This window comes from Lynx canadensis, chromosome A1 (genome assembly GCF_007474595.2).
Source record: "Lynx canadensis isolate LIC74 chromosome A1, mLynCan4.pri.v2, whole genome shotgun sequence".
NCBI lineage: Eukaryota > Metazoa > Chordata > Mammalia > Carnivora > Felidae > Lynx > Lynx canadensis.
Window position 1 is genome coordinate 144,147,111 of NC_044303.2, and position 287,385 is coordinate 144,434,495.

Sequence of the window (287,385 nt, forward strand, 5' to 3'; positions counted from 1 at the left end):
ACCGCCCCCGACGGCAGCCCCGGAGGCCGTGCCCCGCGCACCCTGCACCTGCGCCGCCCGCGGGGCCCGAAGGAGGGTCAGCGCGCAGCTGGGGACACCGAGGCACGGCCAAGCCGCCTCGCTCGCGGGCGTCCGCGGCTGCAGGAAGAGCCAATATGCTGGCCCCGCGCGGAGCCGCCTTCCTCCTGCTGCACCTGGCCCTGCAGCCGTGGCTAGGGGCCGGCGCCCAGGCCACCCCCCAGGGTAAGTGGGCTCGCGCCGGGGCGGGGGCGACGAGCCCCGGGTTCCTCCTTCGCGCTCCGCTTGGACGACAGGAGGGACCAGCTCCGCGCGCTGCTTGGCCCTTGGCTCCCAGGGCCTCCGTCGGTACTTCTCTGACCCTCTGGGGTCCGAGTCCCAGCATTTTGTGATTGGAAGTGCCGATTGGAGTACAGCATTTTCTGAGAGACCATTATCCAGCCATGAGACCACTTCCCTAAACAACAGCTTAGGGGATTCGAAACTCATTTTCAGTCCGTGCAAAAAAGTGGAGTTCATTTCAGAGCTCACCCTGCGCTAGACCTCTAACACATCCTGAAATCCAGGTGGTATCCCCTGCGGTTCTCTCTGGCCGGCCATCCCCTAAGCCTTTTGCCCACTAAACTCCGACCCGGCGGGAGCGAATTTCCCGAGAAAGGCACACGCAGCTTTACTCTCTTTGCCCGGCTACTGGCTCTTTGCTGCTCTTTGGCCCCCAAAACCATCTTTGGGAGTCGGCATCATCTCTTGATTCCTGAGATGAATAGAGCAGGAAGGACCAAGAAGTCGGTGTTTCTCTTCTAGAGGTAAAAATTCGATAAATGCTTTGAAAAGACAGCTGAATAATCTTCAAACCTCTGTGTGAAATGGGGTGAAAATGACCATTGGGCAGAATGCACTTAAGTTTAAACTGATTTTTTTTTTTTTTTTTTTTGTAAAGGTCAAAAGGAAGAAATTACTTAAGCAAGAAAAGATGTTAGGGCTCTCACTGGCCATCCAGTGATGACCTTCACCTGTTGACTTATTACTGCGGCATGAAATAAAGCTGGAAGGAGTCAAACAGGTTGAAGTGAAAGTTGTTCTTTCTCACAAACCCAGGGTGAAGCATGCCTCTGAGGGAAGTCTCCAATTCCTCCCTCTCCTATTGCAGTAATAACCCATTTAAACTTTGCATGTCACCAAATAACTCCTTTTGATTTCAGACCAGGCAACCAGAATAGTGGTTTCAGGGGGTAGGTAATAATACATACACTGCATTTAGTTTGCCTTGAAATATTGGAAATACTATAGTGTGTATTTATTCATTGTGACCTCTCTTCGAGGAAGGTAAGAAAGCTTTTTTAAAAAATTGAAGTGTAATTGGCACAGAAGGATATATCAGTTTCAGGTGAACATGAAACATAATGATTCCAAAATTTCATACATTGTGAAATGATCACCACAATAAAGCCGGTTAACATCTGTCACCATACGCCATTACAAAAAAAAAAAAAAAAATGACTTTCTGCAATGGAAACTTTTGGGGTTTTCTCTCTTAGCAACTTTCAAATATGCAATACTGTATTATTAACTATAATCAGTATGCTGTACTTTAAATCCCCATGACCTATTGGTTTTAGAACTGGAAGTTGGTACCTTTTGACACTTTTCACCCTTGCCTCCACCCCTACCCCCCCCCCCACCAGTATGCTCACTGTCTATGAGCTTGGCTGCTTATTGTTTTAGTTGCCACATAGAAAATGAGATCATACAGTATCTGTCTTTCTGTGTCTGACTTATTTCACTGAGCATAATGCCCTCAAGGTCCCTCCATGTTGTCACAAATGGCAAGATTTCATTCCTTTCTTAGGTTAAATAATTTTCCATGATACACATATACCACATCTTCTTTATTCATCTATTAATGGACACTTCGATGGTTTCCATATCTTGACTATTGTACGTAATGGTTCAGTGAACATGAACCTGTATATATCTTTTTGAATTAGTGTTTTTAGGGTTTTTGGATGAATACCCAGAAGTGGAATTGCTGGATCATAAGTAGTTCTATTTTTAGTTTTTTGAGGATCCTCCGTACTGTTTTCCATAGTGGTTGCACCAATTTACATTCCCACAAACAGTACACAAGAGTTTCCTTTTCTCCACATCCTTGCCAACATTTGGTATTTCTTTTTGATAATAACCATTCCAACCGGTGTGAGGTGATAACTCATTGTGGTTTTAATTTCCCTGATGATTACTGATGTTGAACATCTTTTCATGTGTCTGTTGGCCACTTGTAAGTCTTTTTAATATAATTTATTGTCAAGTTAGCTAACATACAGTGTATACAGTGTGCCCTTGGTTTCAGGAGTAGATTCCCATGATTCATCGCTTACCTACAACACCCAGTGCTCATCTGTATGTTTTCTTTGGAAAAAAATATCTGTTCAGATCTTCCACCCACTTAAAAATCAGATTCTTTTTTTGCTATTGAGTTGTAGGAGTTCTTTATATAGTTTGTATATTAACCCTTTATCAGATATGATTTGTCAATATTTTCTGTCATTCAGTAGGTTGTCATTTCATTTTGTTGATGGTTTCTTTTGCTGTTCAGAAGCTTTTTAGTTTGATGGAGTCCCACTTGTTTGCTTTTACTTCTGCTGCCTTTGCTTTTTGATGTTAGAAAGGAAGCTTTTCAGGGTGCCTGGGTGGCTCAGTTGGTTAAGTGTCTGACTTTGGCTCAGGTCATGATCTCAACTTGGTGAGTTCAAGCCCCACATCAGGTCTCTGCTGTCATCGTGGAGCCCACTTCTGATTCTCGGTCTCTCTCATTCTCTCTGTCCCTTCTCCACTCAAAAATAAATGAACATTAAAAAAAAAAGGGAAGCTTTTCAAAACAATTCAAAAGTTTTCTGATTGTACATAGGATTTGGCAGTTTTAAACTTAGGGGTTAATATTTTGTGTTGTATGAATTCCTGACATGTGAACACACAGCCTCATGGTGTGCTGCAGATATGGATTTTGCTGCTTCTTGGAGCTGCCTGTTTCATAGGACTCAGAATAAGGCTATACTACCTAAATTATCTGGTTAACTTAGTTGCTGTAGATTATCAGATTAAGTTTCTGATAGATTGTTTTATTGAGTTAATTAGTCTTACCATCATCAGCTCAACTGAATAATAATTTGTATCCTTTCTCCTGTGAGCTGCCTTGCTAGTCTTATTGGTATGTATTCAATTGTCATACCGTGGTAGTTGGACTGATTGGTAGTAGTAATTTCACCTCTAACAGTAGAAGGTTGTGCTTAGATCGTGGTACTATTAATGAAATGTAATAACATTAATAGAAAATTGTGTCTCATTTCCTTTTCAAAACACTCTCCAAACTCATTACCAACTAATCCCAACTCTGCCTCTTGAGAGAGAAGCCAGTGGGTTAGATGAGCCTTGAAGATTGAAATAGGGTAAATTTAGCTTGAGCTAAATCATGTGCATAATCCTAGTCAAAGCAAGACTCCAGAATAGCAAGAGTTTAGTGTTGAATGCAGTTCCCATACCTTGAACACACATTGGCAGATGGCTTGTCCTGAATGGAACTTTTAGACATATTGTCTCATTTTCCCTTGTTCTTACTGATGGAAATGTAAAGCTTGCAATTCTCTGGAAATTAAAAAATTCTGTTTCCTTTTTGAAGTACAGTAGGCAATAGTCTTCATGTTTGGGGGGGGGAAGCAGAGTCCTAGAAGGAACATAATAGATGTTTTGCTTTCCAGTATTTCTAATAGTAAATACATTATTTTGTAAGGTCCTTAAGTACATGGGAAAGAATACATATCCAGTATAAAGACAGATAGTTTCTTAAAGAGTAGAAATTCTTGAGTAATTAGGGTTTTGCCTGTTTGTTTTATAACTTTTATTTATTTTTTTCTTATTACAAAAGTAACACCTGTTCATTGTAAAAATAAAAATAAAAAATTGCATAAGGAAAAAAAAGGAAATAAATGTATAATTATATGACCCAGAGATAGGTACTATTCATGTTAGGTTCTGTTGTGTTGTCTTTCAGATGTTTTCACTTGGAAATATATATTTCAAGTGGGGTCATGTTACATGTATAGTTTTATGATTTTTTCAATTCTTTATATCATGAACATCTTCCATATCTGTAAGTATTCAGCTGCATTACTATTTTTTATAGATAATAATCCACTTTCGGGAGGGACTAAAGTTTATTTATCAAGCGCTCTAATAAAGGACCCTTAAGTTGCATCCAGTGTTTTGATATTATAAACAAGAATTTGTTGAACAATTGTAGTGCTACAGGATGGCTTGGATGGCTAAAATCTCTTTGGTCTCTGTCAAGCCCTTCTTTGTCTGCTAAGGACAGTTGATGTTTTCATAAAAAAGTGCTATGGTAACAAGGCTTTGGTTTTCCACCTCTTCCAGTTAGATTTTCTGCCATTTTCTTTGGATATCTTTGGGTATCATTGTATTTTTTGTTTTTACAGTCAGATGGTGAGAAAAATACCTTATTGTTCAAGTTAGCAATTCCTTCATCATTAGTTAAGCATATGAACTGTGTGTGTGTGTGTGTGTGTGTGTGTGTGTGTGTGTGTACATACCACAGCCTGCAGGAACTTCGGCCTCTAAACCTTTTTTCTAGATACAGTAATGTGTATACACACACACACACACACACACACACACACACACAAAGTACTTATTTGCCATTGTAACTCTTTTTCTGTAAATTGTCTGTAAATTGCTTTTTCATGTTCTGTGCCCATTTTCCTTCTCTTTTTAAAATTTTTTTTCTTTTTACTTTTTTTAATTACATCTAAGTTAGCATATAGTGCAACGATGATTTCAGGAGTATATTCCTTAGTGTCCCTTACCCACTTAGCCCATCCCACCTCCCACAACCCCTCCAGTAACCCTCTGTTTGTTCTCCATATTTAAGAGTCTCTTCTGTTTTGTCCCCCTCCCTGTTTTTATATTATTTTTGCTTCCCTTCCCTTATGTTCATCTGTTCTGTGTCTTAAAGTCCTCATATGAGTGAAGTCATATGATACTTACCTTTCTCTGACTGCTGTGTCCATTTTTCTATTGCTTATTTTATTAATTTGTAAGAGCTCTTTATAAATTATGGATTCTATTACCCTTTTCATAACCAGATTATTGTATCTAGAAAACAGCTTTAGAGGCTGAAGTTCCTGTAGGCTTTGGAATTGTTCAAACAATATTAGTATAAACCAACAAAAATACTGAATAACTTCTAGTGAGTATTACCCATTTGGCCTTTGCCTTTTAAATAATTCTGGATGTATACTCTTAAACCTCTCAAAAATATTACAAATATGTATATGTATCTATATCTCTAGATAGATAGATAGATAGATAGATAGAAAAAGAAAGAAAGAAAGAAAAAGAAAGAAAAAAAAAGAGAAAGAAAGAAAGAGAAAGAGAAGAAGAGAAAAGAAAAGAAAAGAAAAGAAAAGAAAAGAAAAGAAGAGAAAAGAAAAGAAAAGATAGAGATAGATGCATCCAACCTGGGTCTAGAACTTACAACCCTGACACCAAGAGTCTCCTACTCTACTGGCTGAGCCATCCAGGCACCCCTGCATCAGGATTTTTAACAGAGAAATATGGGAGAACTATATATGCACAAAGGGAACACTTGGGTCTGACAAAGACAGCAAATTGTTTGCTGACACACTGTGTCCCACCACATCCATTCTTTCTGCTGCATGCCTGGTATCATTTATCACTGACCTGGAAACTACAGTCAGCTCTGGTCCAGGGGGTGCATGAGAACCCTAAGGCAGGCATTTACTACTTGGAGACATAAGAGAAACAATGACTTGCATGCTCTCACCTGTCTCCCTTGTAGCCTTTAGTGCTTTTCCTAGTGGGCTTTTTCAGAGCCACTTCTTGGGCCAAATGTGATTTACGGTTTGCAAATTTAGTCTTCTCTTGGGGGTTCATGACCTAGTGATGATGATTATGCTGTATTTTTTCTGGTTCAAATGTCCAGCCACTGTAAGAATGATAAGGAAGAACTGGTGAGTTTACCAATGTAAATGGTAACTGTGTTCATGTACGTTATATCTTACTGTCAAATTGTGCCCCCTCAAAAAAATGTTTGTCCCAAACTTCTTTCACTGATTATCCCTTTCTCTCCATTCTCCCTAGTCTTTGACCTTCTCCCATCTTCCAGCCAGAGGCTGAACCCAGCTGTTCTGCAGCCAATCCTGACAGATCCCACCTTGAATGAGGTCTATGTGATCTCCACCTTCAAGCTGCATTCTAAAAGTTCATCCACCATCTTGGGCCTGTACTCTTCAGTTGATGGCAGCAAATATTTTGAATTCACTGTGATGGGACGCTTAAACAAAGGTAAGCACATTTGCAGAAATCATTTTTCTAAGAATCTTCTTTTCCTATTTGAACATTTGGGACCTTCTTGCCTTGAGATGGTTTCCTCCTCCAATTTTATACTGATCCAACATTCATGTCAGTTTTCAGTACAAAATTCTCCTGATTGTTCATTGACCTGTCTGGGGAGGATGAGTTGATAATTTGGAGAGAGGATGAAGCATTGTTTGTGGCCAAAATGCCCTTTGACATTGTCCCACCTCCTGTTATTCTGAGTCCAGTTTGGAAAGGGACAGGACCCAGGACCATTAGGCCACTGACTTAGTTCAAGCTGTTACAACAAATACCATAGACGGGGTGGTCAAACAAGAGACATTTATTTCTGACAGTACTGGAGGCTGAGAAGTCCAAGATCAAGGTGCCAGCAGATCTTGTTCATGGAAAAAGCCTGGGTCCTGCCACCTTCTTGCCATGTCCTTCCATGGCCTTTCCTCAGTGTGTGCCAGTGAAGAGAGCAAGCTCTCTGTCTTGCCTTCCTTAAAAGGAAACTAATGCCATCGTGAGGGTCCCACCCTCATGACCCAATTTAAACCTAATTACTTCCCAAAGGCCCACTGCCTAATACCACCACACTGAGGGGTTAGAGCTTCAACATCTGAATTTGTGGGGCAGGGAGGAGGGACACAAACATTCAGCCTCTAACAGCCACCCACACCATTCTTCTGTTCCCTCGGAAGCATGTGGCTTAGCAGACCTAACTCCCAGCTCTGCAAGAACCTCCCTGGAGTTGATGCAGAGAACATACCTCAGTCAGTAGAACTAAATGAACAGTGCTCTTTTCCACCTGTTTCATCCCAGTTTACACAGGTCTGTCATCTGTTTGGTTGCTTTGCTGTCAAATGTTTCACTGTCACAGTGAGTTACTACAAACACTAAGAAATGATTCTCAAAGAAACAGGTCACTATTTTTTCATCTCCTTCCCCTCCACCCATGCCCTGGGGACAACACCTGTTCCTGCTTATTGAGGAATGTGACAGATACGTGTTCCTGCTGCCTCATGATTTTAATAAAAAAAGGGGGGGACTGGTCCTTCTGGCTAGATGTTATATTTATTTCACTTTGCTTTACTTCAAGTGCTTCAGACTCTCTATCAGATTCTAATTGTGATTGAACATTTAATTTTCAGATATTAGGAGCTGACAGAAATTCCTAATTCTTAGCTTTCATAGGACTACAGAGTTAAAAGCAGGAAGGAATGGGTTTTTAATTCCTTTTATGTCAAGTCCCAACCACCCCCCTGCCCCTTCCCTCCCCACTCATATGTGCTCTCTCTGTCTGTACCTCGGGCCTGTCAGGAGCTGTGTTGAGGTCCCAAATAGTGAAGGGAGTCTGGGGACATGGTGACATGTCTCAGCTTGGTGACAGAAGGGCCTTCTGTGGAGTGAAAAACTCTGCTCCTAGCTTTTCATCCTCACGGAATCTCCCCCCTCCATTTCACAATTGTCCAGTATGCGTGAGCCCATTGTGGAAAATCTGTGTTGCCTGGAAACACAAGGCAGCATATTTCCCAGAACGGATTCTTTTTGTTCACTCTATATGGGCAGAGGTAACACCAGATAGCAAGATGGAGAGCTAAGGGTGTTTTTAGTTCTTCCTTTGAACAACCAGCAGTCATGTGATTCCGCTGTAAACACCAGCTGATCTCCATGTTAGAGGAGAATACCCCAAGGTTGGATGAACACCTCTCCACCTTTCTGGATTTTGTTAGAAAATGAAAATTAAAGGAAAACAAAGAGGAATTTATACCAGAGTTTGGAGAGTGGACGAACTTGACATAGAGAATTTTCACTGGAGCAATAGAGAAAAGTATAGAGAGTTGCCAACATGGTGAATCTGAAGGTTCTGCGAAGGAGCAGTAGCCTTCAGACTGGAACGAGAAGGAGAAGTGACTGGGTCCATCAGCTCCATGGAAGAGACGGGGATGTGATTGTGACTCCCTGTTGAGGTATTTGATAGTGGCTGTGCAGGCCTGACCTGGAGGGTCGAGGAGAATCATCTACCTTGAAGGTGAACCCCCGTCACTGTCTAGGGATCTAGATGAGCTCCTACAGTAAAGTGAAGTGTATTCCGTGAAGAATGTGAAGCACAAGTTGGCCAATAAGCTCCCTGCTTCTACAAGTCAGCCTTTGCATGGCCGCCTCATTATTGTTCATAAGCATAACTTGGATGGAGTTAGGCTGGATGGCAGAAACCTTTAGTAGCTTCCCATTCCAAACTGAATAAGATACAGATGTCCCTGCTGAGCTGTCAGAACTTTCTGTGGCATGATCTCCCAACCAGCCTTTGCAATTTATTCCTTCTTCCAACCCTCCATGCAGCCTATGCTTGAGCTAGATGGACTAGTTACCATTTCCTGGCCCTGCTGTCTGTCCTTCTCTATCCTTTTACTCTTGTCCTTTGCTCCCCACTGTTACCTTTCCTGCATCATATACAGATACCAAAATCCTAAAGATGCAAGACCGTTCTCAAATTCTTTCTGACACCTTTTATTACGATTTCTACAGAAGGTACTAATCTTAGTTTGCCTTGTTCTTGAATTCTTCTCTTCAGTAGGTTGTAAGCTCCCTCAAAGCAGGAACTGAGCATCCCTGAACTCACCTTTGTGTCTTTCGTAGCCCCTAGCACAGTGCCTTGTACATAAAGTAGCTCATGAGCAAAGTGAATAGAATAAATGGAGGCTGTGAAGAGTAGCCTTGTTTATTAAAGAAGATATATACTGTTGTGAAAATTCTGGAAGTATGCAATGTCTGGCACATAATAGTTCTGGCTCAAATGCATTAATGAATTTTGAAGACCATCTGGATGAGGACATAAGGGAAATGGACTATTTCTGATATAAATGATCTATCAGATTGTTAGTAATACAGGTGGTACAATCTTGGTAGAAATAAGCGTTCTACAGAAATCACCTGGCTGTACAGAAGATCTGGTTGATATTTTTCTTGTATCTGGCATAGAAACAACCTTCCAGTTAGGATTTTGAGTTTGAGTCACAGTTAAATCTCTTAACAGCTCTGTCCCCATGAATATGTCTCTGAAGTGCTTAGCCTTGGTTTACTGTCTCTACAGTGGGGTTGATTGATTGCAAGAACTGAATTATATAAGTATACTTTTTATAGACTGTGAAGCTCAATAAAAATTTCAGCTTCTTCCATACGCTTCTATAAGATAGGTAGAAAGAAGAGGAAGAGAAAGATCTCTGTTTTTTTAGGGGACTGTCTTCCAGAGAGGATTTGGTGAACTCTTGGCTTGCCTTGATGAGACCTTCACCTTTCAGAAAAAAACCAATAAGAACTGCTTCTTTAGTCTTAGTTTGTTTGCCACAAAAGAACAACTTGGGGAGTGCCTGGGTGGCTCGGTCGGTTTAATGTCCGACCGACATGACATTGGCTCAGGTCATGATCTCACGGTTCATAGGTTCAAGTCCCATGTTGGGCTCTGTGCTGACAGCTCAGAGCCTGGAGCCTGCTTAGGATTTTGTGTCTCCCTCTCTCTCTGCCCTCCTCCTGCTCACAATATGTCTCTCAAAGATAAATAAACATTAAAAATTTTTTTTAAAAGAACAACTTGGTGCTGTGGAAATGAAGGGAACCCCAAGAATTTGCAGTAATAACTGCAGTCAAGCTCCTTAGCATTAAGATAGGACATGTCAAATAGTTCAGAGTAATGGTTCACAGAGAAGTCTGTGGGCTAAAGAGAAACACAGTATAAGAGAGCTAGGTGAGTTTCAAAACTAGAATTCTGGGGGCACCTGGGTGGCTTAGTCGGTTAGGTGTCCAACTTTTGATTTCAGCTCAGGTTGTGATCTCATGGTTTTTGAGATCGAGCCCCATATCGGGCTCTCCACTGGCCATGGAGTCTGCTTAAGATTCTCCCTCTTCCACTGCCCCTCCCCACCCCAAAAAATTAGAATTTTGAACCCAGTAATGAAGGGGGGAAATGAGGTGCCTCAAACATTAATAATAATATTTATGGGCCCATCCAGTGTCCCAAGAGTGTTCTAAAGGCTCAAACCTCATTATCTCTTGTGATCTTCACTGTATTCCTATGAGGTGCCCTTGAATTGTTTGGTTTTAAAATGGTCATGTATAGAAAATGGAAAGAATATTAGTGAACTTTAGGATGAACTCCTGGAGGGTTATATTATTACCCTTGTATCTTGGGATTACCTCGAAAAGAAAGAGCTGGGATTATTTAAAAGAAAATGAGTTCACTAAAAATAAGTCATGCCAAACTTTTTTTAAAGTAGTTTCTAAGCTGAGAGATCAAAAAGATGCTGTGAGCATAATGTATCTTGATATCTGAAAAGAATTTTTTGAAGCCACTCATTATACATTTCTGGATAGTATAAAAAAGAATAAGCTTGATAAATAGTACTATTAGGGGTTAGTAAGTTGTTTTACAGCAAATCTAGTGGTTTTTGACAAGGCTCTGTCTTGGGCATTGAACCGTTCAGCATATCAGTGACTTAGGTGAAGGCATAAATAGTATTTTATCATGTCTGCAAATGGCACATAGCTAGAGAAGACCGTTGAACATGTTGGATGCCATCATCAAGTTTAACAAGGTCCTACCAGTCTGCCACATATGCCACAATCATATGAAATTTAACAATAATAAATGTAAATCCATCACCTAGGGGTGAAAAGTAAATTGCCAAAGTACAGGCTGTGGGAGAACTATCCTCAGAGGTCTAGTCAACATTAAGAACCAACTAGTGTTAAGCACAGTGCCTGACACTTAGTAGTTGTTTAGAAATGTTTGCTGAATGAATGAATGAATTAATTAACAGATGCACTAATGCAACAGTTTTTTAAATCTTCTTAAGGGGTGCCTGGGTGAGTTGGTTGAGTGTCTGACTCTTGATTTCAGTTTAGGTCATGATACCAGGGTTATGGGATCTAACCCCGTCTCAGGCTCTGCCCTGAGCAAGGAGCCTACTTGGGATTCTCCTCCTCTACCCTTCTCCCTCACTTACATGCTTCCTCTAAAAATAAAAATTAAAAAAATACATATCACCTGTCATCATTTAAAAAAAAATCTCCTTAAATTTTAGACTTCATTAATGCATTCATGTGGCTGGATTAAAGGAGCTAATAGTCCCACCGTACTTATTCAGGACACATGACACAAGGACACTCTCAAGTCAGAGATTAACTTGAGGAGAGTCACCAAAACAACAGCCCTTTGGACCTCATTTTTTATGACATCACAAATCAAAATGTTAAAGGATCTGGAGAAATAAAGGAGCCAAATAGAAGACATGAGAGAGATGAAAGTTGCCTTAAAATATTTGAAGAATATCATTTGAATTAAGGATAAGACTAAATCTGTCTATAGTTCTGAAGGGCACAGTTAGGACTCATGGGTGGAAGTCAGAGGGAACAACAGATATTGGTTCTGTATTAGGAAAATCTTGGAGAGCAATCCAAAAGTGAAATGGGTTTCCCTACAAAGTAATTAGTTCCTTCTTCCTGGAAATGTGCTGGTAGAGGCTAAACTTTTATTGAAGGGATTTGTGAAATGGGATATTGAGCTAGATAACTTACAGTGTTCGTATTCTGTGGCTCTGCTAAGACCAGAAGATTCCATGGGTGCTTAAGGAATTTCTTTGGAACTCCCTCCTATAAGATGACCTTGGGATTTTGTGCGCACTCAACAGGTTTTGTCACCTACCAGATAGTTGCACACTTGAGGAATCTCATAACTTCTCAAAATACCAAGCTCTCTGCAGATGTTTAATATAATTACTGTGCTTCCTTTCACTGGATGGTTTCTTTGCAGGGTGTGTGTGTGTGTATATATATATACATGTACTCTGTGTACTTTACATTTGTTCAAACTGCTATAAGAAAATTTCAAAACCTCCACACGGCATTCATCCCACTTGGGAGTCACCCAGGGTACTTTCAGGAAAAGCAATTTGACGGCTTACCTTTTATATGTATTTCCAAAGCACTAAAGTTACAAAGACTCAGTGTATAGGGCATGAAGATAAATAAGCAAAGGCAAACAATAATATCCATCACAAGAGACATTAATGGCAAGAAGACTTTTTTTTTAATGTGCAATTATTTTAAAAGAAGAGGAAAGGTTGACAGCAATGGCTTTCATCAAATATTGAAAAGTGCCAAAGAGCAAAGCCATTTGCCAAGCAAAGCAGAAAGCCCCGGACTACGGCTTCACGAGTTTGCTGCCTGTGGGCCAGGTCACTCTGAACTCTTTTGCCCAGGCAGACAAAATATTATCATTTCCAGTTCTTTAAAGCTGGCGCCCTACTTCATTGCTCTGACATTCAGTACATCATAATATTTTTGACTACCAAGTCCACTGTTCCGAAAAGCACCCTTTGAAAATTCTTTTCCAAGAAAGCAGTATTTCACATCTTCATTGCTTGGGTTTGCTCTTTCATCTTTTGCCAGTCGCGGAGATGGTATTTAATCAGGCTAAGTTACGTGGTTTCTGTGTCAAGCTGGTAGCCAGGCATGTAAATGGAGCTATAAAATCAAGCCTCAAATTGTCTGGGATACAAAGATGCTAAGTTTAGAAGGAAATAAAGCGGTAGAAAAAAAAAATAAACCAGTAGAAACTGCCCCTCATGTTGTTTAAGAGATTGTGGGTTAAAAAAAAAATCAGAGTGGATACATGAATACTCTATTTTTCATCCAATAAATAATAATCTATTTTTCATCCAATAAATAATCTATTTTTCATCCAATAAATAGCTGTATTTTGCGTTTTCAGATGCTATGGTATGTGAGAAAATTGATAAAAATTAGAATCCTGGCCCCAGACTTTATGCTCTAGTAGTGAAGATAAGAAATAAATACAAATAGATAACACTAATACCTACATTTGCATAGCAGTTGGTAGTTTTTGCATTTTCTTCTTTGACCACCACTGAAAACCAAAAGAGATAGAAAGGAAAACTCTTCTTAGCTGCATTTAATAGTTTAAGAAATGGACAGCTAACAAAATTAACAGGCCCAGGGTCACATAGCTATTAAGTATCTGAGCCAAAACTGGACTCTGAGTCCTGGAAAAGTACAGCTGGAAAAGTCCCGACAAAGTGTTACAGGACTAGGAATGAAGACAGCTGCCAGCCATTGGGAAGAAGGAAGACTTCGGGAAGTCGGGTGCATTTGAGCTGGATCTTGGTTTCAGGTGAGTAGCCGTGATGGATCAGGAAAGAAAGCGATGGAGCAGAGGGCATTCCACACAGAGGGAAAACCTAATACGGGTTGTTCAGCTTGGCTGGGTAATGAAGGCAGGGGGAAGGTTGCAGCTACTCCTGGGATCAGGAGGTTAGATGTTATTTAGGAACCACTAGGGAGCTATTACAAGATTTCAGTTGCTTGCTTGTGTGCGGCTTTGAGAAGGCAATAACTTGGTCAGAAGAGTCCTTTAAGGAGCTCAAGCTGTCGGTCTAGATAAATTGTGCAGAGAGAAGCTTTCGGTGGGAACGTGAGGCAGGAATGTGGTGGACAAAGCCAGCGACAGAACAGAGTGGAGACAGAAACGCCGCCGTTTGAAGACGTGCAGTTTTCAGGCAGTTATCACCAAACCGGTTTCAGCTAGTGGTGAGTGAAGAGGGAATAAGAGAACGCAGTGTGCCGCAGCTGAAGAAACAAAGCTGTACCGATGACTGTTTTCCTCAGTGCAGTGTTCCTGGAGGTGGCGATGGGCAGAGGTGTGGTTGACCCAGGAGAAGGCCACTCTTAGCAGCTTCAGGGGACTGGCTTTGCACCCCTCCTGGAGGGGGGGACCTGATTATGTTATTACCTCTGTAGTATCTCTGCTCCATTTTGCTCTCTCTGCTGTGTGTATGTGTGTTGCATTAAGATAGGGCAAGGTGAGCACTGGAAAAGGGGGCCGGAGAGAGGGAGGCAACTATGTCTGCCCTCTCCTGCTCCAACGGTGCTGTCTCTGGAGAAGGTCGGGGAAACTTCCACCCCGCAGGCTGCAAGCTCCTAGAGCCAGAGCTTTAGAATGTGTCTCAACTCAGTGTGACTGATGTGACAACAGTGAGTTTCCTGAGCAGGTGCCTGTCTGCCCTCTGGGGTAGTCTTACTGCTCTGAAGATAAAATAAGTATTGAAGCACTGAAGCATTGAAACTCCTTACTTTGCAATAAAAAAGAAAAATGAAAAATGGAAGCCATAAGAGAAATGAGAATCACTGGATCAAATATGAAGAATGGTAAATGTCAAAGCACTTGATAATTTTTCTGCTAACGGACGTTTTGAAGATGGAAGTTTCCGTGATTCTTCTTTTCCTTTTGTTTCCTCTTGCCATTGTCACCAGATCTAGGAGCATGAGGAATTTGTCATTTCAGCACTGCGCTGCAACACAAAGCCAGGCAGAAGTATAGAATCCCCTTAAATAACAGCATGAGCACAACAGTAGGTTTTGCTCTCTGCAGTAGATATTGAATTGCCCCTCTCTAAACTTCATAATTTATATATGGAACACTTCCCATGCAATCATTTTATTATTCATTGAAAGTTCATGTTCACAACATTTAATGTGCACCTGCTATGTGTAAAGTGCTCCACTGGGTACTATTTATAAAATTAAACTTAGTGATTCAGTTATGAAAATAAATCATGGCCCACATGCCCTGGAAAGCCTGTTAAAAGCAGGCAAGATGCCCATGAAAATATGTTTCCTTTGAATTCCACAGAAATCTCAGTTTGAGGAAGAAAACCAAGGCTATCTGTTTTAAGCCACTGTGTGTATCCTCTTAAACTGTTAATTTGAGGCACTGAGGTTGTGGTGTGAAGAGAATAAGGAGATGTTGAGTATACAGGTCTATGACCTAATTGAAGTTTGGTGGCCCAAGTGGTATTCTCACTGGCCTGTAAAACTCCAGGTATTTGTAAAACTGTTCAAAACAATAAAGAAATGAGCTCTGAAAAGTTGAATTAGTCCATAGGTTTTGACCAATTTTCTCCCTCTTTTGGGTACCATATATGCCTTCAATTTCCAGCTGTGCAGTTTTTGTTTAAATTCTGAACAACATTAAATAAAGAGGTAAAAATTCTGGCATATCCCATATTTATAATGCCTCGAGAATGTCTACTCATGTCTGCTTTCTTCCCTCCCATTCTTTCTCTTCATACCACCATATATAAAATACTATGTTTTATATTAGAGTCAGAGAAAGGTCTTTTAGCCAGTCTGTCCTGCCAGGTCTTACCAATTGTTTTCTCTTGGTAAGCGAGTGGTGGTGAGCACATAGGATCTTAAAAGAAGATCTCCTTACTCCTCCTGGCATCTCTGTATATCACAGAACCTAAGGCTATCTGGCCCTCTCCAGTCATGGTCAAATGGAAAAACAGATCTGGGCAGATTTTAGAAGCGGTGGGAATATCCACCTAGACGGCCTTATACATTTGGAGGAAGTCTTCAAATAAATCCTGAAAGTTTCATAGTGGTGATTATTTTTTTCTGGCAGTACTACAACATCAACAGGCTGGTTACTCCACGGGGAGGCACCAAGTTGGCATTTACACTCTTCAGAAAAGGTACCTGTGGAAAAATAGTCCAAGTTACTTGCTACAAATCATACAGCTTGACAGCAGCACAGTCTGGGTATATGTATGTAATTCACTTCTTCTTATTTTTTTGTATACTATAACGCATGTTTCTTGTGAAAAAAAATTAGACATTGAGGATGAGCAAGAGGAAAACATCATCCAAGCACCCACCAATGACCGTATTAAAGTTGACATATTTCCTTCTAAATTTCTGTATATTTTTTTCTGAACGAAATTATACTGTGACTCAACGTGTTTCTCACTCCACAAAATACCAGGACTCTTTCTGTGTTTTTAATGCGCACCTATTCCATAGTATCCCATTTCATGATTACACTAAAATTAAAGTAGCTAGTGCACCCTCTCTTTTTATGCATATATGTTGTACCAAATGTTTCTTACATATTCCTGAAATGATTATTTCTGGCAATGAACTGGAGTTTGGCAATGGTACCTATGGATGAATTTGGAGGTGTTCTTGGGTCGACTCACTAAGCCCTTAGAAGCAAATCGGTTTGCTCCCAAGACCAAACTTGGGTCTTTAGAGCAAACCTCACCCGATGGGCTTTAACTCCCAAAGGCTCAGCTGAACAGATTTCAGCTCAGGGCTCAATAAATTCAAGAAAGTAATGGAGTAAAAAGCAAGACAGAAAACCAGAATCTTAAAGTTTGTAAGAATTTTTATTTAACAAGAAGTGGAAATGCTTGAGCTTAAGGATATATGTGAATAGATAGCTACCTACATAAAAAAAGAAAAAATCAAACAGAAAATAAGATAGTAGATCTTCTTCTTAGTCCTTCTTTTGCAACCATAGATACCTTAGGTTTTCTGAGCATTGTTAAATTGAAGATGGGTTGCAGAGGGACAGTATGACAGATAATACTCCATTCAATATATGTTTAGAAAGGCCTAGCCATAGTTCGCATTCCTTTAGTCATGAAATAAACCACTCTCAGTTTCTTTTTTTTTTACTTTTTTTTTTCAATATATGAAATTTATTGTCAAATTGGTTTCCATACAACACCCAGTGCTCATCCCAAAAGGTGCCCTCCTCTCAGTTTCAAATTCTAGTCTTGCCACTTAGGTGTCCTTGTGTAAGTTCCTTCACTTACCTGACGTTCACTTTTGTCATCTGGAGTTATTCCACTTTGATAGGGTTGCAGTGAATAGAAATTAAGTGTTGAAAGCAACTAAGGGCAGCACCCAGCTCCATTGTAGTGCTTAATAAATGAATTGGTAAATTAATGGATTTATGCGTTCAGGAGCTTATTTGGATTTCAATTGACTTTTGATGGATTCTGCTTGCTTATTGTACTTACCACTGTCTGAAATTGTTTGTTTTCAGATGTGCTACTTAGTGTCTGTCTTTCCATGAGCACAAAGCATCCTCAACAACAGAGTGGGTTACAGGTGTCTAGAATAATGCCTGGCACACAATGTGTTGAATATTTATGGTTCCAACTTGCTTGCATTCTTTCTAGTAACCCAGCCTTGTGACCTACAGGCTGTTTAGCAGAGACTTGCCCTTTCTCATCCTTTTCTCATCCTTGGTTGATATGTGCTTGGTTCCAGCTGTACTCCGTTACCTGAAGAACGATGGGAGGATTCATTTGGTGGTTTTCAACAACCTGCATCTGGCTGATGGCAGGCGGCACAGGGTCCTCCTGAGACTCACCAACTTGCGGCGAGGGACTGGCTCTGTAGAGCTCTACATGGATTGCACCCAAGTGGATTCTGTTCACAATCTCCCCAGAGCCTTTTCCGGCTCTTCCCAGAGTCCTGAGTCCATTGAATTAAGGACCTTCCAGAGGAAGGCACAGGTAGAAACCCATAAGCCATTCTCCAAAGTGGAAAGAGCCCAGGCTCAGGGAATGCAGAGGAGTATGCTGAGGTTATGTGTGGGTCTCATTCTGGATGCATAATTAGCATTACCTGTAGAACTTAAAAACCTATTGAAAGAGGGCCTAGGCTCAAGGCAAATTGAATTAAATTCTGTAGAGGTGGTGCCTAGGCCTAAGTATTTTTAATAATACTGATTCTAGGGGCGCCTGGGTGGCTTGGTCGGTTAAGCATCCAACTTCGGCTCAGGTCATGATCTCACGGTCCGTGAGTTCGAGCTCTGCGTCAGGCTCTGTGCTGACAGCTCAGAGCCTGGAGCCTGTTTCAGATTCTGTGTCTCCCTCTCTCTCCGCTCCTCCCCTGTTCATGCTCTGTCTCCTCTCTGTCTCAAAAATAAATAAACGTTAAAAAAAATTTTTTTAAATAATAATAATAACACTGATTCTAATCAGAAGCTAAAATTGAGAGCCTCTGAAGTTGGAAAGGAAAAGCAAAAATTTAAAGAACAATCTTAGAGGGGCCCCTGACTGGCTCGTTTGGTAGAACATGCGGCTCTTGATTGTGGGTTCTTGAGTTTGAGCTCCACATTGGGCCTAGAGATTACGTAAAACAAAAACAAAATCTTAGAGCAATAGGATGATCTATTTTAAATCTTTCTATAATTTTACTGTTTTTAATGAAAGTGACAAAGAATGATTGGAAACTCCAAGCACTAGGAACATTTTTCATGTGTCTTATTAGAGCAATCCTAGCAAAAAAGACCTTACTGCCAACTTAGTTCCATGAGGCCTTAAAAGTCTCATCACCCCTTTTCTGTTTTATGATATGTTGATGGTATTTTTTATTATATCATGGCACCTCCCCTAGAAATTGCCACATATATTGCTTTTAAATTTTTGTGCCAGGAAATAATGTGTTTCCTATAAAGAACTAGCATTCTTTGTCCTTCCCATTTATTATAACTGGTCATAGTTCTTGAATTTTACCTTCCATTGATGTAGAAGTCAATGCCAAAATCAGTAACTGTGTTCATCTGTTACGGCCCATAATGTTATCTTCTGTGTCTCAATCTTCATTTCCATTTCTACTTTATTTTATTGTATGTGCTTTAGTTACAAGCTGCTCTGATCCCTTTGTACAAAGAGACTGGGTAGAAGCAATAATTTCCGTTACAACTAGGAATGCTGAGAAGTTTTACATAATAATATAAAAACAATGAATCTGATACTGGAATTTTGTGTTTGGAGAATAGGAAGCATTTTCAAGCAGAAACTGCAAGAAAGCTAAAATGCAAGGGTTCTTTTGTTTTTGCAGAAAAAGAGAAAAACACTATAGACTTAGTATAGATTTTTATATAGAGAAAAAAATAGTGAATAGAGAGATATGCAAAACTTTATTTCTGAATCCCCAAAGTAGCCCAAATAATCAGAATGACAGTCACAAATTGTATCACTGACCATTTCAGAATTTAGTGTGTACCACTAAATAAGTCAATTTTTAAAAGCCAGGAGACAGCCATGTCAAGGTCATGAGAAACTAAACTCATTGGAATTTTTCCAAAAGTTCTAAATCCTTAGACTGTCAAAGACTACAGTATTCTATCTTCATAGTCACCTTCTTATTTATTCAGTCAGCTAACAAATAGGCATATTCTAGGCGTTAAGGAAAGCATAGTGGGCAAAACAGTCATGGCCCCGCCTCCATAGAGCTTATAGCCTGATGTCCAAAACAATATCTGTTACATAGCATGTGTTGCGTATTAACTTAGCAAAATTAGAAAACAGAATTACTCTGAAAATACTTAGTGTCCTTGTTTTATTTCTTTATTACTTATATATTTTTTAATTTAAATTTTAATCAACATACAGTGCGGTATTGGTTTCAGGAGTAGAATTTGGTGATTCATCCCTTACATACATCACCCAGTGCTCATTATCACAAGTGCCCTCCTCAATACCCATCGTCCATCTAGCCCATCCCCCACCCACCTCCCTCCATCAACCCTCAGTTCTCTGTTGTTAAGAATCCCTTGTGATTTGCTTTCCTCTCTGCTCTCCCCCACCTTCCTATATGTTCATCTGTTTTGTGTCTTAAATTTCACATATGAACATCCTCATTTTTAAAATAAGGATGATATGGGAATGCAAGCTTGTACAGCCACTCTGGAAAACAGTATGGAGTTTCCTCAAAAGACTAAAAATAGAACTACCCTACAATACTTCATAAACAATAACATTTAAAATTGAGATCAGTGTCTTATTTATTACAGTCTAAACTCCATAACTAAATTCCAGACCATTCTTCAGAGGTGTCTGCCACAAAACAACTTGTTTACCATAAAAGCAAAAGCCTTTCCTCTTCTCGGAGACACCTTGATGAACCCTCAGGCCAAGTTGGATGCCAGCATTTTCCTAGGTTATTGGCTACTTCCATATTTGCTTCAGTCAGAAGGATAGGGCTGGCAGGTTTTAGGAAAAATCAAACCCACAAAATTATGCAAGCTGTCAGAGTCTAAGTATACAGGGCTACTTACTCTGTTATGAAAATTATGTGAGTATGCAAGCACATTGGTTTTTTTAACAGTGTCAGCAATGTGTGGTATGAATGTGATTTCTTCCAGGATTCCTTGGAAGAGCTGAAGCTGGTGGTGAGGGGCTCACTGTTCCAGGTGGCCAGCCTGCAAGACTGCTTCCTACAGCAGAGTGAGCCACTGGCCACCACAAGCACAGGTATGGGCTCTTGGGCAATTAGCACACCTTCATCAGTACAGATAAACCCTGAGCCCCCAAGTGGGCTGGCTCCCATCACTGAAAGGTGAACTTCAGTAGAGCACAGGTACAGGATGTGTCTACAGAAATCAGGCTCTTGTGCCAAAGAGCGGGACAAGAAATATTTCCATTGTACTTTTATTTTTATAACTCATGAATTTGGGCTAACAGCCAATGGCATCATTATCATTTTTTTTTAGGTGAATTAGATGAATTACCCCAAGTTAAATTCCTCTCCTCGGGTTTTTGTCATGATGATTCTCTGGGAAACCATTTGCTTTTGAGCCATGGTAGAAATGTCTGTTAGTGGCTGAATACTCCTTGCCTTTTGCTATTGCTACAGGAGACTTTAATCGGCAGTTCTTGGGGCAAATGACCCAACTCAACCAGCTCCTGGGAGAGGTGAAGGATCTTCTGAGACAGCAGGTAACAAGGCCACAGCATCAAAAATCCCTAGTCCTGTCAAAGAAGCTCATCATACGAGCTAGTGGAGCTGTTGAGGCAGCAGGGGCAGGGAGATGGACCTGGAGGCAGACCTCAGGTGGCCCCATGCGGCCCACTACCCCGGAGGTCTGTTCGAAGGGCTCTGGAAGTGGGGGACAGGTATGTGATGGCTCTCCTTAGAGCCATCAAAGGCTACATTAGCACTACCTTAAGAAGTGTTTACTAGATTGCTACACATGGATTCTTTCATTCCTGGATTCTATATCAGATACTCCTTTTCCATCCTGTTTTTCCCTTCCCATTTCTAAAGGTCAAGGAAACATCATTTTTGCGAAATACCATAGCTGAGTGCCAGGCTTGCGGTAAGTGCTGTTCTAGTAACTGCTTCATCCTGAGTTGGACGAGCAGGTGAGGACTGATGAAGGGCCATGGAGTGAGGCTACACTGACTATGGTTTCTGGAGGTTTGGCAAAGAGTTGGAGGGAAGGGAAGCTCATTGGAAAATCAAATAGCATTTTGAATCAGCTACGTTTTTCTGGTGGTCAAAAAGTCCGTGGATTATTGGTTTTCCTCTAGGTCCACTGAGCTTTCAGTCTCCAACCCCAAACACGCTGGTGCCCCCTGCATCCCCAGCGCCCACGACATCCTCAACACCCCCAGTGCGCCGCTGTGATTCTAACTCCTGTTTCCGCGGCGTCCGATGTACTGACACCAGAGATGGCTTTCAGTGTGGGCCCTGCCCCGAGGGCTACACAGGAAATGGGATCACCTGTTCTGATATTGATGAGGTAAAAGTTCAGCTTCCCCGGGACAGGGGCTCCCTAAGTATCTTGTACACCCTACAGCTTATGGAAAAGGAAGCCAGGTTGATGATGCTGGGATGACATGGGCTGTTCTCCAGGTGACATAAATACTCTCCCTCATGAATCCTTAGCGACCACAAGACCATGAGCAGCAGGATGAAGGAGGCATGACACCTGATTGTGGCTCTGTTTGTAATATCTCCTCTCTGTGTTCCCGGCTGTTCTGCTGGGCCATGTCACTATAATGCTGAGATTTGTACCCCAGCATCGATTATTTCTCTCATGTAGTCATTGTTACAGTTTGGATTTTTCTACACTTCTGTAAACACGGGAGGGGGAATATCTGTGTGAGGGTATATTTCAGGGGTTGCAACTAACTTCTTCAGGTTAGATGTGCAGAGAGGAATCTCAGACCAGCAAAGCCTGTTGAGGAGATCCTATAACCTGTGAGTAACCAAAAGTGCTGAGGGATGGAGCCAGAAGGACATACAGCAAACACAGGCTGTTTGGCGGCTTGCAAAAGCCTCTAAAGGAGATTGTTTCAAGACTGTGGTTAGCCAGTCTTTAGTCTAGTCCCAAAGCAGTATTCACAGTAGGTAGCAAGGCCGCCACCAGAATATGCCTTTCCCCTCCCACCAAGCCAGAGGAGGACTAGAAGGAGAAAGAACGGTGCCTGCAAAGAGGTTAGGTGTGTGTGCATACATACACACACACACACTCACACAGCTCCTTCAGGCTTATGGTAGCACTCAGCTGATTACTTTCCCAGGTAATAAGCAATTAAGATGGTTTGTAGTAATCCCTCACTTGGAGAGACGTCTGTACATGTTTCACAGAACTGCATCTGGTTTTTATCTGTGAGCTGGAATTTTCCTCCTTTTGAAAGGGCAGGAAGTGGTCATGTTTTTTACATTAGTTGAAGCGGTTAAAAAAAAAATCAGAACAAATCTCCTAGACTACCAAGAGCCTTAGAACATCCATGGACTCTATAGGGCATGAAGGCAGGCACAGACCCTAATAGATCACATCTTGTTGAAAAAAGCAACAGCTACCCTGGCCTTGTCTTCTTGAGATTTTTTCATTTGAGAATTTGGTTTAGTAATGCATTTGGATTCATCTAACAGCCACCTGACAGGCAGTCCAGGAACACTGTCCTTCCATGGTGGTTTTAAGTTACAAGGCAGAATATCAGAGAATTTACACTGGGAGGTAGACTGATTATCGTTAAGGACCTTTTCCACTTGGCCATGCCGTTATTTGTAATACAGCAAAGCCCACTAGAAGTCAGCCTTATACTGTGTGTGTCTGAGATTCCATCTATAACTATGAAATTAGAAGCCTTTATATCCTTTTACCATCTTGGTCACCAAGAAATGGACAGTTAAGTAAATAAGCATGTACAAATAGATGAATGAGAGTTTGTGTTTTCTCCATGTGGCTAAAGACTTTGGGTTTTTTTGTTCCCAGTGCAAATACCATCCCTGCTATCCAGGTGTGCGCTGTGTGAACTTGGCTCCCGGCTTCAGATGTGATGCGTGCCCCATGGGCTTCACAGGGCCCATGGTGCAGGGTGTTGGGATCAGTTTTGCCAAGTCAAACAAGCAGGTGGGCTGAAGTTACGGTCTTTCTACTCATTTTTTGTCTTAATTACCAACAGAAAACCTTGGGTTTGCTCCCACCTCTTTCATTATAACCCTTTACCTCCTTGAACAGCCAATACCATGTGGAATGTCATGGTGCACAAAGGACAAATAGGGAAGTTTTCCAACTCATTTCTGAGTATAGATGTTCATAATATCTAGTAGGGAGGAAACTATTAAATCAGGATAATAGAGTATCACTAGGAAAACAATAGAGTATCACTAGGAAAACTAAATATGTGGTATGATTTCAGACTTATTCTGTTAGCCATTGAACGTTTTGTCCTGCAGAATAACTTGAGAATCAAGGAAACAAATAAAAGCTTTGAAAAATTAGGTCACTTTTATAGAGTCATTGTTGCTGATAAGAAGCTGTTTTAGAGATGAGAGGATTTCAAGAGTAGAAATAATCCCCTGAGGAAACCCCCCTTCTTCTTATATAAGCTATAAACTGCCATAAAGCACTTGAGCACTTTGTGACAGTCTCCATTTATTTCCAAATGTTCTACTATATCCTGGCCATTATTTAACTGACTGACTGTGAAATTCTTTTTGATGTCTTCAGCCCTTAAAAGTGGTTGGTCTATAAATATATTTTACTACCTTAGGGAAATTATTAGGTTTGAAGAAGGGCAAGGGTTCATTATTTCCTAGCTGCCTATCAAAGGATTCTAGAGGGCATCATTTTTTAAGACTAGAAAAAGGAGGCAAGCTGGACATAGACGAGTAACAAGAAACCATTAGAGTAATGACCCAAAGTTTTTCATCCTCTCCTCTAAAGACAAAAGTCTCCAAGACGAAACCAAGGAAAATAGACGAAATGAAATAGACAGTGCTTTGTGTAAGAGAGTAAGAAGCAGTGCCCAGTGGATTTCCAGTAATATGGTAGACTCGACTGAAGTAGAAGGAGCCACCTTACTAAAACTTAACAAATTAATGCTTATGGGAGGTAGGAGCTGGGTATCAGTCCTAGGAGTGGGAATCAGGGGTTTTAGCACCTGTGTAGGTATAGCAGATGTAGTCCTGGACCTTTGGAAAGACCTACCACGCCTTCATAAAGCCATGAACCCTACCCATGCATTACAAGGAGATGAGAAAACTACTAGCCCCCAAAATCAACAAGGAAACTTCATGTCATCTTTGGGACATGGTTGACAAAAAGGAGTATTTCCCACAACAAATCAGAGCTCCAGGTTTGTGCCATATACCGTTATGAGCTTCAAATCTATGTTACTAATACCACATGGAAATACAAGCCAGAAAATTAACATAAAAATTAGCCCTGGTGCAGTAAAATCCCTGGGGCCCTGGCTAATGTCAAAGCCGTACCAGAGACTCTGAAACCCTGTGCCAGTAGAACATGCAAAAACAGGGCGCTAAAGGTATGTTGTTCATAAACATTTTGTTCATAAACAAAAATGGTGATTTATGTGAATGGTGATTTAAGCTACCCTGAGGATACATGATAAATATAAAACAGTTCAAAAGGATAAAGAGGCCAAGAAAGGAATAGATATCATAATTTAAAAATAGGGCAGTGTGAAAAATAAAAGGCAACTTTGAAAAACAGGTTAAACTTACTCAGTGAAAAATGTAATCATTGACATTAAAAACTCAATAGATGGACAAGACAGCTATCAGAGAATATATAGAATGGAAGGTGCATCTAAAGAAATCATCCAGAATGCAGCACAGAAAAATAAAGATATGTGAAAATATGAACAAGAGGTTAAGAGTCAAAAGGAGAAATTAATGAGAAAGTCCAATATTGGCTTATATTGGTAGTTCCAAAGAAAGAATTCAAAGAGTAGGAGCAGAGGGAAGCTGAGAATTTTCCAGAATTGAAGAAAGCTAGGAATCCTCATACAGAAGTACATCTAGTACCAAACAGGATATAGAAGTACTTTCCTGAGTAAAAAGGTTGCAGGAACAGATGAATCATACCAGTTCGGTTTTCTGAACAACCTTAAATCCCAAGGCGGCAACTATCACTTGAAATTAGGTCAAGTACAGATTGGTACAAACACAGGGAGGTGGCTAAAGCGACGCTCCTGTTATCATTTTACCTGAAATCCCATGTCTTTACCCAAAGCTATCAAAGCAAAATTTATTTGCATTTCTGCTTAAATGGAGTATGTCTTTAAACTTTCCTGTACTAGGTCTGCACTGACATTGATGAGTGTCAAAACGGAGCGTGTGTTCTCAACTCTATCTGTATTAACACTCTGGTAAGTATTTTTCATGGATGATGTTATCAAAGCAGACCAGTTATTGAGACAATCATATGTTTATAAATCATAACCCCAAACACACATAGAACAGGTGGGTACAACATATTTGGTTGGCAAATGAAGATAAAAGTTTATGTTGAAGAATAGTTTTTCATGTGAGAGTAATTTTATAAGTAATTTTTATATAAGAATTATTTTCTAACTGCTATATTTTAATCATAGTTGCAATGTTGGGCTTTTAGAATATATTTTTGAAATATTCTTTTATTTTAAAAATATGAAGAGCTTCTTAGTTTATACAGTTCAGAATATACATTTTATTGGTGATGACACAATCCCCAAATAGTATTCATTATTTTTATAAATCTCTCCAAAAGTCATTCATATTAAAATGCTTAGCTCTTAAGAGGTCTAAAGTGTATATATTTAGATACGGTTTTATTTCTGAAAGTTCTTGTCAACTGATTCCGAGATAGAGGTGTGGCCCAGTAACCATCAAGAGACCTGCTGATTCCATTTGTGACTGCTTCTAACTTTGTCCCTAGGAAAATTACTCTAGTTTGCTTGTATGTAAAAACATTTTATAGAGGTGCCTGGGTGGCTCAGTCAGTTAAGGGTCCAACTTCGGCTCAGGTCATGACCTCACAGCTTGTGAGTTCGAGCCCTGCCATCAGGCTCTGTGCTGACAGCTCAGAGCCTGGAGCCTGTTTCGGATTTCTGTGGGTGTCTCTCTCTCCCTCCTCCACTTGTGCTCTGTTGTTCTCTCTCTCTCTCTCAAAAATAAATAAACATTTTTTTTAATTTAAAAACATCTTATAAATATCAAGCCCCTTATTTTAGTCCTCACAACAACCATGTCACTAGGCACTATTATTCCCATTTGACAGTTGAAGAAACAACTCCAGAAAAGTAACTGGGCCAAGACCCCCCTCTCCTAAGACTTCCAGCTGCAGAGCCTGTGTTTCTATCCACATACTTGGCTACCTAGGAATATATAGGAATTGTTGCTTCTTAGGTTTTCACCAGGCCCTTATCAGTGAGTCTGCAGATAGAGATTTGGGAGACACTGACATAAAGGTAATAACTAAAGTCACCCTGGGGGAAGAAAACTAGATGGTGGAACCATCTAGAAAGTAGAACTCCGGAGAACCTCAAAAATGGGCCGAGGAAAAAGAGCAAGAGCCAAGAAAAGGAGAGAACCGACCAAATGGAGCAATCCGGTAAGGCCAGTAGATCGAGGAAGACCACTGAAGAGCGTCCTTTGGAGTTGGCAGTAAGAGGTTGTTAATGACCGAAATCATTGAACCCTACAGGTGACATGGGTGTCTTTCATGAAATGTAATTTCATCTCAGTAAAGCTGTTAAAAAAAAGTCACGGCCGGTAGAAGGGCTGCTGTAGCAGGGCTGACAGCTCATTTGCCAGACTTCTCCACGGAGCCTACCTCATCAAGAATTCTCAGTGCAAGGCCATTGACATTTCTCTGTACAACTGTTCTTTGTCATTCCATTTTTAAAAAGCCAAAGGAACAGTTAAAAAAAAAAAAAAACCTTGTTTTTTCCTAACATGCTTTTCAATCAAACCGTCTCCCTTGTCCTGAGAATAAATGCTCTCTGCCTGCCAGGGCCTCACTGGCGCCATCAGCCCCTTCCCCTTTTGTCTTCCACGGCAGAGCTGGCAAGTCCTGGTGACGGTGGTTCAATCTAGCCTTCTTCTGCCCTCCCCGCTCTTCCCTCATGTCCGTGTGGCTCACTGCAGCTTCCAGGCTGGCGGTGTCTTCCTCAACATTCGCAGTCTTCCAAGATGTACACATGGGCGGAGAGGCAGGCATGGGTGTCCCTAAATCTTGGCATCACTGAGTACCTACAAAAATAAACACAACTGCAGTCGCCTTGCTCACAGTTCTGAGCCCCAGCTCATCATCTGATCTTTGCAGGGATCTTACCGCTGCGGGCCTTGCAAACCGGGGTACACTGGTGATCAGACAAGGGGATGCAAAACCGAAAGGAGCTGCAGAAATCCTGAGCTGAATCCTTGCAGTGTGAATGCACAGTGCATTGAAGAGAGGCAAGGGGATGTGACATGTGTGGTAAGTTGTCACCTGCTCAATGATTTTTTTCCTCTTCCATTTCAAACACCAACCCCTCCCCAGTTTCTCCTTGCTTCCAGGTAAAAAGTACTCAGAAGTGAAAACATTTCAATTGAGATAAACACAGAATTTAATAGTAACAGGGTCAGCTGAGTTCGCGGAGAGCAATGTGAAGTCCATCGAACATCAGCTGCCTTTTCTCTCCCTGTCAGTCATGGGTCAACACCATTCCCTCGGGCACATCAGTGGTAGAGCCCTCACTCATAGATACCCTCTGGGGAGGGCCAAGAAGTGGGCGGCAAGAAGCGAAGGGGCCGCCTTCCCTCCCTCCCATCCACCGCCCTATTTATTCAGGGAATGTATTAGCATACTGCCATCCTTTCTAGCTGTCCTTAGAATCTGGCCTGATGCTCCAGGAAGCAGGTTGGAGGGAAGCGGTAGGCTGTTTCAACTCTCAGAGAACCCTCCTGTCTCCTGCCAGTGAGCGCGAGGGGACAGAGGGCACTTTTCTGTCTCCACCTACACCCAGATTCAGGAATAGCTCAGCGGATGGTCACTCTTCTCCCTATGCATTACCCAACCCTGGAGCCCATCTGGGGAGGAGCTGGCTGGCAAGAGAGCTGACATGGGTCTCGGGCCAGGTGGGTGCATGCTGGGCCCTTGGTGAAGAAGAAGGCCCTTTCTGACACCCACTCCTAAATCCCAGGCTCCAGAGTCCTCAGGGCTTCTAGACACTGAGAAATCAGCCACTTCAGCTGCCTCCCAGTAAGTCAGGCCCATGGCAGGTGGCCCTTCAGACTGTGGGACTCCCAGGTTCACGACGGTCACTCCTGAGTGGCAGGATGGATTCTGGGAGACGCTTTCTCTCTTCTCTATACCTTGAACTTAGGCTTCTTTATCATTATGCTCACAAAATTTTCTACTGGGAGCATATCGCTTTTAAAATATTGCAAAGGAGAAGAATCAGAATGAAGTTGAAGAAATGTAATAACACGCGTTCTCTCTGGCAGCACAGATAGTCTGTAACAAGGTCCTGACAAAGGAGCAAGCTGGGTCAGAGGGAAAAACCCCACAACTTGCCTAATTCCTATTGCCTGGGCATGTTTATTACCATTGAGAGGCGAGTGTAAATCTGTGTTTAAATCCTAATTTTCTGTGAACAAATTAATGACTTCCCTGGGATGGTGGGTGATGGAGCTCTTAATATGTTTTTGAATTTGTAATAAGGCACGACGACAGATGGTAAAGGATTAATACACTTGGTGTGACTACTAAAATAATTTAATCTGCCAGAAAATGGCTCATTAAAAATGTATTTGTTCCTAGAGGAAATTTTTTCTTTCATTAAAATGAGTCAAGGACCATACCCCATGGCCAAGCTTTCCAGGCCTTCTGAAGGCCCGCTGAAGCAACTGCACGGAAATAGGGGCACTTACGGGAGGGGTGTCTTTGGCCTCCTGCCTTCTGAATTCCTGGTTGCAGAAGGAAAGCATGGATGATTGAGAACAGGCAGGCTGCCGCTTAGGAAGTCACTGGTCTTCAATCACCTTCTTTTGATTAGCAAGGCCAGGAAATTTAATGTTTATTCATGTCAAGTTCTTTTTCCCTAAACCCTGCTTCTGTTCCTCAGGCTCTCTGTCCTCTCCCTGACTTTCTGGTTCCCTGTCCTTTTCCAGGTCCTCTTCCTCACTGTTCCTTCCTCTGTTCTGCCTTCCCCCTCTGCAGGTGCCTGTCCTGTTCCTGGGCTGGGCCCCCAGGTCCTACCTCATGCCCAGGGCACCACTTACTGAATAACTTCTTTTGTCTTCTGTTTGCCAGCGATCCTTGCTCAGTAGCCTAGTTGTCTCACCTACAATGGGGTGAGATTGCAGTGTGCTACAATTGCAGTGCACTACAATTGCAGTGTCATTGTAAGGATTGGAGACAATGGGTGTAGGGTCTGATACAGAATAACTATTGATGCCTCTTATGCTGGCAATGAAGTGAGGGCTGGTGACGACAGGGTACTTGGGTAGACTTTTCCAGGGATGGAGAGAACACACAGGCCCAGCCCTGGACCTGTGAGAATCTTCTTCTGCTACAGGGCATGAATAAAGATAAAGCACCTTGGAAGGTTACTCTTTTGATGGAAATTGATTTAGAAGACTGTTAAAATCAGAGATATGACTGCGGTTCAAGAATGATAAGGGAAGTGGCACAAAAGCCACATGCATTCGTTTCTGCTGGGAGAGGAAATTGAATAATCATGTGGAGAACAGGTTAACAGTAACTCTAAATTACAAATACCCTTTGAACCAGGAATTCCACACTAAGACACCAGTGCATGTGCAGAATGACCTATGTACTAGAGTAACCTGTTGTAGCCTTGTTTGCAATAGAAAAATGTTTTAAAAACCAGACACCCATCAGTAGAGGACTGGTTGAATTCATTAAGGCACATGCCTACCACTTTGGGTATGATCATCTGTGACCACTAAAAAGAGTGACGTGATCTACATGGAGTGATATGGAAAGAGCTCCAAATAAAGTACAGAACAGTGGATATAGGTGCTGTCAGTTGTGTTAAAAGTCAAAAGAAAAAGAATGCGTGTATTTGCTTGTCTGTGCATGTTGTATCTGTGGAAGTATACATAATAATGGATGGCCTGAGCCAAAAGAATAGGAATGGAGAGGAGTCTTGATTCTATCTCCCTTTGTACCTTTTGATTCATAAGACTATTCAAAAAACAATAGTTTTAAAATCCTACCCAACAAGGTGGTGTAGCTCTGGGCCCTCCCTCTGGGGAAGCATATATGATTAGCAGGGATTCACAGGGTCAGAGCTGAGGCCCTTGTCAGCCGCCTGCTTCCTCCCAGGCTTGGCTTCCCAAACTTCTCCTGCGCTTTCCCTTCACAGTGTGGCATTGGTTGGGCTGGCGATGGCTATATCTGCGGAAAGGATGTGGACATTGACAGTTACCCCGATGAAGAACTGCCATGCTCTGCCAGGAACTGCAAGAAGGTAAGGAGGGCACACAAGAAAAACACCACGTTCACTGTGGGCTGTCCAGAGCCAGAGCTTATATGGGGGAGGGTTCCATTTAAAACTGCATTTTGAAAGTAGCTGCATGTCAAACGTAGCCAAACAGCCATCAACAGGAAAGTCAGGCGGCTACAGTCAGTCTTGAGGTTAGAAATCATTTCTGACCTAAGACAGATGTAGATGGGGGTGGGGAAATATGGAGAGGTTGATAAAAGGGTACAGCCGGGATACGAAGGCATAAGAAGAATAAACCTGAGGATCTAATGTATAACATGGTGACTATAGTTGTTAACCCTGTATTGTCTAACTGCAGTTGGCTAAAAGGATAGAACTTAAATGTTCTCACCCACACACAAAGAGCCAGTGAGATGTTGGATGTGTTAACTCAATGGTGGGAATCCTTTCACAACATAAAGGTATATTAAATAATCACAGTGTACACTTCAAATATATTAGAATTTTGCCAGGTATACATCAATAAAGCTGAAAAAAAAGTCAGATGTAGATGTTTCTCTGAGCTCTTGTTTCTTCTCCTTAGGATAATTGCAAGTATGTGCCAAATTCTGGCCAAGAAGATGCAGACAGAGATGGCATAGGAGATGCTTGTGACGACGACGCTGACGGAGACGGGATCCTGAATGAGCAGGTACTTGCTCTGCCAGCCGGGCGCATGAATTGCCACATACCAGGGATGCAGAAGAAAGCCTGCGGAGTCCCCTATTATATTAGTCATCCCCCATGGTAGTGATCCCCTGTGATCCCCTGGCATTGCGGCTCTCTCTCCTGAGTTCTGACAGTGCATGACAATGGGGTGGGGGCTGGCTGGCATCCACTGCAGGACCGGAGACCTTGGAGGGATTCAGTAAAGTCTGACTAAATGGTCTTCTGATCCTTTAGGATAACTGTGTCCTGACTCACAATGTGGACCAAAGGAACAGTGACAAAGATATCTTTGGGGATGCCTGTGACAACTGCCGGAATGTCCTGAATAATGACCAGAAAGACACTGATGGAGATGGAAAAGGAGACGCCTGTGATGATGACATGGATGGAGATGGTGGGCTTGTCTTGCTTTGTCTTTTATGTGGGACTCGTGTGTCCTTTTGCCCTTGTTCTCTGTTAGGAGCAGAAATAGCATTGCTAACTCAGAAGGCCTCCCACATGGAGTGGTTTCCTGCAGCTTGTGTCTGGCCCGCCTCTTTCTATGGAAGGAGACTCCATAGCCCACTCCTCTATTTAATAACCCTGGATGTTTCTGGAATTCTACATCTTTGCCAGAAACTTTGTGGGGATTACTTCGAGCGGCGTCTTTGTAGGCCATGTATCTTCCTAGAAAGAGTAGATCTCCCCCACCCCCACTTCCCACCTGTGAGATTCCTGGGAGCAGAGAATTGAATGAGGGGGCCTTGAGCAGGGTCACAAACTACAGGACCTGGGTCTGGCTCCTCCTGCGAAGAATCAGGCATCTCCCGGAAGACAGGCCCTTCCCCTGCCTATTCTGGGAAGAGTGTGGAGGCAGGAGTGGGCCAGCTCTAGGCTCCACTGAAGAGGCCTTCTAGTGTGGGCTGTGTGAATGGCAACCCCCAGAGCACAGTTTGAGCTCTGGAGCCTCTCAGGATGGGAGGCAGAACATTTGTTTCTGTGTAGCTTCCATAGCATATAGATGACTATCATCAAAGTATAGGCTGGATGTGATAGTTTTTGAAAAATATTTCACATCACAAGGGCCTTGAAGGAAAATCTTTAGAAATACGCTCCCGGCCCTCCACCTACTCACCCACCACACACACACACACCACTCCAGAATATCCACACCTCCCTAAAACATGACCTCATCCTCTGCAAGCCCTACTGATGATCAGATCCAGTGGTATGCTGGTAAACCAGTTCAACAAACCAAAAAAAGCTCCAAGATGTAGCATTTGCCAGTTTCTATGCTATAAATACCACTCCCACCATGACTGATTACAGGCTGCTTGCATGACAGGACATAGACAACAGTTGGGAAGAGGGGGGGGCATGGTGGGCCCAGCCCTTGGGTCCCAGTCTTTATTCACATCGTCCCAAGGTCCTCCCTCTCCAGGGCTGGCCCACCTAGCCCTCATGACCTTTTCATCTGGTTACATGATAGTCCTTGACATCTTACACAACTTCTAACTGCATGGAGAAATGCCTCAGATCGCTGTTCATTTTTAAGTCTCCCAGAATCCATCCTTTGAGGGTACATCCAGATGAGTGCTGAGAAAGGTAGTGTGGCTCTTGGAGGACAGCTCAACAGAAGTCACTCACCCCAGGCCTGGGTAGAGGCTTGATCTCTTAGCACCCAGAAGCCTGTCTTCTAGATCTCTGTGTTCACCTGACTCAGGGAACCATTCCTTTCTTGTAGGAATAAAAAACATTCTGGACAACTGCCCAAAAGTTCCCAATCGTGACCAACGGGACAGGGATGGTGATGGCGTGGGGGATGCCTGTGACAGTTGTCCTGATGTCAGTAACCCTAATCAGGTGAGTAGTGTTTGAGGGCCTCATACTCTAGTCTGAGCTCCCCTATGTGAAGATTCTTTAAGACCGGTGCCTAGAAAAACAGCAGAGCACACTGGCTCAGCTCCTTGCTGTTGCACTTACCTACCAGAGCAGACATGGTAGAATTGCACACCTTAGGTCTGGAGGTGGTAGGAAGAACGCTTCACGAGACCTAAGGCCCTCTGGGCTAATCTCATGGGCTGTAGAGTGCCTATGTAGAGTGCCTTAGTAGTAGGAATTTAATGATGCCCAAAACAAGTCTTTTTGCTGGAAGGAAAATGTAGCATGGAAACTAACCTTTGGGAGCCTGTGCCCTTTTAGTCCCCAAGCCCCTATACAGCCTATGTCTGGACATTTCAGATGAAGTTCAGTTAGCGCCGTGTTGTTTCCCTTCTCACTTCCTGTCTGGATAATTGGGTATGATGTGTCATGTATTTTTAAAGCCCTGAGAGAGGGGCGTCATTGTTGCCCTCTGTGACTCACTCCCATTCTGGCTTAATTCCAACATGCAGAAGCAAAGCCAAATCAGTTTGCCTTGTCCCCATGCCTTTGGCTGGCTCTCCTCAGACCCGTGCCAGAGTTCCACGTCTCCACCTGCCACCATCCTGCCCCGGCGCCCTTTCCAATCAGCTCATCTGGTGTGTAGGCAGCCCAGCCATGTGGCTTGATATTTTGGAAGGCTTTTTTGACAATTCAGCATTGTGCCTACACCAATATGGTGCTGTCCTTTTGCAGTTCTGCACCAACCCAATTCCAGAGAGACTTCCTGAGATGCAGTGGTGAGGGGCCAGATCTGCCTTCTCTGGAACGTTCTGTGCATGAAGGCCCAGGGATAAATAATTACATGGTCTGTTCTCTTTGCAGTCTGATGTGGATAACGACCTGGTCGGGGACTCCTGTGACACCAATCAGGACAGGTATGGCACATTTCCCAGCTGCATTAAGGCCCAATGAAAAATTCAGAGGGAATTTTAGCTTTTGGAGCTTTCTGCTGCTACCTTGCTTTGGGATCTTGCTGAATAAATGGAGAGAGATAGAGCTACTGGGGGGACAATAGCCCTGCCTCTGGCCAGGGTCACCACACTTCCTTGAAAGTTCTCTATAGCCAGGTGACGGTGTCAGGAGGGGCCACGAGGCACTCCAGCAAGTGAGATTCTAGCACAGGAGAGGCAATAGAGCATCATGCTTCAGACATGGGCTCTAGATGATACACAGCTAGATAAATCCCAGCCCCTTCACTTACAAACTACCTAACCTTAGGCAGGTCATCAGATCTCTGTGCCTCAGTTTTCTCATCTGAAAAATGGGGACGACAATGGCACGTAGCCAGGTCTGTCGTGAAGATGGAGTTAATTTATGGAGAGTGCACATCACAGCTTCCCTTACATAGCTAGCACTCAGTAGGTATGAGCTCTTTTAATATTATAGTCTTTCAGCTCAGGGAAGCTTCACCATCATCCCAAAATAGGAAACTGTCAGTTTGCTGAGAGATCACTGTTATTTCATTGTCCTTGGAATTTTTTCATTTTGTGTCCCTTTATTGGTGGTATTGTCCTGTGCAAATGAGTTTTGTCAACCTGTCTAGCCCCACATGATGTAGTCCTATATTAAGACACAGGGCTGGATCAGATGCTGTAGCAACATCAGCAAGAACACAGACAAGTTTATCTCTGCCCTGGAGGCACCTGTGGTCCTAGGCTCTGTCCCCTTTCATTTCCATCAGGGATGCTTGTCGGGGCGGCAGGACAGGGATGAGAGAGGGAAAGGACCCTGGAAGACAAAGCAGGGCCTCCCTTCTCAACCCCTTGGAGGTGGCCCTATCCCCAGTGGTTCTTGAGCCCAACCTTGTGCAAGGACAGCTGCCATAAAGTCCCATTTCTGTCCTTGTGCTCAGTGTCCTTGCTACAAAGTATGTGTCAGCCAAGTGCACTTAATCCTACTTCTCAACGCGGTCTCAGTTTCTTCATCTGCAAAGTAGAGAGAATTAAATGCACCTTGCAGGTTCTGTAAGAATAAAAGCTAAAGTAGGTAACGCTCCTGGCAGAGTGCTGGTCCACAGGTGACCTGCACCAAACGGTGGCTGTGTTATTGTTACCACCACACGAGGAGAGGGCCACAGAGTCGGCCCTAGGAGGTCTCCATTTCTAAGTGGAACCTTCCCTAAGGGATGGACATCAAGAATGTTCCTTGGTGCAGGTGGTCTTGCACCGACTGCCATCTACGGAATCTCTAAAATATCCTATCCTGTCACCCTCTAGATATTTGCCTAAAGTAAATGACTCATTCTGCTACATTTTAATTCCCGTAAACTTGAACCTTCGGGAGGAGGACAGGAACTGCTTGTTTTTGCATAAAAATGTGCAAGGCCGTATAGAATGGCTGCTGATGGAAACAGCTCGATCTTAGGATTTAAAAGTCAGCCCTGCTACAGGCACAGGAATTCCGCTGTTTGAGCCATGTCATCTTCTACTTGCCCAGGTTGGCCTCGTTTTCTCTGGGACCCATCTGGGACATGTGGCCTGGAGGGCATGGGCTGGTGTCTGGCTTCCCTCCCCTGTCTGGGATAGGCCATGGGTAGAATGAGGTGAAAGGGACATCTGCTCTGATACAGAGTAGCCAAAGAGGGCCTCCATCAACACGGGGAAAAAAAACTCTGGGGACAGGGCAGTCTCCTCCTCGAGTGGCTCTAAGGCCTGGAAAAAAGAAATGTCAGGGGGAGAATGAGGGTTCTGAGAAGTGCTTTAGAGCAAGACTGAGCCCAGCCTCCATGTTTGCCTCTCAGGCAGGGGCCGCCCCCTCCTCTCTGCCATTCTTCCTGAGGCATGCACATCTGATCCTTCTTGGGTCTGCTGGCCAGGGATTGGGAAGAGGAATGGAAAACACTGGAGGGCTTCCTAGGAGCCAGCACATACAAGTACTCTGTCATAGATTAAATTGCAATATGCAAAATTCTAATCACAGAAGCATTTAATCTTCCTAACAACGCAATGAGGTAGGCTCTATTACTCCCATTTTACAGATGTGGACACTGAGCCACAGAGGGGTCAAGTATCACGCCTGGGGCTGCATGCTAGTAAGTGGCTGAGCCAGGATTCACTGAGCAGCCTGGCTTCACTGCCCCTCACTTTGTTCCCTTTGCACAGTCTCAGCTGGAGGTGGTGGGGTGTGGGGAGGTGATCACAGTCCCCAGGGACTGATAGGAACATCTGGTCACAAAATCAGAAATCCACCTTTATCTTCTTGAGTAGGATATGATGTGCTTGTTTCAACAAGATGAGGAAGTGGAGAAAATGGTCCCGGAGGCCCACAGGGCAGCCCTGTCTAAGGACATGTGGGTCAACAAAGACCAAGCCCCCACACCCAACTCTCTCTTCCTCCCTGCTCACTGGTCACCTGTGCCACAAACCACCTCTTCCTCCTCCCACAGTGATGGAGATGGACACCAGGACAGCACAGACAACTGCCCCACCGTCATTAACAGCGCCCAGCTGGACACTGATAAGGATGGCATCGGTGACGAGTGTGATGACGATGATGACAATGATGGCATCCCAGACGTGGTGCCCCCGGGACCAGACAACTGCCGGCTGGTCCCCAACCCAGCCCAGGAGGATAGCAACAGTAGGCGGGCTCAGCCTCGGGTTGCACGGGGGCCCCCAGGCTCCCTTCTGTCAGGCACATGGTGGCACACTTCTCCTCGGGCCTCTCTGAGGAGCCACAGTTTGGGTGGTCAGCAGACAGCTGGTAGACCCCACTGGCGAGCTCCGTCAGAGAAGCACTGCCCGGCAGCCTCTGAGTAGCCCTGGGATGAGGTCACGTGGGCCAGGGAAGCAGCCACACGATTCCCCGCAAAGGGCTTGGGGAGCTGCTCTGCCATCTTGCTTGCCCGTCTCACAGGAGTCCCAAGCTCAGATGGCTATAGGGGCGAGGCCAGTAAGGAAGAGTGTGCACAAAGCCAGAAATGACACAGAGTAGTGAGGACCTTGGTGAGTGGGGGAGGGTACGCCCATCCACAGCTCAGCAGTATTCAGTTCAAATATCTTAATACCAGGTCAGCTGAACAAAACAAACCATGAGCCAGAGGAGCCAGAGAGCCTAAGGATCACCAGATGGTCTTAGAGACTGTCTGGTGATGATAATTTCCCTGTTTTTCATATGTTCTAGAGAAAGTACTATAGATGTTTGCTTATGTAAGATCAGCCTTAAGATTCACCACTTGGTGAACCCCAGCATCCTGACCCAAGGTTTCTGACAAGATCAGTTTTGTAGAGTTGCCTACCACACCACTCTATCCCCAGAAAATTCTTTTGGTCACGTACAGTGGGGTTCAGCAACCAACCAGGATGACTCCAGGATGGGGCTCGGGGCCACCTCAGACATGGCTGCTGCTGGGCTCCTCTGCCCACATGGGTGGAGAGTCATAGCCCTGGAGGTGGGGTGTGGGCTCCCTCCAGCTCCTTGCCCAGCCCTGTCTCCGTCAAGCACGGAGTGGGCGGTAGCCAGCTCCTCTCCTCCTCCCCCGCCCCACCCAGGTGATGGCGTGGGAGACATCTGTGAGACTGACTTTGACCAGGACCAGGTCATCGATCGGATCGATGTCTGCCCAGAGAATGCGGAGGTCACACTGACCGACTTCAGGGCCTACCAGACAGTAGTCCTGGACCCTGAAGGGGATGCCCAGATTGATCCCAATTGGGTGGTCCTGAACCAGGTAAGCGTCAGTGGTCAACAGCAGCTCAGCTCTGCCTCTCAGCACAGGTCGTTCTGGGAGAAGTGGGTAACAGTGACAGGGGGCACTGTTTCGGACTGCACTTACTCCTCATAATCACCCTATGACAGAGCACTTTCATTAGCCCTGTTTTACACATGAGATCAAGTCCCATCAATCTGAAATGATTGCTCCAGGTAGCAATGCAGGTGATGGCTAAGAATGCTAGAACTGGGACCCCGGCAGTCTGACCCCAGAGCCATGCTACTGATCTCTCCTTATTGTGTAGCTACAAAGAGCAGGCACAGAGAGGCTTAGGTTTTTTAGTGTCACCCAGGAAGTCACATTCATTAGAAGTCTATGTTCTCTCGATTAAGCTGATTCAATAAACCCTTAATTACAGTTTTAGCAAAATAATCTCTATTCAGCTTCTCTTTCCCCCCTCACAAGTATGTGCTTTCTTTGAGGACATAACAAGGTAGAACAGTTCCTCAGGTAATTAAATCTTTGTGCGGAGGTCAGACCTTGCTGACCACTCACCAATGCTGCCGGAGGCTCTGGGCTTCCTTGAGCTTTCTCCAGCCTCTAAGATGGCCTTCAACTCTCTCTGCAGGGCATGGAGATTGTGCAGACTATGAACAGCGATCCTGGCCTGGCAGTGGGTATGTCCAGGGCATCAGGAGCACATGTATAGAATCCACTCGTTGCAGCTCCTCATGTGGCTGGTCTGCCTCTCTGATCTTCTTCTGATCCCTGCAGGGTACACAGCATTCAACGGAGTTGACTTTGAAGGGACCTTCCACGTAAACACCCAGACAGACGATGACTACGCTGGCTTCATCTTTGGTTACCAAGACAGCTCCAGCTTCTACGTAGTCATGTGGAAGCAGACAGAGCAGACATATTGGCAAGCCACGCCATTCCGTGCTGTGGCGGAACCTGGCATCCAGCTTAAGGTACCAACAGCTCTAAGATACTCATCTCTCTTCGGAGCCCTCTTTTTAAATCCTCTGTTGTCCCATGTGGCTTTTAGTTCATCTGTGAAATCGAGGTCTTTGTGCTACAGCACACCCAGGGCTTGGCCTTCATTCTTGGGTATAAGCTGTGTCCTAACCTCTGGGTGACCGATGGTGAAAATGTCAGTCTGAGTAGGGCTCAAGAGTTGGGAGAGATTTGGGGGTATGTCACCAGGCACAACATACCAGTTTAACTGGCTAATCTGTTCCCTTCATGGGGCCAGCTGTGTACAGGAGGGCTGAGCGGCTGCCTTCCTCACTCCTGCTTGGAGAAAAGGCACACTTGAGAGCTCTCAGAAACACATGTGGGGAGCAATGGATTTACAGCAGGAAAAAAAGTGGAATGGGTTAGTGGGGTATCAGCCAGGGCTGGTTATTAAAGGGTTAAGGGTCACCTCAGGAGAAAGGGCATTTAAGTGTTTACGCTTTTGTCCAAATCCAAGACAGCCAGATTCTAACCGTGAAGTCACCACCCCAGGGACCCAGGAAGCAGGAAGGGTGGTCTGTGTATTTGGTTCTACCGTGCTCGTGTCCTTTCCAGGCTGTTAAGTCTAAGACAGGCCCGGGGGAGCATCTCCGCAACTCCCTGTGGCACACCGGGGACACGAGTGACCAGGTCCGGCTGCTGTGGAAGGACTCGAGGAACGTGGGCTGGAAGGACAAGGTGTCCTACCGCTGGTTCCTGCAGCACAGGCCCCAGGTGGGCTACATAAGGTACGTGGAAGACATCTCACCTTGCACTTGAAGCAAAGCACATCCTCATTGTGCGTCACAGAACCTTCACCGCCCTGAGCAGTCCTGACCCCGGATGGCCCTCCAAGGGCATGCTTCCAAGACTCAGGCCATGGCTCCCAGAAAAGTAGTAGGAGAAAGGCACCCAAGCTCAAACTAACCAGCTGGACATTACGGCCCAACTGGGAGGGACTTTCTGCACGGGAGGTGTCAGCATTGGGGAAGGAGGTGCTTGAGTGGTGACCCCCTTTCTGCCATGCTGACCACTGTGAAGCAAGGCCTGGGTAAGCCTCCTATCCACACCTGCCCTGTATGGTGGCTTGTTCACGAATATTCATGCTGCACTGCGGTGGGTCCCTTTTGTGGTCTCTTCCCCTCTGGACTATCAACTCCCTGAAGACAGTGCCTGTATCTCCTTTTACCTTGGTCTCCCCACTGCCGGGCCTGTACCACATGCGGCAGGAACGGATCTTCACATGAGCCAATGCCATCTGCCTCATTTCCCTATAGGACTATTTAAAAAACAAGCACTAAAAACTCTTCTCAGAAACGAGGATGGCTTAGGCTACATCTTTGAAATTTAGACCATGTACTTACTTGCTCATTCCTCAAACGTGCAGATCAACACCAACTACAGCTTATGTAGACCAGTGGCAGTCTCCTGACCAGGAAACCAGCCTGGTGGAAAAAAGAAAATCGCGGTGGCTAATTCATGTTTTGGTCTTCTTTGAGCATTTAGTCAAATGTACTGTTTGTCGCACAGTAAGACGTTCATGTTCTGAGCCTTGTGAAGCCTAATGCCTTCTTTTCTGTCCCAAAATGCAGTCATAGAATACACAATCTGCCTGCACATAATTTGCAAAACTATCTAATTCCCTAACACTGTAAGAGAAAAATAATAATTTATGACAAAATCACGTAAATGTTTAAACACCACTACATCACAACACAAAATGAAATAGAGGCAGTGACATTCTAATGCAGGTTGTTCTGCTGGTGAGTTAACTTCTAACAAGGAGAACACCTCTTTTTAAGCAAAACAAAGTAGTCGTTTCTCAATTTACCGCCCCCCCCCCAATTCAGTATATATTAAAACAGTGCAAAAAATACTTGATGTTCTCAAGTAAACGGAAGGTAGGGTCTAGGCCTGCCCTGATAATTGTAAGCAGGGTTTTCACCTACCCAGGTGTCTGAAGGAACACCCCAAAGGAGTATAGGATGCAGGACAAGTTGTGACTGTTCTCTCCAGGGCTTTGTAAGCCATTCAGCATCCCTGGCTTCTGTCATAAAATGCCAGACAAAGAGCCACAAATTTCTAAAGCCCTTGTTTAGGGGAGGGCTGTTGCTCCCGAGGAGGATCACTATTCTGAGATTGCACCAGGTGCTACCAGTCAGACCGCAGGAAAAGCAGTGATTTTTCAGCATGTTGTCTGGACAAGGTAACTCACAGGACAGTGAGGTCACAAAGCCTCTTGGCCATGGTTCACACTGTGGTTTCTCTTTAACTCATCAGCAAGTACCCATCGAATAGGACTCTGTGCCCAGCATTGTGTTAGGCTTTTGGAGAGAAAGAATATGGGAGGACAGGAACATACAGTCCTTGACCTCATGGAACTTCCAGTCCAATAGGGAAGGGGCCACAGCTGGAGCACAACCCAGGGCTGTGAAAAATGGAGTATGAAACAGCAAAGATGTGAGTATTTAAGAAGTGAGGCCCCTCAGGAGCACCTGGGTGGCTCAGTCAGTTAGCTGGTTGGCTCAGGTCACGATTTTGTGGTCCGTGGGTTTCAGCTCCCTGTCAGGCTCTGTGCTGACAGCTCGGAGCCCGGAGCTTGGTTCGGATTCTGTGTCTCCCTCTCTCTCTGACCCTTCCCACCTCATGCTCTGTCTCTCTCTCAAAAATTTAAAAAAAAAAAAATTTTTTTTTTAAGTGGGTCCCCTGGGTCCCACAGTGGGTGCTTCACCTTGACTTGGGTTTGAGGTTCCTGAAGACTGGCTTGGGCTGTGTTGTCCGCAGAGTGCGCTTTTATGAAGGCTCTGAGTTGGTAGCTGACTCCGGGGTCACCATAGACACCACCATGCGTGGAGGCCGGCTCGGCGTGTTCTGCTTCTCCCAAGAAAACATCATTTGGTCCAACCTCAAATATCGCTGCAATGGTAACGTGCATTCTTGTTACTATACGATATTATTACTATCATTAATCAGAAAACGCCGCCTTATTTTTATAGCACATTTTCTTCTCAGGAGCTCCAAGCTCATGCGGCATATTCATTAAAATGTAACAGTCTCTGTGTAACCAAAGTAAATGGTAGATCTCATTTTTCCTACTTGGTAGATGAGGACATTGAGACCCACAGAATTTAACTGCTTGGCTTAGGATTTGGGGTTCAGTGAGAAATTCACTCAGATTTAATTTACGGCAGCCTTTATTTTCTCATGGCTCAAACATAATCACACTCAAAATCCATTCTGCCTGCTAATTTCCTCTAGGCCTATGAATGAGCACTCCCGGGCTTTAAGCCAACAATTTGCAAAGCAGCCTGAAGTAGAAAATGGCTGTGGAGGCTTCAGGGGCCTGTTGCTTAGGCTGACAGTGACCCCTACAGGATGCTTGCACAGCACGAGATGGACCCGGATTCGAGGTGGAAGGAGCTTTACTAACCCCCCTGTGCCTGTTCTGGTTTGCAGACACCATCCCAGAGGACTTCCAAGAGTTTCAAACCCAGAATTTCGATCGCCTGGATAAGTAAACCAAAGAAGCAATCCATAATTGTTTTTCCAAGCACTAAAGCCATCTATTTTTTAACTTACTACACCTTTTTTTTTATATACATTGTGCCTGCCTTTTACCAATCCAAATAATATCAAACTTTTTATATGGATGTGGCAATAAAGAAGAGATAATTTCTAAAACCTGGGCTACTCAGACATTGCTTACATGTGGCTCAGGCTTTGATGGTGTGTATGTGCTTCTCTGAGGTATACATCTTGAACTTGTAGGGGGAATTTTTGCTTAGACTGGGTGAGTCAGTGACACTGAGCAAGTGCGTGAATCAGGAGACTCAGGCCGAAGGTCTGATCACTGGTCCCTCAGGTTATCTTCACATAAAAGCCTAACAGTGCTATTGCTCACCTCAGCAGCCTCAAAAACACATGCTCAGGGGAACCTTCCCCAAGAAGATTTTTCCTGACCAGTCCTGGAGCCAATCTGTCTAATTCCTTCTGACACCCTCCCCCACTCCACACACACCTTTCCACACCCGCACATTCAGCAGCCATTGTGCTTATTTATATATTTGGCTCCCCCCAGTGGAATGTAAGCTTACTGACATCAAAGACCATGTCTTTTAACTATAATCGGTATTCCCAGTACCCAACATAGTACCTGAAATATAGTAGATATCCAGTAAATGTTTGCTGGCTTGATGGCTGAATGCCTCTTAAGTAACAAGGACAAAAGTGTAGATGGATCATATAAGCCCTTCCACAACTCAAAAAGCTCTTCACAGGGGCGCCTGGGTGGCTCAGTTAAGCGCCCGGCTCTTAGTTTCAGCTCAGGTCATGATCTCACGGGTTCGTGAGATTGAGCCCCATGTTGGGCTCTGCACTGACAGGGTAGAGCCTGCATGGGATTTTCTCTCTTCCTCTCCCTCTGCTCCTCCCCCACTAATGCGTGCTCGCTCGCTAATAAATTAAAAAAAAAAAAAAAAACCCTCACGACATATGCTGTATGATTATATCAGTAACCTAATTTCAGTGCCTAATTTAGACATACCATTCCATTTGTAAGGCAAAGATCCAGGCCCATTTTTATAAACTCTGTAAGAATTCTGTTTTAAAGAATATTGCTGGGTAGTAATATATCCTCCTATTCCAATACTCCTGGAGTTATCTTAAGTCATAAATAGAGGATAAACACTATCACCACAGTTTTATCATGATTTCAATAGTCCTAAAATATGACGCATATGTGTGAACAATAGGAGATGTGCAGGATCTCAAGACAGCCCCCTACACATGTAAAGCCTAGAGGTGTCTGTTGCCTCCTGATTCAGGACACTAGATCTCCCACATCAAGGTCTTCAGTGAGTGGACAGAATTCAGGCCTGTCTACCAATTTTTCCCTCTGCTGACACTGTCTAGTCTTCCAGCGGGACTATGTTACAGGAGATACTGTTCAAGGATTTCTGGACCATACTGCTGTCATGGGCTTTTTTCAGTTTGTGGTTTCACACCTATAATTCTTTCCCAATTCCAAAAAAAAACTAAGAACAAGTTCATTTCATTAGAGATCATCCTCTTTCAATCTTAGTCCTTTTCCTGACCTTTTTTTTTTTTTTTTTTTTATCTCACTGAAAGGTTATTATTTCCTGAGCCCTTAGGGCCTCTCGGAGCTCTCTGGCCCATTTGGTCTTCCACACACTCTGTCAACAATACAGTTAGGTTACACCTTTATAGCTATTTTCATGCCCTTCTGCTGAGTCTTTGGCACTTTACTAGGCAGTCTGTGATGAAAACCACAAATCTGTTTCTTCAGAGATCTCATTCTCATCACCAAAGTATATACCAGATCCTGGACAGGAAATAAACTACTCTGTAAGTTAAAGAGAGTGTGTTAATCAGATCTGGTTGTGAAGCTGAGCTGAATTCTTACAGTATTTTGATCAGACTCTCAGTGAGCCCGATTTCCTTATCAAAACCATCCTCTGGCTCCCATATTCTCTCCTTTCCTGCCTCCCTGATGCTGGTGGAAAGAGGAGGCAGCCTTCCTGTCCCCTCCCCACCCCCAAGTCTCCCTGCTGTTAGCAATACAGCTGCTCTAGGAAAGCAATATACCCATAGGAAAGTTTGATACTTTTGTGTCTATAACCATGCTAGTACCATTGGCCTATAAGAGATCAAGAATACAATTGTATCCCTTAGGGAGCTTATTAGACCATTGGGAAGACAAAGGTCATTATATACAGAGAGCAACAGACCCAGTGATGTGCTGAAGCCAGTGCTTACCAGCTCAGGACAGCCAACTATTAGGTTCTGAAGACAGGATATCCCGTCAAGCTGTTGATGGTTTGATATTAACCATCATGAGAATATTTACACCACAGAAATTGGCAAACACTACAAAGCAGGGCTCCAGAGAGCTGATGGTCAAACATTTACCAACACACAACTGGGTGGGATATACTATCCTGTCTTATTTCTGGTTGCCCCTCCTCAGTATCTTGGGAAGTGCTGTAGAAAGCTTGAAACTTTCAGAAAACTTCTTGTTTAAATGGAGAAGCAACAGGAAAAAATGTAGAGAAGAAGCTTCTGGACACTGGTCTCGGCAGTGATTTGAATATGATGCCAAAAGCATTCAGCAAAAGCAGAAGTCAGCAAATGGAACTAACTATATCAACCTCAAAAACTTCTGCACAGCAAAAGAAACTAAATGTACATCAGATAAGGGGTTAATATTCAATACGTGTAAAGAATTCATACAACTCAATAACAACAACAAACCCTGATTTTAAATGGACAGAACTAAACAGACATTTTTCCAAAGAGGACATCAAAACAGCCAATAGGTATATGTAAAAATATGCCACATCACCAACCATCAGAAAAATGCAAATCAAAACCATAATGAGTTATCAACTCACACCTGTTAGAATGGCTATCATCAAGACAAGTGCCAGTGAGAATGTGGTGAAAAGGGAACCCTTTTACACTATTCATATGAATGTAAATTGGTCCAACCACTATGAAAAACAATATGGAGGCTCCTCAAAAAAATTAAAAAGATCTACCATATACCCAAGGAAAGGAAAACAGGAGTTCAACCACATATCTGCACTCCCATTTATCACAGCATTATTCACAATAGCCAAGTTATGGAAACGTGAATGTCCATCAGTGAAGTAAAGGATAAAGAATATGTGGTAAATATACATGGTGGAAAATTATTCAGTCATGAGAAAGAAGGATATCCAGCCATTTGTGACAACATCACGGTCCTTGGGCACAATATTCTAAGCAAGGTAAGTCACAGAATGAGAAGTACTGTATGATATCACTTACATGTGGAACAGTAAGTGCCACTGGGTGGCACAGTTAAACATCTGACTCTTGGCTTTTGCTCAGATAATGATCTCATGGTTCATGAGTTCCAGCCCCACATTGGCAAAGAGCCTGCTTGGGATTCTTGGTCTCCCTCTCTTTCTGCCCCTCCCTATGCACATACTCTCTCCTTTCTCTCAAAAATAAATAAACTTAAAAAAAAAAAAGATTGGGGCACCTGAGTGGCTCAGTTGGTTGAGCATTCGACTTCGGCTCAGGTCATGATCTTGTGGTCCATGAGTTCGAGCCCCACATCAGGCTCTGTGTTGACAGTTCAGAGACTGGAGCCTGCTTCAGATTCTGTGTCTCCCTCTCTCTCTTCCCCTCTCCGGCTCATGCTCTGTCTCTCTCAAAAATAAACAAACATTTAAAAAATAAATAAAGGGGCGCCTGGGTGGCGCAGTCGGTTAAGCATCCGACTTCGGCCAGGTCACGATCTCGCGGTCCGTGAGTTCGAGCCCCGCATCGGGCTCTGGGCTGATGGCTCAGAGCCTGGAGCCTGTTTCCGATTCTGTGTCTCCCTCTCTCTCTGCCCCTCCCCCGTTCATGCTCTGTCTCTCTCTGTCCCAAAAATAAATAAACATTGAAAAAAAAATTTTTTTTTTTAAATAAATAAATAAATAAATAATAAAAAATAAATAAAAAAGATTGATGGTGTTTAAGGGCACAAGCTTGCAACAAGTAGTAAATAAGTCATAGAGATCTAAAGTCTATACAGTATAATGAATGTAGATGATATTGTACAATATTGTACTACAATCAAACTTACTATGAGACTAAAACTTAATTATCCCAACTGCTAAAAGAAAGAATAATTATATAACATGATAGAGGGATAAAATATTGCTACAATGGCAATCATATTACAATATATAGATGTATCAAACTAATAAGTTGTATGCCTTAAATTTGCACATTACATGTCAAATATATTCAATATTTTAAATGTGAAAAGTGGAGAAAGTTGTGACAATCAGGAAACACTTGAAAAAGGCTAGCCAGATGCCTGTGACAAACTATAGGAATGGCCTAGCTGGTGTGGTGCCCTCTCCCCCAAATTGAAACCTGGGAGTTTTTAATATTTATATTCAACTCTAGTGCAGAAACTCAAATTTCTATGAGAGTTCCATCCATGTTAGCAAGGTCTTCATTTGAATCTTATTAATGGCCCTTTCCCCCCCTTGCTCTCCCTTTCTCTCAAAAATAAACAAACATAGGGGCACTTCGGTGGCTCAAATGAGCATCCAACTCTTGATTTCGGCTCAGGTCATGATCTCACAGTTTGTGGGTTTAAGCCCCACATCAGGCTCCATACTGACAGTTCAGAGTCTGCTTGGGATTCTCTCTCTCTCCTTCTCTCTGCTCCTCCACAGTCACATTCTCTCTTTCTTTTCTTTTCTTTTTTTTTTAATGTTTATTTATTATTGAGAGACAGAGCACAACAGAGCATGAGCATGGGAAGGGCAGAGAAAGGAGGAGACACAGAATCCCAAGCAGGCTCCAGGCTCCGAGCTGTCAGCACAGAGCCTGCCGCGGGGCTTGAACCCACCAACTGAGAGACCATGACCTGAGCCGAAGTCAGACACCTGACTGAGCCACCCAGGCGCCCCATCTCTAAATAAATAAATAAATAAATAAATAAACAAACTTTAAAAAAATAAGTAAAATAAATAAAAAATTTTTTAAAAACATAGAATAATTGCCTTATAGAAATAAACATAAAAGAAGAATAATCTTATTAATACCTCTAAGAGTGTGAGCAGCCCTCACTCACGATTTCATTCTATTGTCTGTCTTCCTCCTGACTGTTCACTGAGATCAAGCATTCTGAGGAAATGGGAGGAGTGACGGAAAAATGAGAATGTCACTGTGGGGAAAGACCATTCCAGGGTAGACACCCACAAGATGAGGGAAGAGTTTGGAGGGCAGGAGGAGGGCCCTGGGCCATGAGAAGAAGCTCCAGGGGCATGGGAGGAGGGGCTGAGAGGAAAGTAGAGCACCCCCAAAAAGGGAAGCTTTTGCTTCTCTCTTCCCAGGTTATTATTCCCATATCTCAGAATTATCATGGGAGGTTATCCTTAGCTTAATTTTAATTCTGGGCTATAGAGTCAAAGAAAATGAGAAAGATGCAACATCTAGTCACCCATTATTGAAGTATCTGTAAAGCATTTTTTTAAGACCAGACTAGGAAGATAACTCAGAGTATATTCAAGGGACAGAAAAGAATCTGGTCTAAAAAAACTTGAGAACTAAGTCATTTATATGAACCTACAAAAGTGGGATATGAGGCGCCCTTGTTTGAGGGCACACAGTCCACTGAGAAGTTTACCCTAAATTTCTTGAGACAGTATAGTTTCCTTAATCGGTAAGGATTTTTAATTCCTAAAAACACTTAGAATTAAGTATAGAGATACTAAACCTACTGTCCTAATATTTTTGTGTGGTGTTTAGGAATTATTTTTGAATATGTGGTATTTAAAGTACTTGAAGGGTGCCTGGCTGGCTCAGTCAGAAGAGCACATGACTCTTGATCTCAAGGTGAGTTTAAGCCCCACGAGTGTAGAGATTAAATAAACTTTAAAAAATAAAATACAAATAAATTACTTGAAATATTTTAAATAATTTGGCATATTAGAGAATCTAATAAATTGAACTTGTGATTCAATTAAAAATATATCATTCCGGGGCACCTTAGTGACTCAGTTGGTTAAGCATCCAACTCTTGGTTTCAGCTCAGGTCATTATCTGCCAGTTTGTAGGTTCAAGCCCATGTCGAGCTCCACTTGTAGGGTCCCGCACTGAAAGCACTGAGCCTGCTTAGGATTCTCTCTCTCTCTGCCACTCCCCCACTTTTGCACTTGTGCATGTGCACATGTGCTATCTATTAAAATAAAGATACTTTAAAAAACACACATTTGAAGCTTCCTCATTTAGGCATGTTTTTAAGTTCCCACTCACAACTAGAGTTTCCATGCTTAGAAACACATTTTCTGAAATTCAAAAGTCTTTTTTCCTCACTTATTTGTTCATTTGAAAGCAAAATTGAGCTTCCTATGTTCTCTGCACTCTACTAGGCACCTGGGATGCAAAGATACCAGACTCCTCTTCCCTAAAGGGCTAAGAACTCCAGAGTCCTAATAATTTACTAGCCTCTAATGTAGTCGCTCCCAAACCTTTGGCTTTCTTTTGAAATTTCAAAATAAATTTCAGAGGATGATAAAGGATGGCTGATTTCTTACTTTGCCCAGTTAATTCTCTTGACAAAAACAAACACCTGCTAAGTCTCACTGTCATTTTAGAAAAAGAGCATTTTGGGGAACTGGGTGATTCAGTCCATTGAGTGCCCACCTCTTGATTTTGGCTCAGGTTACGATCCCTGGGCCATGAGATTGAGCCCCACACTGGGCTTCATGCTAAGTGTGGAGCCTGATTAAGATTCTCTCTGTCCCTCTCCCTGGCTCTCACTCTCTAAAATAAAGGAATGGGATGGGATGGATACAATGCAATGAGATGCAATGGGATGGAATCAAACGGACCACAATGCAACACAATGCAACATAAATAAAATATAATAAAATAAAATATAAAATATAAAATAAAATAAAATGGTAAAGGTAAAGCATATTCCCAGTCTCAGAAAGGTCGTTCTCATTAAAATTGCAGATAAAAATCAGTTGGGGAGGGGTGCCTGGGTGGCTCAGTCAGTTAAGTGTGTGACTGGCTCAGGTCATGATCTCACAGTTTCATGAGTTCGAGCCTTGTTTCAGGTGAGCTCAAGCCCCACTTCGGGTGAACCCTGCTTCTCTCTCTTTCTCTGCCCCTCATGGGATAGTCTCTCCCTCTCTCTCTCTGCCCCTTGCTCACTTGTGCCCTGTCTCAAAAAAAAAAAAAAAAAAAAAAAAAAAAAAAAAAAAAACACCTGGGGAAACTTAAAAAATAAATCTATGCCCTGCCCCCAACCAATTAAATTAGAATATCTGTGGATTTGACCACAGCATCCATTATTTCTTTTTAACGTTTATTTATTTTTGAGACAGAGAGAGACAGAGCATGAACAGGAGAGGGGCAGAGAGAGAAAGGGAGACACAGAATCTGAAACAGGCTCCAGGCTCTGAGCTGTCAGCACAGAGCCCGATGCGGGGCTCGAACTCATGGACCGTGAGATCATGACTTGAGCTGAAGTCGGACGCTTAACCGACCAAGCCACCCAGGCACCCCTACATCCATTATTTTTTAAAAAAGCTTTCAGGGTTGAGGCACCTGGGTGGCTCAGTCGGTTAAATATCCAACTCTTGATCTAGGCTCAGGTCATGGTCTTGTGGGTTCCTGGAACAGAGCACTGTGTGGGGCTCCATGCCAGCAGTGCAGAGCCTGCTTAGGATTCTCTCTCCTTCTCTCTCTGTATTACATATTATACATACATATGTATATATACATATATATACATATGTACATATAGTACATATATATACATATATATATGCATATATACATATGCATATATATATGTATATATGTATATACATATATATACATATGTACATATAGTTGTGTATTTGACTTTAGACTTCTGATTTTAAGTTAAAAGGTATGGAAGAATTTGGTTGACTATATAAATAAGAGTGAGGTAATTAAGATAAATTAAATCCACAATATTTATAAGTTTGTTATATTTACAAGAGTTACTTGAGTACCTAGGTAGTTTTTGCCAGACAAATGATACAAAATTAATTTTATAAATGAAATTTAAACATATTAAGTTTGGGGGAATCTAGGTGGCTCAGTCAGTTAAGCACCTGACTCAATTTCAGCTCAGGTCATGATTTCATTGTTCGTGGGATCAAGTCTCACATCGAGCTCTGTAGTGACAGCACAAAGCCTGCTTGGGAGTCTTTCTCTTTCTCTTCTCTCTCTCTCTCTCTCTCTCAATAAATAAACATTTAAAAATAAATTAAGTTTATAGTATATTATACATTAATATAGTATTTTAGATGCTATAAATTAATATATTCAACTTATAAATGCAATTTAAAATTTAAGTTTGCAAATGAGACTAAACATTAATCAAAAGCTTAAAAGTGATGATAAATTGTTCTAGAGTACATTTATAAGTACATTTATAGTGCATTTATAATACATTTATAAATACATTTGTATATTTATGGAGTATAGAAGCGTAAGAAAAGTTTTAAGTTGAACTTATAAACTTAAGGTTTTGCAATTTGTATCTTTAATTAATCAAATACTAATTTTAAAAACCTCAGGCACCTGGCTGGCTCATTGGATTGAGCATCTGACTCTTGACTTTGGCTCAGGTCATGACCTCTCAGTTTGTGAGAGGGAACCCCATGGTGACAGCGCATGGTGACAGTAGGATCTGACGGCGCAGAGCCTACTTGGGATTCTCTCTCTCCCTCTGTCCTTCCCCCTCCCTCTCTCTCTCTTTCAAAATAAGTAAATAATTTTTTTTAAAAAACATAAAAGCCATTAATAGCTTTCTATGTGCAAAAACTGCCCTCATAAGCAAAAAATAAAACCAACAAAATACAGTCCAGTGCTAGTCTGGGGAAATACATCCTCAACTCCAAATAAGGAGTGACAGTTGTTCTAGAACACGGCGCATTTCTACAATGGGGACCGTCACCGCACAGAGGGGAAAAGAGCCTTGGTACCGCTCCCTATGGCTCCCCAGGCATCATCAAGCAGCTGCTACAGCATCTCAATGGCCTGGGTGATGTTGCTCTCAGCAATCAAACCCTCATTTGTTGGCCATTTGGTCCAAAGAACATTTCATGCTGGACTTGGGGCCTCAGGTAGGGATGTGGCAAGAAGCACCCCTCTTTTGTCGTCCTCCTGCCACCCCCCCCCCCCCACGTTAAACCTTAAAAAGAAGTGTAAATGCACCTACTTACCTGGAGGGTTGGGGGTGAATGAGACCTGCAGAATTAAAGCTTCCTTCTCTGGCTAGATGCCCCAGAAGTAACAGTGGCCTCTTCCTGAGCCTGTTGTAAAACAATGACAATTATTTTCCTCATATCACCTGCCTTCTCAGCCATGTAGTAGACATGAATCAGCCCTTGAACTCAGGTTTTTGGGAAAAACCACTTTAATTCCCAAATTTCAACTTGTTTTCATTTTGAAAACTCATTCTCCCAGACTCCAGACAAGTACTACTTGAGTCTTGTTTGGGGTTTCCACTCTTCTCTCAGAATCACCCTAGGATGCCTTCTCAGTACCAAAGTGTTAGGGACTGGGGAGTGGCTGTCCACACAGATTCCTCCTAACACGACCATGGTCAGCACTCACCACCACCCCCATTCTCAGAGGCCATAAAACCACAAAAGGGCCCCCAAATCTGAATGAACCCCTGGAGCCATTTCTTTACTGGCCGTCACCTGGAGGGCTGCAGGAAGCCCCTCTTCTCCCTCTCTCTCTAGTATGGGACAATCTGTCCCTAATCTGAGAAGGAAAGCCTTATGTCCGCCCGCCCTCCTTGCTTTTGGCAAAGAAATTCTGTCTGTTCCCAGTCTTCCTTTACTTATGGCCCCTAAGTTCCCCTAAAGGCTTAGCTTGCAGGCCGGCTCTGACTCACACATGCCACATCCCCTCTGAGGTAATAAGCTCAGAGTCCACCCTCTGAATGGAGAATTGGGGAATAGGGAAATATCAAAGGGAGATGGGCTCAGTGTCTTCTGGTGCCACCCCACCACATTCTGAATGTGCCCAAATGATGATGACCTAAGGTGTAGTATAGGATCCTCTTTGGGTTTCTGGAGCCTACAAAAAAAAAAAAAAAAAAAAAAAGCCACCAGTTATATTGTTTGGAAAAGGCATACTTACAGAATGAAATTGCAGGTGCTCAAGAGGCAGAAGGGTGTGGTGGCAGAGGAAGAAGAGAAGGGATTCCCAAGGCTGGGGGAGCAGGGCATGGTGGAGTCTGGAGTGGACTTGTCTGCTCCACTCCTAAATGGTTTGAGAAATGGAGAGGAGCCTCTGATGGGAGTACCTGGTCATGACTGTGGATGGACGCTTAGCCTGCACCCTGGAGCAGAGTTGAGGGCTCTAGATGGCCAAGCTTACAGCAGCAGGCAGGCTGATCTTGAGGAGCACCAATGCAGCCCTCCTAAAGGAAGCACCACCTCCTCCCCCCAATACGCCCAGAGAACCTGTAGAATGGGGCTGAGGAAGGAGCCCCAGTAAGGACTGACATTGCAGGCTGGCTAGGTGAGAGGGCAGGGGGCAGAGTGAGAGCAGGGAGCAGGGCTCTGCTCAGCTCTAACAGAGGGGAGCTGACCAAAGAAAAGTTGAAGAGCAGAGGCCACAGGGACCTACGCTCAGGGAAGAGAAGGGGACCATACGGAGAGCCAGACAACCTCCAAGCCCCACACTCCCAACTCCAGAAGGTGTTTCTGGCGACACTCTCCATCCAACCTCCAGTCACCAGAGGCAGAAACAGGCAGCCTTGGACCCACATGCAGAAATGGGGAGCCCGCCAAGCATATTCACTATTCTAAAAGTCCTGCACATGTGATGTTTCTATAAGAAGAAATGGAATAAACATTAAGAAAGTACCAAAGAAACCAATGAGCCGTTAAAACTGATTCAGCAGCATGGGGCTCCTGGGTGGCTCAGCTGGCTAAGCGTCTGACTTCATTCAGCTCAGGTTATGGTCTCACGGCTTGTGGGTTTGAGCCCTGCATCCATCTCTGTGCTGACAGTGTGGAGGAGTGTGCTTCAGATTCTGTGTCTCCCTCTCTCTCTGCCCCTCCCCTGCTTGTGCTCTCTCTCTCTCTCTCTCAAAAAAACAAACATTGTTTTAAATAAATAGATAAATAGATTCAGCAGAATATTACCTAAGAGAAGTATGGGTGATTAAATGACATAAGGGAAAAAAATAAATGAAAATCAAACAAACAACTGACCTTACCTCCCAACTCATATCACCAAGGCTGGACCCCAATGCAGTTTCTTCAGCCACTATTTGCTGGACCTGGATTATTCAGTTCCTACTGTTTGGATTTGTTCCTAAAATGAAAAGATGCCTATGTTTAGGCCAGGCCACGTCCTCCACCTAGAAATTCTACAACAGCCCCTGAGAAGTGCTCCACGTGGGTGGAGCACCTCAAGGGGCAGCTCCTGAAGTCACAGCTTTGGTTCAAAGTACCCTGAAGAAAGGATTCACTTCAAACCCTTATCCAAGCTATGATCTAGCACACATGTCTCCCCTTCACTAAGGTTACCTTACTAAGTAATATCAGGTTTATACATTATAAAACACAGTAAGTAATCACTGTGAGGCCCATACATCTCTGCAAAAAAGAGTTGTCCAACTATATGAACATCTCTTGCCATATTTGGGGGGGGTGGTTCTTCTAAATAGCTGTTCATTAATTGCTTATTTTATAGCACCCACTAGAAAAAAACAGTAGCAGATATCTCAAGTCTAAGAAAAACTTACGAAAGTAAGTTTTTCATTGAAAGTGTTCTCCATTACGGGCACCTGGGTGGCTCAGTGGGTTAAGCGTGGGACTCTTGATTTCAGCGCAGGTCAGGATCTCATGGTTCCTGAGATGGAGCCCCCTCCGCCCTGGGCTCTGCGCTGACAGTAAGGAGCCTGCTTGGGATTCTCTCTCTCCCTCTCTCTGCCCCTTCCACTGCTTGTGTACTCTCTCTCTCAAAACAAACATAAGAAAAGAAAAGAAAAGAAAAGAAAAGAAAAGAAAAGAAAAGAAAGAAAGAAAAAGAAAAGAAGAAAAAAAAAAAAGAAAAGAAAAGAAAAAAGAAAAAGGTGTTCTGTTATCTTCACAAGAAGCCCTTTTTTTGTTGTTTGATTTTTGTTTTGTTTTGTTTTCCCACTGAATTCATTTGGGCAGAACTGGAGCCAGGGAGGCTCTGCATCTAAAAGAGGGTGTTCGGCCTCTTGGTGATGAAATGCGGGTTGTGCTGGTGACGCAGGACCCGGTGGGGCAGCGGGAACTTGATTCTTGGAGTCATGGAACTGTCTGACTGCTGCTCGGCGGCACGTGCTGGCTGCAATCTCGTCCACCTTCATGATCTGGATCCAGCAGCCCGGGGAGCGGTGCGGGGTGCCCATGTCTCGGTCGCAGTGGGTGATGGCGCCCTCGTCGTCAGGTCCCTATACGCCCCGTACATGTCGTGGGAGCCACTGCGGGAGTCATAGCACAGCCAGATGACGAAGTTCTTCACCCACAAGGGGAATTTCTCAAACACCTGTCCATAGTAGACAATTTTCCCTGAGCCTTCTTCATCTTCAGACACAAAGTACCAGAAGCGGGACTTGACGACGAAATGATTAGTGCAATACTCGCAGGAGATACAACAGCGGAGTGCGGCACTTCGGGGTGGGCAGGCAGCGCTTCACTACCTTGTACCCCGAAGTGTGCCATCATGGCGCACTGTCCGCTCTCAACCGCCACCCAAGAGAGGACCGCTCCCACCAGACTTCTGAGGACCAGGGGTTGAAAACGAACGTCTCAAAAGTCCCTTCGAGCTCTGTGGTTTCTGTGAGCTGCTGGAGGATGAGTAGTATGCAACTATCTATCTGTACCTACCCTCAGCCCCTGAATAAAGTATTTGTTGAATTGGAAAAGCCAGTCGCCTCCATTAAGCCAAGAGCAGGAGGCTTCAAACTCTTGTCTTTCTCCACTGAATCCACGAGGGGGCGGCAATCCTCCAAAAACATGCCTATTCTGAGCAGGCTGCCCTTTTCTAGCTAAAAAACAGCACCTGAAGTTCATTAAAAATCAAACAACTACCATTTATTACTTATTTTACTCCTAGTAACAACATTGCTAATAGTTCAGTGCTTAAGAACTCATTACCAAAACATTAAATTAAACAAAAACCAGCAACCACACATGAAACAAATGATATTTCAATTATTACAGATGAGGCTGTGAATGAACACAGAAGCCTCATTTTTTTTTTCTCTTTTTCTGGAATTGCCTAGAGAAGACCTTCCTTGTCCCTCAGCCTAAATTCACATGCTGGTCTTCTCTGTGAGCCAAGCAAAGAGCCGTTCATCCATCCATTCATCATTCATTTACTCACTCACACATCAAACTAACACCTACTGAGCAACTGCTGTGTGCTAGGCTCTGTGCTAGGCACTGGGAGGAACGCAAAAAAGTACGTGAATCCAGTTGGCATTAGTCCAGGTCTCTATTTGAGTGGGAGCCATTTTCACTCCAACACTGTTAATTGCAAAAGAATAATTTGTTTTAGGACTGGATGTAACTTTATTAAAGCAACTTGCTGGATTCCCTTGCTCTCTGACTCTATTTGTAAAACATTTGTCCACTGAAAGAACCCCCATTTACTTAATCCTGAGAGTTTTTAGCTAAGTCAAAAAAAAAAAAAAAAAAAAAAAAAAGACTTGTCCTAAATGTCTCACCAGAAAGAATGACTTTCCAGGGAACACAACATAGCTTACCAGGCAGGGACAGGTGGCTTGACAGAAGTTAATTCAATCAAAAACTGTTTGGTCTGCACAGTGTTTTCACTGTTCTTGGGGCTTTTTTTATTTGTTTTGTTAAATAATGCAAACTTTAAAAACAGACAAATTCGGAGCTCTAGTCTAAGATGACAATGTACAAAGACCCTGAACTCACCTCCTCCACAGATATACCAAATCTACCCCCATTTGTAGATCAATTCCTCCTGGAGAAGGACCTAGGGCTGTCTGAACAGCTTCTGCACAACAAATGATATAAACAACCCAGAGAGAATGGCAAGAGACAGAGACTGAGTGACAAGGGGAATCCCCATTCCCAACGCTGCCAACTGCACTGGGGAGGGATGGTACCCACAGGCTGGGAGATCCCTCTTCCCTGGAGCACCAAAAGAAAAAAAAAAGCTCAAGTTTAAAAGGGTAACTAGAATATAAACAAACCAACCCTAAAATCCTGCCAGATGGTAGGAGAGTTGCGGGAACACTCTTGAGGTTAGAGGGACTAGTGAGCAGCACAGTTTACATTCCCCCTCCACCTTGACAGTGTGGACAGGAGCAGGGCCCAGTGCCATAGCTGGCCTGCTGCCTCAGTGAGCCCCAGGCCCCCAGCCCACACCAGTCACAGCCATACCACCAAGGCAGCCCCACCATGTTGCACACACCAGGACATTCCTGGCTGATGTTCAGTACAGCTAATGGCAATTTCACCAAGGCGACACAGGGACAAAGCACCCTGCAACTCTCCAGACCCACATCACTTTGGCTCCAGACAACTTGCCAGGGAACCCCTCCAGTGCAGAGCAACTGGGGGTACACTGACCTTGGCTCTAAGCACTCTGGCACAAACCATCTATACAAAGGATCCCAGAATCCCCTGGCCTGTGCACACCTCAGCTCCAGCCATGCACAGGGTACCCTGGAATACCCTGGCTTGTAATTTCAGCTTCAGCTGTCCTGCCAAGGTACCTTCTGCAGAGAGGGTCCCAGGACCACTCTGGCCCACACCTACTTCAGTCCCAACCATCCCAACAGGCAGCCTAGTATAGAGTTTCCTGGGACCCCCAGCCCATGACAGCCACATCTCCAGCCAACCAACCAAAGTCGCCAGGAACACCAGTATCACAGGGGATGGCCTGTGATAAACAAAACCATTCCATCAAGGTTAGATAAGTAGATGTTTCACCTAATTCCACAGAAACACAGTAAGTCAAGCAAATGAGGAGACAGAGCAATATGTTCCAACAGAAGAATAAGACAAAAATCTCAGAAGGACTTGAAGAATATAATAACTGAAATGAAAATACCCAAGAGGGAATTAACAGTAGATAGAGGATGAAAAAGGAAAAGATCAGTGATCTGGAAGGCAGGATAAGGGAAAGCACCCAGCTGAAAATAAAAAAGATTTTTTTATTTATTTTTATTTTATATTTTTTAAGCACAAGCAGGGAGCAGGGGGAGAGGGCAAAGGGGAAGAGGATGAGAGAATCTCAAGCAGGCTCCATGTACAGTGCATTTGGTTGATCATGAGGTGGCATTTGGTTGATCATGACCTGAGCCAATCCAAGATTTGGGATGCTCAACCAAATGCCACCTCAGCACCCCCCAAAAAAGATTTTTTTTGAGAGAGAGATAGAGATAAAGAGTACAAGCAGGGGAGGGGCAAAAGGAGAGAGAGAATCCAACCAGGTTTCCATGGGTCCAAACAGGGGCTTGATCCCATGGCTGTGAGATCAGTGACCTGAGCCGAAATCAAGAGTGAGACACAACTGACAGAGCTACCAGGCACCCCGCAAAAAAACAATGTCTAAAAATGAGGATAGGAGAGACTGAGAAAATGGCAGAGTAAAAGGACCCGTAAGCTCATTCTATCCCATGGATACAACTAAGTAACACTCACATCAGCATATATAACTAGGAAATAACCCTAAGACGGGCAGAACAAAGTCCACAACTAAAGGCTGGGAAGAAGCCACACTGAGGAAGGTAGGAAGGGTGAAGACACAGTTTGGAAACAAAACAGACCATGGACACCCATGGTGGGGAGGGAACTGGTAGCACAGAGAAGGGTGAAAAACAAAATTTCACATAAGGGAGCCCACACAGGCAAGACAAATCCCCATAACATTTGGCTTTGAAAGTGAGAGGGGCCAAATTTAGTGAGTTTGTACAACCAGCAGAACTTGAAACCTGGGATTTTTAAAAAAATCAGAGGTCTCAGTTCTGAAAGAGCCCAGAGGAAGCCAAGTCACCACCCTTAAAGAGATAGCACAATAGCCCATGCAAAAACAGCCCAGAATCAGCAGTTGAAATACACTGGGGCAGATGGGAGGGAGAGTGATTTACTCATCTCAGAGTGTGACTCAGAGAGACAGAGATCACAGAAACCCCCTCCAGGAACAAACAAACTGGCACATTCCATTTACCTCCTGATCCCACCAGCATAAATAGCGGCCACCTACAGTAACAAGTGTACCTCTGACACTCATTACCTAACTTGCTTACACAAGCCATGCCCACCCACCCCCCCATATCAGTAGATCTGCCCTTTCCAGTCACACTGGCCTTAGTCCTGGTGCTGCAGGCCCCCTCCCCCAGAAGACTGGCACAAACCCTGCCAACACCACATCTCCTGACCAACAAGGTTTGCAGGATTTCAGTTTCAGTGCCAGCGGTAGCAGCAGGTCTCATTTCACAAGCAGATGAGCACACACCTTGTAAAAACACACCCCACCCCTTCTGAGGAACAAATATTGCCCACAACAGGCAAAAGAGACAGGACTGAAGGGAAAAGAGGTCAGGATGCAACAGCACAGCTCGTGATATACACATGAGAGGCACTCCCTGAAGCACCAGGTCCTGGGGATTAGGGGACACTGCACTGCCATGCACTAAGGACCTCTTCTTCTTAAGGCCACTAGCATCAAGAGTAAGAGACACAGCTGACTTTTCTAATACATAGAAATGGACACAGAGAGTTAGACAAAATGTGGAGACAGAGAACTATGTCCCAAATGAAAGAACAGGACCAAACCAGACCAAGAGACCTAAGGAAAACAGATGTAAATAATATGACTTAAAGAGAATTTAAAATAATGATCATAAAGACATTCACTAGACTTGAGAAAAGAGTGGAGGACATCAATGAGATCTTTAAGAGAGATTTTTTTAAAAAAGAACCCATCAGATGGTGTTGCTCATGCCTGAATTTTTTCTATATATAAATGATGTCTTTGTACTTTTTTTACTGCCTGACACATCTCTAGAATACACTTTTCAGATTCAAATCTTTGATTGCCTCTTATGACAAAAATGTGTAAGTTCATTTTCTATAGAGATTAGAAAGATAGTTTATGTCAATATCTAGAATACCTGACGAGCATGTTTCTATCACTGCTAATTTTTAAAAAGCTTCTTTTACTTTCACAACTCATTATTGATAGTCAGGTACATTTCTCAGAATGTTGTCTCTTTTGGGAAAACATCTATCAAGTTCCTTTCATACAAAGTTGTTTTATCACTGTGCTGTAGCCCTGAAACTAACATAACATTGTGTGTCAACTACACTTCAATAACAACGTAATGAAATGAAATACAGAATATTTAAGATTCTGGGGAAAAAAAAGAACCAATCAGAGATAAAGAATACCATAAATGAAATTAAAAATACACTTGATGGAATAAACAGCAGTCTAGATGAAGTAGAGGAATGAATTAATGAAGTGGAAGACAAAGTAACAGAAAGTAATGAAGCTGACCAAGTGAGAGGAAAAAATACGCAAATTAAGAAAAGTCTTAGGGAACTCAGTCTCTACATCAAACGTAATAACATTTGCATTATAGGGATCATAGAAGAAGAGGAGAGCAAAGGCTGCAGAAAATTTATTTGAAGAAATAATAGCTGAAAACTTCCCCAATCTGGAAACAGATATCCACATCCAGGAGGCACAGAGATCCCCCTAGAAAATCAACTCTAGGAGGTCCACACCAAGACACATAGAACTGAAAATGGCAAAAAGTAGTGATAAAGAAAAAAACTTTAAAGCAGCAACAGAAAAGAAGATAGCATCATTAGATTCTCCCTGTATGTAACTATCAGCAGATTTTTCAGCAGAAGCTTTACAGGCCAGAAGAGGGTGGCATGCTATATTCAAAGTCCTGAAAGGGAAAAACCTGCAGCTAAGAATACTCTATCCAGCAAAGCTATCATTCAGAATACAAGGAGAGATAAAGAGTTTCTGAACCAAAAAATAAAGGAGTTTGTGACCACTCAGCCTACCCTACAAAAAATATTAAAGGGTACTCTTTGAATGGAAAGGAAAGAACATAAGTGAGAGTATGAAAAGTAAAAAAAACATAAAAGCAGTAAAAGTAAGTATTTCTGTAAAAATAAGTCAAAGGATTCACTAACTAAGAGGATGTAAAACACAATACCATATATCTAAAATGTGGGGGACAGGGGGAAGGGGTAGAGAATGGGTTCAAACTTAAGTGAATATCAACTTAATATAGATTGCTATATACACAAGATGTTATACACAAACCTAATGGTAACCACAAATCAAAAATCAGTAATAGACAGGCAAAGAATAAACAGAAAGGAATTCAAGGAAAGCCAATGAACCATGAAAGAGAGCAAAAGAAGAATCACATAACAACTACAAAAACAGCCACAAAATAGGTAACAAAATGGCAATAAATATATATCTATCAATAATAACTTCAAATTGGACTCAAATAAATAAATGCGTCAATGCTCCAATCAAAAGACATAGGGTGTTTTAAAATAAAAATGGTGGGGTTGCCTGGGTGGCTCAGTGGGTAAAGTGGCTGACTTCAGCTCAGGTCATGATCTTGGGGTTCATGATTTCAAGCCCTGTATCAGGTTCCGTGCTGACAACTCAGCACCTGGGCCTGCTTCAGATTCTGTCTCCCTCTCTCTCTGCCCCTCCCCCCTCATGCTGGTCTCTCTCTCTGTCTGTCTGTCTCTCTCTCTCTCAAAAAAACAAACATTGGAAAAAAGAGACCCATCTATACACTGCCTACAAGAGACTTACTTCATACCTAAACACACCTGCAGACTCACAGTGAGGGAATAGAGAAACAGGTATCATGCAAATGAAAATGTAAAGAAAGCCACGGTAGCCATACTTAAAATGGACAAAATAGACTTTAAAACAAAGACCACAACAAGAGACAAAGATGGACATTATTTAATAATAAAGGGGACAGTCCAACAAGACGATATAACAATTGTAAAAACTTATACACCCAACATGAAAGCACCCAAATACATAACAAGTTAATAACAAACATAAAGAAAATAATCAATAGTAATAGAATAGCAGGGGACTTTAAGACCCCACTTATATCCAAGCACACATCATCCAAACAGAATATCAACAAGGAAATTGGCTTTGAATGACACACTGGACCAGATGGATTTAACAGATATATTCAGAACATCCCATCCTAAAACAGCACAATACAAATTTTTTCAAGTGCACATAGAACATTTTCCAGAACAGATCACATATTAGGCCACAAGTCTCAAGAAATTCAAAAAGATCAATATCATTCCATGCATCTTTTGTGACCACAACACTGAAACTAGAAATCAACGACAAGAAAAAGTCTGGAAAGAGCAAAAAAAAAAAAAAAAAAAAAAAGATTACATAACATGCTACTAAACAATGAATGGGTCAACCAAGAAATCAAAGAAGAAATCGAAACATACATGGAAAGATGGGGCATCTGGGTGGCTCAGTTAAGCGTCTGACTCTTGGTTTTGACTCAGGTCTTGATCTCATGGTTTGTGGGTTTGAGGCCCACATCAAACTCTGTGCTGGCAGCATGGAGCCTGCTTCGGGTTTTCTCTCTCCCCCACTCTCTCTCTTCCCCTTCCCTGCTTTCTCTCTCAAAATAAATAAATAAACATTTAAAACATACATAGAAACAAATGAAAATGAAAACACAACAGTCCAAAATTTGGGGGGTGCAGCAAAACTGGTTCTAGGAAGGAAGTTTAAAACAATACGGGCCTTCCTCAAGAGGCAAAAAAAATCAAAGCAACAACCTAACCTTACACCTAAAGGTGCTAGAAAAAGAAGAACAAACAAAACCCAAACCTAACAGAAGAAAGGAAATAATAAGGATTAGAGCATGGATGGAGCTAGAGAGTCAAATGCTAAGTGAAATAAGTCAGAGACAAATACCATATGATTTCATACATATGTGGAATTTAAGAAACAAAACTAATGAGCAAAGGGAAAAAGAGAGAGAAAGAGAGAGGGGGAGAGAGAGGGAAGCCAAGAAACAGATCCTTTACTATAGACAACGAATTGATGGTTACCAGGGAGGGGGGGGGGGGGAGGGGGAAACTGGGACTAAGGGGTGTACCTGTCATGATGAGCACTGGTGATGTATGGAATTAATGAATCACTATACTGTATACCTGAAACTAATGTAACATTGTATGTTAACTCTACTGGAATTAAAATTAACACTTAATCAACAAAACACAACAAAAATAAAATAAAATGAGGACAGAGTACAGGATCTCTTAGGTAACATCAAGCAAACTGACATTTGCATTATAGGGGTCCCAGAAGAAGAGAGAGAGAAGAGGGCAGAAAACTTACTTGAGTAAATAATAGCTAAAAAATTCCCTAACCTGGGGAAGGAAACAGATATTCAGGTTCACAAACACAGAGAGTTCCACATCATGAATCCCAGGAGGTTCACACCATGACACATAATAATTAAAATGTCAAAGATGAAAGAGAAAGAATTTTAAAAACAGCAAGAGAGAAGCAACTAGTCATATACAAAGGAAATTCCATAAGGCTATCAGCTTTTTTTTCAGCAGAAATTTTATAGGCTAGAATGGAGAGGCATGATTATTCAAAGTGTTGAAAGAAAAAAAAAAAAACCTATAACCAGGAATACCCAGCAAGAACATCACTCAGATTTGAAGGAAAGATAGTTTCCCAAACAAAATCAAAGAATTCATTACCACGAAGCCAGTCTTAAAATAAATGTTAAGGGGACTTCTGTAAGAAGAGAAGAAATGTCCATAATTAGAAAAAAAATTATAAAAGGAAAAATTTTCAGGGCACCTGGCTGACTCAGTTGGTACAGCAGGTAACTCTTGATATTGGAGTTTTAAGTTTGAGCCCCACGTTGGGTGTAAAGATTACCAAAAAATAAAATCTCAAGAAAACAAAAGGAAAAATTTCTTGAGTAAAATCAAAAATAAAGGTAGCACAGCAATCACTTATAAAGCTAGTATGAAGGTTGAAAGACAGAAGTAGTAAAATCAATTACATCTAAAAAATTAATTAAGAGGACTTACAAAATAAAAAGATGTAAAATATGACAACACATACATAAAATGTGTTCGAACTTAAGTGACCCTCAAGTTAATATAGACTGCTATATATTTAGAATGTTATACATAAACCTCATGGTAACCACAAGCCAAAAACCTGTAAGAGATACACAAAAAATTAAGAGAAAGAAAGCCAAGCATAACAATAAAAAAAGTAATCAACCAGGGGCGCCTGGGTGGCTCAGTTGGTTGAGCATCCAACTTCGGCTCAGGTCATGATCTTACAGTTTGTGGGTTCATGCCCCGCATCAGGCTCTGTGCTGACAGCTTGCTCAGAGCCTGCAACCTGCTTCAAATTCTGTGTCTCCTTCTCTCTCTCTGCCCCTCCCCAGCTCATGGTCTGTCTCTCAAAAATAAATAAATGTTAAAAAAAAGTCATCAATCATAAAGAGAGGAAGAGAAGAAGCAACAGAGAATACAGAAACAACCAGAAAACAATGAATAAAATGGCAATATGTACATATCTATTAATAATGACTTTAATTGCAAATGGTCTAAATGCTTCAATCAAAAAATATAGAGAGATGGAATAGACTAAAAAAAACAAGTCCCATTTAGATATTGCCTACAAGAGACTGACTTCAGAACTAAAGACACATACAAATTGAAAGTGAAGATATGGAAAAGATACTCCATATAAAGGCGGGGGGAAAAAAGCCAGGGTAGCAATACCTCTATGGGACAAAATATACCTTAAAACAAAGACTGTAACAAGCAACAAAGAAGGGCATTGCACGATAATAAAAGGATAAATCCAACAAGAGGATGTAACAATTTTAATAACTATATGCTCGACATTGGACACCTAAATACATAAAGCAAATATCAACTGACATAAAGGGGAAAATTGACAGGAGTACAATACTAATAGCAGATTTAACCCCTACTTACATCAATAGATAGAACATTCAAGCAGAAAATCAATAAGGAAATTTTTTTTTCTCCCTCCCTCCCTCGGAAATGTTTTTGAATGACACATTAGACCAGATGGGTTTAAGAGATATATACAGAACATTCCATCCAAAAACAACAGAATACACAGGGTTTTGTTGTTGTTGTTGTTGTTTTTCAAGTGCACATGGAACAGTCCCTAAGATGAATCACATATTAGGCCCCAAAACAATCTCAACAAATTTAAGAGGGAAATCACATCAAACATCTTTTCCAACCACAACAGTATTAAAGTAGAAATCAATTACAAGAAAAAAAAAACTGGAAAAAAAATGAACACATAAAGACTAAACACCATGCCACTAAACAACAAATGGGTCAATGAGGAAATCAAAAGGGAAATTAAAAACTACATGGAAACAAGTGAAAATAACACACAACAATTCAAAAATTTTGGGTCTCAGCAGAAGCAGTTCTAAGAGGGAGATTTATAGTGATACAAACCTACCTCAACAAACAAGGAAAATCTCAATCTAACTTTATACCTAAAGAAACTAGAAAAAGAAGAACAAAGCCCAAAATTAGTAGAATGAAGGAAATAATAACGATCAGAACAGAAACAAATAAAATAGAGACAAAAAAAAAAGAGAGAGAAAAGACTAATGAAATCAAGAGTTGGTTCTTTGAAAAGATAAATAAAATCAATATCCTTTAGCCAGACTCATTAAGAAAAAAAGAGAAAGGACCCAAATAAACAAAATCGGAAATTCAAGAGGAGAGGTGCCTAGCTGGCTCAGTCAGAAGAGCATGTGACTCTTGATCATGGGGTTGTAAGTTAGAGCCCCATGTTGGGTGTAGAAATTACTTAAAAATAAAATCTTAATGAAATGAAAGAGAAGTAACAAATGACACCACAAAAACACAAAGGATTAGGGGCACATGGGTGGATCAGTCAGTTAAGCATCCATCTTTGTTTGGCTCAGGTCATAATCTCACAGCTAGTGGGTTCGAGTCCCATGTTGGGTTCTGTGCTGACAGCTCAGAGCCTGGAGTCTGCTTCAGGTTCTTGTCTCTCTCTCTCTGCCTCCCCCAACTCACACTCTGTCTCTCTCAAAAATAAATACTTTTTAAAAAGTACAAAGGATTATAAGGGACTACTATCAAAAATGATAACCAAAAATTGGACAACCTAGAAAAACTGGATAAATTCCTAGAAACATAATCTGCCAAAACTGAATCAGGAAAAAATAAAAAAAATCTGAATAGAATGAATACTAGTAATAAAACTGAATCAGTTATCAAAAAACTCCTGATGAACTAAAGTCCAGGACCAGAGGGATTGACTGGTGAATTCTACCAAACATTTATTTTTTTTTTTTAATTTTGTTTTAACGTTTGTTTATTTTTGAGACAGAGAATGAACAGGGGAGGGTCAGAGAGAGGTAGACACAGAATCTGAAACAGGCTCCAGGCTCTGAGCCGTCAGCACAGAGCCTGATGCGGGGCTTGAACTCACGGACCGCTAGATCGTGACCTGAGCCAAAGTCCGACGCTTAACCGACTGCGCCACCCAGGCGCCCCTCTACCAAACATTTAAAGAAGAGTTAATACCTATTCTCCTAGGGGCGCCTGGATGGCGCAGTCGGTTAAGCGTCCGACTTCAGCCAGGTCACAATCTTGCGGTCCGTGAGTTTGAGCCCCGCGTCGGGCTCTGGGCTGACGGCTCAGAGCCTGGAGCCTGTTTCCGATTCTGTGTCTCCCTCTCCCTCTGCCCTTCCCCTGCTCATGCTCTGTCTCTCTCTGTCCCAAAAATAAATAAACGTTGAAAAAAAAATTAAAAAAAAATACCTATTCTCCTCAAATTATTCCAAAAAAATATTCCAAAAATAGGATAAGAAAGCTTCCAGAGGCCAGCATTGCCCTGATGCCAAAACTAGACAAAGACACTACAGAAAAAGAAAACCACAGGCCAATATTCCTGATGAACATGAATGCAAAAATCCTCAGCAAAGTATTAACAAACCACATTCAATAACACATTAAAAGGATCATTCACCATACTCAAAGGGGATTTATTCCAGAGATGCAAGAATGGTTCAATACCTGCAAATCAATTAACATGATACACAACATTAACAAAATTAAGGATAAAAAGCATACATTCATCTCCATAGATGCAGAAAAAGCATTTGAGGAAATATCCATTCGTGATAAAAACTGGTAACAAAGTGGCTTTAGAGGAAACATACCCATCACTTCTCAGCCTTACAGTTAAGATCAAGTGTAGAGGAAACATACCTTAACATAACAAAGGCCCTATAGGACAAACCCACAGCTCACATCATTACAATGGTAAAAAATTGAGATCTTTTCATCTAAGATCAGGAACAAGATAAGGATTTCCACTTTTATTCAACATAGTACTAGAAGTCCTAGCCGCAGCAATCAGACAAGGGAGAAAAAAGCACATCCATATTAGTAAAAAAGAAATAAAACTGTCACTAATTGCAGATGATATGATACTATACATAGAAAACCCTTAGGATTTTGCAAAAAAAAAAACCTATCAGAAGTAGTAATTCAGTAAAGATACAGGATACAAAATTGATATACAGAAATCTGTGTGTTTCTCTACACTAATAACAAAGCAGCAGAAAGAGAAATTAAGAAAATTCCATTTACAACTGCACCCAAAAGAATAAAATACCTAGGAATAAACTGAACGAAGGAATTAAAATACATAGTCTGAAGACTATGAAATGTTGATGAAAAGAATTAAAGATGACACAAATGAAAAAATATTCCACACTCATGGATTAGAAGAATTAATATTATTAAAATATTCATACTATCCAAGGCAATCTACAGATTCAGTGCAATTCTTATTAAAATATGAATAGCATGTGTCACAGAACTAGAAAAATATAAAATTGGTATGGAACCACAAAAGACCCCAAATAGCCAAAGTAATCTTGAGAAAGAACAAAACTGGAGGTATCACCATCCAGATTTCAAGATATACTAAAATGCTGTAGTAATCAAAACAGTATTGTACTGGCACAAAAAGAGACACATAGATCAATAGAATAGAGAGCCCAGAAATAAACCTACACTTATGTGGTCAATTAGTCTATGACAAAGGAGACAACAATATACAATGGGGAAAAGACAGTCTCTTCAATAAATGGTGCTGGGAAAACTGGACAGCTACATGCAAAAGAATGAAACTGGGCCACTGTCTTACACCATACACAAAAAGAAACTCAGAATGGATTAAGGACCTAAATATGAGACCTGAAACCGTAAAACTCCTATAAAAACATAGGCAGTAACTTCTTAGACATCAGTCTTAGCGATATTTTTCTAGATATGTCTCCTCTGGCAAGGGAAACAAAAAGCAAAATTAAACTGTTGAGTCTACACCAAAATAAAAGCTTTGAACAGCAAAGGAAACCATCAACAAAACAAGAAGGGAACCTACTAAATGGGGGGAAATATTTTCAAATCTATCCAATAAGCAGTTAATATCCAAAATATATAAATTATTACAACACTAAAAAAATTCCAATTAAAAAGTGGACAGAGAAACTGAATGGACATCTTTCCAGAAAAGACATTCAGATGGCCAACAGATACATGAAAAGATGTTCAACATCACTAATCATCAGGGAAATGCAAATCAAAACCACCATGAGATATCACCTTATACCTGTCAGGTATTAAAAAGGCAAGAAATGGGGCACCTGGGTGGCTCAGTCAGTTGAGCGTCCAGCTTCTGTTCAAGTCATGATTTCACTGCTCATGGGTTCAAGCCCTGCATCAGGCTCTGTGCTGACAGCCCGGAGCCTGGAGACAGCTTCGGATTCTGTATCTGTCTTCCTCTCTCTCTCTGCGCCCCATCACCCCCACACACACTCTGTTTCTCTCTCTCTCAAAATAAATAAACATTTAAAAAAATTGGCGGGGGTGGGGGAAAACCTGGGTGGCTCAGTTGGTTAATCATCTGACTTCAGCTCAGATCATGATCTCACAGTCCCTGAGTTCGAGCCCCACATCAGGCTCTGTGCTGACAGCTCGGAGCCTGGAGCCTGCTTCAGATTCTGTGTCCCCTCTCTCTCTGTCCCCTTCCGGGCTCATGCTCTGTCTCTCTCTGTCTCAAAATAAATAAAAACATTAACAAAAAATTTTTTAATAAAAAAATTTTTTTAAATAATTTTTTTTTTTTTTTTTACAATACAAGAAATAACAAGTATTGGCAAGGATATGGAGAAAAACGAATGCTCCTTAAGTGTTGGTGACAATGTCAATTGGTATAGCCACTGTGGAAAACAGTATGGCGGTGTCTCAAAAATTAGAAATATGGGGCACCTGGTTGGCTCTGTCAGTGGAATGTGACACTCGATCTCAAGGGTGGTAAGTTCAGGCCCTAGATTGGGTGTAGAGATTACTTAAAAACAAAACAAAAAATGTTCAAAAAATTAGAAATATCATACAATTCAGTAATCCCACTACTGTGTATTTACCCAATAGGAAAAAAAAACACTAATTTGAAAAGATATATGCACCCCTATGTTTACTGTAGCATTATTTACAATAGCCAAGGTATGAAAGCAACCCAAGTGTCCAGTGATAGGTGAATGGATGAAGAAGAGTGGCACACACACACACACACACACACACTGGAATATTATTAAGCCATAAAAAAAAAGAGGGGCATCTGGGTGGCTCAGTTGGTTGAGCATCTGACTTCTGCTCAGGTCATGATTTCACGGTTTATGTATTTGAGTCCCACATCAGGCTCTCTGCTATCATCCGGTCAGCACAGAGGTTGCTTGGGATCCTCTGTCCCCCTCTGTGCCCCTCCCCCACTTACACTCTTGCAAAAATAAATGAATTTTTTTTAATGCCTAAAAAAGAGAGATCTTGCCGTTTCCAACAACATGGATGGACCTATAGGGTAGGGTATTAGGTGAAGTGAAACAAGTCAGACGAAGAAAGACAAATACCATATGATTTCACTTATATGTGAAATCTAGAAAAATACAAAACTAAACAAAGGAACAAAAGCAGAAACAGACCCATAAATACAGAGAACAAACTGGTGGTTGCCAGAGGGGAGAAAAGTAGAGGGATGGGCAAAAGGGGCAAAGGGGAATGGGAGGTATGGCTTCCACTTATGGAACAAATGACTCAGGGTAATGAAAGCTACAATATAGGGAATATGGCCAGTGGTGCTAGAATAGTGATGTGTGGGGACAGATGGCAACTACACTTGTTGTAACAGAGTCATTGAATCACTCTGCTGCACACCTGAAACTAATTACCATTGTGTATCAACTATACTTTAATTTAAAAAAATACTTGGGGGATGCCTGGGTGGCTCAGTCAGTTAAGCGTCTGACTCTTGATCTTGGCTCAGATCATGATCTCGAAGTTCAAGAGTTCAAGCCCCTCATTGGGCTCTGTGTTGATAGTAAAGAGTCTGCTTGGGATTCTCTCTCTCTCTCTCTCTCTCTCTCTCTCTGCCCTTCCCCTGCTTGTACTCTCTCTCAAAATAATCAAAAATTTTTTAAGTTCAAAATAAAGAAGGAAAAAAATGTTAAGAGTTCATATTAAAATCTGGATTTTCAGCTTCTCTTAAGAAATCAAAAGTTCTGACTGCTGTCCATAGTGTAGTGGGCAGAAACACACTTGTGTTTGCCCTTACTGTAGAATTTTAAAATGTATTGCAGAGTAACAGTAATAAAAATGAAAAGCTCTGGGGGCGCCTGGGTGGCGCAGTCGGTTAAGCGTCCGACTTCAGCCAGGTCACGATCTCGCGGTCCGTGAGTTCGAGCCCCGCGTCGGGCTCTGGGCTGATGGCTCAGAGCCTGGAGCCTGTTTCCAATTCTGTGTCTCCCTCTCTCTCTGCCCCTCCCCCGTTCATGCTCTCTCTCTGTCCCAAAAATAAATAAACGTTGAAAAAAAAAAAAAAATGAAAAGCTCTGGCCACACTAACTGCATTCCTGCACAAGATCTTAGAGAGAGCTGCGTTCTCCACCACTTCCCTCTTCATTCAACCCTCTTCACTCATGGAGCTCTTGTCTAGGCCCTAGAAGTGACAGTCTGAAACCCTCAACTTGTGATGTTGAAGGCACAGACAGAGGAGGGCTAGACTCCACCCCTCTGGTCGACACCTGTTAGGTGACCTGTTCCTACTTCCACAGCTACCGAATGGCAAGGCCTGGGCTCCAAGCCAGGAGTCCTAACTCCTCCTACCAGCAGGGCTCTACTAGAAACAGATGGCACACTCAATTAGGTAATTTGGATTTTTAATAAAAGGGCCATTTATGAGGTTGGGGCAGGTTTCAGGAAACCAAAGTGGAGAGTACAGTATCCCTCCCCACGTTCCCCTCCACTGGCCAAACAAGAGGGGGGAGCTGCTCCCACCCCTTCCCACCAGCCTTGACAGAGCAAGGAAAGAATAATCATCATTCCTGGAGAGGACAGGAGTGCAGTGAGTGTCGGTGAACAACAGCTGTGGCCTTGGGTAGATGGGCACAGCAATCCCGCAAAACCGTAGGGAGAAGGAACCAAGGAAATAAGTAGCCCAACCCCATCTCCTCCCCCACTCCAGTTATTCAAACTCAGCACTCGGGTGTACAAGGGGGTCCATTAATGCGAAATGTTCATCCAGCCCCGTGAGACGGAAAGCAGGGTAGAAGCAGGCAGGGAGTGGGCCTCACTTTTGCCCCAGGACAGAGAAGACCCCAACAAACTCCTCCTCCACCTGAATTGATCTCGAAGTTCTGTGAAGTTCCACCACACTGCCCTGTGCCCCAGGCATCGGACCAAAAACATCATAGTGCCAACAGACAGGGAGGAGAAAAGATGGACACCAAAAGGAATAGCTCAGCTTACCTTCAGACACGTTGCACACATTCCCTCTAATCCTGCAGGGGAAGGAATTTCTTTCTGTAGGTGAAGAAATTGAGGCACAGGATGGTAGGACTTGGCAAAGGACACCTACTGTATAATGTTGGAGGCACGGTTCAAACTCAGTGTCACTAGCTCCAACCTGAAGTTATTATATGTTACAGAAAATATTCATCAGTTGTTGCCAGAAACAGGTAACATAGCAGGCCTGAGATTGTTATCATTTATTATTTATTATTTATTTATTTTTTTCAACGTTTATTTATTTTTGGGACAGAGAGAGAGACAGAGCATGAACGGGGGAGGGGCAGAGAGAGAGGGAGACACGAATCGGAAACAGGCTCCAGGCTCTGAGCCATCAGCCCAGAGCCCGACGCGGGGCTCGAACTCACCGACCGTGAGATCGTGACCTGGCTGAAGTCGGACGCTTACCGACTGTGCCACCCAGGCGCCCCATATCCTTTTAAAAGTCTGTTTGCAAAGTTTGCCCTCGACTGGCGTCTGAGAACTTGAATTTTGGTCATGTCTGGTTTGCCAAAGTCACATGGCTGTTAGCAACAGGGCGGGGACTAGATCCCAGGTTTGGGGACTTGTAGGCTCATGCTCCTCCACTAACTATGAAAGGCTTCAGGGTACTCAAACAGAAAGTGTTGACAGAGCATATGTGACAAAGTTCCAGGGATCTTGTGGGAGGCCATCCCACTGCTGGTCTTGGTGAAGACGTAGCAGAAGGTAGGCACATCCTGGGACTTTCGAAGCCCCCACTTTCCTTCTCTACACCTTCCTCTCACCCTTCTGAGACTTCATGCCTTCATCTTCCCTCAGAGTTCAAACCTGGGTTTACTGGGAGTATCTCTTACTCAGGTGCCATATACTGAGCAAGAAGCTGGCTCTTTCAGCCCCACCTGTGCCTCCATGGCCAGCTGCCTTTACAAAGCACAAAGACCCAACAACTTTATACAGGGCCCCTGGTCAACCTCAGGCTTGAGAAGGAACTCACTGGGACCCATCTTGCTTCTATCGAGAAGCACAATGGGCCTTGCTTACATCAGTGTTGTACTCAAAAACACTGTAACAGATGCTTTTGGGTGCCTGTCCATCTCTCTTACCACTTGTCACCCATTGATGTCCAACTGCCAATACCTGCAGTTCTTATTTCAGAGCATTCTCTGGCACTCAGGCCTTCCCCGCACCCCCCCTCCCTTGGCAGGCTACAAGTGCAGGGGAATTAAGTGATACTCACCTCCCCATCCCTGCCTTATTCTCTCCTCCCCTTCCTAGGGTTCCTTCACCTCCCAAATAAACAGGGTGTACCGCAATCCTTCTCTCAGAGTCTGTTTCCGGATAAACCAACCAGAAGAAAATTTCGCTCAGCACAAGCCCACTCAAATTTTACTTAATCCAGAGTTTGGGAATCTGAGATGTGCATGGATACCCTATGCTCATGAGCACAAATACATCCGCACAGAGAACTTCTCTCTGAACCAACCATTCCAAAGACATCCATATTACTCAGCCACTTGGCTGGACTTTATTACCCCTCCATGAATAGCCCATAAGTCCAATAAGTGGAGTGAAAACTAGCACAGTGAAGGAACAGTCGTATTGGATCTCATTCATCTTTTAACCCCACCCACCATCCACCATGACACCCAGCCCTCAGGCCTGGGTAAGTGCTCATTAAATATGTTAATCAGAGGAGCAGTTGGAGCAGGCAGCCTCTGCTCCACAAGGCTCCACTCCTAATCCCCTACTATGTGATCTCCCAGGGCACCAGGACGATTCCCCCACTCGTACTCTCTCTGCTCATAATGGTGCAGAATCTCACTTGGTCTTGAAGAGTGTGCCAGAAATATGCTCTTGAAACAGCCTGCTTGTTCACAAATACATTTCCATTTTAGCAAGAGCAGCTGTCACTCCTGCTGGAGGCCTGCTGGTCTCACCCTTGCCACCTGCCCGAAAGGAAAATTTAATTCATAGAAACTTAAGAGGGCCTAATTCAACCCCTCTTCTAATTCAGAGATCCTCTCAAAAGCCTCCCTGATGTTTGTCATCTATTTCATGAACACTTCAAACAACAGGGAACTCATTGCTACATGCCATAGCCAATCCTATGGTTAGAAGGTTCTAATTATTAAGTTTTTAGACAATTCTATTTTCAAAAATTTTTTAATGTTTATTTATTTTTGAGAGATTGAGAGAGAGAGAGAGAGAGAGAGAGAGCATGAGCAGGGGAGGGGCAGAGAGAGTGAGAAAGACACAGAATCTGAGCTGTCAGCACAGAGCCTGACACGGGGCTTGAACCCACAGACCATGAGATCATGACCTGAGCCGAAGTCAGATGCTTAACTGACTGATTCACCCAGGTGCCCCTAAATATTTATTATTTTTTTCTTTATAATACATATTATATATGTATTATATGTATTACATATATTATGTATTATTATGTATTAAAATATTTATGTATTATATATTAAACATTTACTACGTGCCAGGTACTATTTTTTAAAGTTTACTTACTCATTTCAAGACAGAGAGAGAGAGAGAGAGAGAGGAGAGAGAAAGCAGAGGAGGGGCAGAGAGAGAAGAAGGAAAGGATCCCAAGCAGGTTCCAGGCTGTCAGTGCAGAGACCAACGTGGGCTTGAACCCACGAACGGTGAGATCATGACCTGAGACAAAACCAAGAATCAGACACTTAACGGACTGAGCCACCTTGGAGCCCCTTTCTTTTTCTTTTTTTCTTTTTTCTGTGCCTGGTACTATTAAAAGTACTTTATGTGCAAACTCTTTATCACCATCATCCCATCTCACGCACAGAGACAGTAGTAGCTTGCCCAAGATGGTAAAGCTGACAAGTGGCAGAATGAGACTCCAAACCAAGGAAGTCTCACTCCAGAGCCTTCCTGTATTACCTTTTTGTTACTTGGGGCAGAAAACTTTCATCATATAACTTAGCCTTTTAGGTCCAGATCCCTGTGAGGTTGTGATGAAAGTCAAGGACCCTCCCCTCTTGCTAATGTGCATATATACACAAAATTTTGCATATCATTTCAGGAAGTCAACCCACTGCAGCCCATGACACCCAGGTTAAAAACTTCTGCAAAATCCCTATCAAAACTCCAATGACACTTTTTACATAAGTAAAAAAAGAAAAAAAAAAACACTCCTAAAATTAATGTAACACCACAAAAGACCCCGAATAGCCAAAGAAATCCTGAAAAAGAACAATATAGGAGGCATCACATTTCCTAATTTCAAGCTATAGTCATCAAAAGTGTGGTATTGGCAATAATGATAGAAAAATAGACCAATGGAACAAAACCTAGAGCTGAAAAATAAACCCAAGTATATACAGTCAACTAATATTTGACAAGGGAGCCAAGAATACTCAGTGGAGTAAAGGTGGTCTCTACAATAAATGGTGCCGGGATAACTGGATAGTCACATGTAAAAGAATGAAACTGGATCCATACCTTAACGTCATTCACAAAAATTAACTCAAAATGGGTTAAAGCCTTGGGGCACTTGGGTGGCTCAGTCTGTTAAGTTTCCAACTCTTGATTTTGGTTCAGGTCATGATCTCACAGTGGGATCAAGCCTGGAGCCTGGTTCTGCGCTGACAGCATGGAGCCTGTTTGGGATATTCTCTCTCCTCTCTCTCTGCCCTCCCCTGTTCTCTCTCTCTCAAAATGAATACATAGACATAAAAAGCCTTAAATGTAAGATCTGTAGCCGTGAAACTCCTAGAATAAAATATAGCAATAAATCTCTTTGACTTGGGTCTTCATAATGATTTTTTGGATGGGACAACTAAAACACAAACAACAAAATAAAAAATAAAGAAGTGGGAATAGATTAAACTAGAACTCCTGCAGAGCAAAAGAAACCATCAACCAAGTGAAAAGAACACCTTACAGGATGGTACAAAACACTTGCAAATAATAAAACTGATAAGGGGAAAATATTTTAAAAAATATAAAGAACCCATACAATGCAACAGCAAAAGAAAAAAAAAAATTACAAATGGGCAGAGCACCTGAATAGCTATTTCTCCAATGAAATGTCCAGATATGAAAGGACAACACGTACATGAAAAGATGCTTTTAGCATCATTAGTCATGAAAGAAATGCAAATTAAAAACAGTAAGATCTTGCCTGATGCCTGTTAAAAATGGCCATCACCAAAAAAGACAAGAGATAACAAGGGTTGGTGTGGAAGTGGAGAAAAAGGAACCTTTATGGGATTGTCAATTGCTACAGCCACTGTGGAAAACAGTATGGAAGCTCCTCAAAAATTATATTATTATATCCAGCAATTCCACTTCTAGGAATATATCCAAAAGAAATGAAAACACTAATTCAGAAAGCTGCACCCCCAAATTGATTGCAGCATTGTTTACAATAGCCAAGACATGGAACCTAGTGTCCATCAGTGGATAAATGGATAAAGCAGTTGTGGGGGCATCTGGGTGGCTTCTCTGGTTAAACATCCAACTCTTGATTTCAGCTCAGGTCGTGATCTCATGGTTCTGAGATCATGTTCCATGTCGGGCTTTGTGGTGATATTGCAGAGCCTGCTTAAGATTTTCTCTCTCCTTCTCTCTCTGTTCCTTCCCCACTTGCACACATCGCTCGCATCTCTCTAAGTAAATATGAAAACAGAACAAGTTGTGGTGTATGTGTGTGGTATATACACACACACACGCACACACACACACAGAATATTACTCAGCCATTAAAAAAAATAAGGAAATCCTAATATTTGCAACATGGATAGACCTTGAAAGCATTATGCAGAGTGAAATAAGTCAGAGAAAGACAATACTCTATGATTTCATTAACACGTGGAATCTAAAAAAAAAAAAATCAAACTTACAGGAAAATCAAGCTCAGACTTGTGGTTATAAGAGGCAAAGGGTCAGAGGAAGGGGGATTAGAGAAAGGTGGACAAGAAGTACACAATTCGGGGCACCTGGCTGGCTCAGTCAGTGGAGCGTGTACCTCTTGGTCTCAGGATTATGAGTTCAAGCCCCACGTTGCGTGTAGACATAACTTAAAAATAGAATCTTAAAAAGGTACAAACTTCCAGTTAAAAGACAAATAACTAAGATAATAAGTACTAGGGATATAACATAAACATGATGACTATAGCTAACAGCGGTGTATGAAATGTAGGAAAGTTGTTAACAGAGCAAATCCCAAGCATTCTCATCACAAGAAGAAAATTTTCTTTTATTGTATCTATATGAGGTGATGGATGTGAGCTGAACCAACTGTGTAATCATTTCACAATATATGTGAAATGTGCTATACTGCTTAAATGTATTTGGTGATGTATGTCAATTACACACACACACACACACACACACAACCACTGCCAATACACCAACACAAAATATTTTGCTTTCGCAACTGTTTGAAAGTTCTTTGAGGAGCTTTTCTATGTCCAGTGGGGTTCCTTGTGTTTTTCCAGGCTGTTTTTGCAGATCCATGTGAAAGACTATTCAACCTCATTAGTAACCAAAGAAAGAGAAATTTAATAATAAGATTTAAACAATGAGTGCTAATTTGTACTTTTGAAATTAACAAGAAAGACTCAGAAATCATATGCTTGAAAGGTTGTACTCATTTGGTGCTGTTGACATTGGACCTGTATCTACTACCTTTAGGAAGAAATTTGGCAACACACAGGAAAAAGCAATGGAAATGCCCACAAGATTCTGACCTGGTAACCCCACTCCCAGAATTTATTCCAAGACAGTGATTTAGATGAAAAAAAAAAAAGCCATATGTGGAAAACTATGTCTGGCAAGGTACCTGTAAAAGGAAAAAAAAACCTTAATACCCTACAAAACAATTGGGAATTATAGTAAATAAAGTCATTAATGTAGCAGAATACATCAAACAATGGAAAGTGTTAACATTCAGAGAAAAGAAGTGGAACAGAGAAGCAACATCATGACTGCTGTTAATTATGGGGAGATAGGGTGGGAATGACTAGAGATCTTTGATTTGCTTTTTAGTGTCTTCCTCTAAAAGGCAAGACACCAAGCAATCAGAATAAAAGCAGCTCAGGGGCACCTGGGTGGCTCAGTCCTCAGTCAGGTAAGCGTCTGACTCTTATTTTCAGCTCAGGTCATGATCTTGCCATTTCTTGGGTTCAAGCCCCATGTTGGGCTCTGCACTGACAGTGCAGAGCCTCTTAGGATTCTTTCTCCCTCTCCTTGTCTCTACCCCTCCCTGCTCACATAGTCTCTGTGTCTCTCAAAAATAAATAAATAAAACTTTAAAAAATTATATATGTATATATATTAAAAAAAGAATAAAAGCAACTCAGAGGGGAGAGAAAAGGGCCATAAAAAGAAGAAAACTTAAAAGAAAAAATACTATAGGGGTTCCTGGGTGGCTCAGTCTGTTAGCTTCCGACTCTTGGTTTCAGCTCAGGTCACAATCTCACGGTTTGTGAGTTCAAGCCCCCATTGGGCTCCAAGCTGACAATGCAGCACCTGCTTGGAATTTTCTCTCTGTTGCTCTCTCTGCCCCTCCCCGCTCATTTTCTCTCTCTCAAAAAATAAATAAACTTAAAAAAAAGAAAAAAAACTAAATAATACTCTCCATGAACTGAATGTTTGTGTCTCCCCCAAATTTACAAATGTTAAAATCTTTATCTCCAAAGGTGATGGTATCATGTGGTATGCCTTTGGAAGGTGTTTAGGTCAAGAGAGTAGAGCCCTCATGAATGTGATCAGTGCCTTATTTAAAAAAAAAAAAAAAAAGGCTCTAGAGAGAGCCCACCCTCTTGCACTGAACCGATAGAGGACACGGTGACAAGGTGCTGGCTATGATCAGGAAGGAGGCCTCACCTGAAGGCAACCATGCCAATCTATTTCTGTTCTTTATAAGTTTCCCAGTCAGTGGTATTTTGCTATAACAGCCTGAAAGAACTAAGGTAATATGCATCCATGAAACAAGAACAGAATACTATATGTAGGAAAGAAAAGGAATAATCACGAAACAGAAAAGAGCTCTTGTGAGTTATAATTATGATAGCTAAAATAGTAAATTCAACAGAAACTCTGGAAGATAAAAGGAGGGACTATCCAGTCAAGAGAACAAAGTAAATAGGTAGAAACTGAAAGAGAAAAGATGACCAACGGAGAAGGTTCAGTATCTACATAATAGAGTCCAGAAAAAAAAATCAGAGACAATTTCCAGGAAATTTTAAAAGTTTAATTTTAAAAGTTTAATTGGCTAAGCCAAAGACATTTGCACAACCCACAGCTGGATGGGGGCGGGGGGAGGATCTGGCCCACTGGGTTCTACAAGACAAGGCATTTTCTCAAAGTTGACCACAAACAAGAACACGGTCCACAAAAGTAAAGTAATAGGTGCTGTTGGCAAGAGAGGGTGAGCTGCTGGATGATGTGGGAAACAAAGGCAGAAGGAAATGGCAGATAAAATAAAATTTCCTTACAACCTGCAGCCCATTGACCAACACGTGAGGGTGGTTTCTCCAGAAACTCCCTACTGCCTTAATGCTGATGTTTTGCTAGAGGGAAAAACAACTTTAGCTTGACAATAGCTGGGCTCCCAGTATCCTGTGAGTCTTCTTTAGCACATGAAAATCTCATTGGAACTTCCCCTGGACTTTGCCTCCCCCAGCTCCATAGTATATCACTTGTGTCTCTTCGTGGTCCCGGGGCAGCTCTTCCTGCCCACGGGTCCCATCCCTGTGCTTTAATAAAATCACCTTCTTGCACCAAAGATGTCTTCAAGAATTATTTCTTGGCTGTTGGCTCTGGACCCCGCGAAACCCCACTCTCCCCCAAAAACCTCATCAATGGACACCCAGAAACTACAAATGCCACTAATCAGGAATGCATGCTGCCTCCTAGTAGGCAAACATTCTTCTCTAACTTCTGATGGAATACCTTTAATAGAATCTGAGAATCCTATCAAATGTGTAATCTCCTCCTCCAGACGTTTTGTGCATCATCACAGATAGGTAAGGTTGCTCCTCCATGTCCTACGTGCCAGTTGCTTCACATGGGTTCTCTCGCGAAAGCCTTACAACAGAGCAACAGACCCATTTTGCAAATGAGGGAACTACTGCCCAGAAAGGTCAAGAAGCAAGCTCACCCTTGGGGCGTAGGACTGGCTCAGTCGGTGGAGCATGCAACTCTTGATCTCAGGGTCCTGGCCCCACATCAGGCAAGCAGCCTACTTTAAAAAAAAAAAAAAAAAAAAAAAAAAATTTAATTAAAAAGGAAAAAAAAGAGAAGCAAGTTCACCAGCTAATGATGAAAGCCAGGATTTGGACCAAGTTCATCTGACCATGAAGCTTGCCCTCTTATCCATCCCCAAGACTTTATATTCCTCTTACCAGTGCTCTCTCTCTCCGAGACCCAGTTGCCCCACTGCCCCTTAAGACCCCCAAAGAGGATGGCAGGTGGGTCATTAAACGGTTCTGATAACCTGAGCAGAGCAATGCACCAGGAGCACGGAGCTCAACATCTCAGCTTAGGGAGCCTCTGGCACCCAGGCCACCCAGAGGAGGTCCAACAGACTTCACCTTTCAGCTTTTTTAAACTGACATGTAACATTAATTTCAGGTGTACAACACAATGATTTGATTTTTGTGTATGTTGCAAAATGATCACCATAGTAACTCTAGTTACCATCTGTCACCAATTACAAATTTTTTCTTATGATGAAAATTTTTAACACTCTCTTAGTAACTTTGAAATAAACAATAGAGTATTGTTAACTACAGTCACCATGTTGTACATTATGTCCCCCCCCCCCCCCAGGACTTACTTTATAACTGGAAGTGTGTACCTTTAGACCCTCTTACACATTTTGTCCACCTTCCCACACCCAGGAACCACCAGCCTCACCTCTCCTCCCTCATCTCACTCAGGGGCTGCCAAAGCAGAAGCTCGGGTGGTTTTGAGAGCGCCCCACACAGGTGACACCTTCTCCCAGGCAGCAACAGACAAGGCCTCCAGTCCTTCACCAGCACAAGAGCAACTATGCCAAGAGCATCTGGCACTGGAAGGTTCAGTGGGCACAGGCTATGGGTTCGGTGGAGACGCACCTTGGAGCCCCTTCCTCTATCTTTTTCTGCCTCTCTCTCCCTTGCTCGTTTCTTTAAAAAATGCTGACCTGGACAGAGAAGCTCTCAGCCTTTAGGAAACATTAATTCTTTTTCTTATTCTATTTTTATTTATTTTTTTTTACTTCAGGAATACAACTTAGTGATTCATCACTGACATATAACACCCAGTGCTCATCCCAACAAGTGTCCTCCTTAATGCCCATCACCCATTTAGCCCATCCCCCACCCAATACCCCTCCAGCAACCCTCAGTTTGTTCTCTGTATTTAAGAGTCTCTTAAGGTTTGTCTCCTTCTCTGTTTTATTTTTCCTTCCCTTCCTCTGTGTTAATCTGTTGTGTTTCTTAAATGCCACATTTGAGTGAAATCATAGGGCATTGGTCTTTCTCTGACAATTTCACTTAGCATAATACACTCTAGTTCCATAGGAAACATTCTAAGTCCATCGAATGTGAGATCTCTATAAAAGTTCTTGAAGGGGGTCCCAATCTCAGGCCACATATTCACGTGTGTGAAAAACAAACTTTCCCTATCCCTCAGTTTGTTTTGGTCCCTGTCTCACCGACAAGGCAGGGATGTAATCTCAAATTGGAATTTACTCCCTGAACCCCAGATCTTGTCACAGTTCTGGGGTTTGAGGGATGGGGTCTTCAGTGCCTGGAGGGTGTCACATACAGTCACTTACCTTGTGTCCTGCCAAGTGCAGACACACCATCCAAAACTCTTCTATTGCTGCTGTAACAAATCACTACAAATGTAGCGGCTTAAAACGACATAAATATATGATCTTAAGGCTTCCGTAGGTCCGAAGTCCAACACAGGTTTTACTCAGGTGTTGGCTGAGCAGGGCTTCTATTGGAGGCCATAGGGAAAAGTCATCTTCCAAGCCTGTTCAGGTTTTTGGCCCACGTCAGTTCTGTGATGTTTGTTTGTTTGTTTTTAAGTGTGTTTGTTTAAGTAAGTAATCTCTAGGCCCGATGTGGGGCTTGAACACATGACCCCGAGATCAAGAGTCACATGCTCTTCTTCTGGGTGAGCCAGCCAAGCACCCCACAATTCAGTTCTTTGTATTTGAGGGACTGAAGTCTTCATTTTCCAGCTGGCTATAGGCCAGGGTCACCCCCAGCTCCTAGAGGTCTCCTCCCTGGCCTTACTCATGGGTAGCTCATGGTACTCGTGGCCACCAACAAAGAAGAAGCGAATCCCTCTCATGCTTAAGCCTCTGACTTAGCCTCCTGCTGCAGCTCTCTGAGGGATTCTTCCACTTTCCTCCTCTGCTTGATTCCATCAGGCCCACCTGGTTAATCCCTATCATCCCTATTTTAGGTCAGCTGATTAGTAACCTTAATTCCACCTGCAAAGTCCCTTCCCAGCTGTACTAAATTGGTGTTTGATCTGAATAACAAGGGTGGGAGATTGGGTCAGGGATCAGGGAGGGATCTCTGAAATTCCAACTACAATCGAGACCCCTGTGTGAAGGCTTTCCAGAGGTGTGCCTGCAGCTGCCATGGGAGCTGCTGAGACATCACTTGCCCCTTCAGCCCACGGTCACTGGAACATGAGCCATTCTTTCAAGGTCATGGCCCTTTTTTTTTTTTAAATGTTTTCATTTATTTTTGAGAGAGAGAGAGAGAATGCAAGCAGGGGAGGGGCAGAGAGAGAGACACACAGAATCAGAAGTGGGCTTCAGGCCCTGAGCCGTCACACAAAGCCCAACATGGGGTTCTGTGCTTGTGAACTGCAAGATCATGATCAGAGCCCAAGTCAGACACTTAACTGACTGCGCCACCCAGGCGCCCCAAGGTGATGGTCCTCTTAATGCTGAAGCCTCACTGTTATTACTCTGGCTGTCATGGGAAGGCACTTACTCTGCTCTGAACCACACCAGGATGGGACCTCTAGAGGCCAAGGTATCACCCCTGCCTGAACACACAACGTAAGCTATTTCCTATCTGGGATCTCCCAAGGCTCTTTCTAGTTTGCAGGGTGGAGGACACCCCCTATTCTCCATCTAGGAACCACCATTTCTGTCCTGTCATTGTTTTTTCCTCTTCCTCCCTTCCACCACCCCAGAGGGATCTTTCTCATATACAGAGGAAATCACCCTCTCTTCAAATACAACAAATACTACATCCCAAATACTTTGCTTAGATCCAGAGTCCTTTCTGTCCTGGAGTGGCTTTGGGTTTCAGAATCTGAGGCCTGGTCCTGTTCTCCTCTCTGTCACGTTCCTTACCTGAAGCAAAGGGCCTGGAAAATCAGCAGCTTTCAGGTCCAAGTTTGTGTGTGTTGGGGTGGGGGTTGGGAGAAGCAAAGCAAAGCAAACATGTTTTCCTGCCACTCTCCTGATGTGTCTCTTCTTTAAAATGCCCTTGGCACTTGGTCCCTCCCAGGCTCCCGTCCTTGGTTACTAAGTTGGAGACGACATCTCCCTCTTTAAGCACTGGGCAAGGAGGGGCTGTGTGCAGCTTTGAGGCCTGCACCCTACTTGTGAGTCTATTTTGTTCCCTTTACAGGGCCCACTTCGGAGCTCACCTCTCTATGTGGCCTCTCCTTCCCTTCTTGGGGATTCTCACACTTGCTCTCCAACGTCCTTTCAAGGAGATAAAGACACTCTCCACTACTAAGAGGGCTTGTTCTCAGGATCAAACTGAAAGGTCAAAGTGAGAGCAAGTCGCAAGAACCTGTCCCGTGGATGAATTTACTCTTGTGCCCCGGGCCCACCTGGAAGGATCACATTACGCTCAGCCCCCCACCCTAAGCATGCAAGCAGGTCTAAGAGCATAAGAGGAACAGAGCCAGGGAGGAAAATCCTTCAGATCAACATAGTTTCACTGATCTTCTAGCCAGTACTGGGCAAAGGGCCAGCTGAATTTCTAAAAGGAACATAACCTTGATCCTTGTCCTCAGGCAGCTTATGATCATTGAAGAGAACCAAGATTCTCACATACGTGAATGAGACCAACCACCATCGGGAAGGAGCAAGTTCTCTCCAAGACAAGTCTGTGTAATGAAGAGTGAGCTATGCAAACTGTAAAGGGGGGGGGGGGGCGGGGAGGCAGACGTTACCACAGGCATTCTGTTAATTTGCTGGGGCTGCTGTAACAAAGTTGTGTAAACTGAGTGGCTTAAACCACAGATATTTATTATCTCACGGTTCCAGAGATTCGTCTTGGAATCAAAGTTTGTTCTGAGGGCCCAGAGGGAAGGATCTGTCCAGGCCTCTCTCCTCAACTTCTTGATGGCCATCTTCTCCCTGTTTCTCTTCACATCGCTGTCCCTCTCTGCATATCTGTGTCCAAACGTCCTATTTTTACCAGGTCACCAGTCATATTGGATCAGGGCCCAGTCTCATGACCTTGTTTTAACTTGATGACCTCTGTAAAAACCCTTTTTTCCAATAGGGTCACATTCTGATTACTGGGGGTTAGGACTCCAATATATCTTTTCTAGGGGACACAATTTAACTCGTAATGGGTGGCTTCCGGGAGGGGGACTTGAAAGACTTGAAATTTGGCCATTTGAAGGGGGAGGTCCCCAAGCACAGGTAGGTATTGGGTAGTCTTGCACTTTGTGATTACTGAATTAATTGTAGGATTTGGAACTGTAGGAACATCTTCAAGGCCAAAAGATACCATGTTGCAGAGGCCTTCTTTATGCCTGTGCATATGCCCCACATATGGGTAAAACAGAATCCTGGCCTCTGAGGAGACTGTGCCCAGCCATAGGCATTGGCTAAAACCAAGTCCCCCAGTTTTCCCACCAAAGGGGAAATCTGCTGGGATACCCCTTGAGGACCATAGTGGAGACTGATTCAGAGGACAGCAAGCAGCCAGAGTTGCCTAAGGGGGAGGGAGGACCACCACCACACACACAAACACCGGAAAAATCAAGCCCCTACCCCTGCCCTCTTGAATGGCTTATGGGTCCAGGACCCGGACAGGGTAGAGGAAGGAGAGCCACTGGGCCTCTGCCTTACATTCGTGATCTACATTTTACTTCTGATGTTATTTCCAAATGTGTTTGTTATGAGCTGAGTTGTGTGCTCCTGAAAGGGCGGGCCTACGCCGGCCAACTCCATCTTGTTCTGTGTCCTCCACCTTGAGTGAAACCTCAGACCACGCCTCCACCCCTTGAGTAACCTCCCGCTCACCCATTCAAACTTCCGATCAAAACACGCCCAGCGACCTGTGTAACAGGACTCCGACCCTTCCCCAGCCAATCGGCTGAGGCCACAGCCATTACCTCACCAACTGTCCCTAGACCCCAATAAAACCTTTGTGCTTTTGAAACTCGCGCTCTCTCTCCCCGGCATCTCACCGCTGCGTGGGTGCAGGTAGGAGATTGAGCTCGAGCTAGCTCGAATAAAGGCTCTTTGCTTTTGCATCGGACTTGGCTGCCTGGTGGTCTTTGGGAATCACGAATTCTGGGCATAACACTCCCAAAATTCTAATGTTGAAGTTCCTAACCCCTATGACTTCAGAATATAACTTGATTAGAGATAGGGTTTATAAAGAAGTAATTAAGTTAAAATGAGGTCATTAGCGTGAGCCCTGATCCAACATGACTGGTGTCCTTATAAGAAGACAACTGGACACAGAACACAGAAAAAAACATGGGAACAGATGAAAATCTACAAGCCAAGACGAGAGACCTCATAAGAAGCCAACCCTGCAGACAGCTTGATTATAGACTTCCAGCTTCCAGAACTATGAGACAATTTCTGCTATTGAAGCCACCAAATCTGTGGTACTTACAGTCCTAGCAAATCAATATTCCTATCAATATTCCTATTGTGTGTGTTATTACACATTTTTTAAGTGTATTTATGTATTTTGAGAGAGCTAGAGACAGCACAAGCAGGGGATGGGCAGAGAGAAAGGGAGAGAGAGAATCCCAAACAGGCTCCATGCTGCCAACCACGGAACCCAACATAGGGCTCGAACTCACAAACCCGTGAGATCACGGCCTGAGCCAAAACCAAGAGTCAGACGTTCAAACCAACTGAGCCATCCAGGTGCCCCTTTCACATTAATTTTTAATGAAAATATTAAAGACTATAACATTTTAATCTGGTGTATTTCTGCCTTTTCAATATTGGAAACCACTACCACCCCTCAGAAATGAAAGCGGCTCGGGTCTCTCTGTACCTCCGAGCAGCCCGGATGCCGTGTCTCGGCTGTGAGAAGAGAAATCCAGCAGCCTGCTGTCAACTCTCTGGAGATCCAAAATGATAGTGTGCCTAACGCAGCCTTCATATCTGGCCCGACAGCCAGCTGGCACCCTTGAACTGAAGAGAGGGCTCTGAGCTTTCTCAGCAGGCTGGCAACATCCCAGCCCCCCTCCTCCCAACCCCCACACAACCATCTGGAAAATGAAAATAATACCTTCTGCTTCCTAGCAAGCCCCAGGACCCCGTGAGGACAGGGAGAGATTATCCACTAAGCCCCCACATTCCTAGAGAAGGTTGCCCTGGAATAGGCTATGTCCAGCCTCCTTTACCCTGAATAGCAGAAGATGTGCATCATTGCTCTCTCCGGCTGCCCTGGCCTCAGAGCCCCTGCTGCCTCTAGCCCACAGGATTGAAGGCGAGGCTTCCCAGAGGCTCCATCTCCTCAGCCGGGCCCCTCTCCTCCTGCTCCCTGCAGTGTTATGCAAACTTAGTGCACCTGGGGATTTGTTAGACTGCAGACTAGCTTCTGCATTTCCCCCTGGTGATACAGATGTTACTGGTCAGGTGGGAAAGTGCTAGACAATACAGCAGGAGGGAATTGGAGTCTCACACGCACTGTGGCAGAAACCTGGACTCCCAGTCAAGCGGCTTGATGGTTGTTTGGAGGAAAGTGTGCCGCTCTCCCCGGTGGCTCAGAGGGGGATGCAGATCCGCCTGAGCTTTTGCCCAGACACATTTGCACACACTTCAAGGTGGGCACACGGCCCCAGAGTTAGGGCGGCGTTTAGCTGGCTTTCGTCGGTCCGGCGCCAGCAATTAATCTGTAAATTAGGGCCCTGAATCCATAGGTGGGCACAGTTCAGTTTTGAACTGTTTCTCAGGGACAACGCAGCCCCTCTCCAGATGGACTTCTCTGCACCTTCCCTCCTTCCAGTGAGGGCTGGCCCAGGCCCCAGGGAGGATTCGTTCTGGTTAATTGCACTTTTCCTGGCAGGGGTTTCCAGGCTTATGAATTTTGTCTCTTGCCAAAGGCAGAGTATCAGCTGGCAACCGAGAGCGCGGGCTGCAGCTAATCAGGTGCAATCCTTTTTTAATGGCATCTTTCTTCCCCCTGATTATCAAAATCATGCAACTGACTTCATCAAATTCAGAAAACATTGAAAAGTAGAAAGGAAATAATCCTGCAATTCTAGAAGTCAAAAAATAATCCATTTTAACATTTTGAAAAATGTCCTTCCCATCTTGTATGTACTTAAGTGCCATCAGTATACAGTTCCACGCTGGGCTCCCCAGATTCCCTGAAAGCATGATTTTCAATAGCTACATAATACTTTCCCCAAATGAACTCTGAGCAACTTGAGGGCAGGACTTGTTCCCTTTAATATTCCTAGAATTTGACAAATAGTAGGTTATTCAACAACCTTCTGTTGAATAAATGAAATTTCCTGACTGTATTGCTTACTGCATGAAAGATTATACGGTTTTGCTCATTTCGATACCAGGTGAATCTCGGAAGGCTAGGTAAGGGTATTACAAAAAATACAAATAGAGGTCAAGTGCAGTTACCCTCTGCAAGCAAGGCCATCTAGAACTCTCCTAGGATCTACGATAAATGTTCGGTGGGGATTCCCACCTCTGCTAACAATGAAAATTGTAGAAAGGAAGGATATCCTTGATTGGGGTGCTTAATAGATTGGTCACAAAGTCAATTCAACATTGAAATGGATAGAAGACATCAATTCCAACAAATGTGAAAGAAATCAACAATCTGGCCTCATCTGGGAAAGCCATGCTGAGGAAGGCTGGGGGGTGGTAGATGAGTATGGGGCAGGGGCTGAAAGCCTCGTCTTGGCTGCTGCAATGCACAATCAGGCCCCTTACCTCTGGCGCGGCTGGCATTCTGTCTTGTCTTTCCTCTCCTTGGAGAGGCAGGCTATATTCAATCTCCTTTACAAACCCTAAAACCAGGCTTTCCTGTCAAGAGTCAGGGCCAGACACTTTCCATTGCCTCTTGAACTGAGGATATTTTACCTGGGCCTCAAGTTCTGTAACATCGATAGTTTTCTGGGAAAAAAAACAAATGAAAATCCAGCCTTGCTATGCCTCCTCTAACTGAAAAAAGGGTGGGACAGGCCGAGTCGGTCCAGGTCACCACAAACCTTACAGGAAACTTCAGTCCATAGTCCCCATTTCCTTCTATGGGACTTGCGTGCTCTATCTCCATGTCCTGTGGCTGAGGTGGGGAGTGACAGGGAGCGCTCACAGACCCTCTCCCCCACTGTGGACAGAAGCTCAGTGGCAGAACTCAGAAACTGGTGGCTTACCTCCAAGAGGATGTCATACACCCCTCCAGTGGCCCGGAAGCAGCCAGAGCTCAGCTGGCATCCAGCCCCATGCATCTGACTCATTAGCACACCTCTGCGGAGCCAACCTGCCTGGAGGGCTCAGCCTCATGGAGACCATTGTTCATTCCACATCCCTGCTCTGGCCATCTAAAGTTGTAGAGCCCTGAACTGCAATGACTAACCTAAGCACGCGCTAGAGAAATAACTCAGAAGGAAAGTGGTGCAGGGAATGGCTTAATCCAACACTTGGAGGTAAGACAGACCTGAGTTCCAGTTCTCGCTCTGCCACTTAACGCCATCCAACCACAGAGGGAATATGGACCTCTCTGAGCCTCCTTTTACCTCATTTGTAAAACAGCCTAATACTGGTACCTACCTGGGAACTGGTGGGAGGTTTAACTGAGGTGTGCTGGTCCGCACTGTGCCTGGTGCCTAGCACATATTAGGGTGCTCAATATTAGAAATGACAAAGGTGATGATGATGATGACGTTAGTTGCCACAACCAAGAGGAAGGCGGCAGATGCTGACCGATAATTACATGGGCACACTGACTCCCCAGTTCCAGCAATCTCTTTCTCTGATTTTTTTTTCCAGTCTGTCAGCACACGCCATTCCATCAGCCCTGAATGCTCCCTGATGTTTTTGCTTAAAATAAATGGTTAGGGACACCTGGGTGGCTCAGTGGTTGAGCGTCTAACTTCGGCTCTGGTCATGACTTCATGGTCTGTGAGTTCGAGCACTGCATTGGGCTCTGTGCTGACAGCTCAGAGTCTAGAGCCTGATTTGTATTCTGTGCCTCCCTCTCTCTGCCCTTAGTCCACTCACGCTTTCTCTCTCTGTCTCTCAAAAATAAATTACCCCCTCCCCCCACCAAAAAAACCCAACAAACAGATTGTATTAGTTCCCTGTGGTTGCTGGAAAAAATTACCACAAATTGGGTGTCTTAAAACACAGAAATTATTCTCTAACGGTTCTGGAAACCAGAAGTCTGAAATCAAGATGTCGCACTCCCTCTGTGTCCCTCTGTGTCCATCCCTTGCCTCTGCTAGCTTCTGATGACTATTGGCATTCCTTGGCTTGTAGCTGCTTCCCTCCAATCTCTGCCTAGTGGGCACAACACCTTCTTTTCTGTGTCTGTTTTCTGCTACGGTGTCTCCTATAAAGAAACTTGTCACCCACCTTATTAATCCAGGATGCTCTTATCTCCAGTTCCCTAACTTCATCACATCTGCAAAGGTGACACTCATGGGTTTTTGGGGATTAGGATGTGGACACATCTGAGGGAGGCCACCTTTTAGTCCACCACTCAGGGTAACTAAGAACACGACTCTAGAATCATATTGACCTGGACTCCTACCAATTCCACCACCACTAACTAGTTACATCACTTTGATTAAATTACTTCACATCTTTGAGCCTCCGTTTTTGGGAAACGGCCAACAATGCCATTCTTCAGGATTGCTTGTGAGAATTCAAGAAGCCAACAGGTAAAAAAAGTCCTGAGCAAACGCTAGCTCACATTAATGGTAGGTTTACCCTACTAGGCTGCCAGCCCTCTGCTTCCTTCACGGGTCTGCACAGTGCATGCGGCCCACGCTCAGCGAAGACGGGCGGAAACTTGCCTCAACAGTGACCTAGACAGCAACCATCACTAAGTTCATGAGATCCCACGGGTGAACAGCAAACTTGGGTTCAAGTTCTCCAGAGATCTGAAAGAGGCTGCTAGAGGGCCCAGCTGCACGGGCTGTGAGCAGAGAATAGGGCAACCGGGGCAGGCACAGAACTGTGTTCATTTGGCCCCGTTGTTACCATTCTCTGGACTCCCTTCCTGGTGACCTCATTCCTTGGAGTGGGGCAGGGGAAGCTACTCTGGAGAAGCCCCAGAATTTCACGAACCCCAATTCCCAGAGTGGGGCACTTTTCCAGACCTCCACTGGGAATTCACCTAATCATTTCTCCTATTCTGAAAGAGCCAGCTGCACTGGCATTTTACAAACATTACAACATATCTGAATAACCCAGGGAGCTTGCTGATGCATATTCCTGCCCACGCCCCCCAGACTGGCAGAATGAAGCTTTAGTGAAGTGGGGCTAGGAACTGACCATTTTATTATTTTTTTTTAAATGTTTATTTATTTATTTTGAGGGAGAGATAGAGCACCCAGGTGAGAGAGGGAGGGAGGGACAAAGAGAAAGAAATCCCAAGCAGAATCTGTGCTCACAGAGCCTGACATGGGGCTTGAACTAAAAAAACCCTGAGATGATGTCCTGAGTAGAGAATCAAGAGTCAGATGAGTAATCAACGGAGCGACTCAAGTGCCCCAGGAACTAATTGTTTTAAACAAGTGCCCTGGGTATTCTGATTCACTTGGAGAAAACCAGCCATGATAAGGAAATTATAACCCAACCAACCCATCCAGAGCCATGGGTTCAGTCTCCAAACTCTCTACCTGAGAGCCAATATTTCAAACTGGAAAGAGTAAGAATTTGGGAGTCAAACAGGATTGAGATCCAAACTGAGGTCTTCAGGGCACCTGGGTGGCTCAGTCGGGTAAGCATCCGACCTCAGCTCAGGTCATGATCTTATGGTTTGTGAGTTCAAGCCCCATGTCAGGCTCTGTGCTGACAGCTCCAGAGCCTGGAGCCTACCTCAGACTCTATCTCCCTCTCTCTCTGCCCCTCCCCTGCTCATGCTCTGTCTCTGTCTCGCTCTCATCTCTCAAAATAATAAAGATTACAAACTGAGGTCTTCCACATGAAAGTTGTGGGACCCTGGGCAAATTACTTGACTTCTCTGGATCTCAGCTTCCAGTTCTGTAAGTGGGAGTAATATAGTCACTCAGGGTTGCAGGGTTGATTAAATGACAATTATGTAGAATGCCAGCAGTAGGTTGAAGCAGAGACTGCCACCGTTCACCAATTCATTTCCTCCGCTTCACTGCTACACACCTGGGCCATATTTCCAAACTCCTGATAGTTAGGTATGACTCTGTGACTAGTGCTCACCAAGGAAATGAGTGTAAGTGTTGTGTGCTTGTGCTAGACCAAGGTTTCAGGAACAGATGTGCCTCCTCCATGTTCTCTTCCATTTTGAACCAATTGGATATAGGTGATTAGTCCTAGTGAAAAGGCAAGCTACAGGGGCGCCTGGTTGGCGCAGTCGTTAAGCGTCCGCCTTCAGCCAGGTCCACGATCTCGCAGTCCGGGGGTTCGAGCCCCGTGTCGGGCTCTGGGCTGATGGCTCAGAGCCTGGAGCCTGTTTCCGATTCTGTGTCTCTCTCTCTCTCTCAGCCCCTCCCTCGTTCATGCTCTGTCTCTCTCTGTCCCAAAAAATAAATAAAAAACGTTGAAAAAAAATTTAAAAAAAAAGAAAAAAGAAAAGGCAAGCTACAATTATGAAAGAACCCTGGGTCTCTGAATCACTAGATAGAGGAGAGCCACCACCACCAAGAATACTTGCCTTGGAATTTTTTTTTTGCAAATGAGAACTAAGCCTGTATATTTTTGGAATCTATTTTTACCACTAATATATAAGTGGTCAGGAAATGTTCATCTTCTTTCTGCCCTCCAAATAATCATTACACATTACCCAGAACTGGTGCAAATTTTATTCTACTCAAAATGTCTTTTTCTTTTAGATATTTAATTATTTACTTTGAGAGAGAGAGAGAGAGAGAGAGAATCCTAAACAGGTTCCAGACAGCAAAGAGCTCATGAACCTGAGATTATGACCTGAGCTGAAATCAAGAGTCGGATGCTTAAACAACTGAGCCACTGAGGCACCCCTCTACTCAAAATATCTTTATAGGATAAAACATGATCCCTCTGTGATAGACCAAACTCTAAAAACGGCCTCTCTGAGATTCCTGTCCACTGGTTATTCAATCAACTGAACACAAATCTAGGTACTTTTGTAAAAGAATTCTTCACATGTAATTAAAGGTCCAAGACAACTGACCTCAAAGCAAGGAGATTATCCCAATGGACTGATTCAATCACATAAGCCCTTTAATTTTTTTTTAATGGTTATTATTTGAGAAAGAGATGCAGAGCAAGCAGGGGAGGGGCAGAGAGAGAGGGAGACACAGAATCGGAAGCAGGCTCCAGGCTCTGAGGTGCCAGCACAGAGCCCTACGTGGGGCTCGGTCCCACAGACCGCGAGGTCATGACCTGAGCTGAAGTCGCCGCTTAACCGACTGAACCACCCAGCGCCCCTGAACCCTTTAAAAGACAGAAGGGGAAGTCAGAGAGATTCAAGTGTGCTAAGAATCCACATGCCCTTGGTGCTTTGAAGATGGAGGGCTTTGTGAGAAGGAATGGGGGGGTCGGCCCCTGGCTAGCAGCCAGCAAGGAAACAAGGACCTCAGACATACAGCCACAAGTAATTGGATTCTGCCAATAATTGAAAGAAGATTCTTCCTAGAGCCTGCAGATAAGAGCTCTGTCTAGCCAACATCCTAATTTACAGCTTTGTGATACCCTGAGCATAGAACTTAGCCAAGCCCACCCAGACTTCTGACCTTCAGAACCGTGAACTAATTAATTTGTGTTTTAACCCACCAAGTTTGTGGTAATTTGTTATAACACAATAGAAGAGTAATACGTTCCCTAAACCTTTTTTTCACTTATTTTGTAAAAAATATGGTGTGGGATGGGTGCCTGGCTGGCTCAGTCAGTTAAGCTTCTGACTTTGGCTCAGGTCATGATCTTGCAGTTAGTAGACACCCATGTCGGGTTTCCACTGTCAGTGCAAAGCCTGCTTTGGATCCCCTGTCTCCCTCCTCTGCCCCTTCCCATTCATGTGGCTCTCACTCTCTCTCTCTCTCTCAAAAATAAACATTTAAAAAAACTTAAAAAAAATATATTGGTATGGGAGTGCCTGGGTGGCTCAGTCAGTTCAGTGTCTGACTCTTGGTTTTGGCTCAGGTCACAAGCTCATGGTGCATGAGTTCGAGCCCCGTGTCAGGCTCTGTGCTGACAGTGTAGAGCCTGCTTGGGATTCTCTCTCTCTCTCTCTCTCTCTCTCTCTCTTTCTCTCTTCCTCTCTCTCTCCCTCTCTCCCTCTCTCTCTGCCATTCTCTCTTCTCACTCACATCTCTCTCAAGATCGCCAGGGTTGATTCGGCTGATCTGGCTGGCTAATGGGCGTCCCCTTCCTCCCTCACCTCTCCATGTGTGTCCCTCCAGAAGCTATGTGCTTGGTCGAAGAGGATGACTTTCCCAGATAGAGGAGGACCGCTCTTTAGTCAAGGGTATATGAGTAGCTGCACTCCCCTGCTAGAACCTCCAAACAAGCTCTCAAAATAAATAAATAAACTTAAATAATTTTTTTAAATAATAAATAAATGTGTGGAGAATACCATTTGCTCAGTTCCTAGTGCCCAGTTGTATATTCAGGAGCTCCTTGCTCCTTGCGGTGGGAGCACAGCAGGGGCTGGATGTTAGCTTCAGCTTTATAGCAGTGACAATCTACCCCCCACTTCACCAGCCCCCAATCCAAAACTTAGAAGTGGCACTGCTGTCAAGAAAAAACGTTGAGCAAAGTGATTTCAAAGGCCAATGTACTTCCCTTCAAGTAACGGGGCTGAGTCTCCTGCTCTGTAGCAAGCTCTGGATAGGCGTTGCTTGTTCCCACGTAGGAGGTCTTTATCTATTTATACCAGACTTCTTTTTCAAGTAGATTGAGGGCTCTGAGATAAAGTAACATATTAGTTGTTTTAGTAATGTGAATTATTCACACTAATTCCAATAATAAAAAGGGAATTTTTATATAAGGAGGCTACAAGAGTGTTTTGTGGAACCTCAAGGTCAGGAAAGCATCTGAGCCACAGGAAGACACTAGAACCAGAGTCTGGAAAACCCACCACAGATCTCTCATTGTCTTGCATTTTGTCTTAAAAATCTTTCTTTTCCTTGTCTAATTGAAAACAGGCTTCATTCTCTGTACTCTGGTCCACATGACAAAAAATGTGACTATGGGAATGGCCTGTGTTTAATGGAGATTGGCCACCTGTAGAGAGACAACTCTCCTTCCCCACTCCACACCCCATCTTGATTACAAATTCTAGGGGAAGGGACACAAACCAGACCACCTTGGGTCAAGAACCATTCTAGATAATTCACTAAGTCCCCAACCCCCTAACGCAGGCGGTGAGTGGCTGTGGGCAGTCTTGTTTATGAATGTGGCAATCATCCCACCCCTATAACGCTTTGGAGGAAAGGCTGGGGCGAGGACCAGTTCCCAGAGAAAATGTAGAGGGGCAGACAAGCCAAAGGGGTTTACCCCATTCCTGATAGCACAGTGAGATAGTAGTTTTATGGTGCTAGACTCTGTGCTTCCCAGTATCTCAGTATCACTAACCAACGTGGTATAGTCAGATTTCCTTATGCAGACCAATCCCCCTTTCATTCATTTAACAAATAGAAATTGCAAACCCAACATTATGCTAGGTACTTGGTAAAACTACAATCTCTGCCCTCTTGGAGAGGGCCATACCACACACATAAGTGGAAAATTACAATACTGTACAAAATATTATAGTCTAAAACCCAAATCAGATCAGGGTGGGGCTGAGGAGAAGGCTGTCAAGAATGCTTCCTAAAGAACAGGGTACCTTAAGGGAATCTTGAAAATTAGCATGGTTGTTAGAAATAGGGGAAGGAAAAGTGTTCCAGGCAGCAGTAGGTTCATTGCCAAGGAAGAGCATTTGGGGAAACCAAAAGTAGTACAGAAAGGTTGACATGAGGTATGTCGGGGGTGAGAGTACTGGGAGGTAGACTAGAAAAGGGGACAGAGACTAGATCTGAAGGGACATGAAAAACATAAGCATATGATGAAAGCAGTGGGCTTCCTATACAGGCATGATGTAGGTAACTTGAGTTACCTTCTTGAAAGGTCAGCGTGGCTTGTAATGGATTGGGAGTATCCGAAGATGGGAAACATGCAGGCGGGCAGTTGTTGCAGTGACCTTGGGATGGCCAAGGTGAACTAAGATAGGGGCTTTGAAGACAGAGAAGAGCAAAGTGATTCAAGAGATGTCATTGCATGGGTCAAGAAAAGGCCATGCAGTGGGTGGGGTGGTGAGAGAAAGATACATAAATAAAGTTATTACTTGAAATAGTGGAAAAAAGATTAAGAGATGGATTCTATCAGCATTTATTGAGCAGACACACAAGGCTGAATCATGAACCTTCTGTAAATTTAGTCTAAAATTTGTGCAGTTCAGAGACTGAGTGAGGAGGAGTTTAAGGGTCATCTGTCAATGTGGTCTCGGTTCTGTCTCCATGGGACAAAGAGGAAAAGAACACTTCAGCGTCATTGTTATGAAAATTCAGTTAAATACAATGTGAAGTCAAAATAGTGGGGGTGGGAGGAGAACTGAAAATTTGAGTCTCAATCAAGTAGAACTGGGACAAAAATGACCAACTAAGCAGAGATCCAATTTGGATTATAAAAAGCTAGTTCATCAGTAAGATCAGTACTGACTATAAAATCAGAAGCAAATGAAGAGTCACTTAAGCATAAAAGTTTTGCTGTGATGTTATGCAGTAAGATCCAAACTGTACTAAATATGAAACTTCCTGCCAAGGAGAAATATAATCTTCCCTGGTGGCAAAAGTCAGAATTTCATAACATTAGCCAGATAACCACAAAAGAATGTATCTTGTAATACAAGATGTCTGTAAGCCATCATGAGACTATGCTCTCCCACTAATTAACTAACATTCATCATTTACTGACTGATATATTTAAAAAACACATTCCATTTCGTAGCCATGTTCTTATTATGCTGACAGGTTGAATAGAGATATACCTAAAATGTAAGCTTGCCAACAATCATTTTTTCCTTCAATGTTGTGACATTTATCTTTTTAGAAGAGTTGCACACATACCACCCACTGTTATTAAAAACAATGTTATCCACTGCCTTTTTGCCCAAATAAAATTTATAAATTTTAATCTGGCTACCAAATAAATTTTTAATTAAAAACTTTAATTTAAGGGGCACCTGGGTGGCTCAGTTGGTTAAGTGTCCGACTTCAGCTCAAGTCATGATCTTGCAGTTCATGAGTTTGAGCCCCACGTCAGGCTCTGTGCTGACAGCTCAGAGTCTGGAGCCTGCTTCGGATTCTGTGTCTCCCTCTCTGTCTGCTACTCCCCTGTTCATTCTCTCCCTCTTTCTCTCTCTCTCTCTCTCTCTCTCTCTCATCTCTCTCTCTCTCTAAAAAATAACAAATAAACATTAAGAATTTTTTTTAAAAAACTTTAAAGTGTTTAATCTGGCCACAGTATCTGGCCATATTCATTGTAGAAATTCCAAATAAGAAAATTAAATCATATAATTCTACAGTCGGCAGCAATCAATTCTGTAAATTAGGACATATTGACAACATGTGTGACAGAAAAAAAGGAAAATTTAAGAAATTTTTTGAAATTTCCTGATTCTTGGGGCACCTGGGTGGCTCAGTTGGTTTAGCATCCAACTCTTGATTTTGGCTCAGGTCATGGTCTCATGGTCATGGAATCAAGCTCTCCATTGGGCTCTGTGCTGAGTGTGGAACCTGCTTGGGATTCTCTGTCTCTGTCTCTGTCTCTCTCCCCTTCCTCCCCACCCCAAACTCCCCATGCTCTCTTTCTCTCTCAAAATAAATATTTAAAGAAATGTAAAATCTCCTTATTCTCCTATTAGAGATTATATGATTATTCTAAATATTTGCTCCCCCACCCTTGGGGGGATATATTACTTCCCTGTCTCATTACATCGGCCCTGGGTATGTGACTTGTGTGGCCCTCCATGTGGGAGGATTATATATCCCCTCCCTGCTGACCTCAAGAGTGGCCATAGTACTTGTTTGAGCAATGTTAATGGTAACAGAAAATGTGTACCACCTCTGAACAGGAGATTTAGGAATCACCATGTGTTTCTGCCATCTTCTCTCTTTCTTCCAAAAGACCAGTGTAGGGGCAAAAAAATAATTTCCCTCTACCCTTCTAAGTTCTAGACTGGGGACCCTATAACAAGGGTTTAAAAACAGAACAAACAGAAGTTTATTGACATCTCATAGGAAAGAGAAAATAATTTTCACTTTACCCTTGAGTTCTTGGCTGAGATTCTTATATTAATGCTAGATTAGCAAGACAAAAACAAACATAAGTTTATTAATGTGTATATTTCATGTACACATGGGAGACATCCAGGAGAAAATGAGTAACTCCCTGACATGGCTTAGAATTCAGGCTTAACTACAATCTCAATAGGAAAAAGGGATGAGGCAGTGGGATGGGATGCAGGCCTCATAGGGAGAGTAAAGGATTTTAGGAAGATGAATGGGCCCTTAGGAGAATGGATGGGAGGTATGATAGTTTGGGATGGTTCATCTGGGTGTGGTGTCAACTTCTAGTCTCTCCTGTGATGAAAGTCATCCTCCCTGGTTGATGAAAATCCCAGGGAGGGATTTATAATAACTGAGTTCCTTTTGGAGGATCTATCTTTACACAGACCAAGGAGATTTGAGAAAAAATTTCTCCCTGCATTGCTGTTTTTAAAGTTCATACAGCTCAAAATAATCAATATGCCCAAGTGGCATGGTTGCTACCCATCATTCTATACCCCATGTAAACATGAGAGATACCCAGGATAAAATAAGTAACTCTCAGAAATGGCTTACAACTCAGGCTTAAATAAACATCTTCAGCTAAGACAAAAGAGAGAAAAGTGGAGGGGAGGTCATTTACGGACAGGTAACCAGAAAGAGCACGGCAAACCAGAGTAAGGTTTAAAATTTAAGTCAGTGTCTCCTCCATTGTTGACTTCTGGGATTAACATTTCTCCTTCCTGGTACAGAGAGGTTGGGGGATAACTTTGTAATTTTATGCCCTGCTTTTAGGTAAATAGGGAGAGAGCAGAGCTTTTCTTCTATCTGTTTCTTCTCACTTACCTTCAGCTCACAATAATCCTTATGCCAAAGTGGCCTATTTTGGTGTGACACATTCTGTCACCCTTCATCAGAGAATGAAGCTATTCCCAATAGAAGCTGTTATATCAACCTGGCTCCCAGAGTGAAGAGAACTAAGCAGATGGCCCGCAGTTGACAAGTAACATGAGTAAGAACAGAATTTTGGTCACTTGTGAATCACTGAGACTTCTGGAGTTGCTCCTTACCACAGCATAACTAAGCCTATGCTGACTGATACACCCACTGTCAACAGGAGTTTTTACGTCTGAAGAGAGCTTTCATGCACTGCAATAATAAGTTGAGTTTCAACTTACATTTATATATTTAAGTAGTGTATTTTAAAACTTAATTTCTAAGCCTTTAAACTCAGGTAATTTTATTTTCAAATTGATGAATTTTGTGTTAATACTTAATTGTCCAATTTCATTTGTTTTTGACTAATAAATTATAAGCCTAATTAGATAATTAGGCTATAAATTTGATAAAGTACACCCCAATATTTATCAGCTTTTAAAATTTTACAAAGTTCAAATTACAATCTAATAATTTGATCTTGTCAAATTTCTTCAAACTCAAAAAAAAAAGTAGATTCACATTCCTATAGACTAAATCTTTCTAAATATTTAAAACACACTAAATTGGGGCACCTGGGAGGCTCAGTTAGTTAAGCACTCAACTTCGGCTCAGGTCATGATCTTGCAGTTTGAGTTCGAGCCCCTCATTGGGGATTTCTGCTGTTAGCACAGAGCCTGTTTCGAATCCTCTGTCCACCAACCCCCCCCGCCCCACCCCCCGCCTGCCTCTCCCCTGCTTGTTCTCCTTTTCTCTCTCTTTCAAAAATAAACAACCTTAAAAGAACACACACACTAAATGTAAAAAGTTTAACCATATAACTTTAATATATTAAAACTTAAACATTTAAACACTGACTTCAAACTTAATTACCTATATCTTCTTAAGAATTATTGATATAATTCTAAAATCAGTCTCTTTACTCACCTTCTTACCCTAAAAAGCAGAAAAAACACACTACATATTATAATGATTACAAAACTTATTTCTAGGTGAAACTCATTACTAGACATAACTTAGCTTGTCATCAGAGTCTTTGAAAGTATTCTTATTTACTGACAATAACGGAATATTCCAGACCCTTAGATTTCCTGCCCTCAAATGTGCAATGTTCTCCTCACCAGGGAGCCCTGAGCCCTACCTTGGTTTTTTGCCTGGAATGTACAGAAGATGGATTTGCAAAGTAGCCCCTGAGGGCCACAAAGGAAAAGTCAGAAATTCACAGTAACCTTTTGCCTGACATCCCTGAGATGCTAAACCAAAATCTCTGGTGTTTAAGACCCTGAGGTCCAGTAGGTCACACAAATGCAATTTCTCACCAATATAATTGTTATACAAATAGAGAAACCAAGAAAAAGCTATACACGAAAAATGGAAAAACTGATCCAAAGGGGTGAGGGGGGTGGGAGGCAGAGAGAGTAAAGAGGGAAAAAGGGGTGGGGAGAGGGGAGATTTGGCCACCTCTGTAAAAACAAACGCATTTCGTAAGAATCTTAAGAAAATTTGCCCTTTTTCCTCATGTGTAAATGAGGGTTAGAACACTAAGGCCCATAGGATCTTTGTGAGAATTATGCCAGGCACAACATCAAGAACTCCGTAAACTGAATTTACCATTATGGTTTTAAAATGGAATTCCAGGGCGCCTGGGTGGCGCAGTCGGTTAAAGCGTCCGACTTCAGCCAGGTCACGATCTCGCGGTCCGGGAGTTCGAGCCCCGCGTCAGGCTCTGGGCTGATGGCTCAGAGCCTGGAGCCTGTTTCCCGATTCTGTGTCTCCCTCTCTCTGTGCCCCTCCCCCGTTCATGCTCTGTCTCTCTCTGTCCCAAAAATAAATAAACGTTGAAAAAAAAAAATTAAAAATAAATAAATAAATAAATGGAATTCCAGAGGGGCGCCTGGGTGGCTCAGTCCGTTGAGTGTCCGACTTCAGCTCAGCCATGATCTCATGGTTCGTGAGTTCGACCACGTCAGGCTCTGTGCTGACAGCTCGGATCCTGGAGCCTGCTTCAGATTCTGAGTCTTCCTCTCTCTCTGCCCTAACCCACTCGCATCCTGTCTCTGTCTCTCTCAAAAATAAATAAACATTTTTAAAAAATGAAAAAATAAATAAAATGGAATTCCAGAATGGATTAGAGCTGGGGGGACTGGATGCCATAGGACATGCAGAAGCCTGTCCCTCACTCCCTCCGCCTCCCCTTTCTCTTTCACAACTATTCTCTGCATGTCTGCTTCAATCCTGTAGCTTTCCTGTAATTTGGCTTCTTCCCTAAGTCACCTAACAACATCGTTTAGTTTCCCACCTCTTTGGTTCAAGACGGCAGCCACTCTAAAGCTCTAATTTCAGTCCTAAGCCCAAATTTCCAGAGGGGTGCTGCCATGAAGACAAGAGATGAACATGTGGGTACATTTTCTGGATGTGCATGCTTGTGCGTGTGTTCTGATAAAGACCCTCTCTTCTCGACAAGCTGTAGTCAGGCTCCTCTGGGCCCTCTTCTTGACTAGGTCTGGGCCTTCTGTGTCCATCCTCTCGTTGCTGGCCTGCACAGCCCCATCTATAGCAAAGAATCCCCCACCCTTGATATCCACTCATGTTCTTCATTCCTCACCTTCAATGTATAAATCCTTTGCCTGGCTTTAGTAAGAGTCTTGGTTATGTCAGTTGAACAAGAATCCCCCTACACTTGATGTCTCCTCTCACAATCTCCATCCACTTATCCTCTCCCTCTGCTCTTGGTTACACATCCCCACTTATCCTTGTTGCGTTCAGAGTGAGGCATATTAAAAGGATAAACTGAGACATATTTAAAAATTAAGAGTTTGAGTAAAATTGGATTAAAATTGGGCAGCATCCAATCTAGCAGATAGAATGAGCTCTATGGAGCATGCACCGAAATGGAAGACAAAGACAGAAGGGAGTAGGAATGAGGTATAACCGCAAAAAAATGGACTGTTATTACAACCAGTAAACACAAACCAGTATTTGTGTTGTCAGCACCAAAGCTGGATGTGGGGCTTGAACCCATAACTGTCAGATCATGACCAGTGCCAAAGTCTAATGCTCAACCTCAACCAACTGAACTACCCAGGTGTCCCTGTCGTCTTGTTTTTAAACTGCCTGATCTCCGCCCTATTGCAAAACTCCAACTGCAATAGTCCCAAATAAAATCTTCCTTACAGTTGTAACAAGCAGAGTAATTCCTAACAGTTCACACACACACACACACACACACACCAGGATGTGGATTGCCCTGCAATACAGTTTTCCAAATTATTTTTCATTTACTAACACACCCGAACACATTCAATGAAATACTTCATTTTTTTTTTAATTTTTTAACGTTTTATTTATTTTTGAGACAGGGAGAGACAGAGCATGAACAGGGGAGAGACAGAGCATGAACAGGGGAGGGTCAGAGAGAGGGAGACACCGAATCGGAAACAGGCTCCAGGCTCTGAGCTGTCAGCACAGAGCCTGACACAGGGCTTGAACTCACGGACCGCGAGATCGTGACCTGAGCCTAAGTCGGCCGCTTAACCTACTGAGCCACCCAGACGCCCCTCATGAAATACTTTCAACAGCATTGATTTATTAGTTACTTATCATTTCTAAGATGCCACAAGCAAAATGTGGCCTCAGGGTCAAGACAAAAAGCCCTCTCTGCTAAGACCTCAGAAAGACTTAAGGGAGTGATTTCCAGATCCTCAAGGCTAGACAAAAGGGCGCCTGCAAGATTAAGGGTATTTGTCAAACAGCACTCTGACCGTGCAGATCCGAAGTAGCGGACGGTTATCTGGAAAAAGATTGGCATAGATGGTTTCTATCTGACCTAGTGAATCCTTTAAGATTCACAGAGAACACAATGTTTTTAAGAGAACTGAAGAAAAGCCCACCAGCTTAGCTACAGACAGAACCATTCAACCTAAAGCCAAACCGACTCCCAAATCATTATGGGCAGGACCTCAGGATGAGAGCAACTAGTTGGCTAGAAATCAGGCCTTATGGAAAAGAGAGGATGATCCAGAAGATGGTTCCTTGGCTGTGATTCTGTGAGTCAGAGACCGGGAGCTAAGAAAAGTTATCTGTCTCTTCTGATCTTACGTACGATGTCAACAGGAACAAGATAACTATAATAGACAATCCCTTTCAAACCGTGGAGATGAGTATTTGGACATGTGAAATCTCAATAAGGTAATTTAGTTAATACCGTCAAGTGCATCTGATAGGCCACGTAAGATAAGGACATGGGAGTCAGCCACACAGAGGTTACCAATGACCCGAAAAAGCAGTTTCAGGGAAAAGGTGTGTGTAAAGCCTTGTTGCAAAGGGTTCGATTCGAGTGAAAAGAAAAACAATGGCAACAGTAGAAGCAGAGATTTTGGATATTCCTGAATTCCCACATAAAAAGAGGAATTAGCGCAACCAAAACCACACGGACATTTGCAACACGAAGCAGTGAACCCCGAAGTGCAAATGGGCCAGAAGACTGAACGGTATCAGCTTCTATGTGGGAAGAAGCAGATGTGGGGAGGAAATGAAGCAAATGACAAATTCACAGAGACAGTAGAATCGTGCTGTCCAGCGGCTGGTGGGAAATTGCCGTTTCATGGGTGTAGAGCTTCACTTTGCAGGATGAGAAGAGTTCTGGAGATTTGCTGGACAACAGTATAGATGTCCTCAACACTACTGACTGTACACTTTGGAATGGTTAAGATGGTCAATTTTATATTATGTGATATGCACAATTTAAAACTCAGGAAACTAACCTCACATTTAAAAAAGGAGTAGAGGGGCGTCTGGGTGGCTCAGTCGGTTGAGAGTCCGACTTCGGCTCAGGTCATGATCTCAAGGTTCATGAGTTTGAGCCCCATGTCAGGCTCTGTACTGACAGCTCAGGGCCTAGAGCCTGCTTTGGGTTCTGTGTCTCCCTCTCTCTCCGCTCCTCCCCTGCTCACACTCTGTCTCTCAAAAATAATAAAGATTAAAAAAATTTTTTTTTTTAAAAGACTAGAAGAACCAACTTTGGCTCAGGTCACAATCCCACACTTGGTGGGTTCAAGCCCCACATTGGGCTCTCTGCTGTCAGCGCAGAGCCTGCTTCAGATCCTCTGTCTCTTTCTCTCTCTGCCCCTCCCCCCACCCATACTCTCTCTCAAAAATAAACACTTAAAAAAAAGGAAAAAATTTAAAAACTTACATAAGTGAAACACTATCCTAGATCAGAAGACTTACCCTAATTCTCATATTTAAGAAAGTATAGCACCAGCCCAAGAATGGGAAAAAGAAAGCAAGACCACAGAAGTTTTCAGGGGTGAAGGAAACAAAAAACTTGGGTTTTTGTGTTTATTTTCGTTCTCAAGAAATGGAACAGACTCTACAAAGCTTGAGAGAAAGCTGATTAACACTTCAACACTTTGGAAAACACCACCTAGAAGACTTCAGTTACAAACACACACACACACACACACACACACACACACACACAAAACAACAACATAGTTCTCCATTTTAAGTTTTATTAAAGTACAGAGTTAACAAGTTTTGAGTTTTCTACCTAGGAAAAGACTGGTCAACTTCAGATGCTTCATAGAAAAATTAGCATTCAAAAAACAAATACAAACCCACAGTTGCCTTTGTGTCTAGAGGGTAGAAAATAACTTCTTAAAAAGTTACCAAAACTATAACCATATCCAAGACTATTATAAATTTCAAACAGTAAATTTACCACACATTATACATTTCAAATTCTAATATAGCAAAACATAACCAATAATTTGGCTACAGCTAATTATTTCACAAAAGTTTAAAAAATTAACAAAGTTATGATTATAAAACTTTCGTAGAATTTTTTTTGCAAAGTAAAAAAGAACTTAAATCTTTAATATAGGAAAGCAAAATAATCCTCTTAAATTTCTCATAAATAACTCTCAAGACATATATTACACATCTGTTGCAAGCTTTCTTTACCTGAGAGAACTTCCCAGGATCCTTCACCCAGAGGATTACCTTAAAGAATGCTTCATCATTTTACTCACATAAATATGATCAAACCCCTACAGAAGTAGATTTGGACATAGGCATTTTTAATGTATCCTTACCCAATTAATTTTTTCTGAAGGAATTTTGCCTAAAAACAAACAAACAAAAAACCCTCTTTGGTAAAAGCCAAATATTTCCTTCTTTCAAAACGAACGCCTCTGCGAATGATCTACTGGTGAAGAAAATTTTAAAAAGAGAAAGATCTTTAGAATGACCAGCATTAGTCTGAAAGATCTGTGTGAACAGCTCTCTAGTCCTGTAAGGTAGGTCCAACAGTTCCAACATACCTCTGCCTGAAATGCAACACTAGATTAAAGTGTCTGAGGCTTTATAAGCATCCTAAAGATGGTGGGACACATGGTGGCCACCTTAAGAACAAAGCAGAGGGAACTCGTTCTATCAGAATATCCTGATAGAACTGGATATGAGCAGAATTCTATGAGCAGACTGGCTACTGCACTGTCCTTAAGGAGGACCCAGCGTTCTCTCTGAACATGTAGGGCCTTAGCCCAAATCACTTTCATTTCCAAGAGGAGTAGAATACAAATGTATGCCAAAACGAAATGCTATTTAGAAAGGCAGTCAGAGGAGGAAAAAGCCAAGGCAGCTTAAACACAGGCTCTCGAATTCCCTTTGCAGGGTAACATGAAGCACCAGCACCAATGGTGGTAAACTTCTGGCTAAAATTAAATAAGTACATAATCTTAAATAGAGAGAGGGGGACAATATGGGGGTGGAAGTGGGATTAGCACTGCATGAAGGTCATCCAGAACAAAGGCTCCTCTGAGGAACTGGAAATAAACAATGAGGTGTGGGGGTGCAATGGGAGGCGGTTCCCCAAATCTCTAGTAACCCCACCCTCCAACAGCTCACATGCACACAGTCCATCTATTCACAAAAGAGCCCCAAGTATCTCTGATGAACAATTCTTTCAAGCCATTTCCAAGAAACCAAGAGGACAAAAGCAAAACCAACTAACCAGTATTAAAAAACTCAACCCAGTCTGGATGAAGTCGGGTTGCCAAAAGCCTGGGACAGAAACATCTCTGGCCTTCAGTGAGGTGACACATCTAGGTACACAGCAACATTCCCAGAGGAATCCCTTCCCCCATTTAGTGTTTTTACTCATGAAAACGAGAAGGGAAAAAATCTCCACATGGAAGGAATAGCACAGGGGAAACATACACATAGTTTTTAAAAAAAAACTTCTTCCACTTTCATCACTAAAGGAGTCTGACCAGCAGCTACAGGGAATGTACTTTTTTAAATCACGTACAAAAAGTTGTAGGAAGCAAAATTATATTAATAAAAGATCAGTGAATTTCTCAAATGAACACCATGACAGCAACTCAAAGCAATTGGCACAATTTTTCCAGTTTCTTAAATCACGGTAGCATAAAAATGTAGGTTCTTTAAACCCACAAACGTTGACTCATCACCTGAGTATTGTTTATTACAATTATAATCATTAAAGTCAACTTATTTGTATGCCCTCAATCCTTAGAGTATATCCACATAGCGCACACCATTCAGATAAACTTGCTTAAATACCCAGCTGAGCATAAAAATCAGTGGCTGCAACCGTTCCTCTCGCGTCAGACTAAACTTCAAGAACTTTGGGCCACAAACCAAGTTTTAAGCAGCTGGCAACCATGGGATTGGCTGGGCCAGCTAAAGAAGGAAGCTCTGAGTGGATGTCCTTTTCCTTTGTGTTTCCCTGAGCTTCTTCCTGCAGGCGAAGTCGGCCAACGAAGGACAGCCAAGTAACAGCAGCCTTGTCAGAGGGACTGTGAGCTGCCGAGGACCAGTTCTAAAGTCACACAGCTGGCTGCTCAAGCCAGCTAGACCCTACCAGGAAGAAACCCACATTGAAACTGGCATCCCAGCTCTTGAGTTCCCAAAGCCAACCTCAGCTTACCCAGAGCCCCGTGGCACTACCGCACTGTGGCAGCTTCTCCCGGGGGGCTGTCACACATACCCACAGCCCGCTCCCTCGATCTGTCCCCGACCCACAGAGGTCCCAGTCCCACCGGCTTAATAGGGGCTGCACACAGCGGCTATCCATTTTGTGACTCCAGAGGACCTGTCAACTGCCAAGCTCCAAGAGCCTCTGGCCTAAAAAAATCAAATGGATGAAGTTGACAAAACAAGGCCCTCACACACACACGAGTGCCTTTATAAATGGAACCTTAAACATTATAAACAAGGCAAGAGTCTACAGGAATTCATCCACTGAATTTGTTTCCCCTCTGATTTTCCTGGGAGGAGGGCAAAGGAGTAGAAATGAAGAATTTGGCTAATTCCCCACACCAGCACTTTGGCACACTGGGACCCAATTCTGCCCAACTCGTACAGTAGGGCACACAAAACAGGCCAAGTCTCTCCATTTTCAGACCCTCCATGGCCAGGGAGCTCGAGAGGACTCTTTCCACCCTGTGTGAGACACTAACAGAAGCACCCCCACCGTGTCTCCACTGGGGTCTCTAACGGCCTTTCCACTGAGAAAACTCTTCCGTGACTGAGGAGAGCAACACTGAACATGGAAATCTTCTTGGGCAGCTGCGTAAAGTCACATCTCCTAGGAGTGTTCCAAGCATGTATTTTTGGAACTCTCCATGGACGTTGTTTATGGCTTAATTAAATACCCCTCCCCACGCCCCACCCTTCACCATTTCTTCTAGGTATATTTGGCCATTTCTACAACTTGTATAATAGGCTTTTATCTGGTCAGCCCAGTTGGAGGGGCTGCCTGGGATCCTTACCTCAGCAAATCTACTCTAAAAAACCACAGTGGATATTAATGCCATGGTCACATCACAGATCCTGGAAACAAAAGCCCTTTTGCTATTAGAATTTCAAAGGCCTCAAGGTGGAAGAGAAACTGGTTGACTGTCATAAATGAAAGAGGGGTACAGCAGGCTTCAGTCAAGAAGCAACTTTTCAGGTAAGGTCCTAGAATATTATTACTATTAATAAGTACAAACATGTGAGAACTATAAGAACTATAGCCCTCCATTGTTCAAGCGAAGAAACAACCCGAATACTGTTCTATAATCATGTGAAAAACACCACAAATGGGAGTCATAATTATTGTAGTAACTCAGATCAGGTAGTAAGAATACAGTGGGGACCACACGGTAGTGATGGCAAAATTGTGCTTTTTCACATTATTAAGCAAAGATACTCAGCCCAGAAAGAAGAGGGGACCTCTGGGAAGGGCAAGGGCAGAGAGTGAAGCTGTGATTCCCAGCATCACAGTTTCAAAGGGAAACACTGGGGGGCCAGGAGGAAACAGCACAAGGGTGGAGTTGCAAGCAGGTGCTTCCTCTTGGACCCTATAAATACCAAGTAGCTGTGAGCAAGGGGCCTGCAGGCTGAGTTCTGTCTGCAGAGCCCACTGGGGACGAGACTCCGAGCTGAGGTGTGAGAGGGGTCTGCATTCTATCAGGGGGAGGCTCAAGATTTTGGCATGTTTTTCTATTCCAAGGATAAGAATGACAGGCCACACAAAGGAAGTTGTATCCCTGTGATAAGATGTCGTGCCCCAAACCCTATTTTCGTAAAAACATACAGAAGCAAAATACTAGCCTATTCCAGTTTTTAGGGTTATGACACACACAAAATACATGATCACTCGGGATCAGCCTGGCTGAAAATCTCAGTTCTTTTGGGATAAACTGGTAATTTCTTTTTGATTTTCAGAATTAAAAAGCTAATCAGGTGATTTTTTTTTCTGAAGGCCTTTTCAGACCCACTTCAACCAGCCTGAAGATGCTAGCTTTTCACAAAGCACCAGTCACTACTCAGACCCTTGTTCAAAGGATGTCACTTCCAGCCTGCGGGCCTGGTCAGATGCCCCTCACACGGAGAACTGCCGAGAGGGGCAACAGAGGGGAGCAACCAGGGTCCCCAGGTATAACAGGACACACATCCAGCAGGAGGCCATCTTGACCCAGAAGATGGACCAGCTTCCGCTGAAGAACGTTTCGATGTTGGCACTTTCATAGCTGTGGAAACAAGACCCAGCTGTGGTCAGAGCAGGAACAGAACGAGGTGGGGAGGGGGGGGGGGTATCTTCCAGCAGGTGTCTCCCCGATTCCATCCCCTCCAGCCTTTCTGTTTTTTTGTTTTGTTTTCCTAACAGCTCAATTCAGATACAACTTACACCATTTCTCCACCTACTTTCTATCTCTATGAATCTGCCTACTCGGGACATTTCACAGAGATGGAATCATGTGGCCTCTTGGTTTTCACCAAGCACACTGTTTTCAAGGTTTAACCATGTATTCCTTTTTATGGCTGAGTAATATTCCACTGCACGCATATGGCACATTTGGTTCATCCATTCATCGGCCAATAGGCATTTGGGTGGTTTCTCCTTTTCCCTAGTATAAATGAGGCTGCTATAAACACGTAGGTCAAAGTTTTTGTGTGGATGTACTTTTTTTTCCCTATTGGGTAGATACTTAGGATTAGAACTGTCAGATTGTGTCCTAACTCTATGAAGTTCTCGAAGAACTGCCAAATTGTTTTCCAAAGTGGCAGCACCATTTTTACAATCCTACCAGGAGTATAAGAGCTTCCAATTTTTCCCACATTCTCAACATCTGTTCCTTTCTGCCTTATTGATTAAAGCTCTCTCCTTTAAGCTTTCCACACCAAACCTTTCTAGGGATTATCAAAGCATTAGAAGCATTAGGGACATATTAGAAGCTCCTCCTCTCATCTCCCTCAAGATGTTCTGGAAAAATCTCCCCAGTGAAGCATTCTGCTATCTCCACCATCCCCAAACTTCACCTGTTACTCCTCATTTCTCTTCCTCAGTTTTCTCCCTAATAGTTATTAGCACTACCCGGCACACTGTGTTTGATTTGGATCATGGTCTGTGTCCTCCATTCAATTATAAGCCCTGCCATTTGTAACAGCATGGCACATGGGAGCCACTCACACAGTTGCTGAAAGAATGGATAAAAGAAAGCACAATGAGCCTAAATGTCTGTCCCATGTTTATTCTGAGTTATAACAAATTATTATCCAACAAAAACTTTGGATCAGTGAAAAGTGATTAAAAAAGAATTAAAAAGAACTTCCATGTAGTGATAGGGAAAGTCAGACCCATCATGTACTATTAGCTTTAAAAACAAAATGAAACAAAAAAACCTCAAGGGGAAACATGTATAATCATACTTATATTTAAAAAAATGACACAGGCTTGAGGCACCTGGGTGGCTCAGCCAGTTAAGCATTTGACTCTCGATCTTGGCTTAGGTCATGATGTCACATTTATGAGATCGAGCCCCACGTCGGGCTCTGCGTGGACAGTGTGGAGCCTGCTGGAGGTTCTCTCTTTCCCTCTCTCTCTGCCCCTTCCCCAGCTCGTGGGCTCTCTCCCTCTCAACACTTAAAAATTATCAAACATTTAAAGACATAATAAATAAATAAATAAATAAACAAACAAACAAATAAATAAATAAAAATTTCAAGGTGACACAGGCTTGTAAATGCATGGAAAAGGAGTCAAAGAGTATGCACCATGTTAGCAGTAGTCGTGGGGCATGGCGGGGGGTCAGGGAGAGGACACTGTCACTTCCCATGCTTCTATGTCAGTCTTTTTAAAAAAGATGTTTAAAACTTTAATAAAAGTGTAAAATTTAAAAAGACAAAATACAAAGTAGAAAAAACAGGTATTTTCTCTTCCTTAAAAGCAGATGACTGAGGCACCTGGGTGGCTCAGTTGGTTAGGCGGCCGACTTTGGCTCAGGTCATGATCTCATGGTTCATGACTTTGAGTCCCGCATCGGGTTCTGTGCTGACAGCTTGGAGCATGAAGCCTGCTTCGGACTCCCCCTGTGACTCCCCCTCTCTCTGTCCCTTCCCTAGCTCATGTTCTGTCTCTGTCTCTCAAAAATAAATAAATGTTAAAAAAAAAAAAAAAAATCAGATGACTGCTGAGGTGCCTGTCTGGCTCAGTCAGAAGAGCCGCGACTCTTGATCTTGGGGTTTTAAGTGCAAGCCTCACGTTGGGCGTAGAGATGACTTAAATAAATTAAAACTTTAAAAAAAAAAAAAGCAGATGACTGCTTAAGAATTCCAAGTTCTGGGGCACCTAGGTGGCTCAGTCAGTTAAGCATCGACTTCAGCTCAGGTCATGATCCCATGGTTCATGGGTTCAAGCCCTGCATCAGGCTCTGTGCTGACAGCTCGGAGCCTGGAGCCTGCTTCAGATTCTGTGTCTCCCTCTCCCTCTGCCCTTCCCCTGCTCATGCTCTGTCTCTCTCTTTCTCTCAAAAATAACACTTAAAAATTTTTAAAAACACAGAAATAGAATTCCAAGTTCTTCCTCCATTACTATTACTGTGTTCCTCAAGACCGCCCATATGCGGTTAACATTTCCTTCTCTTTCTTTTTTTTTTAAGGTTTTTTCTTAAGTAATCCCCACACCCAACATGGGGCTTGCATTTACAACCCTGAGATCAAGAGTTACATGCTCCACTGACTGAGCCAGCCAAGTGCCCCAACCTTTTATTTTCTTAAAGCTGCAAGGAGCATCGTCAATTCCAAGGGTTAATTAAGAGCATAACCACAGACTGTTGAGACCCCAGCACTGTTTCTGTGTAGGTGAGCACAGCAGGACTTGGAGAAGAGTTAAGCCAACTGTAGGAGATCAGGTCTGTGACTCAGTGGGCCTCAGCACTTAAAGAATAAGACTTCACTTGGTTTTCTAAAGATCATCCCTTCTAAACGGTCTAAGACAAGGGGTCACACTCACTTGAACCAGCTGGTGACCGTCATCATCACATAGAGGGAAGCCAAAAAGAACACGAAGTGGAAATAGGAATAGCTATAGACGGTGCCTCTCTTCTCATCATAAATGACCCGTGGTCCCTCCTTCACGTTCTGCTGCTCTTCAGTGTCTGTGAACGACAGAGCGAGTGCAAGCTCATAGAGTGAACACATGCACGCCTGCCACTTCAGCAAAGCCACACTCACTAACTTCAATCCCAGGTGCTCTTGAGTAGGGAAGATGTCGAAAGCCATCTTTACCCACATCTACACCCTAAGCACAACCCCCACCCCAACTCTAGAACCGTCCTCCACAGGATGAGTTACCTAACATCACATTCACTTGAACAGAGCAGAAGAGAGCCCTTCCAAACGTGAACTTATGATAAGCTCAGATGACAGTGAGGGAGCACACCAGGGGTTCTCAAGCCCCTGGGATGCTCCGATCCAAATGTTCATTCCTTTGAAAAATGTACTTCCTCCTTCTCTAAGTCTCTCTGTATAATTTAACTTACATGTGAACCAAAACATAAACTGATTCCTGCCTGCTAGAATACGAACACAAATAAAACCCAGTAACCAGGAAGAATATGGAAAGTATATCAACAGTAAACCAGCTTTGGAGGAAGAATCTCCTCTTACCATTCAAGTAATTTTGCTTGAATCCCAAATATCTACACCTACAGCCTAGTGCCACAGGTCCGCAGCACCACAAGGCTGAAAGGAAGGGGAAGTTCTCTACTCACCCTCTCCATCGGGGCCAAAGCAAAAACAACAGCGAGCCACCTGGAAGAATAAACCCAACAGAGTCAGGTGGCTTGCATCCCACTTTTCTACCTCCACATCAGTAAAGTACTAATGGCCGTCTGTGTGACGTGCCAAGCCTTCCCGTGGGAACTGTATCCCAGGCTCTGAACTGCGCACATTGTTTCCCTTCCAAAGGATTTCATTAAGCATCTGTTCCTCCCAAGTGCTCTTGTGCTGGTGATAGGAAACACAACACACATGGGTTGAGCCACGCACACCCCCTCAAAGGTGTTCACTTCGTGATTGCTCAGCTACTTAGAATGCTGTGAGCATCCTCTGGATGGCAGCTCCCAGGCTTTGGCTCAGCCACAGAGCATTATTCTGCCCTACAGCAAGCTTTTTTGCTACATTAAATGACTGCACATGGCAGGGGTGTAAAGGCGCAGCCATTGACCCTTGGGTACAGCTCTGATGGGTCCTATCTGCTCTGGAGCACCAAAACAGTCAACAGTGGCTTTGTCCGGCCTCCGGTGCCCTTCGACTTCACCCTCTGCCCAATTCTGCTTCCTTCCTCTTCCTTCCTTCCACATGTGTTGATCACTAACAGACACACTGCACATCAACTCTGCCTTGGCAGCTGCTTCTGGAAAACTCAACCTGAATCACAAGGTGAATGAGACAGATTCTCACTCTCATGGAGCTCACTCCTGGTGATGATTTGCTCTCCTTGCTAGGATTATTATCCCGTTTGCAGGTAAGGAAACTGAGGTCAGGCAGGGTGAGTAACTGGCCTGAAGTTACAAAACTAGTTTAGTCACAGAGCTGGGATATAAATGCAGGATGGGAAATCCAAGGCCCGCAATTCACAAAAGGCAACAGGTAGCATGTGAAATGTAGGAGACGGTGGAGCTGGCAGAATCAGAAATGGTTAAGGCTATGAGGTCTGGAAGCAGGAGGCCCACCTCCATTTCCTATGAAATCAGGCTGCTCAACTGTCTGCCTCTATGGAGACAGGGGAGCCAGGGACCGGGATGGATGGCATGCTTTCCTTTGAAGACTCCTTGGCACCTTTTAAACGTGGTACCATGTTCATGACCTACTCAAAACAAGAAACTAGTAAAAAAAATTGGATTATGAAAAATTACTACATGATTGCAGAAGGACTCTGGTAAACAGGGTAAAAAACATTACATGTACCAAGACAAGGTGGGAAATGCTGGGTCTTTGGCACTTCCTGGCTGACCATGTTTTTACTAGAAAGAACAGAGAGCCAGGGATAAGGACATAGGTGCTTGAGCCTTTGTCTCTTTTATATACTTCAAGGCCAAGCCCCGTTTCCCTACTACATCAGGGAAACTTCTAATAAAGGGATTGGCCTTGACAGAATCTTGGATCAAGTTACACAGTCTAATCATTCAGTGGGCTCAAGACATGGTGCCCTGGGGTCCTAGTTCTTCTGAAGCTTCATTTAGCATAAGAAACTACCAACTCTCTCTTTCAAAGGTGTATCCTGTGAAACGGGATAGAAGGAGAGCAAACCAACTTCCGTTTTGCACGTTCTTCGGTTCAGAAGGAAGGAAACACTGGGACACTTTCCTTAGAATGAGAAGGAAAACATCCTCTTAAAGCTAACTTAGAGACTTGCTGTTCTTTGAGCTTACGCTCTACACAATCGGGACATTGAAGCCACAGCGGCACAACCGCAGCAGGTGGTCACCCAGCCAGTGGTGAGAACAAACGCCTGCCTTCTAGAGACCATTCTTTTCTGTGTAATAAGCAGTAACCTATTCAGACTCAGCACAGATTCCTCCTTTTTCAAGTGACAGAGAGAGCTGCTGAATGCTGCTGGCAGACTGACAACCCTTCATAATGTTCACTATCTCCAGGTTAGGTGCAGGAAAGACCCTCCCCAGAGACCCAGCTGCACAGAAGAGTGCCCGTATCTGGAGAGACACCAGGGCTCTTCCATCCGGGGAAAGCTATCAGGATACTGTCTGGGGCCCGTGTCAGGCAGGGCTGGCAGCAGGGCCAGGAGCCAGGAGCCAAGCTCTCGGGCAGCGGCATTCAGGAACACAGACTTTGGAGCCAGAGCGCACGGTTTACATGCCAGCCAATCAAAAGTTTAAATAACTTCTGCTTTTTCCCCTCTGTAAAACAGAGATCAAACCCTTACTGGGTTTTTATGAGGATTAAATGAAATCACAAATGTAGTGCTTAGAATAGTGCCTGGCATATAGCAAGTGCTGTAAGTCTCAGCCATCATTGGAACCTCCTGTTCCATTCCTGGGCTCAGGGTTGAGTCTTTTCCTGGCTGCCTCCATGCGATTAGAACTTTCCTGACCTTAGTGGATGTTCCAGAGGGCCCCAGCAAAAGACTTTTGCACAAATAAGGAAATAACAGGCATTCTGCTGACTGATAGGCATCTGTTCACCACCCTGATTCTCTGGACACCTACTGTTCACAATTCTTTACGTGGTGAAGGAATGGACACAGTTAAATAAGCTCATGCACCGACACTGCTCAGCAGTGTGGCATGGAGCAGATGCTGGTTCCTTCCCTTCTCCGTCTTTTTCTCCTTCTTCAAACAGCTATTACATATAACCTCATGGTCATGCTATATACGGAGGACAAAGACAGGTATGTAACAGAGGAATGCACTAGAAGTTAAAACAAAACAAAACAAAACAAAACAAAACAAAACTCACACACATTCCATTATGACAGAGGAAAAGAGCAGAGAGCAGATGGACCAAGCTACCCAGGCCTCTGGTGGAGATGGGCAGCAAGGCCCAGCAGAGGCTAATTTCGTTGGAGGAAAATCAAAGGTACATTTGAATCCCCATAGTATCTACAAGGCATTGTTTTTTCTGTACAAAAATATGGTATTCTTCCTCGAGGAGAAAATGGGATCGTGGAATGCCAATCAATAAAGATGCAAAAACACGTAAAGAGCCTTCCTGGAAAATAGGTCTTCTGAGATGAAGCAGAACAAGGGGAGGAAATGAACTTACTTCCAGTTCAGGGGCTGCATATCGGCCTTGAAGAGCGTCAGAACTTGACCTTGTCGTGGACGTCAAGCTAAGAAACAAACACATGTTATATCACATCAAAGGAAGGGCAGAGCCGCCTCCCTGCACCCTCTTGTTGGGGCTGCTTAAGTCTATTTCATCTTTCAGTACCCCACTTTATTCCAAAATGGATGCATCGTTTTTATAGTTCATGTCTTTTTACACGGATTGCATTAGATCATTTTAAGCAAAGAGACGTCTGCAGATGAAGAAATAAATCTTTTGGTCCTATTATCTTGGTTTTCACTTCTCTCTCAAGCTGCCCAAAATAATTTTCTGATTTCCCTTTTATCTTTCCCCTCTCTTTGACTACTCTCACTTAGAAGGGATCGAAATCAACAAAAGAACCCAGAGACAGCAGTAAAAAAAGCAAGGGCGTGAAAAGCAAAGGTCACAGTTACTTACTGTGATAATCAACCTTTGGCAGAACAAGGTTTTCTGTTTGCAAATTCAATAGAGTAGCTGTGAGTGTGATTTAAAAAAAAAAAAAAAAATTCTTCCTACCACTCTCCCTACACCCAGATAGGTAAAATATTATAAAATCTGGCTTACAAGGGTAATAAAGGTATATCTTCTGGGGCGAAGAAAAGGAAATACTTTAAGCAAACAGAAATGTATAAATACTTAAGTTTCCAGCTAACTCTATAAATTCCTTTAGCAAATATCTACTGAGGGCCTGCCATGTGTCAGGTGCTGTTCTAAGCCCCGGGGAATTTAGTGAAAAAGACAACAATCCCTAGCCCCTTGCACGAAACCACACACGCACGGACATATCCTATGTGCCAGCCTGGAGGCGGGTAGGGAGTGTGGCCACTGGAGAAGCAGGAATTAGCAGGTTCATTTCAACTAAATAAACCCCAAGAGGCAACACTGCTTTTCTCTGTTCATTCTCATCCTCTTTCTCAAGGAGAGAAAAGATCAATGAGATGCAAATAAACAATAAAAAGACTTCCTCATAAAAAAGTCTTCTGAGATCCAAGCGCACTCCTTTTGTGAGCCACTCAAGTCCAATAGCATCACTTTGGTTTCTGCTCTGAACAGATGGATGGTAATGGAGGCCCACTCCATTCCCACTTCCTAACCTCGAGCCTAATCAGAGGAATTGTAGAGATACTTCCTGATGGTTGTGCACCCAAGAAACACACACACCTTGCTCCTGCATGTAAGAGCATGCTGTATTTTGTGCATGTAAATTATGATTTAATATATCATTTCTGTGGAGGAAAAGTTAGGTTTTGATTCTGGCACCTCTGTTACTTTACTTCCATCGTCAGAGAGCAATAAACTAAGCTTTTGTTCTTCTAAAAATACCTGCATTCAGTTCATCATTAATGACACAGAACTTCTCTAAGTAGATGCTACTATAAAATATTATTATAATTCAGTCATGGCCTTTACCCACAAAATATTCTTCTTGGAATTACCTTAGAAACGTTGTTTTACAAACTCCTTAAAAGCCTAGGAAATTCTTATTGTCTGCATTCTATTACTCAGAGCCATCTGTTTGGTGAGCACAAGACGAGTTGCTAAACAGCAGCCCCTGGATTATGCATAACCTCCTCCTTTCCAGGGCTAAGGTACGAGCAACTTTCACCCAGTGCTTCCTGTCGGGGGGTGGAAGGAGACTGACAACATTTGGTTGGGACAGTGTATCACCATACAGATAAGTCATAGCCTATTCACTGTCTCTAGTCTTCACTCACAAAAAGCCAGCACTGTCTGGCAGTTATTGTGACAACCAAAAAAAAACACCTCCCCTCCAGCCACCCACCCCCTCCCACTGCCATGCCCAGGGCCTCTTCCATATCGGCAGAATGATTCAAAATGCAGGTGGCCCTCCGCACCTGCTTCAGCTGCTTTTGGAACTGGCCAAACTCCCCCAGATCAAAGAAAATCTCTACAGAACATGTCCAGACTTTCCTGTTGGAGACCATAGATTCTGCTCCCTGACAAACTTACAGGGCCCTTGAGGGATCCCATGACTATTCCCACCCTTAAAGGGAGGAAGTTCAAATATGTTCCCGGTACACAGTATAAGTGGTGATTCACAGCTCCCAAAGGAGACCACCATCCCATGTGAACCGGGCGGGGGTGGAGGTGGGGGGAGGGGGATGCCTTAACATGCCCCCGATGCAGAACCAGGAAAAATTTTTTTTAAGTTTCTTTATTTTTCACTAATCTCTACATCCAACCTTGGGCTGGAACTCTTAACCCTTAGATCAGGAGTCGCATACTCTTCTGACTGAGCCAGCCAGGTGCCCTGAGCCAGGAAGATTTCTGATAGGTGAGGAAGTGGCAGGATTCCCAAAGTAAAGGCTGTACACCGCTCCTCTTTTTTTTTTTTTTAATAGATCCGCCTTTCTTAAATAAAAGTGGCAGACACAAAACACACCAAAAGAATAGACACCTTGATTTGCCAATTCTTCTCAGTTTAAGCCAATCTTCTCTTCAATTCTCTTACCAACCTTATTCTTACTTCTACATAGTCTACTCCATTGCCACGAAAGGTTCATTTTGAACTAGCAAGTTGTTTGACATTTAATAAAGATCCGTAGTTTTTCTAATTTTCTATTCAAATTTCTTAACATTTAAATAAATTTTTTTTCTCATAGGCATAGTTGACACTGAAATAGCCAGGACCATTTTACAGCACAAATACCTCCCGATAACAAAATGAGACAAATCATACACCTTATCCTTGTACCTCAGAGAAGCACCTGACTCCAAGCAATTCCAGGGGCAAAAGTGATTATGAACATGCCTCTCCAAGTACTCTAGCAAAGGGGACTCAAGGAGAAGTTTCCTGAGATCGGGGGTAGAGAATCACAGAAATAGGCTCTATGTCCCTCAGTTTCCTTTTTATGTACAAGGGAATTGAAGCTGATTGCCCCCAGGATCCTGCCAGACTGCACAGTCTCAACTTGAAGCCAACAAAATAGTAATTTCAATCACCTAGCGATGCCTAGGTGGCTCAGCTGGTTAAGTGTCCAACTCTTGATTGCTGCTCAGGTCATGATCTCACAGTTTGTGAGTTCAAGCCCCACACTGGGCTCTGTGCCGACAGTGTGGAACCTGTTTGGGACTCTCTGTTTGCCTTCCTCTCTCTGCCCCTCCCCTGCTCACACTCCCTCTCTCTCCAAAATAATAAATAAAACATTTTTAAAAAATCTAGAGACCAAGAAGGGGATTAAGGAATAGTTAGTGGAGGGTGGGGCCCATTACAGCAAAGATCCAGGCCTAAGGGGGGAGAAGGGTGGATCTATAGAAAGAGCCATTGGGGAAACTCCTACATGGGGTCCAAGCTGTGACACTTCTTCACAGCAATGATGCCTGGGTACAGTAGAAGGGGCATCTGGAGGAAAATTGACTTCAGTTGGAAAGCTAGGGAGTAGGTTTAGGTTGAGCCTTCTTTCAAGCTAAAACAGCAAAGATAAAACATACTCATAGTGAGTCATGAGAGCTCCCTAAAGAAGCATGTATGTCTGTGTGTTGGAGGGACAGTGGAGCTGGCTGGCTCCAGATAGGGAAAGAGATAGTGCAGTAAGCCTTCCAGGACCTTACAAAAAAGTTAACCCCAATCCCAAGCAATCATGTGACTTTCAGTGAAACTGTGTGATTTCTTCTTGCCATTTGCAACTACATGGATGAAACTAGAGGGTATTATGCTAAGCAAAATTAGTGAGGCAGAGAAAGACAAATATCATGTAACTTCACTCATATGAGGACTTTAAGAGACAAAACAGATGAACACAAGGGAAGGAAAGCAAAAATATTATAAAAACAGGGAGGTGGACAAAACATAAGAGACTCTTAATTATGGAGAACAAACAGAGGGTTACTGGAGCGGTTGTGGGAGGGGGATGGGCTAAATGGGTAAGGGGCATCAAGGAATCTACTCCTGAAATCATTGTTGCACTATATGCTAACTTGGATATAATTTTTTTTTAAAAATTAAATAAAAAAAAACACTTATCACGATGAGCACTGAGTATATAGAATTGTTCAACCACTCTATTGTACACCTGAAACTAATATAACATTGTATGTTAACTATACTGGAATTAAAATTTAAAAAGACATTTCAAAGCATAATAAAAAAAAGAAAAGAAAATGTGTGACTTCTTCTCCTTGTAACATTCAAACTACACAGTCTTCAGTTTTCCTACAATGTCTATCAAGAATTCTAAATATTCCTTAAAAGGCGGGGGGGGGGCGGATTCTAGATATTCCTGCAATCATCTTTTTTCTTTTTCTTTTTCTTTTTCTTTTTTTTTGAGAGGAGAGCACACGCGCAGCAAGAGACAAGAGAGAGGAAGAGAATCTACACCTTCAGCACAGAGCCCGTTGTGGGGCTCAATCCCATGAACCGTGAGATCACGACCTGAGCTGAAATCAAGAGTTGTATGCTTAATGGACTGAGCCACCCAGGCGCCCTTTCTGCAATCATGTTTAAATGACAGTTTCCACGCAAGCAATGGAGCCTCGTTTGTAACATTTTCCAATCTCTCATTCCTCTGAGTCTGGGAAGAGACATAATCTCTAGAAAGAAAGTCAAGATCCGAAAACGTAAACTGGGCTGCCTCCCCTTCCCAGCAGCATTCCCTGACTTGAGGCTCTACTGGGCCTGATCTCACTTCCCTGGGAGCCCAAGACACTTGGCTAGAGAGTTCTCAAAGCTGACTCCTCCTGGAGCTGCACGGATCCTCACAGCGAACACTAATCGCCAGCCTCCGGAGGGGTGCTTCACTGAGTCCTGGGAGAAGTAGCTGCCCATCACAGGGAGTGTGTTCGTGCCCTGCATCCCACAAACACTCCTGGTCACTCTGCACTCCGCTCATGGAGATGCTGTTAACGCCCCCCACCTCCACCCCAAATCAGGTCTCGTTACTAGCATTCAGAGTATTTGTTACCAGCATTCAGACAGATTTTAAGCAGCAGTGGTCAGCTTTGAAAATTGTTATCTTTTGGGAATATCAACCAAAAGGGGTGAGGTTTTATTTATCACCTCTCACGCAAGGGTGGCAATGAAAATCTGACACGGTGAAAAGTCCATGCTGCAAAACAACACCATGTGGCAGTTCTATCAGCACACTAAGTAGAATTGCTGCCATCTTTCCACTGACAGATTTATAGCAAATCTAGGCCCTGTTTCATCTAAGCAGCAGACACCCTTTTTCATGTGTGATGAGGCATTCAGCAACCCACACAAACACAGAGTTTTATTCTGTCAAATATCTGTCTAGGTTTTTTTAAATAATACAAAAACAAAAGAAATGCTACCTCCCTATAAAACAAAACCAACAACAAAATAAGTTATCTCTAATACCACCGCTATTATAGGTTTGGTGATTTTTTTCTATAAGTAAACATAACCATATTTCATTTGTATTCAAAAAAATTTTTAATGTTTTTTATTTTTGAAAGAGAGAAAGAGACAGACTGCAAGGGGGGACAAGGCGGGGGGCAGGCTGGGGTGGGAGAGGGAAACACAGAATCCGAAGCAAGCTCCAGGCTCCGAACTATCAGCACAGAGCCCAACATGGGGCTCAAACCCGTGGACCGCGAGATCAGTACTTGAGCCTAAGCCAGACGCTTAACCTACTGAGCCACCCAGACACCCCAACTATATTCTATTTTTGATAATGGAACCGTCTATCATTACATTTTAGTAATCTACTTCCTCCCACATAATTTGCCAATATTTTTTTACATACTAATACAGAAAAAACTGAGTGATAAATGATGAAATTAGTCACGCTACTGCCATTTCCCCCAAAGCTCAATAATGACAGACTCAGGAAGGAAAAGCTTACTCAGAAAAAGGAGAGCTGAGAATTGGCAGTCAGCCTTTGGCTGGCTTTATGGTTTTCCTGAAAACATTCACGAACTTGAGCCTGAATCCCATCCACTACTTTGGACGTAGTAGGTACTCAGTGAACAACTATGGAATTAATAAGAATGAAAGGTCGAAATGGTGACCGTGGTTCTTTCTGCTGCAAGAAGGAGAATCTGTCACTATGTCAGGGGCAGGATAAGAACCAGTATCACACAACTGTCCCTGGAACAACCACCTGCAACACAAGCAAGCATTTCATGGCTTGATGTGTGACTGAACAAGTACTCAAGACCCAGTTCCTGCATCTTCAAAACGTCTGTCGGTCCCTTTCTAAAAGTAGGGAGTGTTAGAAGCTGTAAGAGAACGTGCCAACGTTCTCAGAAAGACATTTTATTTCTATTAGCCAAGGGAAGATCATAATGCCCCTATGCCAAGTTGAAATTTTTATACACTGAAACGTAATAAACAAAGCGGAAAACCTAAACATGAAAAAGTCACTGTCAAAAGGAAGCTTAGTGATCAGCGAAATACCTATCAGAATCAGTAACTAAGCATTTCTACCTGTTACTTTTCTCCCTTGGGCAAACCCTTAAACATTCTAAATAAAGGTGGAATACACCCCACGACTAGCATGTGAACTATAGTCTGCTTTAACAGCACTGTGGGTTTTAGCAAAAGAAAAGGGACGTTTCCTGTCTTTCTCGGGCCAAACACAAAATGACTGTGTAAGTACTGCTCTGTATTCTTTCCATCAGCAGCAGAACAAATGATACTTCCCTTGGATTAGAAAGCTGCCAAAACATTCTGGCACATACTGTCTCTTCCCTGCTCTGTATTCCCTTGCCCTCCAATAATGCTTTAGCAACTAATATCCAACCGTCTCCTGAATGGCTACAGTGTACTATTATCTAATTTATTTATGCATATAAATGCAAGTAAGGAAGTGAAGTCCAAACACTGTGCTTCCAGGCTGTAATACAAACTTTCAACTTCAAGCTTTTTCCTCTTCCTCAGATGGGATTTGTTTTGCTATCTCATACTTGCTGCAACTTACTTAAATTTTTCTCTGCACTTTTAAGTCTGCAAGGATGGTCTCAAGTTATCTCCTAAGACTTACCATGAATATAAGATGCACACGAACAAGAGAGTGGTACCTAGTCCAGTAACCAAGTTTTCGTCTCTGTACAGGTCTTGGCCGAACTCTGGCACACAGATCGTAACATTCTTCCCATGCTCATCTAGAACTTACGAGGAAAAGACAAAATAATCACAGTTAATCAGAAAAGCTTTTTGTAACTCACAGACGCATTCGTTTTGGGAAATATGCGTATCTTTAGAAGAGTTAAGACTTATCATTGGAGACTTCTAGTCCACAGCCCAACTTGACTCAGACTAGACTAGATTGTTGCTATGTCAAAGCACTCCCTCCCACCTAAGCACCCTCTTAGCACAAGACCCTCAGATTCCAGCTCCAGCGTCAAAGGGTTCTTCTGTTCCATGATGTAGTAAGAGTCTTGCTCTTCTCAGTACTATTCAAACAGTAGCAAAAAGTAACATTAGATCCATTTATCAGCTGACTCAGCAGGCTCTGAACAGACGTAGGATGCAGACATTAGCGAGTTTCCACTGTTGTCTATCCTCTGTGGAAGAGTGGTGAGGCTAGTCAACAACCAGACATGACTAGCTGGTCAACAGCCACCTGACCAACAGCCTCTACCCAGATGTGAAGTCCCTTAATTGCCAGTAACAGGATGGTCATGACTCTAGTATCCTTTGCTTGCTTGTTAACCACTTTCCCAGGAAAGTTCTCCCATAGCGGTTCAATTCTTTAAATTCTTTACACTTTTGTAAAAAAAATTTATATATATGTCGTGTTTCTTTTTATTGATCAGGTATCTAAATTTATGGTGCTAAAAAAATCAGTTTATTTATAAACAGAATAGCTTATTTAAAGAAAAGGTCTTTCCTCAACAATACTGCGGTGTGCATTAATTCCATTTGTTACTATTATGCACAAAAACCTTGCTTACAAGGGGATGGTATAAACATATCATTTTGTTCACTGTATTTAATAGGCGTAACTGGCTAATAGTTACTAAATCATAACGTAAAGAAATGTGAGAGGTGCCTGGGTGCCTCAGTCGATTAAGCATCCGACTTCTGCTTAGGTCACCATCTCGCAGTTCATGAGTTCGAGCCCCACGTCAGGCTCTGTGCTGACAGCTCAGAGCCTGGAGCCTGCTTCAGATTCTGTGTCTCCCTCTCCTCTCTCTCTCCTCCCCCATTCGTGTTCGTTCTCTCTCTCTCAAAAGTAAATAAAAACATTAAAAAAAAGAAATGTGACAATATTCAGGTACATGCTTTCTGAATGTTTCAAATTACAATCTATGAGTGCTGCCGATACCCATGGGAGAGAGAAAATTACCTGTGCAAAGATGGAGGAAAAAATAGTGTCTAATCTGGGAATGTTCTGAGATTTTCAGGATTTCTTAAAATTTTGAAAGCCTACATCATAATAAAGATTTCTATCATATTACCATCAGTGGTACTTTTTACTTAACATGGAATCTCCTATCTATCTATCTATCTATCTATCTTTAAGTAAATTCTACGCTCAACATGGGACTTGAACTGATGGCCCTGAGATAGAGAATTGCAGGCTGTACTGACTGAGCCAGCCAGGCACCCCCAGAACTTCAATTTTAAATATCCAAGTTAGATCTGATTGCCAATAAGAAACATAAACATAAATTAACAGTCTAAAAATCATCTTACACACATGTACATTCTAATTATTTGAAGTCAGACTAGAATTATTACTGGTACCCACATTTGAAACAGTAAAAATAACTGTGTATGCGTGGTTTAAGGAATCTTTATTCTAGGCCAACAAAAAAAAATTTCCCAGGCACCCCAATAAAATGTTTTTAATTGACCACAATACTAACTTTTCTAGTTAAGTAGTACCACCTGAAATTAAAAATAAGTTTTTTTCTGTTTTTAAGTGATACTTGCCATTTAAAAGAAAAATTCTGCAACCAAAAACCTCATTAAATTAAAACCAAAAACTAATAGTCATAAAAGAAAGTGTTGGGGCACCTGGGTGGCTCAGTTGACTGAGCATCCAATTCTTGATTTCGGCTCAGGTCACAATCTCACAGTTCCTGGGAAAAGCCCCCTGGGCTTTGCGCTGAAAACATTAAACCAGCTTGGGATTCTCTCTCTCCCTCTCTCTGCCCCTCCCCTGCTGAAGTGTAATACACACATACATATATAAGAAAGTCTTAAAGAAACTAGATTTAGGGGCGCTGGGTGGCTCAGTCAGTTGGGAGGCCGACTTCAGCCCAGTTCATGATCTCATGGTTCATGGATTCCAGCCCCGTGTCTGTGCTGACAGCTCAGAGCCTGGAGCCTCCTTTGGATTCTGCGTCTCCTTCTCTCTCACCCCTCCCCTCTCTCTCAAAAATAAATAAAAAAAAAATTAAAAAAAATTTTTTTAAGTAGAGTCAAGATAGAGCTATTAAAAAAACTGAACCCAGGATAGACTATAATTAATATAAGACCTACAACTGTATCATTTGCACCAAAAGTAGCCATAAAGACAAGACTCACACAGTATGTGTATATAAAACTTTCAAAATTACCTTTGCATTTTTCTACATTTAAAAAAGAAAAAAAACAACTTCAATTTCCTAAAGACAGTATATTTATTTAACCTTATTTATACAAGACAAAATGTACCCCCACACACATTTATAATATATGTGTATATATGTGTGTATACATTTATATCCACATTTATATACCACAAAAGTGAAACATGATGAAATAAAATGAGCTCAGAAATCAAAAGATGGAATGGTCTTTTGGTCTTTTACTGGCAAATTTCAGGTGCTCATTATTATAACAATTTAATATAATAGGGCTCTTATAGTTCTTCAGTAATCATTTCAACTACTCTGTAATAACAGCTAACCCTTATGGAGCACCTATTACATGCCAGGAACACACACACACACACACACACACACACACTCTCTCCTCTCTCTCCTCTCTCCTCTCTCTCTCTCTCTCTCTGAATTCTTTAAAAACAATCCTATAAAATAAGAATCTTATTTAATTACCTTGTTAAAAATAAAATCCTTATTTTAAAGACAAGGTATCTAGGCAGAGAGAGGTAAATAACTTTCTACAAGTTACTGAAGGGGCAGAACCAGGCTATAAAGCCAGGCAGTCCGACTCCAAAGTTCACACATGTTTTGTGTCTCTAAAAATAAACATTATTGAAGATGAGCGATTCGAAGTCACACAGCCAGCATATGATAGAGGCAAGTCAAATCCTGTCTCCTGCTTCCCATTCCCATGTTCTTCCCAGTCTCTCTGACAGAGAGATGACCACCACTTAAAGAAAATTAATTAATAACCAATTAAAAAAAATAAGCAAACACAAAAGTTCTTCGAAAACACAGATTAGGCCCAAAAGCAAACTCAACAGCCCATCTTTGTTTCCGTCTTTCCTACACAGCAGGAAGACTCAGAAGAAGGAATTTTCATTTTCACATCCCACGTTAAGGACTTTATTTAGAGAAAAATCTAGATCTCTCTATTTCGATTTATTGCATCTTTGACATTCTAAACAACAGCTCAGTAAAGACATATTCCTTCCTCCGCAATGAAAATATTAATACCACAAACACCTGCTCCCTAAGAGGCCAGCTGGCTTACCTACTTCTACAGGTTTGCTGGAAAGAGCTGAGAAAGTGAGATAGGTCACATAGCAGCTTATGAGCCCCGACTGCAGTAGCCCGGAATGTGGCTGTCCTAGAAAGTGAAAGTGATAGATTTCAACACAGCATTTTACATTTCAACAATAAATAAGCCAAAAAAAAAAAAAAAAAAAAAGCTCCCCACCCCTAAATGATATTCTTCAAACTGAGACCCCCATCTTTAAAGGAAAGAAGAGGTATAACATGTCTTCCAAATAACATTAAAAAGGTTGATTAGGCCAAACCTAACTCCAACGTTCTGCCGAGTTCTCTACCTACCATCACGTTATTTTAATAACTACAACTGTACTTAAACGCTCTGCCTAGTCTTCCTGAGGTTCATTAACACTAGCTCTTAAATCTTAAGATCTCAGAAGAAAATTCACTATCATTATTTGTGAGACCACATAGCTTAGTGAGGTAAATGATAGAGATATCATAGCGGAAAAAAACTCAATCTGATAACAGACAAAAAAACTTGTGGGAATAGCAGTTCAGGTCAGAGAGGAAGGCACTGGGGCTCGGCATTCACTGAGGAAGGGCTTTAATATGTTATAATATTTAAACTAAACTAAGTGTTTTTATCATTCAGAATAACCAAGATATGATAAAAGGAATTTATCAAATTTTGGTGAAATTTTCTACCACCTGTCTACATGAAAAAATTTATTTTATCCAGTCTTCCCTCTGATTAAATGTGTTTTGAGTTGTAGTTATTAAGAGTTATAGACTCTTTTATAATGTTGCTCTTTGGCACGAGAGTAAGACTCACCTTAGCAACTAATGACATTAAACCAAATATTTCAAAATATTACAACGATTTTAAAAGGTAGGATTTAACCCAAACAGTATTTTAATCTGAACACTAATATGTTTTAGGGAATTCTTAACTGATCAGTTAAAGGGACTGGGAGATTAGTACTCTCAATTTCAATAATGTACTTGAAATTTTCAGTGCCAGAAAACCTTTAAATTATCCAATGCTAGTTCATTTTTTTTTTCCTTAAAGTTTATTTATTTAAGTTATCTCTATACCCAATGTGGGATTTGAACTTACGACCTGGAGATCATTCTTCCAGTAGGGACTAAACCATCCAGGTACACCAATACTAGTTAACTTATTAAATCACCATTTTAGAAATGATTTGAAGAGCTATAAATTATTGGCCACATTGCCCTTTTCCTATCTAGAAACCTGAATGTCATTTGGTTTTCTACAAGGAAATTAGGCCATGGACACTTCTTTCTATAACCAAAGATGGCAGTCTGGCTTAAGACATCAGAAGTTGTTTATAAAAACAACTCGAGTCTATACTTTCTAAAGCACTTCCAAAATCCCATTATTTCTTCCCTTTGCCTTTGTGGATTGTTTGTTTGTTCGTTTTTAAGTAAGCTCTATGCTCAACATGGGGCTTGAACTCATCAACAGGAGATTAAGAGTTACATGCTCAACTGACTGACCCAGCCAGGCACCCCTCTTCCATTTGCCTTTGAAACAACCTTAGGTCACGTCAGGTTTACAGATTTCTGTTGGCTTTACTGAGAAAGGACTTGGATCTGAGGAAGGTTAGCTCGTGGGCCAGCTGCTGGCTCAGCCAGATCAAATTTCCTGCTTCTTGACTCCTAGACCACATGGTCCCTGATTTTTGGTCCACAGGCCTTGAGTGAAAGATGAGCCCAGAAAGCACTCCTTCCTCAGCCTTCTCATTCAAGTTTTACACAGAGATTATGGGAAGAACTTAATATACAATCAGGGCATCTTCCATTTAAACGCTCCTTGTGGTACATTCATTAATAATGGTTAATAGCTGGGGCGCCTGGTGGCTCAGTTGGTTGGGCGTCTGACTTCAACTCAGGTCATGATCTCACGGTTTGTGGGTTCAAGCCCCACATCGGGCTCTATGCTGACAGCTCAGAGCCTGGAGCCTGCTTCGGATCCTGTGCCTCCCTCTCTCTCTGCCCTCCCCTGCTCACGCTCTCTGTCTCTCTCAAAAATAAACAAACATTAAAAAAAATAATAATGGTAATAGCTATCTTATTTATTGCCTTTACTACCTTGAGATCTTTCTTGACAAGAAGCATGCCAACTATCCCATTCAGCCCAAGTGAAGACTTCAATCCCACCCTTCCTACTGCTGACCCATCCATGATAAATTATGGAGTGGCCAGAATTTAAAAACAAAACAAAACAAACAAAAGCACCGGGTTTGGTCAAAGACACACAAAAAATATATAAATGAGGAGGGATGGAAAAAACTTGTGCTTACGATTTTGAACACAAGGCGAGATGGCTACCACTGAAATAAGCAGACACAGGCCTCCGTTCAGCCCCAGGAGAATTTTGTTTTCCAGGCAGCCGTCCTTCTGGGTGTAAAACACTGCCATCAAAATCAAGCCTCCGGTGGCGATGGAGTACATGACGAGTGTCACCAGGGCCAGAGCGGCATACCACAGCTTGTTGGTAGCTGTGCCGGCAGTCCTGTTTCTCCAGAAGTGGTAAGAGGGAGAGGAGAGAAGACAAGGTGATGAGGCCCCTGTTCTCTGACCGTCTCTCAGGCGGTAACTAATGCTATCAGCCCTCAGGCCGCTATCACCCCAGTTGTCCGGAAGACTATCATTTTATCAACAGTTAGTCTCAATCAAAGCTAGAAGGTACAGGTAAACATCTCAAAACAATTTTGGTTCAGGCTTAGAATTTTTCCTAAACACTACAACATTCCGTTTTTACATATGTATTCATCAACTAAAATGTACTTGCACAGACTTGACTCTAACCTCTCCATTCTTTTTTTTTTTTTTTTATTTACTGTGAGAGAGAGAGGAGGGAGAGAGTGCACACACACATACACATGCGTGCAAGCAGGGAAGGAGCTGAGAGAGGGAGAGAATTCCAAGTGTGGAGCCTAATGCAGGGCTTAAACACACAACCATGAGATCACAGCCTGAGCTGAAGTTGGAAACTTAACCAACTGAGCCACCCAGGCGCTCCGTAACCTCCCCATTCTGAAAGGAATCGCCCTGGGATACGTTTCAGCAGTATTAAAAAGCAGCTCTTGGGGCGCCTGGGTGGCTCAGTCGGTTGAGCGTCTGACTTTGGCTCAGGTCATGAACTCACGGTCCGTGAGTTCCAGCCCCGTGCCAGGCTCTGTGCTGATGGCTCAGAGCCTGGAGCCTGTTTCATATTCTGTGTCTCTCTCTCTCTGACCCTCCCCCATTCATGCTCTGTCTCTCTCTGTCTCAAAAATAAATAAACGTTAAAAAAAAAAAAAAAAGTAGCTCTTAGTTAAGTTCTCTTTGTGGTTTCCCTCTCAACACAGAGCCTGGAGGGGCTGCTGTAGCAGCTTCTGCTAATGTCCATCTTCTCTTTAGGGAGAGACAAACTTCACTCAAAGACTGGATGACCTCGGCCCTTTCATCCCTCTGCTGCAAAGGTGGGTCTGTAGTGGTACTGCTTCTCCAAAGCGATGCCACATAGGATTAAAAGAGAGTTGGTTTTTTTTTTTTTTTTTTTTAAGTTTACTTATTTTGAGAGGGGGTTTATTTATTTTGGGAGGGGCAGAGAGAGGGAGAGGGAGAATCCCAGGCAGGTTCTGCACTGTCAGCATAGAGCCTGACGAGGGGCTCATATTCATGAGATCATGAGAGCATGACCTGAGCTGAAGTCGGGCTCAACTGACTGAGCCACCCAGATGCTCCAAGGGAGAGTCTGAAAAGAATAAATCAGCTAGGAAAGGAGTAAAAAACTGTAATGGGATTTACAATAAAACCCTTAAAGAAGAGATTAATTTTCTCTCTAGTTTATGTAAATATTATAAAGGGATAAGAGAAATGAGCGGTGGTTTAACAATCTATAGAAATTGTTGAGGACAATAACAAAACAAGAGTTCAAAACCGCTCAATCAAGACGATAGAACCATAGGGAGCACGGGTGAATCACTGTCATCTGCCTTATGATTAAACTGCCACACTGTAACCACATTCTCACAAACCTTCACAGAGAAAGCAACTTGCTTAATGTTTTCACAGAACTGGAAAGTATTCAGGCAACTCAGCTAAAATGTTTTAATGATGAAAAAGTTACTGCAGCCAGAGACAAATAGGGAGGGAAGACCAAAATCATAATGACCATCATATTCCTGAAACCACGCCAGTGACCACAGAATTAGTCTAACATAAAAGGCACACGAAGGAAATAATAGAGTAAGACTCGAGAAGGGGTGGGGGGGAGTGGATGTAGAAGCCAAATGGTAATCGATGACAGGAACAGAATGCAATGTATAGAGAAAGGCAAACACTGCTGACCAGTGTGTGGGTAGGGTGCAACTGTTCCTTTACTGGTCTTTTGGGCTGTCGCTAGCATATGAAGACTTTCTTATAGGGGCGCCTGGGTGGCGCAATCGGTTAAGCGACCGGCTTCAGCCAGGTCACGATCTCGCGGTCCGTGAGTTTGAGCCCCACGTCAGGCTCTGGGCTGATGGCTCAGAGCCTGGAGCCTGTTTCCGATTCTGTGTCTCCCTCTCTCTCTGCCCCTCCCCCGTTCATGCTCTGTCTCTCTCTGTCCAAAAATAAATAAAAACGTTGAAAAAAAAATTAAAAAAAAAAAAAAAAAAAAGACTTTCTTATAGTCAATATAGGTCTACATTCCCAAAGTTAAATTCCCAACCCTAACCTCTCCCTTCAACTTTAGACTCACATTATCCAACTGTTCAGCGCAGGGGGCGGGGGAAGGGGCCTGGTCCAAACTGACTTCCCAAATGCGCATCTCTACCCCCTAATCCTGCTTTTCTTCATCTTCCCAAACTCAGAAGGTGGCAGTTCCATTCCTTCCTTTTGGGAAGGGAAACTTTTTTTTAAAAAAGAAAAGAACTCGTGACTACAGTCTTTTTTCCCTCCCCCCACCCAACCCCACCTCCTCATCACCACCAGCAAAGTCCATGAGTTCCAATTTTGGAATAGACTAGAATCTGACTGCTGCTACCATTGTCTGAGCTACAGCCATCTCTCACCTGGATTATCTTCCACGGGCCTCCTTACTTGCACCTCTGACACCCCAAACCTTTCCTGGAATTAAAATATACTTTGTAACACTTTCCTCTGGTTTCAAACCCCACTAATGCCCTTCCTACCTCACATAAATGCCCCAGAAGCCCGACAGCATCTGGCCAAATGGCATCTCCTACCTCACCTCTGGTGCCCATCCCTCACCACAGGGGTGCAGCACAGTGGGCCCCCATTTGCCCCCAAACAAGCCAGGCATGGGCCCGCCACAGTCCTGCCTCAGCCTCCACACTTCCTTCTGTTTGCAGTGGTCTCCCTCACACCTGATCATGAAGCCTTTCCCTGCCCTGCTCTCCTCAACCCCCACACCCTGCTTTCTTTTTCCCCGGTCTTTTCCCATTGAACCTGTTACTTATTTACTTGATCATAAATTGGTTATCTGTCCATGCCTCCTGCCCTCCCCAACAGGAGAAGGTAAGCTTCATAGAGCAGGACATCACTGTGTTCACTGCTCTTCTCCTGCTATTGAGTGCCTGGCAAACACGTGCCTACTGAATATTAGTGTAAGAAATGTCAGCTGTTAAAAAATAACTTTGTGGGGGTGCCTGGGTGGCTCAGTCGGTTGAGTGTCCGACTTCAGCTCAGGTCATGATCTCAAGGTTTGTGAGTTTGAGCCCTGTGTCAGGCTCTGTGCTGACAGCTCAGAGCCTGGAGCCTGCTTCATATTCTGTGTCTCCCTCCCTCTCTGCCCCTCCCACCCACCCCCCACTTGTGCTCTCTTTCTCTGTCTCTCTCTGCCTCTCTCTCAGGAACAAACAAGCATTAAAAAAATAATAACTTTGTGCAGCAGTGTTTTAGGAGAATGGCTGCTATTCCTGCTGCTCCAGATTCATGACCTCCTCCTTAATGACCTTTTGTTTTGCAGATAACCCAAGTGCCATGACTTACTTATCTTTATACTCTCGGTGCCTACCACACTGTCTGGGACACAGTTAATACTCCCCAAAACTGTGAATAAATGCTAAATGCGAAGAAGTGCTTCAAAGGAGATTAGAAAAGGACCAGACAACGGGGCAGAGTGCACCAACCCAGCAGTACGCTGGCACCAGGCTGGGCTCAGGTTCTGGAGTAACTAACACCTAGCCACAGCAGAAATGACAAATCTAGCACGTTTAGAAAATGGGTCTTTGTTAGAAACACCTAAATGTACCTTCTACTTTTTGCTATTTCAATTTTGATATAGAAGTGTCACTTCAAATCACAATATCTGAGGTCGAAAGGAAAAAGAAAATTAAACATCTAACGTGACCATGTTATTCTGCAGGTGTGAAAACAGCAGTCAGAGAGGCCAAGTAATATGCCCAAGGGAAACAGCGATCTAGAGGAGCAGAGGGACAGACACCTGCAGTCTCCTGGTTTCCGGACCCCTGGCCTCTGTCCTACTGCCTTTGGGATCTGCTTCTCAAGATATTTCTTGAAAAGAGGAAACAGGGGCACTTGGGTGGTTCAGCTGGTTAAGTGGCCAACTCTCAATTTCAGCTCAGGTCATGATCTCCTAGTTTGTGAGATCAAGCCCCACATGGGGCTCTGCACTGACAGTCGGGAGGGAGCCTACTTGGGATTGTCTCTCTCCTCTCACTCTCCCTCTCTCTCTCTAAAATAATAAGTAAACTTAAAAAAAGAGAGAGGGAGAGAGAGAGAGAGAGAGAGAGAGAACAGAGAGGAAAAGGGGAAAAAAAGCAGTCTGGTTGTTCCATGAAAAGTGATGTATTATATTTTCTAGACTATCCTTGTAAGCAATAGTCTCTGTTAAAAAACAAACCTAGTAAATTAGATTAATTTATCTGAAAATACATTATTAGTGAGCTGCCTAGCTTAATCCTAATTTTAGGCAGACAAATCAAATATGAATATGCTGACATTAAGGGATTTTGTTGGGATACTGGCCTCAATGTGTAGACAATAGCAACATCATCGGTTGCAAAGCACTTAAGTTGTTCTTACTGAGTGGTTTCTGGAAGGTTTTTACAGCAGCCAAACTCTTCCAAAATGCCTGTTAAAACTTAGCATGAATAATTAGTCCCAGAAAATGGCTTCAGAACTGAGCAAAACATTCAAGTCAGAGTAAAGAAGCTCAAATATTGTCAAGAGAACATACTGCTTACTGGGTAAATCAGGCACCCAGTATCAAAAACGGTATTCTTCCACCATGAAGTTCCCTATTTTGACCTATATGTGTAAGAATTTTAGGAAACATTTAGAATGATTTTATATTAGACAAAATAAATTTCTGTAGTATCACTTATGTGACTCCTCTATGTGCTGTAAATATTTTAGAAACTGACTATTAAGTATTTGGGTATTTAGTATTCACTAAATTATAAAATGATAACACTAGCCTTTCACTCAGGCATCTCTTGATTTGATCTCTAAAGAAACAAAACCAAACCCAATGAAACACTAACTACCACAAGCTGAGGATATAATCAGAATGAAAAGTTACTTTGAGGGAATCTGGACCGTATATTTTGTTTTGTCCAAGAGAAAAAATAAATTTCATGTTCATACATTATTTTCTGATTTCTTTTTTCCAAAACAGTTTAAAATAACATGATGCGAATAAAAATGACAAAACAACAAGAAGTCTTCCTAGCACAATAGATAGTTATTCTCATTTGTTATTTTATAAGGAAGCTAAGCAAACAAGAGCAGCAAAGTGCCCTGCCTGGGGGGGCACAAAGGGAGTCAGCCTGGCCTTTAGCACTCAAGGGGCTGACACTTACCTAGTTGCCATTTCCTGAATTGTGTGGCTCAGCAAGAAATAAAACTAGCTATTAATAATTTGGCATTTCCTACTTATCCTAGGATGTGAATTCCATGCTCAAGGCGCTTAGAAAGAATCTACATTTTTAAATTCAGGATGGCTTTCTAAGGTAGCACAACAGATCTTTATAATCTTAGGCAGATTGAGAAAGAACCAAAAAAAATTTTTTTTAAGTGTATTTATTTACTTTGAGAGAGACAGAGACAGCACGAGTGGGGGAGAGGGAGGGAAAGAGGGAGACAATCCCAAGCAGGCTCCGCACTGTTGGTGCAGAGCCTGATGGGGCTCAAACTCATGAAAGATCATGACCTGAGCTGAAACCAAGAGTCAGACTGACTGACCCACCCAGGTGCCCCCAAAGTACTTTTTTCTAAATCTCCTGAGGATGGAGGCATAAGATAAAACCTGCCCAAGTTTTCAGGCACCTAGCGTCACAACCGGGGAGCCAGGGCCAAGAGGTGCCAGCAATGGATGTGAGTGTGGCTAAGTCACAACAGCAGCTGACTCAGAGCCCAAATGAGAGAACAGAGGGAAAACCCAAAAGCCAAAAAGTGAAAAAGAAATAACATGGAAGAAGGAAAGGAAGAAAGGAGAGGAAAACCGGTAGAGGAGAGGAATGAAGGGAAAGTGCGCCAACCTGTTTCTCGCACGAGCAGGCTGCCCACCCCTGCCAACACAGCTCGGGGTAGACCCTCTATCAACACCGTACTGCAGGCAGTTTCCCCGAGCAACGACTGAGTTCACTTGGAAACCCTCCCAAAATGCACATACCAGTTCTTGTTCCATTTATGTGCAAACTCCACGAGCAGGATGAGCTGGATGCCTATAAAGATGAAGCCCCCGACGGCTCCCACATAGCGCCAGGCTGCAAAAGAAGACCATCCAAAAGGAGATGAGGGGATCACTCCAAGTGCTGAGCTTAAAGGAATAATGAGACAGTTTATCTTTACTACATTCTTACGTACCTGCAAAACACATTTAATTTCCACGCAAGCGTATAAGATGGGTGCTATTGTACACGCACTTTACAGATGAGAAAAATGAGAGTCTAGGCAAATCGACAAAGCCAAAAAGTCCCAAAACCACGGGGCTCAGTCAATTAAGTGTCCGACTTCGGCTAGGTCATGATCTCACAGTTTGTGGGTGTGAGCCCCGCATGGGGCTCTGTGCTAACAGCTCAGAGCCTGGAGGCGCTTCGGATTCTGTGTCTCCCTCTCTCTCTCTGCCCCTCCCTAGCTCACACTCTGTTCTTTCTGTCTCTCAAAAGGAGAAATAAAACGTTTAAAAAAAAAAAAAATGTCCCATGGCCAGGAAAGGACGTAGCGGGATGAACACAAAGCATTGTGTGTGGCTCTTGAGCATCTAAGCTGAACCTACACACTGTAACTGACAGCTACGCTAAAAGACGCAGCTATTCACAAAATCAAAACGACCCACGATTTGTAAGTAAAAAACACTTAAGAAGAAAAAAGGCAGTGAGCCACGGAGATTAGTAGAGAAATGAGGGTCAGACTGGGGGCCACGGACTCAGATCCACTCCTCACTCTGCTACAAGGAAGCTTAACCTTCAGTGCCATGTCTCTAGGTTACAGGTTGTCTATGAAAATGGCTGAACTGCAGTTGTCTATAAAAAGAACTGTTGGCCGCATCCCATTCTAAATCTATCTTTCTAACACATAAAAGTACATCTGTGGGGAACAGAAAACTAGTTAACAGCATTTTAGGAAAAAATAAGACTCCGAGAGGACCTCCTTCAGGAGTGCATGTAGCTTGTTATGCCCCTAAAAACTAGCCAGACCCTAGTGACCATTTGAGGGGCCATAGGCTGTTCCTTAGGGACTGACACAGTGTGAATGTTTTTACTACCTTAATTAGGAAAATGAATTCGTTTGGGTTAAACAATGTTTTGAATCTCCCTAGTTTTCATGTAGAAGGGCCCCTGTTTCAGCTATGATTAACGGTCCCAAATTAAATTAAGTTTGGGAAATTCTAGGAATAAGAAATGTAATCCAATATTATATACAGTTTCACATAGGTAAGTTTAGAAATAAGGCTGGATGATGCCTTTCTTATCTCATTATAGCTGCAGCTGATTTAAAACTCAGTAGCCTCGTGTTCTGCGTAGGCAGATTTCCGGGCAGTGCTCAGAAAGAACAAGGCGTCCCAGAACCCCTTCAGTGATGGTGTCATGCTGACATGCTAAACTGGTTTTCAGACAGACTTGCAGGGCCCCATTTTCCCTTCAAGCCAATCACCTTAAAATTATCAATTGAATTCTCCAGGCTGTAGAGTAACACCTGGCCAGAAAGGGAGGGAATAGGGGAAAGATCTAGATGGAGAAAGAGGAGTGAACAGGAAGGGATAGGGAGTGGGGAAGGTGGATACGTGTGGGCAGGTAAGGCAGGAATTTTTTTTTTATTAAACCACAGAGAAAATCACTAATTTGAAATATCAAAAGGCACCTGGACTACACTTTTGAACAATTTTACAAAATGGGTAAGAACAAAATAAATAGGTACCCAAATACCCCATTTGTACCATTCAGAAAGGTCCTGATCTGGAATGAAGAAAGCTCCTGAGCACATGGCCCCCAACAGCAGAAGTTTAAAGAACCAAAAGCTGGAAAGAAAAAAAAAAAAGAGGAAATGTATTTAAATGATATTCATGGAAGGACAAAAGACCTTTTATAAGGTAAGCATGTCAGTCGGTTAGGCGTCCGACTTCGGCTCAGGTCATGATCTCATGGTTCATGGGTTCGAGCCCCGCATCGGGCTCTGTGCTGACAGCTCAGGCCTGGAGCCTGCTTCGGATTCTGTGTCCCTCGCTCTCTGCCCCTCCCCAGTCATGCTCTGTCTCTCTCTCTCTCTCAAAAAAAAAAAAAAAAGAGACAGAGAGAAGGTAAGCATGTCAGTCCATGTTTCTACCATTGGTACTGTTCCTTCCAAATCGAGAGGAAGTAATTAAGTGACTGGAGACTGCCTTGTCCCATAATTAAGACCAATTCAGCATAGCCGCTGATTGCGCAAAACACCACTTTGTTGCAGGGGGGTGGAAATGACCTGGGGTAGGTCTTAGTACTAGAAATAAAAACGCTATCTGCTGCACTATCTCCACTGTGGTACTGGCGTGACCAATAGGATTCTAATTCTTGGGCCACTGAGGGGTGACAAATCCCCCCTTCCCGAAAACGAGTTGTCAACAATTTCAAACTACAGGAAGAGCAGTCAGATGGTTGGATTAGAAGAGGTCAAGGAACACTATTCTGAATATCAGGAAAGGGGAAACTAGGGGCGCCTGGGTGGCTCAGTCGGTTTAAGCGTCTGATTCTTCATTTTGGGCTCAGGTCGTGATCGGATTGATGCTTTGTGAGTTAGAACCCCGCACACTGACAGTGCCAAGCCTGCTTGGGATTCACTCCCTCTCTCTCTACCCTCCCCTGCTCACACTCCCTCTCTCGCAAAATAAATAACTATTCAGAAACCAACCCCCCAAGACTGAAGACTCACCCGTTGTGAATTGCGCTCTACAACCTTTGCTGCTGTTGATTTTCAAGGTCAGAAGGCAGAAGATGAAGAAGAAACAGGCCATTCCAAAACAGACTCTATACACGGCAGAATACCCCACTAGTTTCTCACAGGTGTCACCAGCTTTAATGCCTTTACAAATATCTTCGTAAAAAGGAATCTGAGGAAAAACAGAAAAAAGTCATCTGTTAAAACTGGGTAAGAGAGGGTGCTGGCTGGCTCAGGCAGAAGAGATTTGACTCTTGATCTTGGGATGTGGGTTGAGCCCATGTTGAATGCAGAGATTACTTTATAAACAAACAAACTTCTAACAAAATAATAATAAAGTTGGGTAAAGAGGGGCTGTCATGAAGTGTTCCCTGAGCCTGCAATCAAAGTCCAATGTGGAAATGTATTTGGGCATAGAGAAACAAACAATTTTCTCTGAATCTTTTTTTTTTAATTTTTAATGTTTTATTTATTTTTTGAGACAGAGCAGCATGAGCAGGGCAGGGGCAGACAGAGAGGGAGACAGAATCGAAGCAGGCTCCAGGCTCTGAGCTGTCAGTACAGAGCCTGACTCAGGGCTCGAACCCATGGACTGTGAGATCATGGCCTGAGCTGAAGTTGGATGCTGAAACCGACTGAGCCACCCAGGCGCCCTCTGAATCATTTTTAAAGACACAGTGCTCATAGCATACCACTTCACCTTTACTTATCCTAATGAATTTGAAATCTAGCATCAGAATTTTTAAAAATTATACTTGTCATTTTTCTTGAAAGCAAAACATACAGAATAAAAGTGAGAAACTTCCTCACTCCTGACCCAAAATGTCATCCTCTCTCAAGAGAGTTAACAATTTGGTGGGTATTTATTAGTTCAGGTGGTGTGTCATCCCCATACTTAGTCACAATACACACAAACACACACACACACACACCACACACACCATGTATATAGATATACAAAAAACAGCTTATTAAATAAAAGATTATACGTATTGTCTGTGATGTTTCCAACTAACAGTAAGCCGTGAGATCTTTCCTATTAATTATACATAAAATCCCAACCCACTCTTAACCACTATTAAATTTTATAGTAAGAATTCTAGATCAAAATTGGTAAGCTTCCCACACTGAACTTGTTAGGGACAATTTTTTGTTTCCTGTTATATGTTTTCTTGCTATTACAAATGCTGACTCAATAAACATTGCTATGCCTGCTCATTGCATACATGCCATTATTTATACAGGAAAGACTCCTGACCTAGAAATGGAGTCAAGTTTAGTTTCAAGAGTTAGAGTCAAACCACACTTCAAAGACTATAGCAATTCATGTCTCATCAGTAATATCTGAGACTGCTCACATTTCCAACCTGAACCTGCAGTTTAAAGATAAAGTAAAGGTTCATAAACAAATGGCCCCAAGAGGGGGCGCCTGGGTGGCGCAGTCGGTTAAGCGTCCGACTTCAGCCAGGTCACGGTCTCGCGCTCCGTGAGTCGAGCCCGCGTCGGGCTCGGGCTGATGGCTCAGAGCCTGGAGCCTGTTTCCGATTCGTGTCTCCTCTCTCTCTGCCCTCCCCCGTTCATGCTCTGTCTCTCTCTGTCCCAAAAATAAAAATAAACGTTGAAAAAAAAATTAAAAAAAAAAAAAACAAATGGCCCCAAGATATGCCACTTTGGTGAGAATTACATTGATCTGAAAACATCAAGTTCCAGAAGACTCAAAAACTTTGGCCTTCCTTGCTAATTGCCTAAAAAAAAAGTAGATGGGGGCAGGGGAGAATTAATAGAGGACTTGTTCCAGGAAGGGAGCACCATAGACCAGTACAGCCTAGTGCACCTGCGTGGCTCAGTCAGTTAAGCATCTGACTTCAGGTCATGATCTCACCCACCATTCGTTGAGTTGAGCCCTGCTTCAGGTGCGCCCTGCTTCTCTGAAGAAGAAAGAAAGAAAGAAAGAAGAGAAAGAAAGAGAAAGAAAGAAAGAAAGAAAAGAAAGAAAGAAGAGAAAGAGAAGAAAGGAAAAGAAAGAAAGAGAAAAGAGAAAGAAGAAAGGAAAAAAAAGAAGAAAGAGAATAAAGAAAGAAAGAAAGAAAGAAAGAAAGAAAGAAGAAAGAAGAAAGAAAGAAAGAAAGAAAACAAACGAACACAACTACAGCATATATGAACTAGGTAGTAGACAAGGAGGAATTCAGCAAGGTCTGTTATGAAATTCCTCTGTCCCTTGCTTCCATATGGCCCAGCAAATCTGTTTACCAAACATTTACCCTTTATCTTCCAGTAAATTGCCTTCCTTCCCATCGGAGTCTCGAAGTCTCAAGCCCCTTCCCCCTTCTCCTTAGTTCAGGATGACATATATACCTCATTTTGTCTATCTTTGGAATCTCATGTTTATGAGATAATGTGGATTCTGTGAAAGTATGAAATTAAGTTTGATTTCCCCTATTAATCTGTCTTGTATCTATTTAATTTTTAGACCAGCCAGGAAATTCTTGAAGAGTGAGGAAAAATTTTCCTCCCCCCAATAAAAAACACTATCTTGTTCAATGTCCTCATTATGAGTAGTGTTCACATCTTTGTTAAATTTATGGCTATCTGCATTTTTCTCTCTGAATTGGCTATTAATTGAGCTTTTTTTTTTTTTGATCTGTTGACACTGTTATTTATGAGTCTTAATCTTCTGATAAATGTTGGCAATGGTTTCTTCTAGTCCAACTAGAAGGTTTCAATGTAAAACCTATATGCATTACCAGAATGATTAAAATCTTCCATAATAGGGGCGGGCGCCTGGGTGGCTCAGTTAGTTGAGCGTCCAACTTCAGCTCAGGTCATGATCTCATGATTTGTGAGTTAGAGCCCCACATCAGGCTCTGTGCTGACAGCTCAGAGCCTACAGCCTGCTTCGGATTCTATCTCCTTCTCTCTCTGCCCCTCCCCACTTGTGCTCTGTCTCTCTGTCTCTCAAAAATAAATAAAATAAAATAAAAAATTTTTTAATCTTCAATAATAAAAACAAGCAGTATATTTCTTAACTAATGTTGGAAAATAAAGATTTAGTCAATGGTATTAAAAAAAAAAGAAAGAAACTTTGCTTCTATTAACATCAAAGTGGAACATTCTTCAGAACAAAACAATAAGCTGAAATCACATTGTAACTGTTATTCACAAGACAAAAAATATCGCAGAGGGGAAAAAAATGACACAAAGCTGGAAGTAAAATTGAAGCATGACAAGCTAGTTTTTTCTTCAGAAAGATTTTTTTAAGCTTATTTATTTTGAGAGAGAGAGAGAGAGAGAGAGGAGTAGCAAAGCGAGAGATAGAGAGCAAGAATTCCAAACGCGGGGCTTGAACTCACAAACTGCAAGATCATGACCTGAGCCGAAACCAAGAGCTGGACGCTCAACCAACTGAGCCACCCAGATGCCCCTCTCCAGAAATGATCTTAAAGGCTACTCAGATTTCCATCAGCAAAAGGAAAACTAAATTTAATTGGAGTTCATTTTCCTGAACAAAGATTCCCTCCACTCAGAAAATGTCTGCAGTCATTATAATACCTGAATCTGAAACATGCTTTTCCAAAACAGCATGTTTTTTCAAGTAAATGCCTCGGGCAAAAATGCATGTTGCTGAGAACCAATTAGTATAGGTCCTTGTCTCTGAACAGATAGATACACAAGATTTCATAAAGAAATGTCAAATATTTGTAGTCAGAAAGTTTCTACAACCGCAATTTTCTTTTTTTTAGATCAGTTCAAGATGTAAAAGAATACAGACACTACTGTATTTTTTAACAGGCTACAAAACAAAGTAGCATGTGTAGGATTACCAGATAAAATACAAAGTGTATAGTTAAATTTAAATTTTGCACAATGACAGATTTTTTAGTCTCAGTACATCTGCAGGAGTGCTGACAGTACGGACTCCATCTTTGGCCCTCCTGCTAGTTTGTGTTCACTTGATGACCTCTCTTGGGGCTGGGTGTTCAGGGCGCCCTGGAGATTAATATACTTAGAAATGCCTGCCAGGCCCAGATGGAGGCTGGGGGAGGCTTGTTTGGCCCTATGAATCAGTTAGATAGAACATGGTCTTCCCTCTTCCTGAGGCACAGGTGGTGCCAAAAGATCTAATTGAAGGTTAGCTGTCAATTAGGTACATGTGAACCCTCTGACCTCATGACAGTGCTCTCACGCATGTCCCCTCCCTCTGTAAAACCCAAACGAAGGTCCAGACTTTGCAGAGAATAACTGCACTTGCCGGGGATCCTTCTCTGCCAGATCCACCCCCCACAACCCCTCACCCCCACACTCAGTAAGTTACCCTAAATAAAACTCTGTATAAATTGTATCGAGTTGCCTGCTTCGTTTTCCAGTCTCAAAGTTGCCTTCTCAGTTTGGGAGAAATAATTTACTCTTCCTCCTCTACCTTCTAACAATGAATGCTCCATACAATATTTGGGACATACTTATGCTAAAAAAAAAAAAGCATTCCTTGTCATAAAATAAAGCTCAAAAGAAGTCAGGCTCTCTCTGGAAGGGGCCAGGTGTACTCCATGCTAGAAAGATGAAAAGATGACTGGTTTCAGTAGGTGGGTAAGGTGGAAGGCCCTGGTTCAAAAGTCCAGGTAACAGATGAAGAAGGTAAGCCACTGGTAGGGAGACTAGAAATTCTGTAGGTAAAAGTCCTAACTGGTAGGACTATATGAATGACAAGAATGAAGTGAAGGAGGGGGCGGTGGGTACTGTTTGGGGTGGTGGGGGAATGGGGTTGGCATAGGACAAACAGGGGAACTAGAACAGATCAGGCGTTTGTTTTAACATACAGGGTTGGAGGCACCTTGGGGCATCCCAGTGAAAATGTCTAGTCTGGAAATTGTTTTAGGACAGTGATTCGGACTGGGCCCAAGGGCACAGGAAGCACTCCCATGCAGGTAATAAGAGAAGTCAGCAAGTGCTTTCCGAAGGAGTCTCAATTTTTAGCTTGTGTTTTACCATAAGTGAGCAAACTCACAAGGTTAAAAATCGTCAAATAGTCAACATCCAAAAACCAAATGATCCAATTAAAAAATGGGCAGAAGACACGAACAGACATTTGTCCAAAGTTGACATCCAGATGGCCAACAGACACATAAAAAGATGCTCATCATGACTTACCATCAGGGAAATACAAATCAAAACTACAATAAGATATCACCTCACACCTGTCAGAATGGCTACAATCAACAACACAAGACACAAAAGGGGTTGGTGAGGATGTGGACAAAGGGGAACCTCACGCACTGTTGGTGGGAATGCAAACTGGTGCACCGCTTTGCAAAACAGTGTGGAGGTTCCTCAAAAAGTTAAAAATAAAACTACCCTATGGTCCAGCAAATGCACTACTGGGTATTTACCTAAAGAACAGAAGAACACCAATTCAAAGGGATACATGTACCCCTATGTTTATAGCAGCATTATTTACAACAGCCAAATTATGGAAGCAGCCCAAGTGTCCATCGAAAGATGAATGGAAAGGGGCACCTGGGTGGCTTAGTCGGTTAAGCGGCCGACTTCGGCTCAGGTCATGATCTCACGGTCCGTGAGTTCGAGCCCCGTGTCGGGCTCTGTGCTGACACCTCAGAGCCTGGAGCCTGTTTCAGATTCTGTGTCTCCCTCTCTCTCTCTGACCCTCCCCTGCTCATGCTCTGTCTCTCTCTCTGTCTCAAAAATAAATAAACGTTAAAAAAAAAATTTTTTTTAAAAAAGAAAGATGAATGGAAAAAGAAGATGTGGTGTTCATACACACATACAGTAGAATATTATTCATCCGTTAAAAAGAATGAAATCCTGCTATTTGCAATGACATGGATAGAGCTATACAGTACAATGCTAAGCAAAATAAGTCAGAGAAAGACAAATACCATATCATTTCACTCCTATGTGGAATTTCAGAAACAAAACAATGAGCAAAGGGGGGAAAAGGAGAGAGACAAACCAAGAAACAGACTCTTAATTATAGGGAACAAATTGATGGTTACCAGAGGGGAGGAGGGGTGTGGCGATAGGTGATAGGGATTAAGGAGTGCACTTTTCTTAAAATGAGCACCGGGTGATGTATGGAATTGATTCATTATATTGTACACCTGAAACTAATATATTAACACTGCACCTTAACTAACCGGAATTAAGATAAAAGCTTAATTTAAAGAATGTTTTTAATTTATTTATTTTGAGAGAGCGAGAGAGACTGAGCACGCACACAAGTGGGAAAGGGGCAGAGACAGAGACAGAGAATCCCAAGCAGGCTCTGCACTGTCAGCACAGAGTCCAACGCAGTACTCGGTCTCACAAACTGTGAGATCATGACCTGAGCTGAGAACAAGAGTCCAATGCTTAACCAACTGAGCCACCCAGACACCCCATTAGGCTGTTTTGCTTATACAGAACTTATTGCTCTACAATACTCATCCACCTCTCCCTCCTTCCCTTCTCTCTTCCACTCAGTCAGCAAAACTAATTTCTGACATTCCCCCCTCAACTATGACACAAGCATGTCAGTACCCCTTTCATCTACACCAGCCCATCTTTTAACTTCAGGCGCTTCTCTGCCTAACTCCCCACAAATCCACTTCTCTCCTCTCCTCCCCAAACCCATTTCAAGGAGAACACTAATGCCAGGAGGCCTAAACTTCCACTCTAAACCCCCCCACCCCCGCCCCGCTTATTTACTCCCAGAGGCTCTCAGGCTCATCAAAAGGTGAGTATGTGTTTCATCCAAAATAAAAGTAGCCAAACTACCCACTGCTCCAAGTACTAAGACCTGCTTTATACTCTGTGGGTGACTTAGTCAGTTAGTCCTCAGTAAGTGGTGAATATTTTTAGGCAAAGAACCTCTACGTTGAACAAGCTGGCAGGATTCACGAAGGGGGAATTTGCTCTGGTTCAATATTTGCTCTTCCAAGTTCCATCCCAGTTTTAAAAAAAGAAAACACACATCATACACAGGCTCCACACTATGGAGTGAAGGCAATGGGCTGGCTCAGGGTGTTGCCTCCTTAAGTCGGGCCCTGGGCATCCAAGGACACTACATCTATGTTGGTTCTGTAGGGACCTGTGGGCAAAGGGTTTCCTTTCAATCCTCAAGGCAGCCAAACTCAAAGCCATAAAATTATCAGAAAAAATAAACAAGGACTCAGTGGACTTCCAACCCCAACTCCCCTACTAACTTGAGCAAATTACACACCCTCTCTGAGCTTCAATTTCCGTATCTGTACAATGAAATAAAATTGCCATCTACCTTATGAAGTTGTCCTGAGAATTAAATCAGTCAGTCCTTGTAAAGTGATTGCCACAGTTCCTAATCCATAATAGCCATTAACTAAACTTCCTGGGGTGCCTGGCTGGCTCAGTCTCAGAGCATGAGCCTCTTAATCTCAGGGTCAAGAGTTCAAGCCCCACACTGGCCACGGAGCCTACTTAAAAAATTAAATAAATAAACTGCCTTAAATTCTAAAGTACTATCTACTTTATAAAAAGAACTTTTGGAGGAGGGGTGTCTGGGTAGCTCAGTCAGTTGAGTGTCCAACTCTTGATTTTGACTCAGGTCATGATCTCACAGTTCCTGGGATCGAGCCCACGTCAGGCTCTGTGCTGACAGCTCGGAGCCTGACTGGGATTTTCTCTTTCTCTGCCCTTCCTCTGCTCGCGCCCTTTCTCACACACACAAAATAAATAAACATTAAAAAGGGGGAGGGTGCCTGGGTGCCTCAGTCAGTTAAGCATCCAACTCTTGATTTCAGCTCAGGTCATGATCTCACAGTTCATGAGATAGAGTCCCACATTGGGCTCTGCACTTACAGTGTGGAGCCTGCTTGGGATTCTCCCTCCCTCTCTCTCTGCCCCTCCCCTTACCCCCCCCCCCACAAGCAAGCTTTGTTGATCTTTCTCCCAAAATAATTAAATTAACATTTTAAAGAGAAAGAAAGAAAGAAAGAAAGAAAGAAAGAAAGAAAGAAAGAAAGAAAGAAAGAAAGAAAGAGGGAGGGAGGGAGGGAGGGAGGGAGGGAGGGAGGGAGAAAGATCTTTCCAGGGAGGGAATCAGCACATTACATGAACAACTGATGGGTTGCTGCATTCTGACTTAAACACAGTGGGGAATAAGCATCTTAGAAATCAGGAGATGCTCTACTCACTTTACCAAAGGATTGGTGTTGCAAGATACAGGCTAACTTCCAATAAGATGACTCCTTCCCTGGTATATTTATATAAGAACTGAGTTCCAAAAAACAACATTCATTTATCTGTTTTTCAGAGATCTAGCCACTGGTCAAAGAAAATATATCTGAACTCCCAAATCAGGGAAGATATTTTCAAAACATCAACACAAGTATGAAGCTCAAAGACATGGAAGCTAGAAGGAAATCCACACAATTTTTCCTACACAGGAGAGATGCCAGCTACGTCCCCCAAACAACTTCAATCTCAGAGGAGTAAGTATCAAGAACCCACAGAAGAGGTATGGAAAGGCCTACACACAGGTCTGGTTGGCCCAAGGCCCAGATGCTACAAACTTAGAAAAAAGTATGGACTTTGGGAGGGTTCTTACAGAAGCAGAGAGGAGGAAGATGAGAGGTGTGTCCTCCTAATATGAAAGTGTTATTTGGGAGAGATGAGAAAATGGCATATTAGTAAAGCTAAAGATTCTCACATTATATAAAATTTCCATATAAAAGCTGCAAGGAAAGCTTTGGGCAGGTTGGCATGAGTAATAGCATGAAAACCAGAAGAACTAGCTCTGCAAGTTCTGTTTAATATCTCTTGACAATGAATTTCATAACCAGAGCCTCTTTCTGTCTGCCTCTCCTCTTTCTGGTATTCCACTTATCTTCAAACTTTCTAAGGCAATTTGTTTTTCTCTGTGGAATAATGTCAGGTCCGTATCAGTGATGTCTATCTGTCACCTGCCAACAGACAGGAGCTGTGAAATGGGGAACACCGAAGTCAGCTTCCATCCTCCTGTAGACCACCTCTGGGCTCATTCCTTGATAAGTGATTATCTCTGAGGCCATTTTCGTGACGGGGTACAGGTTTTTATTTTCATTTTTTTATTTTAGAAAGAGCGCACACGCATGAGAAGGGGAGAGTGGCAGAGTGAGGGAGAGAAAGAATCCCAAGCAGGCTCCACGATCAGCACAGAGCCCAATGCAGGGCTCAATCCCACGAACGGAACCATGAGATCATGACCTAAGTAAGCCCAAATCAAGAGTCAGGTGCTCAATGGACTGAGCCACCCAAGCGCCCCCTGGGGGTAGGGGTGGGACTATTTAAAATCAGTACCAACAACCAACACTCACTTCTCTTTGGGGTGGGTTTCTAAATATTTTTAAGATGCAAGTCTCCATTTGTCATTGTTAAAAACCACAGGAGGAACGCAACTTCCACAGTCTAGTTTTATCTGACCCTGCCACCTCTGAAATCAGGAACTCAATGCCTCCAACAGTAACTCTGCAGAATCACAGAGGCATGATACAGAGCTGGCATTAGCACTCACAGCTCCTCCACCTCAAGCATTTCATCAGGATCGGCACAGCCCCAAATATGATTAGACAGAAAACAACTCTGTTCAAACTGTCAACAAAAAGCTTTCAACAGAAACAAAACAACTCCCCGAGGACTGAGTAATTATGATGGAATGAAAGGATCTTCCACGGGAGAACAGGGATCAACTAATGCCAGTCTCTAGGAGAGAATTAGGTAACATCGAAGGTAGAATGTACAAACTACACCACACCAGTAACAGAAGTAAGAGTTAATCCCAGTGAAAGTTTTTATAGCTCTGCATTCAGAAGGCAACAGCATCGGGGAATGGGGGCCATGGAATGGATAGGTCCCATTTGCTGATTTGATGTAAGCCTACAAATTAAGGCAGAGGAACTCAGGTACAGGAATCCTGGTTTCTAGCTTGAGAGCTGATCTGATGGCAGACCAGTGGTGGGGCAATAATTCACTTAAAAAACAGATTGCATTGGAGGTGTCTGTATCAATGGGAAGCATGAGACAGTGACTAAGCAAGGTGCGGTGCTCCAGGAAGATAGCTGGACTAGAGATAAAGATTTGGTAGACCAGCAGAAGTGGTAAAAGAGGCAATCATAGGTAAACTCACGGGGAGAGGAATGTGGTGAAGGAGGGGAGGGGGGACAGGGGTGGACACAGCCCCAAATGCTGGGGAATGCAAATATTCAGGGGCTGGAAAGAAGGAAAAAACTCAAGGAAGAAACTGAAAAACTACAAACTGAAGAAGAGAAGTGGAAGGAGAGGCATTCAAGAAGCAGAATGTGGGGGCGCCTGGGTGGCGCAGTCGGTTAAGCGTCCGACTTCAGCCAGGTCACGATCTCGCGGTCCGTGAGTTCGAGCCCCGCATCAGGCTCTGGGCTGATGGCTCAGAGCCTGGAGCCTGTTTCTGATTCTGTGTCTCCCTCTCTCTCTGCCCCTCCCCTGTTCATGCTTTGTCTCTCTCTGTCCCCCCCCCCAAAAAATAAATAAATAAATAAATAAATAAATAAATAAATAAATAAATAAATAAAAAAGAAGCAGAATGTGGACCATCTGGGTGGCTCAGTCTCTTTGGCATCTGACTTCAGCTCAGGTCATGGTCTCACAGCTTGTGAGGTCATGAGTTTGAGCCCTGAGTCAGACTGCCTGCTGTCAGCACAGAGTCCATTCAGATCCCTCTGTCCCCCCTCTCCCTCTGTCCCTCCCCAACTCACTCTCTCAAAAATGAAAACAAACATTTAAAAAAAAAAAAAAAAAGGAAGCAGAGCGTGGTCAGCAGTGTCAAATAATGCCAATGTGCGGGGACTGAGAAGTAACATTGGGTCTGGCAGCCAAGAGTCATTTGGGACATTGAATCAAAATATTCTCTAGAGCCAGTGGGAGCAGAAGCCGAACTACAGATGGTTGAGGAGATAGCCCAGGTCTGGGTATGGGTCAGGAAGCAAACCCAGCAGGTCTTTTGCCCATACTTCCAAGAAATCAAGCGGCAAAGGCCAAGGATCATTCCTAAATTTTATTGATTTGTGATTACTCATGCAATACTTAATAATTACATTCTTGTTGCCAAGGAAAATGTAAATTACAAAAAAGGTAGAGAAAATACAACCCTCTTGACCATTATCACCCCACCTCCAACTTGATTGCTCCCCAGAGGTAAGCACTGTTGCAGCTGTGTGCATACCGTTATGGACACTTTGCTGTGTTATTCTACACTCACTACGTCTTGGGGATGGTTGCATGTCCGTACCAACCCTAATTTAGTTTCTGTTACCCAACTGCCAGACATTTAGGTCGTTTCTGATTTTTCACTCTTATAAAAATAATGCATGGGAATGCAAGATGGTGCAGCCACTCTGGAAAACAGTATGGAGGTTCCTCAAAAAACTAAAACTAGAGGTTCCTCAAAAAACTAAAAACTAAAAATAGAGCTCCCCTACAACCCAGCAATTGCACTACTAGGCATTTATCCACAGGATACAGGTGTGCTGTTTCAAAGGGGCACAGGCACCCCCATGTTTATAATAGCACTATCAACTATAGCCAAAGTATGGAAAGAGCCCAAATGCCCATCGATGGATGAATGGATAAAGAAGATGTGGTATATCTATACAATGGAGTATTACTCAGCCATCAAAAAGAATGAAATCTTGCCATTTGCAACTACACAGATGGAACTGAAGGATATTATGCTAAGTGAAATTAGTCAGTCTGTTGCATCCACACGACTCCTGAAACAGAATGCTATGGGCACCAGTGACAGTCACAACAAAGTTTATTACAATGAGAGGCAAGGCCGACCAATCGGGACCAACACTCTTGATAAGAGAGCGCCCTGAACAGCTGGGGTACAGAGTTTTTATAGCCAATCACATCGTTTTATCATCACCTGGGAACAGAACAAAGAAATAGTTTCCAGATGAGTTAGAAACAGTTGCCAGATGAGTTAGAAACAGTTGCCAGATGAGTTAGAAACAGTTGCCTAATGAGGTGCTTATTTTAGACTTTCTGCCTCTAAGTTGCAACCAGTGGATCTCCTTGACCCTGCCTCTGATGCTCTTTTCTTTGAACTTTTGTTTCCTTAATTGGTGAAGCCTAATTTACAAGGGTATGAGGCTTAGTTTACAAGAGTAAAGCAAGGCTGTTATCTCTTAACCTTCAGTGTCAACACAAAGCTGTTATTTTTCAAGCTAAGCATTAGCCCTACACTACAATTTAACCCTTACAAGTCAGAGAAAGACAAATATCATATGACTTCACACATATGAGGACTTTAAGATAAGGGAAGGGAAACAAAAATAATATAAAAACAGGGAGGGGGACAAAACAGAAGAGACTCTTAAATATGGAGAACAAACAGAGGGTTACTGGAGGGGTTGTGGGAGGGGGATGGGCTAAATGGGTAAGGGGCACTAAGGAATCTACTCCTGAAATCATTGTTGCACTATATGCTAATTCGGGTGTAAACTTAAAAAAAAAAAAAACAAAAAATCAAATTTTAAAAAAAACTTGAAAAAAAAATGCATGATGGATATTTTCCCCACTGTACATATCTCTCTACACGCGTATAAAACATTAAGGAGGGCAGACACCAAGAAGGTAACTTTGGGTCATAAATTTAGTATGTTTTAAATTTTAACAGATATTGCCAAACTCTCCCCAGGGAGGGTTTTTGTGAACTCTAGGGTTAGAGTAAGAGGGTGAGTAGAAGAAAGGAAAGAAAATGTCAGGAGAGCCACATATATACTCCTGGGAGCCAGGAAATCCTCCACTGGCCCCCTGGGGGTCAGCATCTCAATCCTCTTTCCTGAGTGTCTTCACCCATTACACACTGCCCTGATAATCAAGGCAAGTGGGGTGGGAATGGGACCCTCTGAGATCAAGGAAAAAATCTACACTTCACCCCAGAAACAACTTAAAACTCACTACAGAGGTTTGCACTTTGTTTTAGTGGTTCCTGCCCCCCTACTCCTCCCACAGAACACAGGGTCTGGATGCAGGACTTTCTGCTGCCCTGGGAGGAAAAAGGTCAATAAAGAATCACTCGTGAACACAGAGATGCTGGGGGTTCTATAACAAGAAGACTAAACATCTCAACAGGAAAACTTTTCTATTCGGATAACTTATCAGACAAAAGACATGCTTATAGCCTAAGTGAGCCCCAAACAGGCTTTCTTTGTGAATATGTGGACTTGCAATACAGCGATGACATGTTATACACAAATTCAACTGTGTGTGACCGTCTTCTATAACCAAGTTCTTTAAACCAGCGAAACTAGAGCTTGCATGTGAAATCTTTCTTCCATACTACACATTACATTGTACAATTCAATATACAATATAGCACAGAGATCATCGTTCACTCACTCATTCACATCTACTATGTGCAGGTATTGTGCTAGGTTATAGGGATACAAGCAGTGAATAAAATGGGTTTAAAAAATCCATGCTGGGGTGCCTGGGCAGCTCGGTGAGTTAAGCATCCAACTCTTGGTTTCGGCTCAGGTCATGATCTCACAGCTTCATGGGCTCAAGCCCGGCATTGGGCTCTGCAATAACAGTGCAGAGCGCACTTGGGATTCTCTCTCTGTTCCTCTCACACTTGTGCTGTCTCTGTCCTCTCAAAATAAATAAACAACAACAACAATAATAATAAAATCCATGCTGACAAGAAGCTAACTTTCTAGTGAAATGTTGTACACACAGAACCACGTGTGCTCTCCTTTATGGGTATTTCAAGCATTTTCATGGTTAATTTTCACTGCTCATGCATGATCTTTGCCTTAAGTGGGACATGAGAATCTAAAATCCCCAAAAGATCGGACTCTACCATACACAGAACATCAAGTTTCTGAGAGATCCTAGTCCCCAGTCCTCGTACTGAGGACCAGGACATGGCAGACACTCAGGTTTCTGACCCAGCATCTTTCCCATTTTGCCATTTATTGGACCTGGAATGGGGTGTCCCCAGCAACAGGGGACCCACAATCTCATTTTCTCCATCCCCACTTCTTGCTGACCACCAAAATGCTTGGTTTGGCTATATAAAAAAAAATGTAAGTTTTCTTTTCTTTTTAATCATTTACCATTTATTTCAAAAGGCCACATAGAATAAGACAGACTGTTAAACGTGTCACACTAAATTTATTGGTACATTATTCTTCTCGTTGACACAACATGTGGTTGACCCATCCCAGTTATCCGCAACTTCAGGACTCTGGTGTCTTCAACACAAAGTTTAAGCCACTGAAGTTCTCCCCCCAGAGAGGAGAGAATTAACTGCATATGACAAGCACAGAGCCACAAACACAAGAATCAAACACTCACAGCCTATGGGTCAAATTCAGCTGGCTTCTGTTTGTGCAAATAAAGTTTTATTGGAACACAGCCATGCTCCTTTGTTGGTACATTGTTTGGGTGCTTTTGCCCTACAATGGCAGGGTTTGAGTAGTTGCTACAGGCCAAAAAGCCATCAGAGCAGAGAATGTTTTCTAGCTGACTCTCCACAGGAAAAGTTAACAGCCTAGACTACCAGAAATAACAGCTGAGGAGTTGTGTAGCAAGGGTGAATAAAATTAACATCTCAAAGGCAAATGACAAGTGGTGATGACTTACTCTACAGATCAAAAGCCAAAGGACCAGCAGAGAACAGAGAGGTCTATTTGGAGGATTTTCTGAGTGTCCAGGACTCCGCCCTGCCTTCTCACCTCCACTGAGATTCTTTCCCTCCTCCAGAGCACTGCTGTCCCAAAATGGAACTTGTGCTTTAAATGAATTCAACTGTACATCTCCTATATGCCATTTTTAGAGCAGTACATTAAGTGTTTTAATTTATCTGCCGGGTGGTGGAGGAGATGGGGGGAGGACATGCCTGGGAGTTCCAATGCTCCTCTCTGCAGGCCAGAAGCCCTCAATAGCTCTAACAGAAAAAAGTCCTCACATCTGTTATGCAAACACACCATGTGCAACCAAAAATAAAACCCACACTGATGAAAGCCGACATTTCGGAAGATAATTTTAGACTTATTTTAAAACTGTAGAAACAGTATCACTGAAATGTAAAAACCACAGCCCCAAAATGCCTGACCCCCTAGTGATTAAGCTCAAGGCTGCTTTAGAGGTCAACACGCTCCATTCCATTACAAACCTCCCACCTCACCTTAGCTTCGCTGTGTCCAAAGACGCAGAGAAAACATTCCTGAGTGCTAATGTGACCCCAAAGGTCAATAGAAATGATGGCTAAGCTGACAGCAGGGTCTCCAAGTCGCTAATGGAGTTCTCGTACTTGGAGCTTTCAAACACACCCACGTGCATACGGCCTCTCTCACATCAAGGGGTTCCTTCTGCATACACTCACCAAACTCGTCTCTTTCTCCCCGACCTGAGGTCTGGTTCTCTAAGGACAACAACCCTATTACTCATACTTACATCCCCTGCACTTTGCACAGTGCTTGGCATCTACATAGTAAAGAAGGAAAGACAGGAGGAAAGAAGGAATTATAGGACTTAAAAGACTTTTTCAAGCACGAACTCAGATTACAGTGTAACCAAGTAACACGATCACCCTGTTAAATTCTGAAGAGCATCAAGACTCAACTATTCACAATATTTATGTAGCGTTTTGAGGCTACCCACTCCTAGTTCCCTCTGTGTTGTGCCATTTGTCTGCTCCCTCGGGCCCATTTTTATAATGACAGAACTGTTCATTTCCAACCGTAAGCTCTTGTCTGCCCTATTTATCTGCGGAGCGCTCCAAGGTCCCGTCGGCAGACAGCTGCTAAAGAGATGCTTTTGAGGATGACAAAGAAAGGGGGCAGGAAAACTTGAATTCTCACATCCTATCATTCTTCACTTCCCATAGCCAGATCCACCCTGAAACAGAGATCCTCTTTAACACCTGATGCCCCTCCCTCAAAGTTTCTAGGTAACAGACCCGCAGGTCTAAGGACAATAACTATTGTTTCTTTTTCTCTGGCTCCGGGCAAGCTCATTATTACTGGACAGGGATCAAACCTCTCTGCCCTTGGTTCAGACTGGAGGAAAAAAAAAAAAGACTCTCAGCAGGGTATCCATTAGTTCAAATGACTGCTTGTAGTACAGAACTATTTCCCACCATCATTTTCCCCCTGGAATTCGGAATTCACTTGTGTGCCTGAGGGAGGGGAGGGGTGAGGGATGGGAGGGTTGCAGGGACTCTGTTTTCTCCCACATGTTGTTAGGTCTGGATGGAATTTACACCAAAGATAAAACTGTTTGGAAACATGTGTCCCCAAAGTCCCTCCCCCTTGGAAGGGAGGGGACCCAGAGCATTTAAGAGGTGGAACCTCACTACCAGCTCCCCACAGGAAAATTTTCATTAGGGCACAGTGAGAATTTTCCCACGGTGTCCTCACAAAGGACTTGGGGTTTGATGGCCCAAATCCACCTTTAACCTGAGAAACATACTCATTGATAAACTTGGCACATGCAAGGCACAACAGTACCATGAACTCAGCTGCTGTTCAGAAAGACAACTTCTGAGAAGCATTCTATCCCAGCTGAATTTAAAAACAAAAACAAAAACAAAACAAAAAGAACAAACTCCAGAATCAAAGAAATGGGTCAAGTCAGCAATTATTATTATTTTTCTGCTAATGTGACTCTTGTTCTAACACAAAAACATAAAATGCCAGCTAAGAATGGGGAGTTCTACTCTACAGAGCTCTAACGCTCCATAATAACACCTGACAGGTCTCAGGTACACAGTTTTCTTAACATTCAGCCGGTAAACATCAAAATCAAAATAAGAGCCAGATTTTCCAGCTTCGGTGTGAATACCTGCCATTCTATGCTGGGACAAACCACTCAATGTTTTGGATCAAACTGGAATATTTTTCATTGCTGTTTGCTTACTTCTAAAATATAATTACAGCACACACAACTTGAAGGCAGTTTCTATTTTACATGCAAAGCCACTGGATAAATAAATACTAGATTTGTGACTGCTCCTGTTTTCTACTTCAGACCAACAAGTCGTCCCTTGAGCCCAGCTTTTGGCCCTCAAAACAGGAAGGAAGCAGGTGGGGGAGATAAGCTAAGAAAGCTGCTAAAGATGGTAGTTTCCAGAAGGAATCCTCCTCCTCCACTGGCTACAGAAAAAAAGATTAGCAGTCAGGAGGAAGAAGTTTGCGAAGGCCTTCCCTGTTATACTTCTGTCACCATCTAAGCGACAACCAGACCCAGCGGTGCAGAAAAAGGCACTGGCCAGGCAGCCAGGAGACCAGCACTCCTGGGTTCTAGTCTCAGCTCTACCTGGGGTCACAGCTTTGGACAAGCCACTTCCCGGGGCCCCACCCACTCACCTGGCAAAAGAGGGGTCTGGTTAGAATTAAGATGTAAGATTCTCCCATTTTAAAACTTCTAACCTTTGGGGCACCTCACTGGCTTTGTTGGTGGAGCATGTGAGTCTGGATCTTGGGTTTGGGGGGTTGGAGCTTCACACTGGGTGTAGAGAGATTACTCAAAAATAAAAACCTTTAAGGGGCGCCTGGGTGGTGCAGTCGGTTAAGCGTCCGACTTCAGCCAGGTCACGATCTCGCGGTCCGTGAGTTCGAGCCCCGCGTCAGGCTCTGGGCTGATGGCTCAGAGCCTGGAGCCTGTTTCCGATTCTGTGTCTCCCTCTCTCTCTGCCCCTCCCCCGTTCATGCTCTGTCTCTCTCTGTCCCAAAAATAAATAAACGTTGAAAAAAAAAATTAAAAAAAAAATAAAATAAAATAAAAACCTTTAAAAGCAACAACAACAAAAACTCCAAAATACCTTCTAACTTATCATTTAAATCATATTCTAAAAGAGATAATAATTTTCTCTGCATAACCCTTATCATATCATAACCATAGGATACTTGCTGTCTCTTCACAAAGTAGAACACATCATAAATGTAAGCTAGATCTTTTTTCCATTTATCTGTTCAACTAGAGCCTTTGCCTAGAAACTGTGTTTCAGTGTTTCTTTCTTTTTTTTTTTTTCTTTCTTTCTTTTTAAATCGCCTGTGACTACCACAGGGAGGGCTTTCCCACCAACAATACCAACTCTAATGCCTTCACATTCCTCTTCATACTACAGGTTAAAAATAAAAGTAAAGTGCTCATCTACCAAATTTCAGAGCCTCAAACATATTGCATCAGAACTCTGTCAACACTAGGAACTACCGAAGTATTGTTAAATGTCAATGGACTAAAGCATGTACTTGTAAAAAGCCTTCTGAATTCAAAGTTGTTTCTAAAGAAAGTAGTTTTCCTTAGAAAGCTCATCTGTACACTGTGGTGAGAACAGAATTTGGAAATGGGGTGTCATCTGGGAGAAATACAAATGGCAAGCAGTCATTCATGGGATTTAGCCACCTGGAGAAAGATGTCAAAAGGAAGTGAATGTGTGAAGCTGGGGACATTCAGGAACAATCCAAACCCAAATAACACAACTGGAATGTGACATCAAGGAGCATGGTAGAGGTGAATCAGAACTGACTGGAATGCACAGTGGAAACCCAATACTTTTATGACCTGTCTGTGGTTAAGTACGTGGTCAGCACTAGATCCGGAAAAAAGAAGGGGAAGGCAACTCCCAGAGTCCCCAGCACAGCCCTGATAAAAGCAAGCCCTAACTAGCAGATAATCCATACAGGTACAACCAAAGCTAGAAATGAATGAGCTGCCCCAGGGAAAGGGGAAAGGCAGCAGATGAGAAGGGCAGAGGACTGTGTCTCGGGCTTAGGCAAGGAGGAGTTGACCGCTTTGTTCTGGATGATGGATACTACAAGATTTGGATGTGGCCTTGGCACCAAACTGGCTACAAATAATTCTTTCTTTTTTTTAAGTTCATTTATTTTGAGAGAAAAACAGCACACATGTATGTTGTGCACCTGAGTGGGGGCAGGGCAGACAAAGGGGGAGAGAGAGAATCCCAAGCAGGCTCCATGCTGTCAGCCCAGAGCCCAATGCAAGGCTCACACTTATGAACCCTAAGATCATGACCTGAGCCAAGATCAAGAGTCAGACGCTTAATCGACTGAGCCACCCAGGCGCCCCCGGCTTAAAATAATTCTTTAACTATTTTGCTTTCATCTACTTGCACATAATTTTATATTAATGTTGGTAATATACATGAATTTCCTGCTACCACATCTCCTTCTCCTTTCTCCTTCTAACTAAAATAATAATGAACAGTGAAAATTACTGAAAAATATAGATCAAAAAAAATTATATAGCATACACTAGGGAATGTGTCATGAGACAGAATTTTTTGAATAAATAGAGAAAAATTCTTTAAGCCTATCTTGTTACCTTTGTTCAAAGAGCCTAAATCCACAGTTAGCAGCCTTAACATCCACCTCCTTTCCTGTTACCTGGTGCATTTTGGACTTCACAATAAATGTAGAAATTGTAATTACAGTATGTAGTTAAGATTTTAAAAGTGGTGGTGGGGTGCGGGCGGGGGGGGGGTAGTGATGATTATTAGTTGGGAAAGAAAGGGCCTGGTTTGGATCCAACTCAGTGTCCCACCTCCACCACACATTAGTCCAGAAATGGAGTGGTCCATTGAGCCCAGTGGACCAAAGGGATCAAGAAAAATTCTAAATAGTTACTTGTATAAAAATGCCTGATTGCAGTAAGCAAGGGGTAGACTAGTTCCGGTGGAGAAGGGTTCCTTGGATCTCAGCCTGGGGCTACGGGTGTAGACATGCGCAGACCGCTCTAACACACTCGACTCAGCAACTTCCCTATTGCTCACCGAAACAGAGGTGGGTGAAGAGAAGCCTGGTGTCCACTCTCATACTTACAGCTTTTTCTCAAGAGTTTAAGCTGTTTCAGGAGTGGCAAATCCAAATGCCTTTCTTCGGGGCAAAGGGTAAAGGTAAATGTGTGAGACACTGTAAGCGAACAACCTGTGTTGGGACCTATGATGAGCTATGGCATGCTCGCCCTCTCTGAAGGAGCCAAATATAAATTTTAAAATAACAACACCAACAACGATAATAACCACTGGCCAGACTCACTTGCAGTCTCTGGGAGTGGCACTGGCTGATGGCAAGGGCAGGGTTCTAACGTCAGACTGGCTAACTTTCACCAAGTTCAGGGAGAGAATGGAGTTTAGGAAATGCTTTTAAGACACTGAGGAAACTGCAGCCAAGAGTCCTGCTCACGATCCTATTAGACCTGGTCCACAGTTCTTTTAAAGCCCACTCTACCCTGTAGCATTATTACCCTGTGTTGAATAGACAAAAAGCTCTTTTCATCCAGGGCAAGAATAACCAATGACAGGAGGACTGCAGTTTTCTGCATTATTACTCCCTTAAAGGAAAATGGACCTAAACCCATGAGGAGAAAATACCGCAAAAAGTAAAACATGTTTCCAAAAGTATGATTACAAACAAAGCAGAATGTCTTCTAAAACAAATGAAGGGAGGCGCTGGGCTGTCTCAGTTGGAAGAGGACACGATTCTTGAACTTGGGGTCATGAATTCGAGCCCCATGTTAAACATGGAGTTTACTTTAATTAATTATTTAATTAACAATTAAAAAAACAAATGAACAAAAAAAAGGCTGCTATCAAAAACAAAAGATCTTAGTAGCCTTTCCTCTCGATACACAAACTAATTCTTCAAAATTTAAATTTAAAACAAACATACAGCACAAAAACCAGTCTTCCACAATGTGGAAGATGTGTTTTGGTTCTGAAGAAAACAAAATGCAAAGGTCCAGCCATCTCAGGTACTGACCTACCACCCATCTCAAGGATTAGAGCAGTGTGGTGATAACATAGGATGGGAGTGAAGGAAAGGACCTAAAAAGTTTCTGGTCAGGTGCATTTAGGGCTCTTCCTACTTGGCCTGGCTCACTGAGCTCAGAGGGAAGAAGGCCCGAGGGCCATATCAATCACCTGTCCTTCCTTCTCCAATGTACGTTTGGTTTCAGAGGCCCCTCCTCCACAGGAAACAAGAACCTCTCTTTCTTGTCCCTCTCAAAATGCCAGTGCAGAGGCACCTGGGTGGCTTAGCAAACTGAGCATCTCTTGATTTCAGCTCATGTCATGATCCCAAGGTCATGGGATCTAGCCCCACATTGGTCCCCACACTGAGTGTAGAGCCTGCTTGAGATTCTCTCTCTCCCTCTGCCTCTGCCCCATCCCCTGCTTGCATGCGCTCTCTCTCTTTCTCTCTTTCAAATTAAGGGAAAAAAAAGAACTTTTAAAAATTAAAAAAGAAAGAAAGAAAGAAAGAAAGAAAGAAAGAAAGAAAGAAAGAAAGAAAGAAAGAAAGAAAAAACAGCAGAGGCACCTGGGAGGCTGGCTCAGTTAGTTGAGCGTACAACTTCGGCTCAGGTGATGATCACAGAGTCTGCTTCAGATCCTCTGTCCCCCATTCACTGCCCCTCCTCTGCTCACACTTTCTCAAAAGTGAATAAACATTTATTGAAGGTGGGGGGAGGGGCACCTGGGTGGCTTAGTCAGTTAAGCATTCGACTTCGGCTCAGGTCATGATCTCATGGTTCGTGGGTTTGAGCCCCACATCGGGCTCTATGCTGACAGCTCAGAGCCTTGAGCCTGCTTTGGATTCTGTGTCTCCCTCTCTCTCTGCCCCTCCCCTGCTTGTGCTCTGTTTCTGTCTCTCAAAAATAAATAAATGCAAAAAAAAAAAAAAATGGGGGGGGAGCCAGTGCAGATTACAGGGGGGTCAAAACCTCAAAGTGTCATCATTTGCTTCCAGAGAAGTTCCATCTTGATTTAGTGGTGCAGGTCAGTAGACTTAAATCTCTCTCAAAATACCTACCCTCCCCATTTGGGAGTTGTTGTTTTGTGGGGGTTTTTTTGGTCACCCTACATTCTGAAATGGATTTTTAATCCCCTAGGCATCAAGTATCTCAAGACCATACCTGCTTGAATTACATGCCTAATGACATGAATGTCCTGCAGTAAAATGGCTCCTCCATTTAAGATGGGAACCATGCTCCAGGAGAAGACAGAAGTCACGCCCCACTCCACCAGCACAGCAGTTTCTTCTGAGCCCAAGTTCTCACGGGAAAGAGGAGTTTGCCTAGTGACACAAGGCAGCATGAAGTGCGGCCCCGCGGCTCCCTGCAGTTCCCTCTTGCTCAATTTTAAACACAGGCCACCTTTTGAAACCAAGGCAAACACTGAAAACAACTGAATAGGAGGGCTGCCCTCGTGTTCTTAACCCCAGCAGCCCCCGTCCCTTGCACATAAAGGTGAGAATGCCGGGTGGGAGGCAATTATACACTCCCATCTGGGCAGTTACACTGGGCAGCACACACACTTTCTCCTCTTCCAGTCACATCCTCAAACATTACCACAGCCCAACAAAGCGGGGGAAGGACTGCAGCAGAAGCCCAGTGTGTGTCCCCACAAGGGGACCTTTCAACGCCCGCCCTCAAGCATCGCCTGAGGATGAGGTCAGCCTCTACTCTATAGGCTGCAAACAAGCTGACTTTGTGACCAGCTGGCCTGCCCACTATGAAGCCCTAAAGATGGAAAAGGATTGGTTTCGCCCACAAGGACCTCATTCCTTATGCAGAAAGCCCAGCCAAACCATTTTTAAAGAAGTACATTCAGGAGACAGGCAAAGAAACATTTACAAGAGCCAGTGTGAGGTGTCCAGGCGAGGCGGCCCCTTCTCCCTCTCACTCTCTCCCTTCCTCCATCCCTCCCTCTGCAATGACCCCAAATCACACTGTACATACACAGGACTGCTGGGCTCACCTCCCTAAATATCCATCTGTTTTGACAAGGACATACTCTTACTCAAGAATTGATAATAGCTTCCAACTGGTCATCAGACCACGGTCAAATGCCCAACTTTGGCAATAAAATTCCCACAAGGTCATTTTACCTCCCCATGTCTCATCTCTGTCCTTCTACACGTGCCTTGTCCTTGTTCTCTTCCCTCCTGTCAACCTACACAGCCAATCACTAAGAACGCATTCAGCCTGGGTTCAAATCCCAACTGTACCCCTTAGAGCTGGAGACCTCGGATAAGGTACTTAAAGGATGCAATGCCTCAGTTTCTTCATATGTAAGGCAGGAATAATGCTTAGCTGAGTGCAGCAGTGATGAACCGAGATAATTCAGGTAAAATGCTCAGAATAAAACCTGGTGCGTGGTATTACCCAATAAATATTAGCAATTAAAGTACTCATTATTCTCACACAAGTCACTTCCATGAAGCCTCCCTTAGTGATACCACTCCCTTAGTGAAACGCTTTCTGTTTCTTAAATGTTCTACCAACACTTAGAAACCATACATGCTAGCTGGAGTTGTCAGGGACTATTTCATGGGGCAGGTTAGTTGGATGGCAATCAAATATTAAAATTAGTATTATGAAAGTTATATCCTAGGGGGGGCCTCAGTGACTCACTTGGTGGAGCATCTGACTCTGGATTTCAGCTGAGGTCATGATCTCATGAGCATGGAGCTGCTTAAGATTTTCTCTCTCTCTCTCTCTCTCTCTCTCTCTCTCTCTCTCCCTCCCTCCCTCCCTCCCTTCCTCCCTCCCTCCCCCTCTCACCCACTTGTACCCTCTCACTCTAAAATAAAATTAAATTTAAAAAAAGAAAGTCATGTCCTAAAATGTATACCGGTGGCTCCCAAATGAACCCTACCTCCAATAATGTTGCTCATGGGTTCACCACTACACATTTGTATACTTTCAGGTTTTGTTTCTTGGATCCAAAGCTAAATTCTACCAAGACTGAAAACTTCTTAAGGGCTGGAAATGCACCACAGACAACTGACACACACTGAGAATTCCTATCACAACCACAATGGATCCTCAAACCGATGCTTGCTGAATTGACAAAGAGAATATGACGTTACCTGAAAAACAAAGGTAATAAAAGGGAGATGAAATGCCCTTTCAGTTTTCCTCCTCTCAAACGTCCTGCTACAAACATACAAGATTAAACCATGGTATGCGGAAGACAATTGGTGGTAACTACCACCAAGGTGCAGTACAGCCTGATGTAGCCTAACGAGGCAGTCTTAGCTCTGGGTTTCTCCACCTCCAAATTTCCAAAGTCTTCATGCATCCTCTCATATGGCACTGACTAATTTCCCCCTTGTTCTATGCCTCAGATGACTGATGGATGATAAGCTCCATTTCTCACAAGTTTGAATGCTCCAGAGCTCCCACTGCAGTGCCTTACTGAGGAGACATCCAATGTTTAAAGCACAGAGCAGCTGGGTGGCTCAGGGGTTAAGCATCTGACTTTGGCTCAGGTCATGATCTCATGGTTCATGAGTTCGAGCCCCACATCAGGCTCTGTGCTGACATCTCGAGCCTGGAACCTGCTATGGATTCTGTGTTTCCCTCTCTCCTGACCCTCCCTTGCTCGCTCTCTCTCTCTCTCTCTCAAAAATAAACATTAAAAAAAAAATTAAAGTAATCAGGGAAGAAGTGCAGTGTCACAGGTTTTGACAGTAGTTTCCCCCAAATTCCAGACCATACACTCGCAATTATAAAAGCAATGCCCAATGGGAATGCGAGCTGGTGCAGCCACTCTGGAACACAGTATGGAGGTTCCTCAAAAAACTAAAAACAGAACGACCCTATGACCCAGCAATTGCACTACTAGGCATTTATCCAAGGGATACAGGTGTGCTGTTTCGAAGGGACACATGCACCCCCATGTTTATAGCAGCACTATCTACAATAGCCAAAGTATGGAAAGAGCCCAAATGTCCATCGATGGATGAATGGAGAAAGAAGACGTGGTGTGTATATATATACAACGGAGTATTACTTGGCAATCAAAAAGAATGAAATCTTGCCATTTACAACTAATGGAATTAGAGGGTATTATGCTAAGTGAAATTAGTCAGAGAAAGACAAATATCATATGATTTCACTCATATGAGGACTTTAAGAGAAAAAACAGATGAACATAAGGAAAGGGAAACAAAAATAATATAAAAACAGGGAGGGGGACAAAACAGAAGAGACTCATAAATATGGAGAACAAACAGAGGGTTACTGGAGGGGTTGTGGGAGGAGGGATGGGCTAAATGGCCAAGGGGCATTAAGGAATCTACTCCTGAAATCATTGTTGCACTATATGCTAACTAATTTGGATGTAAATTTTAAAAAATAAAAAAATTAAAATTAAAAAAAAAAAGTAATGCACAACAGAAAACTTCAGAGAGCCTAATGGATAAGAATATGTCGAGTGTTTCTAAGGAAATGGTTGTTCTGAATCCCCTGATGTGGGACCCAAGGAATTTAACAAAAATCCCCTACCCCTGGACAAGCAGAGCAAGACTAACTCCATTTTGTGCTACACCCACCAGCTCATGTATAACCCCCACATGACCTACTTATTGCTTAAGACACTCCCCCACCCTAGTCAAGCCGCTGAGCACACCCTTACTGGAAACCGGCTCATATAGGAATGCGGAACCCCTAACCGCCAAAGAATGTAAACCCCACCTTTTGCCCGCAAAACTTGCACGCCAATTCTTAAACCCCACCTTTTGCCCGCCAAACTTGCGCGCCAATTAGGACCAGAGTGATAGGCTAGTTCAAACTACAGGGTAAATTGTAATTCAATTGGCCACCTGCATGTGGACCGACATGACTATGCAACTTTCTGTGTGTGTTACAATCTCACTGGCCACTGGCCCCTATAAAACTGCTACGCCTCTTAACCTAGGGGTCCAAGTCCCTGCTCCGCTGTGTCGGGTATACTTGGGCCCAAGCTCGAGCTTGCAAATAAACCCTTGTGCGTTTGCATCGGTATCGGCTCCTTGGTGGTCTCTCAGATTCGAAATCGGGGACATTACACTGAGAGTATATTTAAGATAGCCTGTAGCTTCAGCATGAGGTTGGGGAAAAGAGACACTTGCTTGGGAGTTGTTCCTGGTGATGGCGTCTCCACAGTGGTGGGGTTCCATCAGAGTGCTGGCCCTAGCCTTCTCCCCCTCCTCATTCTGCTGGGCCCCAGGAAAATGGGGTTTGGATAGCTAGCCTTTGCTCTCCCCCTTTCCCTTAGACAAGAGCTGCCCCTGGCAAAGAGTGCCCCTGCCACTCTTCTTGGAAAACTGTATATCTCTGCAGGGGAAATATGGCTCAGCCTAGGGGGACTGGTGCCTGGGTAGGCTCCCTCAGTGGAAAAGTCTAACTTGTTTTGGGGTTCAGTACTAGGAGGCCCACTTCTCTGCAGATCCAAGCCATACTCTCTCATATGAGCTTATGAGGGACAGAGGGTGATGTCTGGCATCCATCTACTGACACTTCGGTCTTTTTTGCCTATTTGTTTAGAGACTAAGAGGGGAAATGTTATTTACTGGGCTCCCTCAAAAACCCCAACACGTGCCCCTGTCATCTGGCTGATTAAAATGCCTTCTTTGGGGAAAGTCCAGGAAAACGCCCTGCTTCATCAGCATCACAAACCAGGCCTACTTCTGCATACATTGCCCAAGAAATGTCTAAAAATCCACTCCTCACCCTTGGAGACACCCGAACCACAAATGACATGTCAGCAAAGTAAAAATCGCCCTACTGCCCACTCCTCATCATGTCATCATTTTCTAAGCTTTATCAGGCTTCCCAAGTAGGCCAAATAGAGTTTATTATAACAGCTGCTACTTGAGACACTGGAAGCCATCCTTACAAGGGAAAAGTACCAAGTCTACAAGAAAAGACTGTACATCTAGGAGGAACAGTTATAAACAAGGCATAGACCGAATACACAATACACCAAAGAACAGACTGTATCTGTTCTACTGCTAAAGTTCAAGACTTTGAATGGTTCCCCTGCTTGGCAGGAAAGCAGTGAAGAGGCTTCAGGAAGGTCTGGAGATAATGAGTATACCCCTACCCACACCAGCGTGGCTGGGCCCCATCCTTTACAGGGAAAGTTTTCCCACACACCCTCACCAATCATCATCAAATGAGAAGAGTTCAAAAGAGGCCACGGCGCCTGAGTGGCTCAGTCGGTCAAGCATCTGACTCTTGATTTCAGTTCAGGTCATGATCTCACAGCTTGTGGGTTTGAGCCTGGCATCGGACTCTGTGCTGACAGCATGGAGCCTGCTTGGGATTCTCTCTCTCTCCCTCTCTCTCTGCCTCTCCCCTGCTTATGCTCTAAATCTCTCTGTCAAAATAAATAAATCCAAAGCAATAAAAAAGAAAGAAAAGAAAAGAAAAAGAAAAAAAAGAAAAGAAAAGAAGGAGGGAGGGAGGGAGGATGAGGCAGACTTACATGCTCCTTCATTTCATTAGCTACGGTTTTTGACATCATGATGCAGCAGAGAAGAACGACCAGAATGAAGTACAACGCGTACATGAAGCGGGTGCTCCGGGACTGTCGGATCTTGGGGCAGCAGTCACAGCAGAGGGAGCAGCCAGCAGACCCACAGCAGCAGGCCAACTAGGAAAAGAACACAAAACATCCTCTTAGAGCCATTGATTTACGGACCCATTAACCCCAGACCGCTGCAGGTCGACCTCCCAGGCTATCAGTCTTCTGAGCCATCTTGCCTACAGAACGTGCAGGAACAGATCAGTGTGCAAATGAAGCTTTCACCAGAATTGGTCTGATATTGTCTTTGATTAAAAAGAAGGGACTGTGGCTTGGGAGAGGCCCAATCATTAAAAAAGAAAAGTCACAGTTCACCTGAAGCACTATAATCATTTCTCTGAGGGGAAACAAAGATTTCAGGGATCAGCTAAGGAGTACGAGAAGAAGTCTAAAACCTAAAAATTCAATCTCTTGGTGATGATTTGGAAGGCACTTCAGGACCCTGCAATGGTTTGAAAACAAGCATCACACTGTAAACATCACTGCCAATGAGAAGAGATCATAGGTATCAGACAAGAGGCTATAATCACATCTTACTTCATTTACTGCAGGAAACTGCCTTTGTAACACCACTCCAATAGGTCTTAGGGCTTAACCAGCATTAAGCTTATGCACTCCCTTGGTCTGAGTGAGCCAAACTCACTTACCTTCCTTGAGATCTGCAGACCACTGGCCTTGAGGAGAGAAGGACCAGTCTTGCTCAGAAGAGAAGTCCTGACGACATTTGAAAATAGCTGCTGCTGGTGCCCGCAAGCCTGTTGAGGGTCATGTAGGCATATGCGGACTAAATGCCTGGGCACCACCTTCTCCTCCAGGTAGCCCACCCCCAACCCCAGTGTCCCACACTTTCCTCTTTAAAACCCTCCGGCTTCGCCTGGGCGAGAAGATGATCTTTGGGACCTTAGTCCGCCAGGAGGCCGCTGGCTTCCTCAGTAATGCCAACCTCTCCTTTCCCACCATCACCTGTCTCTCAAGTATTGATTTTTGAGAGGCGAGCAGCCAAACCAGAGTTCAGAACAGGTTCTCTGTCCAGTAACACCACTGTTTGAGCACTTTGTGTAGTATTTCATCATTTCACATGCTTATAATGGGCTCTCTCCATCTTACATTGTTTTCCAAACCATCTTCCTCGCAAGACTCTTCTGGAATCCTAAGGCTAGGCTGCTTTGTAAGATAAGCTACTCTACTCGGGCGGGGCTAAGAGATCACACGGGTGAGATCTAACACTACTGCTTGTATGGGGTCCTGATGGGCCACCTTCCTTCACAATTCACTCACATTCCCTATCCCTATGTCACAGACCTCTGCCAACCCATCTGTTCAAATTTCCCCCTCTCCTCCCACTGGCAGGGCTGGCTTTTCTCTGGGCCTTGCCTTCCTCCTCCTCGCCTCCCAAATTCTTTCCCAATTGTCTCCTTCGTTGCCTGCTAACTTTTTTTAGTTCTATGGTCTTAAATAACCAGTCTTACTGACTGCATTTCAAATTCAAATGCAGTAAGATATTTATTCTATTTGGGAAAGGAAATACTTTTATTTTCTTTTAACTTTTTAATGTTTGTTCCATTTTTGAGAGAGACAGAGCACGAGTAGGGGAGGAGCAGAAAGAGAGAGACACAGAATCCAAAGCAGGCTCCAGGCTCTGAGCTGTAGCACAGAACCCGACACGAGGCTCGAACCCACAGATCGCGAGATCATGACCTGAGCTGAAGTCAGATGCTTAACCAACTGAGCCACCCAGGTGCCCCAAAAGAAATATTTTTAAAGCAGTTAATCCTTCCCATGATAGAACATTCCCATAGTATAATCAACATTTAAACTATCTCCACAGAAGGGGGAAAATAAATGGATTTTATGTGTATATATAAATATATATATACATATATATATTCTATTTGTATCATGTTTATTATATATTTATATAAATTATTTTATATATTATTTGTTATTATTCAAAGGCAAATAGTAACAAAAGAAATGTGATCATGCAAAGTGTGAAATGAAAATCATACTGCTTACTTAGAATAATCCTATCCTATCATTAAAGTCATGTATCATTGTATGGAGTTGACTTTTCAAACTTTTCTCATTTCACTTTCACTCTATATAGTGCTATGATGTTTTTTAAAACATGCATATACATGTGTGAGTGTATCTGTGTGTATATATACAGGTAGGTGTGTGTACATGTACATGTGAGTGTATCTGTGTACATATATACACACACCTAACATTTCAGCTGGAGCCCTCCCACTACATCAAGTGAGCAGCACTTGCTTGGGGCCTGTGCATTCAGGGTATAGCTCACAGGGCACTGTGAGAACTCATTCACCACGTCCCCTTCGTTCCTCTTGGGAAGGCAAAGAAGGATACTTCTGCCGTAAGAACCGTTCCAAAGAGGGTCACATGTTTTACTTCCACTGCTTTAGTTTAGGAGCATGTAAATCCCTAAGCAATGTGGAAAACCTTCATTCAGAAAGACTTACTCCTTGAGAGTTCTGGATAGCCCAGTTGGCTTTGGTTTGTCTAAACTAAGTCCCAACTGCAAAAAGAAAGAAATGTTGACCTGACACCAACTGTCATTCAGTTGGTTTTCCCAACTCGGAAATATGGGAGCCCTAGCAGAATGGAGGAAAGACATCAGAGACTTCTGTTAACTACAATAATTCTAATACTGTCCCTTAATAAATGGTGGAGAGAGAGGGGGCAGCAGTAGGGAAGTTCCCCAAACACTGAAGCTGTTGAAGCTGTGAAAAGCAGAACCCAGGTGTTCCTGAGCATGCTACAGGGCTTATACATCAAAGAAATAGAAGAAAAACATTAAAGCATAAAACTGGGTTTTATTATGTTTATTTATTTTTGAGAGAGACAGAATGTGAGCAGGGAAGGGGCAGAGAGAGAGGGAGACACAGAATCGGAAGCAGGCTCCAGGCTGTGAGTTGTCAGCGCAGAGCCTGACACAGGGCTCGAACTCACAAGCTGTGAGATCATGACCTGAGCCGAAGTCAGAGGACTGAGCCTCCCAGGCGCTCCAGGTTCATTTTTTTTTTTTTTTTAATTCAGGTAAAAAGCGTTCTCTATCCTTTACCTAAATTTGGATTTCCACATCTTTCAGTAATATACAATACTTCACATACAATGTCACAGCCTGCTTTCCTTCCTTCTCTTTTGAGGTTTTAGGCTTACCTATGAATAACCAGGGGTTAGCAGAGAGATAATCAACTGATTCCACTTTGACAAGCAATATTTATTTAAGTTTTAGAGCCCCCAACCAACATTTTGCAGCTCATTCTCCAGGCTCCAAGTGCAAAAACAGCTTCCCATCAAACTTGTACACATCTCTCACTACTACTAGAAGGCAGAGGTAGTGGTAAATTTCAATTCCTGCCAGCATGGGGCCACGTGCTGTCCTTTAGTGGTAGCTGTACAAGGGAATGGTAAAACTTGAAAACTAGGAGGTCAAGAACACGCAGCTCCCTCTGCTCAATAAAGGAGGAGCTCCCCAAAGAACAAATACACTTGGCAGGTAGTCCCTAACACACAAAATGATCATGCTGTCGGAAACTCAACCATGCTACAATTGCGTTAGTAAATTGGGTTGGGGCTTACAGTGGATTTCTCCCATACAAAAGAACATAGGGCAATTTACTAAAGCTTATTTAATTTATCATATTAGCTAACAATAGCTAACACTTATTGATCTCTAACTCGCTGCAAGGCACAAATAGTATTATTAGCTGTTTTGTCACCCCAAAGTTACAGAGCCGAGACAGGGGCTCAGAGGGGTAAGGCAACCTAAGGTCAGAAGGCTGATGAATGGAGGAGCCTGAATTTGAATCTGGTTGTCTCTCCTTGCTGCTGGCACAGAGACGGTGAGCAGGACAGACAACGCTGGCCTGAAACTTTGGTTCCCTACAAAAGGGAAGCTGGCTGCGTGGGAAGGAGGCAGCAAGACAGGAAGCGGTTTTTCTTGCCTGCCCTTGGGTGTGCAGTAAGCATTCAACAAATACCTGAAGAAGGCATCTCCTTCCCTGTGCCCCTTTTGCTCTCGCAGGCAATCTATGGCCTCAGTGGACCTGAATGATCCTGCTTAAATACAGCCCTGCCCCAAGCAGCTCAACACCCCCAATCACCAAGCTCCCTGAACCACCGCGTCCTACCCCACGTTAAAAGCCCTATTCCCAATCCTATGGAAATAACTAAGCCATTCATTCACTCACTAATATTTATTACACTACAAACCTACTATGCACAGCATTAATTCCTGGGAATGAAGCAATTAAAACAAGAGACCTTTTTCTTCCCTCGCTAAGCAAGAATACAAAGATATGTGTTAAGAACGACCATTTATGTGCCATTTTGGAGAGATAAAGGAAACCTGGATGTTCAATGAAAGAGTACTAACCACTGAAATTATAGTACATTCACATCACTGAATTCAATGCACCCACCACAATGATTATATAGTGGATACAGAAAAATTTATTGCCATGGAAAGATATACACAATGTATTAACTGAAAGTAAATAACACACAACAATATAGAGTATGAAAGCATTTGAGGTAACAATATACCCAGACCTAGAGCAGTAACAGTAACAAAAAAAAGAATCTGAAAGGATATACCAATATGGCAACAGTCATTAATAGACCTGTAGGATTAGGAGTTAACTATGTTTTTCTGTATTTTCTAAGCTCTTTGCAACAAGCACATAGCTGCTAATTAGAAAAACATGACAACACGTTTCTATTTTGGAAGAAAACAAAACAAAGTTTCTGTTCTCACAGGTGGTAAACATTCAAATACTTATTAATCAGCCAATAAGTAAAAGAAAACTACTAATTTAGCTATATGAGAGAGAAAAGCCAGAGTGAACCATCTCTGTAACTGGGGGGATAAAACCAGAAAATTCCTACTGTACTGTATCTTTAAAGTTGGTTAAGATGGTAAATTTTCTATTTTTTACCACAATAGAAAAGTGAAAATTCCTTAACCCTTGTAATATTTGTTAGCATTTAATACATATAAGGAAACCTCTACTTGGTGGAATTTGAAGCAAATAAAAATGAAACGACAAAAATTAAACAACTACCTAAAAGTTCAAGGAGTTGAACAAGAAGCTATACATTTGCCTAACGCAAAAATCTGCTCTTATATTTCCTTCATCTAAAATTCTTAAGTTCTTCGGGGTGCCTGGGTGGTTTGGTTGGTTGGGCATAGGACTTCAGCTAAGACCAGGATCTCACAGTTCGTGAGTTCGGGCCCCATGTCGGGCTCTGTGCTAACAGCTCAGAGCCTGAAGCTTGCTTTGAGTTCTGTGTCTCCCTCTCTCTCTGGCCCTCCCCTGCTCACTCTCTCTCTCTCTCTCTCTCTCAAAAATAAATAAACATTAAAAAAATTAATAACAATAATCAAAAATAAATAAAATTGTTAAGTTTTTCTCTTTTGAGTTCAAGAATCCCTTAAAACTCTGAGGTTTTTACAATCCTGGCCATGACCGTGGGAACCAGATTCTGGGGGTTTGCCAGAAAGGAGTTTCTGACAGGTAGTTTCTCACGCAGGTTTCGACATACCAGAATATACTGGTTTCTACCCTTAACATCATTTCAGTGAAAAGCACTGTCAAGGGTCAGTGTCCTTCCTTAAATGGCACTGGGTACCCAGGGACTGAGTCTGAAACAGGCACGCTATGAACACACATGATGCCAGCGCTGGCTTCTGGGGATCAGTGGTACCTGGACAAAAATGTTCTCCCTGAGAGTCTCCTTTCTCACAAGGTTAGGGTTACGTTCAGCACCCAAAAAACAAAGTGGGAGGGGCCTGGTGGCTCAGTCAGTTGAGCTCCAACTTTGGCTCAGGTCATAATCTCATGATCCGTGGGTTCGAACCCCACATCGGGCTCTGTGCTGACCACTTAGAGCCTGGAGCCTGCTTCAGATTCTGTATGTCTCTCTCTCCACTCCTCCCCCACTCACGCTCTGTCTCTCTCACTCTCTCAAAAATAAACAAACATTAAAAAAATTTAAAAAAAAAAAAGTTGATCAAGTTCTCGGTCCTCAGATAGCAGCTGGATTCTTTGACTCATTCCATCATGCCACCCTCCACTTATATCTCTTCTAAAAAACACCACATTTGATATAGTTCTGTAGGTCAGAGGACAGAATCTATTATGTTTAAGGTTAAAAGGTTAACTAACTCCACTTCCTGGCAGTTCAACAGAAAACAAACATTCCCGGGAGGCAGGTCAAACTCGGCACTAGGGCATTTTGGGGCCCTGTAAGTCTTTGTTGGGGTGCTGTCCTGTGCACAGTAGCATGTTAAGCAGCCTCCTGGGCCTCTACCCACTAGATGCCAGGAGCACCCTCCCTGTCTCCTTCACAAGTGGTGACAATCAGAAATGTCTCGAACAATTGCCTCCCCCTTCTGCTGCAAACCACAGCTTTCAGGGTTAAAATCAAGAGCTATGAGGTCAGGCCATCTGGGTCACACCCAAGCTTGAATACTGCCTGCTTATGTGGCCGTGCACCAATTCTTTACCACCTCCTAAGTATTAATGACCTCATTTGTAAAACGGGAATAAAAACATCTACTTCAAAGGACTGTTAGTAAGATTAAATGAGACAATTCAGATAGAGTTAACACAGAGCCTGGCACAAGGTGATAGGAAAAAAAAAAAAAAAAGAGCCAGGTATACACATCATCAGTCCATCTGTCATGTCCCTCCTCCCTAGATCCCCATTCTCCTTGGTCCTTGAGGTTCTAAAGAAAGAGGTAAGGATGAGAGGGGGGTGGGACCAAATGATTCATACCTCTTTCATAGCAATGTTTTCATTTCCTGCTCTAACATGGCTGATAAATCCATCTGTTGGAAGGAAACTACTTTTGGGAATAAAGCTCCTGAGATCCAAACCCAGGAGAGCATCCTAGCAACCTGGGAAAAAGCTGGACCACTTACACAGAAGCACTTCCCACCCGCCAAAAGCTACAGCCGTCTTTGTACTTTGCTTCCAGTAAGGAACAAACAAGGCAGGCAGAACATTCATTTGCACCCACTGAAGCCACAAATACCGGCAGCAGAACAGACCTAAGAAGGAGGAGTTAAGCAAGTTCTGGAGGGAGAAGAAAAAAAAGTGTAAGAAAATGAAACCTTGAAATTCAAAATGGTAAGTGTAGGATGGGAAGAGAGGTGTTCATTTTTTAAAACTTTTTCAATCTTCTCATCAAAATAAGAGAGGAAAAATCCTGCTTGTTCTACTTATCAACAAGCAATTAATGAAACACAAACCCCAAAATTCGCCTAATTCTGTCATGGGGGTTATGTTGCAAGGGGAAAAATCTGCCAAACCCCTTCCAAGAGGTGCCTCCTGCCAGCCTGATCCCCAAACCCCGCCGAGTCACGGAGCACTTCCCAGGCTGGGGATGGAGGCCACAGAGCCAACCTGATGCAAGGATGTTCTGGGATGGAGAACAGAAACGAGCCTGTCTCAGCGGATCAGACAGTTGGGGCGGGGGTGACCTCAGAGCTCAGGTGGGTTGGCGGGGCACTCCTCTCCCCAACAAATGGAAGCCTTTGTGCAACTCCAATGTATAAAACGTACGGATGCACTATAATACTACAAATGTGCTTACGTGTTCATACACCAAATTTACCTAATGCTTACTGGCGACCAGGCACTAACTACCAGGGGCGGGTGGTACAGTTCCTCATGAAGCTTGCATTCTAGTCGATTTAGGTCAAACTCAGCATTCCCCAGATTCTACCCAGCACTTAGGGTGAAAGCCTCTGGTCCAGTCCAGTCCTCTCATGTTGCTGATGTGAAATCTGAGGCCCAGAAATGTGAGGTGATTTGGCTCAAGGACAAATTCAGCGATGAGCATCAGTGGACCAGGAAACACACGCCGCTTGAGACAACTGAGTACATCTGGAGGAGGGACAAGCCTTTGGATCCCACACCTCTGTATCTATAGTGCCAAAGACTAACGGATATTCAAAACAACTAAATGAAGTCTCCATAAATTGGTTTTAAAAAAATTTTTTTAATGTTTTTATTTATTTTTGAGACAGAGAGAGACAGAGTATGAGCAGGGGAGGGACAGAGAGAAAGGGAGACACAGAATCTGAAGCAGGCTCCAGGCTCTGAGCTGTCAGCCCAGAGCCCGACGCAGGGCTTGAACTCACGGACTGTGAGATCATGACCTGAGCTGAAGTCAGATGCTCGCTCAACCGACTGAGCCACCCAGGTGCCCCTCCACAAATTGGTTTAAATGACACTGTTGACCACAGTAAGAAGGCAGTAAGGGTCTAAGCGTCTAGTACAGTTTGAAAAGTTTCCATCACAAAACAGTTAAAATGAAAGGCTGGCACACGATGAGTTAACCCTGGGGTGGCCACAAAACTGAATGCTGTTGAACAGCCACAGGCTGTGGCTGGTAAGTGCCCAGTCCCCTGTTGCACCTCCCTTCCCCTCCCCTCCCCCCATTCTGAGAAGACAGAGAGCAGGAAGTCCCTCCCCCACCCCCAATCTCACACACAACCTAAGTGCAGGGTCAAGTGCTGGCCAGTCCTCTTCCAGGCCATAGAAAGGAGCCACTACTCAAGAGACACCTCTGACCCTCCGCACGCTGGCAAGATGCCTCTCTGTGAAGGTTAGTCTAGCTGTGCAAGGAAAAACCTGTATGCACCATCTACCTCGGGTTTTCCAGCAGTCAGGATTTCATTCGATCCTGTTTTTTAAGATTCACAAAAGAGCCCAATAGAAGGTGACATCTAGAACCTCTTTGCACGTAAATGAATACATAAATTGGAAACAAAAATGTCAGCGTGGGGCCTCTGGTTTGGAAAACCCGTGGGCGGACCCGGAAGGCTCCAGCACTTGGGGGCAGGAGCGAGGAGGGGGACAGAGGAAAGGCCCACACTGGCCTGGACTCCTCATTTCTCATGGGTAAACTCACATCCCTCCCACTGGCCGCCCTCCACCCTCTAACTGCCTCTATCTTTCAGGATGAAAGCCTCCTGGTTTAACAGCTTTTTCTTGGAGCTGAAGTAACAGCTGTACTGCTTTCCTACAGCTGAGAAAAAACTTTCTCGCCATTAATTCCACCCTTCCTCAGTCCTTCAAAACTTCAGGAAGCCTTATCAACTCTCCTCTCCTTTCATCTTCAAAATCTATCTCTGTCTCCCACTTCTAGCTTAAAGAGGAAGGAATGAATGGGTGTATGCCTTTCCCCCCAAGCAAATATCTGCAGTTAATTGCCTTTTTCATTTGAAGTGCTGTGCAGATGCCCAGCGAATTTCATCACCACCCCCTCTTGTGAGCCTGGTCTTCATGACAAAGCCAGCTGGCACAAAGTCCGAGGCAGCATTTATGATGATGCTTTTCTTCAAGTATAGCTGCCTCGATGGTACCAACCAGCAGAGAAGCGTCATGTGCAACTCCTCCCCTGCAACCAACCCCCAATTTGAGACGCGTCCTGTTGCTGTTCCTAAAATTTGCAGAAGGAACCAGGGCCAAATGAAGGAACCTATGAGTCACATTTTTTCTATCAAAATACCAACAGAAATGTAAATATTCTCATAGAGGGGACCCTACCCCAGCTTTTGCCTTCTTATTTTCTACTCATCCGAGCACTGGTTATGTGACCAAGTGCAAGGTGGAGCAGAGGAGCCTAAGAGAGAGGATTCCCCTGGGGCATTCTTTTTAATGCAGGAAGTTACTTACTCATATTGGGAGTGGTGTTCCCTCTGCTTTTTAAAACTATAAAGACAGAGCTCTTCCATCAGCTCTAGACTGAAGTTACCCAGCATCAAATGGAACACAATGGCCCACAAGACTAGGCTGACACACACACCAAACGAATGGTTATCCCTGGCTACAAGGTAAACAGGCCCCAGGAGTGGGCAGTTCAGAAAATGGACCTTAATTACTGTTATTTGTTCAATCAAACCTAGCATTTCTCATCTAGGCAAAGTGGGTGATGGACCAAATAGAGGGCTCTTTTGAAGATTCTGGATCTGTCTCGCCCCTCCTTCCTTCACCAGAGAAATCCAAGGTCTTGTTGTTCAGGGAGCCCCAGGGGGTGGGACAGGTTGGGGCGGGGCTGCCAGTGAAGTGGGTACCCCCACCCTCCATGGAGACCAAGGAATCAGCACCGTGCCTGAGTTCCCAGGTGGGAAGCTGAGGGGTGAGGGAGGATGGCAATAAAGTAGGAAATAACTGAGAAACCTTTCTGGACCCAGACTTGCTGGTGATGGTGGGAGTGTAAGGGTTAAATTGTAATGTAGGGTTAACCTGTAGCCTTGAAAAATAACAGCTTTGGTTGACACTGTAGGCTAAGAGATAACAGCCTTGTTTTAAAAGGGGCGCCAGAGGTAGGGTCAAGGAGGTCAACTGGTTGTGGCTTAAGGGCAGACCTGTTTCCACCCCCATCTGGGAACTATTTCTTTTTTCTGTTCCCAGGTGATGATAAGACGATGTGGTCGACTATAAAAACTGTACCCCAGCTGTTCGAGGCTGCACTCTGATCAAGATCAAGAGTGTCAGTCCTGATCCGTCGGCCTTGCCTCTCGTTGCAATAAACTTTGCTGTGACAGTCACTGGTGCCCGTAGCATTCTATTTCAGGAGTCGTGTGGATGCAACAGGAGGAGGCCTGGGGAAACTTCACCTACTTTCAATTAATTAGGTATACAGGCAGAGCGCAAGCAGAAAGAACACATCACAACCATTCATGGAATGGAATACCAGGAATCAGAAGGTGATATTTAGCTTGCTTTTTCATGAACAAACATGTTGGGATTTTATAGGCCATATATAATAATCATGTTCTGCTGTAAAAACTTATCTAGTTTTTCAGAATACTCCGTAAGGGACACCAGACTTTACAGAGGATCCCCACTCCGAGAACAAGTCTGAGAGTCAATGCTCTGATCAAATTAAAACTCATTTTGCAGACTAAATTCCAGGTTACCCTTAGGCATCCAGGAGACCTTGAAATGAAGCAATCCAAAGCAGGAAAAACAAAAAGTAGTTGTCAGACATACATGGAGAAACCCGGAAGATTTAAACCTTTGATGATACAACTGCCCATTCAACAACTAGAAAGGAAGAAAGCGTGATGCAGAAATTCTAGCCAATGTCCAGTCTTCCCAAAGAAGGCAAGGAAGAAACTGGGGAAATACTGAGAAAACTTAGGACAAAATGGGTAACAGAAACAATGCTAACATAAGCAACTGACAAGTTTGTTACGAACACAATTTAGTGAGTACCTATTCTGTGCATCATATACTTTACTCAACTCTTTACATATATTATAGAATTTAATGTTCACCATAACCCTATGGTGTTATCCAGCTCTATTATGCATGAGAAAGTTGATCAAATAACAAAGACAAACCCAGTAAATGAAAGAACCAGGGTTTCTGCTTCAGTTGGGTGCCTTCTAAGTCAGTTTCTTCCCACTGCTTTATAATGTTTAATTATCAGTGTAATACCTTTGCGGGGGGCTGGGAGGGTGGGAAAAGATGGGGGGGCTCGGTTAACAGGAACTGCCCCTTGGTATTCTACACGATGCATTTCTGGAAATTAGAAAAAGGCACAGCATGAGCAAGCCAGCAGGCATAGCATCTCAGCTCCCACCTTCCCTCTCAGCTGGTTACCTTTGCGTAGTACTACGCAACCTTATATGGCGGCCCTAGGGCTAATGCTTCCCCAAGCTGCTGCCTGACCGGCTTAATCCTACTGGCTGGATTAAGTTCCTTTTATAAACTGTCTTAACTTCATAAAACTAATCACACTGGAATTAGGTCTCTTGGGAATGATTTAGTTAAAATCTGTCCCCCTCACTAGACTCTATATTTCATCAAAGCAAAGACTGTCCATCTCATTCTAGGCAATGTCTGCAGTGCCTCGCCTGAGGCCTGCAACAAAGCAGGTGCTCTGTAAATATCTGTTGAATATTTCAGAAGCTCATTGTCTACCAGGAGAGACAGAACTCTTATTGAAGTAACTGGTATGAGATGGACCGGCAGAGAGCTAAATGAATGGTGCAGCCCCCCAAGAGGGAGATGCTACTTCGAACTGAGGTCATCAAGGATGCTCGCGAGACAGGTCGTGTTTTATTTTGCCTGCTTATTTGTTTTTTTATTAGCGCCAAATGTCTGGCATAGACCAAAGTCAAATATAAAAATATTTCTACCACCTACGAGAAGACATTTGCCTCTTAATTTTTTTTTTTGTTTGTTTCATTTCATTTTATTTTTTTCAAGTAAGCTCTATGCCCAACATGGTCAGCTTGAACTCATGGCCCCAAGATCAAGAGTCACAAGCTCTACCTACCGAGCCAGGCAGGTACTCCTCTTTTTTCATTTTAAAGATTATAACGGCAGGTAGGCCTATTATGGAATCAGAACTGTGTGAATTCTATGTTCCAGGGGCCTGTACCCTGACTTCATTCACTCGCAAGGGCTGAACTCTTTGCTGAGGCCTGTACTTACTTCCCGCATGAGGCTAAACGCTCCATTCTTACACTCCCATCAAAGGGTTACACTTGGGGATGTCTGGGTGACTCGGTTGGTTGAGCGTCCCGACTCTTGGTTTTGGCTCAGGTCATGATCTCACCATTCATGAGTTCAAGCCCTGTGTTGGGCTCTGAGCTGACAGTGCAAGCCTGCTTGGGATATTCTCTCTCTCTTTCTCTCTCTGCCTTCTCCCTCCCTCTCGCTCAAAAAGAAATATTTAAATATATACATATGTATGTATACATATAAATTTTTTTCAAGGGTAACACTTGGATCATACCTACACAAACTTCCTCTTGTTCTATCCTGTTAACCACCCTACATGATGGGCAGGCAGAGTAGCATTATTCCCATTATAGACTTGAATGTAAAGCCTAGGTAAGTTACATCCCTTTCGGAATTCATTCTTATTCTAAAATAGCACAGTGCAAGGATAAGGGTAATGAGCAGCAAAACCTGGACGGCACCAAAGAGAGAGTGGAGATCGCTAACACTAGAAAAGGCAGTTGAGATAACTTCAATACTGCCTTGAGAGCATACGGTTATTTCCTGTGCAGGTATAATATGCAGTTGCATATGTAAGCATGTTTGTGCACGGAGCACGTGAATTCAAGAAGGGCAAACAAACTTTGCAGCAAGTTCCACAATTTAAGCAGAGAATTCCATAACTTAAGGTAGAGAATTATATGCTGCGCTGCTACTAAACACTGATAATTAAAGATGAGACTGTCTCAGGCAACCGGATCCTTCTACCCTGTACTCATTATAAATAATACTTACCTACCATTTCTTAAACACTTCCTCTGTATCAAGGCACTGCAGTAAGGTGCTTCCGTGACATTCCTCCATTTAATCTTCAAAAGAGCCCTATGTTGTAAGTGTCACAATCCTCATCTTACACATGAGGAAACCTGACTTTCTGATTTCAACGACCAGGAGGATTCCAAAAACAGTTCTGCTACATCATCACATCTCCAGGAGACCTGGAGTGCAGGGTTTTGAAGCCTCCTGCACCTGACCCCACAGAGGTACATAAAATCAAGAGACAGTAAAGCAGATGGATACATGCACGTAAGGCCCGAGGCAGAGCCTGCTAGACCCGCATCTTCCTGATCTGCGCCCACCACTCCAATGGCTTGCTGTAAGAACACAGACACAGCCTCTGGCATCCCCGTGTTTCTGGAAGGCATTCTTCACTCTTCTTATAAATTCTGGCATAATACTAATACTTTAAATAATAAAAAACTGTGTTATGTATTTTCCAGGTGCCAGGCAGCGTCCTAAGTTCTTGGCATAGATTCATATTTTTTTTTCCTAAAGATGTTTTTAAGTGATCTCTACACCCAATGTGGGGCTCGAACTTACAACCCTGAGACCCAGAATCATATGCTCCACCAACTGAGCCAGCCAGGTGCCCCAGCATAGACTCAATTCATCCTCACAACCTCACAAGATAGATACTCATTTAACCATTTTTTCATTGGCATTTTTGCCATTTTTCACAAATGAGAAAGTATCACTTAATTTTTTGGCATGAAAACTTATATAAGCTATAGGGACTCTAAAAAGGTATTGGAAAGACAAAATAGTAAAGTAGCCATGTGGTAAAAATAAAACCACAGGCCCAAAATGGTGTCACTTAGATTAAGACCCCAGGTCAGTAAACCAAGACTTAATACCTAACCCAACTGCAGTGTTAACTCCCGGGAAATGTAACCTTTAACCAATCAACATAGAATTTCCTGACCAGCACCAGGAAGTTTACTGACAGATCCCTTCCACTCCCCTTAGGAAGGGGACTTTGCCTAAAATCAATGGATTCTCTGCTAGTAATTTCCTTTTTTCCACTCCTTGTCTACCTTTAAAAACCTTTCCTTTTCTCTAGCCAAATAGCCCTCTATTTGCTTGATCAGATGTCGCCCTTCATGAATGGATGAATAAAGCCAAATCTTTAAAATTGACTTGGTTGAATTTCTGTTATTTAACAAAAGACACAGAAAAAGAAGGTAGATTCCATTTTGTCACACATGAGAAAGCTGAGGCAGATAGAAGAGAAGGAAATTTCCTATGGTCCTGAGGTATGAACTCAGTCAGCAATGCCCTAAAACTTACCCAGACTTCTCCGGTGCCATCTCTAAAATGGAGCAGCCATCAAGATCTGCAGACATACACGCTCGTGATAAAATTATGTTCTACAGAGAGAGGTGATGTTCAAAAGTTTCTAGCAATTATTTGGGGCCCCAGTTAAAAATGCCGACACTGGGGCACCTGGAGTGATTCAGATCGGTGTCCGACCCTTGACTTTGTGATCTCACGGTTCTTGAGTTTGAGCCCAGCATCAGCCTCTGGGCAGTCAGCACAGAGCCCACTTTGGATTCTCTGTCCCCCTCTCTCTACCCCTCTTCTACTCGTACACTCTCTCTCTCAAAAATAAACAAACATTTAAAAAAAAAAAAACAACTTTTTTTTTAATGCAGACACTAAGCATAAAATAGAGTGAAACCAAGCTTGGCACTTGTAGTGAGTCTAGAATCCAACCCATAATCCAAGTCTCCTGTACCATTAGCCGCCTGCTTTCAACTAGTAAGTACAGAATTTTACAGGTGCTTCCGTTTTCATTCATTATGATTCTGTACAAAACGTCCATTTCTAAAATGTCCCATGATTCACTTTTCCCATTGCTAATACTAGAATACCTTCCACTCCTTCTAAGATACATAGGAAATTAACTATTACAACTTGATTCAAAAGCAAAAGACAGAAAACAAAAATTATACGTAGGCTTAAAGCAAATTTAGTGGTAAGTTCAGAAAATTCCCTTTCCCTCAAAATACCACCTTCCAAGATCATGGATCGTATAAAAATTACCATACATATATATATATATTTTTTATTTACACATATCACCTGAAGACTTTACATACATAGAAACAAATTTTTGCCAATTTAACATCTTGGAATCATCTCTTTTCAGACTGCATGAAATAAAATAGTTTTGCGACCAACCTTGAAGTTAGCAAATAACTGAAAAATGATTAATAGGGGCGCCTAGGTCGCTCAGTCAGCTAAGCATCCAACTTTGGCTCAGGTTATGATCTCATGGTTCATGGGACTGAGCCCCATGTCCAGCTCTGTGCTGACCGCTCAGAGCCTGGAGCCTGCTTTGGATTCTGTGTCTCCCTCTTCTCTCTGCCCTTCCCCAGTTCACACCCTGTCTCTGTCTCTCTCTGTCTCTCAAAAATAAAGTTAAAAAAAAGACTGAAAAATGATCAAAAGAAACAAATAAGAATTTGAACTCCCTTGCATTAAACATTTGTAGTTTAAGTCAACACTATAAAAGAGTAAAAGTGAACAACAGAAACTTGCTCCCTAACGTAAGGCAGAATCTCTTAGCCAGCGAGGCAATACGAAACACAGTTCCCCCATGATCAAAGTTATGATGATGAACATCTGTAAGGATTACAGGAGATCAGCCCTCTAAAGTGCTTATTTATCAGCCCATGTGCCTGGCACATAAATCAGTGTTCTACAGCAGCTTATATTAAATGTTCGTTCCAGGGGTGCCTGGGTGGTTGAATCGGTTAAGCGACTGACTCTTGATTTTGGCTCAGGTCATGAGTTCATGGTTTGTGGGTTCAAGCCCCGAGCTGGGCTCCACACTAACAGTGCGGATTCTCTCTCTCCATCTCTCTCTGCCCTTCTCCCGCTTGCAAGCTCGCACACGCTCTCTCTCAAAATAAATAAACTTAAAAAAAAATAATAAACGCTCATTCCATTCACTATAAGGTTATTTAACTACTCTGTGCCTTGGTCGCCTCGTGTACAAAATAGAAATAATAGTATTTCCCACATCATGGGATTATTGGGATAGAAAAGGTATTCAAAGCACTTACAACAATGTTAGTGACCGATATTATTCTTAGTGTTCTTAAAAAGGAAGAAGCTTGGAGATTTACAGGACTAGGATGTGAACCTAGCTACTCCAAAGCAGCTATCATCTCATTTCCTCTCACTCAACATGAAGCTGACGCTTAGGAAGACTTCCCTGGTTGCCAGCTTGCTTCCCAACACTCAAGGAGACTCCCAGTGGTTCCCTTCCTCCCAGCAGTTCAACCTGCTCCAGGAACATGCAGCTCAAGCACTCTTAGCCCCATCACCCAAAGGTCACATCTGACCAAAAAGCGAATCCCCTCAGTGTTCCTGTTTGTCAACGTTTTCCAGAGAGGGCTTGGGGGATGGTGGGAGCACAGGGAGCGGTAGGTTAGAACTATCTAAAAAATTACAACAAAGGCAACCGCACCCATTTGTGCAGCACTCAGTTCCAAGTGCTCTGATGGCTCTGTTATATGTGGACAATCTCTCCCAACTCAGGAGGCAGTTACTTTTATTATTATCTCCACTGTAGCAATGACATACTTGGGCTTGAGAAAATAAGTCACCCAAGGTCACAGCTCATTAGGGGTGAGGACAAGGGCCAGACCCAGACGTGACTTCAAAGCCAGCCCTCTTCAACTAAAAAAGAAAGTCAGCATTCTTAACCGCCTAACCAGGTGAATATAGAAAATATAAAAGGGGGGCACCTGGCTGGCGCAGTCAGTAGAGCATGCAACTCTTGATCTGAGTCATGAGCCTGAAACCCATGTCTGGGGGTCGAGATTACTTTAAAAAAAAAAAAAAAAAAAAAAAAGCTAAAAAGGAAAAAGGTAATAGCGCTTTAAAAAATTATTGTTTTGGAAAACTGAATGAAAATTCATTTTCCAATTAACTTATTTTTTTAATGTTTTATTTGTTTTAGAGAGAGAGAGAGACAGAGCACGAGCGGGGGAGGGGCAGAGAGAGAGGGAGACACAGAGTCCGAAGCAGGCTCCAGGCTCTGAGCTGTCAGCACAGAGCCCGACGCGGGGCTCAAACTCAGGAACGGTGAGATCAGGACCTGAGCCGAAGTTGGACGCTCAACCGACTGAGCCACCCAGGCACCCCAACTTATTTTTTGATAAGTGAAAATATCAAATAAAGAACCAGCTACTGCTCCATATGGCAAGGAAGTGTACTTTAATCCTGACAACTCCATTACCCAGGAGCAGTTTAACTGTGATATATGAATGGCCCCAGTTTCTACTGCTGCAGTATTTATATTCTGTGATTTGCACAAAGAAAATCATTTCTCACGCCTCTAACAACAGCCTTGTGTTACTTATAGTTAAACCACTGTAATATTTAACCTCATGATCACACAGAGATGAGTCAACCATCTAAGAGTGAATAGTCACCAGTCACCAAACTGCAATTTCCAGCCCACTGATTGACGGTCCCACTGTGTCTAAATCCCAGATGAATAATTCCTCCAATGTATAGTCAATTTTTAGAAATTAATTGAATTGAGAGGCCAGAAATAAATCCTAACATTTATGGTCCAATGAATTTTTGACAAGTGGGCCAAGATAATTCAATGGAGAAAAAAAGAGTATTTTCAAAAAATGATGTTGGAACTGGGCTGCAAATGCAAAAGAATGAAGTTGGACCCCTTTCTTATGCCATACGCTAAAATTAACTCAAAATGTACCCAAGACCTAAACGTATTAGTGAAAACTATGAACCTGTTAGAACAAAACACAGCACTAAATCTTCAGGACGTTGAGTTAGGTAAAAATTTCTTAGGTACAAAACCAAAAGCACAAGCAATGAGAGAAAAAATAGATAAACTGAACTACATTGATTAAAATATTTTATACTACAAATGATATCATCAAGAAAGTGAAAAGAAACTCCCAGAGTAACAGAAAATATCTGAAATTACCTACCTTATAAGGAGTTGGTATCTAGAATATATGAAGAACTTATAAAATTCAGTAATAAAATGGGCACCTGGGTGGCTCAGTCGGTTAAGCGTCCAACTTTGGCTCAGGTATTGTGGGTTTAAGCCCTATGTTGGGCTTTGTGCTGACAACTCAGAACCTGAAGCCTGCTTTGGATTCTGCATTTGTCTCTCCTCTATCTACCCTCCCCCGCACTCTGTCTCTTTCTCAAAAAGAAATGAACACTTAAAAAAATTTTTTTTTTAATTCAGTAATTTAAAAAAAAAAGCCCAGTTTAGAAATGGGCAAAGGATCTGAACAGACATTTCTACAAAGATATACAAATGGTTAGTAAGCACCTGAAAAGAAGTTCTACATCATCGCTCATCAGGAAAATGCAAACCAAAATCAAAATGAGATGCCACTTCATACCCACTAGGGTGACTCTAGTTTAAAAAAAACTTTTTTTAGGGGCGCCTGGGTGGCTCAGTTGGTTAAGCGTCTGACTTTGGCTCAGGTCATGATCTCACAGTCCGTGAGTTCAAGCCCTGCGTCGGGCTCTGTGCTGACAGCTCAGCTTCAGATTCTGTGTCTCCCTTTTTCTCTGACCCTCTCCCATTCATGCTCTGTCTCTCTCTGTCTCAAAAATAAATAAACATTAAAAAAATTTTTTTTGTTTTTAAAAAAACTTTTTTTAATTAAAAAAAAAAAAGGACAATAATGACAGTTGGTGAGAATGTGAGGGGACATACAGGGACACCTGGGTGGCTTAGTCAGTTGAGCATCTGACTTTTGATTTTGGCTCAGGTCATGATCCCAGGGTGGTGTGATCAAGCTCAGTACAAAGCCTGTTTAAGATTCTTTCTCTCTCCCTCTCCCTCTGCACCTCTCCCCAACTCACACACATGCTCTTTTCTCTCTCTCAAAATTTATAAACATTATGGGGTGCGTGGGTGGTTCAGTCAGTTAAGTGTCTGACTCTGACTCTTGAGTTCCACTCAGGTCATGATCTCAGAGTTCATGGGTTCAAGTCCCGCATCGGGCTCTGGGTGTTCTCTCTCTTTCTCTTTCTCTCTCTCTCTCTCTGCCGCTTCCCTGTTCCTCTCCAAATAAATAAACTTAAAAAATAAATAATAAATAAATGTTAAAAAAACAATTAACTATTATTTTTAAAAAGAAACAGGGAAGTGGGGGGGGGACAACCTCAAATCATGACTTTTTTCAATTTTTTTTAATGTTTATTTTATTTTTGAGAGAGAGAGAGAAAGAGAGGCAAAGCATGAGCAGGGGAGGGGCAGAGAGAGGAAGACACAGAATTCGAAGCAGGCTCCAGGCTCTGAGCTGTCAGCACAGGGGCCAACGAGAGGCTTGAACTCACAGACCCCAAGATCATGACCCGGGCTGAAGTCGGATGCTTAACCGACTGAGCCACCCAGATAGTATCCCCATGATTTTTTTTAAAGTTGGATATTTCACAACAGAAAAGTAAAAGCTTAGGCATTTCTCCAACTCCACTTTAAGAATAAAAATGAAACTATGAGATTTTTTTTGAACACCTGTTAATTTAAACAGGAATATAGTGTCCCCAAGGACAAATTCCTAGTGCTTGGAAAAGCTGAAATTGTTTCATGTGCTTAACTTATTGGTCAGCTATAAAATGCTTTGTAAAGTTTACATAAAGTATTTCATGGACCTTTCAACATTTAGTTTTCTTAAGAGACTGTACAATGGCAATGGATGATATTGGAGCTCCCATTTCTCCAACAATTTTCTTGTCATATCAAAGCAGCCTTCTCAATGCATCCTAATAATCCACAGCCAGCTGGAGACACTTACAAAAACTAATTTGACAGTTTAACTACAATCTTCTTTTTTTTCTAGCTCTATTCACTTTAGTATACTTTAGTTATGAAAAATCTATATTTACATATGCAACTTGTGGATAATGCAGATACACTACATATCTGTACCAACTGTGCAGCCAAATTAATCATCTCAGTTTCCTGTCTTAATGTAAAAATGAGTTAAATCTATTATGTCTAAACCCATTTCATATATATAACATATATACTACCACCACCATCTCCTTGAGGGGCAGAGGTAGTTATCAAGAATGAAAACAGTGCCAGAAAACGCAATTATACAAAATGTTGAAATTCACACATTTGTTTCAGTTTGCTACAATCTAAGACTGAAAATTTTGAAAGTAACCAACACATGCTCACAATAAATTCAAACAGCACATCAAGATATCAAATGAAAAACAAATGCTCCCTACATTATCCCCTACCGCCCAATCTCCTGTTCTTACTCCAAAGCAATAACCACGGTTGACAGTTTCTATATATATCTTGTATATATAACAGTATATAGTCCTCCATATGTAACAGTTTCTACACATGACAACAGGTCTTTAAAACGCTCAGAAATTTTTATGCATATACAAATGCTGACATACTTACATACATATGTGCCTATTCCTTTTGAACCCCTGTACATTGGGTTCATTAAACACACACTTTTCTTTAATCCCTATTAAACACCACATCTTAGACATCTCTCCCTGTCTGCACACACAAATTTACCTCATTTTTTTAGTGGTGACCTAATATTCCATTGATGGAAGACTAATAAATTTTTTTAAATCAGTTTTCATGATTAATGATGAATTAAGATGTTCCACGTTTACTTCCAATACAAAAAAACAGTAGAATTACTAGATCCACGAACACAGACCAATTTAATGATGATTCAAAATGATTATGCTAATTTAAATATTCCTTCAGAAATGAATGAGCCATAAACCCACAAAGGTTGGTTTCTCTATCACCTTGTCAACTGTGGGTATTATACTTCTTTTTTTTTTAATGTTTATTTATTTATTAGAGAGGGAGAATCCCAAGCAGGCTCTGCACTGTGCGGGGCTTAATCCCAGGAACAGTGAGATCATGACCTGAGCCAAAATCAAGAGTCAGATGCTTAACCAACTGGGCCACCCATGTACCCCAAGGGTATTATACTTTTTAACTACCAATCTGATTAGTGAAAAAATATCTCCATTTTTAATTGAATTTTTTAATTATGAGTAAGACTGTTGGGGCACCTGGGTGGCTCAGCCGGTTAAGCATCCAACTTCAATTCAGGTCATGATCTCACAGTTCGTGGGTTCAAGCCCCGTGTCGGGCTCTGTGATAACAGCTCAGAGCCTGGAGCCTGCTTCAAATTCTGTGTCTTCTTCTCTCTCTGCCCCTTTCCCGCTCATGCTCTGTCTCTCAAAAATAAATAAACATTAAAAAACTTTTTTCTTTTAGTTATGAGTAAGACTGAGCACCTTCTCACATATTTACCAGCTATTCCCTTTTTTTTTTCCCTAAGGTATCTATCCCTACCCTTTGTCCATTTTTCCGCTGTGTGTCTTTTCCACTGATTTATAAAAACTCTTTTGGCACACTAAGGAAAACAGACCTTTTTCCTATAAATCACTTTGTTCAACTTTATTTATCTTTTACTCAGGACAAGTTCCTAAACTTTCATATAGTCAAATTCATCAATTTGTTTTATGTATCTTCCATCACAACTAGAAAAACCTTAGGCATTCCAAGATCATTATTTTAGAAGTTCACTAATCTTTTCTCTTAAGACTTTTTTGGATCCCTTTAACCTACTTTAATATGGTTAAATATTAGAGCTATACATTATCTATTCTGATGTACAGGGCACGGATCAAACCTCAAAAGAGGTTTATTCACAACTTAGAATTTGGGTACTGTTATCCCAACAAAGAGTGCCAGCCCACCCCTAACAGGGAACATTTATGAACCCACATTCTAAGTCTGTTCCAAGTGCAAAATCCTATGAAGATATCAGTGACTACATTTCACAGGTAAGTAAACTAAAGGACCAATGAAAGGCACACCAATGGTAAGGGGCAGAGACTACATCTAAACTCAAGCTGCCCATCACGGCTACTCAACTATACTGCCTCTGGACTATCAACAACAACAACAAAAAAGCCTTTTTAAAATGCACACCAGAAAGGGGCACCTGGGTGGCCTCAATCCATTGAGCTTCTGACTTTGGCTCAGGTCATGATCTCACAGTCTGTGAGTTCGAGCCCCATGTTGGGCTCTGTGCTGACAGCCTGCTTCAGATTCTGTCTCCCACTCTCTCTGACCCTCCCCCATTCATGCTCTGTCTCTCTCTGTCTCAAAAATAAATAAACATTAAAAAAAAATTTTTTAATGCACACCAGAAATAGGTTTAAATGAATTCTCTCTCCCACGATAAAGCATGCTTTTTCCTTCTCCTATCAAACATAAGCTCATTTAACTGGCATATCTAAAGCACTAAATCTTAATATAATACTTCTGAGTAACATTTAAAGCAAACCACATCCGGGTGCCTGGGTGGCTCAGTCGGTTAAGCGCCCTGCTCTTGATTGCAGCTCAAGTCATGATCTCACGGTTCATGGGTTCCAGCCTGCTTAGGATTCTCTCTCTTCGCCCCTCTCCCTCCCACTGTCTCCCCCTCCCCCCAAATAAATAAACTTTATTTTTTTATGTTTATTTATTTTTGAGACAGAGAGAGACAGAGCATGAATGGGGGAGGGTCAGAGAGACAGGGAGACACAGAATCTGAAGCAGGCTCCAGGCTCTGAGCTGTCAGCACAGAGCCCGATGCGGGGCTCGAACTCACGGACTGTGAGATCATTACCTGAGCTGAAGTTGGACGTTTAACCGACTGAGCCACCCAGGCGCCCCATAAACTTTAAAAAATAAAACAATTAAGTAAACCACATCCAGGGGTGCCCAGCTGGCTCAGTGGGTAGAACATGCGACTCGATCTCAGGGTCATGAGTTCGAGCCCCACATTGGGTGTAGAGATTACTCAAAAATAAAATCTTTAAATAGTTTTTTTAAATAAAAAATAATAATAATAAAGTAAACCACATCCAAAGTACAACCTGCCATCATTGTGTCAAATTTTTACTGTATTTCCTTTATGTCAAGGTGGTGCTGTGGGAGAGAATAATCTACTTTGCTTGTGTCCTTTTTCATCTCTATAGCTGTACCACACTGGGGAGGATTTTCAGTCTGTTTTGCAAGAACTCTAACCTGTATGAAAAAAAAAAAAAAATCAAGCCCAGAGCATTCAGTAGTTCTTATCTAGGGAGCACCAGGCCATCCTCCTGGGGCTTTGTGGGTCACAGGTCATAAAGGTGGGGACAGTATTTTCACAAAGGCTGGTGAGTGCTACTGACATCTGAGGGTTACTAAGAATGCTATATATCAGCTCTTCATAAGAGTCCCTCACAAGAAAGAACTGACGTACCCAACATACCAATAGCATTGCCCTGGGACACACTAGCTCACATCCGTCCTTCCAAATGCTATAGCTCATTTAACCAGTCTACAGCTTTCTCTTTATTTCTTCTAGTGACAGCCTTATAGAATAGATAATATGTGATCAGGAGCTCCAGACTTTATTAACAGTACTAATAGTTACTATTCTCAAAGTCTTACAAACATCAGGAAGAGGTAATGGATGGATAATGCTACTTGGAAGAGAGGAGGGGCATCTCCCAAGTAATCTGGGAATACCCTCAGACTCTCCATAATGAAAGGCAAGTGGAATGAGCATTAATTAGCCTTCTTCTCCAGCACTCCAAGCCCTGCTTTCTTTCTGCCACACCACAGCAGGTAAAAGAAGTCAGAGACTCAGCTCTGCTGGACCTCTTGCTCCTAAGAAAATGTAATCCCATGACAATCCTCATTGCTCTCTTCCCCCCATCATAAGGAAATAATTTACTACTTCATGCTTTTCAAAGCCTGCAACCAGAAGCTACTGCTGAGCATGATAATTTGCATACAGTGGCTCATTGGTTAACCAGCTCTTTCTAAATGGCCTAATATCCCGTATTCAGCAACCTGCAACTTTCACAAACTACATCACTGGGTAAGAAAGCACATTCTTAAAAACTGCTTTCTGTTAAATCCCATGACTCACAGACAGAGTAGAATTTTCTAGGGAAAAAAATTTTAAAAACATTTACTTATTTTTGAGAGAGAGAGAGCAAGCATGAGCAGGGGAGGGTCAGAGAGAGAGGGAGACATAATTCCAAGCAGGATCCAGGCTCTTAGCTGTCAGCACAGAGCCCGACATGGGACTCGAACCCACAAACCACAACGAGATCATGACCTGAGCCGAAGTTGGATGTCCAACTGAATGAGCCACCCAGGTGCCTCGCTGGGAAAAAAATTTAAACAATTACGTGGGAGTTTAAGAGAAGAGAGGGGATGGGACACCTGGGTGTTTTGTTTGTGAAAACAGTAACCCACGACCAGGAGTGACAGCTATTGCTCCCATCAGGAAGTCAGCAGTGAGACTTTAGGTGACTTGCCACCAACCAAAGATTTCCCAAGATGGTTCTAATTTCAAACTGCCTGACCATTATCCTTAAAAACTATTTAAGTCTACTAAAAGTTCCAAATATTTTGGCTTCCAACTGAAATTTCTCATACCCAGAGGCCCAATTCCCCTTTGTCAGCATGTCCCAATTTTCAGTATATGGTTTGGATGGACGCTGTGGATTCCCATAAGCAACAGCATCAACACAACTGTGGTCCTCTTTTTTTTTTTTTATAAATTTTTTTAAAGTTTATTTATTATTGAGAGACAGAGAGACACAGAATGTGAGCAGGGAAGGGGACAGAGAGAGGGGGAGACACAGAATCCAAAGCAGGCTCCAGGCTCTGAGCTGTCAGCACAGAGCCCGACGGGGCTCGAACTCACAAACTGTGAGATCATGACCCGAGCCGAAGTCGGTCGCCTAACCAACTGAGCCGCCCAGGTGCCCCCAACTGTGGTCCTCTTATGGCCTGTGCCCACCTTCAACACTGCCTGCCTCTTCTTACTACTATGCAAAATGACTGCCTCCCCCTCCAAGATCCCAGCCACTGGGTCACTTCAGCCTTGGGAGGCCCACAGGAAGAATTAAACCAGAGCTCCCTAAAATGAAGGAGAGCTGCTTCCAAAGATAGGAAGTTCCGGTCTCTGGAGTTATTTGCTTATTATAGTACAAGAAATCTGAGCACAATTGGGGAGGAGGAGCAGAAGACCCTTCCAGCCACTTCCAGCACCAACTTTCTGGGAGTTAGTCCAAAGGGAGGCAGGGGGGCCAACTCCTCCCTCATAAGGCTAACAGGAGCATGAAATGGTCGCTTAGCCTTAGTGAGGAACGTCTCCAATGCCCCGGGCTTCTGAGCTATATTTGTTCCAAGAGGATTGATTCTAAAGGACTTTAGAGCATGTCACCCCAAAATACAATACTTTGCTATATTGATTATTTTGAGTTAAAGGCACCCGAGAAACAGCAGGTACAAGAAGGGCACTCTGGCCTTCCTTTTTCTCCTTGAAAGCAGGGGATAATTCCCATAAGGTGTCCTCCCTTTACCAGGAAGAAGGAAGACATTCTTATGAAGGACCCATGAAGGACCAGAAGTTGAGATGGAGCAAATCCTAAACAAACATTCCTTGTGAAAATAATTCTTGGAGCACCTGGGTGGCTCAGTTGGTTAAGCATCCAGCTCTTGATTTCGGCTCAGGTCATGATCTCACAGTTTGTGGGTTCCGAGCCCCACTGCACCAGTGCAGGGCCTGCTTGGGATTCTCTCTCTTTCAAAATAAATATACAAACTTTAAAATAATTCTTTTCTTTCTAGTAGATCTGCCCACACAGTTAAGTCACTTTTCCACACCTGCCTCTCTTTGTTCAACCTAATATAAAAGCAAGCAGGTTATGCCATTTTTTTAGGTCTTTATTTCATTCGGAGGGCTCCCAAATCACATAAAACTTATATTAAATAAACGTGTATGGCTTTCTCCTGTTAATCTGTCTGTGTCAGCCAGACATACTAGGAAAGTCAAAGAAAACTTCTTCCTCCCCTGCCATGTTAGAGAACAATTTGAACACAGCAGGATGAGTAATTATGTCTGTGGGAGACACTCACTGAAGGCAGAAAACTGCGCTCAGCTGAATGGAGCTACACAGGAATACTTGAAATGCATGCCTCAGTTCAAACAGCACTTAGGAACTTCCAAAGCACATGTGGTGTTACACACATCCAATTTCAGATAACCCCCCTTCCACAACTTCACAGTAACTCATAAGCTACAACTCTTTCAACACCCACTTCCACAAATTTCCATCTTTTTGAGATCAAGCACCAAACTTTTCATAGTACTTATGTATTTTTTCTTAACCACTTAACATTTGTAAAACCGTTTGCCTTTTGTTTTGTTTTGTTTTGTTTTGTTTTTAGAAAGAGAAAGAGTACAAGGTGGGGTGAGATGAGGATAGAGGGGAGAGAGAGAGAGGAAGAGAGAATCCCAAGCAGGCTCCACACTCAGTGCAGAGCTCCACAAAGGACTTGATCCCGTAACTCTGAAATCATGACCTGAGCCAAAATCAAGAGTCAAAGAGGGTCAACCGACTAAGCCACCCAGGCGTCCCCATTTTCCCTTAAGGCCTGTGGTTTTTATTATGCAATTTTGCATAGTGTGACTTTTTAGGAATGCATGTTCACATTGTGTGACAACAGGAATGTTTCCAGAGCTCTAACCTAAAGAGGCAGGGCATAGAGAAAGAGTACATAAGACTTATTTATAATAATTGTGTGTGTGTGTGTGTGTGTGTGTGTGTGTGTGGTGGTGGTGTTTTTGTTTTTGTTTTTGTTTGTAAGAAATACAATAGGGGTGCCTGGCAGGCTCAGTTGGTGGAACATGTGACTCTTGATCTCAGGTTGTAAGTTTATGCCCCATGTTGGGGGCAAAGATTACTTTTAAAGTCTTAAAAAATGAATAAATAAAACTAAAAATAAAAAGAAATACACTGTCTAATAAAAGGAAAATACGAAATAAATGTTGATATGATAGATTAAATATGATACACCAATTACAATGTTTACTTTTAAGAATTTTCAGTTAACTGTTGGTCTTTGGCTAAGGTCATGGTCTAGTGGTTTGTGGGGTCGAGCCCCACATCGGGCTCTCTGCTGTCAGTGCAGAGCTGGCTTGTGATCCTCTGTCTGTCTGTCTCTCTCTCAAAAATATATGTAAACAGAATTCTTATGTAAAAATGCTCACAATGTCATGGGATAACAAGTTAAGATATAAAATAGTACACACCATGGCACATGGGTGGCTCCATCGGTTGAGCATCTGACATCTGATTTCAGCTCAAGAAGTGATCCCAGGGTCATGAGATCAAGCCCCACATCAAGCTCTGAGCTGGGCCTGGAGGCTGCTTGAGATTTTCTCTCTCTCCTTCCCTTTGCCCCCACTCCCCACTCATGCACAATACATACATACATACATACATACATGCATACATACATACATACATAGAGTGCATACAGTATGGTCTAATTAATTGCATTTTTTTTAAGTTTACTTACTTATTTATTTATTTATTTATTTATTTATTTATTTATTTATTTAAAGAGAGAGCACATGCTGGGGAGGGGCAGAGAGAGAGAGGGAGAGAGGGAGAGAGAATCCCAAACAGACTCCACACTGTCAGCACGGAGCCTGACACAGCTCAATCTCATGAACTGTGAGTTCATGACCTGAGCCAAGATCAAGAGATGGACACTTAACTGACAGAGCCACCCAAGCACCCCTAATTTACTGTACTTTAATACTAGAATGAAATAAAACAAAATACTAACAGGGTTTGTTCTCTCTGGGATTACAAATGATATTTACTTTCTTCTTTACACTTTTCTGTTATTTCCCAGATTTCCTCTGATAACTATGTATTATTTTTTATAAGGCAGAAATACAGTTCTAAAATATCATGAATGTTACTTAATTCATCATTTGCTATAAAGATTTGGTCAGTATCTAGTACTGACGCACCTATAATGGATTCCATTACTAATGGTGAATTTCTGACTTATATCCCTTCTTCAAGATGCTACAATACCATAATGCTTACAACATTTTAAGAAATAAAAAGGCAATAGAGGAGGACTACTTAAAAACATTCAATGAATGCTCCCCTCCTCAAAAAAAAGATAAAAAATTAAGAACCTAAGGGAAAATGAAAATGGCCAATAATACATAGTCTCAGGTTCAAACATGAATAATTACATTAAATGTAAATGATCTAAACATCCAGTTAAAAGGCAAAGATTGTCAGACTGGATCAAAAAGCAAGTCCTAACTACATGTTGCTTATAAGAGACACACTTTTGAATATAGTAAAACCTTGGATTGCGAGTAACTTGTTCTGCGAGTGTTCTGCAAGACTACCAAACATTTCTAATAAATTTTAACTTGAGAAACAAGCCATGTCTTGCAATACGATTAGTATGTGACGCCAAATATCACATGATCACAACTGAGACAATGGTTCTTGAAATGAGTTTGATATACAAGTGCTTTGGATTATAAGCATGCTTCCAGAATGAATTATGCTCACAAACCAAGGTTTTACGGTATAAGACACAAATTGGTTGATGGGGCTCCTGGCTGGCTCGATCAGTAGAGCATGCAACTCTTGATCTCTGAGTTCAAGCGCTACATTGAACATAGAGCTTACTTTTAAAAAAAAGGCTAAAATGGGGTGAAAGTTAAAAGGATGGCATAACCATCAGACAAACATTTGAAGATAAAGAATATTACCAGAGATAAAATGGATCATTTTATAAGAGGATCAATTCATTAAGGAAACAGCAATCATAAATGTGTGTACACTTAATAGAACTTCAAAATACATTGAATAAAAAATGACAGAATGGGACAGACAAAAAACACAATCATGTTTGGAAAACACCCTTCTCCCAGTAACTGAGAGAATTAGATGATTTCCACCACCACCACCAAAAAATCAGTAATGGAGAAGATTTGAGCAATACCAGCAATCAACTTGAACCCTGTACCCAATAACTGTAGAATATATGTTCTTTTTTTTTTTTTTTTTTTTTTTTTTTTTTTTTTTTTTAATGTTTATTTATTTTTGAGACAGAGAGAGAGCATGACCGGGGGAGGGTCAGAGAGAGAGGGAGACACAGAATCGGAAACAGGCTCCAGGCTCTGAGCAGGCAGCACAGAGCCCGACGCGGGGCTCGAACTCACAGACCGCGAGATCGTGACCTGGCTGAAGTCGGACGCTTAACCGACTGCGCCACCCAGGCGCCCCGAATATATGTTCTTTTTAAGGGCACATGGAACATTCACATAAAACAATAGCTTTAAAAGGAATTAATATGTACAGAATATGTTCTTTGATTACCACAAAAGTAAATTAGAGGGGTGCCTGGGTGATTCAAGTCGGTTGAGCAACTGACTTCACCTCAATTCATGATCTCACAGTTCGTGAGATCAAGCCCTGCAGCGGGCTCTGCACTCACAACAGAGCCTGCTTGGGATTCTTTCTCTCCACACCTACCCCTCTTCTAAATAACTAAATAAATAAACTTTAAAAAGATAAAAAAATCTTCTAAAAATTAAAAAAACTAAAAATTAAAAAAATTAGAAGGGGCATTTTAAAAAGACATCTAGGGGGCGCCTGGGTGGCTCAGTCAGTTAAGCACCTGACTCTTAATTTTGGCTCAGGTCATGATCTCATGGTTTGTGAGTTTGGGCCCCACATTGGGCTCTGTGCTAACAGTGTGGAGCCTGCTTCGGATTCTGTTTCCCTCTCTCTCTAACCTCCCGTGACTTGCTCTCAACATCTCTCTCAAGATAAATAACAATAAACTTAAAAAAATAAATAAATAAAATAAAAAGACATCTAAGCTTCAGATGGGGAATTAAAAGGGATGCCTTTTAATGTCTTCCAAGGGAGACTGGGTGGTTCAGTTGAGCATCCAACTCTTGAGTTCAGCTCGGGGCATGATCTCAGTTTGTGGGTTTGAGCCCTGCGTTGGGCTCCACACTGAACAGGATTTTCCTAAGAATAAAATCCAAAAAGGGGCACCTGGGTGGTTCAGTTGGTTGAGCAGCCAACTTTGGCTCAGGTCATGACCTCCTGGTTCATGGGTTCAAGCCCTGTGTCAGGTTCTGTGCCAACAGCTCAGAGCCTGGAGCCTGCTTTGGATTCTGTGTCTCCCTCTCTCTCTGCCCCTCCCCTGCTTGTGTTCTGTCTCTAAGATAAATAAAGCATTAAAAAAATTTTTTTTTAAGAATAAAATCCAAATGGATCAAAGAAATTTAAACAGAAAAATAAGGGGAAGGAAGTTAGAGGGGGAGAAAAATCAAGGGGATGGAGGCTACCTCCAGACTAAATTTTGACAGGTTACAGAACTTAAGAGTACATGAACTTCAGCATCCTGCAATCTGGAGACAGGAAGTATCCAAACCTGTTCACTACTCATACCAAGGGCCAGCCCCAACTCTACTCAGGTTGTAACCTGCTCCTCTTTCACAATGGCAATCTGTTCACATCCCTCTCTAAAATCAACCACAGGCCCATGACAGAGTCACTGACACCAAGGCAAGTAACCAAACTAGGGCTTAATACCTAACCTAATTGCAGTTTCAACCCCTCTGTAAAATGTAGTCTTCCCTCCCACCCACCCCCCTCAAGAAATATAGTCTTAGCCAGTTAGTCAGGAATTTTGCAGTCAGCACCAATGAGGTCATTTGCTGCATGGCCCTCTCTATCCCCCACCCAAAGGATATGAGGAAATCTACAAGTTAAGACCCCATGTTATTCCTCCTAAGGGAAAGTGACAGTGCCTGAAACAATTCTTTCTTTTCTTTTGCTAGTAACTTCCTTGCTCCACTCTCCTTTCCATAAAAATCTTCCATTTTATAAAACTTGAAGTTCCTTTCTATTTGCTAGATGGGATGTTGCCTGATTCATGAATTGTTAGGTTTTTTTTTTCAAATTATTTTATTTTTAAGTAATCTCTACGCCCAATGTGGGGCTCGAACCCACAACCCAGAGATCAAGAGTTGCATGCTCCACTGACTGAGCCAGCCAGGCGTTCCCAATTCATGAAGTGTTTAGTAAGGCCAATTACATCTTCATATTTACTCAGGTGATATACATTTTTTAACACCCCAAACCACATTCCACTGAAACACCACATCCCCCACTAGTTACTCGTCTCCCCTCCATTGCCAAAGGTCTTAAAAGATCATAACCTCCCCCTCCCTGGCTTCAATTCCTTAGTTCCCCAGTACTCTCCAACCCCCAGTACCATAGCTTCTGCTCTCTGGAAACCAAAGATGCCAAAAACCCCAGGAATCCTGGTCTCCCCCTTACTAACTTCTAGAGTATAGGGTGCTGTCTGACAAAACCCAAGCTTCTCCCACCCCAAACCCCCAGATTCTTTCCTCTTCAGGCAGGTTGTAACCTCCATCACTTTATTTTCTTTCTATGTTTGCTACAGGAATGTCTGCCTTTTAACGTTTGGGTTTCTTTTTGTTTTTTTTAAGATTTCTTTTTTTTAAGTAATCTCTACACCCAACATGGAGCTAGAACTCACACCCTGGAGATCAAGAGTCACTTGATGCACTGACCGAGCCAGCCAGGTGCCTCAGAATGCCTGCCTGCCTTTTAAATGGAGAAGTCTCCACTGCTGGTCTCCACTGCTGGTCTTGGAGAGGTTTTTCCAAGGTTGTAAGATTCCTTTGAGAAGCTGAGAGATACTAAGAACTCTCTTCTAGGAAAAGTATTCAGAAAAACTGTGTAACTGCAGGAAACCACTAGAACACATTCTTGAGGACCCCAGTTCCCCCACATGTCCCCATGGGTTGGTTCATTTACTCCTAGGGAAGCGTCTCCCCCAGTGGACCCCTTCACAGGCAAAAAAAGGTCCAAAACTGAGATATACAAACCTCAAATAAGTCTTTGAAGATGTTCTGCCCCAGGAGAGATCTTATACTAAGAAAAGCCAGCATCAATTCACTAGTTGTTCCCAAGCATGAAAGTAGGCTTAGTAGCCTTGGACTAATATTATGCTAGGTACCCAATGAATATTTATCAACTGACATATTGCTTTAAGAGTTGCAAGCTTTTTTTTTTTTTAACAGTAAAGAAGTTGACAGTGTCCTTAGGAATGTTAAAAAGAAAACCACAGGCCCAAAATGGTGTCACTTAGGTTAACCTAAATGCAGTTTCAATCCTTGAAAATGTAACTGTTAACCAGTCAACAAGGAATTTCCTGGTCAGCACTAGAAGTTTACTGATAGAACCCTCCCCCTTCTGCTCCCCTTAGGAAGGCAACCTTGCCTAAAACAATGGATTCTATACCAATAATTTCCTTTTTCCCTCTCCCTCCAACCTTTGAAAAAGGCTTCCTTTTCTGTAGACTTCTGGAGCTCCCCTCTACTTACTAGATGGAATGCTGCCCAATTCGTGAATCGATTAGTAAAGCCAATTAGGTCTTTAAAATTTAGTCGGTTGAATCTTTTGTTATTTAACAGGAATAATGCTACCAAAGCCGAAGAAGAAAATTCGTGCTGATGAAGAATCCTATTACAGAGAGCATTTTCATTACTATGGTTACAAAATACTGCCATTGTTTCTGAGAACACCACTGGAGGAGTTCAATGAGCATGGAGTGAACCCCAAAAGACTGAATTCTTTCTTAGTTTTGGTGAACTACACACACCAAGGATCCCAGCGTTAGGAGACACAGTCCTCTGTGAAATCACGGAGATACAAGGCAAGAACAAAAAACTGGAAAATAAATCCTATGAAGACCTTGTGGGCTTTATTTCAAAGTGTAGCTGACCAGTTTATAAAAATGATAAACAAACCGAAGTCTGATTTTCCAGCTCTCCTAGTTATCTTTGCATAAATAAGATTTAAGGGGTTGTGTGTACATGTTTTTCTCACTTTTGTTTCAACTGGACAGTGTTCATGAGGGGGAAAAAATGTTGTTTAATCACTGTCTACTGCAACCTTACTCCAAACCCGCAAGTGGTTTCAAAATCTATTCTGTGATAAAAACCTCCTCTAACTTTTTCCATAACAGCTGCTTTCCTTAAACAATCAGCTCAACTTTAATCTTACAAGGCAAACTACAGCAGAAAAGCCAAAGTAAAATCCTGTTTCCTTTAAAATTCAAACAGATGTTTTATGTAACCAAACCAACCCACTATTTGAATTTCCTTACACACACACTACACTGATTCCCACATTATGTTCTAAAATCTTGCAAAGGCTCACTTTAGACTACTTGGAAAACCTGATCATTTAAGACAATCACAGTGGTTTAGATTAGTAACTGGATTAATATTGCTCTGAAGATCCAATCTCAACCCAAATTCAACTGACAACCTCAACATGTAAGGAAATTTCACTAGACACACAGAACACAGGATCTTTAGAGTGTTAAAAAGAAAGACCCCCAAGTCAGTAAACCAAGACCTCGTATCTAATCTAAGTGCAGTTTCAACCCTCCAAATATGTAATCTTAACCACTTGGCATGAGAATTTCCTGGTCAGCACTAGGAAATTTACTGATACATCCATTCCCCTCCCCTTAAGAGGGCGACCTTGCCTAACACAATGGATTCTTTGCTAATAGTTTCCTTTTTTCCACCCCTCTCTTCTTTAAAAAAAACCTTCCTTTCTTGTATTTCTGTGATGCTCCCCTCTACTTGCTAGATGGGATAAGCTTGATTCGTGAAATAATTAATAAAGCCAATTAGATCTTTAGAATTTACTCAACTGAATTTTTTAAATGATTTTTCTTATTTATTTTTTGAGAGAGGGAGGAGGGACAAGGGTGGAGGGGACAGAGGATCCGAATCAGGATCCACACAATCAGCACAGAGCCCGATGTGGGGGTCCAACCAACTCTCGGAACCGTTGAGATCATGACCCAAGCCTAAGTTGGACGCTTAACCAAATGAGCCGCCCAGGTTCCCCAATTTTTTTTAATTTAACGACAGTTATAATTACAGGTACTGAAAACAACTCAAAAGATAAAATGTAATTGTATCCAATGGCTAGCTCTGCAGACATCCCATCTTATATAAGGACTTCCTTTTTAATGTCAAACTATCTATCATGGATGAACCGGCCACAATGTACTCTGAATTGTAAGCAGACGATGCCATCCTTCTTGTTCTACCCTTGCAGTTCACATTAAAACACCCGGGACATGGAAAGGTAAGATTCCAAGGATCACAGCTGACTCACTCCCAGGTCTTGAATAGCTGTGGCAAATCTACAGGTGACATTTATACAGAAAACCAGACAGAAGCAAACAATGGAGAAGAGATTATCTCATTACAGTCAGAGGCTGCCTTCCACTCCCTACAGGTCGGCCCTCTTCAGGCCTCCCAGCCAAGGCATCCCACTCAGACTCCCAGCCAAGCATCCCACACAGCCGAAAGCTATTTGTCAGCTTGCCCAGGTCAGCTATAAAGCAGCCCAAGAAAACAAATCTGAGTGATCAACCCTCAAGCTAACTCTCCAACCAACATGGCCACCTTCACTCTCTACTGCTTAAAGTAAGTGACAGACTGGTGTTCATAACAACCTGAACTTAGCTAACTACACATCTCTGAACGTTCTTTCTGTATCAGCTCACCAGTGAGCTATATTAGTCAAGAGTTCAACATCAGCCAGTCCCCATGTCCCACCCTTTGTCAGTGTGGGAGAGCAACTATGTGGGCACTTTACTGCATTCTGCCTGTGTTTTTCAAAAATGAACAGAAAAATAAAAGTGCTGATACTAGTGATATGACAAGACTCAAACTTAATGTAACTGAAACAGAGAAGGGCACCTTGGTACAGCAGGAAAACAATGACTCAAACACCATCTAGGTAGATAGTATCTATATAAATCTATACATATAAAGAAGATCAAATTTAAAGAAATTGTTAAAAATGACTGAAATAAATCTTCAATGATGATACTGAAAGAGGGTAATTCAGATTTCCTTCATTATTTTTGGTATTTTAGGAATAGAAAAACACACAAACCTATTAACACGTATGCTTATGAATTAACTTCCACTCATCCAACTTTACTTAACACCTCTGGAGAATTCATCATGTTTGAAGGCAAAAGACTACCTACACCTGACTGTTAGCCCAGAAAACATGAATGGCTGCAAAGCAGTACTCAGTGCCTGTTAAAAACTTCCCCGACCAGAGGGCATCTCGCTAGCTCAGTCTGCAGAGCATGCGGTTTTTGATATCAGGGTTGTGAGTTTGAGCCCACGTTGGGAGTAGAGATTACTCTAAAAAAATAAACAAGGGATGCCTGGGTGGCTCAGTTGGGTAAGCATCTGACTTGATTTCAGCTCAGTTCATGATCTCACAGTTCATGAGCCCTGTGTAGGGCTCTGCACCAACAACAAGGAGCCTGCTTTGGGATTCTCTCTATCCGCCCCTTCCCAGCTCAGGCATGCTCTCTCTCAAAATAAATAAGTATTTTTCAAAAATAAATAAATAAACAAACAGAAACAAAACTTCCTCAATCACCCAATATTTCACAAAAAGAGTAGGACCAAATACAGCACAGCACCTACAGTATAACCTTAATTTTGCTAAGTAAAATCACATATACTAAATAAGGGTAACTGGACTATAAAATATCAGAATATGGTTCTCTGGGTGGTAAGTGTGATATTTTCCCTTTGAGTCTCACAAATACCCCCAATTCATTCAAAAGCACATCAGTCATGAACAGAATGTGTGCCTGGATGTCTTCCAAAGGGTGGAAGCATCATGTGATGTAATGAGGACCTAATATTTCCAATCACTATTAACAAAGAGCTATAGGGAGAGTTTTCCATCCAAAAGCACTCAACAGGGGGATCACCTAGTTCATGATAGGTACTCCGTCTAGAGGGAGAGAGGAAACTCACACATGCAGTAACCAGGAAACAAGTCCTGTGCATCAGATGACCAAGTACTAGGTGGTGTGGACAAATCTAAGTGCACATTCAGAGAGAACTCTCAAAGCTCAGGGAAGATCATTACTAAGGAAATGCTTCTTGAGCTTATTTACTTTTTGTGGAAGTCTTCATGGACTCTGTGTGTGTGTGTGTGTGTGTGTGTGTGTGTGTTTTCAGCTACAATCTGGAGGTGATCAGATGCCCTGATGAGGAAGACCTGTTCCAGTTCCCACTTCCTCAGAGGCCACAGTCTAAGAGTCTCCTGTGTGGGCTCTGGTTACCTCTAACTCTGAGGAACCCAGGTTTTGTTAACCACTGTTAATAGTGAGAAATGGTGGAAATTACAAGAAATCTCAACACAAAGCCACTCTTCACAAACCCTTGCATGAAGGAACTTGACCAAACTCTAACATGGCCTCTGGCAGCCTAAGGCTGCATCCCTGGGATGACCCAGCTGTCTTTTGCCTTTCAGTTCTAGTCTGGAAAAGCTCTGAGCTGTAGGGAATACTTATACATCTCAAAGGGACAGGAAGAATGCACAACTGTAAGCCCTCTTTGGTAAATGTTCTAAGAAAAGGAGGTTGGGGCCTGTTTCAGGTGCTGGCTGGAACAGCAAAATCTGGTCTGGAAGAAGCTAGACCTTATCTAACCACGACTGGCAGCTAGCAATATCTATCAAAACAGCCCAATAGCTGTGTATTCAACTGCCTTTGGTCCTTTATAGGCAACCATAATAAGCAACAGTTACTCATTATTTATACAGAGCAAGAATAATGAGGAATGGCAGTCTTGCAGTTAAGAACCCCAACTTGAGTCAGGTGGGCCAGTGTTCAAGGCCTGGCTCCACTACCAGGTAACATCAGTCAAGTTAATTATTTATTTCTCTGTACTTCAGCTCCCTCCCCTGCAAAAGAAGGCCAATTAGAACATTAATTGCACCTGAAGGTTGCTGTGAAAAATGTATGACATAATGTAGGTAAAAACAGGTAGCACATTGTAGACATGAAATTAAAACTTCAGCTATTGCTTTTACTATCATTAATGTTTATACTTGCCTGGCATCAACCCTGCCAAGCTTTATTCTCAAATTGCCTTGAAAGCATTGTCTGAACTTTTTTTTCTTTTTTTTAATTTTTTAAAAATTAAAAAAAATTTGCTGGGGCGCCTGGGTGGCGCAGTCGGTTAAGCGTCCGACTTCAGCCAGGTCACGATCTCGCGGTCCGTGAGTTCAAGCCCCGCGTCGGGCTCTGGGCTGATGGCTCAGAGCCTGGAGCCTGTTTCCGATTCTGTGTCTCCCTCTCTCTCTGCCCCTCCCCCGTTCATGCTCTGTCTCTCTCTGTCCCAAAAATAAATAAACGTTGAAAAAAAATTAAAAAAAATTTGTTAATGTTTTATTTTTATCTTTGAGAGCGTCGCGCGTGTGGGGGAAGTGGAGACATAGGATGTGAAGCAGGCTCTGCACTGACAGCAGAGAGCCCGATGTGGGGCTCAGACTCACGAACCGTGAGATCATGACCTGAGCCAAAGTCGGATGCTTAACTGACTGAGGCGTCCACACACCCCTGGATTTTTCACTTACACATCTCATTTCACCTGACGGTGTATAGTGTCATTTTCTGTAGCAAGTTTCCCCCACACTTCCACCCCTAACTAGCCCTTAAGTTCCAGGAGAGCAAGGAATTTCTTTGTTCATCATCCAGTCCTCAGGGACCTACCACCACAGTGCTGAGTGACCGAAAGTGTTGAGTGACCACTCTCTCTTGTAATCTCTCCTTACATTAGCATCCATTAGCAACAGCATGAGCAAAATCTAAGTGTATAGCAGAGTTAGGGCAAAAATAAGATGAACTAGAGATGAGGTGCAGGTGGGTACGGGCCAGTAACAAACTAAGAGTTTTGGGATTCCTTACTGTGTGCTAAATCATGTACTTTGAGACTTTATGTCTAGATCACATATAATCCTCATAACCCCAGGAAGTATTATCACACTCATTCTACAGTTGAGGAAAACTGAGGTTAATAGAGGGTAGGTAACACGTGCACATTCACACCAGCCCTTGTCCAGATTTCCCAATTCAAACCCAGACGTGAGTCCATAGCCCAGGCTCTTTTCTGAGTTACACATCATCCCGTCCTCAGTTAAAGCCCACAAAATTTCTATCTCCAGCCTCACACTTCTCCCAACTTAAACATCCAACTGGTGACTTACCCTTTCCATTTAATTTATAATAGGTTTCTCAGGGCGCCTGGGTGGCTCAGTCATATAAGCGTCCAACCTCGGCTGGCGTCATGATCTCATGGTTCACGAGATTGAGCCCCACATCAGGCTCTGTGCTGATAATGCAAACACTGCTTCGGATTCTGGCTTTCTGTCTGTCTCTCTCTGCCCTTCCCCTGCACATGTGTACATGCTTGCCCTCTCTGTCTCTCAAAATAAATAAATAAATATAAATAAATAATAAATAAACAAACAAATATCTATAATAGGCATCTCACATGTAACAAAGCCAAAAGAAAACTATGGCTCTTCCTTCCCTATTGTCCTCCTCCTCCCTTTAAGCCTCCTATCTCACCTCATAAATGGCACCATCATCAATCCAGTTGCTGGAGCCAAATACAGAATCGTTCTTATTCCCACACCCTACTTCTAATCCACACAAAAGTGCAGCTCTACCTCTAAAATTTGCCCAGAAGCCAGCAACATCCCACTGTAAGCACAACAGCCTACATTAAGGTACCGCACTCTCTCCTCCTCGGGCTATAGCAACAGCAGATCGCCAAGACTTAAGCTCCATCAGGAGGCATTTTTGTTCACTGCTGCAGCCTGCTTGCACACAGAACAGGCAGTTAAAAAATACTCACTGAAGGAACAGCTCTGACTGCTCTCCCTACCTCCACTCCAGTCCCTAATATGGCTGAGTCTTCACAGCTCCCGAAGTGATCAAAGTGTAAATCAAACCACAGTTCCCACTGAAACAAGAACAAAGCCCAAACTCCAAAGGCAGCTGACAGTCCCTGGCCGCATCGGGACCTGCCTGCCTCTCTACCTCACCGGCCTCACCGATGATACTCCAGCCCCCCTGGACTCCCTTCGGTCCCACCCAAAGGCACTCTGCCACCAGGTCTTGTTCCAGTACTAGCACTTACTGTTTCATTGTTTACATGGTTTGCGGAATACCCCCACCCACAAATAAATGGACCCCTGAGGGCAGAGATGATTTTGTCTGGCTCATTGCCCTATCTCTAGCTCTTGGAACAAAACAGATGTTATGATATCGTGAGATAGCCAGAAATATGATTATTTCTTCCTCCCTGGTATGGGAGGCCAAGGAGACCTGTGACTGGCTTCTGAAATTCAGGGCTAGGGGCAGTCTTACCCAACTAAGCCCTTAACTTGTGGGACACTAAATCCAGGTGGTGTCATAATTGAATTGAATTGTTGTATGTCCAATTGGTGTCCAGGGAGTTGGGAAATTGGTTGGTATGAGGGGGGAAAAACCCCACACATTTGGTATCAGAAATGCTGTGAGTAAAAAGTTTGTAGGTGCTCAGATTAAACAAATGCTTGGTAGAATAAAAGATAAACTAAATAACACAGTTAATTAATTAATTTAAATAAATAGGTAGACTTAATTACGATATGCCGAGTCCTTTTAATGTACACCTAACAGCCTCATTCGTAGGAAATCATAGTGTCATCACCCCCTCACTGTGTTGAGACCCACCACAGTGTTGCCTCAAGCAGTCCAGAGAAAGCAGAAGTTAACTTTCCTGTGATGAATGGCCAGGATTTGGTTCTTTCCAAAGTCCTGAGAGGGGGATTTTAGAAACGAGTCCTTCAATCCTGCCAAAATATCAACCATACCAATAATTCTTTTACAAGACCCACTTCAGTACTGGTAATCATTTTCAAAGCCCTAAATTAGCTGTTTGGAGTCACAGAAGGCCTCAAGGGCCTTTCAAGGGAATAGGGGAGGACAGATGCTCCTAAATATCTATAATTACTAAATAATGGAAAGTGTGGCATCAAATTGGAAAGCAACTGGAAACAATGAAAGATGTGCAAAGTTTTGAGATTGGGAACATTCAGAAAATAGCTTTTCCAGTCCACATTGGTCTCAGAAGCCCTGGTAAGGGGGTAAGCATCCTCTCTCTCCTTGCCGGACTCAAGGCAAGGCATTACACCTCGAGTTAAAAATAGTTTCCTCATCTCCAAGAAGAACAACGCGAATGCATGTCAGGTACAGTATTAGACCTCTCAGCGTCACACGGCCACTCGAAAGCGGGCGTATTATCTGCCAGAATAATCGGCCAGTAACGAAAACTCACAATTTAATCCCTGCATCACTTACCGGCAGGCTTTGACTGCCGTGAGGTTGACTGGATTCGGAAGCAAGAATATCCCCGTACCTGAATGCCCCCCGGAGTTACATTCATTTGAAAACAAACAAACAAAAACACCCCATTAAAATTATGTGCACAAATGCTGTACAGAATAGGGAGGATAGGCAAGAGGGAGTTCAGTTCGACATCCGGAAGGCTTTGCTTACTTCGTCTTTTCTTACTCGGCAGGAAGGCGTGAAATTAGCATTAAAGAGTTAAAACCTACTAATTCTGCCCAGATGCGCTACTAACCAGTAGGAGTCGCCTATCCAAAGTAGACAAATATATTTTAAGATATTATATGAGGGTAACTGGCAAGTTCAGTTGAAAGAAGGGACGGGAAGGCTCGAGCTCTGCCCAGGCAGCAGCAGGTAGCGTGCAGCGAGGGCTGCGTCGGGAAACTCAGGAAGCAGGGCTGGGTTAGTCTTCCCTGCGCGCGGCCCTGAGAACCATACTTTGGAAACAAGGTTTCGAGACGTTCTGGAAGGCACAGAGCCAATGCTCTAGGCTTGCAAGATGCCAAGGGCAAACTGCCTGCGCCATATGACCCGAGTTTTGTTCACCGCATGAGAAAGGAGACTTTGCCCAAACGTACGTCTTTTTCTGGACTCATCAGGTAAGCCGAACCTGGTGGGCTACGGGGCTCAACCCCACACACCCTTGCCTTGAGGGGTCGGCGACACTCTCCAAGAGCAGTCGGGATCCTTCGCCCGAGCCCTGCCTGCCCCGCCCTAAGCGAAGTCCCTAAGACCGGACGGGAAGACCTCAGGGTCTCCTCTTGGGCTTCCCCGAGTGCCTTCCAGCTCGCGCGCGGCACAGGGCTTCCCCGACGGCTGAGCGCCGCGCTCGGGCCCGAGGCACTCACTCACTTAGACTGCGCAGTGTCAGCCCCGGGCGACCCGCCACCCGCCTCACTTTCAGCCGAAGATCTGGATCTGGGACTTGCACCCAGAGAAGCCGTAGGTGCCTGGGCTCCCCACCCCGTAGCCCGATCCACCTCTCCCCACCCCCCACCCCGCCGCACGCTCCCCCAGCTCACCTGGCCCGCACAGCACTGCGCTGACATCCTGGCGGCTGACGACCACGGGCTTGCTCGCCCGCTCCCCGCGTCCCTCCGGCCCTCCTGGCTCCCTCCAGCCGCGATCACCCCTTTCTGGACCAGCTCACGCCTCCACGCCGATCTGCCCCAGCCAAGCGCCAGGCACCGCCGCCAGGGTGAAAACAACCGCCGCCAAACCCCGCCCCGCCGCTGCAGACCCCGCCCGCCCCCTCGAACCACGACAACCCTTGCTCCGCCCCGTGCCCGCCCCCTCCCAGGCGGTCCGCCGCGGAGCAGGCTCGCCCGGGGCTCGCACTTCCGCTGGCGTCAGGCGGCGGGGCGGCTGCCATCACTTCCCGGTGCGGTGAGAGCTCCGAAGTCCGCCCACCGTCGGGCGGGCCCGGCGCTCCCGTGCTCCCGCGCCGGCCTGACTGCGCTCGGTCCTGAGGAGAGCGCAGCGCCCCTTTGACCCCCAGCTCCAGTCAAGGAGCTGGTTGCTAGCTCCAGTAAAGCTTAAATCCTTAACTGAACGATTGCTGAGTGACCTGCACCGAACCGAACCGAACCGACGCAGTAGGGACCATCGAGTGCGGGTTGACTGTCTGCCCCGCGCCAACGAAGACACGCCTGGATTCCTGTTTCTGAAATCCCTTACCTCCCTCCTTTGTCAAGAAAACTGAACTACTTTAGGGAAAAGCCCCTCTGCCCAAGTTTCCTTGAATCTATGGGCACCTGGCTGTTCTGCCAGGCACTCTGGGGGATTCAGTGAGAGCCCTTTCCTCCCTTCCCTGGATATTGATCTATTTTCCAGCCTCCATCCCCGCCCAGGGACTTGGTTTGCGTCCCTGCCTCCTTTCACCCGACCTACTTTAAAAACGGGTCCCAAATAATCGCTTTTTACATGCAGAAGACAGAGCACTCCTAGTTTTTCTCCGTACCGAAATCTGCTCTCCTCGCAGCCACTTCAAGAAGAGGAGTTTGTTAGTATGAACTTTGCCCCGTGCCCTTTTACTTTAAAATAAACATTACTGTACCCATTTTACAAATGAGGCAACTAAAGCCCAGACACGTTAAACAACTTGCCCAAAGTTTCACAGCAAAGCTGAAGAAGCAAAATTGGGACTGGAATCCACTTGTCTGACCCCCTAGCACTTGATGCAAAGCCTGCCCTTAAATGGACTCGCTTTCAAGACAGAGCCTTTGGCCAAGTATTGTCTTCTCTCGAAGAATAGAAGCTGGAGAATAGAAAGTCGAATGGGAACTGAGTTTTTAATGAGCTGCACAGGATCTCCTAGAATCTCAAATACCTGAGTTTAGAGGAAGAAAAATAATGGAGCAGGCCCTACTCAGAGCCATGGAAAGTAACAAGTGGCTCTAACTAAAATTTGGAAATAATAATAAAGCAGAGAAAAAAATTAAAACAGCATAAATAGAAGCAGACTAGTGCAGCAACCTGCTCCATGGTGGCCTGTAACTCATCCCAAACAGAGGTCACTTTGGCCCCATTTCTCACCTGGGGAGATTAGTTGGACATCTAGAGTTTTTGTCCATCTGGGAAGAGCCAAACAGCTTCTGGGAAAGGGGAGGTGTGACATCTATGTACGTTTGAGCTGTCTGGGATCCAAGCCTCCTATCCAGTTAGGGTAGCTGAGGCTCAAGAAGGCAGAGGATCCTCACCAGGGACCGCTGGGATAGATAGAGGTGGAGCTGGTAGCAGGATGAGGCCTCCTGACCCTGAATCCTGTGCCCTTTTGCCAAATCAACTCCAATGTGGGAGGGTTCTGTAACTGTTATCATTGCCAGCCTGCTGGGGAGTTAATGAAAGAATAACTCAGGGATTTGTCAATCCTGCCACAAGGTACAGAAAAGCATAGTGGAAGCCCAACCTTCCAGAGTCAGGAAGTTGCAAATTTTAACTCTACCCAGAACTGGCTGGACCACCTGTGAGTCTCAGTTTTATCATCTGCAAAACAAGGCTAATAATGCCCCCTCCAAGGGGCACCTGGGTGGCTCAATTTGTTGAGTGTCTGTCTCTTGATTTTTGCTCAGGTATCCCAGGGTCATGGGATGGAGCCCTGAACCCCGTGGCAGGTTCTGAGTTGAGCATGGAGCCTGCTTAAGATTCTCTCTCTCCTCTCTCTCTGCCTTTCCCCAACTCACGCTCACCCTCGAGATCACTCTGCTCTCTCACTCTCTCGCTCTCATGAAGGAAGGAAGGGAGGGAGGGAGGAAGGAAGGAAGGAAGGAAGGAAGGAAGGAAGGAAGGAAGGAAGGAAGGAATGACATACACTCTCCAAGGATTAGATAAACTCACCCCTATAGACCATGCCAAACAGGGCCTGGCCTTCTTAAGCAGACTGAATAGCAGCCCTGACTGATATTAATAAAGAAGTTTAAAGGATATTGAGAAATAATCTGTGCAAGCTGATTCCCCCATCCCTGCTGGAAGATTTCAAAGGCATGTGGCCTTGTGTAAAGGTTTACCACCTTCCTTGCTCTGAGGGCTGTACTGTTACTATTTAAGGGCTGGTTGGTAGCATCCTTTGCATCTGTGGTTAGTTAACAAGAAGAGAAGTAATGTCAGCAGACATAACATAAAACAGTGGCACCTTAATTTTATTTTAAGTACTCTGAAGACTTTTTTCAAGGAAGACAGTTGTACATGGTGTTCTTCACATGTAGATACTTTTACAGTCCATCTTTTTTGATTTGGGTTTTTCAGGAATACGCAGTAATAGACCTCCTTTAATAAGACTAGCTCTTGGCACACCATGTGAAATATTTCCCCCACAAAAATTTTCTTAAATTAACTGAATTAGCTCCTTTTATGCAATATAATTATATATGTATATATGAAATATTATAAATAACCAGCTTATAATTTGCTTTTTTCTCCTCCCTAATTTGAAGTGCTTTTTTTGGTTTTTCCTTTTTAGGAAGTAGAAGTCAATGTTGAGTTTGAAACACCACTTACTAAGGGTGCTTGGGTGGCTCAGTCAGTTAAGTGTCTTGACTTTGGCTCTGGTCATGATATCAAAGTTCTGAGGCTCTGTGCTGACAGCTCAGAGCCTGGAGCCTGCTTCGGATTCTGTGTCTCTCTCTCTCCCTGCCCCTCCCCTGCTCTCTCTCTCTCTCTGTTTCGCAAAAATAAATAGACATTAAAAAAAAAAAAAAAAAACCTCACTGAACTAAAAACAACAGTGGTATATACTCATATTATGAAAGAAAAGCTAGTCATAAACACCCACGAACCTTCATTATAATTTAGTGTCCCGTTCAATAATGGCTTAAAAGCAAATAAAATTAATTACTCTAACTCCCTAAAATTTTCTCACCTTTAAAAAAAAAACAACTTAGTGATGCATTTGGTTAGCTTTTATTTTATTTTTTTAAGTTTATTTATTTATTGTGAGAGAGACAGAGAGAGAGAAAGAACATGAGCAGGGGAGGGGCAAAGAGAGATGAAGAAAGAATCCCAAGCAGACCCCCAAGCTGTCAGCAAGGAGCCCAATGTAGGGTTCAAACCCAGGAACTGTGAGTTCATGACCTGAGCCAAAACCAAGAGTGGGACACTCTGAGCCACCCAGGAACCCTTCTGTTAGTTTTTAAATAAAAAAGAAGAAATTTCTCTAATCTTCATTATAAACTCTCTAGGGACCTCAATCTACTAGCGGAAATTGTATTAATTTCAATTACAATAAACAACAAAGTCTTCATTTAGAAACAAAGAGCTATAGATTTGGGACCCCAAGCAAAAAATAATCAGAGCTCTGTATTGCCCTTACCCCACTCTTTCTGGTAATTGCATTCTCCTTTATTTCTGCTAAATTCACATATGCACAATGGTTTTTTTTTTTAATGTCAAAAACAGGACAAAACATAAAATAAAAAATAGCATCTCCCTTCTCCACACCCTACTTTTCAATCCCCTCTCCAGAGCCAAACACTTTCAATTATTTTAGCAGTTTTCCCTTATTACCTCCATATTTTCAAATAATATTCTTATGCTGTTATTTCCCGATCTGTTGACTGTATTTATTGTACATTATCTTTTGTTTCATGTAGTCTGAAATCTTAACCCACTGAACATTCCATCTGACATCTTGCCGACCTAATCATATCACAGTGTTCATAAAATTAAAGTCAACGTTTATGTAATAATAAATGGTAAAGATATTCTTTGCATAACCACAAAATTGTATAATGATAACATTTTTTCTCGTCAATTTTTTTTTCAATCCCATCCACCTTACCTGGAGAGACAGTATATTCTCATGGTTGAGAGTAGAGACACTAGAATCTCCTGGGTGGCTCAGTCGGTTAAGCGTCCAACTTCAGCTCAGGTCATGATCTCACAGTTTGTGGATTCAAGCCCCGAGTCGGGCTCTGTGCTGACAGCCAGGAGCCTGCTTCGGATTCTGTGTCTCCTCTCTCTGTTCCTCCCCTGCTCACGCTCTCTCTCTCTCTCAAAAATAAATAAGATTAAAAAAAATTTTTTTTTTTTTAAAGAGTAGAGACTCTGGAGGGGCACCCGGCTGCATCAGTTATAGAACATGTGACTTGTTCTTGGGGTTGTAAGTTCAAGCCCCACGTTGGGTGTAGAAATTACTTAAAAATAAAATCTAAACAAAAGAATATTAAAATCTATACACATTAAACCACTTACAACAGCACCTTGCATGGATTAAGTATTCAGTGTCATGTTTTACTTGCATGAATTTGTATGTACCTAATCTTGATTTTTCTCCATTTGTCCATCTGAACTATCATAATTCTTCTTCCCAGATATCAACCATATCAGATAACCTATTGATTCCATTTTCCACAAGAGTTTTCTCTTTCTCCCACAGCTTTCCAGAGGACCCCAATCTGGATCCGTCCAGGCTGCTGCTGCACCACTCGCCTTCTGGCCCCCCCCCCCCCCCTTGCCACTCTCTTCTGTTGGATATCTGGCTTTCTGGAGTGTTCTTTCTTAGTTAACTCTCATTTTGGTGAGCACAGCAGCTTTGGGACACCAAACTCCTGCTTTTAACCGTATACGGACCTTCCTTGAGTTTCCCAACTTAAAATAAAAATCACTCACCTTCCTTTTTAACACTAATTCGGGGCACCTGGGTGGCTCAGTCGGTTGGGCGTCCGACTTCGGCTCAGGTGATGATCCCGGTGCATGAGTTCGAGCCCCGCGTCAGGCTCTGTGCTGACAGCTCAGAGCCTGGAGCCTGCTTCAGATTCTGTGTCTCCCTCTCTCTCTGACCCTCCCCCGTTCATGCTCTGTCTCTCTCTGTCTCAAAAGTAAAAATAAACATAAAAAAAAAATTAACACTAATTCTTATGTGTTAAATCACATCCTACCTTAGTGTCCGTTACCTCCTGTCTCCTCATTTGCTCTTTTCCAAGCGTTTTTTTTTTTTTTTAAGTTTATTTATTTATTTTGAGAGCGAAAGAGCACACACTCATGCAAGTGGGAGGGGGGGAGAGAGAATCCCAAGCAGGCTCCTCACTGTCTGCATAAAGTCTGAAGTGAGGCTCAATCTCTGAAATCAACAGTTGGACACTTAACCGGCTAAGTCACCCAGATGCCCCTCTTCCAAGCATTTTCAGTCCTTCCTTTCTATTGAATCATTCTCAAGCTATACACATGGTCAAATTTCTCCCAAATTAAACAACAAATGAAAACCTTTTTTTTCAATGTTTTGTTTTGTTTTCATTTTTGTTTTTGTTTTTCCTTGAGAGAGCAAGAGCTAGGCAGGGGCAGAGGGAGAAGGGGACAGAGGATCTGAAACGGGCACTGCACGGACAGCAGACAGCCCAATGGGGGGGCTGAAATTCCCAAACCATGAGATCATGACCTGAGCCACCCAGGTGCCCCAAATGAAAACCTTTTTTGATGCAGCTACTACCCTTTCCTCTTTTTGCCTTAAGACTTCTATGAAACAAAGATTGGTGCTTCATCTTTCTGAACCCTCTCGGGCCTGGCTTCCGGCCCTCCAGGCCACCCACGCTGCTCCTTCTGAGGTCCCTGGTGCCCACTGTTCCTGCTCTTCAGCCTCCTGCTTGTTTTGGGCAGGAAAAATAATACCTGCTTAAGATATTTTCCTTTTTATCTCTTTACCCTGTTAAACAAAAACAAACAAAAAAACACAGGCCCCAAAAGGTATCATTTACACCAAGTTCCCAAACTGGGACTTAATACATAATCATATTGCGGTTTCAACCTCTCCAAGAAATACGGTCTTAACCCATCAGTCAGGAATTTTTCAATAGGTACTAAAGAGTCAGCCACCTGGGTCCCCTTCACATGCCAAAGAAAGATGCAGTAATCTGCAAGGTAAGGAACCTTACTTTTCTCTCACAAAAAGCACCCTCATCTGAAACAGTCCTTTTCTTTTGCTAATAACTCTCTTGCCCCACCCTCCTTCTAGAAAAACCTTCCATTTTGTACACTCAGTGCACCTCTCTGTTGAATTTCATTAAACAACCCAAAGGCAGAAAGAAAGTCGAATGTAAGTCCATTAATTCCTATTGAGAGGAGGGTTTTCTCTTTAGTTTAGTTTTTTATGTTAATTCAAATATGGTCAACGTTAAGTGTTCTGTTAAAGTGTTCAATGTAGTGATTCAACCCTCATAGAACACCCAGTGCCCTTCACGGGTGCACTCCTTAATCCCCATAACCTACTCACACATGCCCCACACACTTCCCCTCTGGGAGGATTTTTTTTATACTTTTATTTTTTACAAATTAAAGTAATGAATGTAAATAAGGTAGCAATTTCTAAGGGTAGATGCTTTAGAGAACTGGAGAAATCTTTTGTAATGGTCAGTTATTTTGTCAGTATGGAAAGCTAAGGATTCTTCAGCACTTAGATCATTAAAGTGTTTTGCCTCAGTATTTTAAAGATTCTCCTTTTATCCTATCTTATTATTAATTTGCTTGACAAGTCCTTTGAGTATAGATAAGGCAAAGGAAAATATTTCTTGTAATATCCCAGGGCCCAAATTCCAAATTAATGAAGAAGGGAGAGTGTTTTTCAATGGGTTTTTCAGCATTGCTCAACCATTCTGGGAACAAATCATTTTTTTCTAAATCCTCAGGTTAATAGCCTAGACTTAATATCAGTGGAAAGGAAACATATATATGTATAATGTGAATATATATTCCTCCACCCATCTCTGAGTTGTATCGTGAGAAGGGGCCAAGGACAGACTGCCCCAAGAAGGACTGTTTGACATGAAGATTATTTTGAGTTAAAAGCAATTAAAACCCGGGAGATTCAGGAAAAGCGCTTTACCTCCCACTCAACTGCCTAAATTTACATTGGAAAGGAGAGCCTCCGCCAGGGAGAGAGCTATTAACAGAGATCTCTTTATCTGAGGAACTGTCTCCATAACAGGGCAACCTTTGTTTCCCAAACATCTCCTCTCACCTTCTGGTTAGAAATCGCCCCCACCCCCACCCCCCTTCCTATCTTCAGACCCTTCCCCCTCTCCTTAGCTCTGGAAGTCAAATAAGCCTCAAGTTGCACGTTAAGGGAATGTCACGTCTGTGGATTCCCCATAGGAAACTACATAGTACGTAGGAAACTAAATTTGATTTTCTTCTGTTCATCTGTCTCACATCACTTTGATTTTTAGTCCAGCTCGAAGGAACTTGAAGGGCAGAAGAAATTTTTTTAAGTCTCCATTTTCCTCTCTTAAAAACAAATATTTGTATAAATCAGGCAAATCAACATTACAGTCACTATTCAACTTTATTATGAACTTTAAAAACCATTTCTGAAAACAGCTCATTTCTGTTCTTCTGCATACCGAGGAAAATTATTCTGACTTTGGTTTTTAAACTCAACCCAAAAAACTTTCCATATTCTGATTTCAAGTAAACACTTTCAGAGAGGCTTGAGGTTGAGGGGGGAGGGGAAGACAAAAGAGAAATCAGGCAACCTTTTCAGTTTTCCACGTTAATTCGTTGTAATTAATTTCCTGAGGGGAAGAACAAGAGGTCAGCCCACTTCTTCAAATAAGAACACTTGGGCAGCTCCTGGCTGGCTTATTCAATCGAGCCTGGGACTCTTGATCTTGGGGTTGTAAATTCGAGCCCCAAGTTGGGTGTAGAGATTACTTAAAAATTAAATTAAAAAAAAAACACTTTATGCAGTATTATCTTTTTAATGTGTATCTAAAGACACTACTGCTGATTTCTTTTTTTTTCTGTTGGTTTCGTTTACATCCCCTTTATATGATACTTCCTTTGAAGGTAGCCTCTTAGGAGGTAACTGGTTTTAAAAGACCCACAGAGAGTTAAATGCCTGTGAAACCACCTCGTTTCTTGAAAATCAATAAAAGGCTTTCGTTGAGGGTTTCAGTTGAAAGATGTTTACATTGTTCTGTGAAGGATGGAAAAGTGGAAGGTGATTCCTGAGGTTTCACAGAAAGACAATCCAGTTTATTTATTTGTAATTTTATTTCGGTTACAGAAACATGTTTTTGATTCGACAATAGAATTTTAAATGGCTAAGAAAAGATGGTAAGAAAATATTCAAAACGACTTCATTTTTGTTTCCCTCTTTAAAGCAAAAGAGGAAAACACCCAATGAAGAAAATCAGTGACTCTGAAACTCATGACAAGTTTAGGAACGATTGCTTTAAGGTTTTTTTAAGAATGCATTTTTAAAAGTACATTTTTATTGAACTGACATCAATCATTTTGAATTTTTTTGTGTTTTTTCCCATGCCATTTGTACAAATCGGAGGCAAGATTAAACATTCTTATTTTTTTTGTTTTATTTTTAAAAAGGAGTGGCTTCTATTCCATAACCCGACTGCATTTTCTGAAGAAGCAAATTGAGTCTTAGGAATATTCATTTCTCACCCACCAGTCAAAGTATGATATCTGAAATGGGGATGTTTGATTTGAGCTGCGGTAAACTGAGGTAGGAAACAGACAACAATTTTTTTTTTTTTCTGAGAAATGGGATCAATTAATAGAAAACTCAGAGTTAAAGCAATGTTATAGACTTGAGGGTGGAGGGAGAGTGACAAGGCAAGTAGCAGGGAAGCTAAAGATTGGCTATTTAGTGGGGAAAATGCTTAACTGAAATCTCTCCCCAGGAAAACCTTAGGTACCAATTTATGAAAGGCTCATGCTGTTGTCAACCTCCAGATTTACCATGTAGTTCCTAAAAGACTAATGGTGATGACTTCGTACCCTCATCAAGGAGATAACTTTGGGAGGTTTCTCTTTTAGAAATATAGGTTTTCCTGGTGCCCTTACTTTTTAATTCCTTTTAAACACAGAGGCTTTGGAAAAGTAGGAGACAGAGTAAAATGTCTTAGCTTCTACCTTAAAAGTAAATGAGGCTTAGTGCTTAGGTGGAAGAAATACCAATAGGTGTAAAGCCTTCTTAGTTTTGGGGGCCCCTGGGTGGCTCAGTCAGTTAAGTGTTCGTCTTCATTTCAGTCAGGTCATGATCTCAGGGTTCATGGGATCCTGCCCCTCATTCTGCTAATAGGAGAGATTCTTGGGATTCTTGTTTGAGATTCTACTTCTCTCTCTCTCTCTCCCCCTCCCGTGCTCTCTCTTTCTCTCAAAATAAATAAACATGAAAAAAAAAAAAAGCCTTCTTTGCTTTTATGTTTTAAGAATGCCAAACGATGCCTCTAACTATATGCCCACTGCAGCCAGATGCAGGCAGAGAACAGTTTGGGCCCTCATCTTCTGTACAAAGTCGGCCTGCGACTTCCCTCAAGCCTTGCTCCAGGGGAATCCCGAGAGGAAACAATACCTTAATCTAATTGGAGTTCTCTAACTCTGGGAATCGTTCACATAGGGAGTGCTTGGAGTCAAACAGTTCTTTGAACATTTATTAGTTCAGATAAGATGAAAATTTTAGGATGTGAACCCCTGTGGCTTCTGTTTAACCACAGTCAATATTGAGGACCCTGGATTTCAGGGAAAAGACTGAGTCAAAAACTACCACCTTTTGTAGAACAGGAGGCTGGAAGAAAGGAACCAACCACTTTGTGTCCCACTGATTTCCAAATTTGTATATATATTGCCTTATTTCAGCTGAATCCCAAAGCAGGACAAGGGTTCATAAGAGTACTTCAAAATGGAGACAGCTCACACAGTGAAGGTTGCCTTATATTTTTGTTCTGATGAAAAACTTAAAAAAAAATTTTTTTTTAATGTTTATTTATTTTTGAGAGAGCAGGAGGGGCAGAGAGAGAGAGGCGGGCAGAAGATACCAAATGGGCTCTGTGCTGACCCCACATTGCCCGATGTGGGGATCAAGTTCACAAACCTCAAGATCATGACCTGAGCCAAAGTCAGACACTTAACTGAGCAACCCAGGTACCCCCTGATGAAATAATTTTAAAACAAGGGGAGGAGATTAGGGGTTCAAAATGGCAGACTGAGTGACTACATTTATCTCCTCTCTTTCTCAATATCTACATTTTTTCTCTGAGTTTAGCTTTTTGGTTTTTTTTTTTTTTAAGTTTATTCATTTATTTTGAAAGAGAATGAGAAAGAATGAGCAGGGGAGGGGCAGAGGAGAGGGTGAGAGAATCCCAAGCAGGCTCCACACTCAACACAGAGCCTGACTCAGGTCTGGATCTCAAGATCTGGAGATCACCTGAGCCAATATGAATAGTTGGATGCTTAACCAACTGAGCTACTCAGGTGCCCTTCTATGACTTTAGTTTTACTTGATTTCATATATAAGTGAGACAATACAATATTTGTCTTTGTCTGACTTATTTCACTTAGCATAATGACTTCAAGGTCCAGTGGCATTGTCACAAATTGTAGGATGTCCTTCTTTTTATGGCTGAATAATATTTCATTTTTTATGTATACCATGTCTTCTTTATTCTCCCATCAATAGACACTTAGTTTGTTTCCATGTCTTGGCTATTGTAAATAATGGTGCAATGAATATGGGGGTGCAAATATCTCTTCTAGGTAGTGGTTTTTCCATTCTGAGGAACTTCCATATTGTTTTCCATTTTGACTGCACCAATTTATATTTCTACCAAAAGTGCACAAGGGCACTCTTTTCTCTGCATCCTTGCCAACACTTGTTATCTCTTGTCTTTTTCACAATAGACATACTAACTCATTATGCTTTTGGTTTGCATTTCCCTCATGATTAGTGATGCTGAATACCTTTTCATGTACCTTTTATCCATTTGAGGATCTTCTCTGGAAAAATGTCTACTCAGGTCCTTCACCCAAGTGTCATTCCACTTGTTTATTTTTGCTTGTGTTGCTTATGGTTTTGGTGTCATATCCTAAAAATCAACAACAAAACCAATGTCAAGGAGAATTTTTCCCTGTTTTCTTCTAGAAGTTTTACAGCTTTTGGTATTATTATGTTTAAGCCTATAATCTGATTTAATATTTGTGGGGGATATAAGGGAGAGATCTTATTTCATATTTCTGAATGTGATTATCCAGTTTCCCCAGCACCATTGATTGAAGAGACTATCCATTCCCCATCAAGAATTCGTGGCTCCCTTGTCAAATATTAGTCAATCACATATGTGAGGGTTTATTTCAAGGCTCTTGAGTCTGTTCCATTGGTCTATGTTTTTGTGTGTGTGTGTTTTTTTTTTATGCCAATACCATACTATTTTGAATACTATAGACTTGCAATATAGTTTGAAAAGAAATGTGGTCTCTTCAGTCTTATTTTTCTTTCTCAGGATTGCTTTGACTATTTGAGGTCTTTCAAAATTCCATATGTAATTTAGGATTATTTTTTCTATTACTGTGAAAAATACCATTAGAAATTTGATAGAGTTTGCACTGACTCTATAGATGGCTTTAGGTAATATGGACATTTTAACAACATTAATGATTCCAGTCCTTGAACATGGATTATCTTTTCATTTATTTGTGTCTTCAACTTTCTTCATCAAAGCTTTATAACTTTCAGTGTACAAATCTTTTTACCTCCTTCGTTAAATTTACTCCTAAGTATTTTGTTGTTTCTGATGCTATTATAAATGGGGTTGTTTTCTTTATTTGTTTTTAAGATATTTTGTTGTTAGTGAATTTTCTTTCCTCACTCATCTTCAATACCAAGTCATGAATCAAGTTTCTATATATGCCTGGATCTGTTTCCTGGGCTCTTTGTTACATTCCGTTTATCTAATTATCTATCCCTGCACTATATTTACTCTTTTAAATTTTATAGCATAAATCTGAATGAGTCTTGATATCTGAAAAATTAAGTCCTACCACCATAAGTTAAGGAGTATCTTAACTATCTGTACCCTTTTGCTCTTCCATGTAAATTTGAGAATCGTTTTGTAAAGTTTCACAAACTGCCTGGTGGAATTTTTACTGGAATTTCATTGAATCTATAGATGATTATGAAGAATTGACATCTTTACATGAGTGACTTTTCTATCCAAGGACACCATATATATTTCTCTATTTATTTGAGTCTCTTGTATTAACTTTCATTAAAATTATATCATTTTTTGCTCAACATCAGTCATCATCAGGGAAATACAAATCAAAACCACAATGAGATACCACCTCACACCTGTCAGAATAGCTAAAAGGAACAACTCAGTCAACAATAGATGTTGGCGAGGATGCGGAGAAAGAGGAACCCTTTTGCACTGCTGGTAGGAATACAGTATGAAGGTTCTTCAACAAATTAAAAATAGAACTACCTTATGACCCAGGAATTGCACTACTAGGTATTTATCCACAGGATACAGGTGTGCTGTTTCAAAGGGGCACATGCACCCCAGTGTTTAGAGCAACACTATCAACAATAGCCAAAGTATGGAAAAAGCCCAATTGTCCATCGACAGACGAATGGATAAAGATGTGGTATCTACATACAATGCAGTATTACTCGGCAATCAAAAAAAAAAAAAAAAAAGATGAAATCTTGCCATTTGCAATAACATGAATGGAACTAGAGTGTATCATCCTAAGTGAAACTAGTCAATCAGAGAAAGACAAATATCATATGACTTCACTCATGTGTGAAATTTAAGATACAAAACAGATAACATAAGGGAAAGGAAGCAAAAATAACATAAAAACAGGGAGGGGGCCAAACATAAGAGACTCTTTAAAAAAATTTTTTTTTAATGTTTATTTATTTTTGAGAGAGACAGAGACAGAGAGCAAGCGGGGGAGGGGCAGAAAGAGAGAGAGAGAGAGAGAGAGAGAGAGAGAGAGAGACACAGAATCCAAAGCAGGCTCCAGGCTCTGAGCTGTTAGAACAGAGCCTGACGCGGGTCTTGAACTCAAGAACTGCAAGGTCATGACCTGAGCCGAAGTGGGACGCTTAAGTGACTGAGCCACCCAGGTGGCTGGAGGGGTTAAGAGTGGAGGGAAGGGCTAAACAGACAAAGGGCATTGAGGAAGACATTTGTTGAGATGAGCACTGGCTGATATATGTAGGGGATTAATCACTGGATTCTATCCCTGAAATCATTATTGCCCTATATGCTAACCTACTTGAATATAAATTTTAAAAACTAAATAAAATTTCAAAAAATTAATTAATTAAAAAACTAAAAGATATCATTTTTACATAGGTTTTACACAGTTTTTTAAAACATATTCTTAAACATTATATCATTTTTACATAGGTTTTGCAGTTTTTTTAAAAATATTCTTGCACAGTTTTTGTTAAACATATTTTACATTTTTGTTAAACATTAATATAAACATATTAAACATATATTTGTTAGTGTTATTGCAAGCAATGTATTTTTATGTTTTTTATACATGTATATTTTAAAGTTTATTTACTTATTTTGAGAGAGAGAGAGAACACACAAGCAGGGGGCGGGCAGAGACAGGGAGAGAGAGAATCCCAAGCAGGCTCTGCACTTTCAGGGCAGAGTCCGATGTGGGACTCAAACTCATGAACCACGAAAACATGACCTGAGTGGAAATGAAGAGTAGGATGCTCAACCGAGCCACCCAGACACCCCTATATTTTTATTTTTAATTATGAGATACAAAATAGCTACAACGAATAAATGAACATATATGTATACTGTAAAGAATAGGACACCTGGGTGGCTCAGTCAGTTAAACATCCGACTCTTGATTGAGGATGAGGTTGTGATCTCACCATCGATCAAACCCACCTTGGCTCTTCACTGACAGCATGGAGCCTACTTGGGATTCTCTTTCTTTCCCTCTGCCCCTCCTCTGCTTTCTCTCTCTCTCTCTCTCTCTCTCAAAATAAATAAACATTAAAAAAAATATTTTAAAAAGGAATAATTAAAAGCCATCACTCATGTAAATTCCATCTGGATGTATAAATACAACCCTGCTTGTAGTATAAAAGCCTCCGTTGTGTCCCCTCTCTATCACATCCTTCTTTCTCCACCCTGAAGATAATTATATTCTGTCTTTGTATAGTTTTACTACCAATGTACATACATCCAACTAGTGTAGTTTTGCCTATTTTTGAAGCTTGTGCAAACGGTATCATATTGTTCGTGTTATAGACTTATCTTAGTCATTGCCATTTTATAAGATTCATCCATTTTTTTTTTTTAATGTTTATTTATTTTTGGGAAAGAAAGAGCACAAGTAGGGGAGGGGCAGAGACAGGGGGAGACACAGAATCTGAAGTAGGCTCCAGGTTCTGAGCTGTCAGCACAGAGCCTGATGCAGGGCCCAAACTCATGAACTGTGAGATCATGACCCGAGCTGAAGTTTGATGCTCAACCAACTGAGCAACCCAGGAGCCCCAGATTCATCCACTTTATTGCAGCTGGCTGTTTTCATTCCTTTTCGTCAATGTGTATTACATTATTTGAATATACTACAATTTGCTTATCTATATTCCACTTATCTTGTAACTGAACTAATGTAAGTTCACTCTTTGGTGAGTTAGAGATAGAGAGATTACAGGCAGAGTTGTCACACAAAGAAAACTTAATTTGCAGCAAACAAGGAGACCATAGGGAACAATTTCCAAAGCCATGACTCCCCAGATGGGGTAAGTGGGTTTCTTTCATTTAGGGTTGGAGTGAATCTTCAGAAAGGGGACTTTTAACAACTCAAAGATAAAAAGAGAGCCTGACTTAAAAATGGCTGAAGGATTGGTAATGGGACAGATGGTAGCTATATTTGTGAGCATAGTATATTATGTAAACTTGTCAATCACTAAGTTGTACTTTTGAAACTAACGGAACATTGTGTGTCAACTATCCTCAAATAAAAAATAAATATATACATATAAAAACAAAAAATTTAAAAAAAAAAGGAAGGGGAGTTTTATCATCACATATAAAGGCAAGCGTAGGGTTGTGCAGGCTTACTTGGATAACATGCCTATCCATGTATCCTATGTTATATTAATGAAGTTTGTGCTGCTCCTGGGGCAGAGATTTTAACATTATGATGAGGTAGCGGTAATTATTGAACATTCCAAGGTTCCATCTGTGCAGGTGTGTGTCACTGGTTCAGCTCAAACTGGTTCAGGCCAGCAGGAGCTTTTCCTGTTGTCTGCTTCTAAAAGATAAGGTTAACATTCCTGTGAAGAAAAGGGGGCTGGAACTGGAGGGTGGGGGTGGGGGGGTCGGGTGGGGGGTCACTGGAGGTTTTCCTGGTGATAGTTTTAACCTCATTAACCCTGGGTCATGGTTTCAGTATTTCAGTATGTATCTTGCTTCTAGCTCTTGGTTATTTAAAACAATGTTGCGATAAAAATGCATACTCATAAGATATGTATATATTTTCTGGTACACGTGTACAAATATTTTTCTAGGTCAACAGTTTTAAAATGTGGTCTGAGGGCCCCTGGGAGTCCTCTTGGGAGATCATCCCTTTTCCAAATACACATCTGTGTGAGTCCAAATTTCCTTCATATCCTTCAACCAAAAGAGTGTATCACAACATATTGGAAGCAGGAGTTATGAGGATCTAGCTGTCTTCTATTTTTTTTTTTAATGTTGATTTATTTATTTTGAGAGAGAGAGAGCACCCATGGGAGGGGTAGAGAGAGAAGGAGAGAATCCCAAGCAAGCTCGGTACCATCAGCACGGATCCCAACACGGGGCTTGATCTCACAAACCGTGAGATGATGACCTGAGCTGGAATCAAGAGTCAGACATTTAACCGATTGAGCCACCCAGGTGCCCCAATAAAAATATGTCTTTTTAAACAATAGCCAAGATATAGCAGTAACCTGTCTATTGATGGATGAATGGATAAGGAAGATGTGGTATATAAGTATGGTAGAATATTACACAACCCTAGAAATGGATGAGATTATGCCATTACAACACAGATGGACCTAGAAGATATTGCACTAAGTGCAACAAGTCAGACTGAGAAAGATAAATACCATATAATTTCATTCATATGTTAATTTTAAGAAAACAAATGAAAAAACAAACAAAAAAAAAAACAGAATTAGACATCATAAGTACAGAGAACAAACTAATGGTTGCCAGAGGAGAGAGGGGTGGGGATATGGACAAAATGGGTGAAGGCAAGTGGGAGATACAGGATTCAAATCATGGAATGAAGAAGTCACAGGAACAAAAGTTACAGCATAAAGAAAATAGTCAATGGTACTATAATAGCACTGTATTATAGCATCGTAGCTGTGACTAACAGCTACACTTATGGTGAGCATAGCATAACATATGAAGAAGTTGAGTCACTATGTGTATTCCTGAAGCTAATGTAACACTGTGTATCAACTATACTCAAGTAAAAAAAAAATAATGCATCATTTTTGGTAATACGCAATAGGTTTGTTGTTATTTATTTATTTATTTATTTATTTATTTATGTTAGAGAGAGAGAGCACATGAGTGGGGGAGAGGGGCAGAGGGAGAGAGAGCATCTTAATCAGGTTCCATGCTCAGTGCAGAGCCTGACAACAGGCAGGGCTCAATCCCATGACCCTAGGATCATGACCTGAGTCATAATCAAGAGTGGGATGCTCAACTGACTGAGCCAACCAGGAGCCCCAGGTTTATTGTTTTAAAAATTGGATTACCTGGATATTTAAATTTTTTCTTTTTCTTTTTTTTTTAATTTTGTTACTTTTAAGTAAACTGTGCACCCACATGAGGCTTGAACTCATGACCTCCAGATTAAGTCACATGCTCCATCGACTGAGCCAGCCAGGCACCCCTAATTTTTTTCTGTTTTAATTACTGATACTATTTTGGGGACCAAGAATTCCTCTCCCCTCAAAGGTCCTTCTAGCTGGACTAAGAATCAAGTTGACATGAGACAGATTAACAGGAGAAAATATGGGGGAATCCACATAGACATGGAAATTCCAAAGACAGGCAAAATGAGGCATAAATGTCATTCTGACCTAAAGAAAAGGGTGTATGGGTCTGGGACTTCAGAAGAAAGGAATGCACTTCACAGGACAGTAAGAAGAGCAAAAATTTGGTAATTAGATGTTTGCCCTGCCATACAGATGGGCCACTCAGAAGAAATTTATCTGTTAATAATCCTTATTCTGGGAAAGACCCCCAGTTTAGATTCTTCTGTGTGGTTAAGGGAGGACAAAATTTTCTCTTGAGCCCACAAGGTTTCAAGTGCCTTCAGCTCAAAATAATGCATGTGCTAAAGTGGCACATTCCGTGGTGGTGGTGGTGGTCGGGGTGGAACCCCTCACTGAAAATAGATTTAACCCACAAAAACAAATGCTATGTGGTGCCCTCGATTATTTGTAAGAGTGCAAAAGGGTCCTGAGACCAAAAAGTTTGAGAATTGATGCTTTTGCGCGTGATCTTTAAACTGTGTGCACTGTCCAGGGAGAAAAAGGTACAGATAGATTTAAAGGAGTCTATTTCCTATGTTCTAGCTTCCTATAGTTCTCCTTCCTGCCTTCCCATTCACAATACTATACCTCACTGGTTCTAAGATACTCTTTCTGCCCCCTCCACAACTTAATACTATTTCTGGAATTGTTGCATGTTACCATCTGTATGGCAGTCTTGCCATAGTGGTCTTTGCCTGGTACCTTCTGTTCAAAACAAGAAAGTGTCAGCATCAAAACTTAAATAGATGTCAGCAACTTACAGGAAATCCCTCCTGAGAACAGAATGAAGCAGGTTTTTAGGAAATGATGCTTCACCAATGTTCATGATGCCCCTGAGACAATGTATAGAAAAACAAACAAACAAAAGACATTGACTCTGAGTGAAACGGTGATTCATATGAGCCACCCTGACATGAAGACAGTTTAAAAAATACTTAACCTATTTATTTTAGAAGGCTAAAAAAAAAAAACCCGTGCCAATAAGTTTTTTAAACCTCCTTTAATAATTAAACATTTCAATTTTGTATTACTCATAATTGTAATTTATAAGACTTAGAGCCTTAGGTTCAGAGGAAATTAAATAAAATGAAAATTTCAAGTTATACACATTTTTGTTGCAAAGAATTATGACAAGTGATATAAAAAACTTTCAAGAATAAATACGTATTTCATTCGGCTAAAACTCTGGGTGTGGGGGGAAATGTATTGAAAACATCAGTTCAAGGAAAAGAAGGAGTGATACAAATTTCCCATTGTTAAAAAGGAGCTTGTTTGTGTATTTTTTAAATGGAGGTTGATGCATATCAAAATCACCACAGTATTTAAATACCATTGGATACATTTTTAAAAAATGATGTAACAGATTTATGTCAACATGCCAACATGCAGGAATTATAATCTATGTACCTAAATGAAATTTGCTGAGAAAGCTTGTCAAAGTAGAAATGTGTAACGTAGTATATACTTTTAAAAAACTTAAAAAAAATTTTTTTTTAACATTTTAATTTATTTTTGAGAGACGGAGAGAGACAAAGCACGAGTAGGGGAGGAACAGAGAGAGAGACACACACACAGAATCTGAAGCAGGCTCCAGGCTCCGAACTGTCAACACAGAGTCCCACGCAGGGCTTGGACTCATCAACCGTGAGATCATGACTTGAGCCAAAGTCCGACTCCTAACCGACTGAGCCACCCAGGTGCTCCCATACTTTTAAAAAACTTTTATGAGGAGTATACTAGCAAAAAGTTTCGAAGATTGCTAATCCAGAACACGGACAAACATGGGAATGTTCATAGGATTCAACCCAGTGATAGGAAAGAAGGGCATACATCTGAAACTGTGGAATTCAGCAGGTTTGGAAGGGCTCCAAGAACATTTTTTAATTTTTACTGGGACTAGAATAGAGTCCGTAAATCAGCAGTTACATCCCAGATAAAGTAACTCTTTAAACCACTCCAACTCAGACCAGCCCTGTGCCCTTGAGCCCAGGGTGATTGCGAATCTGGAAGGCAGAAAGGCCAGCTTGCTCAAGGGCAAGGCCCTGAGTCACAGATAATAGCAAGTAATATGAGACTGCTTTTAGGATAAATGAGAAGAGGAATTGAGGAATGCTGAAGGCTGGATTGAGGTTGAATTGAGGCCTATTTGAAATAAGAGCTCTGACTAGCATACCCAGGAAAAGAGATAATTCAAGAAATATTTAAATTGTATCAGGCTTCTCTCATAAACACATACACAAACACACAATTTTTTTCTCCTTTCTTTTTTATTTATTTATTTTGAGAGAGACAGAGAGAGAGAGCGCGCACGCACATGCATGCACGACCCTGGGATCATGACCTGAGCCAAAGTCAAGAGTCGGACATACGCTCAACTGACTAAGCCACCCAGGCATCCCATCTGGATTACTTTGGAATGAAGACAAAAGTAATTCACTTCATGTCCTTCCACTACTTCCGTCATTAATTATGGCTTCCTTTTCAAGGCACTTAATCTTGGCTGAAGCTTAGAAGATCCTAGGGCTGGGATCTTCTTCTTTTAAGAGTAATAATCCCTTTTGGGGTTCCTGGCTGGCTCAGTCTGTGGAGCATTCAGCTCTTGATCTCAGGGTTGTGAGTTCGAGTCCCATATTGGATGCAGGATTACTTAAAAATAATATCGGGGCGCCTGGGTGGCGCAGTCGGTTAAGCGTCCGACTTCAGCCAGGTCACGATCTCGCGCGCGGTCCGTGAGTTCGAGCCCCGCGTCAGGCTCTGGGCTGATGGCTCAGAGCCTGGAGCCTGTTTCCGATTCTGTGTCTCCCTCTCTCTCTGCCCCTCCCCCGTTCATGCTCTGTCTCTCTCTGTCCCCAAAAAAATAAATAAACGTTGAAAAAAAAATATCCTTTTTTTTTCAACGTTTATTAATTATTAGTGTGTGTGTGTGTGTGTGTGTGTGTGTGCGCGCGTGTGCGTGTGTAAACAGGGGAGAGGCAGAGAGAGAGGGAGACAGAATCCAAAGCAGGCTCCAGGCTCCGAGCTGTCAGCACAGAGCCCAATGTGGGGATAGAACCCACCAACCGTGAGATCATGACCTGAGCTTAAGTCAGATGCCCAACTGACTGAGTCACCCAGGTCCCCCTTAAAAAATATCTTAAAAAAAAGAAAGAATAAGGGGAGCCTGGGTGGCTCAGTCAGTTAGGCGTCCGACTTCAGCTCAGGTCATGATGTCACAGCTCGTGGGTTTGAGCCCCGCATCAGGCTCTTTGCTGGCAGCTCAGAGCCTGGAGCCTGCTTCAGATTCTGTGTGTCCCTCTCTCTGCCCCTCCCCTGTTCATGCTCTGTCTCCCTCTATCTCTCTCAAAATAAATAAACATTAAAAAAATTATTAAACAACAACAAAAAAAGAAAGAATAAGAAGCCCTCTTGTTCATGTGAACCTTCTGTTTCTGCCACACCTGTTTCATTTCTTGCACCAGGACAGCAGAGACTGCCAGTTGTCTATCCCAATACCTTTCATCCTCTCTAAGAACTCTCAAATCAGACAAAATCAACACAAGAAAAGAACTTTAACATTCTATCTCCTTTATGAACATACAAGGAGAATTCCATAATGAAATAGAAGCATCACTTCCACTTAAATTCCATTGGCCAGAACATATAGTCACATGACCACATCTAGATGCAGAGATCACTGGGAAATACAATCTTTACTCCAGGAAGTCTTGTGCCCAAATAAAAAATCATCTCCTTTCCTTCCAGACAGCAACAAGATCAAGGTAAGCAAGTTCCTCACTGTGCCCATCTGTGATGTGCATTTACTTCTGGTTTACCCTTATATAAAGAGCTTACCATTTCGCAGACCTGGCTTTATAGAGAAGTCTTCTATTAGACTCTGAGAGGGTTTTGTCACTTATCCTCCCGTGTTATACCCAACAGCCAAAGCTGAAGTTCAAATTTACCTGGATTTGGAGATGCCCTGAGAGAAAAATCTGGTTTCCTGCTTCCTTTGAGTGTTCACTTTCCATTCTGTCTCTTTTCTCTTTTTTAAGATTTTATTTTTGGGGGCCCTGGGTGGCTCAATCGGCTAAGTGTCCAACTCTTAATTTTGGCTCAGGTCATAATCTCATAGTTCATGAGATCCAGCCCTGTGTCCGGCCCTGCAGTGATGGTGCCGAGCCTGCTTGGGATTCTCTCTTTCCCTCTCTCTCTGTCCCTCTCCTACTCTCTCTTTCTCAATAAATAAATAAAGATTTAAAAAAATTAAATAGAGGCACCTGAGTGGCTCAGTCAGTTAAGCATCTGACTTTGGCTCAAGTCATGATCTAGTGGTCCATGAGTCAAGCCTTGTGTCAGGCTCTGTGCTAACAGCACAGAGCCTGGAGCCTGCTTCGGATTCTGTGTCTCCCTCTCTCTCTGCCCCTCCCCCACTCACACTCTGTCTTTCTCTCTCAAAAATAAACATTAACAAAGTTTAAAAAAATTTTTTTTTTAATTTATTTATTATTGAGAGACAGAGAGACAGAGCATGAGCAGGGGAGGGGCCGAGAGACGGGGAGACACAGAATGTGAAGCAGGCTCCAGGCTCTGAGATGTCAGCACAGAGCCTGACGTGGGGCTTGAACTCACAAACTGTGAGATCATGACCTGAGCTGAAGTTGGATGCTCAACCGACTGAGCCACCCAGGTGCCCCTAAAAAAAATTTTTTTTTTTTAATTTTTTTTTTCAACGTTTATTTATTTTTGGGACAGAGAGAGACAGAGCATGAATGGGGGAGGAGCAGAGAGAGAGGGAGACACAGAATGGGAAACAGGCTCCAGGCTCTGAGCCATCAGCCCAGAGCCCGACGCGGGGCTCGAACTCACGGACTGCGAGATCGTGACCTGGCTGAAGTCGGACGCTTAACCGACTGCGCCACCCAGGCGCCCTAAAAAAATTTTTTAATGATAAAAAAAGATTTTATTTTTAAGTAATCTCTACACCCAACTTGGGGCTCAAATTTACAACCCTGAGATTAAGAGTTTCATGCTCCATCAAATGAGTCAGCCAGGCACCCCTTTCCTTTCTCTTTTGAATTAATTTTAGTTTTACCAGTTCAGCAATACAGTTACATAATTTTTTAAATGTTTACTCCAGCATGCATAATTGTTTTACTGGGAAGTTTGTCCAGGGTGTCTGGACAGCATCCTAATCAAGTGGAAGTTATTTTTAGAAGTTTATTAAATATAACTTCAAAGGACAGCTAATCTTCATTCTATACAAATTACTTCAAAAAATAGGAAGAAGGAAAGTTACACAACTAATTTTCAAAACTTGTGTAACCCTGATACCCAAACCAGGCAAGGTCAGCACAGAAAAAAAGAAAATTAAAAATCACTGTCACTCGTAAACAATGATGGAATTGCCTCTGGAATTTTCAGTCAAATGAGCCAATAAATTCTCTTTTGTGCTTAAAACATTGTTTATAGGGGCGCCTGGCTGGCATAGTTGGTGGAGCGTGCAACTCTTGAACTCACAATGTGGGTTCAAGCCCCATGCTGGCTGTAGAGATTACTTAAAAATAAAATATTTAAAATATAAAAAAATAAAAATAAATAAAACAGTGTTTATAAACATAGATGGAAAAGTCCTGAATAAAATACAAGCAAATCCAATTCAATGGTGTATTAAAAAAAACCATGATTTCAAAATAATTCAAGGATGGTTTAATATTAGAAAATCTATCTATATAATTTACCAGATTAACAACTTTAAGGAGAAAACCACATGATCCTTCCCTTGATGCAGAAAACACATTTGATGAAAGTCAACGTTCATGACAGATTAGAAATAGAAGAAAACTTCCTTAACCAACAAAAGCACTCTACCCGGGGCTCATTTGTAATATGTTAAAATCTGCATAATCAGGGGTGCCTGGGTGGCTCAGTTGACTAAGCCTCCAACTCTTGATTTCAGCTCAGGCCACAATCTCATGGTTACTGAGTTTGAGCCCCACATCTCACTCTGCACTGTTGATGTGAAGCCTGCTTGGGATTCTCTCTACCTCTCTCTCTCTGTCCCTTCCCTGCTTGAGTATGCACAAACTCTCTCTTTTTTTTTTTTTTAAATCAGCATAATTAGACACCCTAGAATTGGCTCTGACTTTGGCATGAAAGAAGCACCAGGAAAGTGTCAGGCTGCCTGTCCAGATCTAGGTACCATGGCATGATTCATTCCTCCCAAGTGAACAATTTCTCCCAAGTCATGTCTTCCCAGAAAAGCAGTGAAACTATTTTCAGGTTTCTCCCTGTTCCTTCAGTCTGGACACTAACCCCTGATCACTGAATGGCCCCAGAATGCCAAATGTGGAGGCAGCCCTTATGATCATCTAGCTCAGTCTACTTATCCTACAGTGACCTCTCTGAAGCTCAGGGTAGAATGCCCAAAGTAAAATGCCAGAGATCAGCTTGCTCAGCTATTGGCATGCGAAGAGGTGGGACCAGGCCTGACACCTCATCCCATTCCCTTCACACTTCCCTGTCATGAGCAAAAATAAACTCTCCTCAATTTCTTATGTACCTTATCCATCATCTCTTTTAAATATTTTGGGCCTCTAGGGGCACCTGGTTGGCTTAGTCATAGAGCATGTGACTCTTGATCTCAGGATCTTGAGTTCAAGCCCCATGTTGGGCTTGGAGCCTGCTTAAAATAAAAGTATATCTATTTTGGGATTCTCTGGATACTCATGGTGTTGGGGGTTTACCTTTTATCTTGAACAGTAATATGGGACAGGCTGGAGGAAGGGGAAGGCCAATGGGATTGGGATTAAACTAAAAAGTTTCCCAGGAGGAAGGCAATTTCTATTTTTTGGGTCATTCTAGGAAGGGGAGTTCACACTGCAGGGGGCAGGAGGTATAGGCCACTATGTTTGATTGTACAGGTTGTAAATGGTGTATCTTTAGGAAACACCAGTGACATCATATTTACCATAGATTTGAGCACGTGTTATAACCAACTTGGGTCGGAGGGCAGGAAAGCATCGTGGAAGGAGACAACTGCATCTTTTTAAATGTTTTTAATTTATTTTTAAGTAAGCTCTACACCCAACATGGGCTTGAACTCACACCCCAGGATCAAGAGTCATATGCTCTAATGGCTGAGCCAGCCATGCACCCCAGGAGCGCTTGTTTCTAATTCCCACACAGGTGCTACTGAGTAACCTGTACTGCTGAGGAGAGGGTCTGACTGTAGCAGGGCTAGAATAAGATCTGGGGAAGGACTAGCCATGCCTGATTCTGGAATAAAGATCTGGGTGCCAGTCCCAGATGCAATACTACAGGAAGTTCTGGGACACCAACAGATCCTGAGTTCTAGCTCTTTCTTCTCCTGGACTTTTCTTCTCACCTGGCTCTGGTAGGAATTAACTTCAACAAGTATATCCCCTGCCTGGTCCCACCTAGGCTCCTTTTTCTGGAGCCTGCTAGCTTCAGCCTTCTGTTCTCTCTGACACATCGCTGTCCCACACTATAGTCTCCATAGCCTGAATTTCTTTTTTCTTTTCAAATTTTTTTTTAATGTTTATTTATTTCTGAGACAGAGAGACACAGATCATGAGTGGGGGAGGGGCAGAGAGAAGGAGACAGAATCAGAAGCAGGCTCCAGGTTCTGAGCTGTCAGCACAGAGCCCAACACGGGGCTCAAACTCACAAACCGTGAGATCATGACCTGAGCCGAAGTTGGTCGCTCAACCAACTGAGTCACCCAGGTGCCCCTCAATTTTTTTAAAGTAAACTCTACCTCCAACATGGGGCTTGAACTCATGACCCTGAGATCAAGAGTTGCATACTCAACCAACTGAGCCAGCCAGGAGCACTTCTCTACCCTGTTTTTCTTTCTCATCTTTCTTTCTTTCTTTCTTTCTTTCTTTCTTTCTTTCTTTCTTTCTTTTTCTTCCTTTCTTTCTTTTTTTTTTTAATTTTTTTTAACATTTATTTATTTTTGAGACAGAGAGAGAGCATGAACAGGGGAGGGTCAGAGAAAGAGGGAGACACAGAATCTGAAACAGGCTCCAGGCTCTGAGCTGTCAGCACAGAGCCCGACACGGGGCTTGAACTCACAGACCGCGAGATCATGACCTGAGCCGAAGTCCGACACTTAACCAACTGAGCCACCCAGGCGCCCCTCTTTTTCTTTCTTTCTTTCTTTCCTTTTTTTTTCTTTCTTTTTCATAGCCTGGTTTTTGTTTTGGTTTTAATTTTATGTTAATGTTTATTTATTTTTGAGAGAGACAGTGTGAGTGGGGAAGGGCAGAGAGAGAGGGAGACACACAGATTCTGCAACAGGTTCCAGGCTCCAGGCTCTGAGCTGTCAGCACAGAACCTGATGCGGGGCTCAAACTCACAAACCGTGAGATCATGACCTAAGTTGAAGTCGGATGCTTAACCAACTGAGCCACTCAGGCACCCCCATACCCTGGTTTTTAATAAGTGTCTAGGGAATCTAGAACTGCCTTACTAGGAAGTAATTACTTGGCATTTTCTTTAGGAGGAATGTTTCTGTACATAATGAGGAAAAGATATGAAGTGATTAGCAGCACACTGTGCAGAAATTTAAAAACCTCTTGGGGGAAAAAAGAAATTCTCAAATAATTGTCAGATTATCAATAGATCATCAGAGCTACAAAGAAGGTTTTTAAGGAACCCAAGATACAAATAAGAATCACTTTGAAGAAGTGGGTTTAAAGATGCAATCAAAGTGGGGAGCCTGGGTGGCTCAGTCTGTTGAGTGTCTGACTTCAGCTCAGGTCATGGTCTCACAGTCTGTGAGTTTGAGCCCCACATCGAGTTCTGTGTGTACAGCTCAGAGGCTGGAGCCTGCATCGGATTCTGTGTCTCCCTCTCTCTCTGCCCCTCCCCTGCTCATGCTCTGTCTCTCTCTGTCTCAAAAATAAATAAAAACATTTAAAAAAATTTTAAAACAAGATGCAATCAAAGGGATTGATGGAACAAATCAGATGTCAGTGGTAAATCCACTTGTTATTTTAGGCCTCCCCAAACAGGAATGTAAATAGCCAGGATAAAATATAACAATGCCAAATCTTAGTGAAAATATTACTGGTTTTTACAAGGGCTTTTGCAAACTTTCAGAGATACAAAGAACCTTAAATGAAGTTAGTCTAGGTAAAGGGACAAAACCTGAATTCTGAGGGTTAAATACACTGGACTTCAGAGACTTAGACACTTGCAACTGGAAACAGAAAACTGAAATGAGCTCCGTGATCTCATGAAACATTGTCAGAAACTTCCAAAAGACATAGCAAGTGCCCTTGCTCACAAAGAAAATGAATTTCAAGTTTTGAGTAATGGCATTGCGCAGCTGAAATAGCTGGCAGGTAACCAGACTGAGAAGTTAAAAAACAGATGATAGATGGCTCACAAAAGGAACTTTTGTTAACGTTGGTTGAAAAAGATAAAGGCCATTTCCAGTCCAAACTGAGCACTGAATTGCTAGCTCGGCAAGGGCTGGAAAACAGAGAAGTTGGAACACAAATCTTATTCACTGCTTTAAGCCAAAACTCTGCTGGAAAATGAATACAAAACTTTGCATCAGAAAGCTGATATACTTAATAAACTCTTGAGCAGAAAGGCAGCATTCTTCCAAAGAAGGTTTTTCAAGAGGATTAAGAATGGGAAGAGACAAAACAGAAATATCAGCTAGAAAGTAAGTAAAATTCTACAAGCAGAAAATTCAAGAGATGGAGAGTAAAGCACAGAAAACAAAGATCTTATGAAACCCAGATTTCTCTTCATGATAACAACGGTCATGACAGTTGACTGATTGCCTGTACTGCAGAATGAGCTCTAGGGAGAAGATACAAGCACCTAGTCCAAAACACATATTAATATGTGTGTATCAAAAGATTATAATTTTTCAACAGCCAGGGAATGTCCAACCAACAACAGGAAGACCATAATAATAGAAACCTTCAAAGAGAGATTTAGTGTTCCTAGATAGGTCTTTTGGTCCATCCTTGAAACTAGTGAAAGCCTCTATTTTGACTGATACCATATCCACCTGGAATCTCTTACTCCTGTCTCAACGGAATAGGTGTGTTAAAGTGAATCTGGGTCTGTCAGTGGTCCTATATCTGGTCCTCGGAGGTCATTTTGAGTATCTCAAATAAGATCTGTTTCTTATCTGCATCTCTGTATAGTGTCAACAAAATATCTTATCATGGAAACTCACCAAGATCTCACATTTACTCATGTATTCCACAAACAATTGTGTCTTTCATGAGTCAGGGATTTACAAGTGTCAGAGATAGACAAGGAACAAGACAAAATTCTTGCCTTTGTAGACCTTACCTTCTAACAAAGAAAACAGGTTAAGTAATAAAGTGATAATATAATGCCAGGCAGGGATAAGGGCTACAAAAGACAACGACACAGTGTAAAGGGGTAATCCTGGGAGCATCACTTTATATATGGTGATCAGAGAAGGCTGCACTAAGGAGATAAAATTTGGGCAGAGAGACATGAGTAAAGAAAGAAAGTGAAGGTCCTAGAAAGATCCTCCCAGGCAGAGGGAATAGCCAGTGCAAAGGCCTTGAGCCAGAATCATGTTTGATATATTGGAGAAACAGCAGATGTTTCAGGCAGAGAATGGTATGTTTGAAGGCTGAGAGCTGAGAGGTGAGAACTGAGAATGAACATACTGCATTCTCATATGTATGAGGGAATAAAATTTCTTTTTTAAAAAAATTTTTTAAAGTTTATTTATTTTTTAGAGAGAGAGACAGAGAGAGCACAAGCAGGGGAGGGGCAGAGGCAGAAGGAGACAGAGAATCTGAAGCAGGCTCCGGGCTCTGACCATCAGCACAGAGCCGGACCCAGAGCTCAAACCCACAAACCATGAGATCATGACCTGAGCCGAAGTTGGATGCCCAACCAATGGAGCCATCCAGACGCCCCGAGGGAATGAAATTTCTAATGGCTCCAAGATCAGGAGAAGCTATTGGAAGGCTAAACCCCTGGTTGATGCTATTGTGTGTTCTAAGTCATGTTAAAGAATTGGAACTTTAGTCTTATATTATTATCATATGTTGAGTCCTCACTACATGTCAGACAACGTAATAAAATCTTTACTAGGATTTTCTCACTTCATCCTCCTGAATATCCTATGAGCTAAGAACCAATGTTATTTCAATTTTATAGATGAGAAAATTGAGTCACAAAGTGAATAAGTAATTTGACCAAGGTCCCAGAGCTAATAAATAGTAAAGATCCCATGTCAACTTGAGTCTCAAGGCTGAACTCTTATCCTCCACTATTCTGCATATTTTAATGATCTCTATGACTGAGTATAATGGAGGATATAGAGGGGGAAAAATCCCATTAGAGGCAGAGGTTAAAGGGAGAGATGATAGTAATGGGGCCTTGGTAAATCAGAGTTGAATTGAGAAGAAAGAGTTGGAAGATTGAGAGAGATTTAGTAAGTGGAATGGTTGGGATTTGGTATTTTATTGAATCCAAAGAGAGAGGGAGGAGTCAAAGATTATTTCCAGATTTCTGCTTCATGAAGCTCTGTGGGTACAATTTAAGAAGAAACCAAACAGGAAGAGCAGCTTGGGGCTTGAGGAGAAGATGGTGAGTGCTCATGGATTAAGAATGGCAGAATAAGGACTTCTGAAAATCCACTCCTTTATGTAAGCAAAAATATTTCTTGAAAAAAATTGCCAAACTCTGGAAACTAACCAGAATTAGTTTTTTTTTAAGTTTTTATTTTAATTCCAGTTAGTTAACATACAGTGTTATATTAGTTTCAGGTGTATGATATAGTGATTCAATAATTCCATATATTATCTAGTGCTCATTATGACAAGTGCACTCCTCAGTCCCCATCATCTATTTAATTCATCCTCCACCTTCCTCACCATCAGTTTCTCTATAATTAAGAGTCTGTTTCTTTGTCTCTCTTTCTCTCCTTCTTTTTCACCCTTTGCTCATTTGTTTCTTAAATTCCACATGTGAGTAAAATCATATGGTATTTATCTTTCTCTGACTCATTTTGCTTATCATTATAATCTCTAGCTCCGCCTATATTGTTGCAAATGGCAGGATTTGATTTTTATGTATATATACACCATAGCTTCTTTATCCATTCATTAATCAGTGGACACTTCGGCTGCTTCCATATCTTGGCTATTGTAAATAATGCTGCTATAAACTTAGGGGTGCAGGTATCCCTTTGAATTAGTGTTTTTTCATTCTTTCGGTAAATGCTGAAAAGTGCAATTACTGGATTGTAGGATAGCTTTATTTTTAACTTTTTGAGGAAACTCCATACTATTTTCCAGAGTGGCTGCACCATTTTGCATTCCCGCCAATAGTGCATGAGGTCTCCCCTTTCTCCACATCCTCACTAACCCCTGTTGTTTCTCGTGTTGTTGATTTTAGCCATTCTAACAGGTGTGCAGTGATATCTCATTATGGTTTTGATTTACATTTCCCTGATGTTAAGTGATGATGAACATCTTTTCATGTGTCTGTTGGCTATCTGTATGTCTTCTTTGGATAAATGTCTGCTCATGTCTTCTATCCATTTTTATTATTTATTTATTTTAACGTTTTTATTTTATTTTTGACAGAGACACAGAGTGAGAGTGGGGGAGGGGCAGAGAGAGACGAGACATAATCTGAAGCAGGCTCCAGGCTCTGAGGTGTCAGCACAGACCCCGATGCGGGGCTCAAACCCTCAAGCCATGAGATCATGACCTGAGCCAAAGTTGGATGCTTGACCGACTGAGCCACATAGGTGCCCCTCTTCTGTCCATTTTTAAATTGGATTATTTGTTTTTTGGGTGTTGAGTGTGATAAGTTCTTTATAGATTTTATCTAATATGTCAGTTGCAAATATCTTCTCCCATTCTGTAGGTTATCTTTTAACTTTTGTTAATTGTTTCCTTCACTGCACAAGATTATTATTTTGATGTAGTCCCTATAGTTTCTTTTTGCTTTTGTTTTCCTTGCCTTGGGAGACATATCTAGAAAGAAGTTGCTATGGCTTATGTCAAAAAAGTTATTGCCTGTGTTCTCTTCTAGGATTTTTTTTTTTTTGATGTGAGGAATATTACTTTTAATGGAATATTATTTTTAATGGAATACAATTTTTTACCCAAAAGTTGGTTTCAAACAATATAATTGTGACATCGTATTCTTAATTATGCCCTCATTTTAGAATTCTTATATTGCAAAATTGCTGTATATATCTTTTTTAATTTAATTTTTTAAAATTTTATTTTTGTTTTTTTTAAAGAACTTTTTTTAACGTTTTTATTTATTTTTGAGACAGAGAGACACAGAATGTGAATGGGGGAGGGGCAGAGAGAGAGGGAGACACAAAATCGGAAGCAGGCTCCAGGCTCTGAGCCATCAGCCCAGAGCCCCACGCGGGGCTGCAACTCACGGAGTGCAAGATCGTGACCTGAGCTGAAGTCGGACGCTTAACTGACTGAGCCACCCAGGCGCCCCTTTAATTTAATTTTTTTAAAATTTACATCCAAATTAGTTAGCATATAGTGCAACAATGATTTCAGGAGTAGATTCCTTAGTGCCCCTTACCCATTTAGCCCATCCCCCCTCCTACAACCCCTCCCATAACCCTCTGTTTGTTCTCCATATTTAAGAGTCTCTTCTGTTTTGTCCCCCTCCTTGTTTTTATATTATTTTTGTTTCCCTTCCCTTATGTTCATCTGTTTTGTCTCTTAAAGTCCTCATATGAGTGAACTCATATGATATTTATCTTTCTCTGACTGATTAATTTCACTTAGCATAATACCCTTCAGTTCCATCCATGTTGTTCCAAATGACAAGATTTCATTCTTTTTGATTGCTGAGTAATACTCCATTGTATATATACACCACAACTTCTTTATCCATTCATCCATCGATGGACATTGGGCTCTTTCCATACTTTGGCTATTGTTGATAGTGCTGCTATAAACATTGGGGTGCATATGTCCCTTTGAAACAGCACACCTGTATCCCTTAGATAGATACCTAGTAGTGCAATTGCTGGGTCATAGGGTAGTTCTATTTTTAATTTTTTGAGGAACCTCCATACTGTTTTCCAGAGTCGCTGCACCAGCTTGCATTCCCATCTTCTAGGATTTTTATGGTTATAGGTATCACATTTAGGTTTTAAACCATTTGGAATTTATTTTTGTGTATTGTGTAAGAATGGGGTCCGGGGGTGCCTGACTGGCTCAGTTGGTGGAACAGGGATTCTCGATCTTAGGGTTGTGAATTTGAGCCCCATGTTGGGCATAGAGATTATTAAAAAAAAAATTTCTTTCTTTTGCATGTTGCTGTCCAGTTTTCCTGATACTTTTGTTAAGGAAACATTCTTTTCCCCATTGGATATTCTTTCCTTCTTTGTCAAATATTAATTAACCATACAGCTGTTGGTTTATTTTCTGCGTTTCCAAGAAAAACAATTGAATCTTAGTAAGAAAAATGAGATTTGTGGTGTTTTAAGTTGCCCTACTCCCATCCTCATCTCCCTAGCTCTAGGGTAGCCTTACAGCTTGAGTAGCTATGAAAGCCAGCAACCTAGCAGACACCATAGTAGGCAGAATAGGTTTGGAGTTCCCAAAACAGACCCAGCCCCAATAGAATTGTCACTATTTAATTTATCTAGAAGTTCCTTGAAAAGCTCCATTCTTAATACCTGTCTCTGCTTAACCTAAGAGCTCACACTGCAAGAACAGCTCTACTCCCAAGGCATTTATCATAAAACTATTAGCAGCAATTGTTTAATATTGTGACTGCCTGAAGTGGCTATAACAGCTGAATCTAATGAGAAGCTGACCAAAAAACTTAAATGGAGGTGGTTCAGTTGGATAAGCATCCAACTCTTGGTCTCAGGTCAGTCTTGATCTTAGGGTCATGAGTTCAGGCCCTGTGTTGGGCTCCATGCTGTGTAAGAAGCCTACTTAAACAAAAGAAAAAGAAATTTTAATGGAAAAACTGGATAATGAGATATTTAAAGGGGGCTTTGAAAAGATAAGGCATATTCCTGGGAATCTAGAAAGCTATGCACAAAGAAAGGGCTGAGTAAGAACAAGAATGAGACAGAAAATCAGAAAAGTTGGGGCCATGGAAAAACAAAAGGGAAAATAAAGTCACAATTCATTGAATGCTTATTCAGTGCTGGCTAGATGCTGTGCTCAGTGCTTACAATATCCTGTCTCATGGACACATATAATCACATTTCCCATGTAGCAGTTGAGGAAACTCGGGCTTTATGAGATTAGGTAAATAGCCAAGGTTGCAGGGCTAGTAAGTGGCTAAGCCAGGCTTTGAACTCAGGCTCTCTGATTTCAAAGTCTGATTTCAAAGTCTGGGTCTGAATGTCTGGAATGGGTAAGAGTGTAAAATGTTGCTGAGGGGACAAGTCAGTAAAGATGTAAACTTGTCTTTCAGATTTCTCAGCAAGGAGGTCTTCAAGGAACTTCTTGAAGTTCTGGGGCAAGAAGGCAGATCGATTCTAGTGGTTTGAAGAGTGAGCAAAAGTAAGGAAACGGACATGGCATTTAGCTGTTTGCTTGGAAAGAGAAGAGAGGTAGGGCCTTAGGTGGAAGATTGGTGAGGATGTAATGTTCTTTTTTTATTTTTTAGAGATTCCAGCATATGGAAGTAGTACAATGTAGTCAGTAAAAATCCTGATCTTTCAGAAGGTAAAAGTCTTGGCATCCTGGGCCCAGAGGAGATAAGGAAGAAAAGAGAGTGGGATGCTAGGCCTGATAGGCAAGAGAACTGAAACCCGACACCTAGTGACAAGCTATTTGGATTCTTCTTAACCTTATTCTCCAATCAATTTTATTGCTTGCCCTTTTTACTTTAGAGATGGAAGCTTGTCTTCAGAAATTAAGAAACAAGGCAGAATTGATAACTTAAAAACATCATAGTGAAGGAAGATTAATTATTTACATCATTCAAGTGCTCTGCAATTCTTTTAACGTAGTTACATAATCATTAGTCTTATTAATTACCTTAAAAGCATGCCAATGTTAGGTGTATAGGATGTCATCATGACAATCTGTCTTCAGAGCATCCTAGCGATCCCCAGACACTATGCAGGACTTGGAAACTGCTTGGTCTTACTGAGCAAACGGTGAATTCTAACTGGAAACCAGGATGAAGAAATCTAGAGACCTAATGTACAGTTTGATAACTATACTTAATAATACTGTATTGAACCTTGAAACCATGTTAGGAGAATGGATTTCAGGTATACTAATCAAGCACACAAAATGCCATGTGAGAAGATATGTATTAACCAACTTGACTAGTAATAATTTCATTATATATATATATATATAATCATTATGTTGTACACCTTAAATTTATACAATTTTTATTTAAAAATATATAAATAAATGAAAAATAAACAAATCTATTTTTTAAGAAAAAAGAAAAAAGAAAAAATCAGGGAAGGGACTCTTCTGGTTCTCAAATTTGTCTGTCCAGGGAAATCTACTGGGGAGCTTTAAAAAGTACTGATGTCTGGGTTCTGATCTACAGACCGTATTCAAATTTAATTGTCCCAAATTTAATTGTTTCCTGATTTCTTGAAGATTAGTTAGCCATACATTTGCAGGTGTCTTTCTGGGTTTTTATTTTGTTCCATTGATCTATGTGTCTGTTTTAGTGCCAGTACCATACTGTCTTGATGATTACAACTTTATAATATAGCTTGAAGTCCAGAATTGTGATGCCTCCAGCTTTGGTTTTCTTTTTTTAAGATTGCTTTGGCTATTCAGGGTCTTTTCTGGTTCTATACAAGTTTTAGAATTGTTTGTTCTAGCTCTGTGAAGAATGCTGGTGTTATTTTGATAGGGAGTGTATTGAATGTGTAGATTGCTTTGGGTAGTATCAACCCAATAATTTTATTTATTTATTTATTTATTTATTTATTTATTTATTTATTTATTTATGTATCTATTTATTTATTTATGTTTATTTTACTTTTTTTTAAAGTTTATTTATTTTGCGGAGAGCAGAGCCAGAGTGAGTGGGGGAGGGGCTGAGAGAGAGGGAGAAAGAGAATTTCAAGCAGGCTCTGTGCCAGCAGCACGAAACTGAGATCGTGACCTGAGCAAGAGTGGGATGCCTAACTGACTAAGCCACCCAAGCGCTTAGAGAGAGAGAGAGAGAGAGAGAGCACAGGAGGGGCAGAAAGAGAGGTAGAGAGAGAGAATCCCAAGCAGGCTCTGCACTGCCAGCTCAGAGCCCAATGTGGGGCTCAAATTCATGAACCATGAGATCATGATCTGAGTTGAAATCAAGAGTCAGATGTTTAACTAACTGAGCCACTCAGGTGCCCAGATCACACATTGCATTTAGTTGTCATACTGTTTTGATGCCCTTTGAATAGGTCCTTGTTTTTTTTTTTTTTTTTTTTTTTTTTTTTAGAGAGAGCATGTGAGTGGGAGAGAGGAGCAGAGGGAGGGAGGGAGAGAGAGAGAGAGAGAGAGAAAGAGAATCTTAAATAGGATCCTTGATCAGCACAGAGTCTGATAAAAGGCTAATCCCATGACCCTGGGATCATGATCTGAGCCAAAATCAAGAGTTGTATGCTTAACCAATGGAGCCACCCAAGTGCCCCTCTCTTTGCTTCTATCTTCTTAAATTTTTGAAGAGTAAACCCAGTGATTTTATAAAATGTCCCACAATTTTTGTTTTACTGATGTTTTCTCATGTTTAGATTCAGATGATGGATTTGGGGGCACAAATACTACAGAAGTGATGTTGTGTCTTTCTCAGTCCATCCTGGAGGCATAGAAATTTTATTTGTCCCCTTACTGGTGATGCTAACTTTAATTACTTGGTTAGGGTGGTGCCTGCTTGGTTTCTCCCCTGTAAAGTTACTCTTCTTCCTTTTATTAATAACTATTTTTGGAAAGATGCTTTGAGATGATGTGAATATTGAGTTCCTATCAAATTTTTACCCATTAGTTTTAATCATACATTGACGATCTTTGGTTGAAACAGACTATGTTTGAAACAGACTACTATGGTGGCTACTAAATGTGATTTTCTAAGCTCAGCATTACCTTTGCATTTACAGTTGGCATTCTGTCATAAGGAAGAGTTTTCTCTCGGAATACCAGGGTGGTGGTGGTTCGGTCAGTTAAATGTCCGACTTCGGCTCAGGTCATGATCTTGCGTTGTGTGAGTTTGAGCCCCAAGTCAGGCTGTGTGCTGACAGCTCAGAGCCTGGAGCCTGCTTCAGATTCTGTGTCACCCTCTCTGCCTCACCCCTGCTTGTGCTCTGTCTCTCTCTGTCTTTCAAAATGAATAAACATTAAAAAATTTTTAATAAGAAAAAAAGGGAAGAGTTTTCTCTTCATTCTCATCTACCTATTTATACCACTCATCTACCACCTGTTTATAATCATATGCACTCATGGGTTCTTATTTTATTCTGTTGGTCGTTTCTGTGTTGCCAAGTAAGGAATTTGACTAACATAAAAAATAATGTTTTTATTTTAGAATGAACTTTCAGATTTAGGGAAAAGTTGCAAAGATAGTTCAGAGAGTTCCTGTACATCCCTCCAGGTTCCCTTATTGTGAACATCTTACACTACTATGGCACATTTGCCGTGACTGAGAAACCAACAATCGTGCATTCCTCTTAACTAAACTTACCACTTCATTTGGATCTCACCATTTTTCGCTCAATGTCCTTCTTCTGTTCCAGAATCACATCCAGGATACTACATTACATTTAGTTATCATGTTTCCTTAGTCTACTCTGGTCTATGACAGCTTCTCAGACTTCTCTTGCTCTTTATGACTGTGATAGTTTTGAAAAACACAAGTCAGCTATTTTGTGAATGTGTCTCAATTTGTTTTTGTCTAATGTTTTCCTCATGGTTAGACTAGGGATTATGGGGATGGGAGAGGAAGACTATAGAGATGAAGGTCCATTCTCATCACATCAAGGATATATGCTATTGCCATGATTCAACACTGATTTAACAGCCCAGATAGTGTTTGCCAGGTTTCTCCAATGTAAAGTTATCTTTATTCCCCTTTCCCATACTCCACTCTTGGGAGGCAAGTCATTAAGCATTGTCACAATCTGCATTTCATCCCTTCTGTCATTTAAAGTTCTGGTTGATTTTTAACACTTTTTCATACATTACAGTTTACTCTTTCTGCTATAGTTTCTATAGGTTTTGACAAATGCATGGAGTTATAAATTTCTTTCCATGCAGGTCCTAGTTAACCCCTTCTTCTTCTAATCCCTGGAATCCACTGATCTGTTTTCCATTCCTACAGTTTTGCCTTTTCCATAATATCTTATGAACAGAATCATTCAATATATATAGTCTCTCCAGATTTTGTGCTTTTTTTTTTCTGAATAATATTCCATCATGTATAACACAGTTTGTTTATTCATTCATCTACTGAAGGACATTTTAGTTGCCTCCAATTTGGGGTGATTATGAATGAAGATGCTATAAATATTCATATGCGGGTTTTTCTATAAACATAAATTTTCAAATCAGTTGGGTAAAGACCTAGGAGCATGATGCTCTGTCATTTTGGTAAGTTTACACTAACACTATATAACACCCAGTTTTTATAGTGTTATCTTCCAACCTGTCTGTATTGTCTTCCAAACTGTCTTCCGAAGTGCCTGTATGATTTTCACATTCTCACCAGGATTGAAAGATAGTATCCTTTTTCAAAAGCCTTGACAGTGTTCAGTACCGTCAAGCTGTACGTGTGTGTGTGTGTGTGTGTGTGTGTTTTAATATTCTAATGGTAAGTCATGGTATCTCATTGTTTTGCAATTTGTCTTCCCTAGTGGTAAATGATATTGAGCATCTTTTTATATCCATGTCTAATTTGCTGTTCACATTATCTTCTTCGCTAAAGTGTTCTGTTCAGATATTTGTTCAGTTTTTAAGTCTTCTTATTGCTGAGTTAAATATATATACATATATATATATATGCGTGTATATATATATATATGTATATATATAAAATATTTTTCTGGATATACGTCTCATTGCATACATGATTTACAAATATTTTCTCCCAGTCTGTGGTTTGTCATTTCATTCACCTCACAGTGTCTTTCACTGAATGAGAAGGTTTAATTTTCAGAAATTCCAATTCATCAAACTTTTATTTCATTCATTATGCTTTTGGTATTGTATCTAAAAAGCCATTGCCAGATCCAGGATCATACATATTCTCTGTTTTCTCTTAGAAATTCTAGTTTTGTGTTTAAAAAAATTTTTTTTAGTTTTTTTTTAATGTTTATTATTTATTTGAGAGAGCGAGAGAGACAGAGTGAGAGCAGGGGAGGAGCAGAGAGAGAGAGACACACACACAGAATCTGAAGCAGGCTCCAGGCTCCAAGCTGTCAGCACAGAGCCCAATGCAGGAATCGAACGAGGTCTAGAGCTTAACCAACTGAGCCACCCAGGCACCCCTAGTTTTGTATTTTACATTTAAGTAAAATGTAAAAAAATACATTAAATTACATTTAAATATGATCCATTTAGAGCTAAATATTTTTAAAGTTTTCATTAATTATTTTATTATTATTATTAATTTTTTTAGAGAGAGAGAGAGACAGAGTGAGCAGAAGGGGGGAGAAAGAGAGAACCTTAAGCAGGTTCCATACCTAGCATGGGCATAGCTCAATGCAGGGCTCAATCTCAGGACCCAGGGATCATGACCCTGAGATCATGACCTAAGCTGAAATCAAGAGTCAGACACTTAACCAACTGAGCCACCAGGCACCCCAAAGTTTTAATTTAAATTCCAGTTAGTTAACATACAAGTAATATTAGTTTCAGGTGAACAATATAGTGACTCAACACTTCTATTCAATACCCGGTGCTCATCATAGCAAGTGTGCCCCTTAATCCCCAAAGAGTTCAATCTTTTTTATGAGGTGTCCGGTATGTGTCAAAGTTTATTGTTATTTTGCATACAGATATCCAATCTGTCCAGCACTATTTGTTGAATTGCCTTTGTGTCTTTTTATGTATGTATGTATGTATGTATTTATTTTTAAGTTTATTTTGAGAGAGAGAGAGAGAGAGGGTGTGTGCACAAAGCAGGAGACGGGTAGAGAGAGAGGGAGAAAGAGAATCCCGAACAGGCTCCACACTGTCAGTGCGGAGCCCAAGGTAGGGCTCGAACTCATGAACTCTGAGATCATGACCTGAGCTGAAATCAAAAGGGGGAAGCTCAACTGACTGAGCCACCCACACTCCCTGCCTTTGTATCTTTGATAGAAATTAGTTGGCTGTATTCGTGTGGGTCTACATCAGTGCTCTCTATTGTGTTCTATTGATCTATGTGTACCCTTTCACTAATACCACATTGCCTTGATACTACATCTGTAGAGTAAGTCTTAAAATCAGGGCATGTAAGACTTCCCACTTTGTTTTTCTTTTTTATGATTGTTTTGGCTATTCTGGATCCCTTGAATTTCCAAATGAATTTTAGGATCAGCTTGTCAATTTCTGCCAAACAGGCAGCTGATATACTGATAGAGATTGTATGGACTCTGTAGATCAGTTTGGGAGGTATTGCTGTCTTAACAATATCAAGTCTTCAAATCCATGATAGTGAGGTGTTTTTCCATTTATTTAGGTCTCCTTTAATTTCTTTCAACAATACTTTGTAGTTTTCAGAATGTAAGTTTTGTAATTTTTTTTTTGGTCTTTATTTCTACATACAGCTGAATCTTGTTCTTTGCAGTAATGTTCTATAAAGTTGCTGCCAAGATTGAATTAGCAAATACAGAAGTATTGCTTCTTAGGGAAATAAAGGTTAGATTCTTCTGAGTCTCCGATCACATCTTTGCCTGTTGAAGTGCCATTTGTCTTACATAGGTTTGTTTGCCAACATCTTGTAAAACAAGCCAGTCTCATCAGCTTTGAAAACCTGCTTTTCCACATAACCCCTATCTCATATAACACTTAAATATTTAAAAATTCTTCACAGCTTTCTGATGTGCAGAACCTGCATCCCTTCAAGTTTAACTCTAATCCCAGCTCTCATCATAACTATCTGTACCCTTGGGCAAGTCACCTCCACTCTCAAACTGTGGGAAAAAGAAAAAAAAAAGATTGTGGACGACACTATCTTTGCAATATCACTAACTCTGGAGTTAAATATTAAAAAAAAAAAAGTGGCAACTTCTATAATGTTGAAAGCCAACAGCACCACCTGGTGGTCTAAGAGAACACGCAGAGGATCACAGCTAACAGGTCTGTCCAGTTACATCTGTATTTTGCTTGTTTGAACAAAAATTTAATTTTCAGATCATTTTCCCCCTAACTGGGTACATACAAGTACACTACTACATATTAAAGCAACCATACAAGTCCTTGTATTTAAAATCAGACTCTGCACAGAATCCCTTGTGAATATAAAGAAGACTCTTAAATAGTCATCAATAATCAACTATGGCTTTGGTTTAAAAAAACAAACAAACTATTAAACCAAAGTTGGAATCATTACAATCCCAGACTTCAAGCTGTATTACAAAGCTGTAATCATCAAGACAGTATGGTACTGGCACAAAAACAGGCACTCAGATCAATGGAACAGAATAGAGAACCCAGAAATGGATCCACCAACTTACGAGCAAGTAATCTTTGACAAAGCGGGAAAGAATATCGAATGGAATAAAGACAAATGGTCCTGGGAAAACTAGACAGCGACATGCAGAAAAATGAACCTGGACCACTTTCTTACACCATACACAAAAATAAACTCAAAATGGATGAAAGACCTAAACGTAAGACAGGAAGGCATCAAAATCCTCAATGAGAAAGCAGGCAAAGACCTCTTTACCTCAGCCACAGCAACTTCTTACTCAACACTCTCCAGAAGCACGGGAAACAAAAGCAAAAATGAACTATTGGGACCTCATCAAAATAAAAAGCTTCTGCACAGCAAAGGAAACAATCAGCAAAACCAAAAGGCAGCCGACGGAATAAGAGAATATATTTGCAAATTACATATCAGATAAAGGGTTAGTATCCAAAATCTATAAAGAACTTATTAAACAACATCCCCAAAATACTAATCCTCTTATTTTGTGTAATTGTTCTAATTGTTCAGTAGCTTTGTTGTTGTTGTTTATTTACATCCAAGTTAGTTAGCATATAGTGCAACAATGATTTCAGGAGTAGATTCTTTGATGCCCCTTACCCATTTAGCCCATTCCCCCTCCCACAACCCCTCCAGCAACCTTCTGTTTGTTCTCTACATCTTGACACCCCCAAAACAAATAATCCTCTGAAGAAATGGGCAAAAGACATAAATAGACACTTTTCCAAAGTGGCCAACCAACACATGAAAAAATGCTCAACATCACTCAACATCAGGGAAATACAAATCAAAACCACACTGAGATACCACCTCACACCTGTCAGAATGGCTAACATTAACAACTCAGGCAACAACAGATGTTGGCAGGGATGCGGAGAAAGAGGAACCCTTTTGCATTGTTGGTGGGAATGCAAGCTGGTGCAGCCACTCTAGAAAACAGTATGGAGGTCCCTCAAAAAATTAAAAATAGAACTACCCTACGACCCAGCAATTGCACTACTAGGTATCTATCCAAGAGGTACAGGTGTGCTGTTTTGAAGGGGCACATGCACCCCAATGTTTAGAGCAGCACTATCAACAATAGCCAAAGTACGGAAAGAGCCCAAATGTCCATCGATGGATGAATCGATAAAGAAGATGTGGAGTATTACTCAGCAATCAGAAAGAATGAAATCTTGCCATTTGCAACTATGTGGATGGAACTAGAGGGTGTTATATTAAGTGAAATTACTCAGTCAGAGGAAGACAAATATCATATGAGTTCACTCATATGAGAACTTTAAGAGACAAAACAGATGAACCTAAGGGAAGGGAAGCAAAAATAATATAAAAACAGGGAGGGGGACAAAACATAAGAAACTCTTAAATGTAGAGAACAAACAGAAGGTTGCTGGAGGGGTTGTGGGAGGGGGAATGGGCTAAATGGGTAAGGGGCATCAAAGAATCTACTCCTGAAATCATTGTTGCACTATATGCTAACTAACTTGGATGTAAATAATAAAACAACAACAACAAAACTACTGAACAATTAGAACAATTACCCAAAATAAAAATATACTTCCATATACCAAAAAAATCATCAGATTAAAATTATTCTTACATATTTGAGCAAGAAAATAAATTATAGTATTCAATTATAACCCCCCAAAATAAATATCTGTCAGTCCATACTTCTACAAACATATTTGTTTTTTGTTTTTTTTTAAATGATTGTTTTCCATGTAGAGGATTTTAAGTTTATTCTTTTTTATTAAAAAAATTGTTTTAACCTTTATTTTTGAGAGAAAGAGACAAAGCTCAAGCGGGGAAGGATCAGAGAGAGAGACACAGAATATGAAGCCGACTGCAGGCTCTGAGCTGACCATGAGATCATGACCTGAGCTGAAGTTGGATGCTTAACCTTGGATGCTTAACCGACTGAGCCACACAGGTGCCCCTATTCATTTTTAGAGAGAGAACAAGAAGGGGAGGGGAAGAGAGAGCGGGAGAGAGAGAGAATTCCAAGCAGGATCTGAGCAGTCCGTGCAGAGCTCCACATGGGACTGAAACGCAGAAATGGTGAGACTATGACCCCAGCTGAAACCAAGAGTTGGTTGCTCAACTGACTGAGCCACCTAGGTGCCCCTAAAAATACATATATGAATGAATGAATGAATGAATGAATGAAAAGTAAATACAGGAAAGAGACAGCTCTTCTTTACAATCAACAAGCATAAAAGGAATGACAGAAATAGAAAATCACCTGTAGATCACCACAGTAATAATTGTTGCATGAAAAACCAAACTCTGTGCTCTAAAGTTATACTAATAGGTAAAAGTTTGAAAACAAACAATACTTTCAGTGTGTCAAAATATCTCTCCCAAGATGTTTGTTAATTACAATGGGAAAGAGTAACTTTATAATAAATCCAGCAGATATCACTTAATGAAGTGACTAGGGTTAACATCACCAGCAGCAAGACATATTGACATCATGTGTACTTTGATATGATTTATGTTTTGTTAAGGTACACTGGTTTTAAATATATATATTTTAATGTTTATTTTTGAAAGAGAGAGAAAGAGAGATTGAGACAAAGCACAAGCGGGGGAGGGACAGAGAGAGAGAGAGACACAGAATCCAAAGCAGGCTCCAGGCTCTGAGCCATCAGCACAGAGCCTGACACAGGGCTCAAACCCAAGAACCACAAGATCATGACCTGAGCCGAAGGACACTTAACCAACTGAGACACCCAGGCACCCCAAGGCAAACTGGTTTTATTTTTTTAAAAAAATTTTTTTTTTTCAACGTTTATTTATTTTTGGGACAGAGAGAGACAGAGCATGAACGGGGGAGGGGCAGAGAGAGAGGGAGACACAGAATCGGAAACAGGCTCCAGGCTCTGAGCCATCAGCCCAGAGCCTGACGTGGGCTCGAACTCACGGACCTCGAGATCGTGACCTGGCTGAAGTCGGACGCTTAACCGACTGCGCCACCCAGGCGCCCCAAGGCAAACTGGTTTTAAAGAGAGAGAAAATTTTATACAAGTTTTCTTCTAATATTTTAGAAATAGCTCCTGCTCTTCTTTTTAAATTTTTTGAAAATTTTAATTCCAGTAGAGTTAACATGGTGTTCCATTAGTTTCGGGTGTACAATATAGTGATTTCAACAATTTCGTACATTACTCAGTGCTCATCGGGATAAGGGTACTCTTTTTTTTTTTTTACTTTTTTTTTACATTTATTTATTTTTGAGAAACAGAGTGAGACAAAGCCTGAGTGGGGGAGGGGCAGAGAGAGAAGGAGACACAGAATCCGAAGCAGGCTCCAGGCTCTGAGCTGTCAGCATAGAGCCTGATGCAGGGCTTGAACTCACAAACTGTGAGATCATGACCTGAGCCGAAGTCGGACGCTCAACCTACTGAGCCACCCAGGCACCCCCCTTTTTTTTTTTTTTTTTTAATTTTTGGGATAAGGGTACTCTTAATCCCTTTCACCTATTTCACCAATTCCCCTACCCACATCCCCTCCAGTAACCATTAGTTTGTTCTGTATAGTTAAGAATCTGTTTCTTGGTTTGTCTTTTCTTTCCCTTTGTTTGTTTTGTTTCTTAAATTCCACGTATGAGTGAAATCATATGGTATTTATCTTTCTCTGACTGACTTATTTTGGCATTTGTTTTTTAAAAGTCTTTAGGTTATTGGGAACTTAGTGGACAGCAATTGTAAGACAGTCTAAATCTGTTAAATTTTCATAGGTACACCCACTGAGAAAATGGATCAATAAAAAAAAAAGAAACCACTCTAGATATCTTTCACCATCTCCAGTGAATTCAAATTTCAGTAAAATTAACAGAAATGTTATTTGAAATTCATTACACTTGTAAGAAGGAACGAAATATTTACATCCTCTTTTGATGAAAAAAGAATGATCTTTAGTATCTTGAGCAAGCCACCTTCAAACTAGTTTCCATAAAAATTAAAGGCAAAAGTAATATCAGGTTTATGTCCAAAAGCATCAAAAAGCCACAAAAACAAAAATAAAGAATACATATTTTTCAATTATCCATAAAACATAAATGAACATTGATAATTAGGCCAAAGAAAAAATATCAATTTCAAAAGGTAGAAATATTTTATTTTCTGATTACAGTGCAATAAAGCTAGAAATTAATGACCAAATCAGAAAAAAAAATTCCTTTATTTTGAAGATTTAAAAATTGTCCTAAAAAAATTTTTTTTAATGTTTATTAAATTTTGAGAGACAGAGCATGAGTGGGAAGAGAGAGAGGAAAACACAGAATCCGAAGCAGGCTCCAGGCTTTGAGCTGTTAGCAGACAGCCTGACACAGGGCTCAAACCCACAAACCACGAGATCATGACCTGAGCCAGAGTCAGATGCTTAATTGACTAAGCCACCCAGGCACCCTGATTTAAAGACTATCCTAAATGATGGTTTGAGTCAAAGGGGAAATACCAACAGAAGTTGGATCTTAAGAGGGAGAATGAAGGCATAAGGGCAATTGCTAGCCTCTGGAATATCATTTTGTTTCCAGTTTATTTACTTTGAAAGAGAGAGCAGGAGCAGCAGAGGCAGAGAGAGAGGGAGAGAGAGAGAGAATCCCAAGCAGGTTCTGCACTGTCAGCACAGAGCCTGATGCAGGGCTCAAACTCACGAACCATGAGATCATGACCTGAGCCGAAACCAGGAATTGGACACAACCTACTGAGCTACCCAGGTGCCCCCTGTATGATATCATTGTATGAATTAGAAAAGGTGCTCCTTCTGGGTGTTGTATGGAAACCAATTTGACGATAAATTTCATATATTGAAAAAAAAAAAAAGAAAAGGTGCTCCTTCTTCAAGTAGAAAAGAAAGACCAACACTGCTGCATCTGTGGATGGTCATGAGGCAGTGTCTCAGAGCCCAACTGACTAGAGATGTGCATGAGGCTCGGGGAAATTAAAGTCAGAGTGAGTTGGTAGCTATGAAAGAAAAAAACATAAATTTCTTTCCTCTAATAAAATAAAACCCACCTACAAGAGCATGAATTTTCCCTTAAGACTGGATGCAAACTTCTATTTAGTGAAGTGCTTGCTAGAAAGATTTTGAAGGCGAAGAGAAAGTCTCACATAAGGAATGTTTCTTTTGAATTTAATATTCTCAAGGTTCTGATTCCTAGGAACAAAAAGACAAGAATGCACCAGGTTTAATCCATTTCAGTTACTTTTCTATAGCCCACTACAGGATCTAGTAGTTTCAGATGCTTTAGATAAATTATGTTATTTTTAGCAAGTTCTTGTGAAAAGTAATGATCAAAGTTTTATATCACCTGTAAATGAATCAGGAACAAGTGTGTAAGTCTGTCTTAAAGGATGCCTATTTTTGAAGCTAAGAAAAGTCCCAGTTTGTAATTATGTTAAGGAACCATTCAGATATTCTCTTTTTACTGCAGTGGATGTTTTTCTTTTCTTTTCTTTCCTTTTTTTTTTTTTTTTTTTTTTTTTTTGAGAGAGAGGGAGCATGCCAGTGAGCAAGGGGCAGAGGAAGAGAGAGACAGGGGAGGTGGGGGGACAGGGAGCAGGGCTCATTTGATGCAGGGCTGTGTTTACCTGAAGCAGGGCTCTTGCTCACCTGATGCAGGGCTTGTGCTCACCGCAAGCACGGCTCAAGCTTACCTGAAGGGGGGGCTCAAGCTCACTCATCGTGAGACCAGAACTCACAAAAACATGAGATCATGGCCTGAGCCGATGTCAGATGCTTAACAACTGAGACACCAGGGTACCCTGGAATATTTTTGAATGCAGCAATTCCATTTCTCGATTTCTCTAAACTCACGAAGACATGCAGCACTTTTTGGGTTCTATTTTGTACGGACAGCTTTGTTTTATGGTAGTATCTCTCCTAGGAGCAATAAGGTTCCAAGGTGCTATGAAAGTCCATGGAGAAGTTTTCACACCATGCACTTAGGTGGTAAAAAAAAAAAAACAACAACAAAAAAACAAACAAACAAACAAAAAACCATGCTGCAGTTGAGTTTGGGTTATAGGTAGTAGAGATGAGGTTGGGAGGTCATAGAATACAGTTAGAATGAGTTGAATAAAAACCTAGAAAAGTAGGGAATTTTGGAAAGGACTGGCATAAAGTTCTTTCTGGGATGAGGAGTAGGTGTAACTCAAGATAGATTTTGATTCATGAGTCATTGGGTATGGGGGTTAAGAAGTTTCTATTGTGACAAAAAGAAACAGAAGCTGGAGATAGGCCACAATAGTGCAGTGACAGAATAAAGACCTGGTTGCTAGGGTCAGGGAATGAACACCAGAAGCCTGGAGAAGGGGAGATGGACCCTAGCTCCTGGTCCCCTTACTCACCCTCCCTCTCCCCTAGGTCATCTGAGATGTCACCTTCCACTTAAACATCATCTCCCTGGTTTGAGACCTTAGCTCTGGTCTCTGGACTTCTGGTTGGTTTTGTATTCCCTACCCATTTGCACAGAGGACCACCACCTTCCCTTCCTGGAATTTCTAAGGTTTTCTGCTTGCCACGTGCTGTAATCACCAGCCCTACTAACTCACCTGAGATGGAAGTGTCCGCCCTCTCCAAAACTCTTAAACCTACTCCTGATCTCAATCAAGAGTCCTTGGATCCTCGGATTATCATTGCCTTATTCGAAATTGGATCCCTTCCCCCTGTCTCCTGGGGTTCTCTCCCTTCCCTAAATAGTAGTGGTCATCAAGTAACTGAACAACAGACTGCACAAAAGTTTGAAAATCTCTTAAAAGAAATTAAAGACATCATTAAAAGTGTCACAAGTTGTGGAGAGAAGATCACAGAAACAAAAGATTCTTTTGAGGAAATCAGTATTTCTGAGGATGTGTCAGAACTTAAAGAAAAAATCAGAGAACTTGACAAGATAAATAAAGTGTTATTGAAAAACTTCCTTGGTAGTTCAGACCTAGAGAAAGAACAGAATGTAAAGAAACAGGAGATGGTATTGGAAAACCAGAATTCCAAGGACATGGTACAAACTTTTGGAAAGGATTTGGTAAGTCATTCAGAAGAAAACAGACCCCTTAATGAAACTCAATTAAGCAAGGAAAAAGCAAATTACAGACACCATCATATTCAAGAAGAAAACATCAAACTTAGGAGCAACATGGAGCAGTTACTACAGGAAGCTGAACACTGGAATGTGCAACATACTGAGCTTAGTGAACTAATAAGATCATATCAGAAATCTCAGAAAGACATACAAGAAACTCTTGAAAATAATGGAGTGCGTTTCCAAACTCAACCAAATAACGAGGTGTCAGCTAAGCATGAACTGGAGGAACAAGTGAAGAAACTGGAACATGACACATACTCATTGCATTTGATTGCAGCTTTGCTGGAAAATGAATGTCAAATCTTACAGCAGAGAATAGAGCTTCTCAAGGAACTCTATCATCAGAAAGAGGGAACTTGGCGAGAAAGTCCAATTCAGATAAATTGTGAACAAGACAAGAAAAAACAGAAACTATCAGAAACAGAGTATAAGGAAAAAATGCAAGGAAGAGATGGTATATCTCAGAAAAAACACAAAGTCTATAAAAGCCTGGATGCTTGTAGTAAGAAAGCACTTAATAACCTCTTCAATACCCATATTGCAAGAAGAGATCTTGTGGGAAAAAAGAGGCCATCCAGCAGCCTAACTTAGAAAATACAAAATTAGAAGAAAAGACAGTTCTTCAAAAACTGTAATACATCAACTCCAGGCATAACCAATCAGCACACCTAGGATAGATTTGTTGGTTCAACCAAGAGCAGGCTGTAGAACAAGAGGATTAACACGTTATTCATTACCTTAGTACTTACATGAGTTTGGTCTTTCGTGACCTTTATTGTCAACAACAAGTTCATAACGTGTCATACAATTTACTTGTTTTGTTGTAGTTATTAGAGATTCTATGACCCGTTAACCAAGAAGGAGAAGTTATCAATCTAATCTAAATAAAAACAAGAATGAGCAATGAAAAGTTTTTATTTTCTTTAATCATTTACTGGGTAAGGGGAGTTTTCTTGGGAGGAAGTATATAACACTTTAATTGCGAACCTTTAAAGCTCACTTTTTAAAGGCATGTTTCCTTTTCTTATTATCTATTGAAGTGTGGGAAGTAGTGAAGTAAAGAAGCAAAAAAAAAAAAAAAAAAAATGCTGATAAACCACCCCAGAACAGTTTTTCTCTTCTCGTAAATCTCCACATTCCCTAGCACTATTTTTTCTAATATTCCTCCCTTGATCCTCCACCGGTGAACAGTTGGCATACCAAGCAGCAGAGGCCTTAGGTGAAGGATACTTCAGTTGGTTTAGAAGAATAGATACATATCTGGATTTTGTTCTGTGCTGGCAAAATGCTTTCCACTCCTCCAAGTGGGGGCAGTAGAGTTACCCAGGGGAAAAAGCTGTATCTTCTATTAAGGGAGCTGGACTTCTGATTCCAGGAAAAATAGAGCACATGCATTTCTTCCTCTTCTATTAAGTATGCTAAAAACCCTGGACGTTATGTATAAAATGAACATATGAAGATTCTGAAATGGAAAGAATGAGATGGACTATCCAGGGACCCTGAGACTTAAGGAACAGCATGGTATTGAATTTCCCGGGTTTTCTTTCTATCTCATATATCCTGGAAAGAATGTTGGAGGAGCCACAACCCAGAAATGCCAATGTACTTACACAAAAAAAATGTTCCCTTTGCCTGCTCTCCCTTGGCAAAGGATGAGGAGACAGTCTTGGACAGGAAAAGGAGAGGAAGGGGACTCTAGCCAAATTGCATGGAAAATGCCATGTCTCCACCCTCACCCCACCAGTAAATACTGGGTGGCAAGCCTAGACTTTCACCTTTGCCTGGTGGTAATGAGGCACTCCTCCCCTTTTCTTCTGGGATGGTACAGAAGAAGCAGAGTGGGGACTCTGAAGTCCTACCTCCACTTCAGTGGTAACCTCCACTTCATGGAGTCCCTCCTCCAGTGGATTAGAATGTCATGGAGGCCTTATGCTGCTTTTTTACGCAATTTCCCTGCTGGCACAGCATCAGAAGAGGCCTGCTAAAACAGAAGGTTTAATAAGATCCAGGGTGTCATAATAAAATGCTAGAATGTCCTGAATACATAGAAAATTCATTAATTATACCAAGAACCAGTAAAATCTCAATTTGAATGAAAAAAGACAACAGATGCCAACATTGGGATGACATACATGTTGGAATTATCAGATAAGGATTTTAAAGCAGTCATTATAAAAATGTATCACTGAGCAATTATGAACACATTTGAAACAAATGAAAAAATAGAAAGTCTCAACAAATAGAAAATATAAAGAAGAAACAAATGGAAATAGTTGTAAAATAAACTCACTGGATGGGCTTAATAGTAGAAGTTGATGTCAGAGGAAAAATTCCATGAAACTGAGGATAAAACAGTAGGAATTACCCATTGTGAACAATGGAGAAAACAGGCTGAAAAGAAAAGAGTTTCAAGAACCTGTGGAACAGTAACAAAAGATCTGACATTGGTGCCATCAGAGACACCTCCCAAAAGGGGCAGAATGTGACATGAAAAAGTATTCAATGAATATATGGCTAAAAATCCTCCAAACTTAGTAAAAGTCATCAAGCCACAGATTCAAGAAACTGAGTGAACTCCAAATAGTATAAACTCAAAGAAGTTTGAGGCACTCAAATTTCCGAAACCTAAAAACAAAGTAAAAATCTTTTTTTTTTTTTTTGTAATTTTTAAATGTTTATTTTTGAGAGCAAGAGAGAGAGCTGAGTAGGGAAGGGGGCAGAGAGAGAAGGAGACAGGGAATCTGCTGACAGTGCAGAGCCCACTCGGGGCTCAAACTCATGAATCCATGTGATCATAACCTGAGCTGAAGTTGGCCACTCAACCAACTGAGCCACCCAAGCACCCCAAGACAAAGTAAAAATCTTAAATGCAATTAGAAAAGATTCATTAAACTTAGGGGACAATGATCCAAATGACAGTGAATTTCTCATCAGAAACCATGGAGGCCAGAAGGAAATGAACATATTTCAAGAACTGAAAGAAATGTGACCCAAGAATTATTTACCCAGTGAAAATATCCTTCAGAAATGAAGATGGAATCAATACATTCTCAGAGGGTAACTGAAAGAATTTGTCACAAGGTCACATCTGTCTGAAAACAATTAGAAAATGAGATTTTTAACTGGGCAACCATGTTGCCCAGGCAGAAGGAAGAATTAATTTTGAAACCATGTGAAGTATTGAGAAAATATTTTTGTATTTCTACACAGGGATTTCTGGGAAAGTTTTGTGGAACCTTGAGATCTTGGACTAAAAGCCAGCTCTAGAAGATAATTCAGAAGACATGGATAATTAGAACTAAAAAGATGGAAGTTCAGGAAATGTGTGTTTTCTTTTCAAGTTGGGATGAAGCATGGGACTCCAGAGATATCTCTTGAGTTATAAAGCTGGAGACACTGGGCTTCTCTGGCCCCTGGAAAGATTTATTTACATTATGAAAGGGTTAGAGAGAGTACAAGGATTCTTTACATCTTGTCTTCAAGGAGCAAAGTGTTTTTCCCCTTTCTTCTAGAAGGGTAGGAAGACAGTTGCCTTCTTGCCTACATAAATGCCTAGATTCATTTTCTCCCTTACAGTACAGACCCTATTGCCTGTAGGGTGACATCTGGTTTTCATTGTGTCTCTCCAGGGATAAGAATTAAAGCAGGGAACCAGCACAATTATTATTATGTAAGTAATAATAATCTGTCTCTCATCCAAAAATGTCATGTGTATATTCAGGATTTTATAAAAATGAATGTGAAAAGTCCACAAAGACAATCACAATCTCCACCATAAATTCTATTATGAATGAAGCATAAGGAATAAGAATTTTTCATATGTTGGAAGTACCGAATATACAATTTGAAATATTGCTTCCTACTCACAAATTTACAATCAAACCAGTAGTTACTAAAACAATCATATTTCCTTACATTTGACTTTCCTTCAAATGGAAACTGCCATCTATACTATTCTATTTTCCAACCATGTTGATTAATAAAATATGCAGTTCATTTCCATACTTTACCAGATATATGGTTCATATTGCCAAGAAAGAAATTATTGCCGAAATAAATTATAGCTTTTTAATTAAGCTTCTAATACAGCAAGTAATTTCTGCTATTTCAGACCTTCTAGATTTGGCATTAACTTTAACATTTTATATGTGTAAATGCAATTATTTTCCTACCACAATGTTGTATTTATTTTTTTGGTCCAAATCCAAAACATGCAAGTGAGAATTTCTAAAAGCAAGGCATTTTTATAGGCGTTTCATGTGGGTTCCAGTGGTAATGATCTATTCTATTCTTTCAATCAATGTCAGATTTATTTGGAGACATCTCATGGCATTTTATATGTGGAAAGAACTTTAGGGCATCACTTGTTGGCAGGGAAAAGCCAACGTGTGAAATCAGTTAAAATCTTGGACAAGAATCAGTACTGATCTAGTCCAGAGTTGTTTCACACTGTATTTTCTCATACCTGAGAATCAAATGGCAATAAATATCAAGCTACAGAACTTTAAAATTTTCTTTCTTTTTCTTTTTCTTTTTTTTCTTTTTTTTTTTTTTTTTTTTTTTTTTTTTTTTTTTTTTTTTTTTTGGAGTCAGAAAGCATGAGTGAGGGAGGAGGGGCAGAGGGAGAGAGAAAATCTTAAGCAGGCTCCATGCTCAGTGCAGAGCCAGATGTTGGGCTCCATCCCACTACCCTGGGATCATGACCTGAGCTGAAATCAAGAGTTCGACAGTCAACCAACTGAGCCACCCCGGTCCCTGTAAAAGTGTTTCTATTGCCCTAAATTCTCTCTGAAATTTGGTATTGTCAGACTTTTTTTGTCTTTTTTAAAAAATCTTAAATTTTTTTTTTTCAACGTTTTTATTTATTTTTGGGACAGAGAGAGACAGAGCATGAACGGGGGAGGGGCAGAGAGAGAGGGAGACACAGAATTGGAAACAGGCTCCAGGCTCCGAGCCATCAGCCCAGAGCCTGACACGGGGCTCGAACTCACGGACCGCGAGATCGTGACCTGGCTGAAGTCGGACGCTTAACCGACTGCGCCACCCAGGCGCCCCTTAAAATTTTTTTTAATGTTTATTCATTTTTGAGAGAGAGAGAGAGAGAGACATAGCATGACAAGGGGAGGGGCAGAGAGAAAGGGAGACACAAATACCAAGCAGGATCCAGGCTCTGAGCTGTCAGCACAGAACCTGATACGGGGCTTGAACTCTCAAACTTTGAGATCATGATCTGAGCCTGAGTCAGATGCTTAACTGACTGAGCCATCTAGGTGCCCCCAGAATCTTTTTTATTGCTCCTGGCTGGCTCAGTCCATAGAACAGGCAACTCCTCTTGATCTTGAGGTTCAAGCCCCATGTTGCATGTAGAGCCTAGTTAAAAAAAAGTCATTTTACTTTTTATTAATATTATTAGGGGGTCACACTTTTTGGGAGGGGTCAGACTTTTAAAAAAATATTTATTTATTTTTGGGAGAATGCAAGTGGGGGAGGAGCAGAGAGATGGGGACAGAGGATTGAAGTGGGCCCTGTGCTAACAGCCTGACAGCAGTGAGCCTGATGTGGGGCTTGAACTCAAGAACCTTGGGATCATTCCCTGAGCCAAAGTTGGATGCTCAACCGACTGAATCACCCAGATGCCCAAGGTGGGGGTCAGACTTTTTAATTTGGTGGTTGTGTAATAGTACCTCATGGTAGCTTTAAATTGTATTTCCTTGATTATGGAGTTTAGTCAAATTTTTATATTTTTGGGCCATTTTAGGTTTTTTGGAGAGAGAAAGAGCATGTGTATGCACGCACACACACACAAATGCGGGAGTGGCAGAGAGAGAGGAGAGAGAGAATCCCAAGCAGGCTTCTCACTGTCACACAGAACCTGACTTGGGCCTTGACCTCACGAACTATGAGACCCTGGCCTGAGCTGAAATCCAGAGCTGCATCCTTAACCGACTGGGCCATGCAGGTGCCTCCCAATTATTAATTATAGGAGTTCTTTATATATTTTGAACACCAGTCCTGTGATAGTTATGAGTTGCTAACATTGTCTCCCATTCTATGGTTTGTCTTTTTTGTTGTTGTTGTTCTTTATAGTATCCTTTAGTATACAGAAGTTTAGTTTCAGTGTAGGCTAATTTATTAAACTTTTCCCTTTTAATTATAGTTTAAGAAACCCTTACCTAGATCATGAATAAAAGTCTTCAAAAGTCCTTTTCATTTTTTGTCTTTCATACTTATTTTTTTAATCTTTCTGGAATGGATCCAGAGAGATTTATCAAGATATTTATGTTGGTTTTCCAAGGGTTCTGCAATTATGGATGTTTTCATGTCCTTTTATTTATTTTTTTTTACTATTTTTTTAAAAGTTTATTTATTATTGAGAGACAGAGAGACACAGAGCAGGAGAGGGGCCAAGAGATGGAGAGACACAGAATCTGAAGCAGGCTCCAGGCTCTGAGCTGCCAGCACAAAGCCCAACACAGGGCTCAAACTCACAAACCACGAGATCATGACCTGAGCCAAAGTCGGATGCTTAACCGACTGAGCCACCCAGGCGCCCCTTCGTGTCCTTTTAGCATGTCTGTGCTTTCTGAGCACTTTTTAACCTTTCTTTTCTTTTTTTATTTCTTTTTTTTTTTTAAGTGCCCTAGAGTGGCTTCTACTTAATCCATCCCAGCTCACTTTTTTTTTTGATGTTTATTTATTTATTTTTGAGAGAGAGAGAGAGAGAGAGAGAGAGCGTGACAGAGCACAAGCAGAGGAGGGGCAGAGGGAAACACAGAATCTGAAGCAGCCTCCAGGCTCTGAGCTGTCAGCACAGAGCCTGACGTGGGGCTAAAATTCCACCAACCATGAAATCATGACCTGAGCTGAGTCGGACCCTTAACCAACTGAGCCACTCAGGTGCCCCTTAACCTTTCTAATAAGAAAAAATATGAGAAGCTTTATATTAAAAAAAAAATAAGGATGGTATAATGGGAGAAGAATTACACAAAGAAGGAGGTGATTCTGTGTCTTAACTTGTCTGGATCCTAATTATTTCTTTTGCAAGATTAAAATAGTAACTTTCTTTTGGACCAATGACTAATGGTCAATGATGCCCTGTCTCTCTCTCAGCTAAGGTCTTATTGTTCTCTGGGGTATAAAAACAGATATGATGAAAGAATTAGAAACTAATTAGAAGCAAGCATGGCCAAAAAGGAAAGAAACAATAGGCACACAAGATGTCCAGAATTTGAGGTCATCGACAATTTTTTTTATTGTATTTTAAGTCCAGTTAGTTAACATACAGTGTTATATTAGTTTCAGACATACAATATAGTGATTCAAAGAGGTCATTGATATTTTCCAAGGTAAAAGAAAGATATTACACAAAGGAGAAAGTAACCAGATCAAAGTGAAGTAAAAAAGTGGATTTATCGTCATCATCATCACATTGGCATTTTTATTATTATTTTCATATTTTTCCACAAACCTGATTGAGGTAGAAAATTATTATTGTTATTATTATTATCAATTATTATAAGTAGGCTCCACGCCCAACATTGAGCTTGAACCCACCACCCTGAGATCAAGCATGCTCTATATGCTGAACCAGACAGGCGCCCCTACAAAATTATTTTTAAAATATTTCTTACCATAAATAAAGGCCTCAGGCAAAGATTCATCATCAGAGTGTCACAGTCAGTTGAGACTTTGGTTTTATTTTATTTTTTCTAACAATTACATCGTTTTCCAGAGGAAACTGCCAACTACTAATCCATATTTAATTAAATCTTCTCTCACAGGGAGGTATACATCATTTTAGTTGGCACTGGCGTGTTATAAAGCTTCATTTTATGGGGAACTTAATGCTGTGGTTTGCGTTCTGTTTTGATTGTAAGATTTTTTTTTTCTTTTTTAAGTAAGCTCTACACTCAACATGGGGCTTGAACTCAAAACCTCAAGATCAAGAGCCACATGCTCTACCAACTGAGCCAGCCAGGTGCCATTTAAACATTATTATTTTAGGGGTGCCTGGGTGTCTCAGTCAGTTAAGCATCCGACTCTTGGTTTCGGCTTGGGTCATGATCTCACAGTTTGTGAGTTCGAGACCCACATTGGGCTGATCGTGTGGAGCCTGCTTGGAATTCTCTCCTTCCCTCTTTCTCTGACCCCCACCCCTGCTTGTTCTTTCTGTCTCTCTCTCAAAAATAAACTTAAAAAAAAAAAGATGATTTTTTTTTTTAGTTTTAAGAGAAAAGTATTGTTTAGTTGTCCTTAGACTTTTCCAGGGAAATATTTCCTTCATTTGTATCTTTACTCTTTATCTTTATTTATTTATTTTTTTAATGTTTATTTTTGAGAGGGAGAGAGAGAAAGAGAGAGAGAGAGAGAGACAGTGTGAGCAGGGGGAGGGGAAGAGAGAGAGGGAGACACAGAATCTGAAGCAGGCTTCAGGCTCTGCTCTGTCAGCACAGAGCTCGACAGAGGGCTTGAACTCACGAACTGGGAGATCATGACCTGAGCTAAAGTCGGGCTTAACCGACTGAGCCACCCAGGCACCCCTAAGTCAGTATTTTTATTATTATTATTTATTATTTTTTTTTAATTTACATCTAAGTTAGCGTATAGTGCAACAAAGACTTCAGGGGTAGATTCCTTATCCATTTAGCCCATCCCCCTCCCACAATCCCTCCAGTAACCTTCTGTTCTCCATATTTAAGAGTCTCTTATGTTTTGTCCCCTGGCCTGTTTTTATATTATTTTGCTTCCTTTCCCTTGTGTTCATCTGTTCTGTGTCTTAAAGTCCTCATATGAGTGAAATTGTATGATATTTGTCTTTCTCCGACTGCTAAGTCAGTTTTTTTACAGGGATAATCCTCCAAGGAAGAAAAGAGAATGGCACCTTTCAGTAGTCACTGTATTCCCAATGTGTTGATATCACTTACAGTCATATTTATAGACTTTCCAGTAGTATTTTCTGAACATCAGCTTTATTGACGAAAATTATTTTATTTTTTTAATTAAAATTTTTTTTTTATTTTAGAGAAAGAGAGAGAGAGAGAGAGAGAGAGAGAGAGTAAGCAGGGGCGAGGGGCAGAGGAAGTTTGAGAGAGAATCAGGGCTCAATCCTACAACCTGAGCTGAAATCTAGAGTGAGATGCTCAGTTGACTGAACCACCCAGGTGCCCCAAAACTTATTTTTAAAAAGTGTATATTAGCACCTATTATTAGCACTTCTGACAGGCATATACTCAAATGTGCCCATAATCTTCTTTAATTAGGGTGCATTTTCTGTTTACCTAGTACAATTGTTATTTATTAAAAGCAACGAATAGACAATATAATTTTCTTAGCTGACCTTCAGTGATTAGTTTTATTTTGGGCCTTGAAGTCTTCTGAGTTCATGTATTTATTACCAACATAGAAGTTTTACCTTCTTATAAGGCTTTTTAAAATATGCCTTTATTTTGTTAAGCTGGGTTTGGCTCTTCCTTAGAGGTTTCCACTGAGAAGCTGTGTCTTGGAAGATAGAAACTTAGTGGAAAAACATTCAGTTTTCCTCCATCGACAAAGAGCTTAGCTGTAGATTTTTGTATTCTTTGTCAAGTAAGGAAATTTCCCTCTATTCCCAGGTTTCTGAGACTTCTTATCAGTAATAAGTGTTAAATTTTGTCAAATGCTTTATGTATCAATTGATATGATCATGTGATCTTTTAAAAATTAGCCTAATTGCTCTTTCTCTCTCTTAAAAAAGGAGGGGAGGTGACTGCGTGCCTCGGTTGAACATCCAACTCTTGGTTTCTGCTCAGGTCATCATCCCAGTGTCATGGGATTGAGCCATGTGTAGGGCTTCATGCTGAGCATGGTGGCTGCTTAAGATTCTCTCTCCCTCTGCCCCTCTTTCCCACTCTGCCCTCTCTCTCTAAAATAAATAAACAAAATAAGTCCACTAATATGGAAGACTATGTATTAATTTTTTAATATTAAACATATATTGCATCCCTGAAATAAACTCACTTGGTCATGGTATTATTATTATTTTTATATTGCTGAATTATATTTGCTAATATTAAAAAAAAATTTTTTTCAATGTTTATTTGTTTTTGAGAGAGAGACAGAGCAGGAGCAGGGGAGGGGCAAAGAGAAAGGGAAATGCAGAATCCAAAGCAGGCTCCAGGCTCTGAGCTGTCAGCACAGAGCCGGATGAGGGGCTTGAACCCACAAGCAGTGAGATCATGACCTGAGCCTAACTCAGACGTTTAACTGATTGAACCACCCATGTGCACCTATGTTTGCTAACATTTTGATAAGAATTTTTGTGTCTATATTCACAAAAGATATTGGTCTATAGTTTTCCTTTTTGCACTTTTTTTTTTAAGTAAGCTCTTTGCCCAGTGTGGGGCTTGAACTCATGACCCTTAGATCAAGAGTCCCGTGCTCCACGGAATGACCCAGCCAGATGCTCCTTTTCTGTACTGTCTTTGTTTCATTTCAGTATTACTGAAATATCTTTGTTTAATTACTGGCTTTGTAAAATGATTTGTGAAGTGTTCCTTTCTCTTTTAATTTTCGAGAAGATTATGTATAATTGATGTTAATTCTACTTTAAACATTTGGCAGAATTCTTCAGTGAAATTATTTGGGCCTGGAATTTTTCAGAGGCAGATTTTCAACTATGAATCAATTTCCTTAATAGTTATAAAGGTATTCAAATGATCTATTTCATATTGGGTGAGTTGTGGTAGTTCATATTTTTTTTGAAGAAGTGATCCATTTCATCTAAATTGTCAAATTTATATGTGTGGAGTTGTCAAAGAACCAGTTTTTTGTTTCATTGATTGTTTTTCTCTTCAATTTTATTGGCTTCAGCTTTCCATTATTTCCTTCCTTGTGCTGGCTTCGGCTTTATTCTTGCTCTTATTTTTCTAGTTTTTGAGATGGGAATTTATTGATTTGAGTCTTTTGAAAATTCCTCGTAGTACCAAAATCATAACTGAAATGTATGATTGTCATACAGCAGTTGGTAAACTTTTCTCTTTGTTAAGTTTTGAAGGATATTATTTTTCAAAATGATTTTCTAATATTTGAGGGAATTTAGGAAAAATTAAATTATAATTGTATTATATTCCATATTCCACTTGAGATTATTATCCTGTCATCTAATTTCATCAGCATGGTTCAATACAAATATCTGTATGGAAGGATCTTGTGAGTACAAGAATATAATAAAAATAAGCCTTATATGAAAGGTACAAGTCTTGTACTGCACTGAGGATAAAGCTGGGGAAACTTTTTAAGGTTTCATAATCTGGAAAACCACACAAAATAGGTATTTTGGGAAAAATAGAGATAGAGTCAAAATTCACATGATAAAAAAGAAGGGAATGAGAATTCTAAATTAGAGGATTTTAAACAAAACCCATTTGTATATGGTACTTTGCTAGATAATTTAAGGCCTACTTTTTATTTTATAGGTAATACTTCTATATCTATGCAAAATTCAAGAAGATTCAAGAAGAATGTATGGCATAATACTCTTCCTATTCCACCATTACGCTAAACCCTGAAGTTAGAACGATGAATAAACCATAGTCCCTAATTTCATAATCTCATAACCCTACAAGTTCTATCCTCAGCCCTCAGGCTTACCCTTCCAGACAAAAATCTCAGGGACCTTGTCAATTAGCTCTTGTATCTTCATCCTCTTTTTTTTTTTTTTTTTTGCTGTTAGTTCCTATCCTTCCATCCATAAGCAAATTCCATAGCCTCTAATCTTAAAGCAAAACAGAATTACAGCTCCTCTGTCCCATCTCCCATTTTTGCTGGAGTCTAGAGAAAGCAATTAATATTCAGAATTTGAATTCCTCAGCTTTTTAATTTCTTTATAAACTAATATATACAAAGGCTTTAAAAAATGATTGCATAAATTTGAATGCTTACTCTGTGCCTAGTGCTATTCTTAGCCCTTTACATGTATTATCTCAGTTTATCCTGACAACAATCTGTAAGGCAGACATTATTGTCTCCATTTTATAGATAGAGAAACCAATGTAGAAATGAGTTTATGAGGAAAATTAATAGTTCTTCCTCACACCCCGTTTTGTTTGTTTTTTTTTTTAATTGACTTCCCCATGTGAAAAATGAAGATTTAACTTCATTATATTCCCCTTGAAGAAACTTACATTGCTAGGGCACCTGGGTGGCTCAGTTCAGGCCCTGCATCAGGCTCGCTGATGTCGGCAAGGAGCCTGCTTGGGATCCTGTGTTTCTCTCTCTGCCCCTTCTCATTTCTCTTTCTACCCCTCCTCCCATTCCCTGCCCTCCGCCTCTCTCTGCCCTTCCTTCTTCTCTCTGCTCCTCCCCATCTCTCTGCTCTTCCTGCACAGGCATGCACACCCCCCACACACACACACATACTCTCTCAAAAATAAATAAAACATAAGAAAAAAAGAAGTTATATTGCTGTTCTCAGTTCTTTTTCTGATCAACCCCTATAGCTGTAAGCATCACACATCTCTCTTTTGTTCCATTAGTTGTAAACAATAGTTCTTTGTGAGATGAGAACATCAGTTCACCCCACCTTACATGGAATCCTCATCTACTATTTTCCAGTGTCATCTCTCTTCCTTACACTGGAATTCTTGTGGGTGTGACCTTCTTATACTTGAATCCATTGGCATTTTGCAATCATTTTCTTATTTCATCTCTATGTGGTGGTTTGACACTTTTGACTCTGCTCCTTAAGCACTGGCTGTTCTTAATTCTCAGCTCTTCTTAGGTGATCTCATTGGTACATGTCTGCAGTAACCCACACACCCTCAATGTACTTCCCCCCCTAAAAACTGACTAAAGAATAGACAGATAGGACTGACAAATAGGGATGGATATGAAATCCCATATCTCATGGGCTGTCTATTCAGTGTGACTTGGTGAGAGAGTTGATGTGTGCAGCTGGAAGAGTGAGTAGAAGGAAAAAGGAGGAGTTGAAGATAAGACCTAAGGCTCCAACTTCAGCACTCAGTTCCATTCACTGTGACAGGAAATGAAACAGGTGACATGGTTTAGAAAGAAATACAGTAAGTCAACTTTTGGATATGGAATTTTTATTTCTTTTTTTTCTTTTTTTTTTTTTTTAATTTTTTTTTTCCAACGTTTATTTATTTTTGGGACAGAGAGAGACAGAGCATGAACGGGGGAGGGGCAGAGAGAGAGGGAGACACAGAATCGGAAACAGGCTCCAGGCTCTGAGCCATCAGCCCAGAGCCCGACGCGGGGCTCGAACTCACAGACCGCGAAATCGTGACCTGGCTGAAGTCGGACGCTTAACCGACTGCGCCACCCAGGCTCCCCTGGAATTTTTATTTCTTTATTGCTTCCCACAATGCATAAACTACTGGAGACATATATTTGAAAACAAAATAATTTCATAAATGTGGAATAAATGGCTGGCTCAGCAGGTAGAGCATGTGGCTCTTCATCTCAGGGTTGTGAGTTCAAGCCCCATGTTGGGCGTGGGGCCTACTTAAAAAAAAATTTCCTAAAGAAAAAGAAACCTATTGCTTCTTCTGTGTGTCCACCCTTATAAGAGAAATATGTAGGCATATTAGCCAACAAATGTTTATTTAGTGTCTATTTTATACCAGGCCTTAGGTAAGGTATATGTTAAAACAACAGAGAAAGGTATCTTTTGGGAGACAATTCCATATGGACTTTTGTAGTCTTATGGCAACTTTTCGTGAATCACTTTTTCAAGGATATTTGTGACAAACAGCCTTAGAAGACTAAGGGCAGAGAGCAGATGTATTTGCTGTCTAGGATAATAAAGAATAGGGTAGATTTGCTATCAGCAACTCTTAAAGATTGGGATTTCCTAAAGTCAGAGCTCCTCAACAGGGACACAAACCCACTGCATGCATAGCATCTATTGGGGCCCTTCTCTTTGTCACTCCCATGGGATCTTGGGGGACAAGAAAACAGATGCAAACCTGGAGCTCATGTTGCCTATGCTATGAGTATTAAGCCCTTTTTTTCCTGACCTAGGAGTCTCATATCTTCTGTCAGCACCTGTAAAATTGGCAGGTTAACTAGTTGTCTTAGAAGTAGGGTAAAACCTCAGAACATTTATAGTTCTTGATAATGGCCAGCAGACAGTTGGATACATGATCTTGAGTTCAGCAGGAGAGTTTGGGCTAAAGATTGCTTTGGGTGTCATCGGCACATAAGTGGTCATTAAACCATGGTAACGGATGTGATCATCTAGGCTCATGTTATCTGGAAAGGAGGACTTCATTCAGAGCTTTGAGGAACTCCAACATTCGAAAATCTTCTAAAAGAGCGGGAGTTCAAGGGAGACTTGAAGAAGCCTTCAGGTCAGTGTGGTGTCACAGAACCAAAGGGAGAGAGTGCTTCAAGGAGTAGGGAATGGACAAATGTGTCCATGCTGACACCATACAAGCTGACAACTGAACATGTTTTTTGACCTTAGCAATTTGGAAGTCACTGTGACTTAACAAGAGCAGTAAAGGCAATTTAGTGGAGTAATTGGGTAGAATCCCAACTGGAGAGGGTTGTGGTGAAGAAATGGTGGCAATGAGGGAGAGCGAGCTGCTCTCTTCTACAGAAGAGGAAGAAAGAGAAATAGGGATAAAGGAAAAGCCTTTGCTTTCAGCCTTATGGGCAGAGATTATGCAAACAACACTGTCAATGCTCTTCAGGGATGACTGAAAATATTTTCTCTGCTTTCAGAAACTTGTTGGTGTAAAGAAAGTCCTTTGGTTTGTGGATGAATAGCTGCACAGACTGTTGAGCCCATGTGTACCAAATCAAAAGAGTTACTCCTATGCCAAGAGATCTTCTGATGCTTTTAGTGTCAAAGGTGGAAACAGTAAGAAAAACTCAGAAACAGGCTTAAAGGAGATATAGGCCATCAAGAAAACCATAAAAACAAATAAAAAGCTAATAATGAAAGTCCCATTTTGGGAAAAAAAATGTATGATAAAATTTATTGTCATCCAAATAACTAAAGCCCAGAGGGCCAGTTTAGCTTAGGAGCTCAGGCACTCTTAACCTTAATATAGGACACCTATAAAGAGATGATCGTAAAGGAGAAAATGTTGTGGAGGAAATGAAGTCCCAAATGAGCCAAATCCCTTTGTGAGCTGAGCACCCCCGCTGCAATCACCCTATAAAGAGATTTTATGGAGAAGTAGTGACAGAAAGTTCCCCTTTTTTCCATTTAGTATATACTTTTCTTTAACTTGTTTATTATATATTTTTGTTCAATTTATATTGTAAGGATCTGAAAAGCCATATGTTTCTGTTCATATTTTTTCATTCAATGAAGGTATGGTAAAATCAATATTAAGATAAATTATACAATATGGAGGAAAAAATGCATCTTGTATCCTTTACAATCTATCCTTGAAAGAATAAATTAAAGTTTTACTGACTACCACATCCCAGGAACGAAAAATACTACTAGAGTTTATTGGAAGTGTTCTCTCTTTTTAAAGTTTATGTATTTTTGACAGAGAGAGAGAGAGAGAATGGGGGGAGGGACAGAGAGAGAGGGAGAGAGAATCCCAAGCAGAATTCTCTGCCCTGACAGTTTAGAGCCCAACATGGGGCTTGATCCCATGAACCACAATATCATGACCTGAGCCCAAATCACGAGTCAGATGCTTAACGGACTGAGCCACCCAGGCACCCCAGTAATGCTCTTAAAGAGGGTAGTATTCCTAGTTGATTCCAATCTTCTTTATCGAGAGGTTAAAAACCATACTTAATGGGTACTTAATAGTAGTACAAAAAGTCACAGACCCTCATTTCCCTAGATTAAATTTAATCTGCTTTGCATTGATGGAGGGGAGCCAACCTCAGTTATTTGAGGGCTCCTTCTTTCCCTCCATGGAATTTCACAAGAATTCTGGGTTCCTACATCTCAGAAAACAGAGGTTGGGGCTGACACTTTGCCTCTGGCAGTTGCATCTTTGCCGTCGCTTTGAAGACTTCACACTGCTCCTGCAGATCTTGGCTCCGGTTGCTGTCTTTTGGTCACAGAGGTTCCAAGGCAGCTTCAGGCATGAGTTTTGTCTGATTCCTCCCGTACTGACTTCAGAACATGCCCGTGTTCTCTGGTTCTTTGCCATCAGATGGACTCTGTAGTATTTTGTTGCCTTCCAGGCCTGAAAGAAGCTTAAAAACTCTCTCAAAGTTTTGAGAAACATGATGGATCTTTGCAATTGTGAAGGTGAGCAAACAATATGCTAACTCCTGTTGATTTTATTTTTATTTATTTATTTATTTTTTTAGTGAGCTCTACACCCATTGTGGGGCTTGAACTGACAACCTCAAGATTAAGAGTTGCACGCTCCACTGACTGAGCCAGAGAGGCAGGCGTGCCATCCACTGGATTTTTTAAGATAACTCATCCAGGGCACCTCGGTGGCTCAGTTGTTAAGCATCTGACTCTTGATTTCAGCTCAGGTCATGATCTCATGGTTCCTGCATTGGGCTCTGTGCTGACAGCACAGAGTCTGCTTCTCATTCTCTCTCTCTTTCTCTCTGCCCCTCTCCAACTCACCCCCTCAAAATACATAAATAAATAAACATTTGGAAAAAAAATAATCTGTCCAGGATAATTTGTGTAACTCAAAAATTAGTCATTTGTTTCACTCTTTTCTCTCACAAAATATCTTTTGAAGATAAAAATAACTGAGCAGTGCCTGGGAAAATCATGCAACTCTTGATATCGGGGTTGTGAATTAGAACCCACATTGGGTGTAGAGATTACAAAAAAAAGAAGAAGAGAAAAAATATGATTTTCACTTGTCTTCCTGGTTCTAGTTAAGTGATGACTGGCAAGAGAATTAGTTCACCAACATTTGGCTGTTCTTTCTGTAGATTTGTTCTAAGACTGGTAGAAACTGTGTCCTTTTGAGCCCTAGTGTGAGTTTCTTGGGACTCAGCTTTCAGGCATTCAGTTTAGATACTCCATAAAATAGTACATATTTGCTTAATAGTGTATGTATTTATATATGTATTAAGTACAGTATATATGGGTGCCTGTGTGGCTCAGTCGGTTGAGTGTCTGACTTCAGCTCAGGTCGTGATCTCACAGTTTGGTTCATGAGTTTGAGTCCCGCATCAGGCTTGGTGCTGCCTGCTTTGGATCCTATATCTCCCCCTCTCTCTGTGCCCTTCCCCCTCTCCAAATAAAACATTAAAAAAGTATAGTATATTTATTAAATATGTGTATTTATATGTGCAAATGTATTTGAAGATACATCTGTATTGCATCCAACCTTAGATGAGAAAAAAATTTACATTTTTGAAAAAGTTTTTGTATTGAGCACTTTGTGTTAGTGAATGGAAAAAAATTAAAACCTGACAAATTTATAACTAGACTCAATTCAGATTTGAATTTTATTGACTTCATCATTTATTTATGGTAATTACAACTTTGAATTGGGATTATGGCAATGGGTACGCTTTTTAATTATTATATGCATCAGGCATTTGGGCAAAAACTTGTGAAAATGCATAGATATTTTAAAGATGCAAAATTAGGTGAGACATCTAATACCCTGGAGAACTGAATTAGAATTCAGAGTGACCCTGAAAAATTGTACAAGTGGGTGGAAATTTATGTAAAATATACTTACCTGAAAAACTGTAATAGGAATAATTTAATTTACTTAAGAAGGAAAAACATCCTTTAGAGAAAGATAATGAGGAAAAATGTTAGTTCATCATGCCACTTGAAATACCTTATGGGGGGCGCCTGGGTGGCGCAGTCGTTTAAGCGTCCGACTTCAGCCAGGTCACGATCTCGCGGTCGGTGAGTTCGAGCCCCGCGTCGGGCTCTGGGCTGACGGCTCGGAGCCTGGAGCCTGTTTCCGATTCTGTGTCTCCCTCTCTCTCTGCCCCTCCCCCGTTCATGCTCTGTCTCTCTCTGTCCCAAAAATAAATAAAACACGTTGAAAAAAAATTAAAAAAAAAAAAAAAAAGAAATACCTTATGGGTGCCTCACAGAACTTGCATACTGATGTAGAAGTAGTAGGTACTGAAAATCTCCTAGAAATATAGCTATCCCTCATTCCAGATTCTATGAACAAAAGCACAGCAATATATCCATGGTTCAAGGCAGTTATAGTTAATAATACAGTATATTTTTTCAGTCTCTTTATGATTTTTACGATTACATAGTGTAATCATACTATATATTCAACTTTTGGTTACTTGTGTATGATTTGTATAATTTATGGATTATCTACAGAAAAAAAATTTAACACAGTTTAGCTTTTCTTTTCTTTTTTTTTAGTGTGCATACATAGCTTTTCTTTTATAACAAGCCATGATCTTAGCCTGTAGCATTAATTAGTATTTGCTAAGAAATAGAAATAGTTTTAATATAAGGAAAGTAACTAGGCTACCAGAAATTAAAATGTACTTAGCAATAAAAACGTGAAATTACTCTTAAAATTATTCATTATTTCACTACTTCATGAGTACTTGCTATGTAAAAGGCACTGTGGTTGAGTCAGTGAGAATCAAAAAAATAAACAGTAGGTATTTTTGCCTTGGAGGAGTGATGGATTCACTGAATTACCATGTTGTGGCAATTGTTTGGAATTAATGATTACTTTTCTCAACAACACACATAGGTTGAGAAATGACTTTAGGTTCTTTGGAAGAGATTTAGAAGAGTCTTCTATGGAAGAAATTAAAATTTCTATTATTTCACGTGGTGATTGAAATGAAATTCGTACATCAGATATAGTACTAAATCAAATATTAATGAAAAAGAATTCCTTGGTGTGATTTGAGAAATAACGTTAAAAAAAAAAATCATTCCAGGCAGGATCTCATATATTTCTTTTTAAACCAGATCTTTTTTTTTTTTTTAATTTTTTTTCAACGTTTTTTATTTATTTTTGGGACAGAGAGAGACAGAGCATGAACAGGGGAGGGGCAGAGAGAGAGGGAGACACAGAATCGGAAACAGGCTCCAGGCTCCCAGCCATCAGCCCAGAGCCTGACGCGGGGCTCGAACTCACCGACGGCGAGATCGTGACCTGGCTGAAGTCGGAGGCTTAACCGACTGTGCCACCCAGGCGCACCAGGATCTCATATATTTCTAACTGAACACTTGAAGCACTTGAGGAATTCCTGCTAGCTCTAAAGTATTTGCTTCTCAAAACTATTGCTTCTCAAAACTATTCTTTGCTTCAATCATCAACAGCTTCATTATTTTTAATGATAATCAAGTCTTATTGATGTAAAACTTTAAGAAGCTTGAATTACATAGTGGTATGTTTTTTCCAAATTTCCAAAGATTTTACCATGAATGCCATATTATTTGTGAACACACTGATTCTCATTCATATGTAAATTGCATAGAGAAAATACCAGAAACATGTAACATTGAATTATGTGTAGTTTTCCTCTCATTTATTCTTTTTTTTTTTTTTAAAGATTTTATTTTATGTAATTTCCACACCCAATGTTGGGCTCAAACTCATTACCCCGAGATCAAGAGTCATATGGTCTACCTATCGAGCCAGTCAGGCACCCCTTAGTATAATAAACTTGTTTTTTTTTTTTTTTAAAGTAAGCTCTATACCCAGTGTGGGGCTTGAACTCACCACCTCAAGATCAACAGTTGTATGCTCTACTGACTGAGCCAGTCAGGCACCCCTATAATAAACATTTTTAAACAACGAATTCAATGACCTAAAAAATAAAATATAATCTGTAATTCTCTTTTTTAAAGTTTATTTATTTATTTGGTGGGGGGGGGGAGAGAAAGAGAGACAGAGAAAGAGAGAGAGAAAATCTTAACCAGGTTCCACACTGGGCATGGGTCTCCATCTCACAATTCTGGGATCATGACCTAAGCCAAAATCAAGAGTCAGATGCTCAAATGACGGAGCCACCCAGACACCCCTGAAATTCTTAATAATTTTGTGCAAAAGGTTCCACATTTTCATTTTGCACTGGGCTCTGCAAATTAGAGTCAGTCCTGTCAATTTGTATTAGCTTTATATACAACAAGGGATCAACCTTTGGCTATGTGTTAACAATTTGTTTTAAGGAAAACTAAACAAATTTCTCTTCAGCTTTTATTTTCTGTGAATAAAAATTCATGCTTCTTGTAAATTTTAAATATTATAGAATATATAGTATAGAAAGCAAATGTAACTTACGCTCCTATCTCTGGAGATAACCACTGTTACGTTTTGTGTATATTATATATATTTCTCTAGGTTTTAAATTACTTATAGCAATAAAGGTGACAACTCTTCAGTTGGTTGTGAGCAGTTTCAGTGCAAGATAACCATTAGCCATCAAAGAATCGTCTGCCTGAAAATCAGTCATCTATCTTCCACTACCTACAAAGAAAAACTTCCTCAAATCCCTCTTCCATCAAAATAGGAATCTTCCTCCTTTAATGATTAAAATACACTTTCATTTCCTAGATATTATGTGCAAATTGCATTTATTTACTTTCAAACACTTTTTATTATTACTTATATCATCTATTGGTATATTTTCCTGTTTGTGAAAACTGTTGGGTGTCTTGAGATGGGATAGACCATATCATCATTTTTCTCCATTAGAATGAATAGAAATATCTTTTCATTTAATGGCAGAATCTTTAGAAATTAAATGGAGTCATTAATTGAGGACTAATTATTTTGTTTGTATATTTTATAAAAATGAACAGTCCATTTTGTATCTTGCCCTTATCACGGACAATATATCTTAGATTTCTTTCTATAGTAGTATACGTAACTCTGAGAAAAGATTTGAAAGCAGAGTTTTGTATGTAATCTTGTTTAAGGCAAATAAGCTTTAAATATTATTTCTTATAAAATCTTCTTTTTAGTGTTAATTAATGTCCCGTTGTGCATGCCTTTCTTCTGAGCAATTTTCAATATGATCCTTGGCATCTGGGCTTACTGCATATATCTAATGAATTATGACTGAAAGGATATGCACAGGTCGGTAGTGTATGACTTGTTTCTAATCCACTGTAGAATTCTCCTCAAAGAACATGATAATTTTATATTTATGGATGGAAAGTTATAGTGTGCTGACTCTGATGACTGTGTATTTGATGTTTTATTTCAAATCATAAGGTTAGGTGCCCAAATCATTCTCAAGGTCCCTATCTGTAGTTAAGCAAAAGAAGCTATAATTCATATTTAAAGCTACATACTTCCTCTTTTAGTGTTCTGGCTCTGCAGTTCATTTCTATTCTTAGGATACGTTCAACAGGCGGGTCTTAGTGTGCTAAAACCACATGGTAAAGTTGTTTTGTTTCATGGCCCAGGAATTCTGGTTCATTTCCCTGCCTCCTCTGCTTGCTAGTCTTAAGAACAATCTCTACCTATGACTCACTTAATAACTCATCATGACCACAAATATGTAAAGAATAATCTTAAACTTAAAATATTTCATGTCACTGGGGAAATCATTTGCCTAGTCAAGACTTAATTTTTTTTAATGTTTATTTTGGGAGAGAGAGCAAGAGAGAGAGCAAGAGCGGGGGGTGGGGGGCAGAGAGAGAAGCAGAGAGAGAATACCACTCACTCTTACATGCACTCTTTCTTTTATTTATTTATTTATTTATTTATTTATTTATTTATTTATTTTGAGAGAGAGTGCCTGCATAAGTTAGGGAGGGGCAGAGAGAGACAGAGAAAGAGAATCCCAAGCAGGCTCTGAACTGTTCAGTGTGGAGCCTGACTCAGGCCTTGAACCACAAGATCTGAGCTGAGCCAAAGCTGGACACTTAACCAACTGTGCCATCCAGGCGCCCCTAGCATCCTACGTTTAAAAAAAAAATTGTTTTTTTCATTTTTAAAACATTAAAAAAAATTTTTTTTAACTTATTTTAGAGGGAAAGAGAGCACAAGTGGGAGAGAGAGCTCAAGTGGGAGATTAGAGAGAATCCCAAGCAGGCTCTACATTGAACACGTAGGCCCAATTCCATGATCCTGTGATCATGACGCACGCCACCCATCTGTCCCTCCACATTTTTTATTTGTAGATCTATGAAATATATATAATATATACCTGTAGACATTTGTCTTCCATGATGTAACTATAAGATTTATTAAATTCTTATTTTTGTCTATCTTATCAACTTATATTTTCTCAGTGAAAAATCTCTACCAATATAATAGGCTTCCCTTTTTTGTTACACTAAACACATTTCTATAAGTCATCTAGGAGAAGCACTTTCCATACACTTAAGCCATGAAACTGTTTGCTTTTTTCCAAACAAAATTTTATGATGACCTGTTTTACAGTGTGAATTTAATTTATAAGGTCAAATTATAGCATATATTTTTAGCAAATCAATCCACAAGAACAAGGAGACTGTTTTATTTTATTTTGTTTTATCTTATCTTATTTTTTATTTTAGAGAGAGAGAGAGAGTGTGAGTGGGGGAGAGGGGCAGAGGGAGAGAGAGAGAGAGAGAGAGAGAGAGAGAGAGAGAGAGAATCTTAACCAGGCTCCATGCTCAGCATGGAGCCCAACATGGGGCTCATTCCCACGATCCTGGGATCATGACCTGAGCCAAAACCAAGAGTCAGATGCTCAAATGACTGAGTTACCCAGGAGCCTGTAAAATAATATTATTTTTAAAAATTGGTTTTATATGCGCTGTCACAATGAAGTAAATACATCTGTTAGATGTTAGGGACACTTACAAATAGAGACAGTGCTAGAATTTTGTAGTAACGTAGAAATGATGGAAGACTAAAATGCATCATTTTGTTTTGTATAAAATGTAAAGTTAAACAGCAGAAGAAGTGGTGTTTGAGAAAAATATGGACGAAAGCAGCGTTTTTCTAGGGCTAATTATTCTCCACTGAGGCAAGTCACTTTTAAGTACTCTTTCTAATTCTCAGTAAATTATGAGGCTTTCCAGTCTGGCTGGTAGGAATAGGCACCACTCCTGGCCCTGTGTCAGCCCTGGCTTCTGTTGTGCTGAATCCTAACTACCTGCCAGCTGCAGGTAGTATCATCAAATACCTACCCTTATCAATCCTCAGTGGAATCTTTGAGGGGGCCCATGTGCTAATTTCTGGGGTTCCTTTTCTGTGCAACCCTGTACTCTCTGGTACTCTGACCTACACACTCTGGCTGCCTGTCTCTGTAATTTGGGGAGTCCACCAGGCTCTTCCAGGGTGCTTCCTGTCTACACTGTGGCCTAGAAATTCTCAAGTCAGAAAGCTTCAAAAACCTAGGGTTCACTTTGTTATTTGCCATCTCTCAGGGATCACTGGCTTTCATCACCTGATGTCCAATGTCTTGAAAACTGTTTTGTCATTGACAACTATTTTTACTTGACTTTTTGGTTGTTTTAGATGAGAGAATAAATCCAGTCTCTGGGACTGCATTTCAGAAGCTTTGAACATTAATCCTCTCTCCTTTTCTTTACTTTTTTACTCTCCATAAAAGGGGGGGAGAGGGAGGAGACTGATTTTTGCAATCCAAAAGATAGAAATGTGCCTTAAGAATTAAATACTTGGCTTGAGGAATCCCTGTAAAATTTCTGTTATTAGTTTTCCATCATCCTGAAATTCTCTAGATAACTTGCCTTTTAATATTTTCACTTTTAGTTTTAAAATCCAGTATTTCACATTATTTCATTTGATACAACTTTAAAAAATTTTAATTCCAGCATAGTGAATACACACTGTTATGTTAGTTTCAAGTGAACAATACAGTGATTCAACAATTCTATACCCTACTTAGTGCACTCATTTGATACTTTCATATTTCTTTTTTTAAGTTTATTTATTTTGAGAGAGAGCGCACACACACACGAGTTGGGGAGGGGCAGAGAGAGAGAGAGGGAGAGAGGGAATCCAGAGCAGGCTCCGTGCTGTCAGCACAGAGCCCGATGAGCTGAAATCGAGAGTCAGACACTTAACCATCTGAGCCACCCAGGTGTCACCATAAAACTTTTAAGATGTAATTTTGGGCTGCCAGATCCTGTTCATAATGAATGTTATGTGCATTGTCTAACAGAAATTATTCTTTTTAGAGCAACTAACACCAACTAAATAACACCACTTAGAAACTACTTAACTGATTCCTTCTGACCTTTTACTTCTTGGTTTTGAATCAAGAGCATTTGGAGTCCCTTGCAATATTCAGTTAAAGAGAAGCTTATTGCTCAGGAAATATACAATTTTTGTAAGGTTGTCTTTGGAGAGGTAACAGATCTTGAAGAATCTGAATGTTAAATACAAGAAAAAATTATTTTCTTGTCCTTCCTCTTTTGACTCTTTTGCCAAATTATTGAAGTGTAGAAAACCTTAGAAATTTGGGACTGAGGGCATAGATAGGTGAGTACTTCCTGCTTTGCTAACACAATGTCAGCCATGCATAAAGTTTTCAACCATTAGAGAGAGAATGTGTAGATTCCCTAAGTACTCTATATACATTTCATTATTTCACATGAAGCCTTTGAATGACATGGGGCTGTAATTATTACTCCACTGTAGAGATGTAGAAATTTAGGCCCGGAGAAGTTTAAACACTTTCCCAAGATGATATACCTTAGTTAGTGGTAGAGCCAGATCTTAAACCCAGGCCTGCTGACTCCTGACCTAATGCTAGATCTTTAAAGGATGCATTGGTGACTCCTGACTGGAATGCTAAATGCCTTAAAACCATGCCCTTTTGAAAAGAAAGTAAATCTCAGCAAAAAAGGTCTTAGAGTAAGTAAAACAGGATTAGTAGCTATATTCTTAGAGGCAACACTCAATCATGAGAAGTTATGGTAAAGTCTTCCATAGAAGTCTCTAAAAATAAGATATAAAATAAATCTATCTATTTTGTAATGAATATACCTTATAGTCACTAGAAGTCTAGAAAATAATTCTATAATAAGTCCCACATGAAAGAATTTGATGCTTATACCTTATAAGCATAGACTAAAATGGTGAACAGAATGTCCCCAATAAATGGTAGAAATCAGATTTTTCTTTGAAAGTAAAAATGTATTATCAGTTGTTAAGTGAGTATCAAATGAAGGATCCTTTATTTTTATCACATTTTTGGTGAGTTAATCAGAACTAAACTCCATGTACCTTTACTTTGCATTGGGATAAACAATGGTATAGAATTAACTTCTGATCACTTGTGCTAATATAAGGGATTAGGGGCACAAGTATTTTAAAAACATCATCATCCAAGAAATCCTTTTTTTTTTTTTTTTTTGCCTTAAAAATATATGATGAGAGGCACCTGGGTGGCTCAGTTGGTTAAGTGTCTGACTTCAACTCAGGTTATGATCTTAGAGTTTGTGAGTTCTAGCCCTAAGTCGGGCTCCATGATGACAGCTCAGAGCCTGGAGCCTGCTTCAGGTTCTGTGTCTCCCTCTCTCTTTGCCCCTCCTCCGCTTGTGCTCGCTCTCTCTCTCTCTCTCTCTTTCAAAAATAAATAAACATAAAAAAATTAAAAACTATATATGGTAAGACTGCAGACTGTGAGGTGTTTTACTCCCCCCCCCCCCAAGGGGAATGAAATCATAGGAAGCTTGTGTTTTACCCAATTATATATTGTAAATCATTTGTCATTTCTTAACTTGTAGCAGCCAGTGCTGGAAGGGATTGGCAGCAGTTGGGTGCCAGGCAGCAGCAAAAAAAGAGTATGGAATGTTAATTTCTTACAGAAGATCCTGCAAAGTACAAATCTACATGCAGATTATACCCAAGTGTTATTTGTGAAATTAGGTCAAATTCCTTCTGAGGATTTGTAACTATTGAAGGTGAATGCCAGGGCTCAAGGATTTGACAGCAAAAAGAGGAAAGGTAGGCCTGTGTTTCGCTTTCTATTTCAAGTAAAATTTACTCTTTCCTCATCCTCACTTGAAATCCTGGCCTTAGCACTTCTTTGGGTCACACTTTCCTTTCTGGTTTCTTCGAATTAAAAAAGATATTTTTAATGTTTATTCATTTTTGAGAGAGAGAGGGAGAGAGAGAGAGAGAGAGAGAGAGAGAGAGCACACACATCTGGGGGAGGGGCAGAGAGAAAGGGAGACAGAATTCGAAGTAGGCTCCAGGCTCTGAGCTGTTAGCACGGAGCTCGACACAGGGCTCAAACCCACGAACCCAGATCATGACCTGAGCCAAAGTCAGACACTCAACCGACTGAGCCACCCAGGTGCCCCCTTTCTAGTTTCTTTGGACATGGTTCTTAAAAAATATTGTACAAACTTGTGATTGTACGCCCTCAACTTTGTGAGCAAATAAAATAATTGTAGGATGCTTTTTGGGTTTAAATCTTGCAGTGCTTAAGAACTGGCTCCATGTATCTTTTGTTTCTCAGAGGCATGTGACAGTTTCTCTCAGGAAGTAGCTTCCTCCGTTCAAAACAGGGGTTCAGTAATTAGATAAAACAACTGCTTTGGTTTTGCTTCTGCATTTTTTGTGAAATAAATGTAAGTGACTATTCCGGTTTAACTTCATAATGGAGCTCAATAGCTACTGAAACATATGATTAGTTTTACATGATAGAATTAACTCATTGATTCAATATTGTTTCCATGGTTCAAGTGACAAATAGTAGTTGAGATGATATTTGAAGTCATGTACAATTGTTGACCTAATCAAACAGTTTTCTACGCTTAGACTTAATATGTCCTAAATTCATGTATCTTTCACGTGGTCCTATAATTACTATGTAAATATATAATATATAATAAAACCTATTTGTGCTTGTTAAAATCATAAGGATGAGCAAACACTGATTAATGTGAAGGTGGGCATGCCGTATGTTAGAAAAGTGGAATGGGATAGAGGAAATTGCTTGTACCAAGCAGATGTGTGTGAAGCCAAGCCTCACCACGTATAAGCTACATAATCTTGGTCAAGTTCTTTCATTTCTCTGGGCCTCGGTTTTCCCCTTTGATGAGCAGGGAGTAGTAACTACCTTACAGGTGATCTTGAAGATTTGAGAAAACATTTGCAAAGTGTCTAGCTCAGTATCCAACCCGTGACAGGGATTCGCCCAAATGGAAGCTGCTATCCCTAATCTTGCGAATGAACACATAGACTATGCTTCTAAACATACTTCACTTTCATTTATTACTATTAATTTTTTTTTAAATTTTTTTAACGTTTATTTGTTTTTGAGACAGAGAGAGACAGAACATGAACAGGGGAGGGTCAGAGAGAGGGAGACACAGAATCTGAAACAGGCTCCAGGCTCTGAGCTGTCAGCACAGAGCCCGATGCGGGGCTCGAACTCACTGACCGCGAGATCATGACCTGAGCCGAAGTCGTCCGCTTAACCGACTGAGCCACCCAGGCGCCCCTATTACTATTAATTTTTAATGTTTCTTTATTTTGAGAGAGCGAGAGAGTGCGAGAATGCATGCACACAAGTAGAGGGAGGGGCAGAGAGAGAAGAGAGAGAATCCCAAGCAGGCTCTGTGCTGTCCGCATAGAGCCCAATGGAGGGGTCGATCCCACGAACGTGAGATCATGACCTGAGCCAAAACTAACAGTCAGACACTTAACTGATTAAACCCCCAAGGCACCCTCAAACTCCACTTTTATAGAAGGTAGATAATTTTGTTTTAAACCTTCAGGGTAGCTATGAATGCAAACAAATATTAGTATTGGGGGAAAGTCTGGTTATAAGCATAAAACTAGAGCCAGTATTAGCAGAATAGGGCAAGAATTTGAAAGGTGGCAGTATTAAGGTCGAGGCAGAAAATAGAACGAGGGTATTTTACTTTTTTTAAAAACTGCTCTTGCTCCAACAGCCAGAGGGACAGAGGGAGAAGAAGGTGGAACCAGGGCTTAGGAATCCTGGAGAGAGATGGAACTATGGTGGGGATGGAGCCCTGCCTGAGATGTTACACAAAGCAAAGAGAGAAAGGAGAAATGCCTTGGTTTTCCCACTTCTCATCCTCCAAGCTCCAGTCACTGTCTTCTCAGTGGTCCATCTTAACTAGGAACCAGTTGTCAAAGAGCCTGGGAAATGCACTTGGCAGGTGTCAGGGTGCTGCAATACACAGTGGAATGGAGGAAGGACAGGGAATAAATCTGAAGGCAAATAGACAAATGACCAGCACAGTGACAGTCATGGTTATTTTCTGAGGAACTGTTGGCATGGCCTGGGACAGAATTACAGGGCAGATAGTTTATTGCTTTTGCTCTTCTCCCTTCCTCACCAGCAGAGCCCTCCCTCCCTAGATTTGGTGTACGGGAGGCCTAAAGTAGTGGGTTCCAAAACTGCGATTTGACTGGAAGGAGTCTCACAGGTACCACAAATCAGAGTATCAGTGGTCAGGTCCAGAGCAGAAAGCTATGGCATGAAAAAAACACAGGCAAGTGGAGCATATTAGCATATTGGTCCAAGTAAATAACATATAGATTCTTTGTTGGCGACAGAGCAGGAATAAATGTTAGTAGAGCAATCTGCCATAGACTAGAGATGGTGGTGGTTTGCAGCAGATGGTGAGAAGTGGATATATTGTGAGGGCGGAGCCAACAGGACTTAGTGATTGACAGATGTAAATGTGAGGGAAAAGGGAAAAAAAGAGACAAGTGAACGATGATGCCCAAGTTTACTTTGAGCAACCAAGAGTATAAAGTCACCAGTTATCAAAATGGGAAAACTGTGAGAAGAGAAGATTCGGGAAGAATAGCCAAATTTGGTTTTTAATGTGCTGAATTTTAGAACTTTTTGTTTTCAAAAGGTCCTTTTAAAAAACCACTCTTTTTGTAACTTTTTACATAATTCAGGAGGCTCAGGACTGAAAACCAGGAAAATTACTAACTGAAAGTCTGCACATCTAATAGTGAAACCCCATCTTTCTTCCCTTCTTTGATTCTGAGAAAGCTCTTAACTGAGATTTACCCACTTCCTTTCCCCCAACCTTCTCCCCAACCCCCCTAAATTAGTATGTTACTCTTTGTGATAGTTACTTTGTGTATGTTACTCTTTGACTAGATGAAAAGAAAATCTTGGCAGATACAAATAATTAGAGATTTCCCACAGAAATATCTGAGTCCATAATTATTCCAAAGTAATTACTCATAAATCCAAAACTCTGATGTACATTTCCATCATATTGTTAATTTCACACATTGCATATGTGTGAACAAAGATCACAGACTTCCCTAGGCACAGTGTGAGGCCCTGAGAGGGACTGGGGGTCAGGAGACCATATCTGCTCTTCAGTCTAAGAATTTAGGCAAGAATTATTCTGGGATTGCCCCTGGCACTTCATAAGCATTCCTTCAAAAACACTTGATGTTCACATGCAAGCAGTATTCACAATAGCCAAAACATGGAAGCAACCCCGTGTCCATTGATGGATGAATGGATAAGCAAAATGTGGTACATATATACAATGGAATATTATTCAACCATAAAAAGGAAGGAAATGCTGACATATACTACAATATAGATGAAACTTGAGGACAATATGCCAAGTGAAATGAACCAGTCATAAGAAGACAGATACTGTATGATTCTATCTAAATGAAGTGCTCAGAATAGTTAAACTTGCAAAGACAGAAAGCATAATGGTGATTGCCAGGGGCTGGGATATCCCTTAAACCCTAGCTCCTTCTGATCCTCTGAGATATGGAGTTTCAGTTTTACAAGATGAAAAGAATTCTGGTGATGGATGGTAGCGATGGGTTGCACAACAATGTGAATGTACTTAGTACCATTGAACTGAACACTTAGTTATGGTTACGATGGTAGAAAAAAATATTGGGAACAGTAAAATACTCTGCAGAAGAGGAAAGAGGAATTAATATAATGGCAGATATTCCCCAAATTGCCTTTGAGCAACAATTCATCAAGAAAAAGAAGTAGGGCTGTGTTTGGCTGGCTCAGTCCTTATAGCATCAGACAATCTAGGGGTTGTAAGTTCCAGCTCCATGTTGGGTGTAGAGATTACCTACAAATAATTTTTTTTACATGTTTATTTTATTTTTGAAAGAGAGAGAGAGTGTGAAAGTGGGGGAGAGGCAGAGAAGAGGAAGACAGGATCAGAAGCAGACTCCTTGCTGGCAGCAGAGAACCTGGTGTGGGACTCAAACCCACGAACCATGAGATGACCTAAGCTGAAGTCAGACATTTAACCAGCTGAGCCACCCAGGTGTCCAAAAATAAAATCTTAAAGGAAAAAAAAAAAAAAAACAACTAGGCACTAAAATTGGCACAAATGGATGAAATGTACAGAAAGAATATCAGAACAGATAAATTAGAGGCACCTTAAACAGGATGTTTAAAATATTATTCTAGTAACAGTGATCAAGTATAATTTTTATACTTTTTATAAACATAGGTATATTTACTTCAGTGTGTCCAGTTTAAGCAATACTATAATTGTAATGTTTCACTTACCCTTGTGATATGCATTTAATTAATTAATTAATGCATTAATTAATAATATGCATGTAGCATCTATGAATAGAATAACAAAGGAGGTCATTGGAAGTCACAGCTGCCAATGACTTATTGTAATAATGAAATCATCCTTTTGTTTTTTTTAGATTTGCTGGAGGCTTCTAAAGAAAGAAGCTTCCTCATTTTTTTTAATGTTTATTTATTTTTGAGAGAGAGAAAGTGTGCATGAACGAGCAGGGGAGGGGAAGAAGAGAGGGGGACAGAGGATCAGGAGCTGGCTCTGTGCTGACAGCAGAGAGCCGGATGTGAGGCTCGAACTCACAAACTGCAAGATCATGACCTGAGCTGAAGTCACATGCTTAATTGACTGAGCCACCCAGGTGCCCCCTCATTAAAAAAAAAGTTTATTTATTTTTTTTTTGGGGGGGTGACCCCCCTAGGTATCCATTGGCTTAAACTTTTTTTAACTGTTCTTACTAAAAATGAAATATTGCTGTGGGTGAGAGTAAAGGGAATATACAGGAATGCTGTACTTTTTGCTATTTTTTTCTGTAAATCTAAAAGCTGCTTTAAAATATAAAGTCTAATAGGGTGCCTGGATGGCTCAGTTGATTAAGCATCTGACTTTAGCTCAGGTCATGATCTCACAATTTCTGAATTTGAGCCCCACATCAATCTCTACACTGACAGATCAGAGCCTGGAGCCTGCTTCAGATTCTGTGTCTCCCTCTCTCTCTCTGCCCCTCCCCCGTTCATGCTCTGTCTCTCTCTGTCCCAAAAATAAATAAAAACGTTGAAAAAAAAATTAAAAAAAAATATTTTTAGCTTTATAACCCTACGAAAATTTTATGGCAATTTGAGCCTTGTTGCATTGCCTTTCCTAAGAAAAATATAAAACTGCATGGGAGAAGATTATAATTGAAGAGATCTTGCAATTTAACGAAAGCAGTTCATATTCGTTAGAGACTGTGTTCTTGCTAAATCTTCAATATGCAAAAGCATCCTAATTTACTTTATTCAATAGAATTCATGATGTGTAAATTAGTAATGCAAATCAAATCATGATTTAAATCTATTTGTTGATCATTTCAAAAAAGATTAAATTGAAATTTAGAATACATTTAAATATTTGTCACTGCAGTATTGAAATCCCAAGAAGATAATTCTAAATATTTTATTAAATTTCTTAAACCTTTAATCCTCACTCCAATATTTCTTATGTATTTACAATGACTCTCTGAAATGATCATTTTCCATTAACATTAACAGTAGAAGAATAGAAAATCTTTCCTTAACATATTTTATGTGGCTTATCCTAAGGGAGATCTATCTGTTATCTTTCTATCTATCTATCTATCTATCTATCTATCTATCTATCTATCTATCTACCTATCTATCCATCCTATCTATCATCTATCTGTTTATACACAATAAAATAGAAATATAGAATCAATCATGAAAGAAGGTAAAAAGTGATCATAATAGTGATGGACTTAGTGTGATTGATCATTTGATTTGCCTTTTAACTTCCTGGAAGCCAGTAGCAAACCAAAACAGGACCAAACTAAGTCAGGTTTCATAACTTTTAGATAGGAAGAAGCATACCTGTTCCTTAAGACATACACATCGTTCTTTCAGGTTTTAAATTCTTATAGCAATTTCTGACAATAGACACAAAGATAAAACGAACTCACTGAGCAATGAAATGGTCTGGTTTTGCTTAATAACAAACAAGACCAAATTTTACATCACTATGTGTTATAATAATTTTGGTAAAAGCTGGGAATATAATATTAAAACTCAAATTAGCATTGGTGATTTTACAAGGGGCTAAGTAATTTAGTTCAAGTGTTGCTTCTCAGGATGTAATTTAATCCAAGGAAAAAACATTACCATAGATGATTTCTCAAGAACTATTCTCTCAACTAAGCTTTCGATATGAGTTCACCAGCAAAAATTCAAATATAAAATCTGAGGAGCCCCCAGGAATGCAGGTATTCTGCAGCTGATGATGGGTTCTAATTGCAAGTGGGCATGGTAGAATAGAAGAATAGAATAGAATAGAATAGAATAGAATAGAATAGAATAGAATAGAATCTGCATATAAGTAGGTCATATGACTAGGTATCAGAAGACAAAACCAGTGATTTTCCTTTTCCTTAAAAAGTACATTTGAATAGCTCTAACACTTGAATAGCTAGTCACCTGCTATCTCAATGTTCCACACCAGAACACCCACAATGATCATTTTGGTCTGAAAAAAACTTCAAAACAACTATAGACAACCTTCAATAACATCTCATGGAGGGGCTTCTGGGTGGCTCAGTTGGTTAGGCCTCTGACTTCAGCTCAGGTCATGATCTTGAAGTTCACAGGTTTGAGCCCTGTGCTGACACCCTGGTGCCTGGAGCCTGCTTTGGATTCTGTGTCTCCCTCTCTGTCTGCCTCTCCCCTGCTCATGCTCCATCTCTCTCTTTTTCCTCTCTATCTCAAAAAGTGAATAAAACATTAAAAAAAGTTAATAATGTCTTGTGGAGAACAAAACTGTGAGAGGTAGAGCTCAAAAATATCTCAGTTTTATTAGGTATCTGTGTTATGTGGAATTCTTCTTGTAACTTTTGAGACACTCCTATGTAGATCAGTCATTTAATCTCTACAACAATCTTGTGTTATTGTTATCTTTATTTTATAAATAACTGAACTAAGGCACAGACCCATTATATAAACTAATACTTATCCCTAGAAGGGCTTAACATTGCTCTTTGTGTACATATAATTACGTATATGTTGCAAATATCTGTGTATATTTGTATATTTAAGGCATACCTTCATTCTCAATTATTTTTTGAAGTTTATTTATTTTTGAGAGAGAGAGAGAGGGAGAGTGCGAGCGAACATGAGTAGGGGAGGGGCAGAGAGAGAGAGAGGGAGAGAGAGAATCCCAAGTGGGGCTCAGACCATGAACCATGAGGTCATAATCCAAGCTGAAATGAAGAGTCAGATGCTTAACCAACTGAGCCACCTAGGTGACCCTCAATTATATTTCTAAATTCCCAATAAAGAGACATTTTCTTTCATTTCTCTTTTTAATCCTCAATAACATATAGAGAATGTTTCTGTGAAACAGCAGATATCTAATTATTTAAGTCAGTTGACAGTTTGAGGAATAAGAGATTAATCATTATGGTGATAAGCTAGTTATAATATTTTTCTCTTAATGTGGCTATAGAGTTTATGGTTTACTAACAAGCTCATACATTTTTAAAAATTTCTGTGCATTCAGATGGATAATAAAGAAGCAGCTTTGGCTAATCAAAGACAAATTAGTCACTTACTTGCTCAGACATTGAAAGTAAAAGAGATATTGCAAAACAGAATAAAGGTCAAGCTATAAGCATAGTTTAGTGAATCCTCAATGCACAATGATAAGTGAAGCCTGCAGTGGATGAATTCATCTATGTGTAATGGCAGAGAACAGAAGAACTTAGAACTGGACTTAGGAGATCCATCATTTTGTGTTCTGGTCAAGGAGAAGTTCCACAAAGAAGACTTACAAGGAGTCTCTGGAAGAATGTTGTGTCGTGGAATCCAACGGAAGAGGTTTCAAAAAAGGAAGTGCCAGCTTTGCCCGATGCTGAGAAGCCAAGGAAGATGACAGAAAAACAGCTGACTAATTTAGTTTTATGGGTTAACTCTTGGCCTTAGCAAGAATAGTGGAGTAATTTGGGAGAATCCATTCTGAAGAAGGTTGAAGATAAACAAAGGAGGTGAGGAAGTGAGTTAGCAAGAGCAGATATTCCTAAAGATGTGATGAGGAAAAGAAAGGGAGGGGTGGAGAGAAGGTTTTGTATTTGACTTTGCAGGTGAAGATTAAACACTGACAACGTAATCCTCAATAGGGTGCTCCAGTATGACTGAAAAGTCAGCCTTTATTCTAGAGTTACAGTAATCATGCAGAGCTTGCTCAGATCCTTGCTGCTTGATAAAATATTATTGTGTTCTTGCAACAAGGGAGTTCTCAAAGGTACCATGGTTCAAACAGAGGGTAGCAGAAATTGCTATTTCCTCCCAATATCCATTCTTCCATTAGAATTTCCAGCCGGGCACAGGGCTCCCAAAATGAAGACAATTCCCCATTCTTCCTTGCAATTGTATGTGGCCAGGAGAGTAAGTTCTAATCAATGGATACAAATAACAGTATCCTGTAACAGCTTCAGAGACCCTTCCTTAAGAAATGTCTTACATGCCTTTTGACCC

General features: G+C 41.7%; 3 protein-coding genes, 1 long non-coding RNA gene and 1 pseudogene across 4 annotated transcripts; 3 read left to right on the plus strand and 2 right to left on the minus strand.

Annotated features, from left to right (window-relative positions):
• The first annotated feature begins 4,146 nt into the window (after positions 1 to 4,146).
• THBS4 (thrombospondin 4) lies at positions 4,147 to 42,623 on the plus strand. Its single transcript, XM_032593942.1, has 22 exons — positions 4,147 to 4,165; positions 6,193 to 6,396; positions 17,548 to 17,795; positions 20,435 to 20,543; positions 20,926 to 21,008; positions 21,337 to 21,388; positions 21,603 to 21,814; positions 23,297 to 23,434; positions 25,629 to 25,697; positions 27,635 to 27,787; positions 30,684 to 30,788; positions 31,348 to 31,455; positions 31,707 to 31,866; positions 33,196 to 33,314; positions 34,197 to 34,249; positions 36,760 to 36,953; positions 37,865 to 38,043; positions 38,654 to 38,702; positions 38,800 to 38,996; positions 39,598 to 39,770; positions 41,806 to 41,945; positions 42,478 to 42,623. Exons 1-22 carry the CDS (start codon positions 4,147 to 4,149, stop codon positions 42,537 to 42,539), a joined length of 2,826 nt encoding a protein of 941 aa, XP_032449833.1. The 3' UTR covers positions 42,540 to 42,623.
• A 12,080-nt stretch (positions 42,624 to 54,703) lies between these two features.
• Positions 54,704 to 106,320, minus strand: LOC115518600 (annotated as a pseudogene).
• SERINC5 (serine incorporator 5) lies at positions 103,713 to 205,973 on the minus strand. The gene is given in 14 exon segments (XM_030323736.1): positions 103,713 to 108,262; positions 111,025 to 111,169; positions 111,785 to 111,824; positions 114,798 to 114,864; positions 121,808 to 121,934; positions 125,416 to 125,511; positions 127,724 to 127,935; positions 134,050 to 134,143; positions 135,817 to 135,827; positions 135,829 to 135,897; positions 136,785 to 136,797; positions 136,800 to 136,962; positions 164,059 to 164,226; positions 205,762 to 205,973. Coding segments are annotated over 14 exon segments (1,380 nt in total). The 5' UTR covers positions 205,789 to 205,973; the 3' UTR covers positions 103,713 to 108,114.
• Positions 191,219 to 210,388, plus strand: LOC115519866. Its single transcript, XR_003970636.1, has 3 exons — positions 191,219 to 191,268; positions 192,592 to 192,597; positions 210,341 to 210,388. It is a non-coding gene; the product is annotated as an uncharacterized LOC115519866 (long non-coding RNA).
• A 41,831-nt stretch (positions 210,389 to 252,219) lies between these two features.
• SPZ1 (spermatogenic leucine zipper 1) lies at positions 252,220 to 253,335 on the plus strand. Its single transcript, XM_030303230.1, has one exon. It carries the CDS (start codon positions 252,220 to 252,222, stop codon positions 253,333 to 253,335), a length of 1,116 nt encoding a protein of 371 aa, XP_030159090.1.
• The last annotated feature ends 34,050 nt before the right edge of the window (positions 253,336 to 287,385 follow it).

What these genes read in the sequence shown, in the direction of transcription:
- SPZ1 (XM_030303230.1), top strand. Translation starts at nt 252,220, where the DNA reads ATGGAAGTGTCCGCCCTCTCCAAAACTCTTAAACCTACTCCTGATCTC.
- THBS4 (XM_032593942.1), top strand. An exon ending in CTGCCAGGAACTGCAAGAAG is followed by an intron (nt 30,789 to 31,347) that starts GTAAGGAGGGCA and finishes TCTTCTCCTTAG; the next exon opens with GATAATTGCAAGTATGTGCC. An exon ending in CGATCCTGGCCTGGCAGTGG is followed by an intron (nt 38,703 to 38,799) that starts GTATGTCCAGGG and finishes TGATCCCTGCAG; the next exon opens with GGTACACAGCATTCAACGGA.